This window comes from Cherax quadricarinatus, chromosome 88 (genome assembly GCF_038502225.1).
Source record: "Cherax quadricarinatus isolate ZL_2023a chromosome 88, ASM3850222v1, whole genome shotgun sequence".
NCBI classification, from domain to species: Eukaryota; Metazoa; Arthropoda; class Malacostraca; order Decapoda; family Parastacidae; genus Cherax; species Cherax quadricarinatus.
In genome coordinates this window covers 1,299,595-1,587,952 of record NC_091379.1, presented here as the reverse complement: position 1 = coordinate 1,587,952, position 288,358 = coordinate 1,299,595, and the positions used below count along the sequence as shown (strand labels likewise).

The 288,358-nt window shown below is 41.3% G+C and overlaps 5 protein-coding genes and 1 long non-coding RNA gene across 42 annotated transcripts in view; 2 read left to right on the top strand and 4 right to left on the bottom strand.

Annotated features, from left to right (window-relative positions):
* LOC128698584 (agrin-like) overlaps positions 1 to 14,576 on the bottom strand; it is a 44,048-nt gene extending 29,472 nt beyond the window's left edge. For all 3 annotated transcript variants that reach the window (XM_070103840.1, XM_053790906.2, XM_070103841.1), the window contains exon 1: positions 14,466 to 14,576. The gene's annotated coding sequence lies outside the window, so the exon portion shown is untranslated. The remainder of the gene's footprint in view (positions 1 to 14,465) is intronic.
* Positions 14,577 to 26,095: 11,519 nt separating this feature from the next.
* Positions 26,096 to 62,221, bottom strand: LOC128698654 (uncharacterized). Of its 8 annotated transcripts, none has more exons than XM_070103832.1 (11): positions 62,150 to 62,221; positions 58,111 to 58,246; positions 51,054 to 51,113; positions 49,978 to 50,163; positions 48,725 to 48,871; positions 41,706 to 41,891; positions 33,627 to 33,773; positions 32,174 to 32,404; positions 30,240 to 30,380; positions 28,765 to 28,917; positions 26,096 to 27,061 (listed from the first exon to the last, which is right to left on the bottom strand). In XM_070103832.1, exons 2-11 carry the CDS (start codon positions 58,184 to 58,186, stop codon positions 27,054 to 27,056), a joined length of 1,335 nt encoding a protein of 444 aa, XP_069959933.1. In that variant the 5' UTR covers positions 58,187 to 58,246; positions 62,150 to 62,221; the 3' UTR covers positions 26,096 to 27,053. The 8 variants fall into 8 exon arrangements, with proteins under 8 accessions (XP_069959933.1, XP_069959934.1, XP_069959938.1 ...); XM_070103833.1 differs by having other exon boundaries at positions 58,111 to 58,211; positions 62,150 to 62,188; XM_070103837.1 differs by lacking the exon at positions 28,765 to 28,917.
* A 4,926-nt stretch (positions 62,222 to 67,147) lies between these two features.
* On the top strand, positions 67,148 to 110,831 carry LOC128698580 (von Willebrand factor A domain-containing protein 5A). Of its 5 annotated transcripts, none has more exons than XM_070103828.1 (17): positions 67,148 to 67,237; positions 73,237 to 73,314; positions 74,641 to 74,756; positions 83,304 to 83,405; positions 84,652 to 84,763; positions 84,907 to 85,038; positions 95,275 to 95,435; positions 96,097 to 96,310; positions 97,400 to 97,526; positions 98,402 to 98,546; positions 98,730 to 98,924; positions 100,516 to 100,680; positions 101,652 to 101,805; positions 103,309 to 103,448; positions 104,753 to 104,938; positions 108,226 to 108,387; positions 110,347 to 110,831. In XM_070103828.1, the coding sequence occupies exons 2-17, from the start codon at positions 73,248 to 73,250 to the stop codon at positions 110,512 to 110,514; spliced, it is 2,346 nt and encodes a 781-aa protein (XP_069959929.1). In that variant the 5' UTR covers positions 67,148 to 67,237; positions 73,237 to 73,247; the 3' UTR covers positions 110,515 to 110,831. The 5 variants fall into 5 exon arrangements, with proteins under 5 accessions (XP_069959929.1, XP_069959928.1, XP_069959931.1 ...); XM_070103827.1 differs by having other exon boundaries at positions 67,157 to 67,246; XM_070103829.1 differs by lacking the exon at positions 67,148 to 67,237 and adding an exon at positions 70,020 to 70,995.
* Positions 110,832 to 114,808: 3,977 nt separating this feature from the next.
* On the bottom strand, positions 114,809 to 242,543 carry LOC128698576 (uncharacterized). 6 transcript variants are annotated; one of them, XM_070103820.1, is made up of 8 exons: positions 242,422 to 242,543; positions 139,041 to 139,444; positions 133,840 to 133,898; positions 124,515 to 124,619; positions 123,027 to 124,157; positions 122,509 to 122,706; positions 120,237 to 120,479; positions 114,809 to 115,687 (listed from the first exon to the last, which is right to left on the bottom strand). In XM_070103820.1, the coding sequence occupies exons 4-8, from the start codon at positions 124,599 to 124,601 to the stop codon at positions 115,013 to 115,015; spliced, it is 2,334 nt and encodes a 777-aa protein (XP_069959921.1). In that variant the 5' UTR covers positions 124,602 to 124,619; positions 133,840 to 133,898; positions 139,041 to 139,444; positions 242,422 to 242,543; the 3' UTR covers positions 114,809 to 115,012. The 6 variants fall into 6 exon arrangements, with proteins under 6 accessions (XP_069959921.1, XP_069959925.1, XP_069959924.1 ...); XM_070103824.1 differs by having other exon boundaries at positions 139,223 to 139,444; XM_070103823.1 differs by lacking the exon at positions 242,422 to 242,543 and adding an exon at positions 154,382 to 154,527 and having other exon boundaries at positions 139,041 to 139,440.
* A 3,962-nt stretch (positions 242,544 to 246,505) lies between these two features.
* Positions 246,506 to 272,284, top strand: LOC128698577 (quinone oxidoreductase). 19 transcript variants are annotated; one of them, XM_070103826.1, is made up of 9 exons: positions 246,506 to 246,616; positions 251,284 to 251,402; positions 259,007 to 259,159; positions 260,922 to 261,088; positions 264,580 to 264,668; positions 265,198 to 265,403; positions 266,062 to 266,157; positions 267,453 to 267,545; positions 268,898 to 272,284. In XM_070103826.1, the coding sequence occupies exons 2-9, from the start codon at positions 251,289 to 251,291 to the stop codon at positions 268,970 to 268,972; spliced, it is 993 nt and encodes a 330-aa protein (XP_069959927.1). In that variant the 5' UTR covers positions 246,506 to 246,616; positions 251,284 to 251,288; the 3' UTR covers positions 268,973 to 272,284. The 19 variants fall into 19 exon arrangements, with proteins under 19 accessions (XP_069959927.1, XP_053646858.1, XP_053646862.1 ...); XM_053790883.2 differs by lacking the exon at positions 259,007 to 259,159 and adding an exon at positions 254,685 to 254,837 and having other exon boundaries at positions 246,515 to 246,616; XM_053790887.2 differs by lacking the exon at positions 259,007 to 259,159 and adding an exon at positions 254,685 to 254,837 and having other exon boundaries at positions 246,587 to 246,610.
* Positions 251,860 to 262,708, bottom strand: LOC128698579 (uncharacterized). Its single transcript, XR_008408485.2, has 2 exons — positions 262,543 to 262,708; positions 251,860 to 252,838 (listed from the first exon to the last, which is right to left on the bottom strand). It is a non-coding gene; the product is annotated as an uncharacterized lncRNA (long non-coding RNA).
* Positions 272,285 to 288,358: the final 16,074 nt, after the last annotated feature.

Here is a 288,358-nt window from a genome sequence, read left to right as displayed (position 1 = left end):
CACAGTACACACAACCGAGGAAGAAGTGAAGAGGCTTCTGAGTGAGCTAGATACCTCAAAGGCAATGGGGCCAGATAACATCTCTCCATGGGTATCGAGAGAGGGAGCAGAGGCGCTATGTGTACCCCTAACAACAATATTCAATACATCTATCGAAACAGGGAGATTACCTGAGGCATGGAAGACAGCAAATGTGGTCCCAATCTTTAAAAAAGGAGACAGACATGAAGCACTAAACTACAGACCAGTGTCACTGACATGTATAGCATGCAAAATCATGGAAAATATTGTCAGGAGAAGAATGGTGGAACATCTAGAAAGGAATGATCTCATCACCAGCAGCCAACATGGTTTCAGAGACGGGAAATCCTGTGTCACAAACCTACTGGAGTTCTATGACATGGTGACAGCAGTAAGACAAGAGAGAGAGGGGTGGGTGGATTGCATTTTCTTGGACTGCAAGAAGGCGTTTGACACAGTGCCACACAAGAGATTAGTGCAAAAACTGGAGGACCAAGCAGGGATAACAGGGAAGGCACTGCAATGGATCAGGGAATACTTGTCAGGAAGACAGCAGCGAGTAATGGTACGTGGCGAGGTGTCAGAGTGGGCACCTGTGACCAGCAGGGTCCCACAGGGGCCAGTCCGAGGACCAGTGCTGTTTCTGGTATTTGTGAACGACATGACGGTAGGAATAAACTCCGAGGTGTCCCTGTTTGCAGATGACGTGAAGTTGATGAGAAGAATTCATTCGATCGAAGACCAGGCAGAACTACAAAGGGATCTGGACAGGCTGCAGACCTGGTCCAGCAACTGGCTCCTGGAGTTCAATCCCACAAGTGCAAAGTCATGAGGATTGGAGAAGGGCAAAGAAGACCGCAGACGGAGTACAGTCTAGGGGGCCAGAGACTACAAACATCACTCAAGGAAAAAGATCTTGGGGTGAGTATAACACCAGGCACATCTCCTGAAGCGCACATCAACCAAATAACTGCTGCAGCATATGGGCGCCTGGCAAACCTCAGAACAGCATTCCGACATCTTAATAAGGAATCGTTCAGGACCCTGTACACCGTGTACGTTAGGCCCATATTGGAGTATGCGGCACCAGTTTGGAACCCACACCTAGCCAAGCACGTAAAGAAACTAGAGAAAGTGCAAAGGTTTGCAACAAGACTAGTCCCAGAGCTAAGAGGTATGTCCTATGAGGAGAGGTTAAGGGAAATCAACCTGACGACACTGGAGGACAGGAGAGATAGGGGGGACATGATAACGACTTACAAAATACTGAGAGGAATTGACAAGGTGGACAAAGACAGGATGTTCCAGAGACTGAACACAGCAACACGGGGACACAGTTGGAAGTTGAAGACACAGATGAATCAAAGGGATGTTAGGAAGTATTTCTTCAGCCACAGAGTAGTCAGGAAGTGGAATAGTTTGGGAAGCGATGTAGTGGAGGCAGGATCCATACATAGCTTTAAGCAGAGGTATGATAAAGTTCATGGTTCAGGGAGAGTGACCTAGTAGCGACCAGTGAAGAGGCGGGGCCAGGAGCTTGGACTCCACCCCTGCAACCTCAACTAGGTGAGTACAACTAGGCGAGTACACACACACACACACACACACACACACACACACACACACACACACACACACACACAGAGAGAGGGGTGGGTTGATTGCATCTTCTTGGACTGCAAGAAGGCCTTTGACACAGTTCCTCACAAGAGATTAGTGCAGAAGCTAGAGCATCAGGCGCATATAACAGGAAGGGCACTGCAATGGATCAGAGAATACCTGACAGGGAGGCAACAACGAGTCATGGTACGTAATGATGTATCACAGTGGGCACCTGTGTCGAGCGGGGTCCCACAGGGGTCGGTCCTAGGACCAGTGCTATTTTTGGTATATGTGAACGACATGACGGAAGGGTTAGACTCAGAAGTGTCCCTCTTTGCAGATGATGTGAAGTTAATGAGGAGAATTAAATCTGATGAGGACCAGGCAGGACTTCAAAGAGACCTGGACAGACTGGACACCTGGTCCAGCAAATGGCTTCTCGAATTTAATCCTGCCAAATGCAAAGTCATGAAGATAGGGGAAGGGCACAGAAGACCACAGACAGAGTATAGGCTAGGTGGCCAAAGACTGCAAACCTCACTCAAGGAGAAAGATCTTGGGGTGAGTATAACACCGAGCATGTCTCCGGAAGCACACATCAATCAGATTACTGCTGCAGCATATGGGCGCCTGGCAAACCTGAGAACAGCATTCCGACACCTTAGTAAGGAATCATTCAAGACACTGTACACCGTGTATGTCAGGCCCATACTGGAGTATGCAGCACCTGTTTGGAACCCGCACTTGATAAAGCACGTCAAGAAACTAGAGAAAGTACAAAGGTTTGCAACAAGGTTAGTTCCAGAGCTAAGGGGAATGTCCTATGAAGAAAGATTAAGGGAAATCGGCCTGACGACACTGGAGGACAGGAGGGTCAGGGGAGACATGATAACGACATATAAAATACTGCGTGGAATAGACAAGGTGGACAAAGACAGGATGCTCCAGGGAGGGGACACAGAAACAAGAGGCCACAATTGGAAGTTGAAGACACAAATGAGTCAGAGAGATAGTAGGAAGTATTTCTTCAGTCATAGAGTTGTAAGGCAGTGGAATAGCCTAGAAAATGACGTAGTGGAGGCAGGAACCATACACAGTTTTAAGACGAGGTTTGATAAAGCTCATGGAGCGGGGAGAGAGACGGTCTAGTAGCAACCGGTGAAGAGGCGGGGCCAGGAGCTAGGACTCGACCCCTGCAACCACAAATAGGTGAGTACACACACACACACACACACACACACACACACAAGTCAAAGGGATGTTAGGAAGTATTTCTTCATAGAGTAGTCATGAAGTGAGGTAGTGGAGGCCGGAACCATACATAGCTTTAAGATGAGGTATGATAAAGCCCATGGAGCAGGGAGGGAGAGGACCTAGTAGCACTCAGTGAAGAGGCGGGGCCAGGAGCTGAGTCTCGACCCCTGCAACCACAATTAGGTGAGGTGAGTACATGTGAATCAAGTCACAGGACGCATATCTCCCTGTGTATATATACAGAGTTGACTGTAATACCTTTGTTAGAGGTTAAAATATTACTGACTGGTGAACAGATTGTGCAAAAAACCATGGTGTGGTCGGTAGGCTTTAAACCTGCTTAACCAATCAACCACACCATGGTGTGGTTGGTAGGCTTTAAACCTGCTTAACCAATCAACCACACCATGGTGTGGTCGGTAGGCTTTAAACCTGCTTAACCAATCAACCACACCATGGTGTGGTTGGTAGGCTTTAAACCTGGTTAACCAATCAACCACATCATGGTGTGGTTGGTAGGCTTTAAACCTGGTTAACCAATCAACCACACGTTGGTGTGGTTGGTAGGCTTTAAATCTGGTTAACCAATCAACCACATCATGGTGTGGTTGGTAGGCTTTAAACCTGGTTAACCAATCAACCACATCATGGTGTGGTTGGTAGGCTTTAAACCTGCTTAACCAATCAACCACATCATGGTGTGGTTGGTAGGCTTTAAACCTGGTTAACCAATCAACCACATCATGGTGTGGTTGGTAGGCTTTAAACCTGGTTAACCAATCAACCACATCATGGTGTGGTTGGTAGACTTTAAACCTGGTTAACCAATCAACCACATCATGATGTGGTTGGTCGGCTTTAAACCTGGTTAACCAATCAACCACATCATGGTGTGGTTGGTAGGCTTTAAACCTGGTTAACCAATCAACCACACGTTGGTGTGGTTGGTAGGCTTTAAACCTGGTTAACCAATCAACCACATCATGGTGTGGTTGGTAGACTTTAAACCTGGTTAACCAATCAACCACACCATGGTGTGGTTGGTAGGCTTTAAACCTGGTTAACCAATCAACCACATCATGGTGTGGTTGGTAGGCTTTAAACCTGGTTAACCAATCAACCACACGTTGGTGTGGTTGGTAGGCTTTAAACCTGGTTAACCAATCAACCACATCATGGTGTGGTTGGTAGACTTTAAACCTGGTTAACCAATCAACCACACCATGGTGTGGTTGGTAGGCTTTAAACCTGGTTAACCAATCAACCACATCATGGTGTGGTTGGTAGGCTTTAAACCGTTAACCAATCAACGACATCATGGTGTGGTTGGTAGGCTTTAAACCTGGTTAACCAATCAACCACACGATGGTGTGGATGGTAGGCTTTAAACCTGGTTAACCAATCAACCACATCATGGTGTGGTTGGTAGGCTTTAAACCTGGTTAACCAATCAACCACATCATGGTGTGGTTGGTAGGCTTTAAACCTGGTTAACCAATCAACCACACGTTGGTGTGGTTGGTAGGCTTTAAACCTGGTTAACCAATCAACCACATCATGGTGTGGTTGGTAGACTTTAAACCTGGTTAACCAATCAACCACACCATGGTGCGGTTGGTAGGCTTTAAACCTGGTTAACCAATCAACCACATCATGGTGTGGTTGGTAGGCTTTAAACCGTTAACCAATCAAGGACATCATGGTGTGGTTGGTAGGCTTTAAACCTGGTTAACCAATCAACCACACGATGGTGTGGTTGGTAGGCTTTAAACCTGGTTAACCAATCAACCACATCATGGTGTGGTTGGTAGGCTTTAAACCTGGTTAACCAATCAACCACATCATGGTGTGGTTGGTAGGCTTTAAACCTGGTTAACCAATCAACCACATCATGGTGTGGTTGGTAGGCTTTAAACCTGGTTAACCAATCAACCACACGTTGGTGTGGTTGGTAGGCTTTAAACCTGGTTAACCAATCAACCACATCATGGTGTGGTTGGTAGACTTTAAACCTGGTTAACCAATCAACCACACCATGGTGTGGTTGGTAGGCTTTAAACCTGGTTAACCAATCAACCACACGTTGGTGTGGTTGGTAGGCTTTAAACCTGGTTAACCAATCAACCACACCATGGTGTGGTTGGTAGGCTTTAAACCTGGTTAACCAATCAAGCACATCATGGTGTGGTTGGTAGGCTTTAAACCTGGTTAACCAATCAACCACACGTTGGTGTGGTTGGTAGGCTTTAAACCTGGTTAACCAATCAACCACACGTTGGTGTGGTTGGTAGGCTTTAAACCTGGTTAACCAATCAACCACATCATGGTGTGGTTGGTAGACTTTAAACCTGGTTAACCAATCAACCACACCATGGTGTGGTTGGTAGGCTTTAAACCTGGTTAACCAATCAACCACATCATGGTGTGGTTGGTAGGCTTTAAACCTGGTTAACCAATCAACCACATCATGGTGTGGTTGGTAGGCTTTAAACCTGGTTAACCAATCAACCACACGATGGTGTGGTTGGTAGGCTTTAAACCTGGTTAACCAATCAACCACATCATGGTGTGGTTGGTAGGCTTTAAACCTGGTTAACCAATCAACCACATCATGGTGTGGTTGGTAGGCTTTAAACCTGGTTAACTAATCAACCACATCATGGTGTGGTTGGTAGGCTTTAAACCTGGTTAGCCAATCAACCACATCATGGTGTGGTTGGTAGGCTTTAAACCTGGTTAACCAATCAACCACATCATGGTGTGGCTGGTAGGCTTTAAACCTGGTTAACCAATCAACCACATCATGGTGTGGTTGGTAGGCTTTAAACCTGGATAACCAATCAACCACATCATGGTGTGGCTGGTAGGCTTTAAACCTGGTTAACCAATCAACCACATCATGGTGTGGCTGGTAGGCTTTAAACCTGGTTAACCAATCAACCACATCATGGTGTGGCTGGTAGGCTTTAAACCTGGTTAACCAATCAACCACATCATGGTGTGGTTGGTAGGCTTTAAACCTGGTTAACCAATCAACCACATCATGGTGTGGCTGGTAGGCTTTAAACCTGTTTAACCAATCAACCACACGATGGTGTGGTTGGTAGGCTTTAAACCTGGTTAACCAATCAACCACATCATGGTGTGGCTGGTAGGCTTTAAACCTGGTTAACCAATCAACCACATCATGGTGTGGCTGGTAGGCTTTAAACCTGGTTAACCAATCAACCACACGATGGTGTGGTTGGTAGGCTTTAAACCTGGTTAACCAATCAACCACATCATGGTGTGGTTGGTAGGCTTTAAACCTGGTTAACCAATCAACCACATCATGGTGTGGTTGGTAGGCTTTAAACCTGGTTAACTAATCAACCACATCATGGTGTGGTTGGTAGGCTTTAAACCTGGTTAGCTAATCAACCATATCATGGTGTGGTTGGTAGGCTTTAAACCTGGTTAACCAATCAACCACATCATGGTGTGGCTGGTAGGCTTTAAACCTGGTTAACCAATCAACCACATCATGGTGTGGTTGGTAGGCTTTAAACCTGGTTAACCAATCAACCACATCATGGTGTGGCTGGTAGGCTTTAAACCTGGTTAACCAATCAACCACATCATGGTGTGGCTGGTAGGCTTTAAACCTGGTTAACCAATCAACCACATCATGGTGTGTCTGGTAGGCTTTAAACCTGGTTAACCAATCAACCACATCATGGTGTGGTTTGTAGGCTTTAAACCTGGTTAACCAATCAACCACATCATGGTGTGGCTGGTAGGCTTTAAACCTGTTTAACCAATCAACCACACGATGGTGTGGTTGGTAGGCTTTAAACCTGGTTAACCAATCAACCACATCATGGTGTGGCTGGTAGGCTTTAAACCTGGTTAACCAATCAACCACATCATGGTGTGGCTGGTAGGCTTTAAACCTGGTTAACCAATCAACCACACGATGGTGTGGTTGGTAGGCTTTAAACCTGGTTAACCAATCAACCACATCATGATGCGGTTGGTAGGCTTTAAACCTGGTTAACCAATCAACCACCTGCCTAACTAACTTCAGTAATGGGAACCTGTGTCCGAGAGAATAGTAGTCGATTCTATTCTCTCGGACACAAATTTCATTTCACTAAGTCAGTTAGGTAGGTGGTTGGTTGGTTAACGAGGTTTCAAGCCTATCGACCACACCACGGTGTTTTGCATACAATCATCACCAGTCAGTAATATTTTAATCTCTAATACAGGAATTAAACTCTGTATATATCTTTAAGTGTACAGGTTAGGTTAGGTAAGGTTCAAGAAAACAGGACAAGTGTCTCCTGACGAGGGTCTTAGTCATATGATGACCCACAGGTGAAGCTTTTGGTCATCTGACCGAGGCCTTCCCCTGGCTTACCGCCTTCTTTATCTTATAGTAAACTCATGTTAGCTCTTCACTAGCCAAGTTCATTGTCACTCTTAATAATGTAAGTACAATAACATTAGATTTGTAATTTGAGAAACGGGTCTTAAAACTGGATGCTGGATGATGATTGTTTCAATGTATCACGATTTTATTTTTTCTGATATTCGTTCACCTCGACTTTAAATACTTATAAATCCATTGTTCTCAGCTGGCTCAACTGGTAGTTCCTCTTTTTTTGTTTATACGGCTCATTTTGATGCGTAGCTCTGTCCTAGGTATAATAACACTCCCCAGGATGCCACCCACAACAGTTGGTTAACACCCAGGTGAACAGGGACAGCAGGTGTAAGGAATACCTGCCCACCCGCCCCAGGATCGAAACCGGGTTCCTCCTTTGTGAGTCTAAGTCGGTGTATGGCTTTTATGTATTAACCCTTCTTCCGTAATAATAATAATAATAATAATAATAATAATAATAATAATAATAATAATAATAATAATAATAATATCAGGTCGATTACTGCCAGTCACCACTACCGTTACGAATAACAGTAAAAGTTATTATTATACCACTGACTACTAAACTATGAACCACCTCCATACCAGCCACCACTGCTAAAACTACCACACCAACCACCACTACCACATACCTGCTAGTTTATTGCCTCATCCGGGAGCAAGTCTAGCCTGTTTCTCAAGGTCTCATAGCCACTGCCAGGTGTGGTATTTTGCGATGCACGGTGTTTTACTAGCCTACCTCTGTCTATATCACTTTCTCTCCCTAAGTACATACTTGTGTGTATATTATTTTATATATATAGGTGTGAGGGAGTAAATTTCCAAGTGAAAGTAGGTATTAGACACGGATATATGATGTTCCTATAGCTGTTTAATGTAAATGGGGTTGTAAGAGAAGTGAACGCCAGTGTTGGGGAGAGGTGTAGGATTAAGACAATGAACCTGATACAAAGCGGGAGTTATCACAGTTGTCCTTTGCTGATGACACAGTTTCTTTGGGACATTCTGAAAAGAAGTTGCTAAGGATGATGGTGGAGTTTGGGAGGGTATGCAAAAGAAATTAAAATTGAATATATAAAATGGCAAGGCAATGCGAGTAACAGAATGTGCAGGTAGTAATGAAAGATTGGATATTATAATGCAGGGATTAGGGAGGAAGTGTGTTTGGATATTTGGGTTTGGTCAAGCAGACAGATGGGTCTATGAAATTCTGGGTAAACATACAATAGACGAGAGAGAGAACACTGTAAGTGGTGTCTTGAGGCGATTGTAGAAATTAATCTAAGAAAGCAAAAAAGGGAACGTACCAGCATATAGTAGTGCTAACACTTTTGTATGGGTATGAGGCATGGGTTTTGAATGTTACACCGAAAGGAAATTAGGGAAGTTGTGTTACGTATGAGAGCAATGTGTGAAGCAAATAATATGCAGAGAGTTCGGAGTATAGCAAATTAGAAGACTCTGTGGGGTTACAAAGTTATAATGCAGAGAGATCAGGAGAAATTCTTTAGGTGGTTTTGGTATTTAGAGTGGATGGTGAAGGATGGGATGATGAAGAGGGTGTACAAATCTGGGGTGGACGAAAGGAGGCGTAGGAGTCATCCTAGGAAGGGTTAGAGGAATGGGGAGAAAGGAGATTTAGAGTCCTATGGGCTTGAGCATTCAAAAGGATTGTGTGAGCATTTTAGGAGTGGAGACGAGTGATTTTTAAGGCTTGATGTGGCGTTGGAGAGCGAGCAAGGTAACATTTATGAAGGGGTTCAATAAAACTGGTTAACCAGACTTGAGTCCTGGAGGTGGGCGCACAGTAGACTGCACTTTGAAGAAAGTGTTTGGAGTTTGCAATTTGAAGGGCCATATGAATTGTGATGTCAGTACATTTCTGACAAGACGGCTATTGAATGAACGATGGTGAATGTTCCCATTTTGAGGGATCACCGTGCCTCGGTGGGAGACATCGTATGAGATGCCTGTATATTGATGAAACTCTCTCCATCCGAAGGAATTGAATCGACTCTCATCTTCCTCGAGTTCTAGTATGATTATCTTCTATTCCCAGGCACTGTATGACTTGCTAAGTATAATCCTCGGTGTGATATTTGTTTATTCGTCAAGAAAAAACTGTCTCCTGACCTGGGTTTATAATCAGATGATGACCTGTAATAGGTTAAGCACCTCTGACGTACCTCAGTTAGTTATTATTATTAAAGATTCGCCGGTATTCTCCCAGCCCGGGCCTTTTCAAAGTGGTGGCCCGGCCTTGGCTCCCTCTTTAGGGAGTGTCTGAGACCTAAGTCTGCCATGGGAGGAGGCACAAATACCTCCTCATCTTTGGGACTAACTGTCCCCAGGCCTAGCTACAAGCTAGGCCTCTCTGGTCTGCCATCCCCGCCCCAAGGGGGCTAATGGGAATGACTGTCTTATGAGCTAAAGGCTCGGGCTCAGGCACCTACCCTACCCTAGAAGGGCTGGGCATGGTATCGATGCCTCAGATAGGTGTGGGAGTCCATAATAATAACGTCTTAAATATATTAAACAATTTAATTTATTTTACATTACGTTAATTTTACAAATATTTAGATAACGTTTACTGCTAATGTTGTTGCATAACACATAAAACAGCATATAAATTTGCATAACAAGATTTGAAAGTTTTCGGTGTCGCAGATCACCGTAGCCGCGCAGTGCGAATGTACTTTTTAAAAACCAATTAACATGCTAGTCTCACGCCTTGAGGTCAAGACTAGCAACACCTTCCACATAAATATGTATAGGTATTGGACATATTCTGATAAGTATATTGCTTGATGTGTGTGCAGTTAGAGGAACGGTTCATGTATACGTGAAGGGTATTGTATATCTCGGTATATATCTGCTTGTAGATTAATCTCAATACGCCCATATTTGGAATTAAAGTATTCTTGATTGGTAGTGAACAGATGACTTTCAGTCCGAATGACCCCGTGTCGACAGGCTTTAAGACAGATTAACCACGTGTTCGCAAAAGATGTTAAAACTATGTGGAGACTAAGAATGGAAATAAGGAGTGCAGGAAATGAAAGGAGTCTAGGCTGCAGGACAGGCAAAAAAACAGGTGGTAACTAGGATGACCTTCAGAAACCTAAATAAGGACTCACTCAAGGCACTTTACAATTCATATGTGTGACCGAAAGCACGCACCAGCAACTTAGACTACCACCCTGTCCTAAAACAAAGCAGTGGTGGAGAAAATTTCGAGGTAGGACTACTTTAGATTATTGCCGGAGCTACAAGGCAAGATTACACGAGTCATAACTAATTCCCCTACAGGAAGAATAGGAGACACGATCACCATATGGAAAATTCTTTGAGGCAGAGGTTGGCTGGTTGGCATTATTCATCAGGAAACAACACAGTGCCTTCCGACACGGGTCTTAATCAGATGATGACCCGTCCCGTGGCACAGTTAGCAACACACTCGCCTCACATACTCAGTGTCCGTGGTTTAAGCATTTTCTGGTGTGCCCCAGCTAGGATTTACCACATATTTAACATACAAAGGATCACTACTTAGTAGTGATACCCACACGAGCATAGTAAAGATTTTCTTGACCCAGTGATGGTAGTATTCGAAGGGGGAGAGGAAATTTAATGAAGACTGGAAATCTCTCGCAGCCGATAGGTACTAAACCAACAATCATTACAAAAATAAGAGCTTATCCCTTGTTCAAGAGCGCTCTTCACGTCCTCAGATCAAACCTGATGATCTCTCATCTTTAGTATGAGTCCTATGCATTTAGTGTTTTCCCAGGACAATAATAATAACAATAATAATAATGTTGCAGTGATAGCAAATGTTCCCACAAGACTACCACCAAGAGTGTCCTTGAGTTTCAGAATCCATCCCATAAAACAAGACATTTTTCAAGATAATCTCACGAGTGGTTCATCGTAGCATCAACAACACCCGTCCCTGGGAGACCATCCTTTGATGAGTACAAAAACTGTTGCAACCTTCACCTGGCCCCCTCATCACCTTGCTCTCTCATCACCTGGCCCCCTCATCACCTTGCTCTCTCATCACCTTGCCCCCTCATCTCCCTGCTTCATCATCTCCCTGCTCCCTCATCACCTTGCCCCCTCATCTCCCTGCTTCATCATCTCCCTGCTTCCTCATCTCCCTGCTCCCTCATCTCCCTGCTCCCTCATCCCCATTACATACACTGTGTATAATGAGGGAGGAACTTTAAGGTCATATAACAAAGCATGATTATTGATTATTTTTTGTATGCTAATTACAAGTAACGAATTTGCTATGAGCATTATTATTATTATTATTATTATTATTATTATTATTATTATTATTATTATTAAAAACTACATTTGTATTTATCATTCAGAGAGAATACACAGTTAGGATATAAGAACAGAAACTAATATTTTTTTTGGCCTTAAGTTGCTATAATAAAATTATTGATGATTATTTAATTAAAAAAATAATTTTTAAAGGGGTGGAGAGGTAAGCCAGTAGAAGGCTTCGGTCAGATGACCAAAAGTTCCAGCTGTGGGTCAGGAAACACTAGTCCTGTTTCCTAACAAGTCTTACTTAACTTTTTATTTAACTGAGAAAAAACGAATATTGAAGATTTTTTTTTTCAGTAAGTCAGCCTTTGTTTTGGAGAAAGTGCCTTGATGTCACTGAAGGGCTCTTGATTCAAGGAATTGGAGCTACTTTCCCGTTGGCTTCATTGAGACTACCTCCTGGCTCTTGTATGACCATACGAGTTTAGAGCCTCACCAGGTTAGGTTAGGTAAGGTTTGTCACTAAACAGGATAATTGTTTCCTGACGCGGGTCTTAGGTGATGACCCACAGCTGGAGCTTTTGGTCATCTGACCGAGGCCTTCCACTGGCTTACTCCTCCACCCCTTTAAAAATTATTGTCAGTTACAACCATTTATTCTGTTTTTAAGAATCCTAGAGCCTCCTCAATATTATATAATTATAAAATAATTATAATAATAAGGAAAATAATTCACCAATTGAGGGAGAAGTATAATTTAGGAAAATCCTGTCTGCCCCGTGTAGGACAGTCACCCCAAGAACAATTAACATGCTAATCTCGCCCCAGTTTCAGTTATGGCAACTGAACGTTGCCAGGAAGTTAATAATTAGTTATGATCACTCAGGTCCCATCATTTTTATAGCGACCTTATTGACCCCTTTGGTTACGTTAGGTAAGGTTCTTCAGGAAATAACTATTATTATTAAATATTCGCCGGTATTCTCCCGGCCCGGGCCTTTTCCAAGTAGTGGTGACCCGGCCTTGGCTCCCTCTCTAGGGAGTGTCTGAGACCTAAGTCTGCCATGGGAGGAGACACAAGTACCTCCTCATCCTTGGGATCAACTGTCCCCAGGCCTAGCCATAAGCTAGGCCTCTCTGGTGTGCCATCCCCGCCCCAAGGGGGCTATTTTTTTTTTTATTCGCCGGTATTCTCCCGGCCCGGGTCTTTTCCAAGTAGTGGTGACCCGGCCTTGGCTCCCTATCTGGGGAGTGTCTCGAGACCTAAGTCTCCCATGGGAGGAGGTGCAAGCACCCCCTCAACTTTGGGACCAACTGTCCCCAGGCCTAGCCACAGTCCCCGCCCTAACGGGACTCGCCCCAAGGGGCTATTATTATTATTAAAGATTCGCCGGTATTCTCCCGGCCCGGGCCTTTTCCAAGTGGTGGCCCGGCCTTGGCTCCCTCTTTAGGGAGTGTCTGAGACCTAAGTCTCCCATGGGAGGAGGCACAAGTACCCCCTCATCTTTGGGACCAACTGTCCCCAGGCCTAGCTTCTCGTAGGGTGAAGCTAGGCCTCTCTGGTCTGTCATCCCCGCCCCAAGGGGGCTAATGGGAATGACAGTCTTGTGAGCTGTGAGCTCGGGCTCAGGCACCTACCCTACCCTAGAAGAGCTGGGCATGGTGTCGATCCCAAGGGGCTTATTTATTATTTTTATTATTAAAGATTAGCCGGTATTCTCCCGGCCCGGGCCTTTTCCAAGTGGTGGCCCGGCCTTGGCTCCCTCTTTAGGGAGTGTCTGAGACCTAAGTCTCCCATGGGAGGAGGCACAAGTACCTCCTCATCTGTGGGACCAACTGTCCCCAGGCCTAGCCACAAGCTAGGCCTCTCTGGTCTGCCATCCCCGCCACAAGGGGGCAAATGGGAATGACAGTCTTATGAGCTAAAGGCTCGGGCTCAGGCACCTACCCTACCCTAGAAGGGTTAGGCATGGTGTCGATCCCAAGGGGCTATTTTTTTTTTCCAAGGGGCTATTTTTTTTTTTCCTACTTTGTTGAATGGATGAGGGAGAAAAAGTGTATAAGAGAACATTATGTAAATTAACAAAACGTAAAAAAAAAAGAAAAAAAAATATTTTAGCTTTAAATTTAATACCTTTATATTTGAAAATAAACAATAAACTATTATTGGTTATTACAGCCTTAATAATTTTAGGATTCGATTAACTTCAAGATGTAATGACTAACTTAGCCAAACCAAATTATTATTATTATTATATTCAAGGGGAAACTCCTGAGAAAGTAAAGCAGTCACATTTTTTCTCAAGGAAGGCTCAGGGTAGCTCTAATTCCATGGATCATGATCCCTTCACCAGCATCAAGTCCCCCTCCCCCCCTAGAAAAGTATCCTAACCTATAACTCTGCCACACACCTTGAATAATTAAGCTTATCAACGTTCATTATGTATTCTGTCTGTTTCGACCCGACATTACTAATCACCTCAGCATTAATTACATCTAGCAATCCCAAGGTTGTCTGCTCGCCAATGAATATTCTCGTGGGTCAATGAAAATTCACCTGGCTCACACCCGAAGGACGGGGACGAGTCACCTAATACCTACAGCCTCTGTTCACCTAGTGGGAAAATAGGTACCTAGGTGATAGCCTCCTAGGAGAGGACCAAAGGATCAATAATAAATGACTATTAACTTGATTGCCATGTTTGTATCTTGCAGACAGATCCTTCAAGGTGGTGCCATGATACAGGTAAAGGGTTCTTGATCCCAGGAATTGGAACTGCCCTTGTCTTCCTCGGATCAAACCCTTTTACTTCTAGACACTAATGATTTTTACGAATTTAACGCTCACATGTGAATATCCTCAGATAGCACACAGTCTCACCTCGGGAGCTGCAAACTGGCACTAGGTTACGATGATAGGTGCAGCACCAGACTACGTAGATAGGTGAGCAGCACACACCTTGTCACCTAGGTAGGTGGAGAGCTACTGAGGCTGTGGGGGTCGTCCTGGCCACAAGGTGAGAGGGTTGCCAGGTTCACCTGACCGATTCACCTGAGCTTCATAAAGTCACACAGCAGACAATGCACTCATCATCCAAGACTATCACTTGAACTGAAGTCAGTCATCAGACAATGCACTAGTCATCAAAGCCTATTACCTAAAATTGATCCCAAAGCGTTTTCCAAGGCCCTCACACCAAGACTTCTTTCATTCAACCAGTTAAATGACGAAATAACACTATAATCAACTATTTTTTCCCAATCTGAGTGATTAACCTAAACTTGTCACCCTTGAACTCAGTCACAGCCTTAGGTTGACTTGTATATTTTACCTGTCCGACGGGCAGGTGGGACCTGATCGTAACATACGCGATCAAACTGACCTTCCCTTTCCTTCCTTGAATCTTTCCGGTTTACCTTCCATTCTCTCCAGGCTCTGTATGATCCTAGGGGTTTAACGCTTTCCATAATAAAAATAATAATAATAATAATAATAATGATAATAATAATAATAATAATAATAATAATAATAATAATCTTAAATTACAAGGGAACTGGGTAAACTATTTTATTGTGTATGTTTATGTGTTCTCCTGGTTGTACTCTCCAAGTTGTTTGCAAGGGCTGAGGCTCATCTCCTGGCCTCTCCTATTAAATTGCAATCGCCAGTATTATTGGTTCTTGCCCTGTATCATAACTACCTTGGAAACTATGCACTGAGTTTCTGATGTGATGTCAATCCTTGCTATAGGTTCATACAGGTTTTCTGTTCCTTCTTTCAGTATCCATGGTGATATGTTGTGTCCTAGTCTTTTAGTAATTTTCTTATTTCCTCCTTTGGTATATGAATTCTATCTAGTTTGTGTTGATTATCCATTTCATCCTTGCTCTCTGGCGCTGTTCCTCTTACGTCAGCGAATCCTTCCTTTAAATCGCTGTTGTTTTCTATTATCACTCTTCCTTCTTCATGTTTATTACTCGATCTTTCATGGTCATCCTCCTTTCTATCAACTAATTTTATTTTTGAAAATGGTGGAGTATACTTTGAAAATGGTATCCGGAGTATCCCGTAACCTCAGCTTCCTGGAGGTTGCGTGTATCACATTGTGTCCTGACGATACTCGTATTGCCAGTGGAATACGTGAGTGTACACACACAAAAATTTCCTGTGTTAGGCAATGACCTGGTTTCTCAAGGGTCGTGACCTCATCTTTGACCCCATAGTGGGAGGAGAAAGTTGGCTCTTATCTCTTAAAAACTTCCCAAACTTTATTTATAGTATATTTTCAACTGGTATTATATCATTATTAACTTTAAACATATAGATGATGGGAGATAGCTCTCAGTGGGGATAGATGGTAGACAGTGTTCCTCTGTAGTGTAATATCCTCCGTCTTCTGTCATCTGTCTTTCCCTTGTACGCATGTGTACTATCATGTATTCCCATGTACTCCCACGTACCTTAGTGTAATACCATGTACTCCCACGTACCTTAGTGTAATACCATGTACTCCCACGTACCTTAGTGTAATACCATGTACTCCCACGTACCTTAGTGTCATACCATGTACTCCCACGTACCTTAGTGTAATACCATGTACTCCCACGTACCTTAGTGTAATACCATGTACTCCCACGTACCTTAGTGTAATACCATGTACTCCCACGTACCTTAGTGTAATACCATGTACTCCCACGTACCTTAGTGTAATACCATGTACTCCCACGTACCTTAGTGTAATACCATGTACTCCCACGTACCTTAGTGTAATACCATGTACTCCCACGTACCTTAGTGTAATACCATGTACTCCCACGTACCTTAGTGTAATACCATGTACTCCCACGTACCTTAGTGTAATACCATGTACTCCCACGTACCTTAGTGTAATACCATGTACTCCCACGTACCTTAGTGTAATACCATGTACTCCCACGTACCTTAGTGTAATACCATGTACTCCCACGTACCTTAGTGTAATACCATGTACTCCCACGTACCTTAGTGTAATACCATGTACTCCCACGTACCTTAGTGTAATACCATGTACTCCCACGTACCTTAGTGTAATACCATGTACTCCCACGTACCTTAGTGTAATACCATGTACTCCTTTGTGCTCGCCCATACTCTCGTGTACTGCCACGAATAGATCTACATTTTTTGGTTTTCTGAGGATTAATATTATTGTATTGTATGAATTTATGATTTTTCAATAAGTGTTCTGACAATGAAGATGGTCTCTTACGAAGTCGAAATATACAGATCACTTTTTTTTTTAAACGTTTCAATGTTCTGTCTCTCTGGTGTCTCACTTCATCATCCAGGATTCGTGACGATGAATAATGGTAAATTATTCAACATTTACGAAATTGGGCTAAACAAAATATAATAATTGGTAAATCGTGTATATTAAACCAGTTTGGTCCATTTGTATTACAGATAAGTGTGTGGGTGGTTTAACAAATAGATTGAGTGTCTTCGTTGGGTTAATGAGTTAGTTGTGTTTTCAATGAGCTGAGTGAGTTATATATAGTGTTTTCTTCAGGTGATGAGTTGACTGAGTGTTTGTTGTGTCGAGTATGTTGCCAACATGACTAAGAACATCACTGATTAAGTTGATTAGTTAATGCATTTTAAAGCCTATCGACTCCAAAGGGTCGTCAAAGCTGCCTTTAACCGGTCAAGAATACCTTAATCACTAAACTAGGGATTAGAATGACCTCTCAGTGTATGTACACTGAGAGATACACCTCTCAGTGTATATACACTGAAATATACACCTCTCAGTGTAATGCAGCATCACTGAGAGACAATTGGTTGAGATTCAAGGCTTCTTAAAGCTATTACGAGTGTGATACCCGTAGTTATACAGTTACTGGTAATGATCTCTCAGTGTGTGTTAAGACCTGTCTGTCTGCGGCAAGACCTGTCTGCCTGCGTCTGTCACTTGTCTATTTGTATTTATGTGTTCCTCTGCGGTCCTGAACTCGTTAACCCTAATGATGCGACCACGATAGATGTAAACAAGGCCGTCGTGACCACCAAAATCGCTGAAAACTGTCAGGAGTCCTGAAGCCGCGAACACAGTAAATACGAACACCTAGGTGGAGAACACCGTGAATACGAACACCTAGGTGGAGGACACTGTGAATACGAACACCTAGGTGGAGGACACCGTGAATACGAACACCTAGGTGGAGGACACCGTGAATACGAACACCTAGGTGGAGGACACCGTGAATACGAACACCTAGGTGGAGGACACCGTGAATACGAACACCTAGGTGGAGAACACCGTGAATACGAACACCCAGGTGGAGAACACCGTGAATACGAACACCTAGGTGGAGAACACCGTGGCATCATCAACAGTATCGCACTTTCCCTTCCTTGGTTGCTGGTTCGTGAGTGCAGGAAACACTTGTCAAGGTCGCAGTGGAGATATTTTTTTTTTTCATTTCATTCTAACTGCATCGTCACCCTTTTTTTTCTATCATCAGTCTCTTTTATCATGGCCGGAAGCACCACCAACGAGCCTGGACTCAAGCATAATATGTCTTGTCTTCAGCAAATTCAACATTTTCAGCATAGCAAGGCGTAACATTCCTAGCAACCAACAAGTTCTTTAGTGTATCAGTCATCATTTTCAGCATAGTAAGCATTGTCTCTCATCATACTCGTCAGGACAGAGCCCTGACACGGATCTTAAATCTTTCGACAAACCAAGGTGAGGTAAAGTTTGTCAGGAAACAGGACAAGTGTTTCCTGACACGGGTCGTAAGTCATATGATGGTTAGATAAGGTTGTCAGGAAACAGGACAAGTGTTTCCTGACGAGGGTCATAAGTCATATGATGGTTAGATAAGGTTGTCAGGAAACAGGACAAGTGTTTCCTGACGCGGGTCTTAAGTCATATGATGGTTAGATAAGGTTGTCAGGAAACAGGACAAGTGTTTCCTGACGCGGGTCGTAAGTCATATGATGGTTAGATAAGGTTGTCAGAAAACAGGACAAGTGTTTCCTGACGAGGGTCTTAAGTCATATGATGGTTAGATAAGGTTGTCAGAAAACAGGACAAGTGTTTCCTGACGAGGGTCATAAGTCATATGATGGTTAGATAAGGTTGTCAGGAAACAGGACAAGTGTTTCCTGACGAGGGTCATAAGTCATATGATGGTTAGATAAGGTTGTCAGGAAACAGGACAAGTGTTTCCTGACGCGGGTCGTAAGTCATATGATGGTTAGATAAGGTTGTCAGGAAACAGGACAAGTGTTTCCTGACGAGGGTCTTAAGTCATATGATGGTTAGATAAGGTTGTCAGGAAACAGGACAAGTGTTTCCTGATGCGGGGTCTTAGTTATGTGATGTCCCACAACTGGAGCTTTTGGTCATTGGACTGAGGCCTTCCGATGGCTTACCCCTTCATTATATTCTCTAAAGCTTACTTTTTTTTCGACATTAAGGGAGTTAACTTTCAGTGTAAGAAGGAGTGCGGGAGAGAGCAGTCACTGGGTTGGTGGTGGTGTTGGCGTTGATGGTAATGTTCTTGATGTTAGAGATAGTGATGGTGGTGTTAGTGGCAGTACTGGGAGTAAAGGTGGGTTTCCCGCAATACGGAGGCTAGAAAACAGGCAATGGGTTATCCCCCGGATACTTGCAAGGGAACTCCTAATTCCTCCTCTCTCTCTCTCTCTCTCTCTCTCTCTCTCTCTCTCTCTCTCTCTCTCTCTCTCTCTCTCTTTCTCACACGTCATCTTTCCCAGAGTTCACCACGGTGTGAGAAAAGATACACAAGGAAGATTGGAATAAGTCATGGCCTTACTGGTTACGAAACAGTTGAATTTTTAAGAAAATATCTCCCTCAGACTTTTTTTTTTAAATTCCACTATACACACCAGTGAAATTATCCCCAGAAAAATCTAAAAAAAAAAAAAATTAGCAATCTACGACCCTCCACCAAACAACAGGAGACTGAAAGTTCAGTACCATACTAACATAAATGATTTAATATAATTCATAGGAAAGTCAGTTTCAAAGATCAAGAATTATTTTAAAATTAATGATCCGGCTACAATCATAGTGAGTTACTTATACAGGCAAGAGTTACATTGTTTGTCAGGAAACAGGACAAGTGTTTCCTGAGGCGGATATTAGCCATATGATGACCCACAGCTGGAACTTTTGGTCATCTGACCGAGACCTTCTACTGGCTTACCCCTCCACCTCTTTTAAAAATCATGGTTATTATAACCGTTAGTTACTTATACGTTAGTTACTTATACGTTAGTTACTTATACGTTAGTTACTTATAGCATTTCAGTATAGCATATATGTGCTATGAATTAGTTAAAATAATTAATATTTTAGCAAGATATGGTTGAATTTAGACGAGATTAAGTGGTTTTCAGTTATTTACAATAGATAAATTATGGTATCTTTTCACAATTACTGATATATCACTGGATAAAAATTTACATAAAAATATAAGGAAGGCTGAGCACTGCAGCAGGTTTACTGGCCCATACTGGGCAGGTTCTTGTCAAACCCAGAAATGGTTATAACTATGACCATAATTTTTAAAGGGGTGGACCGGTAAGCCAGCGGAAGGCCTCTGCCAGATGACGAAAAGCTCCTACGGCGGGTCATCATATGGCTAAGACAAGCGTCAGGAAACACTTGCCTGTTTCCTGACAAACCTTACCTAACCTAACCTTTCAAACCCAAACCCACTAACAAAAATATTAAGAACATAAGAACATAAGAATGGAGGAACACTGCAGAAGGCCTACTGGCCCATGCGAGGCAGGTCCTTATCAAAACAACCTCTGCCTATGATGAGGACGGGTAGACGATGAAATCATGTGACTCCTGTGTTGTTGGGTTGGTGCTGCTTAAGTTCACATAAATGTGTACATACATGTGTAGTGTGACCCAAGTGTAAGAAGAAGTACCAAGACATAACTGAAATCTTGCCCAATCCATTTATTAGTGAATTATCTCCGAATTCGTTCGTTTTCATTCCAGCACATAATGATGCAGTGTGTGATGATAATTCTTCTGACCAAGTTTACATTTAGTCATGTCTACACTAGCTGGTAGTACAACCTCCCAGAGGTACCTGTAGCCAAGCAAAAGCCTGGCAGCGGTGACATCCAAGATCCTGTGACTACACTAGCTGGTAGTACAACCTCCCAGAGGTACCTGTAGCCTAGCAAAAGCCTGGCAGCGGTGACATCCAAGATCCTGTGACTACACTAGCTGGTAGTACAACCTCCCAGAGGTACCTGTAGCCTAGCAAAAGCCTGGCAGCGGTGACATCCAAGATCCTGAACAGGAAAAAGAGTGGACACGTGAGGAAACACTAGGACATATTTATTAGAATACGTTTCTGGTATCAGCATTTACACCAGGAAAAAGAGTGGAGACGAGTTCTGCCACCGACCCCTAAAACAAATGATCAGTTTCATCACGTGAAGGCACTGAGAAGTGCCAAGAAATTCATGCCAGCGCCAAAACAGGAATGACACAAACGTGATGTTTACCGACATCTACCTGGAGTACAATTTGTAAATTCTTCAGCTATCAAAACTTTGGGGCCCAGTCCCTGGACCTATTATGTACCTCTGTAATCTTTTGATTACCACCCACAGGATGCGTATGGGGTGCATAATAAACATTAAAAACTACCGACAGTTAATGGGCAGTAACACACTAAAAGCTGGACAAGTGAGGAAGACAGAGTGTTTGCAGTTAAAACTTTATTACAGCATTTCGTCCAGGAATGGAAGTTACCCCCATGGAGTTTCTTATATTGTCTGCACATCTCTGAGACACAAAGATGAGCGTCGGTTGAACCGCCAGTGCGAGGAAGGAAGAAATAGGAACGTGAGAAAGTGCACATAGTTCATCGTACACCATACACTGAGAGACAAGCTGGAAATATGAAGGAATAAAAAAGAGTATCGTAGTGGAGTACCTTGAGAAATCGAGCCGCCATGGGATCACGAAAATCATGCAATACAACCTAACAGACAGGCAAATGAATATTGTGAAGACAAGGTAGACTGCGTATTCCAAGGCTGACAGATATCCTTGGATGAACTCCCGCATTGTTTAGAAAGGATATAGGAAAGTACTGTTTTAGCAGCAGAGTTATATATGGATAGCGTCGGTGAAGCTTGGGTAACCTTAATTGCAGTTTGGACGGGTATGTGAGTGGGTGTGAGTTGAACCTAACATGGGTTAATAGGCCTACTGCAGTCCTTTGTTCTTATAATGATGTTACACATCAGTACAGTAATGGTATACACTACCGACAAGTACTTAAGACGTGCAACAATTAGGCACCTTTATTCCCAAACGTTTCGCTTGCTCAGTAGACTTCTTCAGTCGGATGAAGAGGTGGTGAAGGACTCAACAGCAGTGAAGACGTATAGATGATGGAATCAGTCCATCAACTCTGAAGTAGTTTGAAACAGTCAGTCCCAAACTACCTCTTCAAGGTTAATGGATTGATTACATCTACCTCTCCACTGCTTCTTGCTGTCTCTATTTGCATGGGAGGGAAGGGAAGGGGCTGGGGCAGATGGAAGAGGAACACTCGAGCCAGTAATAGCTGGCTCAAAGATTGAAAACCTGTCGACTAACACGACTGTCATCAAGGCTGCGGTGTCAACTGTATATCCCTGTAGTCGGGAGTAAAGTTCTCAATATATATACACTGAGAGACACACCTTACGGGGGTATCTAATGGTTATAATCATAATCATAATTTTTAGAGGGGTGGACCAGTAAGCCAGCGGAAGGCCTCGATCAAATGATCAAAAGCTTCAGCTCTGGGTCATCATATAAGACCAGCGTCAGGAAACACGTGTCCTGTGTCCTGACAAACCTTACCTAACCTAACACCTTTACTTAAGAAATGGACTACCTTTTTGGAAGTTGTTCTGAAGGTCACCGCTACAGCGGCCCAGTCCATGACCAGACCTCCCGGTGGATCAGAGTCTGATCACCCAGACTGTTACTGCTGGCACTAAAGAGAACAGCGCGGTAGAGGCAGCAACATTTAATAGGCTTACTGCTAAATTCAAAAACACAATCATTCATGAATTCAGCAGTCAATTCTAGGCTACAATCACTGATGGACTGAATCTTAAAACGATTTGAGAGAGCCCACAATGCAGTGAAGATACACTCCACAAGCACACACTCAGCAAGACAAATATACACACAAGCAAAAAAAAGGTCTGAAGTGACGGTGAGGTTACGGCCACTGGATATAAAAAGAAATTGACAAACAGATGGCTAAGTTACAGTGGGAGACGAGACATAAGAGAGAGAAGAAACCAATGTAATACCTCAAGGGTCACTTTTTTGGGCCCATTATCTTCTTGGTAGGGAGAAGTTATAAGTGGAGTGCCTCGTGGATCACTCTTTGAACCCCTAGTGTTCCTAATGCATGTAAATGATCTTCCTAGACCTAGAGGGAGACATTTCTATGATGTTTGTGGACGAGTCACGACTTGCAATTAGACTGAAGCCTGGAGAATGAGGGGAGGAATTAGGAGTCGAAAAAGAGTACCAAGAGGAAGAATACCAAGAGGCAGGTCAGAGGAAGAGTACCAAATAGAGATGATCGAGGAAGAGAACGTCTAAGAAGAAAACTCATGGGATTAGAAACAGAAAGACCACAGGATAAACATATCAAACATCATTCGTCTGGCACATGCTAACGTAATGTTGACGAAATACCCTAGGCTACTAATGTTATACTACTGCCCGTAAATAAGAGTCTAGTAACCACAAACTTCTGCTGAACACTCTAACACTACATTTTTAAACCTACCCCATACCTCTTCGACCCCATTGCCTATGCTCTCATTAGCCCATCTATCCTCCAATAGCTGTTTATATCTTACCCTAACTGCCTCCTCTTTTAGTTTATAAACCTTCACCTCTCTCTTCCCTGATGCTTCTGTTCTCCTTGTATCCCATCTACCTTTTACTCTCAGTGTAGCTACAACTAGAAAGTGATCTGATATATCTGTGGCCCCTCTATAAACATGTACATCCTGAAGTCTACTCAACAGTCTTTTATCTACCAATACATAATCCAACAAACTACTGTCATTTCGCCCTACATCATATCGTGTATACTTATTTATCCTCTTTTTCTTAAAATATGTATTATATATATATATATATATATATATATATATATATAGCATTATATATATATATACATATAACATCTCCCAAAATCTCTCTCTCTCCTCTGCATTCCTCTCTTCTCCAGGTGCATACACGCTTATTATGACCCACTTCTCGCATCCAACCTTTACTTTAACACACACACACACACACACACACACACACACACAAACCTCCAAGGGCACAAGGATCATGGTTCTCAGGTTATTAAATTCTTCATATTTTTGTATCCTGAGAAGAGAAGCCTGACGGACGCTGACATCACTGGGAAGACTCACTAGCCGGCCCACCTCTTAACACTTCACCTTCAACAAACTGTTAACAGTAGTAGAATAAGTGCTGTCAACGTCGACAGTCTTAAATATCCATCCATATATCCTAATATTCCAAGGTTGGGAGGAGAGCCTTCTGCTTCATTGCCTTCATTATACTAGTATAGAAGCAGTGGTACCTAGCTAATTACTGAGTTTGCTTTGCAAACCAAATAATAATTATTATTATAATTAAGAAACGCTAAACCCGTAAGGGTCACAGCGCTAGGGGTCATACAGCACCTGGGGAATGGGGTGTATTAAGGTTTGATCCGAGGAAGGTGAGGGAGAGTAGCGCCAATCTTAATGGGTAACCTAGATATACCTCGTCAAGTCTGCTACCTCTCTCTCTCTCTCACGTACCCTCATGTACTGTCATCATCCGCCCCTATACTAAGTTGCACTGGGTTGCATATGCAACCTTGAAGCAAAATCTACATTATATCATGTATGTATCTCCATACACTCACACGTACTTACACACAGTGCATATTGGAGTACTCAGCACCAGTGTGGAACCCACACCTGGTCAAACATGTCAAGAAAATAGAGAAAGTGCAAAGGTTTGCAGAAAGTCTAGTCCCGGAGCTAAGGGGTATGTCGTACGAGGAGAAGTTATAGGAACTCAACCTGACGACACCGGAGGACAAGAGAGATAGGGGAGACATGATAACGACATAAAAAGTTACCGAGAGGAATTGACAAGGAGTGGATCTAGTAGCAACCAGCGAAGAGGCGGGTCCAGGAGCTGAGACACGACCTCCGCAACAATAAACAGATGAGTATACACACACACACACACACAGGGGGGGGGGTTAATTTGGTTTAAAGCCTCTCGACTACACAAGGGTTATTATTTAGGCTTCATATAACGGGACTAAACACGGACACCCCTAACACTGATATCTATCGTAATAGACAGAAGGAATGGAGGGTTGATAATATCTATCATAATAGACAGGAGTGAGGGGTTGATAATATCTATCATAATAGACAGGAGTGAGGGGTTGATAATATCTATCATAATAGACAGGAGTGAGGGGTTGATAATATCTATCATAATAGACAGGAGTGAGGGTTGATAATATCTATCATAATAGACAGAAGTGAGGGTTGATAATATCTATCATAATAGACAGGAGTGAGGGTTGATAATATCTATCATAATAGACAGGAGTGAGGGTTGATAATATCTATCATAATAGACAGGAGTGAGGGTTGATAATATCTATCATAATAGACAGAAGTGAGGGGTTGATAATATCTATCATAATAGACAGGAGTGAGAGTTGATAATATCTATCATAATAGACAGGAGTGAGGGTTGATAATGTCTATCATAATAGACAGAAGGAATGGGTGGGGGGTCGGGGAAGTCAAGGTGAGATAAGAATTATTATTATAATCAAGGGGGAGCACTAAACCCGTAGGATTATGCAGCGGCTGTGGGGGAGATTTGGAAGGTATTCAGGCTTAATTCAGGGAACTGGAGCACAGATCCAATTCCCTAGATCAAGAGCCCCTCACTAGCATTAAGGAACCTTCTTTGAGGGGGGTGAGATAAACCTCGCAGGATATTATCCAGTAACTTATTGAGGCAATTATACGATTAATGTTTATGGACGGGAGCGCTAAGCCCGTAGGGATCATACAGGCCCTTGGGAATAAGAGGAAATGAGGTCTGATCTAAGGGAAGGGTAGCTCCACTTCCGTGGATCGAGAGACCTTCACCAGCATCAGTGCTCCTCCCTCGAGGATATTTATTCTGCTATATGTTATTCTGTATGTCACTGCATAATTATTATTGGAAAGCGTCAAACCTGTAGGGGTCATGGAAGGCAATCAGGTCTGATCCAAGAAAAGGGAAGATAACTCCATTTCCTTTGAATAAGAGCCGTTTACGAACCTCGATGACCCTCCCATTACAACCTCAGCGCTTTGCGGCAGCCATTGTTTGGTATGGGACAAAGAAAAAGGTCAATTGGTTATTTTTAAACATTTTTTTAACAACAAAACAAATGTGCTAGAAGCTTTAATTAAGTCTCATATGCAAGTAAAAATTTGATCTCCCCGCTTAGTGTTTCCATTCTTTCATTATTTTGCACTTCTGGATTCTAACCGAACCATACCACGGGTGGGGTTAGAACCCGCGATCAGTCATAAAACTCCAAACCGACGCGTTAGCCACTGGACCAGCTGGCCACAATATTGTAACCAACTGGCCCAGTGGTTAACGTGTCGGTCTGGAGTTTTATGACTCTCTGATCGCGGGTTCTAACCCCGCCAGTGGTATGGTTTGTTTACAATCGTGTCGTTACGATTTCGTGAATTCTGGATTCTACATTTAACTCTTAATTTTGAATTCCACATAAGATATGTACACCGAGAGGTGTATGACTCTCAAAGTACACACACTGAAATCACTAATCCTTATTTTAGGGACTGAAGCATTCTTGACTGGTTTTGGGATGAGGGTCATTATGGCCGCGTCCCTCCACTAAAACTATTGATCCCTAAAATGGGAATTAAGCTGTGAATATATACTTAGATGTCTAGCCCACGGTGTGTATATATACTGCCGTTTTCACATACATCGAGAGAAATACACCCTGAAAATGTGCATGATGTAAATGGTTGGTTAATGGGTTTTTTGAAACCTATCGCCTAAATAAGGGGCACTAATACTATGTCACCTTTTCACCACCAGACAAGAATCCTTTATTCCTACAATAAAAAAAAATCCTTCAGCATATATACGGTGATGGAAATACACCTCTCGGCATACATCATGAGTTGATGTAGTTGATTTTGGGGAATTTCCTGTGGTAGATATTGCCTAATGTGCTGGATTTTGAGACCAAGTCAGGATGCTGTGTAGAATGTTGGACGGATGCTGTACCGAGATGATATTTTTTTTTTCACTGGGAAGATTAATTCTGACTATCAGACTTCTGTGAGGAGGAAAAAATAGAGATTAGATATAGATACATGAGTGGATATTAACAATATTTCATGGAAAGAAAAAAAATTGAAGTTTAATTTTTAAATTTAAACCTAGTCGTTTTGAAATTAATTCCAAGTGTAAACATAAAAAAATATATATGGTAAGAATTATGGATTCGTAAACGAAAAATCTGTCAAAAATTATTTGCTCAAGGATACAGATGAATTTATTCAGCATTTTAATTATACTTTGTAGTCATTTCGATAATTTCAACACTGACATTCATGTATTTTAGCCATAATTTTGTCGTTACACCATGGAAAATTCCACACCTAGGTCTTCAAACAGGATTTATGGTTATTACGATCCAAAGATAAATTTAGTATGTTATGTAGAGGCAAACAGGTCAGATTAACAAGTTAAAGTTGATACTACTACCAAAGTTACCATTATCCATATATATATATATATGTCGTGCCGAATAGGCAGAACTTGCGATCTTGGCTTAAATAGCAACGCTCATCTTGCCATATAGGACAAGTGAAAATTTGTGTATGCAATAATTTCGCCAAAATCATTCTGAACCTAACGAAAAAAATATATTTCATTGTGTTTGTTTAGTATTAAATTATTGTAAGCAAATCTAAAATATATTTAGTTGGGTTAGGCTAAAATAAATTGTTCTTGTTATAATAAGGTTAGGTAAGTTTTCTAAGATTCTTTTGGTGCAAAATTAAAAATTTTTACATTAACATTAATGAAAAAAAAATGTCTTTAAACTTATAAGAGAAAATTTTAGAAAGGACTTAATTTTCAACGAGTTCTTGCTAATTGACCAGTTTTACATATTCGGCACGACATATATATATATATATATATATATATATATATATATATATATATATATATATATATATATATATATATATATATATATATATATATATATATATATATATATATATATATATATATATATATATATATCGAATTCCATTACAGTGTGGAAAGGTAAACAGTAGACACAATCACTAACTAAAAGCCAGTTAATGTTGACATAACTTTATTTATGTCCCTAATAATCAAGTCACAAGTTACTCTGCATTATGGTCAGGTCAGACATCAAACTTGTTACTCCTTACTAAGATTTTATTGACTTGATTGAACTAAGAACTCATCCGAAGTGTTTCTCACACTTAACGATGGCTTTAAGAGATGTAAATTCTTCAGTATTAAGTGGACTGTGCAATTTACACAGTTAAATTCTCAGCCAATAGAAAAGACGGCATTTCATGGTAACTGAAACCTAAATTTTATGGTTAAATTCTAGGTTAAGTAGGATTGCTTTTGTTTTTCATGGTTACCATACAAAAAAAAAACTTTTTTCCCTCAGAGACCAAAAATATAACTTTTCCAATTGCACATTTCACTCAGTGTTGGAGAATTTACATGATAAAAGCATACGGACCTGACTTAAATATTTACTAAATATTTAAATGGAGCCCCAAGAAGTCAATCTCTCCATTAACTTGTCAGTACTGGAGGATATTTACTGCCCCGGCCGTCATAACCTAGCGTCATCAAGCGAACGATAACTACTACAGCAAAGAATACTTACTATAGTGAATTACTCGGTAAAAAGAAAACCCACTAACAACTGGGCACTCGATGGATGATGCAGCAGTGACTGACACAGCGGAGAATACTTACTGCAGCGGCCGTCATAGTGCTTGATAAGACCAGTATAGTAGCAGGTGGCAGCTTGCAGTTTGCAGTGGTTCTGGTAGGTGGCCCCGTCGCTGCCACATACTGGAGCGTAGGTGTCGTCGCAGAGCTTATCACACACCCTGGATGTTGACGTATCTGCCGCAGGTGAAGACAACCCAACAGTTTGTGAATAAAGGGTTTATAGGACCGAATTGTTGATAAACGAGACACTTGTGCAGAAATTAGTTATCTTTACTCTGGAAACGTTTAGCCACACAGTGGCTTCTTCAGTCCAATGATAGATTATTATTATTAAAGATTAGCCGGTATTCTCCCGGCCCGGGCCTTTTCCAAGTGGTGGCCCGGCCTTGGCTCCCTCTTTAGGGAGTGTCTGAGACCTAAGTCTCCCATGGGAGGAGGCATAAGTACCTCCTCATCTTTGGGACCAACTGTCCCCAGGCCTAGCCACAAGCTAGGCCTCTCTGGTCTGCCATCCCCGCCACAAGGGGGCAAATGGGAATGACAGTCTTATGAGCTAAAGGCTCGGGCTCAGGCACCTACCCTACCCTAGAAGGGTTAGGCGTGGTATCGATCGTCCAATGATAGACTGAACACATCGACTCCAGGCTGAGGGACTGATTACCTCAAACTACTACTCATCTTCTACCTTTCTCTGCAGTGGACTGAAGAAACCACTGTGGCGCGAAACATTTCCAGAATATACTCATATGTTGTACAAGTGTCTTATTTATCAACCCAGCAGTTACCACGGGTGTCTCACAGCATTATCATCAATGTCATATCTGTCTTCACTACAATAACATATTTTCTTCGTTGTAGTTATTATCTCACTCCTAACTTTATTAATCAGTCTATGTCAGTCCAATTATGGCTGAAGACTTTCTATTTTTATTGTAAGGGAGTGTTTTGTTCGTTAGGAAACAGAATAAGTGTCTCCTGACAAGGAGATTAAACCACTTGTCTCCTGACAAGTGGTTAAGTATCAGCCGGCTTACCAGAGCTGGTTTTCACACCCCATTAATAACAAACTTCACTACCCAACAGTGTCTTAAGATACAGAAGAAATACAACCTAAATTTTAAAGGGGTGGAGGGGCAAGACAGCGGAAGGCCTCGGTAAAATAACCAAAATCTCCAGTTACGGGTCATCAAATGACTAAGACCTGCATCTGGCGATAACTGTCAAGTTTCCTGACGAATCTTACCTAACCTAAGATATAAAGAAAAGACTCACCTGACACACGAGGCCTCTGTGCACTTACCACTGAAGACTCGCCCAAGAGATAAGGTCTTAGTGCACCAGCAACTGGATTCCAACTAGATGACTTACCATTTGAGCCACTGGAGACCTATTTACATTACTAGCTAATGTTAGGGTTGAAGGACAGATTATTTTTAAATCAATACAGCGTAAATTTGCAAAGCTGGGTACTTTTATTAAGGGAACTGAAGACTTACTGCAGACGCCGCTGGCAAGTCTCCCTACAGAGCTGTCTTTACAACGTGCCACAGCCAAGAAGCAGTCGTTCTGGTATGTGACATTGTTAGTTCCACACACTGGTTCTCTGTCTTTGTAACACGCGATGCTGCAGTCTTTGGCTAGAAGACGTAAAGAAGGAAAATATTCTTACAATTGCCCGTGATTTTTATGATCGTCATGAAAAAGAGGAAAGTGTTTATTTCTTTATTATAAATATTTTTGGGGAAGCTAGGATCAGTAAGGACAAAATGTGGGGTAGAATGCTCAAAATTTTGAGAAGAGTTTAAGATGAGGCAAATGTAAGTCGGGTTATGATATTAGGTGACCTATCGATTTAATAAAGTTAAGTGGCCCATCTCTCTTGAGTTCATAGTTCATAATGAATTCATGTAGTCTGTGTTTAAAAGAGTGTGTGAAGCAATGCGTGAGTGCTCCCACTTTTGTTATGAAGTTTGTTTATGTTGATTGCTTGATGAGGGTGATGGGTGACATTAGTCTGGTCAAGATCTGGGTTAACGTCGCAGTCCTCGTTTACCTTTCTGTGAGAATTTGATCTTGGAAACCGTTGAGCTCTGCGAAACTAAACGTCAGTTAAATTTATATCAGTGATGGTCGTTTGTGTTAGAGTCGACTTTGTTATTATTATTATTATTATTATTATTATTATTAAATATTAGCCGGTATTCTCCCGGCCCGGGCCTTTTCCAAGTGGTGGCCCGGCCTTGGCTCCCTCTTTAGGGAGTGTCTGAGACCTAAGTCTCCCATGGGAGGAGGCACAAGTACCTCCTCATCTTCGGGACCAACTGTCCCCAGGCCTAGCCACAAGCTAGGCCTCTCTGGTCTGCCATCCCCGCCCCAAGGAGGCAAATGGGAATGACAGTCTTGTGAGCTAAAGGCTCGGGCTCAGGCACCTACCCTACCCTAGAAGGGTTAGGCATGGTGTCATCAGTCGACTTTGTATGTAGACCTTACCTGGAATCACTTTCGTTTACGTTATGAGCTGAACTGTTGACATTCATTCAATGGTTTGTTCTGGGGTGTCGTGACTGTCTGGTAAAGTTGAGATGTCGCATTTAATTAGTTTCAGTCCTCGGTGTTAAGATGGATTTATTCACAAAGCCTGGTTACAGATTAGATGAATAAAGTCATTGGTGTTGTTGACAATACTACATAAGTGTACCCTCCCCTTCTCCTCGGTAATTTTGGACAGATTGAATTCAGGACTAATCGAAGTCCTATTCGTTTTACATAAACTCACAAGAATAAACGAGCATCACGATAAGCTTACTTGCCGATACTAAGTCTTAGCAAAATACTAACCAGATGGACTGATTAATAACTTCAATGTTGATTACTTACCTTTGTGCATCTTCTGATTTTCGTTAGAGTGACACTAAGGGTTCTTTTGTTGGGAAGTGGAACTTGAATCCCCTAGACGGTAATACTGTTTATGGTAAAGGGAATCATCTTTGGAATACGTAACAGCTTCATTCCACATAGTTTAATCTCTATATTTCAGCAATCTTCTTTTAATGAACAGTGTTGTGTCCGACTGCATAAGCTCCTTCCGCTTTCTGTAGCAATGATATCTAAAACTCGTCAGAATGCCTTGTTTGAGCCTTCTTGCAGTGTCTTGGTACTTTTCACAGTAAGAGGAAATGGGGTGCTAGAGTGCTGTAGTAGGAACTCATTATTATCTAATAGAGTTTCACATTTTTCATACTGTTCAATGTGGCTTATTCTTATAAGTAAAATACATCACTACATGGACAAGCCTTAATAAACTATTATAATTATTGCTAATATAAGTGTTATTACTGTTGTTAATACTTTTAGTAATAGCATTAGTATTATATCAGGTCTTTCTTGGACCCTAACACCCCATGCACAAATCCCCAGCACCAACACTCACTACAGACTCCATCACTTCTCTTGACCAAGGTAGGGTTGTTGGTCCTGCACCTCGCCAGGTTCAACCTGCAATCTGAACCATAAACGACTCCATCTGAGCCACACACTGGCCGGAAACCTGGCGTACAGGTGTCGAGGCAGGAAACTGCGGAAACGATGATGGCTGGTTGACCCAAGGTGGGCAGGAAAGGTTTTGTGCCTGAGATGATGGTGGGCAAACTCGACGACACCGCTGCGTGGACACAAACATGAAATTTTTTGGGGCACTATTTGGGAGGAAGACACGTCTTTGTACCGTTACCATTTAGGAAAAAGTCATTTCCTTTTTGACACTAACACGGCTTGTGTGTTATCATTTAGGATATCGTATATGCTGTTTTAGGACTTTTGCACTAAGATGAATGTTTTAGGACAGTTTTCGAGGGAGGAAGTTCTTAAGTTTCCCCACTAAAAATTTATTATTTTTGAAGTTGTATTTTTTTTGTCATGAGGATGGGGGGTATGTTGTCATAAGAAACGTGATTTTTTTTTACTCAGTCCTTGGTCGTGTGTGAATAACTGCTGTATATGTGAAGAGAGGACTGTTAATAAATCTTGAGATACTGGTACCCCGAGTTTCGAACAGATCAAAACTCAAGCAATTATGTAAGTGTATTTTTGTAAGTGCTTTTGCAAGTGTATTTTTGGGGGTCTGAAACAGACTAATCTAATTTACATTATTCCTTATGAGAACAAATTCGTTCAGTAACGGCATTCGAACAGCATTCTGGAACGAATTATGGCCGAAATTCGAGGTACCACTTAAAAAATTATATACTTAACAGTTGGGCACATCTCTAATGGAATCCTGGAGATAAAAAATACAAGATGGAACCACAGGGAAGAGTTTGTGTATATAACTACAGATCTAAAGTTATAAAAAAAATTATCATCAAGTTTTTTCTTTGTCAGAAAGCGGAAAAATGTCTCCTAACTCGTTTTTACCAAATGATTATTCATTTAGGTTAAACAATGGCTGTAGAATTTTTAAAAAATCAATATTGACTGATGCTTCGCATCACCTTCCCCCCCTCAAAAAAATATATAAAATTATTTAAAAGTTATACAGATTTTTGATATGCAAATTTTTACTGCATCCAGACAAACCTAGGAACCTCATTTAACCTGTGTTATTTAAATAATTCAAAATAGCTTTTATTTTTTAAAATTTTGCTTAATTTTAATTGTATATATATCATCATAATATTTTTTTTAAAGTGTTGGAGGGGTAAGCCAGAAGAAGGCCTCGGTCAGATGACCAAAAGCTCCAGCTGTGAGTCATCATATAACTAAGGCCCGCGTCAAGAAACACTTTTCCTGTGTCCTAACAAACCTAACTTAATTTCAATTATTTTTTCCCCTTTTGCAGTGAGTATCTTGGGGTTGCTTCCGGAGAGATAAGGTTGTCTGCTCACCACAGATTCCTTCACTTCGCTGTCCAATAGTGGAGTTGACGCAGCTAGCAATGGAGAGTTCACACTTGTTGTTGTAAGTTACCCCGTTGGTCCCACACACAGGCTGGTAAGTCTCCCCGCAGTCTTTCTGGCAATTCTTGTCACCCTCTGATAAAGGAAAGTTACGAGGTTACCTTTCAGATAAGTTATATATATATTTTTCAACAGTTTCAACACGTCAGCCGTCTCCCACCGAGGCAGGTGACCCAAAAAAAAAACACTTTCACTATCATTCACACAATTACTGTCTTTGCAAAGGCGCCCAGATACAACAGTTCAGATGTCACTCCAAGCAGCCAATATCCCAAACCCCTCCTTTGAAGCGCAGGCACTGTACTTCCCACCTTCAGGACTCAAGTCCGGCTAACCAGTTTCCCTGAACCCCTTCACAAAATATTACCCTGCTCACACTCCAACAGCTCGTCAAATCCTAAAAACCATTCGTCTCCATTAACTCCTATCAAACACGTTCACTCATGCCTGATGTATGTCCAAGCCCCTTGCACATAAAAACCTCTTTTACCCTCTCCTTCCATCCACATATATATAATATATATATATATATAAATATATATATATATATATATATATATATATATATATATATATATATATATATATATATATATATATATATGTATATATATATATATATATGTATATATATATATATATATATATATATATATATATATATATATATATATATATATATATATATATATATATATATATATAACGTAATGAATGGAGGTACTGTAGCAGGAAAGGCCTTGTCCTCGTAAAATGCAGTTTTTTTAGTGAAACAATCGCCATAATTAGGATCCACGAAAAAAACATTCTTGTCCAGATAAAGTAAACAGAAACTGTGATCAGTTACAAATAGTAAAATATGATAAAATATAAGATACTAAAAAAAACTGAATCTGCTGTCCTAATAAGGGTTGAGCCGAAATTGATCCTGCTACACAGTAGACTGATCGAGGTTAACTAAATGAGAAATCTAATACAATGGGTAATGTCTATTTTTTATGTAAATAACCGAGCTACTGAAGTGTGGTCATTAAGCTCAGGTCTGTATTAAGGAGCTCAATTATTATTATTATAATCAAAAAGAAGCGCTAAGCCACAAGGACTATACAGCGCTGCAGGGCAGGAAGGAAGTGAGGGCATCAGGTGGCAAAAGGGAGATGGATGAGCAACAGGTTATGGATAACAGCGGGGCAGTGGATGGTGAAAGGGTAAAGGGCAGCAAGAGACTGAACCAGAAAGGGCTGAGGGGAGTGCGAAAAGTATCATCAGAGTTTGTGGAGTAAATCAGTCGTTGTCAAGAAGTCAATGAGAGAGTCAGGATTAAAGGAGGGTCCATCAGCAAGAAGGGAAGGTAAAGAGAGAGTAGTAGAACGAAGACGACGTTGGAGGTAAATTCTGCGTGCTCGTTGATAGAGAGGGCAGTCTAACAGAATGTGGCTAATCGATACTGGAACTTGACACTGCTCACAGAGAGGAACAGGGTGCCTCTCCATGAGATACCCATGAGTAAGACGAGTGTGGCCAATGCGAAGGCGGGAGAGAGTGGTCTCCCAACTTCGGCACTGATGACAAGAAGACGGCCAGTAACCTATGCTCGGTTTAATAGAATGAAGTTTGTTACCTAGCAGAGTTGACCAACGTTGTTGCCAACGGTTGCGAAGGTGGGTAGCTATTGCAGCAAAATAGTCCAGAAATGGAACACCTCGATAGGAAATTGGTAGGTCATATACTGCTGACCGCGCAGCAGTGTCTGCCTGTTCATTGCCCTGTACGTCGACATGACCAGGGACCCAACAAAAAACAATATCTTTATGTTTGGTAGAGATACGGCGTAGCCAAAGTTGGATACGGAGAACTAGGGGATGAGATGTATCAAATTTTCGTATAGCCTGTAGAGCACTAAGGGAGTCTGAGACTACTACAAATGATGACACAGGCATAGATGCGATACGAATAAGTGCTGCAAGAATGGCATACAGTTCAGCAGTAAAAATGCTAGCTGAAGATAGTAAATGCCCTCGTACGACGCTGTCCGGAAACACTGCTGCGAATCCGACGCCGTCTGAAGACTTAGAGCCATCTGTGTACACAGCGGTGGCATGAGAATGGGAGTGGAAGTGATCAAGAAAAAGAGAGCGGGAAGCCACCGTAGGCAGTTGAGCTTTCGAGCAAGGGAGTGAGAAAGAACAGACCCGAACAGCTGGAACTTCCCAGGGGGGTAGGGAAAAGTGAGATGCTACATGAACATATAAAGGTGGTAACTGAAGGGAAGACAAGAGTGAATGTAGGCGAAGAGAAAAGGGACGGAGCAAACAGGGGCGGCGAACGAATAAAGAATGTCTACTAATATCGGTGACCATTCTATAAATGGAAGGATTGTGTAGATCGTGAGAGCGTACATAGTAACGAAGGCAATGGGCATCACGGCGATCAGACAAGGATGGAACATTTGCTTCTGTATAGAGGCTCTCAACAGGGGAAGAGCGAAAAGCACCAAGGCACAAACGTAAGCCTTGGTGATGGATAGAGTTAAGGCTAGAGAGAGTAGCAGGAGAGGCCGCGGAATAAATCTGGTCACCATAATCGAGTTTCGATAAAACGAGGGCTGAATGTAGGCGAAGCAGAGTTCGACGATCAGCTCCCCAGGAAAGATGAGCAAGGGTTTTAAGAAGGTTTAGCCGGCTGTGACAAGTTGCCTTCAGAGAGGTAATGTGAGGTTTCCAGGTTAACCGACGGTCAAAGAGAAGGCCTAGAAACCTGACTGTATCACGTTCGGGGATACGGGAGCCATAGAGATACAAAGGATGATCGGAGATAACAGAGCGTCTAGTGAAAGTAATTTGGTGAGTTTTGGTACTTGAAAATTTAAACCCATGTGTGGTGGCCCAAGCGGAAACACGGTCGACCGCATGCTGGAGAGAAACTGCAATAAGGTGACAGTCAGCGCCTGCACAAGCAATAGCGCAGTCATCAACATAGAGTGATGACCAAATATTGGGTGGAAGAACAGAGGCCAAATCATTTATAGCAAGGAGAAAAAGTGTTGTGCTTAGAACACATCCCTGAGGGACACCTTCAGCTTGGACGAAGTCCGGGGAAAGAACATTATTGACTCGAACACGGAAATGTCTGTCAGTTAAAAAGTTCTTAAGGAAGGATGGTAGATTGCCTCGGAGGCCTAAGGAATGGGCCTGGGCCAAAATATTATACCTCCAAGTTGTGTCATATGCCTTCTCAAGGTCAAAAAATATGGCAATAACTGAGTGATTATTCGCAAAGGCATTACGAACATACGTATCCAAGCGTAGTAAGGGGTCTATGGTAGAACGACCCTTACGAAAGCCATATTGACTAGCGGAGAGACTGTTGTGAGTCTCTAAATACCACATGAAACGTCGATTTACGAGGCGTTCCATCACTTTGCAAACTGCACTTGTAAGAGCGATGGGGCGATAGTGGGAGGCATCATGTCCTGTAGTACCCGGTTTGCGGAAAGGGAGAACAATGGCAGATTTCCACAGCTGGGGAAGAACTCCTTGTGCCCAAATAAGATTGAAGAGGTGTAAGAGGACTACAAGGGCTGACCGATGTAAATGTTGTAACATACGAATATGAATGTCATCAGGCCCAGCTGCCGATGATCGGCAAGCTGAGAGCGTTGCCTCCAGTTCTTGAAGTGTAAAAGGCACATTATACTGTTCTTCTCCGAGAGAAGAAAAGTCCAAGGGTACTAACTCTCTGGCAGACTTTGAGGAAAGAAACGAGGGGCATAGATGGAGCCCTCGGGAAATACGGACCAGATGTGTGCCAAGTTCAATGGCAACGTCGAGAGGGTTTGCTATATCAACACCAGTGACCCGTAGAACAGGAGCCGGGTCAGGAGAGTATTTACCACTCAATTTCCTCACTTTTTTCCAGACTGCACTCATAGAAGAAGCAGAGGTGATGGTGGAAACATAGTCTCGCCAACAAGTGCGTTTAGCTTCACGGATGACACGGCGAGTGATCGCACGCTTCTGCTTAAAATCAACAAGTCTCTCAGCGGTTCTATTGTACCGGTACCTGCCCCATGCAGCACGTTTCAAACGTACTGCACGAGCACAAGCAGGAGACCACCAAGGCACGCACTTCTGAGAATGCCTGCCTGAGGTTTGGGGTATAGAATGAGAAGCTGCGGTATAAACTGATGTCGAGAAGATGTGTAGGAGCTCATCAATGGAGGATGAAGAAGGAACCTCACTAAAAGCAGTGAGGTGTGAGTAAAGATCCCAATTTGCCCGATCAAATTGCCAGCGAGGGCTACGGAAAGGTGGTGAATAGGAAGGAGAAGTAAGAATGATCGGAAAATGATCGCTGTCATGTAAGTCTGGTAGAACAGACCAGGTGAAGTCTAGTGCAGTGGAGGAAGAGCAGACTGATAGATCGATGCAAGAGAGAGTATGAGTACGAGGATCAAAATGGGTGGGAGTACCCGTATTTAAAACATGGAGGGGGTGAGAGGCAAGAAAAGCCTCCAACTGAATGCCACGTGAGTCACAATGAGACCCCCCCCAGAGGAAATGGTGGGCATTAAAATCACCAAGTAACAGAAGTGGTGGTGGTAAGGATGAAACAAGAAAGGCAAAGTCTGGGATAGAAAATGCTCGAGAAGGAGAGAGATATAAAGAACATATTGTAAACCACTTATTCAAGTGGATACGGGCTGCAGTGTAATGCAGCGAGGTATGGACAAATAGTTGACAGTACGGAATATCATTGCGTAGAAGAAGGGCACTTTCATTAAAGGTCCCATCTGAGAAAGGATCCGAAGAATACAATAAATTATAGCCTGAGATAGGTTGGAAAACAGCCGAGTGTAATTTTGGTTCTTGTAAGCAAGCACCAACAGGGGAAAACCTGGAAAGCAACATCTGAAGCTCACCCCGATTACCCCTGAGGCCGCGGATATTCCACTGTAAATAGGCCATGATTGGCGATGAAGAAAATATCAGGAATCTGTAGGTAAAGGCACCTACGGACTAGAGGGGTTAGAAAAGTCAACGTGTGGTGGCATTGGAAGATGTTCAAGTAGCGATGGAACGGAGCGTTGCGAAGAATGGGGTTGTGAAGATGGAGGAGAGGGAAGAGAAGGAACAGGAAGTGAATCAGTGTCCATTGAAGGTTTAGTCTCTGCAATATATTCTGAAATGGCTTCAAGTGTTTCTGAATTCAAAGATGTATGGGAGACCATATTGGAGATAGGAGGAGGAGGGTGAGTAAAGATTGGGACAGTAATGGACTGTACCAAAGTAGAGGGGGAGGGAAAAGTGTAAGGGACTGGAGATGAAGTGTGGGGGGGGACAGAAGAGGCAGAAACCTGGGAGGTGACAGAAGAGGGAGAAACTTGGGAGGGGACGGGGGTGGAAGGCATAGTACGAGGAGGAGGGTGAATCTCCACACTTGTAATAGAGCCAGAGAGAGGGGAAGAACTAGGTACAGAGACTGGAAAGGTAAAGTGTGGAGGCGGAAGAAGGGAAGGAAGGGGCAAAGAAGATTTGAGCAATGTGGATTTTTTGGACTTCTGAGTAAAGGGGCGATTGGTATTAGGTGTCGTACGAGGTCTTGTCGATACTGGGGCTTGTGAGGAAGGACGCGAAGATGTGAGAACAGACTGAGTTGTAGTCGGGACGTCAGAGCCAAGGACAGCAAAAGGATTAGATGCCGTAGTGGCTATGGGAGGGGTAACAACAGAGGAGGCTGCAGAAGATGGGACCCCAGAAGTGGGGGGACGTTTGGAAACACGAGAATAAGAAACACGGGGTAGTCTCCCTTGGAGGCGGAGATGAGTAACTGCCATAGCATAAGGGAGACCTTCTGCCTCTTTGAGGCAACGGATTTCACGTTCATTTAAGTAGACCTGGCAACGGCGGGAGTACGAAGGGTGAGCTTCATTACAATTAAGGCAAGATGGAGGTTGACTGCAAGATGTATTAGAATGGTCGTCGGCACCACAGACTGGGCATTCGGCCATAGATCTGCAATATTTCGCTGGGTGACCAAAACGCCAGCAATTTCTACATTGTTGCGGTGTAGGTATCACCTTTCGAACTTGTAACCGATGTCCCGCGACATATACAGAGGACGGGAGTTCTCGGCTGTCAAAAGTTAAACGAGCCACATTGCAAGGGTAACGTCTCCGCCCCCGGGCAGGAAGGACATAAGTGTCTACTTTGAGGATTGGGAGATCCTGGAGTTCCAGTTGTTCAAAAATGTCATTGCCACATGACTGGAAATTCTGTTGGACTATGGTATGGGGCAGAATGACAGTACCACTACAAGAATTGAGAGAAAGATGTTTTTCAATAGTGATAGGAGTAGTATCGATATTCGAAAGGAGAGAAAGATCATGAGCTTGGGTAGCATTCTGGACAGTGACGATGCGCGTACCGCTCTTGAGAGCGTGAAATGAAATATCTCTGCCAACATGACGCAGGAGCGCTTTGGCAATACTATGGTCAGAAAGGTAGGCAGAAGAAGAAGTTGGTCTTAAAGTAAAGAATTTAGTCCATTGTGTGGTCCGAAACTGAGCGTGGAGAGGGAGTGCTTGACGTGTCGGTCGTTTCCGAGTAGAATGGGAAGGTAACGACGGAGCATCATCAGGAGATTGACGTTGGCATTTAGGAGTAGGACCGGAGTTGGTCCGGCATGAAATGGGTGGGCGATTCGAAAATTGCCGTACCGTAGAGGGAGAAGCCGGAAGCATAGTCAAAGGAGAGCGGAGTTCAGACAAATCGAAGGAGTCAGTCGAAGCCTCGGTACCTGAAGCGGGTGAGGAAACAGCACCAGCAAGAGGTACAGGGGCATCAGGAGTGTCCGAAGAGTGGTCTAAACACAAGGCAGGGTCAGAATGGGGTGCGGTATCAAGAAGGGGCCCGGGGGTAGTGGTTTCATGGACTAGGGCTGCCATGGTTAGGTTACTCCTTTGCTTTTTGTTTTTAAGAAAAAAAAAGAAAGAAGAAAAGAAAAGAAAAATAAAAAAAAGAATAAAAAAAGGGGGGAGCGGGGAGGAATAGTTCCCAGGAGGAATGAAAGGGCCGGAAATCTCCCTCCGCGCCCAAGAGGACTCGACACCGCTAGTAGCGCAGATGCAGCATGGAACCCGTGCCATACCCTACCCTTCATGCCAGTAAACCAGCAATCCGGGATAGCAACCTCACATCTGCCGAGCTACCTCGGTGGACAAAAGAGAGGGCGGCCGGATATCCGCCACAAAGCATACCTCCTTCAGCCACCACCCCCGGAATCCGAAAGGTGGCTTCCAGAGATACACCCGTCGCCCAAAAGACACCCAAAGCTACTCCGGGATACCGGAGAGGGATCGGGACATCCCTAGGCAATCCAGATTCCACGGCAAACTACGCCACCGCCAAGAAACCTCAACGGAATGGGATGGACCCCGGTGTCCTTTCCCCTACCTAGGAACTAGCGCGCCTGTGGGAGAAATCACGAAGGCTAAAAAGAGGAAGGGCAAAAGGGAGGGGTGAGGAGGAGGAGGAGGAATGGAAAAAGGGGAGGATGGGGAGGATGGGATAGGGGAGGGGAGAATGGGGGGTAATTAGGTTCGGTCTGAGGAAGAAGCCCGACAGGGCTAATTCCTCAGACCAAGAGCCTCTTCACCACGCCAAGGAGCCCCCCTTGAAGAGGTAAGGAGCTCAAACCTAAGCACTTATCCCCTCTAGGATAAGCTACTGAGGCTTTGTTTAATGCATCCATAGTTAGATCCTTATAATATCACAAACAACCATCACCACCATTATTTTTGGGTAGTGAAGATGTTTAGATATCACATCTTATGATATAATGTATAATCTGTGAATCAGCTAAAATTTTCGACCAATGCTCAGAAAAGCACAAATGAGCTTGTCATAATGAGGCTAATACTCGCATCAGGAGAAATATTTACCCATTACACTGATAAACAGAGTGCTCCTACCTAGGATAACCCTTCATCTCTGCTACCTCACTTACCACAAGCACCGTCTGCAACTAGTACGAATCCTGTTCCTCCTGCTGTGCGGTCCTTGCAGCTTTCAGCCTCCAGGATACACTTGTTGTTATAGGTCCTGCCGTTACTGGCACAGACTGGCATGTATATCTTGGCACATTCTTCACGACACCGAGTTGATCCACTTGATGTTGATGGCACAGAGGCAGCTAATGAGTAAAGTTTTGTTTTATTTAGCAAATTTTGATAGTGACACCGCTATCCTGTTCTAAATGATGACTACATGTTGGGAACGCTCGCAATGTGCAGTCTTTCCGTTCTTTATGAGTCACGTTGTGTGAGTACCAGTAGTGTGTATTCTATATGAGTTGATAATGCAGGAACATGCTATAAAAAGGTTTGAGCTTGCTACTATCTGCAGCTCACAAGACTGCCATCCCCACGAGCCCCTTTGGGGCGGGGCAGATGGTAGACCAGAGGCCTAGCTTCTCCCTTCGAGCCCCGTGAGGACGGGGACTGTGGCTAGGCCTGGGGACACTTGGTCCCAAAGATTTTTTTTTTTTTTTTTTTTTTTTATATTTTATTTAAAACATTACAATACAAGGTGGAAAGTATATTAAAAGGTACACATAATGAGTTAAATCACAAATTCCCAATTCACCCTTACAAAAATGATTACAACAGACAAAAGTGTTCTGACACCCTAATACCACACACCATATACACCCAGTTATACCAGTTATATACCTGTGAAGGCTGAAACTTTTGACACAATTTCACCCCCCCCTCCCGCAAAATATAACCATCACCAACCTGACTGCATCTTAACTTAACATTAAAGGATACATAGGAATTACACTATCATGAGTGATGCAGTAACATCTTAGACACAAAATATTAATAACAATTAAATGGGATACTTGTCATTACTTAACACAATGACACCTCAACCTGGTGAAAGAAAACCCCAAAAGCTAAATTTTCTAAGAAGGTTGCAATATTGAATGTCAACTCTCAAAGGCAACTTATGTGCAGTCTTAGCATGTAAACCCTATTCATGCAACATAGTATATAAATAAGACTGTATATTATGAAAAACATCACAGAATACAAAGGTATAAAGTATAAACCCCAGCCATGTAGCGGCTACACACAAAAATTCCACATACTTCCCTAACACAGACAAAAAAAAACAAAATTTTTGTGACAACTGCACCTAAACACAACTCACATCATATGACTTATGACTGCTATGTACATAGATAACAACATAATAATATGACTTAAGACTGCTATGTACATAGATAACATAATAAATCTAATTTGAATGGATCACAGTTGATCAATCAGCCTTCACATATCAGGCGTTAGAGAATAATTCTCATAGTACAAGTCCAACTTGCATGTAGTCCCATCTCGCTACATACAATAATATGCGTATTATCTACACATAATACTAACACACTGGACAAGCAACTGTCCATCACTTCCAATCAATATGCTGCCCTACCCTCGCTATGCACAGTGATGTAGGCAACCCCCCCCCCTTGAATACCTTATCCATCATCACTACTACCTTGAAGGAACAGGAGTACTATATGAATAGTGTATAGTCCATGTCACACAAAAAAACTGGCCAGCTCCACAGGTGCCAGCACCCGTGGTTCACATATTCACTCACGCATCATTCATCCAACACTCACGCAAACATTTGTTGTCATCCATTACCAGGGAGGCGACCCTGTTTTCACCCATGACTTCCCTACCCCAGCAACACTTTCCAATCGTACCCTCCCCTCCCTCGTATATTACAAGTCTAATAAAACCTGTAACGTAAGTTGCCTATATCCCTCTGAAAAATCCTTCACCCACCTCCTCCCATAAATTTCCTTATTTCTGCATACCGTTTTATAGAACGTTACCGCTAACACCCTCCTCTTCACCTCAGTAACCTGTTTCCCCCGCAATCCCCACACTATATAGATATAATCTGCCATAATGTATCCCACAGCTCTGATTACACTTTCCTCCCAACCCCCCACGTCGAGACTTAATGCTCTCAATACAGAAATTCCTTTACCTCCTATCCTATTTATCACCCTATTTAGCCACCCCTTGACACTCCTCAGTCCATCACAAAAATATACTACATGAAAAGCCGACTCCTCCCCACCACATATCCCACACTCCCCCCCGTCAACGACTCGTCTATCCCGTAGAACCACACCCGACGGTAAAATGCCGTGCAGAAAACGATACATGACATCCCGAACACGAGGTTGCAACCTCATCCTACTCAACCTATTCCATATACTTCCCCATGCATACATGGGGAAAATTCCCTCTACAGGCGCTACAACCCTCCCGGCTAACAATCTACACAACCTACCTATTTTAACCTTTGCTGGCTCTCGATCCCACGCCAGAGCCCTCAACACAGTTTCACACTCATGCAACTCAACTCCTGTATACATCCGTTGCAATCTGTTATGGATCCTGGCCAAACCCCCCCCACCCACACTTTCCCTCATCACCTCCCTTTTAATGAAGACACATTTGACCCTCCGCTTTAAGTCCAGCAATCCCAGCCCCCCCTTACTTACAGGTAACATTACCACATCCCTTTTAATCTAATCACAGCTCGAACCCCACAAGAATTTAAAAACCTTCCTAAGTATGTTCGTTATTGCTGGCCCAGTTAATGGGAACACGGCTGCCACGTGCCATACTTTGCTATACAGTAAGATATTAATAGCAATGGCACGCTGCACAAGGGTCAAATGATAAGGTCGCAATGCACCCAAGCGTCCCTGAATCCTTTCTACCATCCTAATCGAGTTTTCCGTGCGTGCCACAGTTAGATCGTCTGCATAAATCAGACCGCAAATTTTTAACGAAGTCACCTGCCTCCCCACAACTGCACTACCCCAATCAACCCTATCGGCCCAAGCCCCTAACCCCATAACCATGGATTTATCTGAATTTACCCTCATACCAGTTGCCCCTGCGAACATTTTTACTACCCCGTCTAATGTGTCCATTGACATCCCCTCCCTGATCAGAACAGTTGTATCATCCACATACCCAATTAAAACTGGCCAAACCCTCGCAACCGCACACCCTGGTCCCTCTACGTGACACATACGCTGCTCCACCAATCTATAAAAGGGGTCCTGTATGCACGCAAACAATAATTGTGACATAGGACACCCCTGCCTAATTCCCCTACCCATTACAATCTTCTCACCCAATCGACCATTAATCTGTACCCTCGCTATTGCACCTCCATACAACGCCTCAACCCAACCCACTATTTCATCCCCAAACCCCTGACCCCTGAGGATGGCTTTTAATGCTTTCCTATCCACTCTATCGTATGCCCCTTGCCAATCGAGCGCCACCAAACCTCCCTCCCTCCCCCCCCTTTTGCCTCCACGAAATCCCTAAGTAACCCATGCCCCTCCACCATGGACCTCCCTGGCAAACCAAACTGAGTTTTTGATACTACCCGCCCCACCACACACTTGACCCGATTTCCCAAAATCTTCGCAAACAATTTATAATCTGCGCATAACAACGAGATCGCCCGGTAATCCCGAAGCGTATGCTGCCCCTTACCTTTCGGTACCAATACAACGACAGCCGTTGCCTGCTTCTCACCCAGCTCACCTCTCTCCTTCATGCAATTTAATAACCTAACCAAAAAATGCCTCATTAATTCCCAATGCTGCTGATAAAACTCTGCCGGGAGTCCATCAATTCCCGGTGCTTTGCCCTTTCGCATTCCACTTAAAGCCCTCCATATTTCTCCCTCAGTTATTTCCCCACCCAGTGCTTCCCTATCACTGTTACGCAACTGACATACCACACTCCCACACACCTGTGCTAAAACCCCATCCTCTACCCCTTCTCGTTGCCAGTACTTCTCATACCACTTGTCAGCAAACGCCCCCATTCCTTCCGTAGCTTGTATGACCTGCCCCTCCCTGTACCCTCCTATCGACTCATGAACCTCCAACCATGGAATAGTCATTGCCTGCTGTCTTTGTTTCTGCCTACGCAATACGCACGATGAAGGTCTATCGCCCCATAACACCTCTTCCACCCCCGCCTGTACCCGCACCGCTTGGAACCTCTCATCCTGTACCTCACGCAGTCTCCCTTTAATTGCCATAATATCATCCATGGGATAATTGCCCGCCACCACCCCCCTCGCATAGCAACCCCGTAATCTATCCTCCAAATAGTTAGCAAGCCCATATTTTAAAGAATTGATACGTTTCCCTTCCTTTACGTAATATTGCTTGATCCATTCTTTAGCCACACCATCCCACCACATCCTCTACCCCATTTATCTCTGCACTTAACCCCTCCCACAGCATTGCAAATCCCTCTATCCCCTCCTCATCACCTAACACACTTGTATTTAATTTCCAATAACCCCTAGATATACCTGCTAGTGACTCCCACGCCACCTCTGCTACTACCGCCCGATGATCCGAATAAGCTACTTCTATTGTACGGAAAAATGTCAACCCAACCCCTTGAGATATATACAGCCTATCCAACCTAGCAGCGTAACCCCGTCTTACAAAAGTGTGTTCTACCTCCCACGCCCCTCCTCCAACCGCATCCCGCAACTGAATATCTCTCAAAAGATCTCGCAAGGCCGCCGACACGTGCCCCGCCCCTTTTGGTTCCACGTCAGCCCTCCTAATAACGCAGTTCCAGTCCCCACCAACGACGGCCACTGTAGGTAACCCACGTAAGAAGAAAACTAGTTCTTCACATACAAAATCCCTTTTTACCCTCACATCATTTTCTGCTGGTGCATACACACTCACAAAAGAAACCCTCTGCCCCATCCACCACCCATCCACGCGCAATATTCTTCCCCCCCTTCCCCCCTCACTTCTTAGCAACACAAACGGGCTCGCCTCCCTGATCAATATCCCCACACCACCTTTCAGACGTGCAGATGGCAGAGTCATAACCTGAAACCCCTCCACCTCGAGCACTCTTCCCTCCTTGAAATTGTGTTCTTGCAGGAACACTACATCCACCCTATGTTTATACAGAAACATTCGAAACCATTCCTTCTTCACACTATTACACAATCCATTGACGTTCACAGTCATACACCTAAGGCCTCTTTATAGTTTCCAACCCTTCCTCCTCTCTTCATTCATCCCAGGGCCTCCTGCCCCAGAGCCAGCACAAGGCTTCACACCATCAACCCCCCCCCCCTTTTTTGCGATGCCTCTTATCATGACTACTTCGACAGTGCTCGTCCTTCCTCCCAGACCTCTGCGCCGGCGTCAGAACATCATCTGAGTCTGACGCCGCCGCTCTCTTCCTCGTGATGCCCTCTATATCCATGTTATCTTCTGAGGTTCCCTCACGATGAACCTCAACCTCCACCACGCCCCGTTCCACAGCACACGGCGACAACTCTCTCTTGCTAGTTGGCCCGTCAACCCTGCTATGTGTTTTGTCCTTACATTCCTCTACAGGCAATGCCGTGCCTCTCACCAGCTCAGGAACAACATCCTCTGCAGGCGGTGTCAATGTCCTTAACACTTCCTGAAGCTCTTCCTCTAGAGCCTGCACCTCCTCCTGCACTTGCACTTCTGTACTTTTCCTTTGTGTAGTAACAGATCCTTTTACATCACAGCTTACCTCACACATGCCAGTCTCCTCTTTGGAATCCTCCACCTCTTCACTCCACAAGCGCCCAGGCCCTTGCTTTCGCACTGGGCTCTCAACAGCTATCACGCTGGTAACTGGTGCTTCACCAGTTTGCGCTGGCGCCCTCCTCAGCTTCACGCACTCTGCCGCCATATGGTCGTACGCCCCACATATTCTGCACGTACGTCTCTGTCCGGCATACGATACCATAACTTGCGTCCTGAAGTCCTCCAACACGACGTAAGACGGTATGGGATGTCTCAGAGTCATCTTCAGGGAAAAGGTACCCTCCGGACGTCCCATGTAAGCACCTGCCGTCCACTTGCCCTTTTGTGCCAGATGTACGGTCCCATATGTCTCAAAAACACTCCTTACGTCAGCCTCATCTGCCTCAAATGGGACATTACGTATCTTAACCCACGTAAAGTGGCGAGATACGTCGATCAAACGCACCTTCACAGCTGGAGTAGCGTCAAGACTCACGTCTTGGAATCTCGTCACCAAAGACTCATACACGGACGTGGAATTCAATTTGACGAAGATTCTATAAGCCCCATTCAGGGCTACACCATACACCTCATCATCCTGGATTCCATAGGTCTCCCTGATGATTGTTGGGAGTAATACTTGCACTGAAGAGGGCGAAATCGCCCCACGAAGCAGCTCAATACCAATGGTATTTACGCGCCTCCTCACACTCAGCGCCATGTTGATACAAGGTAGCTCGCCTGAAACAGCAGAGGGGTGCAGCGCACAACCTCACTCGACCGTGGTCAGGCAGCGAATGACACTATGTATTATTATCCCAAAGATGAGGGGTTACTTGTACCTCCTCCCATGGGAGACTTAGGTCTCGAGATACTCCCCAGATAGGGAGCCAAGTCCGGGTCACCACTACTTGGAAAAGACCCGGGCCGGAAGAATACCGGCGAATAATAATAAAAAAAAGGAACATGGTGGTTACATCTGCAGTGTGTAGTTACTCTAGTATACGCTATCTTTCGCTATTATACTCCATCACGGAGGATGGGTCTCACACAGGAAGTAAAGAAGTCTCAGGCTCTGCTGGGAGACTTTAGGACAATAAGGATATTATGACATTACAATGTGGGTTTAGTAGCTATGTGACTGAAGATGATTAGAGGGACCAAGATCGAAACAAATACTATTTGCTGAAATAGCCTAGAATTTATTTTAATACTACCACCGTATGCCTATACAGAGTGCTTAATTGAGTTTAACACCTATCAACTACACGAAGGTTATTTGGGTTGTAAATAACATATTCACCACTAGAGAATATTTAAATCAATCTCATTTGGATCCTTCTAGTGAGATAAGGTTGTCTACTCACCACAGACTCCTTCATTTCGCTGGCCAATAGTAGGGTCGACGCAGCTAGCGATGGAGAGTTCACACTTGTTGTCGTAAGTTACCCCGTTGGTCCCACACACAGGCTGGTAAGTCTCCCCGCAGTCTTTCTGGCAATTCTTGTCGCCTTCTAATGTAGGAAAAATTGTGCAGTTACCCCTCAAAGAAATATTAATTATTGCACTGATGTCTACACGCTTCTGATAAGACAGTAACTGAATTAATAATGTTATAACTCGGTTATAACAATCAATTTCAAAGGTTTTTTTTTTAACATTATTCATTACTATTGCAAGAGTAACAGCATATAAGTCTTAACATTAATTCATGTGTACCTGGCAGCTGCTTTAAGGTTAGTTTCCTGTTATATGTAAATATAATCTGTTTCACCAAAGTTGTTTTCTGAATAATATGGAAACACTCAATAAGAAATGTTATTATTTTTAACAAACTAAACGTTAATTGTGAGGAAAAATGGATAATCTTTTTTTATTAACAACTGAAAAGGTAATTGGTTTACGTTATATACTGGACAAAATGCTACTAGGATCTAGATTTGTATAAGATTTCTTCTTTTGAAAGGTAAAGTAGTTTACCTGGAGAGAGTTCCGGGGGTCAACGCCCCCGTGGCCCGGTCTGTGACCAGGCCTCCTGGTGGATCAGAGCCTGATCAACAATTTTTACCTTGTAATAAAGTTGGTAGAATTACCGACAATATGTAAAGTAAAAGGACACAAGTGCAACTAATGTGACATTTATTGTGGCAACGTTTCGCTCTCCAGGAGCTTTATCAAGCCATTATGATAATGGCTTGATAAAGCTCCTGGAGAGCGAAACGTTGCCACAATAAATGTCACATTAGTTGCACTTGTGTCCTTTTACTTTACAAATTTTTACCTTAGATGACAAGGTTATGGAAAAATATGTGTTGATTCTGGGTTGTGTAGGAAAGCCTACATATCACATCCTGTTATGTAATATTTATTTTTAAACCACTGGAGCTGTAAATCAACGCAAGATTCTGCCAAATGACTAAAAACACAACTAAGCTGTAAGCTGGTCATTGTATGACACACAACTAAGCTGGTCATCGTATGACTTACACCCTTGACATACCTTTGATGAGTTCCGAGAGTTTTCTACTCCTGGAGGCCTCTAGAAGAAATCTACCCCTAACTACCGATAAACAAAGCACTCCTACTTATTTTAACCTTTCATCTCTGCTACCTCACTTACCACAAGCAACGTCTGCAACTTGTACGAATCCTGTTCCTCCTGCTCTGCGGTCCTTGCAGCTCTCAGCCTCCAGGATACACTTGTTGTGGTAGGTCCTGCCGTTACTGGCACAGACTGGCATGTATATCTTGACACAGTCTTCACGACACCGAGTTGATCCACTTGATGTTGATGGCAGAGGGATAACTGATAGCAAAAGTTTGGCTTATTTTAAAATAATTATCCCGACACTGCTCTCGTATTCGAGGTAAATTACATCCTGGGAATACTCGTAACGTTCAAGTATATTTAAGTACAGGTACACATAAGTATAATTATCATAAGAGTAATATGTGAAAATTACCTAGGATAACCACCCCAAAACAGTCGAAGTGCACCTAGTCTGTGTGAGTTACATTGTTCGAATAGTGTGCCTCTACACTATTCTCTGAGTTTATAGTGTAGGATTATTATTATTATTATTATTATGGGGGAGAGCTAAAACCATAGGGATTATACAGCACCTGTGGGGTGGAAGGCATTCAGGCTTAATTCAGGGAACTGGAGAATAGATCCAGTTCTCTAGATCAAGAGTCCCCCCCCCCCCAAAAAAAAAAAAGTTCCAACCTAGCCTAACTAAGCCCAGATTAAGACTTTAAAGTTAAGTTAGAGTATATTGATCTATACTTTTTATGGTTATTAAAAATATTTTTCCCCATAAGACCAAAGTTTATGTTTCAGTCACATGGCTCACTTAATATTAAAGAATTTACATAATGCACATCGGCAGTAGTTAAACTCAATATTAACCGAGCTTCGTAAAGTTTTAATATGATGAAGCTCCACACAGTGAAACTGGGGGACCGGGGTTAGGCCTGGGGACAGTTGGTCCCAGAAGATGAGGAGGTACTTGTACCTTCTCCCATGACAGACATAGGTCTCGAACACTCCCAAGACAGGGAGCCAAGGCCAGGTCACCATCTGGAAAAGGCCCGTACCGGGAGAATACCGGTGAATCAAGGAGGAGGAGGCAGTGAAATTATGTCCCAATAAACGCCTGGCTTTGTGTTCATACAACTGCATATGTGTTACTGTACCTGCAATTCTACCAGCTTGGATAACATCCCGGAGTGTATCCAGTCTTTGCGAAACAGATCCTGGGGGAATGGATACTGTAAGAGTAACTAGGTTATAGTGACCTTCAGCTAGTGTGTTAGACTTCAGAAGTTTACATTCAAGTCATTAAGCAACACTTCACCAAGAATTCTAGATACTAACTTCGTAAATACTTCAGTCCCTGAGGAAATGATTAGAGTAAGTTGTTAGTGTGTATACAGTGTGATATACACGCCTCAGTGAATATATACTGACACACCACTCCTCACACAGCTTTGCACCTCACAGTGTATATTCACTGGGAGATACATACCTCGGTGTATATACAATGACGAGACACCTCTCGATGTATATACACTGAGACACACCTCTCGCTGTATGTACAGTACAGAGAAATATACCTCTCAGAGTATATATACACCAATGTACATACCTGCCGAAATAAGCAGTAGTTGCCTCACATTCCTTAGGGCTTAGGCGGTGTATGACCCCTACGGCTTTAGTGTCTCATAAATAATAAAATTAGTAGTAGTAGTATCTTTATCGATTAAAATGTAGCCATGGAAGCTAGTGCATGCTATATATATATATATATATATATATATATATATATATATATATATATATATATATATATATATATATATATATATATATATATATATATATATAGGTAGTAGGTTGGTAGACAGCAACCGCCCAGGGAGGTACTACCGTCCTGCCAAGTGAGTGTAAAACGAAAGCCTGTAATTGTTTTACATGATGGTAGGATTGCTGGTGTCCTTTTTTCTGTCTCATGAACATGCAAGATTTCAGGTACGTCTTGCTACTTCTACTTACACTTAGGTCACACTACACATACATGTACAAGCACATATATACACACCCCTCTGGGTTTTCTTCTATTTTCTTTCTAGTTCTTATTCTTGTTTATTTCCTCTTATCTCCATGGGGAAGTGGAACAGAATTCTTCCTCCGTAAGCCATGCGTGTTGTAAGAGGCAACTAAAATGCCGGGAGCAAGGGGCTAGTAACCTCTTCTCCTGTATATATTACTAAATGTAAAAGGAGAAACTTTCGTTTTTCCTTTTGGGCCACCCCGCCTCGGTGGGATACGGCCGGTGTGTTGAAAGAAAGATATATATATATATAATATATATATATATATATATATAATATATATATATATATATATATATTTGTTATTATCATTATCACACTGGCCGATTCCCACCAAGGCAGGGTGGCCCGAAAAAGAAAAACTTTCACCATCATTCACTCCATCACTGTCTTGCCAGAAGGGTGCTTTACACTACAGTTTTTAAACTGCAACATTAACACCCCTCCTTCAGAGTGCAGGCACTGTACTTCCCATCTCCAGGACTCAAGTCCGGCCTGCCGGTTTCCCTGAATCCCTTCATAAATGTTACTTTGCTCACACTCCAACAGCACGTCAAGTATTAAAAACCATTTGTCTCCATTCACTCCTATCAAACACGCTCACGCATGCCTGCTGGAAGTCCAAGCCCCTCGCACACAAAACCTCCTTTACCCCCTCCCTCCAACCCTTCCTAGGCCGACCCCTACCCCGCCTTCCTTCCACTACAGACTGATACACTCTTGAAGTCATTCTGTTTCGCTCCATTCTCTCTACATGTCCGAACCACCTCAACAACCCTTCCTCAGCCCTCTGGACAACAGTTTTGGTAATCCCGCACCTCCTCCTAACTTCCAAACTACGAATTCTCTGCATTATATTCACACCACACATTGCCCTCAGACATGACATCTCCACTGCCTCCAGCCTTCTCCTCGCTGCAACATTCATCACCCATGCTTCACACCCATATAAGAGCGTTGGTAAAACTATACTCTCATACATTCCCCTCTTTGCCTCCAAGGACAAAGTTCTTTGTCTCCACAGACTCCTAAGTGCACCACTCACTCTTTTTCCCTCATCAATTCTATGATTCACCTCATCTTTCATAGACCCATCCGCTGACACGTCCACTCCCAAATATCTGAATACGTTCACCTCCTCCATACTCTCTCCCTCCAATCTGATATTCAATCTTTCATCACCTAATCTTTTTGTTATCCTCATAACCTTACTCTTTCCTGTATTCACCTTTAATTTTCTTCTTTTGCGGCCTGGTCACAGACCGGGCCGCGGGGGCGTTGACCCCCGAAACTCTCTCCAGGTAAACTCCAGGTAAACCCTACCAAATTCATCCACCAATCTCTGCAGCTTCTCTTCAGAATCTCCCAAGAGCACAGTGTCATCAGCAAAGAGCAGCTGTGACAACTCCCACTTTGTGTGTGATTCTTTATCTTTTAACTCCACGCCTCTTGCCAAGACCCTCGCATTTACTTCTCTTACAACCCCATCTATAAATATATTAAACAACCACGGTGACATCACACATCCTTGTCTAAGGCCTACTTTTACTGGGAAAAAATTTCCCTCTTTCCTACATACTCTAACTTGAGCCTCACTATCCTCGTAAAAACTCTTCACTGCTTTCAGTAACCTACCTCCTACACCATACACTTGCAACATCTGCCACATTGCCCCCCTATCCACTCTGTCATACGCCTTTTCCAAGGCGTATGACAGGCGTAATATATTAAACAACCACGGTGACATCACACATCCTTGTCTAAGGCCTACTTTTACTGGGAAAAAATTTCCCTCTTTCCTACATACTCTAACTTGAGCCTCACTATCCTCGTAAAAACTCTTCACTGCTTTCAGTAACCTACCTCCTACACCATACACTTGCAACATCTGCCACATTGCCCCCCTATCCACCCTGTCATACGCCTTTTCCAAATCCATAAATGCCACAAAGACCTCTTTAGCCTTATCTAAATACTGTTCACTTATATGTTTCACTGTAAACGCCTGGTCCACACACCCCCTACCTTTCCTAAAGCCTCCTTGTTCATCTGCTATCCTATTCTCCGTCTTACTCTTAATTCTTTCAATTATAACTCTACCATACACTTTACCAGGTACACTCAACAGACTTATCCCCCTATAATTTTTGCACTCTCTTTTATCCCCTTTGCCTTTATACAAAGGAACTATGCATGCTCTCTGCCAATCCCTAGGTACCTTACCCTCTTCCATACATTTATTAAATAATTGCACCAACCACTCCAAAACTATATCCCCACCTGCTTTTAACATTTCTATCTTTATCCCATCAATCCCGGCTGCCTTACCCCCTTTCATTTTACCTACTGCCTCACGAACTTCCCCCACACTCACAACTGGCTCTTCCTCACTCCTACAAGATGTTATTCCTCCTTGCCCTATACACGAAATCACAGCTTCCCTATCTTCATCAACATTTAACAATTCCTCAAAATATTCCCTCCATCTTCCCAATACCTCTAACTCTCCATTTAATAACTCTCCTCTCCTATTTTTAACTGACAAATCCATTTGTTCTCTAGGCTTCCTTAACTTGTTAATCTCACTCCAAAACTTTTTCTTATTTTCAACAAAATTTGTTGATAACATCTCACCCACTCTCTCATTTGCTCTCTTTTTACATTGCTTCACCACTCTCTTAACCTCTCTCTTTTTCTCCATATACTCTTCCCTCCTTGCATCACTTCTACTTTGTAAAAACTTCTCATATGCTAACTTTTTCTCCCTTACTACTCTCTTTACATCATCATTCCACCAATCGCTCCTCTTCCCTCCTGCACCCACTTTCCTGTAACCACAAACTTCTGCTGAACACTCTAACACTACATTTTTAAACCTACCCCATTCCTCTTCGACCCCATTGCCTATGCTCTCATTAGCCCATCTATCCTCCAATAGCTGTTTATATCTTACCCTAACTGCCTCCTCTTTTAGTTTATAAACCTTCACCTCTCTCTTCCCTGATGCTTCTATTCTCCTTGTATCCCATCTACCTTTTACTCTCAGTGTAGCTACAACTAGAAAGTGATCTGATATATCTGTGGCCCCTCTATAAACATGTACATCCTGAAGTCTACTCAACAGTCTTTTATCTACCAATACATAATCCAACAAACTACTGTCATTTCGCCCTACATCATATCGTGTATACTTATTTATCCTCTTTTTCTTAAAATATGTATTACCTATAACTAAACCCCTTTCTATACAAAGTTCAATCAAAGGGCTCCCATTATCATTTACACCTGGCACCCCAAACTTACCTACCACACCCTCTCTAAAAGTTTCTCCTACTTTAGCATTCAGGTCCCCTACCACAATTACTCTCTCACTTGGTTCAAAGGCTCCTATACATTCACTTAACATCTCCCAAAATCTCTCTCTCTCCTCTGCATTCCTCTCTTCTCCAGGTGTATACACGCTTATTATGACCCACTTCTCGCATCCAACCTTTACTTTAATCCACATAATTCTCGAATTTACACATTCATATTCTCTTTTCTCCTTCCATAACTGATCATTTAACATTACTGCTACCCCTTCCTTTGCTCTAACTCTCTCAGATACTCCAGATTTAATCCCATTTATTTCCCCCCACTGAAACTCTCCTACCCCCTTCAGCTTTGTTTCGCTTAGAGCCAGGACATCCAACTTCTTTTCATTCATAACATCAGCAATCATCTGTTTCTTGTCATCCGCACTACATCCACGCACATTTAAACAACCCAGTTTTATAAAGTTTTTCTTCTTCTCTTTTTTAGTAAATGTATACAGGAGAAGGGGTTACTAGCCCATTGCTCCCGGCATTTTAGTCGCCTCATACGACACGCATGGCTTACGGAGGAAAGATTCTTTTCCACTTCCCCATGGACAATAGAAGAAATAAAAAAAGAACAAGAGCTATTTAGAAAAAGGAGAAAAACCTAGATGTATGTATATATATATATGCATGTGCGTGTCTGTGAAGTGTGACCAAAGTGTAAGTAGGAGTAGCAAGATATCCCTGTTATCTAGCGTGTTTATGAGACAGAAAAAGAAAACCAGCAATCCTACCATCATGCAAAACAGTTACAGGTTTTTGTTTCACAGTCATCTGGCAGGACGGTAGTACTTCCCTGGGTGGTTGCTGTCTACCAACCTGCTACCTATATATATATATATATACATATATATATATATATATATATATATATATATATATATATATATATATATATATATATATATATATATATATATAATGTCGCGCCGAATAGGTAAAACTTGCTATTTTTCCTTAAATAGCAACGCTCTTCTTGCCGAATAGACAAGCAAAAATTTATGTACACAATAATTTCGCAAAAATCATTACGAACCTAACGAAAAAATATATTTCATTGTGTTTGCTTATTATTAAATTATTAAAAACATATGTAAAATATATTTAGCTAGATTAGGGTAAATTAAGTTATGCTTGTTATAATAAGGTTAGGTAAGTTTCCTAAGGTTCTTTTGGTACAAAATCATTAATTTTTATATTAACATCAACGAAAAAAAATCTTTAAATCTATAAGAAAAAGTTTTAGAAAGGACTTAATTTTAAATGAGTTCTTGCTAATTGACCAATTTTACTTATTAGGCACCACATATACATGTGGAAGCGTTATATTTCTTTGGAGTCACATAATGCATGGGAAATGGGGGTTAATTAGGTATGAGCTAAGAAAGGGGAGAGTGGCTCCAGTTCATTGGATGTAGAGTGTCTCATCTGTTTTAAAGAAATCTTCGTTGAAGGCAGATTATACACTGAAAGTCTGTTTCTGAAGTGTACTTGACAGTGTTATTCACTTACAACACAACTGTGATTACACGTTACATTACCCAGTGTAATCCAGATACAGTCTTTGATTACACTTATACAACTGGAAATATTATAATTAGTAGGTCATAGTTGCAGCCGAATAATTCCTCTTGTCGAGAGATCCTAACCTTAACATCTAATATATACTAGTAATGGTTGTAGTAGAAGGTACATAGACAAGTGCTGGGGAATACCAACTGTACCACAGGAAGTACACATTCAAAGGTGTACATTGAAAAACGTTAATATTCAATTTTCTCGTTGTGTGTGTGTTTATATTACGTATATATAATATCTTTGTTTACTACCAGTACATGTACAAGGTATACAGACCATAGCTGACATCAATGACATACTACTATATAGAAAGTTGCTTGTTATACTGAGGATTTCCCGCAAATTAGGTCAGTTTTGTCCCAGGATGCGACTCACACCAGTCCACTAACTCCCAGGTACCCATTTTACTGATGGGGAGCATAGATAACCGGTGTAAGGAAACACGCCCAAAGTTTCTACCCTCACCGGGAATCGAACCCGGGCCCTCAGCGTGTGAAGCGAGAGCTTTTGTGACCAGGCCACGGGGCTGGTGGCAAATTTTTCCTGTTCTCCCCAGGATGCTTGCCTTCATTATTCACAACCCGCTGAGCAACTGGTCCGGGAGTCATACATCAGCTCCCGTTTCCTCTTCGCAGATTTCCAGGCAAGAGGAAACCCGGTTGTTAACTCTGATGAGAGAGCGTGGACATCTAGCTCTTGTCGGGGTTTAGACGAGGGAATCCACCTGATTTAATCGGGAACAATTGTTCCAGCTTCCGCTACCGGAGCAAACTTGTTTCTTTCCAATTACTGCTCACATATGGGTAAGACACTGTACGAAAACTGCCAGGAACCAGAGCTTTGGTGGCTCTATAAACCCCAGGAACAATTATAGGGCTAGCTCTATAAAGTTTCCTTGACAGGGGTGCCGAAATGCTGGCGAAGGGCTATTGATCAGTGAAATCCGAGCTATTATGCCCTTCGCTTACATCAAACCCGATTAACTCCCATTCCCCAATCACCGTCTGACCCTTACGAGTGTAGCATTTCCATATGTATATATTAATAATGCAATGTTAAGAATTAGTGAAATTTATCAAAAATCCAAAATTTAAAAAAAAAATCGCATTTATAACAACAGTAATGACAAAATCATTCCCATATAATAAAATCTTAATAAATATTTATATAGTATTACGAGGTTTTTAACTTTGATCACATACCGGAGCTCAGTTGTGGCTTGGCTACTGCTAGAGTGACCATCACCAAACAGGTCAGAGGCGTCGCTAACTGCACCATTCTCAGTGTCTGTCGCTCTCAACTCCTGCAGGAGGAAGAGGTGCTCGTGTTGAGTATGATCTATGGGGAAGTAGAAAAAAATCCATGTATGTCGTAAGAGGCGACTAGAATGCTGGAAGCAAGTGGCTAGTAACCCCTTCTGCATAAATTATTAAATTTAAGAGAAAAACGTAAAATTTTCTTTTTATGTTACCCGGCCTCGGTGGGATACGGCCGGTTGGTTGAAATAATGATTATTATTATTATATATTGCTAATAATTAGTGAAATTTATATAACAAATTTATAAAGTTTACGGAAATCTAGTATGAATAATAACCTAGAGAACCTGGGATGGAACCCTGGACGAGGTGGGAGAGAACCTGGGATGGTACCTGGACGAGGTGGGAGAGAACCTGGGATGGTACCTGGACGAGGTGGGAGAGAACCTGGGATGGTACTTGGACGAGGTGGGAGAGAACCTGGGATGGTACCTGGACGAGGTGGGAGAGAACCTGGGATGGTACCTGGACGAGGTGGGAGAGAACCTGGGATGGTACCTGGACGAGGTGGGAGAGAACCTGGGATGGTACCTGGACGAGGTGGGAGAGAACCTGGGATGGAACCCTGGACGAGGTGGGAGAGAACCTGGGATGGTACCTGGACGAGGTAGGAGACAACTTGGGATGGTACCTGGACGAGGTGGGAGAGAACCTGGGATGGTACCTGGACGAGGTGGGAGAACCTGGGATGGTACCTGGACGAGGTGGGAGAGAACCTGGGATGGTACCTGGACGAGGTGGGAGAGAACCTGGGATGGTACCTGGACGAGGCGGGAGAGAACCTGGGATGGTACCTGGACGAGGTAGGAGAGAAGCTGGGATGGTACCTGGACGAGGTGGGAGAGAACCTGGGATGGTACCTGGACGAGGTGGGAGAGAACCTGGGATGGTACCTGGACGAGGTGGGAGAGAACCTGGGATGGTACCTGGACGAGGTGGGAGAGAACCTGGGATGGTACCTAGACGAGGTGGGAGAGAACCTGGGATGGTACCTGGACGAGGTGGGAGAGAACCTGGGATGGTACCTGGACGAGGTGGGAGAGAACCTGGGACGGTACCTGGACGAGGTGGGAGAGAACCTGGGATGGTACCTGGGCGAGGTGGGAGAGAACCTGGGATGGTACCTGAGACGATGGTGGGAGAGAACCTGGGATGGTACCTGGACGAGGTGGGAGAGAATCTGGGATGGTACCTGGACGAGGTGGGAGAGAACCTGGGATGGTACCTGGACGAGGTGGGAGAGAACCTGGGATGGTACCTGGACGAGGTGGGAGAGAACCTGGGATGGTACCTAGACGAGGTGGGAGAGAACCTGGGATGGTACCTGGACGAGGTGGGAGAGAACCTGGGATGGTACCTGGACGAGGTGGGAGAGAACCTGGGATGGTACCTGGACGAGGTGGGAGAGAACCTGGGATGGTACCTGGACGAGGTGGGAGAGAACCTGGGACGGAACACAGGAGGAGGTGGGACGTACGAACAAGTCTCCTCTAATCTACTGTCCCAGTTAGCTAGTAGTAAACTGATAACCTGGGAGCTAGATGACTGTTGTGGGTGGCATACCAGAGGTAGACCTGAAAATGGATGTCACTGGTTGGTATTGGTAAGGTTCGTCACGAAACAGAAAAAGGGACGTCACTGGATATATACCAAACTACATGGCTTTCTTAATTATCCTGGTTTATTAGCCTTCTGTATATATTATTCTTAATTTCTTCTTCTTCTTGCTCTTTTACTATTATTATTATTATTATAATTGTTATTATTATTATTATTACTACTACATTCGGAGGAAAATGTTAACCCCTTAAGTGGCCGAGTATAATTACATTTTATCAAAAAATGGGAGTGCAGCTCCAATTCCTTTGATCAAGAGCCCTTTGTGAGCATCAAGGCACCACCCTTGATGCCAACATTTATATATGCTTTTTTTGTAACATTTCATAGCAACCTAACTCAAATCTTGAAGAAATCAAGGTTACCTTGGTTCTTTTGAGTTGCTCTTGATACAAAAAATTTGAGCTATATTTATAATAATAATAATAATAATAATAATAATAATAATAATAATAATAATAATAATTCTAAAAGTACAAGATACAACTTATACAGACCATAGCTGACATCCATGACATAGTATACACAGCATTTCCCGCAACTTAGGTTAATCTTGTCCCCAGGATGCGACCCACACCAGTCAGCTAACACCAAGGTACCTACTTGCTCTAGGGTCTGGGTCTACCTGGAGGGCATTCCGAGGATCAACGCCCCCGCGGCCCGGTCCACGACCAGGCCTCCAGGTGGATCAGGGCCTGATCAACGAGGCTGTTACTGCTGGCCGCACGCAATCCAACGTACGAACCACAGCCCGGCTGATCCGGCACCGTCTTTAGGTATCTGTCCAGCTCCCTCTTGAAGACAACCAGGAACAGCAGATGTAAGGCAACACGCCCAGTGTTTCCACCCGTACCGTACTTGGCGATTAAAAGTCAGAGGTCCCAGGAGCTGAGGCTCAGTCCCACGAATGTAAGTGCATGAGGTGAGCTGAGGCTCAATCGCCACGAATATAACTGCATGACGTGAGCTGAGACTCAATCGCCACGAATATAAGTGCATGACGTGAGCTGAGACTCGATCGCCACGAATATAACTGCATGACGTGAGCTGAGACTCAATCGCCACGAATATAAGTGCATGACGTGAGCTGAGGCTCAGTCCCACGAATATAAGTGCATGACGTGAGCTGAGGCTCAGTCCCACGAATGTAAGTGCATGAGGTGAGCTGAGGCTCAATCGCCACGAATATAAGTGCATGACGTGAGCTGAGGCTCAGTCCCACGAATGTAAGTGCATAAGATGAGCTGAGGCTCAATCGCCACGAACATAACTGCATGACGTGAGCTGAGGCTCAATCGCCACGAATATAACTGCATGACGTGAGCTGAGACTCAATCGCCACGAATATAACTGCATGACGTGAGCTGAGACTCAATCGCCACGGATATAACTGCATGACGTGAGCTGAGACTCAATCGCCACGAATATAACTGCATGACGTGAGCTGAGACTCAATCGCCACGAATATAACTGCATGACGTGAGCTGAGACTCAATCGCCACGAATATAAGCGCATGACGCGAGAAAACAGCTGACGGTGGTAATTCCGGTTTGTGTGTTTGGGAAAAACCTAACATAGGAGAGTTACAAAGAATGACTGGTGTTACTGCTGGTTGCTTCAAGACGGTGGAATGACAGGGGTAACTCTTAGTATCACCAAGTCTAGAATGATGGTTAATTAATGAGTTTAATTTAAGTCTGTCCACAAACTAGGGTCTTTAAGGTTGCTTGTAACTATTCCGCCACCATACAAGAATACTTGAATCTCTAAGATAGAGATTAATGTAAACTCTCAGGATACATATATGCATTTTGATGGGGACTTTTTTTTTAAACTAGGGCCCCTTGCAGTCCACCTGTTCATTATTTTATAATACACAAGGTCCTCGTGGTTGAAGCTTTTGGGGGACCTTAATGAAATCCAAGAAACAAATTAATATAAAATAATAGGGAAGTATTGAGTTTCCTCCAAAGGGTAGCGATATTTCTCCTCTGCCTTTTCATGTTAGCCTCGTTCACCGTGAGAACTGAAAGACAAGATTACAATAATGACTGTTTTGTCACCATATTTGTGACTGATGCTCACTCTACCTGTTTGTCTAGTACACAGTCTATTTTGTAAATGAAAGCGAGATAAAATGTTACAAGTCTTGAAGGTCCAAATAGCACTACAATGTAGTATCTACTTTTCACGCCAGCTCCTGGGCTAAGGGACTGATTACCTCATCTTCAGTCTTTCTTCCTGTATCGTACTGATAAAGCCACAAGGTATATTAAAGTGCCTTCAGCAGTTCCACATCACTCACCTAACTCCTCTCAACACTCCCACTGAGAGCTAACTGAGACCAGACAGGTGAACCTAGCTTCAGAATATCTGCCTCCATCAAGATGCCAAATATTTAAAGCAGATTTTTTTACTTTATATTCACCTCTATATAAATGCTAGTACTCCAGAGTTTGTCTCGTCGATAAATCTATTTGATAGATAATGAGGTGTGGATGAAGACTTAGCTTAAACTTGATTTGCCCTCAGAGATTTAAAACTAAAATGACGTGGCAACACACTAGTGCGCAGTATACGTAGAAAATATTTTTATCAAAGGTATATTTCAGATAAATACAAGTTTGTCAGTGTTATGGAGACTGGATACAAGTTTGTCAGTGTTATGGAGACTGGATACAAGTTTGTCAGTGTTATGGAGACTGGATACAAGTTTGTCAGTGTTATGGAGACTGGATACAAGTTTGTCAGTGTTATGGAGACTGGATACAAGTTTATCAGTTATGGAGACTGGATACAAGTTTGTCAGTTTATGGAGACTGGATACAAGTTTGTCAGTGTTATGGAGACTGGATACAAGTTTGTCAGTGTTATGGAGACTGGATACAAGTTTGTCAGTGTTATGGAGACTGGATACAAGTTTGTCAGTGTTATGGAGACTGGATACAAGTTTGTCAGTTATGGAGACTGGATACAAGTTTGTCTGTTATGGAGACTGGATACAAGTTTATCATTGTTATGGAGACTGGATACAAGCTTGTCAGTGTTATGGAAACTGGATACAAGTTTATCAGTTATGGAGACTGGATACAAGTTTGTCAGTTTATGGAGACTGGATACAAGCTTGTCAGTGTTATGGAGACTGGATACAAGTTTGTCAGTATTATGGAGACTGGATACAAGTTTGTCAGTGTTATGGAGACTGGATACAAGTTTGTCAGTGTTATGGAAACTGGATACAAGTTTATCAGTTATGGAGACTGGATACAAGTTTGTCAGTTTATGGAGACTTGAGTATTTAACGCTAAACTTAGTATCGCAGTAATACAATGTGAGAGAAAGACAGATGCCGCAGTTAGTTTAATATCTTCATTATGCACACCATACACATCCTGTGGGTGGTAGTCAAAAACTTACAGAGGTACATAATGGGTCCAGGGACTGGGCCCAAAAGTTAAGACAGCTGAACAAGTTACAAAGGTAATGAACTCCAGGTAGATCTGGTCACAATGATGACCAAATTACAAAGGTAATGACGCATCAATGTAATATTGATGTCCTGTTCTTCCATATTACACTGACCTACCTACACTATATCCACAAGCACAATAATACACAGCTTTTCATGCCGTTCTGAAACTAAATTTGGTGTTCACAGAGGCAGTAAACTACGAACTATCTTCCGGACGCCCCCGAAGGTATCAATATCTTATGGATACATTACTAAATAATGATCTTTTTTATATATAGGGAGTACATGGGAAATACAGGCAGCAGTGGACTTGGAAAATCCACTTATGAGTATTTGCTTCTACCTAAATTTTGGACTATCGTGCAATATCTAGGTTTGTGAAGCCTAGCTGGAGTGTACTAGTGGATGCTTAATTAACGGGTCATCATATGACCCTGGGTAGGAGACACTGTTGTTTCCTGACAAACAAACAGCGGAAATAGTTCAATGTTTTCTATATGATAAACATGATCATTTGACAGTGGCAAGAGGCTTCCAGCACGGAAACCCCCATGATCAAGGTCAAGCAGGGGAGAACCACACCTCTTGCTACCATTACCATCCTTCACTCGTAACAACATCTATGCTCACTTCATTGTCTGTTTAATGTTTGGATCAATATTGTGAAACATGTATATCTCAAGTACTTGATATCAAAGGGTTAATGTAAGAAGAGTTAACAAGAACGAGAGGTTAACCTGGTCATGATAACTGACTAACTAGCACCTTAGACATATACACTGTAATTCTTAAGTCTACCTTAAAATATTTTTTATAAGAATTATAACGCTGATTAAACAATCTTATAACAATTATGATATATATATATATATATATATATATATATATATATATATATATATATATATATATATATATATATATATATATATATATATATATGTCGTGCCGAATATGAAAAACTGGTCAATTAGCAAGAACTTATTTAAAAATAAGTCCTTTCTAAAATTTTCTCTTATACGTTTAAAGATATATTTTTTTCATTAATTTTAATGTAATTTTTTTTAATTTTGCTCCAAAAGAATCTTAGAAAACTTACCTAACGTTATTATAACTAGAACAATTTATTTTAGCCTAACCCAACTAAATATATTTTAGATTTGTTTACAATAATTTAATACTAAACAAACACAGAGAAATATATTTTTTTCGTTAGGTTCAGAATGATTTTGGCGAAATTATTGCATACACAAATTATCGATTGTCCTATATGGCAAGATGAACGTTGCTATTTAAGCCAAGATCGCAAGTTCTGCCTATTCGGCACGACATATATATATATATATATATATATATATATACCTGGAGTTTACCTGGAGAGAGTTTCGGGGGTCAACGCCCCCGCGGCCCGGTCTGTGACCAGGCCTCCTGGTGGATCAGCGCCTGATCAACCAGGCTGTTGCTGCTGGCTGCACGCAAACCAACGTACGAGCCACAGCCCGGCTGATCAGGAACTGCCTTTAGGTGCTTGTCCAGTGCCAGCTTGAAGACTGCCAGGGGTCTGTTTGTAATCCCCCTTATGTGTGCTGGGAGGCAGTTGAACAGTCTCGGTCCCCTGACACTTATTGTATGGTCTCTTAACGTGCTAGTGACACCCCTGCTTTTCATTGGGGGGATGGTGCATCGTCTGCCAAGTCTTTTGCTTTCGTAGTGAGTGATTTTCGTGTGCAAGTTCGGTACTAGTCCCTCTAGGATTTTCCAGGTGTATATAATCATGTATCTCTCCCTCCTGCGTTCCAGGGAATACAGGTTTAGAAACCTCAAGCGCTCCCAGTAATTGAGGTGTTTTATCTCCGTTATGCGCGCCGTGAAAGTTCTCTGTACATTTTCTAGGTCGGCAATTTCACCTGCCTTGAAAGGTGCTGTTAGAGTGCAGCAATATTCCAGCCTAGATAGAACAAGTGACCTGAAGAGTGTCATCATGGGCTTGGCCTCCCTAGTTTTGAAGGTTCTCATTATCCATCCTGTCATTTTTCTAGCAGATGCGATTGATACAATGTTATGGTCCTTGAAGGTGAGATCCTCCGACATAATCACTCCCAGGTCTTTGACGTTGGTGTTTCGCTCTATTTTGTGGCCAGAATTTGTTTTGTACTCTGATGAAGATTTAATTTCCTCATGTTTACCATATCTGAGTAATTGAAATTTCTCATCGTTGAACTTCATATTGTTTTCTGCAGCCCACTGAAAGATTTGGTTGATGTCCGCCTGGAGCCTTGCAGTGTCTGCAATGGAAGACACTGTCATGCAGATTCGGGTGTCATCTGCAAAGGAAGACACGGTGCTGTGGCTGACATCCTTGTCTATGTCGGATATGAGGATGAGGAACAAGATGGGAGCTAGTACTGTGCCTTGTGGAACAGAGCTTTTCACCGTAGCTGCCTCGGACTTTACTCTGTTGACGACTACTCTCTGTGTTCTGTTAGTGAGGAAATTATAGATCCATCGACCAACTTTTCCTGTTATTCCTTTAGCGCGCATTTTGTGCGCTATTACGCCATGGTCACACTTGTCGAAGGCTTTTGCAAAGTCTGTATATATTACATCTGCATTCTTTTTGTCTTCTAGTGCATTTAGGACCTTGTCGTAGTGATCCAGTAGTTGAGACAGACAGGAGCGACCTGTTCTAAACCCATGTTGCCCTGGGTTGTGTAACTGATGGGTTTCTAGATGGGTGGTGATCTTGCTTCTTAGGACCCTTTCAAAGATTTTTATGATATGGGATGTTAGTGCTATTGGTCTGTAGTTCTTTGCTGTTGCTTTACTGCCCCCTTTGTGGAGTGGGGCTATGTCTGTTGTTTTTAGTAACTGAGGGACGACCCCCGTGTCCATGCTCCCTCTCCATAGGATGGAAAAGGCTCGTGATAGGGGCTTCTTGCAGTTCTTGATGAACACAGAGTTCCATGAGTCTGGCCCTGGGGCAGAGTGCATGGGCATGTCATTTATCGCCTGTTCGAAGTCATTTGGCGTCAGGATAACATCGGATAGGCTTGTGTTAATCAAATTTTGTGGCTCTCTCATAAAAAATTCATTTTGATCTTCGACTCTCAGTCTGGTTAGCGGCTTGCTAAAAACTGAGTCATATTGGGACTTGAGTAGCTCACTCATTTCCTTGCTGTCATCTGTGTAGGACCCATCTTGTTTAAGTAGGGGCCCAATACTGGACGTTGTTCTCGATTTTGATTTGGCATAGGAGAAGAAATACTTTGGGTTTCTTTCGATTTCATTTATGGCTTTTAGTTCTTCCCGCGATTCCTGACTCCTAAAGGATTCTTTTAGCTTAAGTTCGATGCTTGCTATTTCTCTGACCAGTATATATAAATATATATATATATATATATATATATATATATATATATATATATATATATATATATATATATATGCGGTGCCGAATAGGTAAAATTGGTCAATTAGCAAGAACTCGTTTAAAATTAAGTCCTTTCTAAAATGTTCTCTTATACGTTTAAAGATATTTTTTCATTTATGTTAATGTAAAAATTAATAATTTTGTACCAAAAGAACCTTAGAAAATTTACCTAACCTTATTATAACAAGCTCAATTTAATTTAGCCTAATCCAACTAAATATATTTTAGATATTTTTTTCTGATAGTCTGTCCTGAAAAAAAAGAAAATAAATAATATAAATACAGAAACCAATATATTTTTATTGATATTCGATGTTATTTTGAAGATTTTGATACTTTATTAAAATTTTCAGATTTTTTTTTGGGGGGGTTAAATTTTATTTTGCAGATGTTAGTAGAGGAAGGAGAGAGCGAGGAGCAGCACGTCACCTGCGTTATTTGTGCTTATTATTGCATTATTACCTGGAGGAGAAGTGATCCCTCACCTGGAGGTGCTGCTGGTGGGTTTGCAGGTGCTGGGGAGGGGAAGTAGGGGGCAAAGGGAGGGGTGTAAGGGGGTAGAAACTAGTAATTATTTGTGAGGGGGGGGGAGGCAACAGGGTTACGAGGTTCACTTGATATGTCGGTGATGGGGTTCTTGATCCGAGGAGTTGGATGTCTCTTTCCTTGGATCGAACCTTATCACCCCTTCCCCGGTGATGCATAACCCTTACGAGTTTAGCGCTGCCCCCATGAATATTCTTGTGGCCAACGTATTTGCATAGTCTGTTAAGGGCTTTTGATCCAGGGCATTTGAGATGCTTACCTCTTCCTTGGATCAAACTGATTACCTCCTGTTACCCAGGAGCCGTATGACTTACGGGTTTAGCGCTTACCTATAAATATAATGTCATTTACATTAAATATATCACTTATTTACATTACATATAATGTTTATTTACATTAAATATAGTTTATTTACATTAAATATAGTTTATTTACATTAAATATAGTTTATTTACATTAAATATAGTTTATTTACATTAAATATAGTTTATTTACATTAAATATAGTTTATTTACATTAAATATAGTTTATTTACATTAAATACAATGTCACTTACATTAATATAATGTCATTTACATTAAATATATCATTTATTTACAATAAATATAATGTCATTTATTTACATGTTATTTATATATGTCTGCGAGATTTTCAGTAACAAAATCGTAGTTTATGCACTAAAAAAAAATCTTGTCCAGGCAAGGTCATCATGTTGAGATGACTTGACAGTTTATGATCCCTGAAGATCCTGCCCAGCATCAACACCCATGAGGGTTTATGTTATATGTGTTGCTGTTATGATGACTTGTCAGCACCTATGCTGTACAGCTGTCTTAAGTGTCAGCACTAACGCTGAGGGGCTGACTGCCTCTTATACAGCTGTTTCCAGTGTCAGCACCAACACTGAGGGACTGACTGTATCTTATACAGCTGTTTCCAGTGTCAGCACCAATGCTGAGGGACTGACTGCCTCTTATACAACTGTTTCCAGTGTCAGCACTAACACTGAGGGACTGACTGCCTCTTATACAGCTGTTTCCAGTGTCAGCACCAATGCTGAGGGACTGACTGCCTCTTATACAACTGTTTCCAGTGTCAGCACCAATGCTGAGGGACTGACTGCCTCTTATACAGCTGTTTCCAGTGTCAGCACCAATGCTGAGGGACTGACTGCCTCTTATACAACTGTTTCCAGTGTCAGCACTAACACTGAGGGACTGACTGCCTCTTATACAGCTGTTTCCAGTGTCAGCACCAACACTGAGGGACTGACTGTCTCTTATACAGCTGTTTCCAGTGTCAGCACCAATGCTGAGGGATTGACTGCCTCTTATACAACTGTTTCCAGTGTCAGCACCAACACTGAGGGACTGACTGCCTCTTATACAGCTGTTTTCAGTGTCAGCACCAATGCTGAAGGACTGACTGCCTCTTATACAGCTGTTTCCAGTGTCAGCACCAACACTGAGGGACTGACTGCTTCTTATACAGCTGTTTTCAGTGTCAGCACCAACACTGAGGGACTGACTGCCTCTTATAGAGCTGTTTCCAGTGTCAGCACCAATGCTGAGGGACTGACTGCCTCTTATACAGCTGTTTCCAGTGTCAGCACCAATGCTGAGGGACTGACTGCCTCTTATACAGTTGTTTCCAGTGTTAGCACCAACACTGAGGGACTGACTGCCTCTTATAGAGCTGTTTCCAGTGTCAGCACCAATGCTGAGGGACTGACTGCCTCTTATACAGCTGTTTCCAGTGTCAGCACCAATGCTGAGGGACTGACTGCCTCTTATACAGTTGTTTCCAGTGTCAGCACCAATGCTGAGGGACTGACTGCCTCTTATACAGTTGTTTCCAGTGTTAGCACCAACACTGAGGGACTGACTGCCTCTTATAGAGCTGTTTCCAGTGTCAGCACCAATGCTGAGGGACTGACTGCCTCTTATACAGCTGTTTCCAGTGTCAACACCAATGCTGAGGGACTGACTGCCTCTTCTTCTATCTCTACTTATTAACCTTTATATTGAAATGATCAAGACTGGTTAGTGAAACGTCTTAACAAAGCCAGATGTTTCATTTGTTTGATTCATCACCTCTCAGGGGTATTAAAGCCTGTGAGGAGCTCTTGATCCAAGGAGCTGGACTTATCTTTCCCTTCCTTCAGAAGGATAAGTCTCCAATAAGAACACGTCTCCAATCTAGATCTAATGATCATACTGTCACCTAAATATAAATGAGTCTTTTTTGTTATTGCATTTATGGCTTATAAATTTTAATGAAATTAGTTAAGTATCATTTACTGTAAAAGAACCAGAGATAACTTGTTCTTATTCCATATTTCAACGTTTCAGAGCGGTTTTGGACATTTTCTGACTTCTATTTGACTTCTATTTCTGACTTTTTTGGGTTATCCCAGGTTCTCTACGCTTATGCTGCTATGTATGATAATCTATGTAACTGTATTTGTGTACCTGAATAAACTTGCTGACTTATTTGAAAAAGTTAAGAATAAAGAATACAGTGGACCCCCGCCTAACGATATTTCAATCCAGAAGTCTGTTTTGGTGCCTTTATAGACCGAATTTGTTCCCATAAGGAATATTGTGAATTAGATTAGTCCGTTTGAGACCCCCAAAAATACACCTACAAAAACACTTACAAAAATACACTTACATAATTGGTCAAGTTGGGAGCTCATCGTTAGGCGGGGGGTCCACTGTACAACGTTACCTGCGTTCAGTACAGCTATTGAAAAGATTCTTCAAAAGTGAATTGAGACTATATATATAGAGGTGTACTCGCCTATTTGTACTCGCCTATTTATAAATGAAGGAGTTGAGTCTCAGCTCTTGGCCCTGCCTCTCAACTTGCCGCTTTCCAGATTCATTCCTAGCCTCGTGGGCCAAGTCGTACCTATTCTTAAAACTGATATTTTAGACCATTTCCACATTAACTTATGTATGGAGCCTGCCTCTACCACTAGGATCATCTAGGTTTTTCCATTTCCCGACTACTCAGACTGAAGAAATACTTTCTGACATCGAAGTGGCATACCTGTATATCTCATTGTACATTTACCCAGAGTTTAATACAAGTAAGGTATCCATACCCCTAGCCTACATTATTTCATATTTTGGTTCAAGTTCTGCAGCCAGTCACAGAGAACTTAATTAAACAGAAATACCCCAGTTCCAAGCAGATTAAGTTTATTTAGGTACAGTTACACATAAGTACAATTATCATACTTAGTAATATGTGTGTAAATTACAAGGGTAACCCAAAAAGTAAGACAAAGTAAGTTTATTTAGAGACACACAATATTTGATTGTTTGCAGTTGCCTTACCAATGATAACCCAAGAAAAGTCAAAGTGAATTATTATTATCTTATTTCTGTTGTACAGGAACCTGTGAAGAAAAACCCTCCAGATAATGGACATTTTAATTAGGTTAAATCAGAGAGGAACCTAAGCTGCTACTTCACCCAGCACAGTTTAGGAAGCACCGGTTTAGTAGTGAAACTATAGATGAATGGAACAACTGACGAGTTGAAAGTTATTTTAGATTGGAATTGAATGAAATACATAACAATAGTCTCCTCAAGAAAGTTTCCTTGTTGCTGTTCAGGGGCTCTTGATCTATGGAATTGGATCTGTGCTCCAGTTCCCTGAATTAAGCCTGAATACCTTTCACATCTCCCCACAGGTGCTGTATAATCCTACGGGTTTAGCGCTTCCCCTTGATTATAATAATAATAACATAACAATAGTACTTTATTTCTTCGAGCATATAAATAATGTAGTTACATGGGTATATATACACGAGTAAGACAGGCACAATAAAGCTGCAATTTATGCAATGCATTTTGAGTCTTGTGTGTTATTTATTTAGGCAAGCTGCATATAAAGATACATGTATTACAATACATTTTGAGTAATTTTCATTCAAGACCGAATAAAAAAAATTGCATGTAATTCTAAATATAAAAAAAATGACATTTTATGATAACCTAGGTTTAGCTATCAAAACTTTGGGGGCCCAGTCCCTGGACCCATTATGTACCTCTGTAATCTGTAAATACCTTTGTAACTTGTCATGATTGTCACCAGATCTACCTGGAGTTCATTACCTTTGTAACTTGCTCAGCTATCAAAACTTAGGGGTCCAGTCCCTGGACCCATTGTGTACCTCTGTAATCTTTTGACTACCACCCACAGGATGGGCATGGGGTGCATAATAAAGATATTAAACTAACTAACTTAACCTAAGATATATCCATCATAACCAGATAAAAAAAAATTTGTTGGGTACCACTCAAGGAAGTTCCTTGATGGCAGTGAAGAGCTCTTGATCCAAGAAACTGAATCTGTCCTTCTTTTTCCCTGGATCAAACCTGATTGCCTCCTAGTCTCTCAAGTGCTACATGTCTTGTATGGGTTTAGTGCTCTCCCATAACACAAAAATAATAATGTGTGTTGAGTGCCTAATCAGGGAGGAGCTCAGGAAAATTAACTTGCAAGCACCTCAGAGCATTCTAGAGCAAGATCTTAATCTTCTGTAAATGTTCCATTCTGTGACCACGTATACAGTAGGACCCCCATAGCCACAGGGGATACGTTTGAAGACCTACCGCGGATACCCGAAACCTCAGATAGTAGCGAGCCCTATGTATGTCGTTTTTCGTTTACATACATACCTATGATAAAGTTTAATAAATTATGCACAATATGTCGAGAATTAGTACTTTTTCACTAATGAGAAGCACTTCATGGCTTTTCTTAGGCTTTTAAGAACTGCCAGCATCACTACTTTTGCACTTTGGGCCATTATTAAGCAAAATTAAGGGTTATTTTTGGCCCATGGTAAACAGCAGATAACTGACACCGCATAAACCGCACTGCATTTCAGTGCTGTATGACCCCGGTGGTTTAGTGTTTAGTTTTCATTGTAATAATAATGTGTTCATATATGCTAGGCCCTTGTGAGATTACTAGCAATATCATTATTCATTTGTGACAAACTGTTTTACATCATATCACAGTTAAGGTTTTGTTGTCTTTCCTCTATTGCTATCCTCGTTGTGGGAAGATTACTTGCATGCCTTTGTACTGGATGTGATAAGACTTGCTGGGCACATCTCATGGAGGTGTGTCCAGTACTGCTATGAGAACTGTCAAGTCATACTGATGGCCCAAAGGCCCCAAACAAAAATAATAAAGCGAACAAATAATGCTGATCCGCGAGGCCTGGTCATGGACCGGGCTGCCGGGGTCTTGACTCCCGAAACATCCTCCAGGTATACCTCCAGGTATCAAGCCCCCTAGTACCTTCCAACCAGATTCTCCAAGGAGCCCCTGCTGTATACTGTTTCTGGAACCATCCCTATTTGTTTGAATGTCCCATTTATCACTGTGCTGCATTTATCATCCTTTCAGATGCCTCTCTTCAATACCCTGACATACTAACAGCATTTTCTACCTTCCTCTGATAGGCCCACTCTATGATTTCTTGACAGATTCACTACATTACTTATGACCCCTCCCTTTTGCAAGTGTTCTTCCTTAACACTTGTGCTGTGTAGCACTGCATGACCCCTATGGGGTTAGTGCTTTCCATGACTAATAATAAATAAGAAGTATATATATTACGTACTTCTGCTGATAATATTTAATACAGTGGAACCTCAAATATCGAACTTTCTTCGGTCCAGAAGGCTGTTCGAGTGCCACTACCGAACGAATTTATTCCCATCAGGAATAATGTAAATTAGATTAGTCCATTTAAGACCCTCAAAAATACATTTATAAAAGCACTTACAAAAATACACTTACATAATTGGTTGAGTTGGGAGCAGTTCGATTTTTGAGGTTCCACTGTACTGTAATACAGAAGTAATTACTGTTATATATGATATTTTGTATCTATTTTGCTCTTGTTTAATTTCAGGTAAACCAATAATGACTTCACTTGATGAACCTCTGCTTGGAGGCCATTGGGGTTTGCTGAGCTACCATATGACCAATAGTAAGTTAAGTGTGACATATCTTTTTTGTACATTCTTATTTGTAAATCCTTGATTTAATGGACTAATACGAGGTTCTGTGAAGTTGAGTAGCTGGTAAGCGTGATTGTGGTGGATAGAGATGAAACTTTTGCCATGATCATAACCATAATGGATAATTTGGTATCCATTAAATTTACTCCATTGTTTCTTAATCATTTGATCCAGTGGATTTCATTCTGTATATCAGAAGTTCTTTAAATTGAGGGCTTACTGTATGTAGTACTGCGCACACACTGAAGGACCAAGGTTTGATCCTCAGCATGTTTTGAAATATTGGATACATTTCCTTACACCTGCTGCTCCTGTTCACTTAGCTTAAGTAGGTACCTGGCTGTTAGGTAACTGGTGTGGGTTGCTCCCTGGGGGAGAAGGTAAAGGACCCTAATAGAGGTAAGGCAAACAGTCCTTGACAACATTCTAACTTTATTGGGTTATCCTGAGTTACTAACATTCCCACTCCTCCAGGGAGTTTCCTTGATTCAGGTTAGGGGTTCTAAACTGCATAATCCTCTGGGTTTAGTGCTCCCCCTTGATTATAATAATAATGATAGGGGTTCTAAATCCAAGGAATTGGATTTGATGTCTCCTTCCTTAGATTGAGCTTGAGCGCTTTCCTTTCTCCCCAGGTACTGTATGACCCATACAGGTTTAGTTCTACCCCATGCATGTAATAATAACCCTTTTGGTTAATCCAAACAAAATTTACTTCACCTGTGACCTCTTCCCATTTTTTCTCCCAGTGTCTTTCCAGTATCTCAGCCTCTTAAGATTCTTCTGACTTTTTTTTCCCACTTGAGTGGGAACACTCGTGACCCTGACAAGTTTTGCATCTTTCCATGAATATGATATTGTAACACTACAGTGTAATAACAGTTTCTTTTTTCAACACACTGGCCATATCCCACTGAGGCAGGATGACCTAAAAAGAAAAACAAAAGTTGTAATAGTATCTTGACCCATATCTGATCTAAAGGGGGGCAGAGGCTTAGACGTACAATAAATTGCTGTCATATCATTATTTTTCAGTCTTCTTAAGGCCAAATAAAGATTTATATTAATCGCCTCCAATTGTATGTCTCCTGTATGGCCCTTAGGGGTTTAGTGTCTTCCCCATGACTATAATAATGCAGTAATAAAAATTGTACAAGAGGTTTTTGTACAAGGCCTGGTCTCAGACCGGGCCGCAGGGGCGTTGACCCCTGAAACCCTCTCCAGATAAACATATTTTAGTCTGTTGAAGAAAGTCAGACATTTTTTTTATACCTAATTTTAATAATTTTCAACAGGTAAAGTTGAGATAGTAGAGCTGGTGTCTGCCTTAGTACACGTGAACATCCATGGGTTTGTAGCACAAGTGAGTGCTAAATTAAGGTACCACAACCCTGGTGACAGCACTCTCATGGTAAGGACTGCATACTCCTTAAGTTAAATACTATAAACCAGTAACTTTGTAAGTGCACTATATTACTTAAATACTACATTTATCTTTAAAAGTTCACAAATATCCATACATGTACTTGTCAGAACCCAGCTCATGATTATTAGACTGAGGATCGAACCTCCACTTATTGCACTAAATAGCCCATATGGGTTTAGTGTTTACTTGAACTGATGAACTATTTAATGTCAGAGGGTGTAATGTATCTTGGCCAGATAACTTTATACCATAACATATATGAAGCCTCATCCCAACTGTCTTGATGCCAGTAAATGATTTTTTATCTAAGGAAATGGAGTTACCCTATCTTTCATTGAATCAAACCTTGTTACCTCCCGTTCCCCAGAGTCTGTATGACCCATCTGAGTTTAGCCTTCCCCAAGATAATGATAGTCTACAATGCCCAGATACTAGACAATGAGCTGGGTGATCTTATTTTTTAATGGCTGGCCCAGAGAGTTTTTAAAAAACCAGTTGGTCTGTCATTTTAATTGTATTGTTTTGTGGACATTTTTCAAAAATAGGTGAGGATTAGTTCAAATAGTTTATACATCTGCCTTGGGATTAAATTTCACATGTAGTGTACATATATGATGCTGAGGAAAGTACCAGTACTGAAGTATATTCTTTCACTGGTTTTAATAACTTTAAAAAAAAAATTTCAACACATCGGCTGTCTCCTGCCAAGGCAGGGTGACCCAAAAAAGAAGGAAACACTTTCACCATCATTCACGCATAATCACTGTCTTTGAAGAGGTGCTCAGATATGACAGTTTAGACACCACTCCAAACAGTCAGTATCCCAAACCCCTCCTTTAAAGTGTAGGCATTATACTTCAAACCTCAAGTCCGGCTAACCGGTTTCCCTGAATCCCTTCACAAAATATTACCCTGTTCACACTCCAACAGCTCGTCAGGTCCCAAAAGCCATTCATCTCCATTCACTTAAATTGTAAATTTAACTCGTACATTTTTTCCAACATTCATGGTTACTTTGAGCACTCACCCCTCCAGGAAGGAGACTTCATGGCAACAAGGGGCTCTTGATTCAAGGACTCTGACTTAATCTCCCTTTAGTTGGCTCTAGCCTGATTGCCTTCCATTTCCCCAGGTGCTGTATAAATAAAATAAATAAAAATAATTCTTATATATAGATGTTACAGTAGCTGGGTTTATGGTTCATTTGGTTACAATTTTGCTACATTATGGTAAAAATACAATTAGATACAATTGAAAGTTCAAAAGAAAGACACTATGCAAAGTATAGGCACTTGTAGTAGAAAATTATAAGAATATACAAACCTTCATGTTAATGTGTTTTCCTCATTTTTTTGGTTGGCCCAACCTTAGTGGGAGAAGGCCAGTGTGTCCAGGGCTGGATTACCGCATAGGCAAACTAGGCATTTGCCTAGGGCCCTGCGCGCATTTGGGGGCCCCGCGGTCCAAGGGGTTCAGGGGCTCATCCAAGACTGCGCACATGGTGCAAGTGCAAAGGGGTCCCTACCTAAAAAGTTCAAGTGTTTGGAGAGTAAAATTGATTTTTAAAAATTAATCAAAACAAAAATAAATAATGAAATAAATAAAATAAAAATAAATAAACCTAACCATAGATGGCAACACTCAACACGCCTTTGTTTACATCAGAACAGCTGTGTTTTCCCACTAATGGGTGAGTATGGGAGATTCCTCTCCAATTTTCTGTAGTAATTACACGTTATCTAGACTTGTACTGTGACAAATTAACTGAAGTGTTGTTGATAGACATTGATGTGTATGGATAAATGTTTGTTTTCACCTCTAAATGTTAAGGGAGGTACCTGATAGGGTTACTTGACCAGTAAAGACGCATGGACCAGTAAAGACGCATTTTTGATAAAAATACTATAAAGAAAAACCTAAAAATGCAAACTGACTTCCGTTTGTAGGTTTTAAAAGCACTTTGTCCTGTCTTTAAGTCTTTATCATTTCAATAACAGATCTCAATTGATTGATGTTCTACATTACTTCCGTCGCAAATGCTTAGTTTTCAAGTTGCGACCCCCGGAACTCTCTCCAGGTAAACTCCAGGTAAACACATAAGCCACATCAGAAAATCGTTGGTTGGGTGAAACTGAAAATTGTCCCTGCATTCTTTAATTCTCATGTCCTTATCTATGGTGGTAGGCCATTATTTTTTTTTTATTATCACACCGGCCGATTCCCACCAAGGCAGGGTGGCCCGAAAAAGAAAAACTTTCACCATCATTCACTCCATCACTGTCTTGCCAAAAGGGTGCTTTACACTACAGTTTTTAAACTGCAACATTAACACCCATCCTTCAGAGTGCAGGCACTGTACTTCCCATCTCCAGGACTCAAGTCCGGCCTGCCGGTTTCCCTGAATCCCTTCATAAATGTTACTTTGCTCACACTCCAACAGCACGTCAAGTATTAAAAACCATTTGTCTCCATTCACTCCTATCAAACACGCTCACGCATGCCTGCTGGAAGTCCAAGCCCCTCGCACACAAAACCTCCTTTACCCCCTCCCTCCAACCCTTCCTAGGCCGACCCCTACCCCGCCTTCCTTCCACTACAGACTGATACACTCTTGAAGTCATTCTGTTTCGCTCCATTCTCTCTACATGTCCGAACCACCTCAACAACCCTTCCTCAGCCCTCTGGACAACAGTTTTGGTAATCCCGCACCTCCTCCTAACTTCCAAACTACGAATTCTCTGCATTATATTCACACCACACATTGCCCTCAGACATGACATCTCCACTGCCTCCAGCCTTCTCCTCGCTGCAACATTCATCACCCACGCTTCACACCCATATAAGAGCGTTGGTAAAACTATACTCTCATACATTCCCCTCTTTGCCTCCAAGGACAAAGTTCTTTGTCTCCACAGACTCCTAAGTGCACCACTCACTCTTTTTCCCTCATCAATTCTATGATTCACCTCATCTTTCATAGACCCATCCGCTGACACGTCCACTCCCAAATATCTGAATACGTTCACCTCCTCCATACTCTCTCCCTCCAATCTGATATTCAATCTTTCATCACCTAATCTTTTTGTTATCCTCATAACCTTACTCTTTCCTGTATTCACCTTTAATTTTCTTCTTTTGCACACCCTACCAAATTCATCCACCAATCTCTGCAACTTCTCTTCAGAATCTCCCAAGAGCACAGTGTCATCAGCAAAGAGCAGCTGTGACAACTCCCACTTTGTGTGTGATTCTTTATCTTTTAACTCCACGCCTCTTGCCAAGACCCTCGCATTTACTTCTCTTACAACCCCATCTATAAATATATTAAACAACCACGGTGACATCACACATCCTTGTCTAAGGCCTACTTTTACTGGGAAAAAATTTCCCTCTTTCCTACATACTCTAACTTGAGCCTCACTATCCTCGTAAAAACTCTTCACTGCTTTCAGTAACCTACCTCCTACACCATACACTTGCACATCTGCCACATTGCCCCCCTATCCACCCTGTCATACGCCTTTTCCAAATCCATAAATGCCACAAAGACCTCTTTAGCCTTATCTAAATACTGTTCACTTATATGTTTCACTGTAAACACCTGGTCCACACACCCCCTACCTTTCCTAAAGCCTCCTTGTTCATCTGCTATCCTATTCTCCGTCTTACTCTTAATTCTTTCAATTTTAACTCTACCATACACTTTACCAGGTACACTCAACAGACTTATCCCCCTATAATTTTTGCACTCTCTTTTATCCCCTTTGCCTTTATACAAAGGAACTATGCATGCTCTCTGCCAATCCCTAGGTACCTTACCCTCTTCCATACATTTATTAAATAATTGCACCAACCACTCCAAAACTATATCCCCACCTGCTTTTAACATTTCTATCTTTATCCCATCAATCCCGGCTGCCTTACCCCCTTTCATTTTACCTACTGCCTCACGAACTTCCCCCACACTCACAACTGGCTCTTCCTCACTCCTACAAGATGTTATTCCTCCTTGCCCTATACACGAAATCACAGCTTCCCTATCTTCATCAACATTTAACAATTCCTCAAAATATTCCTTCCATCTTCCCAATACCTCTAACTCTCCATTTAATAACTCTCCTCTCCTATTTTTAACTGACAAATCCATTTGTTCTCTAGGCTTTCTTAACTTGTTAATCTCACTCCAAAACTTTTTCTTATTTTCAACAAAATTTGTTGATAACATCTCACCCACTCTCTCATTTGCTCTCTTTTTACATTGCTTCACCACTCTCTTAACTTCTCTCTTTTTCTCCATATACTCTTCCCTCCTTGCATCACTTCTACTTTGTAAAAACTTCTCATATGCTAACTTTTTCTCCCTTACTACTCTCTTTACATCATCATTCCACCAATCGCTCCTCTTCCCTCCTGCACCCACTTTCCTGTAACCACAAACTTCTGCTGAACACTCTAACACTACATTTTTAAACCTACCCCATACCTCTTCGACCCCATTGCCTATGCTCTCATTAGCCCATCTATCCTCCAATAGCTGTTTATATCTTACCCTAACTGCCTCCTCTTTTAGTTTATAAACCTTTACCTCTCTCTTCCCTGATGCTTCTATTCTCCTTGTATCCCATCTACCTTTTACTCTCAGTGTAGCTACAACTAGAAAGTGATCTGATATATCTGTGGCCCCTCTATAAACATGTACATCCTGAAGTCTACTCAACAGTCTTTTATCTACCAATACATAATCCAACAAACTACTGTCATTTCGCCCTACATCATATCGTGTATACTTATTTATCCTCTTTTTCTTAAAATATGTATTACCTATAACTAAACCCCTTTCTATACAAAGTTCAATCAAAGAGCTCCCATTATCATTTACACCTGGCACCCCAAACTTACCTACCACACCCTCTCTAAAAGTTTCTCCTACTTTAGCATTCAAGTCCCCTACCACAATTACTCTCTCACTTGGTTCAAAGGCTCCTATACATTCACTTAACATCTCCCATATATCATGCAAAACATAATGATTAGTTTAGTTATGAAAATGGTAATACAGTGGACCCCCGGTTAACGATATTTTTTCACTCCAGAAGTATGTTCAGGTGCCAGTACTGACCGAATTTGTTCCCATAAGGAATATTGTGAAGTAGATTAGTCCATTTCAGACCCCCAAACATACACGTACAAACGCACTTACATAAATACACTTACATAATTGGTCGCATTCGGAGGTGATCGTTATGCGGGGGTCCACTGTATAAATACCATTGTGCATTGTTCTTGGACTCAGTATGATTTCTGTTTAAGTAAATTGGAGATCAAGGAGGATGAATTAGTAAAATATTCGTAGCCCAAATCACTAACCTAATCTATGGTAAAAGTTCTGTATATGACTCCTTTCTGGTAACGTTTTGAATTTTTAGATGCGCAGCCAGAGGAAAGGGGGCTACAAGGGCCATATCCCCCCAATTGACAGAAAAAAAAAATTTAATAATTAAAAAATTAATAATTGATAATGAAAAATTTGTATTTGCATGATTACAGACAGTGATACATCCTCATTATGGCATCTCGTGAACGTGATGTTGGACATTCTTATGCGAGTGGGTCACAGAAAAGAAAGAAGAAAATTCAAGAAGAACAGAAAAAGAAAGATGTAGGAAGCTGCAGAAAGATCACAGACATGCTCACGAAAACAGTTTCTGATGTTACCAGTACAGTTGAATCTGCAGATACGTCAGATCATACAGGAAGCCCTCCCTCCATTATTTCTCAGCCAGCATCTACTTCTTTTGTGTCTCCTCTCAATGTCTCAACGGACATTTCATCCACAGGATTTGTCTTAAAAGATCCTGCCTCATGGCCAAATGTAATCCCAGATTCTCTACGTAATGCTTTCATTGCAGAAAACTTCAGTCAAACTCTGAACATTGACTTTAGGAAATCAGCAAGGATTTATGATGATGGAAGTCGTCGTTGTTTAAAGTCATCTATGTTTTATAGGAAGCTTGCAAATTCAGAAACTGTGAAAAGATCATGGATGGTATACTCTGAAAGCTCAGGAAAGGTGTACTGTTCAGCATGCAAGCTATTTTCTACCAAAGAAAATACCTTCACACAGGGGTTCAATGACTGGAAAAATTCCAAGCGTTTCGAGGAACATGAAAACAGCACCACTCATAGGAGCTGCATTTTAGCCAGTGTATTTCGTGCACAGAAAAAAGGCTTATTGGATTCTCATTTGGAAAATCAAACTGAAAAAGAGCGCACTTATTGGAGAAAAGTTCTAGAAAGAGTTGTTGCTGTTGTAAAATTCTTAGCTCTAAGAGGACTTGCTTTCCGTGGAGAAAATGAGGTTTTTGGTTCGGAAAACAATGGCAATTTCCTATGGATCATAGAACTGTTAGCACAATTCGATCCATTCTTAGCAAATCATGTGTCACGCCTTGGGAATGCAGGAAGAGGCACTGTATCTTACATGTTATCTACTATATGCAATGAATTTATTGAACTGATGACTAAGAAGGTCCTCAATAACATCATAGCAGCTGTGAAAACTGCAAAATACTTTGCAATAAGTGTAGATTCAACACCAGATATTTCACATACAGATCAATTGACATTCATTATTCGCTTTGTCGACTCCAGTGGTAAGCCTGTAGAGCGCTTTATAAAATTCATTCCTCTTTCAGGCCATGATGGAGAAACAATGATGAATGTAGTACTGGATACTCTGCTTGAACATGATCTCTCTATTATGGATTGCCGTGGCCAGAGCTACGACAATGCAAGTAACATGTCGGGTAAATATAATGGATTGCAAGCCCGTATCAAGCAAATCAACCCACTTGCTGAATATGTGCCCTGCTCAGCACATTCTCTTAATCTTGTTGGGTCATGTGCTGTGGAGTGTTGTGTCGCTGCAGTTTCATTTTTTGGACTTTTACAAGCACTCTTTAATTTTTTCTCTGCTTCAACGCATCGGTGGAGTATACTCAAGTCAACCATTCATGGAGATGTCATCAAATCATTATCAACAAAAAGGTGGTCAGCGCAGCATGATGCAACACATGCTTTGAAAGACAGCTTTGCTGAAATACGTTCTGCTTTGATCCAAATAGCAGAGGATGAAGACCAGACAGCAACTACAAGAAGCGAAGCAGCCAGCTTAGCATCAAAATTGGAAGATTTTGAATTGGCCTTACTCTGTGTGCTTTGGGACTGTATACTGGAACGGTTAAATGCCACGAACAAGACACTTCAGAAAATTGAAATTGAAATGGCTACTTGTGCTAACCTCTATGCAGGCTTAGTGGAATTTGTAAGCTCACTTTGCAATGATGAAGCTTTTGAAATGTTTGAAGAGAAAGCTAAACTGCTGGTGAAAGACTACAGTTACCGGGCTGATCATCAGCGGTCAAGGAAGAGGAAACGCAATTTTGAAGAGCCAGACAATGAAATTGTGTTGCTACCAAGGCAGAAATGTAAGACAGCTACATACTTCGTCATTCTGGATTCACTGATTACAGAATTGGTGAAAAGAAAAGAAATCTACCAGAATCTCAATGACAAGTTTGGATTTCTGTTCAAAATTACTACTATGCCAGATGCAGAATTGAGAGAAGCTGCATTAAAGTTGCAACAACACCTTTCAGCAGATGTTCAGGGCACATTTGTTGAAGAAATAGTTCATTTTTCTGGGTATATGAATCAGATTAAAGCTCCACCTGAAAAATGTGCGCCCTCAGCTGCTTTGAAACGTTTAAGAAATGCAGGTATCTCAGAAACCTTCCCTAATGTTGACATAGTGTATCGCCTTTACCTAACACTTCCAGCTACTAACTGTGAAGGAGAACGTTCATTTTCTGTTTTGAAAAGAGTGAAAAACCAGCTCCGTTCAACAGTGAGCCAAGACAAATTGTGCAACCTAGCCTTGTTGACCACTGAGTCTGATCTAACAAGAAATATTGATTTTCAGAATATAATTGATGATTTTGCCAATATGAAATCCAGAAAAAAGTTTATTTAAGAAGTGCCTGTGAATATAAACAATTCTTTACTTTCTTGAGTTTATATGATTTGATAGTCTTATGCATGATGCAATGATAACAATAATGGTCAGTGATTTATAAAGGGAATAATAGTGCTGTAGTGGTTATGCTGAATATAATAGGTACATGATGTCACTACTTTAATAGCCTAATCTAGTAATACTATGCTGTCTTGAGTTTATTCTCTTTAAAATGCATGATTTAACAAGATAGTTATAATGGCTGTTGGTAAATGGTTTTGGTTGTCTTGATGTACTTTCCCTATTAAATTTAATCTAAATAGCCAGAATGTATTTAATTAGACCTTAAACAGGCTCACACCGACCCCCCCCCACCCCCACCCCCAAGCTGGAAGGGGTCGCTTCGCTTACCCGTAACTCAAAGGGGCCCCGCCAATCTGAATAGCCTAGGGCCCAGAGACTTCTTAATCCGGCCCTGAGTGTGTCAGAAAAGCTTCACCAAGACTATGCTTTTACAGGTTGAGTATGTGCTTCCAGTGGATGAGAATGCTGCACTCTACAAATTTGAAGCCCATTTAGATGGACAGACAGTAACTACAATATGCATTGATAAGGAGAAAGTAGGTGTTCTGTTTAAATTTTGTACTGCAAAAACTAACTTCGTGATTTTTTTCCTCTAAATATATGAAATTAATAATGATTTATTGGAAGGCAGAGTATAATGTGTAATTTAATAATTGGATGCATAGACAGTATGTGTCATAAATATGAAAAGGAAAAAGTATATTGGTAATTGAAATTTTGTCTCAAACACCCTTCAAAGAGGGGTGCTTTATGCTAGTGAAGGGTTCTTCATCTGAGAAGTTGGAGCTACCTGTCCCTTCCTTAGACCAAACCTGATTAAATTTCATTTCCCAAGTGCTGTGCAATCCCTACAGGGATATGTTGTGTATCTTTATATGTATATACTTCTAAACTGTTGTATTCTGAGCACCTCTGCAAAAACAGTGATAATGTGTGAGTGTGGTGAAAGTGTTGAATGATGAAAGTATTTTCTTTTTGGGGATTTTCTTTCTTTTTTGGGTCACCCTGCCTCGGTGGGAGACAGCCGACTTGTTGAAAAAAAACAAAAAAAACAAGTACAATGCATCCACTGTAAAGGAGGGGTTTGAGATATTAGCAGTTTGGAGGGACATCTAACTGTCATATCTGAGCGCTTCTGCAAAGACAGTAATTATGCATGAGTGACGGTGAAAGTGTTGATGATGAAAGTTTTTTCTTTCTTTTTGGGTTTTTCTTTCATTTTGGGTCACCCTGCCTTGGTGGGAAACAGCCACGTGTTAAAAAAAAAAGCAAGTAAATATTTTTTTTAACACTGGCTGTCTCTCACTAAGCTAGGGTGACCCAACAAAGAAGAAAGAAAAGCTTTTCTTCTTTTTACATTTAATAATTTATACAGGAGAAGGGGTTACAAGTCCCTTGCTCCCGGCATTTTAGTCACCTCTTACGACACATGGCTTACAGAGGAAGGATTCTTCTCCACTTCCCCATGGAAATGAGTAAATATTGCAATTACTATATTTTGCGGCTTATTAGACGCATGTGTTTTCTCCATAAAATGTCTCCAAAAACCACCCTGCGTCCTATAAACTGAAGGTTAGTGACGGGAGCTCTAAGTTTGGGGTGTGAGTTGGGCTGTAGCTCTCCCAGTTACATCCAATGCTGAGCCATTGAAACTAAAGCAAGTCTTATAAGCTGCAAAATAGAGTTTATTGGTGAATGTGTGCTTGTGCACACGTTCTCACTTATAATGTGAATGTTTAACCCTTCATCTCTATATAGTTATTTAATTTGATTTATTGGCAGGCAAGTAAAGTGTTTCACAAGGCTGTGAGTTCTGGACAAGCAGCATTTTTAGTTAGACAGGATAATCTTACATCAGATATATTGCATTTGGCCCTTGGCAGCTTCCCTGGAGGTTAGTTAGTTTTTCAGTTTTAGACAACATCATTAGTGTTTGTTTTCAGTAGAAAAGTTTGACTATAGACATTTTTTCAGAAGTGACGATACGTTTATGCACAGTAAATGCTAAATAGTGATGAATATTTTCCGTGCTTTCAGGGTCATATGCTGAGCTGAACTTAAGCCTCATAATGAAGCTGAAAGTCGAGACAGATGGAGCTGTGAACTTTGTGCTGCCTGCGATACTTAATCCTCGATACTGTCCCTCACACATCCAAGAAACACACACAGGTAGTTCCATGAGGAACATGTGACCTTGTAATGAGGTCTGTGCTGCCAACACTACTACCCATCAAACATATAACAACAGTGCAAAGAGTGCATAATGAGACACAATTTGCAGTTACTGGCATCTTATTGAGAATGCCATAAACTGCATATTGTATGAAGAAATGGTATGGCGATACCGACAAGATGGGGAAAAAGACACGTGTGTACAGTTCAGGACATTTATTAAAGGAAACGTTTCGCCACGAGTGACTTCTTCAGTCCTAGTGCAGTAATAACTAAGAAAACGAGTATATATAGTGGCAGGAGTCAGGTGGAGTGTCGAGTGGGTGGAGGTAGTTTACCTGGAGAGAGTTCCAGGGGTCAACGCCCCTGCGGCCCGGTCTGTGACCAGGCCTCCTGGTGGATCAGAGCCTGATCAACCAGGCTGTTACTGCTGGCTGCACGCAAACCATCGTACGAGCCACAGCCCGGCTGATCAAGAACCGACTTTAGGTGCTTGTCCAGTGCCAGCTTGAAGACTGCCAGGGGTCTGTTGGTAATCCCCCTTACGTATGCTGGGAGGCAGTTGAACAGTCTCGGGCCCCTAACACTTATTGTATGGTCTCTTAACATGCTAGTGACACCCCTGCTTTTCATTGGGGGGATGTTGCATCGTCTGCCAAGTCTTTTGCTTTCGTAGTGAGTGATTTTCGTGTGCAAGTTCGGTACTAGTCCCTCTAGGATTTTCCAGGTGTATATTTTTTTTTTATTATCACACTGGCCGATTCCCACCAAGGCAGGGTGGCCCGAAAAAGAAAAACTTTCACCATCATTCACTCCATCACTGTCTTGCCAGAAGGGTGCTTTACACTACAGTTTTTAAACTGCAACATTAACACCCCTCCTTCAGAGTGCAGGCACTGTACTTCCCATCTCCAGGACTCAAGTCCGGCCTGCCGGTTTCCCTGAACCCCTTCATAAATGTTACTTTGCTCACACTCCAACAGCACGTCAAGTATTAAAAACCATTTGTCTCCATTCACTCCTATCAAACACGCTCACGCATGCCTGCTGGAAGTCCAAGCCCCTCGCACACAAAACCTCCTTTACCCCCTCCCTCCAACCTTTCCTAGGCCGACCCCTACCCCGCCTTCCTTCCACTACAGACTGATACACTCTTGAAGTTATTCTGTTTCGCTCCATTCTCTCCACATGTCCGAACCACCTCAACAACCCTTCCTCAGCCCTCTGAACAACAGTTTTGGTAATCCCGCACCTCCTCCTAACTTCCAAACTACGAATTCTCTGCATTATATTCACACCACACATTGCTCTCAGACATGACATCTCCACTGCCTCCAGCCTTCTCCTCGCTGCAGCATTCATCACCCATGCTTGACACCCATATAAGAGCGTTGGTAAAACTATACTCTCATACATTCCCCTCTTTGCCTCTAAGGACAAAGTTCTTTGTCTCCACAGACTCCTAAGTGCACCACTCACCCTTTTCCCCTCATCAATTCTATGATTCACCTCATCTTTCATAGACCCATCCGCTGACACGTCCACTCCCAAATATCTGAATACATTCACCTCCTCCATACTCTCTCCCTCCAATCTGATATCCAATCTTTCATCACCTAATCTTTTTGTTATCCTCATAACTTTACTCTTTCCTGTATTCACTTTCAATTTTCTTCTTTTGCACACCCTACCAAATTCATCCACCAATCTCTGCAACTTCTCTTCAGAATCTCCCAAGAGCACAGTGTCATCAGCAAAGAGCAACTGTGACAACTCCCACTTTATGTGTGATTCTTTATCTTTTAACTCCACGCCTCTTGCCAAGACCCTCGCATTTACTTCTCTTACAACCCCATCTATAAATATATTAAACAACCACGGTGACATCACACATCCTTGTCTAAGGCCTACTTTTACTGGGAAATAATTTCCCTCTTTCCTACATACTCTAACTTGAGCCTCACTATCCTCGTAAAAACTCTTCACTGCTTTCAGTAACCTACCTCCTACACCATACACCTGCAACATCTGCCACATTGCCCCCCTATCCACCCTGTCATACGCCTTTTCCAAATCCATAAATGCCACAAAGACCTCTTTAGTCTTATCTAAATACTGTTCACTTATATGTTTCACTGTAAACACCTGGTCCACACACCCCCTACCTTTCATAAAGCCTCCTTGTTCATCTGCTCTCCTATTCTCCGTCTTACTCTTAATTCTTTCAATAATAACTCTACCATACACTTTGCAAGGTATACTCAACAGACTTATCCCCCTATAATTTTTGCACTCTCTTTTATCCCCTTTGCCTTTATACAAAGGAACTATGCATGCTCTCTGCCAATCCCTAGGTACCTTACCCTCTTCCATACATTTATTAAATAATTGCACCAACCACTCCAAAACTATATCCCCACCTGCTTTTAACATTTCTATCTTTATCCCATCAATCCCGGCTGCCTTACCCCCTTTCATTTTACCTACTGCCTCACGAACTTCCCCCACACTCACAACTGGCTCTTCCTCACTCCTACAAGATGTTGTTCCTCCTTGCCCTATACATGAAATCACAGCTTCCCTATCTTCATCAACATTTAGCAATTCCTCAAAATATTCCCTCCATCTTCCCAATACCTCTAACTCTCCATTTAATAACTCTCCTCTCCTATTTTTAACTGACAAATCCATTTGTTCTCTAGGCTTTCTTAACTTTTTAATCTCACTCCAAAACTTTTTCTTATTTATCTTATTTCCAGGTGTATATAATCATGTATCTCTCCCGCCTGCATTCCAGGGAATACAGGTTCAGGAACCTCAAGCGCTCCCAGTAATTGAGGTGTTTTATCTCCGTTATGCGTGCCGTGAAGGTTCTCTACATTTTCTAGTTCAGCAATTTCACCTGCCTTGAAAGGTGCTGTTAGTGTGCAGCAATATTCCAGCCTAGATAGAACAAGTGACCTGAAGAGTGTCATCATGGGCTTGGCATCCCTAGTTTTGAAGGTTCTCATTATCCATCCTGTCATTTTTCTAGCAGATGCGATTGATACAATGTTATGGCCCTTGAAGGTGAGGTCCTCTGACATGATCACTCCCAGGTCTTTGACGTTGGTGTCACGCTCTATTTTGTGGCAGAATTTGTTTTGTACTCTGATGAAGATTTAATTTCCTCGTGTTTACCATATCTGAGTAATTGAAATTTCTCATCGTTGAACTTCATATTGTTTTCTGCAGCCCACTGAAAGATTTGGTTTTGTCCGCCTGGAGCCTTGCAGTGTCTGCAATGGAAGACACTGTCATGCAGATTCGGGTGTCATCTGCAAAGGAAGACACGGTGCTGTGGCTGACATCCTTGTCTATGTCAGATATGAGGATGAGGAACAAGATGGGAGCGAGTACTGTGCCTTGTGGAACAGAGCTTTTCACCGTGGCTGCCTCGGACTTTACTCTGTTGACTACTAATCTCTATGTTCTGTTAGTGAGAAAATTATAGATCCATCGACCGACTTTTCCTGTTATTCCTTTAGCACGCATTTTGTGCGCTATTACGCCATGGTCACACTTGTCGAAGGCTTTTGCAAAGTCTGTATATATTACATCTGCATTCTTTTTGTCTTCTAGTGCATCAAGGACCTTGTCGTAGTGATCCAATAGTTGAGACAGACAGGAGCGACCTGTTCTAAACTCATGTTGCCCTGGGTTGTGTAACTGATGTGTTTCTAGATGGGTGTTGATCTTGCTTCTTAGGACCCTTTCAAAGATTTTTATGATATGAGATGTTAGTGCTATTGGTCTGTAGTTCTTTGCTGTTGCTTTACTGCCCCCTTTGTGGAGTGGGGCTTGTCTGTTGTTTTTAGTAACTGTGGGACGACCCCTGTGTCCATGCTCCCTCTCCATAGGATGGTAAAGGCTCGTGATAGGGGCTTCTTGCAGTTCTTGATGAACACGGAGTTCCATGAGTCTGGTCCTGGGGCAGAGTGCATGGGCATGTCATTTATCGCCTGTTTGAAGTCATTTGGCGTCAGGATAACATCAGATAGGTTTGTGTTAACCAAATTCTGTGGCTCTCTCATAAAAAATTCATTTTGATCTAAGACTCTCAGTCTGGTTAGTGGCTTGCTAAAAACTGAGTCATATTGGGACTTGAGTAGCTCACTCATTTCCTTGCTGTCATCTGTGTAGGACCCATCTTGTTTAAGTAAGGGCCCAATACTGGACGTTGTTCTCGACTTTGATTTGGCATAGGAGAAGAAATACTTTGGGTTTCTTTCGATTTCATTTATGGCTTTTAGTTCTTCCTGCGATTCCTGACTCCTGTAAGATTCCTTTAGCTTAAGTTTGATGTTTGCTATTTCTCTGACCAGTGTCTCCCTACGCATTTAAGATAGATTGACCTCTTTTAGCCGCTCTGTTATTCTTTTCCGTCGCCTGTAAAGGGAGCGCCTGTCTCTTTCTATTTTACATCTACTCCTCCTTTTTCTAAGAGGAATAAGCCTTGTGCATACATCGAGTGCCACCAAGTTAATCTGTTCTAGGCATAAGTTGGGGTCTGTGTTGCTTAGTATATCTTCCCAGCTTATATCGGTTAGGACTTGGTTTACTTGGTCCCACTTTGTTTTTGTCATTGAAGTTGAATTTGGTGAATGCTCCCTCGTGACTAATTTCATTATGTCGGTCTGGGGCTCCGCGCATACATGTCTGAACCTCAATTATGTTGTGATCTGAGTATATTGTTTTTGATATGGTGACATTTCTTATCAGATCATCATTGTTAGTGAAGATGAGGTCTAGTGTATTCTCCAGTCTAGTAGGCTCTATTATTTGCTGGTTTAAATTGAATTTTGTTCAGAGATTTAAAAGCTCGTGTGAGTGTGAGTTTTCATCAGAGCTGCCTCCTGGTGTTATTTATGCAATAATATTATTTGCTATATTCCTCCATTTTAGGTGCCTTAAGTTGAAATCCTCCAGGAGCAAGATGTTGGGTGCAGGAGCTGGAAGATTTTCCAGACAGTGGTCAATTTTTAACAGCTGTTCCTGGAATTGCTGGGATGTTGCATCCGGAGGCTTGTAGACTACCACAATGACTAGGTTTTGGTTCTCGATCTTTACTGCTAAAACTTCCACTACATCATTTGAGGCATTAAGCAGTTCTGTGCAAACAAGTGACTCTGCAATGTACAGGCCAACCCCCCCCTTTTGCCTGTTCACTTTGTCACATCTGTATAGGTTGTAACCTGGGATCCATATTTCGTTATCCAAGTGATCCTTTATGTGGGTCTCAGTGAAAGCCGCAAACATTGCCTTTGCCTCTGCAAGCAGTCCACGGATGAAAGGTATTTTGTTGTTTGTTGCTGGCTTTAGACCCTGTATATTTGCAAAGAAGAATGTCATCGGACTGGTGGTATTGTTGGTACTGGGGGGGGGGGATTTTTTTTCCGGCATTAGTATCTGTATCTGTTGGTTTGGAGTGGAGGCCATCGACTGTGGTTCCACTCCAGGAATGACTGGATTTGGTGTACAATTTCTGCCATTTCCTGCCAGTTTTTTTTTCCTTCCTGGCACTAAAAAACCTCTCCCTCTTGAGTGGCTGTGGCTACCCAGGTTTTCCCATGGCCTGGATGTTTTGTATCTTTTTGTCCCCTTTAGATGGTGTGCCTGGCAATTTAAGTTATAGCACAGTCTTTCCTGTACTGAAGAAGTACACATTTCAGGGTGAAAAAGCTTACAGGAAGGGAGTTTGCATTTTCCTGTTGTCATATGGGCACGGCATTTTCTAGGGTGGTCATAGTTGCACGTCCCATCTGTTTTTCCAGATTTCCCATGTCTGCAGATACCAAGTGCATAGTATGTGCACAGGCTTGGTTTCCATTTGCCCTGGGTTTCTGTGACTGTATTCCCTGTTGGTGCATGTTTACCTGTCTTATTCCTATCCTCCCTAGCACCAACAATGGAGCTCCCACCAGTTGCTTTTGGTAATATATCCTCACTATTGCTAGTGGAGTCCTCTTGTTTGCTATTTCTTGTGGTATTTATAGTTTGCAATATTGGTTTTATCTTATCTTTGACTACACTTGTTTCCCCACTACGGCTCCTGTCCCCTATGAGGTCATTTATATGCATTCCATCCTGCGTATAATTCCCGACTACCTGGACAAAATCTCCAGCTTCACCATTACTGTCTCCCAGGACAGCACCTCTAGCTTCACCATTACTGTCTCCCAGGACAGTGCCTCCTGCTTCACTATTACTGTCTCCCAGGACAGCACCTCTAGCTTCACCATTACTGCCTCCCAGGACAGCACCTCCAGCTTCACCATTACTGTCTCCCAGGACAGCACTATCAGCCCCACATTTACTGACAACCAGGACATCCCCTCCAGCCTTAAAGTTTCTGACTACATGGCCAGCATCAAGGGCAGTACCATTCAGCCCAGACTTTTTATGTTCCCATCTGTTGTAGAAAGCTTCCAGGTTGTCTATGAAAGCAGTTTTGGTGTTATCCTCTTTTAATACCCTTGTGATTTTAGTCCACAGATTTATCTCATTTGGGCATACCCAAAAACACTTCCCTGTTTTAATACTGCTTGTAGCTAGTAGTAGTAGTAGTGGTAATAGTAGTAGTAGAAGTAGTAGTAGTGGAAACAATGTGGTGAGATGGGTTGGGTTAGAGAAGGACCTGTTGATATGCTCTAACATGATGTCTACAGGTCCTCCTCTAACCCTAACCCATCTCGCCACATAGTTCCACTACTACTACTACTACTACTACTACCACCACCACCACCACCACCACCACCACCACTACTACCTTTACCCACGCGACACTCCACCTGACTCCTGCCACTTAGTTTTCTCTATATTAGGACTGAAGAAGCTACTCACGGCAAAACATTTCCTTTAATAAATGTCCTGAACTGTACATAAGTGTCTATTTTTGCATATTGTATCTTTTACAGGCTGGCCCCATTTTACAGCACTTCACTTTACAGCATTCTGCTAATGCAGTAGTTTTAAGTTATGATCAGTCTTCATTTATTCAGACTTTCTACAATAAATATATTCACTTACAATAAACTAAGGATGAAAGTATTTTAAGGTAATGTGTGTACTGTATGTGCATTTTTTTAGGCCTAACTCTATTGATCACTTAATATATGATTAGTGTAAACATGTGATCAGGCTTTCATATGCATTTGACAGTGAGGAAAAGGTTATGGTTCACTTTTCGGCAATTTTTGCTTAACAGCAGTATCTCGGAATTTAACCTGCTATATAATAGTGGCACTCCTCTGTACACATGCTTGTATGACATCTTATTGAGAATGCCATAAACTGCACATTTTATCTTATACAGTGGACCCCCGGTTAACGATATTTTTTCACTCCAGAAGTATGTTCAGGTGCCAGTACTGACCGAATTTGTTCCCATAAGGAATACTGTGAAGTAGATTAGTCCATTTCAAACCCCCAAACATACGCGTACAAACGCACTTACATAAATACACTTACATAATTGGTCGCATTCGGAGGTGATCGTTATGCGGGGGTCCACTGTATACACTTGTTTTACATTGTACCCATTAGATCAGAATAATGCTAAAAAATAGCAGAAAAAGTACTTAAGTACTCTATTGTACACCTAATATACTAGTACTGTACACAATTTGCACTTTCTTTTTTTTAACACATCGGCTGTTTCCCACTGAGGCAGAGTGACCCAAAAATAAAGAAAAATACTTTCATCATCATTCAACACTTTCACCATCAATCATACATAATCATTGTCTTTGCAGAGGCACTCAGATACGACAGTTTAAAAGTCCCTCCAAGCTGCCATTATCCCAAAATTACACTTTTTTTTTTTCAACAAGTCGGCCGTCTCCCACCGAGGCAGGGTGACCCAAAAAGAAAGAAAATCCCCAAAAAGAAAATACTTTCATCATCATTCTGCACTTTCACCTCACTCATACATAATCACTGTTCTTGCAGAGGCACCCAGATACAACAGTTTAGAAGCATATATAAAGATATATAACACATATATCTTTATACATGTATATGCTTCTAAATGGGAAGTACAATGCCTGCACTTTAAAGGAGGGGTTTGGGATATTGGCAGTTTGGAGGGATATGTTGTGTATCTTTATATGTGTATGCTTCTAAACTGTTGTATTCTGAGCACCTCTGCTAAAACAGTGATAATGCGTGAGTGTGGTGAAAGTGTTGAATGATGATGAAAGTATTTTCTTTTTGGGGATTTTCTTTCTTTTTTGGGTCACCCTGCCTCGGTGGGAGACGGCCGACTTGTTGAAAAAAAAAAATATATAACATATCCCTCCAAATTGCCAATATCCCAAACCCCTCCTTTAAAGTGAAGGCATTGTACTTCCCATTTCCAGTATTCAAGTCCAGCTATACAAAACTAACCGGTTTCCCTGAATCCCTTCACTAAATATTACCCTGCTCACACTCCAACAGCTCTGAAGCCTGCCCATCAGCATTTTATCCACCAATACATAATCTAACAAACTACTTTCATTATGTGCTATATCATACCTTGTATACTTATCCTCTTTTTCATAAAATATATATTACCTATTACCAAACCTTTTTCTACACATAGCTCAATTAAAGGCTCCCCATTTTCATTTACCCCTGGCACCCCAAATTTACCTGCTACTCTCTCCACAACATTTTAACCCACTTTAGCATTGAGATCCTCAACTACAAGTATTCTCTCACTTGGTTCAAACTCCCCATGCACTCACTCAACATTTCCCAAAATCTCTCTCTCTCCTCTACACTTCTTTCTTCTCCAGGTGCATAAAGGCTTACTATAACCCACTTTACACATCCAACCCTTATTTTACTCCACATAATCCTTAAATTTATACATTTATATTTCCTCTTTTCCTGCCATAACTTATCCTTCAACATTATTGCTATTCCTTTTTTAGCTCTAACTCTATTTGAAACCCCTGACTTAATCCCATTTATTTCTCCCCACTGAAACTCTCCCACCCCCTTCAGCTTTGTTTCACTTAAAGCCAGGACATCCAGCTTCTTCTCATTCATAACATCCACAATCATCTCTGTCTTATCATTTGCACAACATCCACACACATTCAGACTTCCCACTTTGACAATTTTCTTTTTAGTAGGCTATACGGGAAAAGAGGGTTACTAGCCCATTGTTCCTGGCATTTTAGTTGACTTTTACAACATGCATGGCTTATGGAGGAAAGATTCTTATTTCACTTCCCCATGGATATGATAGGAAAAGCAATAAGAACAAGAACTATTAAGATAAAAATCAAAGAAAACTCAGATGAGTATGTATACATAAACATGTACATGTATGTGTAGTGTGACCAAAGTGTAAGTAGAAGTAGCAAGATATACCTGAAATCTTGCATATTTATGAGACAGAAAAAAGACACTAGCAATCCTACCATCTTGTAAAGCAAATACAAGCATCCTTTTTTACACTCGCTTGGTAGGACAGTAGTACCTTCCCGAATGGTTGCTGTCTACCAACCTACTACCTGTAAAAAACTCTATATCAAAGCCCTAATCTTTTACTTTCTTTCAACACTCTGGCCGTATCCCACCAAGGCAGGGTGGCACAAAAGGAAAAACGAAAGTTTCTCCTTTTACATTTAGTAATATATAAAGGAAAAGGGATTACTAGCCCCTTGCTTCAGGCATTTTAGTCACCTCTTACAACACGCATGGCTTACGGAGGAAGAATTCTGTTCCACTTCCCCATGGAGGTAAGAGGAAATAAACAAGAACAAGAACTAGAAAGAAAATAGAAGAAAACCAAGAGGGGTGTGTATAATGTATATGCTTGTACATGTATGTGTAGTGTGACCTAAGTGTAAGTAGAAGTAGCAAGACGTACCTGAAATCTTGCATGTGTATGAGACAGAAATAAAAGACACCAGCAATCCTACCATCGTGTAAAACAGTTACAGGTTTCCGTTTTACACTCACTTGTCAGGATGGTAGTACCTCCCTGGGTGGTTGCTGTCTACCAACCTACTACCTGTAAAAAACTCTATATCAAGGCCTTAATGTCAGTGTATAAATTAATTGTCATTAATGACTTATGCACTTGATAGACTTTTAACTTATCACTATTTTATTTTGTTTTATTTTATATCTTACGCCATTTGTACTCTTCATGTTCAGTATTAATTAATTCCATTAATACAACATTAAAAATTATAGATAGGCTCCCTGGATGCAATGATGGGAAGTATGTTGTTGTAACGAAGGCATACGTGATGAGCATTGAAAGTCACATATCTGGCGATTACGAAATTGCACGCATTATCTCGCATACTGATCGTCTAATGGTCACAATTAGTGAGGATACAAAGTCTGCAAAGGTGGGTTAGTTTCAGTTTTTGAATCACTCATTTAGCCTGTGTTTATGTGATATTTTTAATGGATGATACTGTGGTATTGAGGCCAGTGGTGGAGAATGTTTTGAGTGGTAAGGGCCTGAGTTACCAGCAGGTATGTTTGAGTGTGCTGTATTGGTGTGAGTGGAGACGAGGTATTTTGGATTTCATGTGCTGTTGGCGTGTGAACAAGGTAACACTTACGAAAGGAGGCAAGGCTTGACTCCTGTGAAATAGTGTCTGCACTTTGAAGCATAGGTTGCAAATCCAAGGATCGCTAGAAGTGGGAGGTCTGCTCACTTCTGACAAGACAGCTGTTGAATAAATGATAGTGAATGTATTTGTCTTCATGTGGAAAAATGGCTAATGTGGTATAAAACAAAAAAGGGTATTATATTTACAACCACCCAAGACACTGTATATAGAGACACTCGGTTAGTCATTGTCTTATTAATCTTAAGCTAGTCTCAAGTTTGCCTGAAAAGCTCTACATATTACAGGACTTGCTGCATGCACACCTAAATGTCATTCACCTTACAAATATTGTATCATGTTGAAATAAAGAATTTTATCTAATTTAATCTAATCTAGTGTTGATTTTGACTTATTAAAATGCCCTCCCAATAATTTGTTATTCATGAAACAGGTAACACAAGATGGAGACATCATATGTGATCATGATTGGAGTCTGGTAATCTACTACAGTAATCCTTACAAGACTCATGTACTGCAAGAGGTTGGTGACCACACTTCCAGTGGGTTTATGAATGACAACTTGATCATGATTAACATCTTCCCAGAAATCCCAGCCAATAGCTACTCCAACAAGAATGAAATAATTTTTTTCATCGATTGCTCAGGTAAGCCTTTAACAAATGCTATAAGTAAATGAGTACTTTTATATTTTGGTATCTGAGTCTTAGCTTTCACATGATTTTTTACCTTCCCTTTGTAGGTAGTCCCATGTAAAAAAAATTTCCATGTATTTGGTTAGATTAAAGTTCTGGAGGTGTAATGTGCAGTGTAGTGAAGGATGTTTCAGTTTGATGTATCATTTCAGTTGTGATTCCCAGGCATTAGTGGAAAGACATCCAGATGTGGAGTAAATTCTTTCTTTCTTTCAACACACCAGCCGTATCCCACCGAGGTGGCGTGGCCCAAAAGGAAAAACAAAAGTTTCTCCTTTTACATTTAGTAATATATACAGAAGGGGTTACTAGCCCCTTGCTCTAAGGTATCTAAGGCATATACCTGGAGGGTGTTCTGGGAGTCAGCGCTCCCAGGGCCCGGTCCATGACCAGGCCTCGTGGTGGTTCAGGGTCTGATCAACCAGGCTGTTATGGCTGGCCTTACGTAAAGTGACGTATGAACCTCAGCCTGGCTGGTTAGGTACTGCCTTTAGGTACCTGTCCAGCTCCCTCTTGAAGACAGCCAGGGGTGTATTGGTAATCCACCTTATGTATGCTGGGGAGGGGGCAGTTGAACAGTCTTGGGCCTCTGACACTTATCTAGGTGGTATTTACACCATCTTGTTAACAGTTACATACCATTCTTGGTCCAGCTAAATATTGTATGATATCAGTGTACTATATTTTGTTCTTTGGGTGAGCCAAAAGTGGGTCACCCTTGAGGGGCTCTTAATCCAAGAAACTGCACTTAGCCTCCCCTTATTTGGATTGAATGTGAATATCCCTTCCTTCCAATCCCTTTCTGATAGTTCTGTGTATATAGTGAATGATTCAATGTTGCATTAATGAGAATTAAGAAATTTTCTTATTTTGCTCATTTGTACATTCTGGCAATGGTGTTACAATAAATACGTATGTACATATATGGTATAAGAGAGCTGGCTACTTATATTCAGAGTTTATTTTGTTTTATAATTATTGCAGAATACTGCATTGTCATTCCCAGTAGAGTACAGCATTATATTTGATCTTTACTTTCAGAAAGCATGGTAGGCAAGAACATCAAATGTACAAGAGTAGCTCTTCTGTTGTTCCTCAAGAGTTTACCCATGGACTGCTTGTTTAACATCGTCACATTTGGCACTGATTTCTCATTCCTTTTCCCAGAGTAAGTTTGGGAGTTAATATAACGGGAATGTTTTATAATACCATCAGATAGTGCAACCAGTTAACCGGAGTTGAATCCTGGAGGTGGAAAGTACAGCGTTTGTGCTCCAAAGGAGGGGTGGAGATATGTTGCAGTTTTTGAACTGTAGTGAAGGCATGCTTCTAGCAAAGCAGTTAGGGAGATAATGATGATGAAAGCATTTCTTCTTTTTTGGGTCACCTTCCTTAATGGGAAACGGCTGATGTCTTAATAAAAAAAATAGGACAAAAGGGGAATGTTAGTTTTCCTCACATTTTCTTTATTTACAATGTTGTTGTTGTTACAGAGGAAGAATTCTTTTCTGGAGGCTTTAATTAATGGGGGTGGGGGGAGTTTTTGAACAGCTTCAGCCTCCCCTTTTCTGTCCCCTTTACCCTCCCCCTTTCCCTCCCTTGGCATTGCCCTTGCTTGCAGTATCAAATATATTTGGAAATTACTAGGTGACCTTGTATCACTAGAAATTCAATATGTTGTGGTCAAGGCTTTGTAAAATCATGAACTTAAGTGTTACAAGGATTAACAATTGCTCACCAAGTTTGCTAGCCCCAGACTGAGTGAATAGGAAATCTTGCAAAACTGGTCTTGGGTATTTTTTTTAACACACTGACCATATCCCACTGAGGTAGGTGACTCCTCAAAAAGAAGAAATGTAAAGTTTTCTTCTTTTTACATGTAGTAATTCATACATGAGAAGGGGTTACTAGCCCCTTGCTCCCAGCATTTTATTTGCCTCTTACAACATGTATGGTTTATGGAGGAAAGATTCTTCTCCACTTCCCCATGGAACAGTCTCAGGTATATCCTAGACAAATACTGTTCTTGTTCTGTATTTTTAGGGGGAGCCGTAAATATAATGAAGAAACATTGGCAGAAGCTTGTGTACACCTGGAGTCCCTTGAAGCTAACATGGGAGGCACTGAGATGTTTCTTCCCTTACAGGAGATATATTCACAACCTCCCAAGGCTGGATACTTTAGACAGGTTAATACTTATTTTGTGTATACACTGGATGCTATCTTGTCCACTGATTAACTAGATATCACTTTTGAACAGCTGATCTGAAAATTGGATAAAATGACAGGCAACTGATTACCAGCTAGTTTGATATTTCACGATGTTTTGAGTATTTTCGTACAGTGAAGTTTTATCTCCAATTTACTTCAGATTCTCTTGATCTCTGATGGAGATATATATAATGTGGATGAGGTGATTCAACTGGTGGGACGTAATGCCCACGAAACTCGAGTTTTTGCAGTGGGTGTTGGTGAAGGAGCATCCACCATCCTAATAAGCGGAGTAGCCAGGGCCGGTCGTGGCCGCTCAGAAATTGTGCTGCAACCGGAGCAAATTCAAGACAAGGTAAACGTGTCAGTAAATTTGTATCTTTCCTTGTCTTGCTTATGTGCAGCTTCCATCACTGTACAGGTGCTCCTCAACTTATGATGGGGGTTATGTTCCTACAAACCTGTCGTAAGTTGAAATTATCATGAGTCGGATATGAATATATTATATACAAGTAAATAAATAACTACTGTCAGTGAAAAAGTACATAAACAAATACAGCCTCTCCTCACTTGACGATGGGGTTCCGTTCCTAAGACCACATCGGTAAACGAATTTACTGCTAAGTGAGAAGCATATTATAATTGTAGTGAGTTTGTGTCAACCATCTTTGATATTATTTTAATGTCACCTTTGAACTATTTATAACATTTCTGGTATACATTTAAATGTTTATGAAGTATTGTACTGTATATTTTAATAAACAGAATAGAGGAAATCAGCTCTTAATATACATTATTTAGGTATGCATACTTATCAGAGAGCCCGTTGTAAGTCTGAGTCGTCGGTAAATGAGTACATCGCTAAGTGAGGAGAGGCTGTACATAAACAAATACAGTAGAACCCCATACCTGGGGTTTCAGCTTCCGCAGTTTCAGTTATCCAGGTTTACCGTGGCCCGAAAATAACTCTTAATTTTGCTTAATAATGATCCCAGAGCACAAAATTAGTGATGCTGGCAGTTCTTCAAAGACTAAGAGAAGCAGTGAAGTATTTCCCTTCAGTGAAAAATTTTTAATTCTCAACTTTTTGTGAATAATTTATCAATTAAACTTTATCATAGTTATGTATGTAAACAAAATGACATATAGGGTTCACTACTATCCACGGTTTCAGGTATCCACAGTAGGTCTTGCAGAGTATCTCTACAGACATGGGGGGGGACCACTGTAATTACTGTAACTAACTAAATACCAGTATTGAAAAATAAATGCTTACAAGTTACAGACTTGCTTCCTTCTTGCTGGGTAAAATCTTAAGTTTCATCTCCAAAGTAGTTGTTGCTTTGGCAACATCGTGAAGTCAAAATATCGTAAGTCGAGGAGCACTTTTTTTTTTTTCTCTCAACACTTTGGCCATCTCCCACCGAGGCAGAGTGACCCGAAAAAGAAGAAACATGTTTTTCTTCTTTTTACAGTTAGTAATTTATACAGGGTTATAATTTATACAGGGTTACTAGTCCCTTGCTCCCGGCATTTTAGTCACCTCATATGACACGCATGGTTTACAGAGGAAGGATTTTTCTCCACTTTTCCATGGAGGAGCACCTGTACAGTGGAACCTCAAATATCGAACTGCTCCCAACTCAACCATTTATGTAAGTGTATTTTTGTAAGTGCTTTTATAAGTGTATTTTTGAGGGTCTGAAATGAACTAATCTAATTTACATTATTCCTAATGGGAATGAATTCATTCGGTAACGGCACTTGAACAGCCATCTGGAACAAAGAAAGTTCGATATTTGAGGTTCCACTGTATTTATATTAATAGTTCACCTCTTTCTCCAGCCTATTTAACCATAAGTTATAACTTGGGTGTTATAGTTTTAGAGTTCACACCATGACTATAGTAATTGTGTGACCCTTCTGATACTATGATTTATTTCCAGGTTATAGGGTTTATTTTCTCAATGGTGCAGGAGACTGTTCAGAATGTACAACTTGTCTTCGAAGTGGAGCCAAACACCACCATCACACTCGTTCCTCAAGTTCCTCCTATTATCTTCGGTGGTCAGCATCTCGTTGTGTATGCAAAGGTGCCTTCTACAAGCACTGTAAGTTTGCTAATGTTTTTTACATAGCTGTGACAAGTTTCAGGGGTGTTTTGACCCTCACAGCCCAGCCTGAGCTTTGTTGACTGCTTGGTCAGCCAGGCTGTTGCTGCTAATAGCCTGTAGGCTTGCATAGCCATCACAACCTGGCTGATCAAGCAATTGCACAGACCAGTGCCATGATTACCATTCTTCCTTGTAGTAATGAGACTTGTTTTGATTAGCACTTAGAAATGGAAAACAACCATTGTTTTAGCATTATCTTCATTGTATGCAAGATTTCTTGCTATATCAAAAGTAAGATCAGTTCTGTAAAGTTAAAGGGTATAATTAAGGGCTTCAGGCCTTAAAACACATAATGAACCATCTATAAATTGAGATTGCAGTATGAGCATTTCATGTTTTCTTTGTACAGGTACTGTACAGTGGACCCCCGCTTAACGATCACCTCCGAATGCGACCAATTATGTAAGTGTATTTATGTAAATGCGTTTGTACGTGTATGTTTGGGGGTCTGAAATGGACTAATCTACTTCACAATATTCCTTATGGGAACAAATTCGCTCAGTACTGGCACCTGAACATACTTCTGGAATGAAAAAATATCGTTAACCGGGGGTCCACTGTACTTCTCAACTTACGATGGGGTTAAGTAAAAAATATCGTAAGTCAAATATGTACGTATATGATATGGTAAATAAATACATACAAAATTACTACTGTCACTGAATAGGTAAACAAAGAGATAATTACTGGAACTAACTAAATACATTATTAAAAAGTAAAAAAATGTACACAAGTTGTGGACTTGTTGCCTTCATGTTGGGTAGTTATCATAAGTTTTATCATAAGTTGCACCATCATAAAGTCAAAATATCAAAAGTCAACCCACCATAAGTCGAGGTCAACTAGATTATCCAAATTATTTTATCAAACTGTGATTTAATAGTTATGTACATATGTCTCCTATGAAGGTAAAGGCAGTAAGTGTCATGGGCAGTATTAGAGACACTGAGATAAATACTAGTATCAAGGGTAGCGACATCATTACTGTTGATGATGCGGAGAAAAGCCTTCATCTCTTGGCAGCACAAGCCCAAATCAATCAATGGCAGTTGTGTGAGGAAGGCAAGTAACTTTTGTTTTCTCAATATTTTTTTAAGCATTGTGCAGTAAATTGTCAATTTCTTGGGTTTTTCGGGGAACTAAGTTTTATCAATGCCAGATGATCACATTATTTTTTGTTTCTTTGATCTTGCCCATTTTTTTTTTCAATACTGCTATTTTAAAATACTGGATGAAACAAGACCAACACTTGGATATCTTTATTGTGGAAATGTTTTACCAACCAGTGGTTTCATAAGTCCATCAATCAAGATTGATAGACTTATGTGATCAGTCCATCAATCAAGATTGATGGACTGATCACATCGACTATAGACTGAGGGACTGATTATCTCAACTCCTGATCTTCAACCTTTCTTCTCTGTATTGGACTGAGGAAGACACTGGTTGGTGAAATGTTTCCACAATAACGATACCCAGGTGTTGCAAAAGTATCTAACTCATCATCCTGTCAGTTCTCTGAACCATTTATCTACAAACAACACCACTTCATAAAATTGATGGTTAAACAACTGATCACCAGATAATCAGTGATCTAGTGTATTGTATAGTAAAACTTACATACTGTATTACATTTCAACATTTTCAAGAAAGTATATAAACTCAAAATAGGCTGGAATGAATGACTGATAGTGAATAAACAAAAGAATGGACAGGGATTCTAACTGGGGCTCTGGCATGTAACAAGTTTAACTCTGTAACCATACAGAATTTACAATAGGATGATTTTACAACCATCACTGCTGTGTTATTGTTGTATCAGCAGCATTAACTATGCCCTACTGTCTCATCCCAGAGCCCCAGAAGCTTTCATGGTACATATATTATTCTCATACCCTTTTAAGCTTTGGTACACCCATGATACAGCAATGCTGGCTGTAATCATCATATTATAAGCTCTGTGGCTGAGTGGTTAAATTGTTGGCCCTCCTGTATGCAAGGACCACACTTCAAGCCTCTATCTATTTGTCTGTTTAAAACAATGTATATGCACTGAGAGTTTAATCCCTGTTTTTGGGATTAAAGCACAGGATGGCCCTGCATATACAGCACCTCTTTATGGTGTTCCATGTTTTTGTTTTGTTTTGCCAGTAATCTTCACCAGCAGGTGAAACATAATGAAAAATGTCTCAATATGTAGCCAACAAAAATGTGGAGCCCTCCTGTATTCTTGACTGATTGTAACCAGGTTACATGCAGTCTCAATGACCCTCTCAATTAACTAATCAGCATTTTCAAGTATGAAAACTTATTTCTGTGAAAGGTTTCATGAACCATTCTATGACCAGCAACGTGCCTCTTAGGCTATACATTATGTGACGTGGACTCAAGTCTTATGAAGAGATCTCTTCTACATACATAGCAATGGGGGGAACTTCATATTTACAAGGCTTTGAACTTGACCTGTAGTAGGAATGAATGGACTTTGTATCTGACTGAATTGAAGAGTGTATGAATAGATTCTACCAATTATTTATTTAAATTTATTATGCATTTACATTACAGATGTTGCTAATGATATAATTGAATTGAGTGTGGCTACTGGTGTCTTGTCCAAGCTGACGGCATTAGTTGGAGTAAACCAACGTGGAAAATTAGTGAAGCAAAGTTTATACAATGAACAAGATGTCAATTTTATGGCTATGGTAAGAACAATTTTGTTGTGATGGAGAACAAAAAGACACAATACCATGACTAAAAGTGTACTTTTTTTTGCTACCTCACATTTTTTGTAATAATGCATACTTAAAATTGTACCACATAATAACCTATGTCTAGTCTTAAGTAGTCCGTGAACATTAGGATTAGTCAGCCTGAAATGCACACCATGCTAGTCGCTTTCTTTTGTGTTTAATATGTTATTAAATGTAAACTACATTTTTGTAAACTGCACAAAGAAATAAAGTTTGTCTATGCACAAGTGTATATTGTGATTTGTAAATGGTCCAAGTTGGACCCAGATGTTGTCGTAAAGTTCTCTCTCCTGTGTGAGTTATTTGTGTTTTGTTGTGCTAAATAGATCTCTAAGTCTTAAAATGCATTAAGATGGGAAACTTGTCAGAGATAGTTGAAGACCTCATGGGAATGCTTCAAAAGTGCTTGTTATTGTTAGTCTAGCTGATGCCCATAGAAAGTGCTTGTTGTTATTGTTAGTCTAGCTGACATCCATAGAAAGTGCTTTTTATTGTTAGTCTAACTGATAACCATAGAAAGTGTTTGTTATTGTTAGTCTGGCTGACATCCACAGAAAGTGCTTGTTATTGTTAGTCTAACTGACAGCCATAGAAAGTGCTTATTGTTAGTCTAGCTGACATCCACAGAAAGTGCTTGTTATTGTTAGTCTAACTGACAGCCATAGAAAGTGCTTGTTGTTATTGTTAGTCTAGCTGACATCTACAGAAAGTGCTTGTTATTGTTAGTCTAGTTGACAACTATAGAAAGTGTTTGTTGTTATTGTTAGTCTAGCTGACAGCCATGGAAAGTGCTTGTTGTTGTTAGTGTAGTTGACACCCATGGAAAGTGCCTATTATATTGTCACCCTTGAATGTCAACTTTAGCATTCTTTTGTATCATTGTTGCAGCATTGATGGTTTAGTGTGCAAGTGCTTGTGAATGTCCTGAAAAAACATACTACAGTGTATCTGAGTTAAAAAATTTAATTAAAAATATATAAGTAATCAGTATCATGGAAAGGAAAGGAAAAAGGCCCATGAATACATGAGGGGAATTAAAACAAAATGAAAAAGCTCAGTGGAATGAAAATTTGAATTTCATTATAGATTTTCATTCAAAAAAAAATGCTTATAGTATATTGAAATAAGACTGTATGTAAGTTTCTTTCAGCAGGAGTCCTCTGTAAAACGGCATTATACACAATTTTTTATATTATTGGGGCTTTTACAATATGAATAATGTAATTAACGCACTTTTTTTTTTATATGTTAAACAGGTTTTATGTCGTGCTCCAAGTCATTTGCTCACTCAGGACTTGATTGCGTTTGGAGCTGATACTTGCTGCGGCTCACACATATGTTATGATTACGGAATTTTAGACTGGGAAGATGGAGCTCTAGGAAGCAGTTATGGAGCTTTTGGCTGTGGAAATGGCTGTGGAGGCAGCGGAACTTCTAACTGGGTAGGCGTTACTATAACAAGCTCCTGTGTAATATGTTCTAGTTATAGCATATATAAATTATTGTAGATATCTAAATAATTTTTTGTAGAATTTGGGCCTTAATTCTAACATTTTATTTTAGTTAACCATTTCACTGTCTCCCTCATAGATCTGTGTCATTGATGCGAGTGCCACTCAACTAGATCTGCATTTTAAGCACAGCTCCTGCAGTGTATGCTGTGAGCAGTAAATTTTAGCCTAGACATGAGAGAATGTGTCTGTGGTGAATGTGCACAGTGCATAATGGGAAAGCAAACAACTAACCTTGTGTTTGGTTTAAAATAGCAACGACGACTTGTTTTCTAGGATGGTTTTTTATTTTTGAGCCGTTTCTCAGTATCGATTGATACAGTGGAACATAATACTAGTGAAATAGAAATGATTTTGGTCAGTTTCATGACGAAGTAGCTTGTAATAGGGCTCAAAATACAAGTACCTCTTGAGTTACGATGGTTCAACTTACGATATTTCGACTTTACAATGGAGCAAGAGCAGTTACTTTGGAGATGAAACTTGAGATTGTTACCTAGCAAGAAGTCGGCAGGTCTATAACTTGTATTCATTTATTTAATTTTCAATACTCGTATTTAATTACAGTAAATATTTGTTTATTCAGTGATATTTATTTATTTATTTTATCGATTTTTGACTTACAATATTTTCGATTTACGATGGATTCATTGGAGCGTAACCCCATCATAAGTCAAGGAGCGCCTGTATTGGAAATATTAAATTTTTAGCAATTTTCCTGAATAAAGGTTAGGCCTCCCTACCCCCTTGGTCTGTTTTATGACTTTTTACTTGGTCTGCTTCAATTGTTTGGATGACTTAAATTGTGATCAATCATTCTTGGTTGTACAGTGGACCCCCGGTTTACGATCAGATCCCAATGCGACCAATTATGTAAGTGTATTTATGTAAGTGCATTTGTATGTGTATGTTTGGGGGTTTGAAATGGACTAATCTAATTCACAATATTCCTTATGGGAACAAATTCGGTCAGTACTGGCACCTGAACATACTTCTGGAATGAAATAATATCGTAAACCGGGGGTCCACTGTATTTTTTAGCCAAGAAATAGGGTAAGACTTCAACTTTTTTTGAGTGATGATAGATTTGAAATGGAGGGCAAATGTTTTATAGGAGATACCTGGGGGACATGAGTAATGATCAAAGGATAGTTTGCTTTGGCTGCTGGCATACCTATAGTGTTTATTTTGCACTCTGTTTTTAAATTGGAACTTGTTGAATTTTGTGTAAAATTGACTAAATTACCAACTTCTTTAAGGTAGTTCTGATAGTTGAATTGACAGTTTCATGCACACACTCAGTAGAATGGAAGACATACTATCGAAATAGCTAGGATTTTGGTTGAATTGAGTAATGGAAATCTTTAAATAGGAATCAAAGTGGGCAAAATCGCCGATAAGTAAGTTGCGCCCATACTACCAAATTTGCACCTGCATAATTCTTTAATTTTTCCGTCATATTTTATATTTTGGTGTCATTACCTTCAAAAAAAAGATTATCATTTGTTTTTAAGTCACAATACTGTCAATACTTTTAATTTTGGGGGTTGTTACAGTGAAAGGGTTAAATGAGTATTTGATTCATACAATATTATTTGTATTTTTTTTTGTATTCAGGTTTGATGAAGCACTATAGAAATAACTGACATGTATAAATATTTCAAGTTTGTTATTGAATAGACTGCCCTCTAACACTTTTTAATAGTAGTTACAGAGACACTATTATCATGGGAAAACCTAGATGTTTCACCCAGTAGGGTAAAACAGGGAAACTTTTTTTCTACTCATTATCCATCTCCCACTGAAGTACATATTTTGAACCAATAAAGAATAAACACATTCATCGTCATTCATTCAATCAGTCTTGCAGGAAGAATGCTGCTGTCACAGCTCACATGTTCTACCAAACTGCAACATCCTCAACTATCCTTTAGAGTACAAGTACTTCCCTTCCCACCTCCAGGACTAGCCCAGCTAACCAATTCACCTGATCCTTTCGTAAATATTACCTTGCTCGCACTCTTGACAGCATGTCACATCACAAAATGCACTTGCTTCCACTCCGATCAAACTGGCTCTCACACCTGCTGGATGCTCAAGCCCCTGAAATACAAATCCTCTTTTGTTTATTCTCTCCAACCATTTTTGGGATGACTTCTTCCCCTCTTTCCCTCCACCCCAGATTTATTCACTCTGTCAGTACCTGACCAGCTGGGCTGTGGTTCATATGTTGGTTTGCATGCAGCCAGCAGTAACAGCCTGATTGATCAGGCCTTGATCCACCACGAAGCCTGGTCATGGACCAAGCCGTGGGGGCATTGACGCCCAGAACACCCTCCGGGTATGCTATCCCTGTCCAACCTTTCCACATGCCTAAACCACCTCAACAACCTCTCCTCAGCCCTCTGAATTGTACCCTTGGTCACCTCACATTACCTTTTAATTTTTACACTCCAAATTCTCTACATGGTATTCTCACCACGTATTTTTCTCAAACTTGATATCTCCACATTATTTTTTTTTTTTTTTAACTGGCAGGGTAACCTAAAAAGAAAAACAAAAGTCTCCACATTATTATTATTTATTACTTTTATTGGAGTGTGAGCAGGGTAATATTTAGTGAAGGGATTCAGGGAAACCGGTTATTTTTATATAGCCGGACTTGAGTCCTGGAAATGGGAGGTACAATGCCTGCACTCTAAAGGAGTTTTGGGATATTAGCAGTTTGGAGGGATATGTTGTCTCTTTATACGTATATGCTTCTAAACTGTTGTGTTCTGAGCACCTCTGCAAAAACAGTGATTACGTGTGAGTGTGATGAAAGTGTTGAATGATGATGAAAGTATTTTCTTTTTGGGGATTTTCTTTCTTTTTGGGTCACCCTGCCTCGGTGGGAGACGGCCGACTTGTTGGAAAAAAAAAATTACAGTAAAATATTTGAAGAGTTGGATGCTTCACAAAATGGTAATCAAAAGGGTGTGCATTGATGATGTGAATACATATAGCTGTGTCCATGTCAAGGGCTCGATATAATAAGCTGAAGCTATGTTCGTCTTCCTTATATCAGATGTGATTACCTCCCATTCCCCGGTGCTATGTTGGCCCCCTATGAGTCTGGTGCTTCTCTATATAATAATAATTAGTTGAATCTGTTATTAAATTTCCCCTAAGTGTTTGATAGTTATTGCTAACATTTTGTTGCCTTTATAACATTCCAGAAGGAAGCTGAGGATGAGTGTGATGGTGAGGCTGAGGCTGTGGATGCGGATTTCCTGGCAATAGTAGTGTTGCAGTGTTTTGATGGCTCATGGACACTGGAGGATGCAGCCAAATTCTGCATGTTGCCTTTTTCTGAACTCAAAGATTGCAACCCCACCAAGGTAAACTATTGCAGTGTCCCAGACACTCAAAATAGAGCAAGCTCTCTTATAAAGCTCCTATATAGAGTGCAATTTTTTTAATGTGAGTGAAAAAATTCATCCACAGTTGACAAGCACAAACTATGAAGGACTTTCCCTACACTATTCTGTTTTGGATGTACGTATAAGTGGACCCCACTTCACAGCGCTTTGCTTTAGTGTTTTGCTTATGCAGCAGTTTTTAATTATACCCATTCTTCATTTATTCAGACTTCCTACAATAAGTATATTCACCAAGGGCAAAATTATTTTAAGGTATTTTAGGCCTGCCTCTATTACGTACTTAATGTATGATAGTGTAAACATGTTACCTGGCTTTTATATGCATTTGAAGGTGAAAAAAAAGCTGTGTTTCACTTTACAGTTATTTTTGCTTTATAGAAGTAAGCCTGGAACCTAACCTGCTGTATAAGTGGGGCCTTCTTGTACTTTAGGCCTGCTCAAAACCCTCTGGTTGAAGAACCTCCATCATTTTTGGTTCATACTGTCATTTGGTTTCTAGTGGCACCTTGTCTAATTCCACCCTCTCTTTGTCCTTTTTGTCAATATCTCTTGAGTATCTTTAATCCTGTGATTATTATTATTAACTTTAACACATCAGTCATCTCTCACCAAGGTAGGGTGACCCGAAAAAAAAAAAACAACACTCACTGAATCACTGTCTAGCCAGAGACACACCGATGTCACAGCTCAGACGCCCCTCCAAGCTGCATAATATTCACATTACCCTTAGACATGACATTTCCACAGTCTTCAGCATCCTCCTTGCTGCAACATTAAAAAACTCATGTTTCACACCCATATAAAACCATTCCTCTTTTTGCCTACATATCTAACATTTTTTGTCTCCTCAGATGCCTCAATACACCACCCACCTTTTTTCCCCCTTGTCAAATCTATGGCTTACCTCATCTTTCACAGACCTGGTTAAGATAAGATAAGATTTTGTTCGGATTTTTAACCCCGGAGGGTTAGCCACCCAGGATAACCCAAGAAAGTCAGTGCGTCATCGAGGACTGTCTAACTTATTTCCATTGGGGTCCTTAATCTTGTCCCCCAGGATGCGACCCACACCAGTCGACTAACACCCAGGTACCTATTTGCTGCTAGGTGAACAGGACAACAGGTGTAAGGAAACGTGTCGAAATGTATCCACCCGCCGGGAATCGAACCTGGGCCCTCCGTGTGTGAAGCGGGAGCTTTAGCCACCAGGCCACCGGGCCACCAAGCTCACTCTCGGATGTCTAAAAACCTTCACCTCCCTCCAATCTGATATCTAATCACATTACCTATATTTTTCAGATACTCTCATCACCTTGATCTTTCCTATATTCACCCTTAATTTCTTTATTTTACATACCCTTCCATGTTTCTTTATCTACCTTTGCAACTTCTCTTCAAAATCTCTCACTTTCTAAATATTGGTTTTAAAAGTTGGTAAACCTAAGTACAACGTTCAGTAATAATCCTGGACTTCAGTTACTAAAATGCACATACAGTCCTGGGAAGTATGAGGCTAATCTGAATAGGCATACTCAAATTGTATTCAGATTTTTATATTTCATTTTTTGAACTTTGTTAATATACCTTTGTTTTAATAGTAAATAGGTAATCATTATGTCTGATTAATAGAAAAAGGTACACAAACATATTTCTCCTTTTCCATTGATTTACACCATTTCCTAAAACAAATGGAGCAAATGAAGGTAATTTATACTTCATTGTTCCATTTACAGGAAATACCTTCATGCTAGTAAAGAGCTCTTGAACCAAGGAATTAGAACTACCACTTGGCTTCCTTGGATCAACCCTGATTACCTCCCTTCCTTCAGGCACTGTCTCCCTACAGCTTCAGAGCTCCCCAATAATCCAGTATTGAATTCAACCTACAATTGTGACTGCAGTATTTCTTTATTCCAGAATGAGACTACATGGGCCACAGCCATTGTCCTGATATTGCTGGAGAATAAATATAGTGAGATTCGCAAGCAGTGGACTCTCCTGGCCATCAAAGCTCGTAATTTCATATCTAATTCCAGGGAAGATGTGGATGCTCTAGTTAAGAAAGCCCAGTCTGTCTTGGTATAGTAGAAGTAAACTTTAAGAACTCGGCTGAGAGTTCTGTTTTTCTTTTAAATTTCGCGCAAATTTGCTTTGTGTCATAGTATATCAGATTTAAGATGTAAGAGTGAATGAAGGCTCAGAGTTCATTTACCCTCCAAGTTTCATATGTACAGTGAAAAATAACATCGCATTAACAATGTACCATTTTATTTGTTCAAACAAAATACTATAACTTTAAAACACACATACAGTAATTGGATGTCTGTGTACTAAGCTCATTCCCACTTCACATCATAGATAAAAAGCATTTTAGTTAATTTACAGGTACTGTATTTCATGGAGGAAATTTATCAAAGAAAGAACCTGTTGTTAGTAATGTTACTTTGTTCAGTGGAAGATATTTGAAAGTGAAAACCTGGTTTCTGAAGTAAGTGTTGCTATTGTGTTGTCATTTTTGGCAAATTCTTATTAGTTTATTTTTTTTAAGTGAGAAAAATTCAGTTAACCCACATTGTAAATAATGAAAGGAAATTCCAGTCTATCCTGGACTGTTATCAAGTTGAAATTTGATAACAATCTGGGATGGAATTTTTTTTTTTTTTCCTACCAGCTTACAAATTGAAATTTGTTCCAGCTAGAGTATTATTTATTCATAATGCATTTTTTTTTTAATTATGGAGACTAGCATTGAACACATTTGTACTTTATATACTAAAATGTTTAACACAGCACAGTAGTCAACTAGGAAGACTTGTAAAGTAAAAGGACACAAGTGCAACTAATGTGACATTTATTGTGGCAACGTTTCGCTCTCCAGGAGCTTTATCAAGCCATTACAAACAATACATGGACACAGAGGGTATATAAAGGCTCAGAGTGAGGTGAATACTAGTGAGGTACCATTTCGATGTTCACTAGTGGAAGTAGTAGTAGTAGTGGTAGTGACAAAAGTAATACAATATGGTAGAGCAATTAATTCGTACATGAGTAAAAGGAAATAAAAGCTATTACTTGGGTAACATAAAAATAGGTTGGACAAATATAAACTGGAATGAGGCAGCTTGTTTCAGTGTTCACTCTCTGTGCTTTGTGTAGTATAACAGGAGAGACTATGTGATGGCAGGGTTTACCGTTTTCAGGAGGATTCTTGCTAAGACTTCGGAGATGGTGAAGCTGCCGTTGTTTTGTTTAATTGTATTCGAAACAGCGATCAGTGCTGATTCGAGGCACTTGCGTCTGCGGAAATTAGTTTCTTTGATCACTAATTGGGCGTCTCTGAATTTCATGAGATGATTGGTGGAATTTCGGTGTTGTACACAGGCGTTGTTCAGGTTATCGTTCCTACATGCGTAAATGTGTTCATTGAGGCGGGTGTCGAGGTTTCTGGCTGTTTCACCTACGTAAATCTTGTCACAGCCTCCACAGGGTATAGTGTAAACTCCTGCATTGACTGGTTCGTGGTGCTTGGATTTTGTCCTGGTTATATCCTTTATTGAAGTGCTAGAAGCGATGGCGACTCTGGTGTTAGCTTGTGAAAGTGCTTTTGAGACGTTCAGTGCAACCTGACTGTTGGGAAGAATTATAACTTTGCTGGGAGTGGTGTTGATGCGTGGAGAATTTATGATCTGAAGAGCTCTTTTCTTGCAGTCTTTGATGAAAAAAGAAGGAAAATGTAACTCTGTGAATGTTTGGTGAATGTATGTACACTCCTCGTCAAGAAACTCAGGACTACAAATTCGGTATGCTCTTAGGAAAAACCCGATGATGATGCCTCTTTTGGTCTTGGTATCTTGACTGGAATAGAAGTGTGTGAGATCATTTTTATTGGTGGGTTTCCGATAAACTTGAAATCTTAGGTTGTTGTCTACTTTGTGAATGAGGACGTCGAGGAAAGGTAGCTTGTCATTGGACTCTTCTTCTAGTGTAAACTGGATCGCCGGTTCAACTGCGTTGAGCCTTGCCTGAAGATCCCGTACATCAAGACGTTTTGGAGTTATTACGAGGACATCGTCCACGTAACGTAACCAAGTGACGCTTGAAGGGATGATGTTGGCGAAGTGTTCGGACTCTAGGTGTTCCATGTATAAGTTGGCTAGGACGGCACTGATGGGGGACCCCATTCCCATGCCGTAGGTTTGTTTGTAGAGCTTGTTATTGAAAGAAAAACAGTTGAAATTAACACAGAGTTCAATTAAGTCAACAAAATCTCCGGGAGGTAGAGGAAGATTAAGGTCCTGATTGACTTTACGTCGTAGAACCTCGATGGCTTTTTTGGTAGGTACTTTTGTGAAGAGGGAAGTCACATCCAAACTGCTTAGTTTCTTGTCACGGATGGAGAGGTTACGGATGCGGTTGAGAAGGTCACCTGAGAAGCCATCGAGGTTCTACGACGTAAAGTCAATCAGGACCTTAATCTTCCTCTACCTCCCGGAGATTTTGTTGACTTAATTGAACTCTGTGTTAATTTCAACTGTTTTTCTTTCAATAACAAGCTCTACAAACAAACCTACAGCATGGGAATGGGGTCCCCCATCAGTGCCGTCCTAGCCAACTTATACATGGAACACCTAGAGTCCGAACACTTCGCCAACATCATCCCTTCAAGCGTCACTTGGTTACGTTACGTGGACGATGTCCTCTTAATAACTCCAAAACGTCTTGATGTACGGGATCTTCAGGCAAGGCTCAACGCAGTTGAACCGGCGATCCAGTTTACACAAGAAGAAGAGTCCAATGACAAGCTACCTTTCCTCGACGTCCTCATTCACAAAGTAGACAACAACCTAAGATTTCAAGTTTATCGGAAACCCACCAATAAAAATGATCTCACACACTTCTATTCCAGTCAAGATACCAAGACCAAAAGAGGCATCATCATCGGGTTTTTCCTAAGAGCATACCGAATTTGTAGTCCTGAGTTTCTTGACGAGGAGTGTACATACATTCACCAAACATTCACAGAGTTACATTTTCCTTCTTTTTTCATCAAAGACTGCAAGAAAAGAGCTCTTCAGATCATAAATTCTCCACGCATCAACACCACTCCCAGCAAAGTTATAATTCTTCCCAACAGTCAGGTTGCACTGAACGTCTCAAAAGCACTTTCACAAGCTAACACCAGAGTCGCCATCGCTTCTAGCACTTCAATAAAGGATATAACCAGGACATAATCCAAGCACCACGAACCAGTCAATGCAGGAGTTTACACTATACCCTGTGGAGGCTGTGACAAGATTTACGTAGGTGAAACAGCCAGAAACCTCGACACCCGCCTCAATGAACACATTTACGCATGTAGGAACGATAACCTGAACAACGCCTGTGTACAACACCGAAATTCCACCAATCATCTCATGAAATTCAGAGACGCCCAATTAGTGATCAAAGAAACTAATTTCCGCAGACGCAAGTGCCTCGAATCAGCACTGATCGCTGTTTCGAATACAATTAAACAAAACAATGGCAGCTTCACCATCTCCGAAGTCTTAGCAAGAATCCTCCTGAAAACAGTAAACCCTGCCATCACATAGTCTCTCCTGTTATACTACACAAAGCACAGAGAGTGAACACTGAAACAAGCTGCCTCATTCCAGTTTATATTTGTCCAACCTATTTTTATGTTACCCAAGTAATAGCTTTTATATCCTTTTACTCATGTACGAATTAATTGCTCTACCATATTGTATTACTTTTGTCACTACCACCACTACTACTACTACTTCCACTAGTGAACATCCAAATGGTACCTCACTAGTATTCACCTTACTCTGAGCCTTTATATACCCTCTGTGTCCATGTATTGTTTGTAATGGCTTGATAAAGCTCCTGGAGAGCGAAACATTGCCACAATAAGTGTCACATTAGTTGCACTTGTGTCCTTTTACTTTACATATTGTCGGTAATTCTACCAACTTTATTACAATCTGTAGTTAGACTTGCAACACCTTGGTATCTTCATAGCTTTTTCAGTTTAATACAGATGGTTATAACCCTGGAGACAATGGGAGAGGTAATTTTGTGATTAGTCCTCAGGCTAGGGGACTGATCAACTCAAAATTACCTCCCCATTGCCACTGTCCAGTGTTATAATCACTTGTATTTGACCAAAGCAGCCTGCCATGCAGATAAAGTATTTTGATTGATACATGTGCAACAGGTATCTTATACTTGTCAATATTGTGAATAGCAGTAGTAATTAATGGTGATAAAAAGTCTTGACATAGTTTGCCGAGTAACATTCTTGATACAGTATTTCAATATTTTTGTACCGATGTTCATTACCTTTTGGAAATTCATTGAAGGTTGAAATGACAGTCTATTTTTATCCCAGAATTTTTATGTACTACATGTATTTAAGCAAATGTGATAACAATAAAAGGCACTTTCAGTAACAAACAATAGGATAGTAAGTAACCTAAATGACAATACTATATTCAACACTAACAACTGTATTGTCATAATGGTTAAAATCACAGATAATGTTTCACTGAGATGTACATCACTTTTTAGGTATACTGTATACTCATATATATGGAAATGTAGACATGTTACATTCCTTTAAAACTTTCAGAGCTTTAGGTCCAAACCGATATACAAAGCTTCTCTCAGACACTGGTAGAAGCGCTCCCGTGGCATAGTGATAACGTAATCCTCTTGCAAAGTTTTCATAGCTCAGGGTCTCGCCAGCATGTCTGCCTGTGCGCCTACCCCACCGCTGTGCAATGATAGATGGTTGCACCAAACGGAACACACCCGAGGCTTCATTTTCCCAGCGAATGAGGAATGGGTTGGTCGTGGGATCCTTGAGGAGGCGCACCAGATACTCCCACGATTTTGGCCCACGAAGTCTTTTTTTACGATTAGTCAGGATCTTTCCAAAAAAGGGGTCCTTATCATCTTTCTCTGTCTCTCTAGATTTATTCTGCCCTGTTAGATTTAGAGGGACATCAGCCTGCGGTAATGCCGTTCCATTACCCTGTGAACCTGGAGAGCTTTCTGTAACTGGTAAACCCCCGTTAACAATGATAGGTCCCCATAGTTGTTGATTGTGGACTTGCAAGCTGAACTGATTAGGAGCGCCATGTGAGCGGTAAGTAGGGGGAGCCTTTACTAGAAGATGACTACTGTGGCTGCTGCTCTCGTGCCGTTCCTGCTCCATGACTTCATGTGAAGGTCTGCCTGGTTCACCAGCATTCATCTGCAAGCAAAATGGTAAGCTAAATTAACAATGGGTGGGGAAGATGAGATTGATTTATATTACAAAAGTTCCAAAAGAAACAAAAAAAAAAACTTGGGGAAAGAAAGTTGGGATAGATATTTAAATGACTAATATCAGAACATATCTTACAATGAAAATAAAGCTAATAAAGAATTTATTGAATACTTTTAATTAGTATTAAACTGGAGGAAAGCAGAGAGTATGTACAGCAGGGCCCCACTTTATGACGTTTTGCCTTGCAGCATTCCGCTAATATTGCAATTTCAAATTATCACCAAAACTCGCTATACAGCAACCTGTCTTTCTAATACGGCACGCCCCACCCAGTTTGTTTACATTCTCTGAGCACCTATCTATTATGTCTAAAACTTGAAATTTTGGAAAGCTTCCAAAGTTATTGCATATTTTATACGTACTCCGACAATAATACGTATGTGTACCTGTACCTAAGTATACTTACCATGCTGGCGTGCAGGTACACATTAAATCACAAAGTGTCCCTCTAGTCTTAATGCCATATTAATAGTATGTAATAATAATCACTTGGGCACATTAAATGTCTTATTTTACATTAATCCATCTATGATATTGTCTTTAAAATTATATAAGAAACACGTTACATAGCATATAAACATACTATGTTTGTATGGTGTGGTAGCTGGACGGAGGGAAAACTCCGTTTTCTCTGGTCCAGCACTAGAGAAAACGTGTATGAATCTGTGTTTCGCCTAGTCACTCCCCTTAATACCCTGCTTTTGTTTACAATTCTCGGCATGAAATATTCATTACTTCTCCCTTTGTTTATGATGGCATCTAAAGGTAGTTGCTAGTAATGATTAAACTCGGTGAACAAGGTCTTTCTTTCAACACACCGGCCGTATCCCACCGAGGCGGGGTGGCCCAAAAGGAAAAAACGAAAGTTTCTCCTTTTACATTTAGTAATATATACAGGAGAAGGGGTTACTAGCTCCTTGCTCCCGGCATTTTAGTCGCCTCTTACAACACGCATGGCTTACGGAGGAAGAATTCTGTTCCACTTCCCCATGGAGGTAAGAGGAAATAAAAAAGAACAAGAACTAGAAAGAAAATAGAAGAAAACCCAAAGGGGTGTGTATATATATATATGCTTGTACATGTATGTGTAGTGTGACCTAAGTGTAAGTAGAAGTAGCAAGACATACCTGAAATCTTGCATGTGTACGAGACAAAAAAAAAAGACACCAGCAATCTTACCATCGTGTAAAACAATTACAGGCTTCAGTTTTACACTCACTTGGCAGGACGGTAGTACCTCCCTGGGCGGTTGCTGTCTACCAACCTACTACCTAGGTATGTGATGGTAATAATATGGCTCTGGGCAGCATTAAATATATAGCTATGTAGGCAGGTGTAGCCCAGGTGGGCTACATCTACTGGCTACCTACACCTGACTTCATGCAAATAAATACTTGCCTCTCAGTCTACATTAAGACTACACATACATGTATTTTAAGGTAACTAATGAGTGTACTGGGTATGTATTTTACTACTTATTGTGTTTTTTAATACCTAATTCTATTACTAACTTAATATAAGTTAGTGTAAACTTGTCATCTGGCATTTATAAGTGGAAAAAAATGGCGTTCTGCTTTCCGGCAGTAGCCTGGAACCTAACCTGCCATATAAGTGGGGCCCTACCGTACCTTGAATGTTAATCACAAACTTAATAATAACTTGTACAATGTTAGAGAGCAGTAAAGTTACACAAGTGCTAGAAAAATACAAGGTGGTATAGTAAATTATGGATACAGTGCAAAAGGAGAAATGAACTAAAATTCATGTTGCTAGGCATATAAGAGGTGGCTTAGCACTTCTTTTTTATTATAATAATAGGCATACAAGATGAAATGCTGCCAAATTGCAGGATCCAAGATAAGGATGATGACTTCTTGTACAAGTGTAGGTTACTTCAGCTTGCTTTTAGGTTACTAACCCAAGATAATTATTCTTATAATCATAACTAAGCACTAAACCCAGAAGGGTCATACAGCACTGCAGGGTAGAGTTGACCCAGCAAAATAGTACTATATCTTGTTTCCAATGGAGTCGTTTCTAAGGATATAACCCACAATAGCCAATAAATTCCTATATACGTAGTGGAAACTGAAGGTGGAATGCTGACCAGTACAGAGAAAACATTGGTGTCCTTTATTGTATAAGGTTTCACCAGTGGATGAGCTTTAAGTAGATAATATAAGAGAAACAAGCTTAAATATTGTAGAGGTCAGGTGTATCGAGGTTTTAGGTTGGAGGTACTGCAGGTAGCCTACTAGCCCTTGTTGGATTTTCTACTATGGAACAATTCATGCTGTAGAGGTGATGGGAATGTATCATTTTGTTTCGTGTTCATGTGCTTTACAATTATAAAAATCTGTGCTCGATTATCATTCTCTTTGAACAATAGTCTGGCCCCATCCCACAATATAAGTGAGTAGTAGTTTAGATAAGCAAAATGTATATAACAGGTATCTTCACTTAAAACACTGTGTGCAGCCAAATAGACACCAAAATATTGAAGAAATCAGAAAAAGCAGTGAGGTACATACAAGTTAATCAGCCAGTAAGGGACTGATAACCTTGAAAGTGATTTTGAGGTTGAAAGGGTGACACTTTGTATTTACCTCTCCACTGCCAATCCTAATACAGAAACAGCTTAAAATGATTTTAGCTGAGAAAGGTTAGGTGCAACTCAGAAAGACAGGTCACTTACCAGAAACTAGTGGGTGAGGGGCTTGAAATTAATGAGAATAACATAGGTCAGTAGGCCTGCTGCAGTGAATCTCCATTATGTCACCTGATGACAGTTTTGTTGGGCAAAACCAATTAGCATCAGGTAACTGGTTCTGTGATGCACTGAAGTGGGCCTACTGACCCATGTTATGCAGATTCTTCTCATTTTCAAGCCCTGCCCATTTATTTCAGGCAAGTGACCTAAGAGTCATACCTGACCCCTCTCTAATATATATTTTTTTTTTTTTTTGCCATCTCTGTATTAAAACTGATAAAGCCACAAGTGGCAGAGTATCTTCAGTAAGTGAACATTGTTTTATTCCCACAGTCTATTGACATTGACATTAACATAACCGTACTTGTAAATGCTTGGCATCATCTCTGATAACCATAAACACCATCAAACAAAACAGTGGCATGTTCACTTAGCAGCTCCTATAATATGAATTATTCTAGAAGAGTGAATTATTCTAGAAGAGAGCCTAACATGGGCCAGTAGGCTACCTGCAGTATTTTCAACTTAAAACCTTCATGCACCTGACCTCTGCACTACTCAATCCACTTGTTTCTCATATCTTATGTATTATACTTAAAAAAAACCCACCTGTGGATGAAACATTATACCAAAGGAGGATTCCACTGTAACTAGTATCTAACCAACTCCTATATAATAATGAGTTAAGCTCTAAACCTGAAAGGATTATGCAACACCAATTACAGTGTTGCATAATGGTTTTTAGGACTTGATGTGCTGCTGGAGTGCAAGCAAGGTAACATTTATAAAGGGATTCAGGGAAACCGGCAGGCCGGACTTGATTCCTGGAGATAGGAAGTACAGTGCTGGCACTGAAGGAGGTGTTAATGATGCAGTTTTATAACTGTAGTGTAAACATGCCTCAGGCAAGACAGTGATGGAGTGAATGATTATGAAAGTTTCTTTTTCAGGGCACCCTGCCTTGGTGGGAAATGACCGATGTGTTAATAATAAAATTACTCTGTAGTTATTTACTGCTAGGCTAAATAAGCCACTGGTGTAAGGAAACACCCCTATGTTTTGCCCTCTAAGTGTAGGTGTGTGGATGATCCAAACCTCCATTTTTGTATGTTGAATCTGACTTTCTTGGTTAGACTGCTGTATAGCCCTTGTGGCTTAGCGCTTCTTTTTGATTATAATAATAATAATAATTGGTTAGACTGATAACCAAATGGAAAATTATATGACTGAAGAGGTTAGATTGAAGAAGGATCTGCTAGTGTTAAACATCACAATTCATCTGTAACAGTGAATGGACTACCAGCATCAAGGGATTGCAGGTAATGTGTGGTATGAACAGTCTAATAATGTATTTGACAAGGTATGTCTTGTGTATATGTTCACTTGCTTTACTCTGTTACACATTAGAAATGATGGAATGAAGTGCATTATGTTTGCCATCAAAAATAAAAGACATCTAAACACTTAAAGTTAAGGCTATGGTATTAGAAAGGGGATTTTGCAGTCTGGTGAAACAACATTCTACTGGTAACCACCCTCATAAGATTACCATCACTTGCCAAGCACATTTGCACACACACACACACACACACACACACCTCCCTCCTTTGTCGCACTTATTACCACCCAAAATACTAAATGTCATATGTTTATCTCAGCTAGATCTAAAGAATTGTGTATTTCTTCCGAATTCAAATTCTGTAAGAGCAGTCTTCAGAGTTAGTGTGAGTAAAACCAGATTATCACCCTTCAGGCTATACTTACTAGAGGGGATAACTGTGGCATCTTCATTAGTGGTGGAGGCTCTTTTCGCGGTCGTTCAGGCTCTCTTGGAGCAATCACTGGGTGTGGAATGGACTGGAGTTTGGGTTGAGGATTTTGTGGAGGTTTTGCTTTATGCTGCAAGGGTCTCAGTAATTCTCTACGAAGATGAGAGTTAACACTGTCAGATGAATTGCTGGGATCCTTAAGGGTTGCAGATTCTGCACTGGATGGGTCTTGGGAATCCTATGATAAAGAAAAACAAAGTAAATAAATAGCACTTCTAAGTAGAATCTCATTGTATATATAACTGTGTCCTTTATAAGTGACCTGCTTTATTGATATATTTTGACCAACTAGTTCATTAAAACTGCAATTATTTCCACAAGACAAATATTGATAATACAAAGATCAGTACAAAATTTTTGAACATTTACTTCATATCTGAAAACTTACTGTCATTTATAAAATAAATTCTTATCAGGATGTATTTACAAAATAAAATCAAACAGCAGCACAGTAATCCCTCTAATTTTGTTGTATGTTCAACAAGCTATATGGAACTCACTCCCAAATGCAAAGTTTCCCTTCAGCTGCCTGCTTCAAAAATATTGTCAAAAAGCATCTCCTAAATTTGGCTTAAACCCTACTTACACAATTTGCATTTAAGCCTGATGTATCATTAGCAATCTTGGTGATTTAAATCATTAGCAGTTGTACCGATGTTCACACTACCACCAATTTGTTTTAATGCGTGTTATTTTAGGATTAATACATAATTCATATAAAATTGTTACAGTATTTAAATGTCAAATATGGCATTCTAGTTAACTATGGTACTATATTTATCTCAGTGTCTAATTATAAATTCATTTAAAAGCTGTGCACAAATGCTCTGCATAACAAGAAGCCTTCTAGAAATAGTTTACATGTATACACAATTACTCCGTCAGTTGTATACTGTATGCCATTTCATAAGTTGTCTGTGAGAGTTCATGGCTTGGAAATTTGATATACAGTGGACCTCCGCATAACGATATTATTTCAATCCAGAAGTCTGTTTGGGTGCCGTTATAGACCGAATTTGTTCCCATAAGAAATATTGTGAATTAGATTAGTCCTTTTCAGACCCCTAAAAATACACCTACAATAGCACTTACAAAAATAAACTTACATAATTGGTCGAGTTGGGAGCTGATCGTTATCCGGGGGTCCACTGTACAGTGGACCCCCGCTTTACGATCACCTCCCAATGCGACCAATTATGCAAGTGTATTTATGTAAGTGCGTTTGTACGTGTATGTTTGGGGGTCTGAAATGGACTAATCTTCACAATATTCCTTATGGGAACAAATTCGGTCAGTACTGGCACCTGAACATACTTCTGGAATGAAATATTATCGTAAACTGGGGGTCCACTGTATTTGACCATTTCCTTAACCAAACCATTTTGTGCCATTGGTATCTTTTTTAGGATTATTGTTTTTGTCTCAACATCAGGGCTTCAATCCCTACAAGACTTCAAACTAGTACTCATTCATTTATCGCCACCTCCATTTACTTATCCTTCATTGCTCTATATTTCTATTTAACAGTCGTAAATTTTCTACATGAACGTAATTATAATGTATACACTGGGTATGTTATGTCTATAGACACAAAACTATCATGTTATTTTAAAGGAAGGGGGGATCCCCTACCATTCTAGTGTAGATTTTCCTACACATTCTGCAGTTCAGTATCTTCCAATCTCATGTAGGTGGTTATTCTTTTCCAACCATTTCCAATACTAATTCAGCACTTATGAGACTGTTGACAGCATCACTGAGTCTGCATTAGTGATCAACAAGTTCTTTTAAATATAATTACAAATGGACTTCTTTCATCTCATGACAGTGTGTATGGTAATATATACATATTCATCATTATTCACTGGTGTCTTTCCAGAAGTATACTGACATCACAATCATGTTACCCTCCAATTGCAAAATCCTCACCCCCACCAGAGTACAGGTACTACCCTTCCCACCTCCAAGACTAGTCTGGCTAACCGGTTTCCTTGAATCCCTTCATAAACATTACCTTGCCCACATTCCAAGAGCAAATCCATAAAAAAAAACATTTGTCTCCATTCACTCCTATCAAACACACAAGCCTGCTGAATACTCGAGCCTCTAAAACTCAAATCCTGTTTATTTATTCAAAATAAATTTTGAAAAATAATTTTTTTTTCTATGTCATGTTTAATGAAAAACTTAAGCTGCATAGGTCTTACCATTTCAGGCTGATGTTCAGCTGTGACCCTATTAGACTGTGACGACTCTGAGTGGTAGCCATTATCATCAGATGTCTTCAGTCGAAACTTGTCTTTATCACCGTGGTGCTCCTCAGCATCCTCAGAGATGCACAGGGAGTGTTCATATTCATCTGGTGAATCTATTGGCTCATCTTTAATATCATCATCGGAAGCAACCTGTGGAGAAAAGTATATGTAATGCAAAATATGAGCAAGGTGACTTAATTTGTGTTCTAGGATATGAAAAAATATGGTATGGTATAAATAAAAACCTATGCTATATCGTACACAGGTGGACACCGAAGATCTTAAAAAATTACCCTATACATTTTTTCTGTTGAACTGACATTGTATAGGGATATTTGGATATTTCATCTTATAGCAATATTTAAAAATTCTTGCTTGATGAAACTAACAAGAGAGAGGAAGAAAGACTAAAGGACAGTTTTTGCTATCTTTAGTCTTAGTGTTCTCCACAATTACTTTAGCACACTAACCAGATTTTGGAAGGTTCCATGGGGTCCAGAAACTTGGAAGGTAGGAGCCGGGGACAGTTTTTCTTCTGCACACCCCTCACTGGATGAAACACTGGACTTTCTGCGAGTGTGTTCATCTTCCTGTGCGTTTTGCCTTGAGCTCTCTTTGCTCCACAAATGTTGCGTAGTTTCCACCTCCATAGTTGTCATTTCATTAGATTCTGCCAACTGATGTTTTGACATTGCATTTGGACTTTCCATTCCATTACTTCTTGATATCTCACTTGGTCTTGTCATAACCACCTCATCGTTTCTTGTCTCGCATGGTCTTGGCATCTCATTTATGAGCACTGTTTCATTAGTCCTTGTCTTCTCATTTATTCTCATTACTTCATTCGGTCTTGTCATTTCGCTTGGTCTTTGCATTTCATCGGGTCTTGGCATTTCCTTAGGTCGAACCATATCAATTGCTCTTGCCATTTCATTAGGTCTTACCATCTGACTGCGTACTGACATATCATTTGGTCTTGCCATCTCATTGCATATTGATATATCATTTGGTCTTCCCATTTCACTGGGTCTCATTCTACGTATGCTTTCAGACCTCATGTTTGGAGAGTATTCTATGAGATGTCTTCTTTTAAATGGTAGCTCATCGTATTGAGGATGGGACCTTGGCAAATCAGGCTCAGGCTGCATCATATCTGAAAACCTTTTGTGACAGTACAGGGATGGATTCAGGTATTCTTGCCTGTATGAAGTGTGATGGATGTGTGAAACAGGTTCATCTGGGCTTTTAGTGAAAACACTCCCTTCTATTGGACTGCAAACCCTGTTGTGTGGCGATTCATTCACTTGCCTAGGGGAGTATCTGTCTGGAACAGGAATAGCTAGCCCTTTGACCTGTAAAGATTTTGCAACTTTGATAAATGCTGGCAGATCTGGCCGAGGCACTAGCACCTCCCCTCGGTACATGTATGTCAAGAGAGACTCCAACTGAACCCTTGCAACATCTTGCAACACCACCACAGGACTCTGACAGTTGGTGTTTGCAAATATTGCTGCAAAGAAGTTGCTGCATGCAGAGAGAACCACCTTGTGAACTGGATAAATATTCCCATCACAAGCAATAGTAGCATCACAGTACAGTTCCTGCAGTAAAAGAAAGCACAACTGTCAGAGCAGACAGGTAGAAGTAGGAGGGGCCCCCTGATATAGAGGACTTAATATAGCCAGTGTGCAGTTTGAAATGATAGCACAAAGGCTTTGAATGGACTGTATGTATATACCACTACTGGACAATGGGAAAATATAAATATCAAACGAGTTTTAAAAATATGCAAATGTGGTAAAGTACTTGTTTAAGTGAAATACAGTATATTAATAATGTTAAATATATATTTATGCAATAAAGTCCAATAATTAGCTTTGAATAGTTTTTATCCCTCTATTGACCTTATATTCCCAACTAAACAATTTATTGAAAGCTAAAAAAGTAATGAAAGTTACCTTGGTTCTGAAATGGTCAAGAAGCCTCACGAACGTAAAGGTGTGTTCATTCCACCTTAAGTTGTACTGATTTTTCTCCACCTCCATCGTCTCAACAGTTGGCTACTGAAAGAGTATAACGAATCCTTAGCAACATTACCGATAGCAAGGATGGTTTTACTTAGAAGGGGCTTTAAGGGATGTCAGTCTGGAGGTAGTGGACTAGAGTACTGTTATTTTTATGTAGGAGAGGCTGGGGACTTCAGCCCTCCTCTTTGTGATGCCCCTGACCAATAGCAAATATGTACCTATATACAAAATACATATAATTTACCATATCTTTTCTGCAGTATACAGGTAATGTAGTTTACATGTAATATAATATTGTCAGGCACAAAAGGAAACACTTGCATGCTGTGCATTTCAGGCAGACTAGTAATGCACAAAGATGAAGACAAACTTCCTCTTAAGAACATATTGATTACAAAATATAAGTCTGCTGAAGCAGAAATATGTAGTTTCAAGGTCACAACTCGATACATTTACTCTATACATGTTGTATAGAGTAAATGTATAGAGTTGAAAAATGGTTATAATAATAATAACCATAATTTTTTAAGGGGTGGACTTGTAAGCCAGCTAAAAGCCTCTGTCCGATGACCAAAAGTTCCAGTGACGGGTCATGATATGACTAAGATTAAGTAAGTTTATTCAGGTATACACAAATACAGTTACATAGAATTATCATACATAGCAACATATGTGTAGAGAACCTAGGATAACCCAAAAAAGTCAGAGTGACTTATTTCCATTGGGGTCCTTTAATTTCCATTGGGGTCCATGTCAGGAGACATTTGTCCTGTTTCCTAACAAATCTTGCCTAACCTAACCTATCGAGGGTCTCTTAATCCAAGGAACATAACCTGACCTTTCTCTGAATTAAACCTGACTGCTTCCCATTAACCCCCAGGCACTGTATTACCCCTTGGGGGGAATACTGTAATAATGCAGGTGCTCACAGTCAAAGTGGGAGTCTGCATCAAAGGTGGGTCTGACAGTGAGGCAGCCAGGTCAAGTAGGCAGTTATGGCAGTGACTACGTCAGAGGGAAGTTCTCCATGCCCGCTGATGGAAGGACAACCTATTACGAGATGGTGAAATGACTAACAATTCTATTGTGTACTGTAATTCTTAGTCTGTAAAACATTTAGTTATTTTTTTTACACAGCTGTATGACCCCCAAACAGATTCAGCATTTTTTTTTTTCAAATATGATAATTTACACAAGTATTGTGAGAGCACTAATACACAATGTAATCGTGCCCCGTAGCCTGTAGCTCAAACTCTTGCTTCACACAGCGAGGGGTCTATGTTCGATTCCCAGTGAGGGTAGAAACATTGGGCGTTTCTTTACACCGGTTGTCCATGTTCCCCATCAGTAAAATGGGAACCTGGTGGTTAGCCGACTGGTGTGGGTCGCATCCTGGGACAAAACTGCCCTAATTTAACCGAAATGCTCTGCATAACGAGCGGCTTTCTATATAGCAATACGTCATTGATGTCAGCTAGACCCGTATACCCTGTACATGCTAGTGTATGTAATTATCGACATCTGTATGGCTGCCGAAATTAAAAAGAAAAACCTTCAAGGAAGGTGCCGTGATGCAGGTGACGGGCTTTTGATTCAAGAAATTGCATTCCCGTCAATCAACTGCTTTCCTCCCGTTCTTTAAAGATGCTGTATGGACCTTACGAGTTTAGTTCTCTTCCCAATAAAATATTATAAAGAAGCTGGTGTTTGCCCATCAATGTGGTGGCACAGACGATCATGATCACATGAATGCAATAAGATACCCAAGGGTTGAATGTGTTTTCTTCACCTACGTATCGGCATTTTATACCATTAATATGATTTACCCTCCATTCATCACCTCGCAGTTGGGTCTACCCTAGGAGGTAGACAATGACAAAAGCCGACGAGCAGAGCCCAAGGCTTCATGAAGTATATCAGCCCAGCTTGGTCGAAATGTATGAAAAATCATTTTCTGCTACTTTCATTATTGCAGGGGGCATTCATGTGCTCAGAGCCTCGTAATGTTGGGCTTTGATGGATTAAGGATGAAAGAACGACACACGAGATTCAATGTTGAATCGGGTAATCACTACCAAGGTCAAGCAGGCCTTGCCTACTTTTCAATACCATGCATGATCCTCCTCAAACGTCACCTCTATTTGACGTTTACTGCGCAGGCGAAGAGTCTCACTAATATACCTAAATGTGACATGTCTCATTTACTTTTAAGTATTGTATACCATTATGACACCATGGCTACTACTGTACCCTAAGGTTCCCTAATGGCTACTTTCATTATTGCAGGGGTCATCCATATGCTCAGAGGCCTCGTAATGTTGGGCTTTGATGGATTAAGGATGAAGAAAGAACCGACTTTTATATATTCATTTATATGCACCTCGGGATCCACCTTCCCTATTATGCATTGTAAAGGATTTAACCCTAAACAGGCACAACGGAATAACCTTCCATCCCCCATCCCCCCCTACTTAAAAAAGTAACTGCTTTAAGACTGTTCCCTAGCCTCTCTACCTACCAGATGGCAGCACTTCAGGTAATAAATATTCTGGAGTCGCCCCTGGTCCTATTGCTTGGGTACGTGTACACAATATGCAGGTACAGGTGACCTGGTGGCTAAAGCTCCCGCTTCACACACGGAGGGCCCGGGTTCGATTCCCGGCGGGTGGAAACATTTCGACGTTTCCTTACACCTGTTGTCCTGTTCACCTAGCAGCAAATAGGTACCTGGGTGTTAGTCGACTGGTGTGGGTCGCATCCTGGGGGACAAGATTGAGGATCACAATGGAAATAAGTTACAGTCCTCGATGACACACTGACTTTCTTGGGTTATCCTGGGTGGCTAACCCTCGGGGGTTAAAAATCCGAACGAAATCTTATCTTACATTCAGGTCAGGACAGGGGTTTATCAAGTTATTTCATAAAGCTCTCTACCCTGAGCGAAATGTAGTACCAACTAAAGACTGCTGAACAGTCTTTATACTCTTGCCAGTGGGCACTACACCCATACAAACTATTCTATGGCACAGTCGAGCTTTGCCTTGAATTGAATAAGACACGTATACATACACTGATATATTTAGTCCCGAAACGTTCGCGTGCACTACATGTTATTGTTCTGGCGAAACATGCGTCTTATTCATCATGTTGGTACTGTATACCATTAATATATTTCTATCTTGCTTGGTCACTACTGAGCATCTGGAGGAACTACAGCTACGAGCATTAAGCCGGAACTTATTTGACCGTGGCACCAGCATCAAAAATGCAATTCTTGTTTACGAACCGCAATTTATAGTCACTCAGGTAAGACCTTTGAGAGGTGAGGAGAGAAAGTGGGGACAGTTGAGCAGTGAGGTGGAAGAGAAAGGGAGTCGGGATTAAACCCAGCAGCGTAGCAATGTCTTACTGATTTTAACGGTGGGTCTTCGTTCCGTACAGCACAAGTCGTGGGAGGCAATGGATCGGCGAGGCTAGGCAGGAGCTGAAAGCCACGCAGGCAAGATTCAATACCGGTTTGATTCGTGGCTATGGTGGAGGGGAAAGGATAGGTGGTAGAGGGGAGAAGGATTGGGTTGTAGAGGGGGATGGCGAGGTTAAAACTGTCCACCTGCAGGGAGAGAGGTTCAGTTTAGAAGGCGAAGTTTTAAAGAGAAGGTGCAAGGTTGTAGAGAGATGTAGTAGAGGATTGTGTGGTAGTTTGATAGTATCTTGGAGGTAGGTTGTCCACGACGCTCTTGCAGTAACAATCAAATATTACTAAGCAAAGAGGGGAATGTATGAGAGTATAGTTTTACCAACGCTCTTATATGGGTGTGAAGCGTGGGTGATGAATGTTGCAGCGAGGAGAAGGCTGGAGGCAGTGGAGATGTCATGTCTGAGGGCAATGTGTGGTGTGAATATAATGCAGAGAATTCGTAGTTTGGAAGTTAGGAGGAGGTGCGGGATTACCAAAACTGTTGTCCAGAGGGCTGAGGAAGGGTTGTTGAGGTGGTTCGGACATGTAGAGAGAATGGAGCGAAACAGAATGACTTCAAGAGTGTATCAGTCTGTAGTGGAAGGAAGGCGGGGTCGGGGTCGGCCTAGGAAGGGTTGGAGGGAGGGGGTAAAGGAGGTTTTGTGTGCGAGGGGCTTGGACTTCCAGCAGGCATGCGTGAGCGTGTTTGATAGGAGTGAATGGAGACAAATGGTTTTTAATACTTGACGTGCTGTTGGAGTGTGAGCAAAGTAACATTTATGAAGGGATTCAGGGAAACCGGCAGGCCGGACTTGAGTCCTGGAGATGGGAAGTACAGTGCCTGCACTCTGAAGGAGGGGTGTTAATGTTGCAGTTTAAAAACTGTAGTGTAAAGCACCCTTCTGGCAAGACAGTGATGGAGTGAATGATGGTGAAAGTTTTTCTTTTTCGGGCCACCCTGCCTTGGTGGGAATCGGCCGGTGTGATAATAAAAAATAAAAAAAAAAAAACGTTCGCAATGGCAGTGTAAGCAAACTCCACACTTGGATTCAAGAATAGATATGACAGCTCTGTCGTGTCAGTCGGTGGAAATAGAAGGGCCAACAACTAGAGCTTATACCCCTCAAATTCAAATACTGTAGTCATATATAGTACATAGAAAAAAAAATGGGCATACTCTCAAGTCCAGTGTGTGTCTACCTCAACTCTGATTAATCTATACAACGTATAAATATAATAATGCTACATAATACCGACAAGTAGATAAGCTATCTACATGCAAGTTAGGTATCTATTCCGAAACGTTTCGCCTACCAAGTAGGCTTCATCAATTGAATGCACAAGTGGCATTAACGATACCTTAATGTTACACTTTTGTCTTCCCTATCTATACTACATATATACAGGAACAAAAAAAGGAGCACCAATGCTGTAGACCTACTGGCCCATGATAGGAGGGTCCAACTCTCACTCACCCACTTCTGTACTTTGACTTATTTTTAAAGCTACTCAAATTTCTCGCTACAATGACGCCACTTAGTTTACATGTGTGTAAAAATCAACATCTACAAACCATAAAACAATCATACGGTAAGCCTGGACTTGAGGCCGAAAATTATCTTCCAAAAATTAGCAATTAGCACCGTAGACTTATTCGTTTGATCAATTATTCCTCACAGTAAAACGGTTTCACTGAAGATCAGGTAAAGAAAAGTCCTATGATAAAATTATCTATATTTAATATTTGTCTTTTAGTTTTCTTAACCATTAGGTCAAGTAGCGCATTTAGTGTGGTTTTTAAGTAATACTGAAACCTTTAAAAAATCTATAAACCTGTAGTTCAGAGTTTTAAGGTAAAAAGAAAAAAAATAACGAAAAATGGCAATTTATACAGATCAATTACTTCCATAGAACTTTACGTATGAAGCTTTCATTGTACGTTAAGTAAATTGGCATAAAATATATACTTAATTATTAACACACGCACACAGACCATTTTATTAAGTACACCATTCTAGTACTGGGTAGGTCTTCTCTTTGCCTCCAGAACAGCCTGAAATCTTCATGGAATGGATTCAACAAGTGCTGGAGACATTCTTTAAATAGATCCTGGTCCATGTTTTCACAACAGCATCATGTAGTCGCTGCAGATTTGTCGGCTGCACATTCATGCTGTAAATCTCCCGTTCACCATATCCCGAAGGCTTACACCAAATTCTGATGAACATCTGCATGTCGCAACAGGAATTGCGATTCATCAGACCAGGTGACTTTTCCCAATCTTCAGCTGTCTAGTTTCGGCGAGACTGCCCATTGTAGCCTCAGTTTCTTGTTCTTAGCTGACAGGCGTGGAACCCGGTGTGGTCTTCTACTGCTGTAGCTCATCCTCTTCAAGGTTCGACGTGTTGTGCATTCAGAGATGCTCTTCTGCATACCACTCGTAACGTGTGGTTGAGTTAGTGTTACTTTCTTGTCAGCTTGAACCAGTCTGGCCATTCTCCTCTGACCTCTCGTTATTTAAGAGTTTTCACCTACAAAACTGCCACTCACTGGACGTTTTGTGCTTTTCACACCATTCTCTGCAAATTCGAGACTTGTACGTGAAAATCCCAAGAGATACGCAATTTGCGACACTCAAACCACCCCATCTGGCACCAACAATCATTCCACAGCCCTAGTCACTTAGATCACATTACTTCTCCATTCTGATGTTTGGTCTAAACAACAGAACCTCTTGACCATGTATGTGGTGCTGCTACGTGATTGGCTTATTAGATATTTGCATTAACCAAGTCAACCTAATAGTCACCGAGTATAAGATATGTATATAATAAATAAATATATGTATACATAATTATACATACCTACTAAGACGGAGTCCATTCCAAAATATATATTAAAAATGAGAATTCCTTCTCTTTCATAATCTAATCTAGAAAGGAAACTGATGAAGAAATTCAGAAAAAATACAAAACATTAAAATATTATTACATTCATGGGTGAGGAGCGCTAAGCTCGTACGAGGCAATCCAGAGTCTGGGGACTGGGACGCAATAAAATTTGTCCCAAGGGCAGTGAAGTCCTGTTTGTTGAATCAAGAGCCCTTCATACATATGTACCATGAAGCGCATACATATATATATATATATATATATATATATATATATATATATATATATATATATATATATATATATATATATAATCTCATGAAGCGCATATTTATGCATGCTAAGTTTACTTTCATCTCTGCTTTAGGTATTGCAGTATTCTTGACCAGTGGTGAACAGGTGCCTTGCAGCTTCAATAACCCTTGTGAAGTAGATAGGCTTTAAACACCATTAACGAAGCAACCAGGATAATAAATCTGTTAATTTTGATCCATCGGAGGAGACGGCAGCCCACACGACTCAATATCTGAAGAGGCTGAAGTAAACAGGTTTTATACAAGGGAAGAACATATAGCTCCTGTTTCTTCTATCCAGGTACCACTCCCTTCTCCCTCACTGAAGTATTTCCAGTAGTTACAGTAGGTAAGATTCGCCAGGAAACAGGACAAGTATTTCCTGACGTGGGTCTTAGTCATATGATGACCCAACACTGGAGCTTTTGGTCATCTGATCAAGGCCTCCCACTGGCTTACCCCTCCACCCCCTATAAATATTAAGATTTATTATTATTAGTTACGGTAGATAATGAACTTACCCGTTAGATTACAGAGTCAGACTTGCATGAGACTGTCGCGGTGCATAACTTATGAAGGGACTGCACCTGTCCACTGCTGATCCTCCTAATGCACTACTGGGTACAGCTGACCACGGGGTATTATATACCCAGAGCTATGTATATCATGGTACATATACACAATTTAATCCCTATCTTAGGAATTACAGTATCTTTCATGCTAAAATCTCCATGGATTAACGAGACCCTAATTACCCTCGTGTAAAGAGGGTCACGGACCTTAATGTTTCACACAACTGTCAGAAATCACTGGTGTATATCTCCGTGGTGAGGTCGCGTGCACACACTGAGCGTCTAGTGTATATCCTAGCGAGGCGACGACTAGTGTAAGACTGCTGGGAAATAGAGGCCGGTGTGAGGGAGGGGGCTGTCATCATCTCCCTCCCTCACCCTCGCTATCATCCTGCCTGCTGGATTTTCCTCCTGACGTCATTATCCACGCCGTGACGTCACTGTAAATAAACAACTCTCCAGGGGTAACTGAACAAAACTAAGCATCCTTCGAAGGGTAACTCCTCAAAACTTATTTAACCAAGGCTGTCATTACGAAAGACTTGTTTGCTGAAGAGCTCAGAGGAGCAATGTTGAATTAGGAAAACATTGGAAGGGTTCTTGTGGAGTGTGTGGAGGGAATGAGGGGGACCCACCATCTCTGGAATCCGGACACGGAGAAGTGCGGGATCATCAGTGCAAGTCACGGCTGATCTTCTGCACACGAGATCTGGAGTTGACTATTTTTCTCGTAGTTCTTTTACTCCCTTTCACATTCTCTAGATGACCTATGAGAGTTTATTATTGCGTTGATGCTCTTCTAGTGTAACCACTACCTGTAGTAATATTCGCCCGTGTTCTATAAAAACTTGTGTAGACAAAAATTGGACTTGCTGAAACCTCCCCTCATTATATTCAAGGCGAAAGGGGGCAAAACCTATACTCGTACAGCGCCTGGAGAAATGAGAGGCTAAGGACCAGGCGTATTTATAGTTAGGTGAACGTGAGTTCAAAAAATGCAAGTCTCTACTAGCCCCATTATCGAACCCGGGTCCTTCAGTTCTGAGCCGAGTGCTCTACCACAACTAGCAGTCACCTAAACTTGTACGATATTGTACTTCAAGCATTACACAAAAGTATCTTCGTAATAATCACAACCCTGTATATTTGTGTTCTGGTTAGTGAGCCAAAGATTTATTTTTACACAATAAATTCAAGCTACACAGAGGAAAATGAAAACTGGATTATCGACAAACTGGATATGCGTAACTTTTTTGTTGCTTAAACTAATTTGAGTTACAGTTGTACAACCATTTTATGTAGGTTATCATATAGATCCTACATGATCAACAAGAAAACAGCTGATTCATATAAAGATAACTGACTCACGAAATCGTAATGACACGATTGCAAACAAACCATACCACGGGTGGGGATAGAACCCGCGATCAGAGCATCTCAAGATATATTTAGCTACTAGTGGTCATTTCCAGATTGGCAAAATCTGGATTCTACACTGCGTGCAGCCAGCAGCAACAGCCTGGTTGATCAGGCTCTGATCCACCAGGAGGCCTGGTCACAGACCGGGCCGCGGGGGCGTTGACCCCCGGAACTCTCTCCAGGTAAACTCCAGGTATTGTGGCTGCTTTGTACTATACTTTTATAATATTGAAGGAAGCATTATGCATACAGTGACAACGACTCCTTGAAGAGATAAGAATTAGAGAAGTTGTAGCTGCTAGTGTCCACTGTGGCCAAGCATTAACTACGCACTCACTGAGGACTGACGGGGACCACTAATCTAGCCTACTTATTCAGATCACTGAGTGTAGCACAGGTAAGCCAGCGGTTATGGCTGCCATCGACATCCCTCAACCTTCACTTGTCCTTAGCCTTGCAACGACCCAGCAATCATTTACTACTGGGTAATCCCAAGTTAATTTAAATATTCTAAACATGCTCCCCCCCCCCCAGTCACTGTAAAACCATTTGTATAATGTCCTGAAGAACGAGCAAGGGCATTTTTTGTGAAAAATACTAAATAAACAAAACTCCATGTCTTACCTGGGATTTATTCGTAGAAGAGGGCTCTTCTCTTTCCAGTCAGCTCTCAAACATATGACCTGTAATTTCCATTCATAAGGACAAGAATTAAATTCAAATTTCACAGTACAATACTGATGATATATACAACAACTGAATTACAAAGGGCCTAGAAATGGTTTATGCAAACTATATTCTACAACTGCTTAATAAAATTATCGATCACAAGAACCGTGGGCACATAATATTAATAAAGCACTCAACATATGATGGTGCTGTTAACCACATCTTAATGTCTTCCTTCGCTTAAAAAGATAGTGAATTCTACAGTAATACTGGGAGCTTTATCTAATATTGTACCATCAAGTTATTTTCAAATATTTAGAACCAGGGAACATTGTTTCACTCCTAGGAGGGTGAGCTGATGAATCATGGTCGTTAATCCGGATGCATCTATGATTAATTATAGGGAATTATCCAATGGGATCGCTCGTACATCATAATATATCTATTTCTACCAGTACATGTACAAGGTATACAGACCATAGCCGAAATCAATGACATACTATATAGAAAGCCGCTTGTTATGCTGGTCATTTCCCGCAAATTAGGTCAGTTTTGTCCCAAGATGCGACCCACACCAGTCCACTAACACCCAGGTACCCATTTTATATTGATGGGTGAACATGGACAGCAAGTGTCTTATGGAAACACGTCCCTAATGTTTTCCAGCCGTACCGGAGGAAATTCGAACTCCGGACCTCAGTGTGTGAGCTGAGTGCGATAGCGATCAAGCTATGGGACACCCTTAAGGTGCTTTGACGCCTGTGAAGGGCTCTTGATTTGAGAATTGGAGCTATCCCTCGATTCGATTCTTATGACCAAAGTCTTTGGAAAGATAGGTAAGGAAGGATGGGTAAGGATAGAAATATTGGAAAAGGGTAGGAGGGGGCAGTGAGGTAGGATATAAAAGGCAAGTGGCCCAACCACTTTGGTGCAATTTGAAAATTGTATGTGAAATAATAGAATATTCTTGAAGGGGTATAATACTAACCCATCAGAGTCACAGATATAACTGATAAGCTATCCCTCACTTTCCTTGGATTGCATGCGATTGCCTCTCATTTCCTAAGGTTAGGTTAGGTAAGGTTTGTCAGGAAACCAGGACAAGTGCTTCCTGACGCAGGTCTTAGTTATATGATTACCTACAGCCGGAGCTTTTGGTCATCAGACCGAGGTCTTCCACTGGCTTACCACTCCACCCCTTTAAAAATTATAGTTATAATTATAACCATTTTTCTCCATTCTCTAAGGTGCTGCAAAACCCCTGAAGGTTCAGTGTGCCTCTCCATTAAATAAAATCACCAGCCTATAACAAACTAAACTAATATATCCGGTCACGATAAGGTATGTAGGTACGACTATCGGACGCCACCTGCGCCACACACCACCCAGCATTAACGAGTGTTGCGAAGGAAAACTTCGTCCAGTGTATATGCTATTTACATTATAACTAATGTAAAAGATTTTGACCTTCGTTATTTTCCTACTCTCTTGTAGAAGTATGCATGTCAGCGCTTGCTTGTACCGTTATATTTACTAAGCAGTAAAAGTATTTTGGTTACGCTTTAAAAACATTCCATTTCTAACATTATATAACAAATTTATACCAACATTACCCACTTGTTACTGTCGTGACCAGTTCACTCGTATTACATAGTAATCACAACGCAAGTACAACTATTCAAAAACTAACCATACCCCCGGCCGGGATTGAACCCGCGGTCATAGAGTCTCAAAACTCCAGCCCGTCGCGTTAGCCACTAGCCACTAGTTTTGAGACTGACCGCGGGTTCAATCCCGGCCGGGGGTATGGTTTGTTTGCAATCGTGTCATTACGATTTCTTGAGTCATATTCAAAAACTATTTGTCACATTCCGCAATCCACGTCTAAAGAACGTTCCAGGTCATCGACCAGGAGCGTTAGCAGATTTAAAGGAAAGGGGAAATATCCCAACATTTATGCCGGAGGATACGCTGGGCCCTTAGGCAAGCTCCCGGTGAAGTATGGCACCCCTCTAAGGATAAGAGGCCCCCCACCACCTTCAGGAATAAACCACAGACCCCACCCTCATCAGTCAGCGCTACATACCCTGATTCACCTGGTGATACCTGGAGGGTGTTCGGGGGATCAATCCGCCCCCCCAGCCCGGTCCATGACCAGTGATCTCATTTCCTTTCCATTTTCTTTTGCATGCTATGCCCCAGGTCAGTCCTCATTTCGCCTTTCAATCCACTGCTAAAAACGTAACCAGTTTTCTCCTTTCTGGGTAATTTGGTTACGGTGTGGTTAATACTGTACTGAATCAATTTGTGGTCACCAGTGTTTATCTCTGTTAGGGATCCCAGTCGTCCCGGTTTAACGAGGACAGTCCCGGTTTTGTGGTGTCCCACGAAATTCGGTTCGTGACGCCAAATGACACTTTTCAAATGTAAATTAAGTGTCTAGTTTGTATAGTATTCTTATTCATATTTTGTTTGTATATGTCAATTTTTGTCATCCTAGTTATTTTATTCCTGTAATCACTAATTAATGTTTACTTGAGTAACGGACCTTCCAACAAAATTTTATAAAGTGTTCCGGTATTTGGTTTTAGTTTAGAAAGACCCGTAAGCAAACACTGACATATTAGAAAACCTTTCAGTCCTGGGACCTTGATCACTTCTAACATAGAGGTTAAAGACAGTATATATATAACCAGAGTGAGACATTGTAACCTGGTTTTAAATAAATGACATCTCCATAACTCGAGTTAACATTGTCTACCAAGTCATCCAGCGCTCTATGACAATCAACCGTTATTCGTGCCTCAGCGTCTTCCTGATAGCCTACCCCCTTTTTTTATAGGCCTACAGGTTTAACGTGGGTATAAACTACTGTGGGTATACCTAAATAGTTTATACTGAGGGTATAAACTACTGATGTTGAATATTCACTCTTTTCCCCGTAATCAGTATCTGCTGTAACTACCCTGCTTTCTCATAATACAATCATGGGGGAGAGCTAAACCCATAGGGATTATACAGCGCCTGTGGGGGGCTGGGGACAAGGTATTCAGACTCGGTTCAAAGGGCTGGAGAACAGATCCAATTCCCTAGATCAAGAGCCCCTCACCAGCGTCAAGGAACCTGCTCTCTTGATTAGCGATCCACTCAACTACCCATAGATTTACGACGGCGAAAGTATTAAGAGGGCTGCCCTAATTGTTGTCAGTAGCATTATTCATCAACAAATCTGAAGTAACACGATATCCAAATTGCTAACCAACAGGATATTACCCATTCTGGAGACCGGTGTATCATGATGCTGACAGGTCCTCCTCAAACCCAACTCATCTCACCGCAATTGTACTACTGCGGCTTATGACCCGACTCCTGATATTATATGTACTCGTTCTTATTTATCTCTGTATTATTACCGAAGAAGCCAATCGTGGCGAAACTTTCCCTCTTATTGAATGTCGTGAACGGTGTATTTACACATCTGTAGTATTCACAACCTAACCTCTTAACTTCCATAAAAGATAGGTAGATTTCTCGTACAGGGTTGCAGCAAATTTCTCTTAGGTTAGGCTGTCCCCTGTCCATAAAAATTAGCCATTATAACATACCACAACGGAGAAAATATAAATACAAGGTAAAGATCAAAAATTTTGTGTCGCGAACAGGAAACGGAGCCACGGAGGGCGGTATACTTATGTTAGGTTTTCACTGCTAAGATGCTTCATTAGTCCCACGTTTACCTGTGGTTACAACAGTGAAATGATGGCTGATTAAGAGGATGGGCTGATATTCTTGGCACTGTCTCTTGCATGTTAGCTAAGCGAGTCAGGAACCCTACTCGACACGTCAGCTTGAACAAAAACGGAACAATACACAAATAACCCGCACATAAGAGAGAGGAGCTTACCACGACGTTTCGGTCATACTTGAACCATTTACAAAGTCACACGTCAGCTTGGCGAAACATTCTACTGTAGTAAGTGGATTTCTGAAGACCCCGTATAGTATGCTGGCCAGTGATGGGTCTTATTAGTAATTAAACGTCAACTTCTGTAGTAAAACATATATTCTTATGAGAGTGGCAACAATGGTCTCGTTGGACTAAGGCGATATTCAGGGAAAGCACTAAACCCGCAGGATTCGTACAGCCCCTGGGAAATAGGAGATAAGCAAGAGATCTACAGAAGGGAAAGGTAGTTCCAATTCCTTGCATCCACAGTCTTTTACCAGCACGAAGGTATTTTTGAAGGGTATTCGACTCGAGGTTACAGGCGACCTTCCAAGGTCTAGCTAGCACTGAGTTACCCGTACGACTAACTTTTTTTGGAGAACACAATTATTGACGAGTAAAACATTTGGATATCTTTATTACAGTCTTGGGTATCTTTAGCGGTAATAAAGATACCCAAGTGTTTTCTGACTTGCCGTTATTTGTATACCACTCACAATATATAATTATAGTCATAAGCTCACGAAGACAGACAAAGCAACTACAAATGATAGCATCTTCCCCTCCTCCTCTCCCTCCCCCCCACACACACACAAAGTAACGGACTGTCGTGGGTAAATCATTAGGACCAGACAAGATCTCACCTTGGGCATTGCAAGTAGGAACATGAGCGCCCAGCAAGCCACTAACGAAGATCGATACCATAATTAAAGACCAGGAAGGTTGAAAACTTTGAATAAAGTACAGCTATTCAAGGTAATAGGCCAGAAACTTAACTACCGATATCCCAGGGGTATAGATTATGCCCGAAGTGTTGAAGATGTTAAGAAAACGACCGGAAAATATGCGCATCCTAAGATGGCATATATAATTTTTAATGCGAAGAACTAGTAAGTCAGCGGAAGGCCTCATTCAAAGGACTTTCTAAGAAAACTCGAGGAGTCAATGTAATGAAGGCTTACATCTGGAGAAAAATTTCCTTATTTATCCTGACAAACAAAACTCTCCCCGTCCCTTCTCACTTTCTCCTGATAACAAAAGTCACCTAAGGAGAATCATGCCTCGCTAACCTACTTGTAACAAGACAAGGAGTGTAAACTGCAAATTTCATCATTATACGAGTCTTCTACACTGTGCCACACAGGTAAATAACTGATAAGTTGTAAATCAGGGTTGATAATTAACAACGTTGGCTACAGTTAATCCATACCTTGACTGCTTCACATCCCTCGTCCTTCGTGTCCAACATTGTGTCAAGCCGAATCCAAACTGACCACTGCTGAGAATAGTGAAAGAGGTTGCAGAACAAACTTGCAATGGGACTTCCTAGAGCTCTACACAAGAGTGAAACATTCACCCGATAAAAGTTTCCCTTGTATAGTGTCTTTTCACCTTTGTCTTCATCATACGTGTAGTTTACTTCTGGGTTTCTTCTCCCGATGACTGAAGTTGTAGTGTTGATATTTTTTTTCTGGGAAATTCGTCACTGTGGCGACCAGGACACTCAATATGTGGACTTCTAGGTATATTTGAGAAAGTTTCGCCATTGTGGCTTCATCAGTCCTCTGCACACCCAGTCTAGCATATTCCAGTTTCCATCTGGATTAGCTCTACCTGCATTTAGAAACAAAAATGTTAGATACCTTTAAAAATCTGAAAGTTATGGCTTGGGAACCATTAACCAAAAACCATATTTTAAATTAAGAAATTAAATTTTAAAAACCATAAACATTAGTAAACTCAATAATAGCCAATGTAAAAATGTTAAAATATTACAAAATATAGTCTGATCATTCAGAGGGCGAGTGGGCAAAACATACTAAAAATATCTCTGAAAGGAAAAAAAATTATTTATCAGTCAGGGTTTTTTTAAACTTTCACTTTTTTTTTTGCGCTAGACGGTAACCAATCGTCAGTTAATCCTCCCCCTGACATATCATTTAATCATCCAGTCAACCTTTCTCACCTCCTCTTACAAAGGTTGCAGAAGCTTTCGTGGGGTCAGCATTTGGCTCCTACATTAAGCTCTATGTACACAGAACGAAGCTTTCTAGACCATTTTTTGGCACTACGATTTCTAGACCATTTTTTGGCACTATGAGCTCTAGACCATTTTATTTTTTTTTTTTTGATACTACGCTACCTCAATTCAACTCTTCTCTCGTAGCAAGTACGCACCTCATTACCACCTCCACCTGGTGCAATTAAATAAAAAAAATCCCTACAGGTGTGCCACTAGCTATGCAGGTGTTTTGGGTATGTTAATGTAGGCTTGGCAGGACGGGTCCTGGCTCGGGTCTTGTGGGTATGAAATTTATTTTCCGCACTGGCATCTTTCATCAACCTGTACCCTTGGTAATCTGTTAAATACACATCCTAGTTACTATTTTCACGGGGAAGTGCTAACACCACAAGGCGCCTGGGAAAAGGAAGGTAATCGATCCAAAGAGAGGACGATCAAGTTCAGTCTTGTGCTCGGTAAAGCGAAATTTTATTGCAAATAATATTACGCAAGAGATATAATACTGAAGAGATTGATAAGGCACGTGGCAAACACCTGGGTGCCTTTATGAAGATACGCAGGTGTTGCACATGTCTTATTCATCAAACAACATTATAACTATGCCAGTGCGTACGATGCAAGGACACCTTGCGCATTTGCCTGAAGTGTTCACAATGGAATATTATTATAATCATAAGTTCATTTAGGTACAGGTACACATAAGAACAATGATCATGCAGAGTAACGTGTAAATTACACAGGATAACCCCAAAAGAAGGTCAAAGTGACTTATTCCCACTGGAGGTCACTGTAATATCCTATTATTTAAAGCCTAGCTGTAAGATAATTACGTAAAGCCTAGCTGTAAGATAATTACGTAAAGCCTAGCTGTAAGATACAGCAAAAATGGAAAGTAATCGGATATAATCTTAAGCTCATTTTTTTCCACTGGATCAGGAGTCCTTGAGGAGGGACGGCGGATTTATATAGTTCCTCTTCACTAATGTCTCTTGGTGTTCTTAAATGTATATGCACTTCTCTGCCGCCCTAACCCGTGATGGTCAGTCCGAATTCCAAATGTTCCTCCACACCTCTGATTTTATCACACAGCTTGCTTTCATGGGCAGGAAGAGACCTGTTGACTGGCGAAGGCTGCTGGAACACACCGATCATGGCTAACCCTTTTATTCCTTGGGTAAAATGCTGATTACCTCCCAATTCCCTAGCTCTATATGACCATCGGGGCTTAGAGTTTCCTCATAAATACAAAATCAAGGTCACCAAAATAATTATAATCATAACTAAGCTTTAAACTCTCAAGGGTAGACAGCGCTGCAGGGTAGGGCGTGGTAAAGGTTTTATATGCTTGATCAGACACTAGCGAGGGTGGAGTATAACAAGTTGAGTTAGTAAGCGCGGTGCGCAGTGCTACGGAAAGTATAATCAAAGTATGTGTAACAAATCTGTGGCTGTCAAAGTGGGAGTGTGTCAAAGATGGGGCCGTCAGCGAAGAGGCAAAATAAAGGGGGACGTCACCAAAAATTTAGAAAAATCTCTAAGTGAAGGTTTATTAGGCATGTGCAACATTGAGTGTCAATAAAGATAGCCAGGTGTTGTTCGTGTGCATTAAGCCCACAACATACAAACATTACACAAATACTGCTTTCGTGAAAGGTGTTCTGAATGACGTCAGGAGAGGCACACTACTGCACGTAAGGCAAGTCTCGGGAGGCTTGTGTGGAATTTAAAGTATCTTACAGTAACAGGATCTCTGGAGCTTCAGTGGGTGACCTCACTGATACTTCTGTATACAGTATTTAAGATCTGTAAGGGGCAGGCGTCCCCTTCAGGGACACGTGATTGAAGTGTGAAGGTAAATTAAGCTTCATCCCTCTGGGATGTATTTTTAATATCAAACCTACTATCATCACCTCATGTCTTATTACGTTCCAGGAAAGGGGTGCTAAATCCATGGGGAAGGGGGGTATACATAGGCTTACCATAATATCTCAAACTGGGACTCAAGGAAAAAAAAAAACGAAATATAAAGTAGGTACACTTTTCCTTAATTTCAAAGACTAATAATGCTCCAATTTCTCATTTAAGGACTAAATCATGAAATAAAAAAAAAGCATGAAGTATGGAACCACTCTTCGCAAAACCTTCCTTAGGAATAATTATTTTTTCCTCTTAAAACTCGCTGCAACTTAAAGTTCATTTTGCACTACATTTGCCCCTTTAAAAAAAAACCATACCACGGGCGGGATTTGAACCCGCGGTCAGTCTCTCTCAAAACTCCAGACCGTCGCGTTAGCCACTGGACCAGCTAGCCGTCATGTTGACGGCAGTGAGGGGACTTGAGCTAGAGTTCGTCACAGCCACGCTAGCTGGAGATTCGTCTGTAAAAGCTTGCATTTGTGGTCACAGTAGTGCCTATGCTAACCTTCCTATGGTGTAGAAATATACCTAGTTGGACGAATCTTATTGTGGCTAGCTGGTCCAGTGGCTAACGCGACGGTCTGGAGTTTTGAAACACACTGACCGCGGGTTCAAATCCCGCCCGTGGTATGGTTTGTTTGCAATCGTGTCATTACGATTTCGTGAGTCATTTGCCCCTTTCACTGCAAATTCAGGCATTAACCTTCCTGGGACCATTTTGTCCGGTCATTTTGTCCGGGACAAAATGACCGGAACGCCGAGACAGGACTTTCAAACCGGGACAATGGCGGTCAAAAAGGGATGCATGTTAAGTCTGATTATACAGCATCTGGGAGAATGGAAGTCATCAGGCTCTGTTCAAGGAAGGGAAGGTAATGTCCTATTATTTCCTATCAAGAGCCCATCACCAGCATCAAGGAACCTTTATTGAGGGGTATACCCAGATATATATCTTGGCAAAGTGTACGGTGTAATAATGTTGGTAAAATTACAGACAGTATGTTAGGTAAAAGGAAAAGTACAACTAATGCGACATTTCGTGGCAACCTTTCGCTCGACAGAGCTGGAGAGCGAAACGTTGCCTCAGTAAAATGTCCCATTAGTTGCACCTGTGTTCTTTTACCGAAGTGTACATTCACTGTTCCCCACAGTGAACATCAGTGAACATCAGTGAACACCAGAATACATAGTGTGAAGCCTATCGTGTAAGCGAAACGTTTCAACAAGAAGCCTACTCTTGCACGTCTTACCCTTCTACAGTGTGAAGAAACTGATTAGCTAACAAGATTTCAAGCCTATCACTATACCAGGATTTTAAGGCTGCGTGTAACCTGTTTACCATCAATAACAATCTAATGGTTATAATTATAACCATCATTTTTTAAGTGGTGGAGGGGTAAGCCAGTGGAAGGCCTCTGTCAGATGACCAAAAGCCTGAACATGAGCTTATTACGACTAAATTGTAATAGGGCTTGGGTACACGGATCAAGAAATACACTGCATATATTGTGAAAAGGAATGGCCTGAGCTTGCTACTATCTGCAGCTCACAAGACTGCCATCCCCACGAGCCCCTTTGTGGGGCTGGGCAGATGGTAGACCAGAGGCCTAGCTTCTCCCTGCGAGCCCCGTGAGGGCGGGGACTGTGGCTAGGCCTGGGGACACTTGGTCCCAAAGATGAGGGGGTACTTGTACCTCCTCCCATGGGAGACTTAGGTCTCGAGACTCCCCCAGATAGGGAGCCAAGGCCGGGTCACCACTATTGGAAAAGACCAGGGCCGGGAGAATACCGGCGAATAAAAAAAAAAATATTCTGATGGTGTGTCAGAATGCGTCATATTTCTAATTTATAATGGTCACTGATGCACTGGTGATATTGTTTTTCAAAGAAAAAAATTCATTCCACTTACTGATGCATAACAAAAAAAAATTAAATGGATAAGGGTTTCAATGACGAAGTATTGTTAATACAGGAAGGGACAGACTCTCCCACACTGTAGCCATCAAAGTGAATGCCAATGTGGAACTTACTCTGTATGCAGTGTGTGTGTGTGTGTGTGTGTGTGTGTGTGTGTGTGTGTGTGTGTGTGTGTGTGTGTGTGTGTGTGTGTGTGTGTACACACGATGGAAGGGAGAAGATAAATGAACTGTTCAAGGCTTGCCTGTCAAACCATACCCCGGCCGGGATTGAACCCGCGGTCAGAGTCTCAAAACTCCAGCCCGCGGGTTCAATCCCGGCCGGGGTATGGTTTGTTTGCAATCGTGTCATTACGATTTCGTGAGTCTTGCCTGTCAAAATATGAAAATCCCCAACTCGCTACAGGAGGAACACTGCAGGAAAGCGTACTGGACCATACCTGGTAGGTCTTCCTCAAATTCAATCCTTTCCATCCATATATTTGACCAGCCTATTTTCAAAGCTACGAGTCGTCGAAACATTAAGATCCGTGTCAGGACACTCGTGTCGAAATCATATAAGCAAGCAAATTTTATTAACCAGTGCCTGGCTAGTCCCACTCAAATTCGAGTCCTTCTCCAAACCACAATGAGGCTATCTGCGAAGAACTGTCTAGATTAAAGACTATCGTGAATTATGTAGGTGTCTGAGGCTCTCATCCTTGGATCTTCTAGTTCAGCTTACCCCAAAAAAAAATTCTCACTCGAGGCGCTTTGATACTTAAAGGGCTCTTGATCCAAGGAACTGGGGATGACTACTTACCTTTGGATTAAACTTTATTTCCCCCTCCCTCCAGGCGCTGTATGACCCGTATGGATTTAGCCCTTCGCGGTGAAAATGCGTAGCTATAATTTTTAAATCGCACATGAATAATTTTAAATACAAGACAAAAGGAAAAAATCAGTGCAGGTCATTCCATAAAATTAACGACGTAATTATATAGTCAGGTTTGACCCGAGGAAGGGGTCACTAGTTTCCTTTAATCAAGAGACCTCCGCCATTTATTTAATCAAGAATCCTCTGCCATTTTCCTTGAATCAAGAATCCTCCGCCAGTTTCCTTTAATCAAGAATCCCCCTCCAGTTTCCTTGAATCAAGAATCCTCCGCCAGTTTCCTTGAATCAAGAATCCTCCGCCAGTTTCCTTGAATCAAGAATCCTCCGCCAGTTTCCTTGAATCAAGATCCCTCCACCAGTACTGACACTGGAGGTACAGGTAGGCTCGCCAGGACGGGTCTTGGTAAAGATAAGATTTCGTTCGGATTTTTAACCCCGGAGGGTTAGCCACCCAGGATAACCCAAGAAAGTCAGTGCGTCATCGAGGACTAACTTATTTCCATTGGGGTCCTTAATCTTGTCCCCCAGGATGCGCCCTACACCAGTCGACTAACACCCAGGTACCTATTTGCTGCTAGGTGAACAGGACAATAGGTGTAAGGAAACGTGTCGGAATCTCCACCCGCCGGGAATCGAACCCGGGCCCTCCGTGTGTGAAGCGGGAGCTTTAGCCACCAGGCCACCGGGTCTTCATGTGGTGACTCGGCAAAAACTGCAGGTCACTAGATACTTGACTGGTTTAATATAAAAAATAATAAATACGAGGCTATATGAATGTTACAGGTAGTATATAACCGCTAAAATTCAAGATTCATGGGGTTAAATTTAAATGTAATCAACTACAGGAGTGTCATTAAGGCTGCATATCTTTTCATAACCAAACAAGAACAGTCCCTAAAATAACGAGGAAAAACTACCAGCACAAAATACGCAGAGAAAAATTCCAACCCTCTGTGTATATATCTACTAACTCTCAGGTTAGGAGTTTAATAAAAGGAGAAGAGCCAGGGTTGGACTCAGCAGTGATGGTGTTGTACGTCAAGAACAGAGAATGACTGGTTGGGTGAGTGAGGATGGCATGGCTGGCTACAAATACATGTACGTACAAGGTATACAGGCCTAGCTGTCATCACTGATATACTACTATACTGAGATCCCCTTGTTATGCAGAGCATAATATTGGAGGTACGTTGCTCGATCCCCGGTACGGGTGGAAACAATAGGACGTGTTTCCTAAAGACTCCTGCTGTCCATGTTCACTTAGCAGTAAAATAGGTACCTGGGTGTTAGTGGACTGGTATGAGTCATCCTGGGAACAAAATTAACCTAATTTGCCCGAAATGCTCTGCATGACCAAGGACTTCATAGTATGTTACTGATGTCAGCTGTGGTCTGTATAAGTTGTATCATGTACTTGCAGAAATGTAAGTTATTATTATTGTTGTATAATACCAAGGTGGTGTTAGGTTAGGTAAGGTTTGTCAGGAAACAGGACAAGTGTTTCCTGATGCGGGTCTTAATCATATGACGACCCAGCTGGAGCTTTTGGTCATTTGCCCGAGGCCTTCCACTGGCTTACCCCTCCACCCCTTTAAAAATAGTTTGCTACGAAAAATCAAAACATTGTTCAAGGTCTAAACCTGTAAAGGGAAGGCAGTTCTTAAAGTTAAAATTGACAGATTATAATGAATTTTGGGAGTTTACCGAGGTCAAGTGTATTATTTCCAGCCTATACTAATGTAAACTATTTTTCTCAATTATTCATGCTAGTAGATAATTACGTATACAGCGTTTCAAAGATTTATTATGTATTATCGCCTAAGATATATGTAGGCAGATTTGTAATGTCAAGTGTGATACAATTAATGATTTATAATCTTGTCAGTCTGAATGTGATTACTGCCACGTGTATCTGTAGGAGAGGGAGAAGGAAACGCAGAGGAGATAGTGGGGAGAGAACTGGAGAGGGGAGGAAAGGGGGGGGACTCATAAATTAAGCAAGTTTTCCTACTTTTGTGACGTAATTGTAAGACGGGAAATGAAACAGAGGGTGATGAGAGAAGGGGAGAGGGGGAACTGCTGAACAGGGAAGAGGAGGGGGAAGTGGACGGGGGAACTGCTGAAGAGGGAAGAGGAGGGGAAGTGGACGGGGGAATCGTTGGGGAAGAAGAGTGTTGGGGACAGGTTGCAGTGATGGATAATGTAGACGGCGCATAACCCTCACTCTTTTCCTTCTCTCACCTCTACTCCCTCCCCCCCCATTTCCCCTCATCCTCCATCACCACCCTCCCCATCACCCCTGCAACTTGCAACATACGTAATAGCACAAAGCAGCAGGTACATAAACTAACACCGCTCAAGTTAATACTGCCAGGGTGTTGGACTTTCGTGTTGCAGGAAGCAGCAGTATTTGAAGAATATTCCCATTGTTATGGATTTTATTAACAGGTTTTTCATGTTAATAAAAGTGATGCAAGGGAATATACTACATAATTCACCACAAATACAATGAAATCTTTGAATACATCATACGAAAAATATGGCAGTGCATAGAGGTATTATTATCTGGTGCTTATCCAGCAAATGGAATAGAGATTAATAATGAAGGTAAATATAGAGATATGGATCTATATTTACAGGTGTTTACTGACGCGGGGTTTTAATCATATGATGACCCACCGCTGGAGCTTTTGGCTTTCTGACCGAGGCCTTCCACTGGCTTACCTCTCCACCCATTTAAAAATTTAATTAGGGTTACACATCTTAACAAGTCTGTCCAGCAGTTGTTGTAAGACCTCGAGCTTACTATGATCATTATAGATTTATATAATTCTTTCTTCTATATCCTTCTTGCATCGTCATTTATCTCAGGAAGACGATAATTAAATATTTATTTCTATAAGTGCCATAAAAAGTATTTTTTGCTGATATAATAAATACAATAGTTGAAGTTTGAGTAGAACAATGTTTGACGACAGGGTAAGGCCTCTGTCAGATGACCAAAAACTCCAGCTGTAGGTTATCATATGACTCGACCCGCGTCAGGAAACACTTGTCCTGTTTCCTGACAAACCTGACCTAACCTAGGTTGGACAAATATACATTACTGGTTGTGGACGAAAAAGGGTAACCACAACAGAGTTCGCAATAATAGACTGCCGGTGGATCAATTCGGATTTAGAAAGTGTACAAGACAGGGTTAATAAGATATGAAGATAAGAAAGGAGGAACACTGCAGCAGGCCTACTGGCCCATGCGAGGCAGGTCCAAGATGAGGAAAGACTAGCAAGCAGTGTCTCAGAAGTTAATATTGCAAGATGAGAAAAGCAGTTGAATATATCCATGAGAATGAGAGGTTGAGTGTACAAACAAAACTCTTAAATCTCTTCTTGTTTTTGTATTGTCTTATTTACAGTCTACAATTCTGCAGCCTAGCCAAGAGCCCCCCAATGCTACAATTCTGCAGCCTAGCCAAGAGCCCGCCCAATGCTACAATTCTGCAGCCTAGCCAAGAGCCCCCCAATGCTACAATTCTGCAGCCTAGCCAAGAGCCCCCCAATGCTACAATTCTGCAGCCTAGCCAAGAGCCCCCCAATGCTACAATTCTGCAGCCTAGCCAAGAGCCCGCCCAATGCTACAATTCTGCAGCCTAGCCAAGAGCCCCCCCAATGAAAATTATGTCACTGACTTATTTGGGTTATCCTAGTTAATTTAGACTATGTACGATAATTGTATTTTATATGTTCTTGTGTCTCTATAAACTTACTTAGCCTGTTCCCTCTTTCCTCCTCTGTCTATTCCACACTACTTCACTCTTCCTATCTCCTTGTTTCACTAAAGTTCCTATTATAATTTTCTTCCCTACTCCCATTCCCCACCCCCAGTCTTATTTTCTCCCTTTCCCTGCTTATTCCCTCCCTTCCTTCCAATTGCCACCACTCCAGTTCTCCCCTTCTCCTCTCCCCGCCCCGGTCACTTGCCCCAGTACTCCTCTACCCTTGTCGCTTGCTCCAGTATTCCCCTCCCCTGCCACTTGCCCCAGTATTCCCCTGCCACTTGCCCCAGTATTCCCCTCCCCCTGCCACTTGCCCCCAGTATTCCCCTGCCACTTGCCCCCAGTATTCCCCTGCCACTTGCCCCCAGTATTCCCCTCCCCCTGCCACTTGCCCCAGTATTCCCCTCCCCCTGCCACTTGCCCCAGTATTCCCCTCCCCCTGCCACTTGCCCCAGTATTCCCCTCCCCCTGCCACTTGCCCCAGTATTCCCCTCCCCCTGCCACTTGCCTCAGTATTCCCCTCCCCCTGCCACTTGCCCCAGTATTCCCCTCCCCCTGCCACTTGCCCCAGTATTCCCCTCCCCCTGCCACTTGCCCCAGTATTCCCCTCCCCCTGCCACTTGCCCCAGTATTCCTCTCCCCCTGTCACTTGCCCCAGTATTCCCCTCCCCCTGCCACTTGCCCCAGTATTCCCCTCCCCCTGCCACTTGCCCCAGTATTCCCCTCCCCCTGCCACTTGCCCCAGTATTCCCCTCCCCCTGCCACTTGCCCCAGTATTCCCCTCCCCCTGCCACTTGCCCCAGTATTTCCCCTGCCACTTGCCCCAGTATTCCCCCTGCCACTTGCCCCAGTATTCCCCTCCCCCTGCCACTTGCCCCAGTATTCCCCTCCCCTGCCACTTGCCCCCAGTATTCCCCCTGCCACTTGCCCCAGTATTCCCCTACCCATCTCAATATCATGTTAAACATAATATATTTTTTCCGCAATCAAGGTTTTCCTTCTATTGTAATGGAAATATTTCAGAAAATTTCGTCCAGTTTCGTATGACTGTTACTGACTCGACTGAATTAGTTTTATGGGAAGCGCTAAACTCTCATTAATCCTACGGGGCCTTGGGATTGGCAAGTAATACATGATACAACTTACACAGACCATAACTGACAGTGGCATATTATATAGGAAGCCCCTTATTATGTAGAGCACTTCGGCCAAGTTAATTTTGTCCCCATTATGCGACCCACACCAGTCCACTAACACCCAGGTACGTATTTTATTAATGGGTGAACAGGGGCAGCAGGTGTCTTTAAGGAAACACGTCCTAATGTTTCCACCCGTACCGAGGGATTGAACCATGGACCTCAGTGTAAGCCGAGTGCGCTACTAATCAAGCTACAGGACACCTATTATAAGAGGAAATGAAAGATAGCTCCAGTTACGTGGAACTAGAGCCGTACAAGAGACTCCCCTCTGAACAGAATGATAAATCCACTTCGCGTGTCTGGACACGTGATGCTTCTAAACGTGTCCAGTCATTGATGTCACATGCGTCTCTACAAGCGAATACGAATCCATTTATCAACAAGTTAGTTTTCCATACTCCTTAAAACAATCTAGTGATCCGGATCCCCTAAGAATATGTTAGCTAATTTGGATCCCCTAAGAACAATTAGTGAATCCGGATTCCACAAGAACGAGGTTATGAATCCGGATCCTGGTTTTTATTTTCATTATAATGCTTAGTAGCCCACCTAGGCCTCCTATTATGGAAAATAGGCTTAACGGCGTAAAGGGTGGCGCCATACGTGTATTGGGGTGAGAGGAACGTAAAAAAAAAATGTCTAGAGCTACTGGAAATATCTGAAATGAACTAGTTTCTTGGAATGTTCAGGTAGGGGAGATTGTAGGTTGGGAGGGGGAGGTGAAGAGGGGGATTTAGAAGGTGGGGAGGGAAGAAGGTAGGGGAAGATAACCTCCCTACAGTAGGTTAATTAGTCTTAAAGTCTTTCAACTATACGAGGGTTATTAATTCTCCCAGGAGATTACTTTGTATACTCAGGTGTGAATATACATTATTTATATATACCCAAGTTGGTATAGTTATATATGCACAGTTGTGTATATACGCTGAGAATTCATTAAACTATTCCTGACTAATGGTGACGTTGCAGTTTTTTTTTTTTTGTTCTTTTTTTAGCAAAATGTATAGACCAGTGTGCTGATACACTATTCTGTACAAGGTACACAGTGGAGGGGGGGGGGGGAAAATAGCCGTTTTTCCAACGGAAACAAGTCACTGACTTTTTTGGGTTAGCCTAGATACACAAATAACCCGCACATAAAAGAGAGAAGCTTACGACGACGTTTCGGTCCGACTTGGACCATTGACACTAACAGAGGTGGAGCAGGACGGCTATATATAGGCAGGAAGAGGTGGAGGTGGTAGTAGTAATAGTAGTAATAGTAATAGTAGTAGTAGTAATAGTAGTAGTAGTAATAGTAGTAGTAATAGTAGTAGTAGTAATAGTAGTAATAGTAATAGTAGTAATAGTAATAGTAGTAGTAGTATTATTATTATAATTAAGGGGGAAGTGCTAAACCCGGAGGATTATACAGCAGTAGTAGTAGTAGTAATAGTAGTAGTAATAGTAGTAGTAGTAGTAATAGTAGTAGTAATAGTAGTAATAGTAGTAGTACAAGAATTGTATATAATACCGACAAGATGAAATTAAGACATGCACAACACCCGGGCATCCCCGGATTATTTGTGTATCGTTCCAGTCACGGTATTGTGCCTTTTTGTTATTTAGCCTAGCTAATTTACACTATGTATGATCATTGTACTTGTGTACCTGTCCTTAAATAAAAAATGCTTCCCAATCATTGCCCATCACTCAGGATGGTTGTCTGAGTTAAAACGCTCAGTTAGAGCTGGGAGACTTCAGTACATAAACTGAGAAAGAAGGAACACTGCAGTAGGCCTACTGGCCCAGTAGGGCGATGAAGTCGTCTCCAAGCTTTCCACTAAAATTTATACATTTCATTGAAAGTTCATCAGTTACGCAAGTTTAGGTATAATTTTTTTAAATAGGAGTGGTAAGCCGGTGGAAGGCCTCTGTCAGATGTTCAAAAGCTCCAGCTGTGGGTCATCATATGACTAAGACCCGCGTCAGGAAACGCTTGTCCTGTTCCTTATGAATCTTCCTTTGATAAGACGTGCAACAGTTAGGTACCTTTATTCTGAAATAAAGATACCTAACTGTTACACGTGTCTTACTAATCAAGTTACCGATATTGTGTATATTACAGAATCTTACCTAACCTAGCCTAACCTAACCTACCACAACTTTAAAAGTTTTCTTCCAGCCGAGATGCACTTATAATTCAAAATTATTATTTTACTCACACTCACTCACACTCTCACACTCTCACACTCTCACACTCTCACACTCTCACACTCTCACACTCTCACACTCTCACACTCTCACACTCTCACACTCTCACACTCTCACACTCTCACACTCTCACACTCACACTCACACTCACTCTCACTCTCACTCTCACTCTCACTCTCACTCTCACACTCACACTCACACTCACACTCACACTCACACTCACACTCTCACACTCTCACACTCACACTCACACTCACTCTCACACTCACTCTCACACTCACTCTCACACTCACACTCTCACACTCACTCTCACACTCACTCTCACACTCACTCTCACACTCACTCTCACACTCTCACTCTCACACTCTCACACACTCACTCTCACACTCTCACACTCTCACTCTCTCACTCTCACACACTCACACACTCTCGCACTCACTCTCGCACTCACTCTCGCACTCACTCTCGCACTCACACTCTCACACTCACTCTCACACTCACTCTCACACTCACTCTCACACTCACACTCACTATCACACTCACACACTCTCACTGTCACACTAACACTCATACTCTCACACTCACTCTCTCACACTCACACTCACTCTCACACTCACACTCTCACTCACACTCTCACACTCACACTCACACTCTCACACTCACACTCTCACACTCACTCTCACACTCACACTCTCACACTCTCACACTCACACTCACACTCTCACACTCACACTCACTCTCACACTCACACTCTCACACTCACACTCTCACACTCACTCTCACACTCACTCTCACACTCACTCTCACACTCACACTCTCACACTCACTCTCACACTCACTCTCAAGGGGGCTTCCTTAACGATGTTAAGGAGCTCGGTCTAGGGAATTGGATCTGTGCTCCAGCTCCCTGAATGTCTTCCATCAATCCCTACAGGCTTAGCGCTCTCCCATATAATATCTCAGGATGCCCTCTCCCGGATACAGTAGTAGTGTTATATTTAATGAGGATAATCACACTACGACAACAAATATATAAATATGAGAGAATAAAAAAAAAAAAGGAAGGGGGGAGGAAAAAAAATTACACATTCTAAGAATACATACATACAGGAATACTTCCCATTCATTGTTGCAATATCTACTGAGGAAACTAAGGAATACCTACTATATTTATGAAGGGGTTCAGGGAAACCGGCAGGCCGGACTTGAGTCCTGGAGATGGGAAGTACAGTGCCTGCACTCTGAAGGAGGGGTGTTAATGTTGCAGTTTAAAAACTGTAGTGTAAAGCACCCTTCTGGCAAGACAGTGATGGAGTGAATGATGGTGAAAGTTTTTCTTTTTCGGGCCACCCTGCCTTGGTGGGAATCGGCCAGTGTGACAATAAAAAAATAATAATTTAGACTGACCCGAAATAAACTGGGCAGGGCTAATCTGTATTACTGAACATTAGCTCATCAGAGTTCAGTTCGCTAGGCTAGTCTGGAAAAATAAGAGGAGTAAAGGGACTAGAATGGTGGAGCAGGAGTGGAGGCGAAGATAATTATAATCATGGGGGAGCGATAAACCCGTAGGATTATACAGCGCGTGGGGGGGGGATGGAAGGTATTCAGGCTCAATTCAGAGAACCGGAGCACTGATCCAATTCCCTAAATCAAGAGCCCCGCACCAGCGTCAAGGAACCTCCCTTGAGGGGGTGGAGACGAGGAGCAGTCTAGACAGATCAAGATTGTATTCTGGGGATTGTTTCTATGTGCACTGTGTAGTACATGACATGAGGGAATATCAAAGTAATGGGAGGCCACTACCTAGTAATATACTTTTTTCAGATGTGTGTGTGGGGGGGACGTAGTTAGGGTAGACTAGTAGTTTACCACTGAACTAATCAAGAGCCTAGTTTCAGAAGACACTTATAGTTTCCTGACCAATTTAGAAGTCAGAATTGGTCATCTAGAAGTTTACTATACAGCCAACAAAAATGAAAAACATAATGGAAATATTTTACTAGTCTGATTAGTTCAATGGTCAAGTCAGAGCAACACGTCATTAGTTTCAAATCTCCTACGTGCGGGTCATTTGTGCATTCATTCTTTATTTAGTGCTTTGGGAATGGGAGGTAATCAGGTTTAATACCCTGCATGGGTATCAAAACACCCCTTTAAGTAGCAAAAGTAGTAGTAGAAGTGGGATAAGTGAATTACCCCACGTCCACTACGTCTGCCCCCTTCAAGTGACAGTTTGCTGTCCAGGGCCACGGTGCGAGGCGTTTAATAAAATATTTAATGCTGCTGCATTTTGATGGTGAGCAGGAGACATGCGGCCTTAATGACCCTCGTGTAGTCTATAGGCCTTAAACCCCTATTAATCAACCAACCAAGTCTTAATATAAAAAAGTTAAAAAGGCAAAATTTTAAGCCTTACATATCTTCGCTACCACACACACAAGTTTTCCCAGACGACATAAACACTGCACTGTACATAATTGTCAGTATATTCTACCACTGATACACTCTGCACCGTATATACTTGCCAGTATGTTATACCACTAATACACTCTGCACCGTATATACTTGCCAGTATGTTATACCACTGATACACTGCACCGTATATACTTGCCAGTATGTTATACCACTGATACACTGCACCGTATGCACTTGCCAGTATGTTATACCAGTGACGCTCTGCACTAAGTTTTAACTCCATGGTGCTGGAGACACCGGTACACTACACCATCTGGTACTGACTGTGGGAGTGAGTGTGTCAACTATGTTATCAGGTTGTTACTGCTACCAACAAAGTCTATCTTGTAGAAGCTTTGGAAATAAGTCACTGATTAACTAGATTATCCTAGATTATTTACATGTGTGTTACTAGACAAGACAGTTGCAGAAAAATGGAAATTTCTTTAGGGAATACGAAAAAATTATAGAGAATTATTAGGCTGCTTGTAACCTTTACAATAAAATTAAAAAATATATTCCAAGTTTTAAAATAAGGATTAAGGTCAACTCTCACTGTATATAAACAGATATATACGGTTTGTATATACATTACTCTGATAATTGAATAATAGTAAGTATATGAAGTATTTTTGGAATGGTTTGTTCCCATTCTCTCTCTCTCGCTCTTTATATATATATATATATATATATATATATATATATATATATATATATATATATATATGTCGTGCCGAATATGTAAAACTGGTCAATTAGCAAGAACTCTTTTAAAATTAAGTCCTTTCTAAAATTTTCTCTTATAGGTTTATAGATATATTTTTTTCGTTAATGTTGATGTAAAAATTTATAATTTTGCACCAAAAGGAACTTAGAAAACTTACCTAACCTTATTATAACAAGAACAATTTATTTTAACCTAACCCAACTAAATATATTTTAGATTTGTTTACAATAATTTAATACTAAATAAACACAGTGAAATATATTTTTTTCGTTAGGTTCAGAATGATTTTGGCGAAATTATTACATACACAAATTTTCACTTGTCCTATATGGCAAGATGAGCGTTGCTGTTTAAGCCAAGATCGCAAGTTCTGCCTATTCGGCACGACATATATATATATATATATATATATATATATATATATATATATATAGATATATATATATATATATATATATATATGGGAGATGTTAAGTGAATGTATAGGAGCCTTTGAACCAAGTGAGAGAGTAATTGTGGTAGGGGACCTGAATGCTAAAGTAGGAGAAACTTTTAGAGAGGGTGTGGTAGGTAAGTTTGGGGTGCCAGGTGTAAATGATAATGGGAGCCCTTTGATTGAACTTTGTATAGAAAGGGGTTTAGTTATAGGTAATACATATTTTAAGAAAAAGAGGATAAATAAGTATACAAGATATGATGTAGGGCGAAATGACAGTAGTTTGTTGGATTATGTATTGGTAGATAAAAGACTGTTGAGTAGACTTCAGGATGTACATGTTTATAGAGGGGCCACAGATATATCAGATCACTTTCTAGTTGTAGCTACACTGAGAGTAAAAGGTAGATGGGATACAAGGAGAATAGAAGCATCAGGGAAGAGAGAGGTGAAGGTTTATAAACTAAAAGAGGAGGCAGTTAGGGTAAGATATAAACAGCTATTGGAGGATAGATGGGCTAAAGAGCATAGGCAATGGGGTCGAAGAGGTATGGGTAGGTTTAAAAATGTAGTGTTAGAGTGTTCAGCAGAAGTTTGTGGTTACAGGAAAGTGGGTGCGGGAGGGAAGAGGAGCGATTGGTGGAATGATGATGTGAAGAGAGTAGTAAGGGAGAAAAAGTTAGCATATGAGAAGTTTTTACAAAGTAGAAGTGATGCAAGGAGGGAAGAGTATATGGAGAAAAAGAGAGAGGTTAAGAGAGTGGTGAAGCAATGTAAAAAGAGAGCAAATGAGAGAGTGGGTGAGATGTTATCAACAAATTTTGTTGAAAATAAGAAAAAGTTTTGGGGTGAGATAAACAAGTTAAGAAAGCCTAGAGAACAAATGGATTTGTCAGTTAAAAATAGGAGAGGAGAGTTATTAAATGGAGAGTTAGAGGTATTAGAAAGATGGAGGGAATATTTTGAGGAATTGTTAAATGTTGATGAAGATAGGGAAGCTGTGATTTCCTGTATAGGGCAAGGAGGAACAACATCTTGTAGGAGTGAGGAAGAGCCAGTTGTGAGTGTGGGGGAAGTTCGTGAGGCAGTAGGTAAAATGAAAGGGGGTAAGGCAGCCGGGATTGATGGGATAAAGATAGAAATGTTAAAAGCAGGTGGGGATATAGTTTTGGAGTGGTTGGTGCAATTATTTAATAAATGTATGGAAGAGAGTAAGGTACCTAGGGATTGGCAGAGAGCATGCATAGTTCCTTTGTATAAAGACAAAGGGGATAAAAGAGAGTGCAAAAATTATAGGGGGATAAGTCTGTTGAGTATACCTGGCAAAGTGTATGGTAGAGTTATTATTGAAAGAATTAAGAGTAAGACGGAGAATAGGATAGCAGATGAACAAGGATGCTTTAGGAAAGGTAGGGGGTGTGTGGACCAGGTGTTTACAGTGAAACATATAAGTGAACAGTATTTAGATAAGGCTAAAGAGGTCTTTGTGGCATTTATGGATTTGGAAAAGGCGTATGACAGGGTGGATAGGGGGGCAATGTGGCAGATGTTGCAGGTGTATGATGTAGGAGGTAGGTTACTGAAAGCAGTGAAGAGTTTTTACGAGGATAGTGAGGCTCAAGTTAGAGTATGTAGGAAAGAGGGAAATTATTTACCAGTAAAAGTAGGCCTTAGACAAGGATGTGTGATGTCACCGTGGTTGTTTAATATATTTATAGATGGGGTTGTAAGAGAAGTAAATGCGAGGGTCTTGGCAAGAGGCGTGGAGTTAAAAGATAAAGAATCACACATAAAGTGGGAGTTGTCACAGTTGCTCTTTGCTGATGACACTGTGCTCTTGGAAGATTCTGAAGAGAAGTTGCAGAGATTGGTGGATGAATTTGGTAGGGTGTGCAAAAGAAAATTGAAAGTGAATACAGGAAAGAGTAAGGTTATGAGGATAACAAAAAGATTAGGTGATGAAAGATTGGATATCAGATTGGAGGGAGAGAGTATGGAGGAGGTGAATGTATTCAGATATTTGGGAGTGGACGTGTCAGCGGATGGGTCTATGAAAGATGAGGTGAATCATAGAATTGATGAGGGGAAAAGGGTGAGTGGTGCACTTAGGAGTCTGTGGAGACAAAGAACTTTGTCCTTGGAGGCAAAGAGGGGAATGTATGAGAGTATAGTTTTACCAACGCTCTTATATGGGTGTGAAGCATGGGTGATGAATGTTGCAGCGAGGAGAAGGCTGGAGGCAGTGGAGATGTCATGTCTGAGAGCAATGTGTGGTGTGAATATAATGCAGAGAATTCGTAGTTTGGAAGTTAGGAGGAGGTGCGGGATTACCAAAACTGTTGTCCAGAGGGTTGAGGAAGGGTTGTTGAGGTGGTTCGGACATGTGGAGAGAATGGAGCGAAACAGAATAACTTCAAGAGTGTATCAGTCTGTAGTGGAAGGAAGGCGGGGTAGGGGTCGGCCTAGGAAAGGTTGGAGGGAGGGAGTAAAGGAGGTTTTGTGTGCGAGGGGCTTGGACTTCCAGCAGGCATGCGTGAGCGTGTTTGATAGGAGTGAATGGAGACAAATGGTTTTTAATACTTAACGTGCTGTTGGAGTGTGAGCAAAGTAACATTTATGAAGGGGTTCAGGGAAACCGGCAGGCCGGACTTGAGTCCTGGAGATGGGAAGTACAGTGCCTGCACTCTGAAGGAGGGGTGTTAATGTTGCAGTTTAAAAACTGTAGTGTAAAGCACCCTTCTGGCAAGACAGTGATGGAGTGAATGATGGTGAAAGTTTTTCTTTTTCGGGCCACCCTGCCTTGGTGGGAATCGGCCAGTGTGATAATAATAAATAATATGTATATATACATATATATATATATATATATATATATATATATATATATATATATATATATATATATATATATATATATATATATATATTTATAGAGGGGCAACTGATATATCGGATCATTATTTAGTTGTAGCTACAGTTAGAGTAAGAGGTAGATGGGAAAAGAGGAAGGTGGCAACAACAAGTAAGAGGGAGGTGAAAGTGTATAAACTAAGGGAGGAGGAAGTTCGGGCGAGATATAAGCGACTATTGGCAGAAAGGTGGGCTAGTGCAAAGATGAGTAGTGGGGGGGTTGAAGAGGGTTGGAATAGTTTTAAAAATGCAGTATTAGAATGTGGGGCAGAAGTTTGTGGTTATAGGAGGGTGGGGGCAGGAGGAAAGAGGAGTGATTGGTGGAATGATGAAGTAAAGGGCGTGATAAAAGAGAAAAAGTTAGCTTATGAGAGGTTTTTACAAAGCAGAAGTGTTATAAGAAGAGCAGAGTATATGGAGAGTAAAAGAAAGGTGAAGAGAGTGGTGAGAGAGTGCAAAAGGAGAGCAGATGAAAGAGTGGGAGAGGCACTGTCAAGAAATTTTAATGAAAATAAAAAAAAAATTTGGAGTGAGTTAAACAAGTTAAGAAAGCCTAGGGAAAGTATGGATTTGTCAGTTAAAAACAGAGTAGGGGAGTTAGTAGATGGCGAGAGGGAGGTATTAGGTAGATGGCGAGAATATTTTGAGGAACTCTTAAATGTTGAGGAAGAAAGGGAGGCGGTAATTTCATGCACTGGTCAGGGAGGTATACCATCTTTTAGGAGTGAAGAAGAGCAGAATGTAAGTGTGGTGGAGGTACGTGAGGCATTACGTAGAATGAAAGGGGGTAAAGCAGCTTGAACTGATGGGATCATGACAGTAATGTTAAAAGCAGGGGGGGATATAGTGTTGGAGTGGTTGGTACTTTTGTTTAATAAATGTATGAAAGAGGGGAAGGTACCTAGGGATTGGCTGAGAGCATGTATAGTTCCTTTATATAAAGGGAAAGGGGACAAAAGAGACTGTAAAAATTATAGAGGAATAAGTTTACTGAGTATACCAGGAAAAGTGTACGGTAGGGTTATAATTGAAAGAATTAGAGGTAAGACAGAATGTAGGATTGCGGATGAGCAGCGAGGCTTCAGAGTGGGTAGGGGATGTGTAGATCAAGTGTTTACATTGAAGCATATATGTGAACAGTATTTAGATAAAGGTACGGAAGTTTTTATTGCATTTATGGATTTAGAAAAGGCATATGATAGAGTGGATAGAGGAGCAATGTGGCAGATGTTGCAAGTATATGGAATAGGTGGTAAGTTACTAAATGCTGTAAAGAGTTTTTATGAGGATAGTGAGGCTCAGGTTAGGGTGTGTAGAAGAGAGGGAGACTACTTCCCGGTAAAAGTAGGTCTTAGACAGGGATGTGTAATGTCACCATGGTTGTTTAATATATTTATAGATGGGGTTGTAAAGGAAGTAAATGCTAGGGTGTTCGGGAGAGGAGTGGGATTAAATTTTGGGGAATCAAATTCAAAATGGGAATTGACACAGTTACTTTTTGCTGATGATACTGTGCTTATGGGAGATTCTAAAGAAAAATTGCAAAGGTTAGTGGATGAGTTTGAGAATGTGTGTAAAGGTAGAAAGTTGAAAGTGAACATAGAAAAGAGTAAGGTGATGAGGGTGTCAAATGATTTAGATAAAGAAAAATTGGATATCAAATTGGGGAGGAGGAGTATGGAAGAAGTGAATGTTTTCAGATACTTGGGAGTTGACATGTCGGCGGATGGATTTATGAAGGATGAGGTTAATCATAGAATTGATGAGGGAGAAAAGGTGAGTGGTGCATTGAGGTATATGTGGAGTCAAAAAACGTTATCTATGGAGGCAAAGAAGGGAATGTATGAAAGTATAGTAGTACCAACACTCTTATATGGGTGTGAAGCTTGGGTGGTAAATGCAGCAGCGAGGAGACGGTTGGAGGCAGTGGAGATGTCCTGTTTAAGGGCAATGTGTGATGTAAATATTATGCAGAAAATTCGGAGTGTAGAAATTAGGAAAAGGTGTGGAGTTAATAAAAGTATTAGTCAGAGGGCAGAAGAGGGGTTGTTGAGGTGGTTTGGTCATTTAGAGAGAATGGATCAAAGTAGAATGACATGGAAAGCATATAAATCTATAGGGAAGGAAGGCGGGGTAGGGGTCGTCCTCGAAAGGGTTGGAGAGAGGGGGTAAAGGAGGTTTTGTGGGCAAGGGGCTTGGACTTCCAGCAAGCGTTCGTGAGCGTGTTAGATAGGAGTGAATGGAGACGAATGGTACTTGGGACCTGACGATCTGTTGGAGTGTGAGCAGGGTAATATTTAGTGAAGGGATTCAGGGAAACCGGTTATTTTCATATAGTCGGACTTGAGTCCTGGAAATGGGAAGTACAATGCCTGCACTTTAAAGGAGGGGTTTGGGATATTGGCAGTTTGGAGGGATATGTTGTGTATCTTTATATGTGTATGCTTCTAAACTGTTGTATTCTGAGCACCTCTGCAAAAGCAGTGATAATGTGTGAGTGTGATGAAAGTGTTGAATGATGATGAAAGTATTTTCTTTTTGGGGATTTTCTTTCTTTTTTTTGGGTCACCCTGCCTCGGTGGGAGACGGCCGACTTGTTGAAAAAAAATATATATATATGTATATATATATATATATATATATATATATATATATATATATATATATATATATATATATATATATATATATATATAAAAAAAAAAAAAAAAAAAAAATATATATATATATATATATATATATATATATATATATATATATATATATATATATATATATATAAAGCTAAGATAATATAAATTAAAAGGTATTACTGGTTTCTCGTCTGGTGGAACATGTCTGGTTGTCTTCCCATGAACTACACAAGGTTGGCTGGTTTCCTAGGTTTAGCCTCTCGTCTACATAAGAGTCATTAAAGTAGTGGGCTCACTTATACAACGCCAATCAAGAATATTTTAATCCCTAAAGGTTATATATACGAAAGGTAGGCGTCTCTCGGTGTATATATACACTGAGTTTAGTTTGTTTAATATACATCGAGGGTAAACTATACCATATCTTAGGGATACACTACAAAAAAGGCACAATACCGTGGCTGAACAAGAAACAAGAAACTGATGACGAGGTTTTGGTCCTACCTGGACCAGTATTATCCTGTAATAATAGGGACGGAATAATATATCTCAGATATTTATCTAAGAGTTGCAATGTCAAGCTGTAGAATAAAGACAAATGCAAAACGTAGGTCATTAAATTTAGACATTTCAGCCGCTAATATTTTTATCCAATGCAAAGACCAGAAAACAATATACTTTTGGGGAAGTCAGTAAAGTGAGCTAGGTAGGTCAGATTCTTGATATCAGGTGGTAGAGCTTAGGTTAGGCTAGGTAAGGTTTGTCAGGAAACCGGACAAGTATTTCCTGATGCGGGTCTTAGTAATTTGATGACCCGCAGCTGGAGCTTTTGATCATCTGACCGAGGCCTTCCACTGGCTTACCGGTCCACCCCTTTTAAAAATTATAATTATTATAACCATGCTAAGCCTGCTCATATAGTGTGTGGTGAGTACAATCAACTAGGCGAGCAGCCCTGAGACGCGAAAACTTTCTTAGTTTTAAGTTTTTGCAGGTTATCCTTCACGACCATCAAGCACTCAAGTGTTGTAGACATGTCTTTAGTACATGAGTATTTGTGTTTCAAGCATTAGACTGCCTCACCAACGTACACCTTATTACATTCCCCACATGGGATAACATGTACACCTGCGCTGGTTTCGACAGTACCAGCTAGTCTCTTAAATCCTTGATGACTGATAAGGAGATGGCCACTCATTTTATAATTCACGAGCACTTTGGTAACATTTTTGGCTACTTCGTCAACAGGAAGGACGTGTCTAGTGAGTGACCAATGCCATGTGGCTGTTAATCCACTGCACCAGTCTCCAACAGTCAGAAATGAAATACAGGGAAGACTGGAGGTGTTTTGAACATTTGGGCAATATGATTATTGTACATTTCTTTTCAAAGTGCTACATCTTTGAGACCCCGATGACGATGCCTCTTTTAGTTTGTGTGTCGTGTTGCAAGTATAAATGCAGCAGTTCGTCTTTGCCTGTGAGATTCCTGTACACCTTGAAGGAGTTTCTCCTACCTGTGCCTAGTAGGATATCCCAATGGGAGTTTATTGCCCCTTCCTTTCCCATGAGTAAATTTGATGGCTAGCTCTATATTGTTGATCCCGACAAGCAGCATTCCATTATATTTAGGAACAAGGGGATTGTTCACCACATTTTACCTCTCTACTACCTGTCTCCAGTATTTCGTCACCTCTTTATCCGACTGAAGAAGCCTACTATGTAATGTTTATGTTAAATGTTAAACCCATGTGGGTCATTCAAAACATGGATTGGAGCCTACTGTGTAGCCGAAACGAATCGACAGTGAAAATACCCAAGTCTTTGTCTTCTACATGAGCATTACTTATTCCTGAAGTGACCGGTCTGAGAGGAATGTTAGTTTTATGGGGTTTTTGGTAACCCATAAAGTCTGGCAAGCCTGGGGTTACTGGGGAGGAGGTACATGATTTTTATACTTTCTTAGTTCTCCAGAATATATTGCGGGATTAACCAAGAAAGTTCTTTTTATACTTTACCATATCTCACGAATATAATGTCAAGGGCAAACTATACAATTTTTCAATGATACTACTTGAAGGATACAAAACACAGTACTTCGGGGATACAAGGAATATCCTACTGTTTTGATAATATTTTTTAAAGAATTGCTAGGATTATGAAGGCAGGCAGGAAGTAGGCTAACTAGGAGCCAGGCAGGTAAGCAGGTAGGCCATTTGAGTAAAAGCCAGGTCATTAGGAACGCAGACATGCACAGATCCTGCACCTCTTCAACATCAGCAGAGATAAATATAGTAGGAAACCAGGCTACCCGGAGGGGAATATCATCGACTCCTGCTTGTGGGAACTTCCCCGGCGTCGTGTTGAAACGACCAGCCACCAGGCAGAAATATTCTTTTGGTTTTTTTTTTGTACCATCTTCCAGGAGAACCAAGAACGCTTGGGCTTTCCTGTCTTGAGAGGCGGTTACACTGTTGTCATGACCTCTGTGTCCGCGAGCGCCACATATTCATGACCTTTTGTTGGAAAACAACTTGATAATGGTCTTGAACCAACCAAAATTGTGGGGTAGTTGTAAATTATTCCGGCCAAGGTATAAGAACGTAAGGAGAGAAGTCTTGCAGCAGTCCTACTAGTTCGTGCTAGGCAGGGCCAACTGGTTCATATAAGCTGGGCAATTTGGTTATAATCATAACCATAATTTTTAAACGGGTGGACCAGTAAGCCAGCAGAAGGGCTCGGTCAGATGAGTAAAAGCTCAACACTTGTTTTGTTTCCTGGCGAACCTTACCTAACCAAACCTGAGCAAGTCTTGCATTTAACCACACCCACTCATTTATCTGTTCAACTCATTTTTAAAGCTACCCAAAATTCTCTGGGACAGACATTATTGGTTAATGTAACTATGTACGTGTAGTTGCAGGAGTGGAGTAGTGTTAGTATATTATCATTATTATTTACTGATGCACTTGCAAAAGATGACTTCGCTATGATTCATCTCTGAGGTTGCTGGTATATTCGTCAGGACATAGGTCAAGTGCCTCCTGATATGGGTCTTAATCATGTGGGTGACCCGTTTAAGATTTGTATAACCACAGAGGCCAGAATAACCTAAGGGAGGGACTGAACACCTCTACCAAGGCTGAGGGACCGAACACCTCAAAATTTCCACTTCAACTGTCTTGAATATATTTATTAGTTATCTCAGTATTCAACTGAAGAAGCCTGTTGTTTACACCAAATGTTTCGGCAATAAAGATACACGGTGTACGTGTTTTATTCACCCATACCCTAAGAAAACCAAACACTGGTCCATATCCGTTGGTATCTTCAGGTCATTTCCTGGAATGTGAGCCACAACAGTCGACACACTCCGATGCATCCATTTGCTGCTAAACAGGAATAACAGTGTATTAGGAAACCTGCCCACAAGTCTCGCCCGGCCACAAATTACTTCATTCATTAGGAAACAGGACAAGTGCCTCCTGACACGGGTCGTAATAATTCAGACGACCCATTATTTTTTCCGTGTGTAGTAAATGCTCCGCCCGAAAACCAACCCGGTGTCTTCTGTGACCCCCGAACGTGTTGCCTCTGAGCTACGAGGTATGAAAGCAACAATAACAATAAAAATTAATGTCACTAAGTACAGATGAGTATGGAGAAGGAGACTTGTTGACACTGTATTCGCCGAGAAGCTTCAGAGCCGTAGCTTGGTTGGTTGCGCACTCACCTCACACACTGAGGTCCGTGGGTCGATCCCCGGTACGGGTGGAAACATTAGGACATTTCTTTCAGACACCTGCTATCCCTGTTCACCTAGTATTAAGTAGGTACCTGGGTGCTAGTCGACTGGTGTGGGTCGCATACTGGAGACAAAATTAACCTAAGCTGCGGGAAATGCTCTGCATAACCAGGGGATTTCTATATGTCAGTGATGTCAGCTATGGTCTGTTTAAGTTGTATCATGCACTTGAAGTAAAGCTCTAGTTCCCTGAATCGAGTCTGAATGCCTTCCAGTAACCTCCCCCCCTTTCCTCTTCAGGCACTGCATAACCCCTGTGGGTTTAGCGCTCCCCATAACAGCAGCAGCAGCAGCAGCAGCAGTAGTAGTAGTAACAGTAATATCAATCCCAAGGGCCGCAGCCTACCAGCAGGGCCAGAACCGGACCATCACATTTTTATATATATAAAAAAAAGATTGCAGAAAAACCCGCTTAGCGAATTTCAAGTCTATTGGGACGTCCATTTTTTTCATGTCACAGTTATATACATTGTGAGCTGATTATATATATATATATATATATATATATATATATATATATATATATATATATATATATATATAATATATATATATATATATATATATATATATATATATATATATATATATATATATATATATATATATATATATATATATATATATATATATTTATTTATATACATATATTACGGTAGGATATACACCGAATTTCCTTATTTAGCATAAATGTATATATCAGCAGTGTGCTGCTATCCTATTCTTATGGTTCAGGATGTACACTCGCAGGAGGACCCGAGTTATTGTTTACTATACACAAAATATGCGGTGTCCCGTGACCTGGTCCCTAAAGCTCTCGCTTCACACGTTCTGCGTTCGATTCCCAGTGAGGGTAGAAACATTGGGCGTGTGTCTTTACACCGGTTGTCTATGTTCATCCATCAGTAAAATGGGTACCTGGGTGTTGGTGGACTGGTGTGGGTCGCATCCTGGGACAAGGACCTAATCTGCGGGAAATGCTCAGCATAACAAGTGGCTTTCTATATAGTAGTATGTCATTGATGTCAGCTATGGTCTGTATACCTTGTACATGTACTGGTAGTAATAACTCGGGGCTTCCTGTCTGTGAAATACTTGTTGCTTTTCCTGTTGTACGTCACTACGTAAGGTGTATGCCTCTCAGTGTATATACACTGAGAGGTTACTTTAGTCTCCCTGTTAATGATGGTAAAGTATTGTTGACTGGTGGGGAACATGTGACATTTAGCCCTAATGACCCTCGTGTAGTGGGAAGGCTTTAAATCCTTTTAACTAATTAACTAGTCTTAATGACTCTTGTCTAGTAGATAGGTTTGAAACCTCATTAACCAACCAACCAACCTTAATGACCCTCCTGTCGACGATAGGCTTTAAACCTCATAAACCAACCAGCCAGCCTCAATGACCCTCCTGTCGACGATAGGCTTTAAACCTCATAAACCAACCAGCCAGCCTCAATGACCCTCCTGTCGACGATAGCCTTTAAACCTCATAAACCAACCAGCCAGCCTCAATGACCCTCCTGTCGACGATAGGCTTTAAACCTCATAAACCAACCAGCCAGCCTCAATGACCCTCCTGTAGACGATAGGCTTTAAACCTCATAAACCAACCAGCCAGCCTCAATGACCCTCGTGTAGACGATAGGCTTTAAAACCTCATTAACCAACCAATCATTATGTTGGGTAGAGAGGGAGCCGAAGAATGTGCCTGATCTTGATACTGGGAACCAGGCCTTAATAATAACAATAATAATAATAATAATAATAATAATAATAATAATAATAATAATAATCTTCAGCATGGCACAATATTTGTACTGAGATGGATGACAGATGCTCACGCTGAGAGCCAATGGTTATGCAGAATATTTCGGGATTATACAGCCTGGGAGGGGAAATGGGTAATAAAAGGCTTGACCCGAGGATAGAGAGGGATAGCTACGACGCCTTGGATCAAGAGCCCTTGACCTTGAAAAAAGTGAGGCTGAATGCCACGCTGTCAAGGTGACGGGGAGGACAGGACGGGAATTTTCCCTGTGATGGCGGGGATTGTGACGTCTTTCCTACTTGACCAGTTTGTGTGTACCGCGACATTACCCTCCCCCCCCCATAGCCACTACCACCCCTTCCCAGCTTCCCTCCCCTCACCACCCCCCGGTTAAATCCCCTCCCCATCCACCGGTTACATCCTCTCCCCACCCACATATTATTCGACCCCCCAACCCACTTTTGAGACTCCCCCCCTCACCCCTCCATCATGATCTCATTTACCAACTGCCTCCCCTACCCACATATCCACCTCCTTCTGTCCCTAACCTCCCCCCCCCCCCTTCGCATACTGCTAATATATATATATATATATATATATATATATATATATATATATATATATATATATATATCGTGTCGAATAGGTAAAATTGGTCAATTAGCAAAAACTCTTTTAATGTTAAGTCCTTTTTAAAATTTACTCTTATACATAAATGAAAAAATATATCTTTAAAATATATTTTTTTCATTTAATGTAAAAATTAATAATTTTGTACCAAAAGCATCTTAGAAAACTTACCTGACCTTATTACAAGAAGCACATTTTAATGTAGTCTAATCCAACTAAATATATTTTAGATAAGTTTACAATAATTAATAATAAACAAACACAAAGAAATATAATTTTTCCGTTAAGTTCAGATTGATTTTCGCGAAATTATTGCATACATAAATTTTCGTTTGCCTTATTCGGCAAGAAGAGCGTTGCTATTTAAGCCAAAATCGGAACGATATATATATATATATATATATATATATATATATATATATATATATATATATATATATATATATATATATATATATATATATATATATATATACATCATATGTGTAGAGAACCTGGGATAACCCAAAAAAGGCTTACGACTGGAAGGCTTCAGTCAGCATTGTTCTACCATGTCTGTGTCAGAGGTCACCAACTGTGACCCAACCGTCCCTTCCCACAGACCTGACACGGAAGTATTGTCAGATAAACCTTCCTATCGTAAGCCCCCACAGCTCGGTGGTAGTGTCGGACTGCAACCCGTCAGGACCCAGGTTCGAGTCTCCACTGATTCTTCTGTTCACTCATTGACAATTTACAGTGCGTAGGTCTGCCAACAGCCTGACTAACCAGGCCTTTAATTAAGCGACTTAGTTTATAGCGTATCCTCAGGAGCGATGATACTCGACACCATAAACCGGGAAAAGAAGAGTTTTAACAGCAGGAAAATAAACCAGGAGGGTCTGGGGTGTGTAACGTCAACAAGAGTTTTAATAGCAGGAAAATAAACCAAGAGGGTCTGGGGTGAGTGTAACGCCTGACTGAAATATACAAGGAAAACTCTGACGTGGACGGGATTAATATGTAGAACTGCATTGTGAGAGGCCACGTAGAGGTGGGGAAGGGGTAGCAAGGGGTAGGATGGAAGGGAAGGAGGGAGGGGAAGGAGAGTGATGGGGATGTAGCCTAGCAGACTGGTTGTTAATGGGGTTTTAAAGTCTATCAACTACACGAGGTTCATTAAGACAGGATGGTAACCTTTCCACCACCAGACAAGAATACTTAATAATAATAATAATAATAATAATAATAATAATAATAATAATAATAATAATAATAATAATAATAATAATAATTTCTTTATTTCTACAAGTACATGTACAAAGTATACAGACCATAGCTGACATCAATGACATACTACTATATAGAAAGCCGCTTGTTATGCTGAGCATTTCGGGCAAATTGGGTCATTTTGTCCCAGGATGCGACCCACACCAGTCCACTAACACCCAGGTACCCATTTTACTGATGGGTGAACATAGACAACCGGTGTAAAGAAACACGCCCAATGTTTCTACCCCTTCGCCGGAAATCGAACCCGGATCCTCACAGTGTGAAGCGAGAGTTTTTGATACCAGGGCAGCAACACACTGCTAGTCCCACACTGCAAGTATCACATACAGTAGGGCAGCAGCACACTGCAAGTATCACATACAGTTGGGCAGCAACACACTGCTAGTCCCACAATGCAAGTATCACATACAGTAGGGCAGCAGCACACTGCTAGTCCCACAATGCAAGTATCACATACAGTTGGGCAGCAGCACACTGCTAGTCCCACAATGCAAGTATCACATACAGTTGGGCAGCAACACACTGCTAGTCCCACAATGCAAGTATCACATACAGTTGGGCAGCAGCACACTGCTAGTCCCACAATGCAAGTATCACATACAGTTGGGCAGCAACACACTGCTAGTCCCACAATGCAAGTATCACATACAGTAGGGCAGCAGCACACTGCTAGTCCCACAATGCAAGTATCACATACAGTAGGGCAGCAGCACACTGCTAGTCCCACAATGCAAGTATCACATACAGTAGGGCAGCAACACACTGCTCATGTACCCAATTTTCTTCAAATGAGACAAGTCACTTCCCACTCCAGGAATTTCCTAAGACTCCCGTCTCAGCAGCAGGATGTGGTAGGTGGAGTGTGGGGACAGACATTATTTGTGAATTCAAGCGGATCAGGTTGACTCTAGGTGAATGTAGGTGAATAAGAGCTTCCTTATTGTTTGTGTGTGTGTGTACTCACCTAACTGTGGTTGCAGGGGTCGATTCATAGCTCCTGGCCCCGCCTGTGTGTGTGTAGGTGATCATGAGTGAGGATACGTTTTCTAGGTAAATTCAGAGCGGATAAGGGTGAAGTGGTTATTGTTAGTGATCTTCCTGTTCTTCGTCTTCGTCTTGGTTTAAGGTTGCCCATAATACTCTACATAACCAAAATTGGTTGGATGATTAATGGGGGTTAAAGCCTATCGACTACACGAGGGCCCTTAAGGCTTTTCTCCACTGGACAAGACTATTTCAATCTCTAAAACAGGGAGAAATACACCCCTGGGAAAATATATACCCTGCATCCCCAGGGGCCTTTTCGTAGCTTGGATGGTAGCGCACTCAGCTCCTACACTGAGGTCAGTGGTTCGATCGCCGGTACGGTTGGAAGCATTAGGACGTGTTTCCTCAAGACACCTGTTGTCCATGTTCTTATTGTTATTATTATTATTATTAAAGATTCGCCGGTATTCTCCCGGCCCGGGCCTTGTCCAAGTGGTGGCCCGGCCTTGGCTCCCTCTTTAGGGAGTGTCTGAGACCTAAGTCTCCCATGGGAGGAGGTACAAGTACCTCCTCATCTTTGGGACCAACTGTCCCCAGGCCTAGCCACAAGCTAGGCCTCTCTGGTCTGCCATCCCCGCCCCAAGGGGGCAAATGGGAATGACAGTCTTATGAGCTAAAGGCTCGGGCTCAGGCACCTACCCTACCCTAGAAGGGTTAGGCATGGTGTCGATCGTCCATGTTCACCTAGCAGTAAAATAGGTACCTGGGTGTTAGTGGACTGGTGTGAGTCGCAGACTGAAGACAAAACTGACCTAATTTGCGGGAAATACTCTGTTTTCTATACAGTAGTATGTCACAAATGTCACCTAGGACTGTACTTGTAAAAATAAAGATTATGATATTAAATATTTATTGTTACCCAGGTTTGTATGAATTGTGCACTGTATAGTGTTGTAATAAAGAGGGTGATGGCAGCCTCTTTACTACTAAATTACCATAATTTTCACAACTGGCGTTATTACTTCAGTGTCAGCGGTGTTATTACTTCAGTGTCAGCGGTGTTATTACTTCAGTGTCAGCGGTTTCTGGCCTTCACATCCTGACTAACGACACTCTTTTAAAAAAATTTCACATTTGGGATTTAGAATTTCTGTCCACAAATAACCCGCATTTTCTGTGGGGTAACTATAGAAGAGTTTCGAGCCATCTTGCGTTCGAGGGGAAACTATATATAACGTTTTCCCTCATCTTGAGTTCGAGGGGGGAACTATAGAAAACGTTTCGGTTCCTTTTGGATCGTTATCAAATCACATTATCAGTTACGTTATTGTGACTGTAATTCTTTAGTTTCTAAGCTTGGCTAAGTCTACTTCGACTACTTTCCGTAACTAGATGAGTTACTGGTGTTGTACTATTACGTAAATTCTTTAATGTTAAGTGAGTTGCGCAATGGAGAAAGCACTTGTTTTTTTTGGGTAACTAAAAAAAAAAAAGTAACTCGCCCTACATTGAGCTATAATTTCACTCTTACTGTAGGTTAGATTTGGTTATTTTGGGTTCGGTTGGGTTACCATTTTTTATATATTACCAAAATAACCCCCTCCCTCATAAGTCCAAAATTTAACTGTCTCTATTGCACGATCTACTTAACATAGGAGAATTATAGATGAATGGTTCAGAGAACCGACATGTTGATAAATTAGACACATGTGCAACTCTTGGGTATCTTTATTGAGGAAACGTTTCGCCACACAGTGGCTTCATCAGTCCATACAAAGGAGAATCTTGAAGAACAGGAGGAGAATGAGGTAATCAGTCCCTCAACCTTGAGTCGATGTGGTCAGTCCATCAATCTCCTCCTGTTCTTCAAGATTCTCCTTTGTATGGACTGATGAAGCCACTGTGTGGCGAAACGTTTCCTCAATAAAGATACCCAAGAGTTGCACATGTGTCTAATTTATCATAGGAGAATTATTATAATAATCTTTCACTAAGCTCAGTACAGGGCTAATCTCTATATATATGTCAACGGAATTTAAAATATAATTGGTTATGATCATAACCAAAACTTTTAAAGTGGGGGGAAGCCAGTGAAAGGCCTCGGTCAGATGACCAAAAGCTCCAGCTGTGGATCATATAACTAAGACCCTCGTCAGGAAACAGTTAACTGTTTCCTGGCAGACTTTACCTAACCTAAACTAAGCTCATCTGTATATTAGACATATGTTTATGGAGCATAACTCAGAATTGGTTGTGTAAGGCGTTACAGGAGGATATTCTTAGTAAGTCTGATAAACAGGCTGCCGTCATTATAGGAAAGTTTGTAAAGTCTGAGGCTTGATTTTTTTCTTTTTGCTTTCTTTTGTTTATTGTTGTTGGTGATGGCCTGGTGGCTAAAGCTCTCGCTTCACACGGTGAGGGTCCGGGTTCGATTTCCGGCGAGGGTAGAAACACTGGACGTGTTTCCTTACACCGGTTGTCTATGTTCATTATTATTATTATTAAAAATTCGCCGGTATTCTCCCGGCCCGGGTCTTTTCCAAGTGGTGGCCCGGCCTTGGCTCCCTCTCTAGGGAGTGTCTGAGACCTAAGTCTGCCATGGGAGGAGATACAAGTACCTCCTCATCATTGGGACCAACTGTCCCCAGGCCTAGCCACAAGCTAGGCCTCTCTGGTCTGCCATCCCCGCCCCAAGGGGGTTAATGGGAATGCCAGTCTTGTGAGCTGAAAGCTCCGGCTCAGGCACCTACCCTACCCTACCCTAGAAGGGTTGGGCATGGTGTCGATGTCTCTGTGTCCACCCATCAGTAATAATAGGTACCTGGGTGTTAGTGGACTGGTGTGGGTCGCATCCTGGGACAAGGACCTAATTTGCGGGAAATGCTCAGCATAACAAGCGGCTTTCTATATAGTAGTATGTCAGTGATGTCAGCTATGGTCTGTATACCTTGTACATGTACTGGTAGTAAATAAATATATTTTTAAGACACACGCGTATCAGTTGGGTGTCTCTTGTTGAAAAGTATCGCCTACACAGTAGGCTTCATCAGTTAGATACAAAGGCATCAGGTGTAGTAGTGAAATGATGATGTAATCAGTTGTTGCTGATGGTGACAATGTCGGGATGGTGTTCTCAGAAATTTATAGTCACCCATAATAATTATCTTCAGAGTTTCAATATGTGCTGAAAACTGTCATAATTTTGAAGAGCCATAAGAATGACGGTACACTGCAGGAGGCCTACTGCTGTGACGGACTGATTGCATCAACTACCTCGTCTACCACCAGTGCTGACGTTTCTGTAATCGACTGATGAAGCCTGCAGCGCAGGCGAAACGTTTCGTCAATAACAATCACCTACCTAACCACGGTACCAGTGGGGTTAGAACCCATGGCGAGTGAGACATCAACCTAACACCTCTTGTACTAAGGGACATTGTAAATATTACAAATATCACTCAACACATCTGAACACTAGTAAACACATTGTGCATTATAAAACCGGAATGTTCTTATTACTCTTTCGGGGAAAACAAAATTCTTGTTAAAGTAAAAGGACACAAGTGCAACTAATGTGACATTTATTGTGGCAACGTTTCGCTCTCCAGGAGCTTTATCAAGCCATTACAAACAATACATGGACACAGAGGGTATATAAAGGCTCAGAGTGAGGTGAATACTAGTGAGGTACCATTCCGATGTTCACTAGTGGTAGTAGTAGTAGTAGTAGTGGTAGTGACAAAAGCAATTAATTCGTACATGAGTAAAAGGATATAAAAGCTATTACTTGGGTAACATAAAAGTAGGTTGGACAAATATAAACTGGAATGAGGCAGGTTGTTTCAGTGTTCACTCTCTGTGCTTTGTGTAGTATAACAGGAGAGACTATGTGATGGCAGGGTTTACTGTTTTCAGGAGGATTCTTGCTAAGACTTCGGAGATGGTGAAGCTGCCGTTGTTTTGTTTAATTGTATTCGAAACAGCGATCAGTGCTGATTCAAGGCCAAGTAATAGCTTTTATATCCTTTTACTCATGTACGAATTAATTGCTTTTGTCACTACCACTACTACTACTACTACTACCACTAGTGAACATCGGAATGGTACCTCACTAGTATTCCCCTCACTCTGAGCCTTTATATACCCTCTGTGTCCATGTATTGTTTGTAATGGCTTGATAAAGCTCCTGGAGAGCGAAACGTTGCCACAATAAATGTCACATTAGATGCACTTGTGTCCTTTTACTTTACATATTGTCGGTAATTCTACCAACTTTATTACAAAATTCTTGTTCTCCAACTTATTTTGAATTCTTGGCACACTTATTTTTTTCTCTCTCATAAGAACATAAGAATGTAGGAACACTGCAGAAGGCCTACTGGCCCATGCGAGGCAGGTCCTTATCAAAACGACTACTACCTAAAGTTTCCCTAGAAATAACTCCCGTACCAATGACACCAATCAAACCCAGCCCCTCCCACTCATATATCTGTCCAGTCTCTTCTTAAAGCTACCCAAGGTCCTAGCCTCTATCACCCCACTGGGAAGACTGTTCCACGCATCTACAACTCTGTTAGAAAACCAGTACTTACCTATGTCCTTTCTAAATCTAAATTTATCCAACTTAAATTCATTATTTCTGGTTCTTACCTGGTTCGACATCCTCAGTACTTTATTAATGTCTCCCTTGTTTATGCCCGTCATCCACTTATACACTTCAATGATATCTCCCCTCATTCTACGCCTCTGTATGTTCTCTAATGAGTCTATATCCATCCTGTAGTAAGGGGACCAAAACTGAACAGCATAATCTAAATGAGGCCTCACTAGTGATGTATAGAGCTGTAAACGTGTGGAAAAAGACACTTATGTACAGTTCAGGACATTTATTAAAGGAAACGTTTCGCCACGAGTGGCTTCTTCAGTCCTAATACAGAGAAAATTAAGAAAACACACATATATATAGTGGTGGGAGTCAGGTGAGGTGAAGCGTGGGTAGAGGTGGTAATAGTAGTAGTAGTAGTAATGGAACTAAGGAGGTGAGGTTAGAGAGGGACCTGCTGGCATCAAGTAACACCAGTTCCCAGGATGGGTAATATCCTCTTGCTTAGTAATTTTGAAATACTGTAACTACCGGATTTTTGCTTTATAGTGTTACTGACAGAAATTAGTGCAGCTTCAATGCATTTTCTCCGTCTTAAGTCGTCTTCTTTAATAACTATTTTAGCTTCATTGAATTTCATGAGGTGTCCAACATCGTCTCTAGGACTGAAGAAGCCACTCGTGGCGAAACGTTTCCTTTAATAAATGTCCTGAACTGTACATAAGTGTCTTTTTCCACATCTTGTCGGTATCACCATACCATTTCCTCAGAGCTGTAAACATAAGAACATAAGAACATAAGAAAGGAGGAACACTGCAGCAGGCCTGTTGGCCCATACTAGGCAGGTCCTTTACAATTCATCCCACTAACAAACATTTGACCAACCCAATTTTCAATGCTACCCAAGAAATAAGCTCTGATGTGCAAGTCCCACTCAAATCCAACCCCTCCCACTCATGTACTTATCCAACCTATATTTGAAACTACCCAAAGTCTTAGCCTCAATAACCCAACTAGGTAGACTGTTCCACTCATCAACTACCCTATTTCCAAACCAATACTTTCCTATGTCCTTTCTAAATCTAAACTTATCTAATTTAAATCCATTACTGCGGGTTCTCTCTTGGAGAGATATCCTCAAGACCTTGTTAATATCCCCTTTATTAATACCTATCTTCCACTTATACACTTCGATCAGGTCTCCCCTCATTCTTCGTCTAACAAGTGAATGTAACTTAAGAGTCTTCAATCTTTCTTCATAAGGAAGATTTCTAATGCTATGTATTAATTTAGTCATCCTACGCTGAATGTTTTCTAACGAATTTATGTCCATTCTGTAATATGGAGACCAGAATTGAGCTGCATAATCTAGGTGAGGCCTTACTAATGATGTATAAAGCTGCAGTATGACCTCTGGACTTCTGTTGCTTACACTTCTTGATATAAATCCCAGTAATCTATTTGCCTTATTACGTACGCTTAGGCATTGCTGTCTTGGTTTAAGGTTGCTGCTTACCATAACCCCCAAGTCATAAGAACATAAGAAAAGAGGAACACTGCAGCAAGCCTGTTGGCCCATACTAGGCAGGTCCTTTACAATTCATCCCACTAACAAACATTTGACCAACCCAATTTTCAATGCCACCCAAGAAACATGCTCCGATGTGCAAGCCCCTCTCAAATCCAACCCCTCCCACTCATGTACTTATCCAACCTAAATTTGAAACTACCCAAAGTCCTAGCCTCAATAACCCAACTAGGTAGACTGTTCCACTCATCAACTACCCTATTTCCAAACCAATACTTTCCTATGTCCTTTCTAAATCTAAACTTATCTAATTTAAATCCATTACTGCGGGTTCTCTCTTGGAGAGATATCCTCAAGACGAGATGAGAGTAAGACACATGTGCAACATCTGGGTATCTTTATTGTAGACGTTTCGCCATCCAGTGGCTTTATCAATACAAATTCCAGGACATAACTTGAAGACAGTAGAACTATGTACAGAAGATGAGGTAATCAGTCCCTCAACCTAGGAGTAGGTGCGAACAGCACCATAGTCATGGAGATTCTGAAGCAGAAGAAAGAATCCTGGCGCTTATATAGTAACGTCAGGTGAAGCAGACGAGGGCAAATTCACTGGTGGGCGGGATTCCCCAGTGGAAGTAGGTCCTTCCCAAAGAGATGGGTTAGTTGTAGTAGTAGTAGTTGTCGTAGTTGTGAAGGTTATGTACATGTCCTCAGAATTAAGATTCCATGATGTTGCAGTGTAACATCCTCAAGACCTTGTTAATATCCCCTTTATTAATACCTATCTTCCACTTATACACTTCGATCAGGTCTCCCCTCATTCTTCGTCTAACAAGTGAATGTAACTTAAGAGTCTTCAATCTTTCTTCATAAGGAAGATTTCTAATGCTATGTATTAATTTAGTCATCCTACGCTGAATGTTTTCTAACGAATTTATGTCCATTCTGTAATATGGAGACCAGAATTGAGCTGCATAATCTAGGTGAGGCCTTACTAATGATGTATAAAGCTGCAGTATGACCTCTGGACTTCTGTTGCTTACACTTCTTGATATAAATCCCAGTAATCTATTTGCCTTATTACGTACGCTTAGGCATTGCTGTCTTGGTTTAAGGTTGCTGCTTACCATAACCCCCAAGTCCTTTTCGCAATCTGTATGGCTAAGTTCTACATTATTTAACTTATAAGTGCTAGGGTTATGGACACTCCCGAGCTTCAGAACCTTGCATTTATCTACATTGAACTGCATCTGCCACTTTTCTGACCAAGAGTAAAGTTTGTCTAAATCCTCCTGAAGTTCCCTAACATCTACGTTTGAATCAATTATCCTACCTATCTTCGTGTCATCAGCGAATTTGCTCATATCACTAGTAATTCCTTCATCAAGATCATTGATATATATTATAAACAACAACGGGCCCAAGACTGATCCCTGTGGAACGCCACTTGTAACTGATCCCCACTCGGATTTAACCCCATTTATGGACACTCTCTGCTTCCTGTCTGTGAGCCATGACTCGATCCACGAGAGCACCCTTCCCCCAATGCCATGAGCTGCTACTTTCTTCAACAGTCTTTGGTGCGGAACTCTATCAAATGCCTTACTAAAATCTAAGTAAATAATATCAAATTCTTTATCATGGTCAACAGCCTCAAAAGCTTTACTGAAGAAAGTTAATAAATTAGTTAGACAAGACCGGCCTCTTGTGAATCCATGCTGAGTATCATTAATCAGGCTATGCTTATCGAGATGGCTTCTTATAATCTCAGCTATAATTGACTCTAGTAATTTGCCTACAATTGAGGTCAGGCTTATTGGGCGGTAATTTGACGGTAACGACTTGTCCCCTGTTTTAAAAATAGGAATTACATTCGCCATCTTCCACATATCAGACAGGTTTCCCACCCTTCCTCCTAATTATCTCTATTGCTGACCTATACCTGCTAATCAGGTCCTCCCTCCTACGTCTGCCAACATCGTTGCCTCCAGCACTGAGACAGATAATAGGATTGCTCCCATTACCTCTCATGATGTCATCCAGACGGCTAACAATATCCTTCATCCCAGCCCCAGGAAAACACACTCTCTGCCTCCTACTCCTATCCTTCAAACAGAATGCCCTATCCATGTACCTAATCTGGCTATCCCCAACAACAACAATGTTTTTACCTTCCTTGGCGTCGTCCGTCGTGATGCTCCGAGTAGTCGACTCACATTCGCCAGGTAGCATTACACCACTTGTAGAATTCGTCAATGAATCAATTATCCTACCTATCTTCGTGTCATCGGCGAATTTGCTCATATCACTAGTAATTCCTTCATCAAGATCATTGATATATATTATAAACAACAACGGGCCCAAGACTGATCCCTGTGGAACGCCACTTGTTACTGATCCCCACTCGGATTTAACCCCATTTATGGACACTCTCTGCTTCCTGTCTGTGAGCCATGATTCGATCCACGAGAGCACTCTTCCCCCAATGCCATGAGCTGCTACTTTCTTCAACAGTCTTTGGTGCGGAACTCTATCAAATGCCTTACTAAAATCTAAGTAAATAATATCAAATTCTTTATCGTGGTCAACAGCCTCAAAAGCTTTACTGAAAAAAGTTAATAAATTAGTTAGACAAGACCGGCCTCTTGTGAATCCATGCTGAGTATCATTAATCAAGCTATGCTTATCGAGATGGCTTCTTATAATTTGAGCTATAATTGACTCTAGTAATTTGCCTACAATTGAGGTCAGGCTTATTGGGCGGTAATTTGACGGTAACGACTTGTCCCCTGTTTTAAAAATAGGAATTACATTAGCCATCTTCCACATATCAGACACTACACCTGTTTGAAGAGATAAATTAAAAATATTAGTTAATGGTTCACAGACTTCCATTTTGCATTCCTTTAGAACCCTTGAAAAAACCTCATCAGGACCCGGTGACTTATTTTGCTTCAGTCGGTCTATCTGCTTCACAACCATTTCACTAGTGACTATGATGTTACATAATTTATCTTCTTCTGGCCCACTATAAAAATTAATTACCGGAACACTACTAGTGTCTTCCTGTGTAAAAACCGAGAGAAAATAATTATTTAAAATCGAGCACATTTCATTCTCTTTGTCAGTAAGATGCCCATAGTTATTTTTAAGGGGACCTATCTTATCTCTGACTTTTGTTCTATATACCTGGAAAAAACTTTTTGGGTTAGTTTTAGAATCCCTAGCAACTTTAATTTCATAGTCCCTTTTAGCTTTTCTTATCCCCTTTTTAATGTCCCTCTTAGTGTCAATATACTGATTCATAAGATGACCCTCGCCTCTTTTGATACGCCTATAAATTCCTTTCTTATGCCCTAGTAGATATTTCAGCCTATTATTCATCCATTTTGGGTCATTTCTATTTGATCTAATTTCTTTATAAGGGATAAATGTTCTTTGAGCAGCATGTATTGTGTTCAGAAAACTGTCATATTGATAGCTCTCTTCGTTACCCCAGTCAACAGATGATAAGTGTTCTCTAAGCCCATCGTAATCTGCTAAGCGAAAATCTGGGACTGTTACTGAGTTATCCCTACTATCATACTTCCATTCAATTCTAAATGTAATTGATTTGTGGTCGCTAGCACCCAGTTCTTCTGAAACTTCTAAATTATTAACAAGGGATTCATTGTTTGCCAGAACTAAGTCAAGCAGGTTATTACCCCTTGTAGGTTCTGTCACAAACTGCTTCAGAAAACAATCCTGAACTACTTCTAAGAAGTCGTATGATTCTAAATTCCCAGTCAAGAAATTCCAATCAATATGACTAAAGTTAAAGTCTCCTAGAATTACTACATTATCGTGCCTTGTGGCCCTAACAATTTCCTCCCATAGTAGTCTTCCCTGGTCCCTATCTAAATTTGGGGGACGGTATATCACACCTAAAGTTAATTTTTCATGCCCCTCTGAAAATTCTATCCAAACAGACTCTGTATGTGTTACTTCAGACTTAATACCCGTTTTAATGCAACAGTTCAAGCGATCTCGGACATACAATGCCACCCCACCCCCCTTCCCGATACTTCTATCTACTTGGAACAATTTGAAACCCTGAATGTGACATTCTGCAGGCATGTCCCGACTTTTTGAATTAAACCACGTCTCAGTAATGGCAAATACATCTATGTTACCTGCACTAGCAACTAGTCTCAACTCGTCCATCTTATTCCTAGCACTGCGACTATTTGTGTAATATATACTTAAGGACCCTCCTTTCTCTTTATCATTCCTGCTCCTTTCTGTTATTCCACTAAACCTATTACTGTCCTTGTCAATTAGTGCCACTGGCCTTCCGATATCCACCTCATTTTGCCTATTACTAGTTCTCCTAGTACTCATATTACTACCCTGAGACTTCACAGTTTTCCCGCAGAAACCCATACCACTAACTATTCCTAGTTTAAAGACCTAACAGCTCCCTCCACTGCGTTGGCCAGTGCTCCCACCCCACACCTAGACAAGTGAACCCCATCCCTGGCATACATGTCATTTCTGCCATAGAAGAGGTCCCAGTTGTCAATGAATGTTACCGCATTTTCCTTACAGTATTTGTCCAGCCAGCAATTGACACCAATTGCTCTGGACAACCATTCATTTCCAACTCCTCTCCTTGGCAAAATGCCACATATGACAGGTTTCCCACCCTTCTTCCTAATTATCTCTATTGCTGACCTATACCTGCTAATCAGGTCCTCACTCCTACGTCTGCCAACATCGTTGCCTCCAGCACTGAGACAGATAATAGGATTGCTCCCATTACCTCTCATGATGTCATCCAGACGGCTAACAATATCCTTCATCCCAGCCCCAGGAAAACACACTCTCTGCCTCCTACTCCTATCCTTCAAACAGAATGCCCTATCCATGTACCTAATCTGACTATCCCCAACAACAACAATGTTTTTACCTTCCTTGGCGTCGTCCGTAGTGATGCTCCGAGTAGTCGACTCAAATTCGCCAGGTAGCATTACACCACTTGTAGAATTCGTCATGACGTTCTCGATGGTCTTCGTTGGGGTTTCTAGGGATGTCTCACTCACGTCTGCCAATGCTTCCTTGGTGCTCGTTGTGGCATTCCCAGTAGAACACTCACATTCGTCAGGTAGCACCGAGAATGAGTTGGAAGTTTCCACGGCAGTCTTCTGGTTTCTCGTTGTTTCTGCCTCTCCAACCGTTTTCTTAATCTTCAGCTTGGTTCCATGTTGCCCGACCACTGACCAAGCTCCCCTCTTAACCTGGGGACTCACAACAGGAGGATTACTACGAATCCTCTTGTTCTCCTCCGTTAATCGCCGTATCTCCAGTTTAGCAACTCTGAGTTCTTCTCTCAGCTGCTGGTAAAGCTGCTCAAGAGAGGGCATCCTGGTTCAGATTCACAGAGAGCACACAAACAGGTCTTCACAGAGCTAAGTACACGTCACCACTGCTAAGTACACGTCACCACTGCTAAGTACACGTCACCACTGGCTAAGTACACGTCACCACTGGCTAAGTACACGTCACCACTTCTGTTACTTATACTTCTTGAGATAAATCCAAGTAATCTGTTGGCCTTGTTGCGCACACTGAGGCACTGCTGTCTTGGCTTTAGATTTCTGCTTACCATGACTCCCAAGTCTTTTTCACATTCTGTATGACCAAGCTCTACTTCACCTAGATTATAGCTTCGAGGGTTATTTTCATTACCAAGGGCAAGTACCTTACACTTATCCACATTAAACTTCATCTGCCATTTCTCAGACCAAGACATTAATTTGTTCAAATCGTCCTGGAGTTCATTGATATCCTCCTCAGAGTGAATTATACGGCCTATCTTTGTATCATCAGCAAACTTACTCATGTCACTAGTAATCCCTTCATCAAGGTCATTAATGTAAATTATGAACAAGAGAGGGCCTAAAACTGATCCTTGTGGAACGCCACTAGTGACTAATCCCCATTCAGATTTCACTCCATTAATGGTAACTCTCTGCTTTCTATTGGTAAGCCATGCCTCAATCCATGCTAGAACTTTACCTCCTATACCATGAGCTGCCACTTTTCTTAAGAGTCTCTTGTGAGGTACTCTGTCGAAGGCTTTACTAAAATCCAAATAAACAATATCATATTCCTTATCACTGTCAACTGCCTCAAATGTTCTATTGAAGAACGTCAGTAAGTTTGTCAGGCAGGAACGACCTCTCGTGAATCCATGCTGAGATTCATTTATCAAGTTATGCTCTTTAAGGTGACTTCTGATAATGTCAGCTATAATTGATTCTAATAACTTGCCCACTATAGATGTCAGGCTTATTGGACGGTAATTTGAAGGAGTGGACTTATCCCCTGATTTGAATATAGGAACCACATTAGCCATCTTCCACATCTCTGGCACAACACTGGTAAGGATGGACGCATTGAATACACTCGTTAATGGCTGACTAAGCTCCATCTTGCATTCCTTAAGTACCCTTGAAAACAACTCATCGGGTCCCGGGGACTTATTTTGTTTCAGTTTGTCTATCTGTTTAATAACCATGTCCCTCGTGACAGTAATATTAGTTAACTTAAATTCATCAGGAACTAAATAATTGTTAATTACTGGAATCTCATTTACATCTTCCTGTGTAAAAACTGACAAAAAATAGTCATTAAATAAGGAACACATTTCCAGTTCATTATCCGTCAGCTGTCCATTCCCAGATTTCAGAGGTCCTACTTTTTCCTTCACCTTCGTCCTATACACTTGAAAGAACCCCTTTGGATTAGTCTTTGATTCATTAGCAACTCTAATTTCATAGTCACGTTTAGCCTTTCTAATCGCCTTTTTTACTTCTCTTTTAAGCTGAACATATTGGTCAGTAAGGTTAACCTCTCCTCTTCTGATGCGCCTATAAATTCCCCTTTTCTCCCCTAATAGATGCTTTAGCCTCCTGTTAACCCATTTGGGATCGTTATTATTAGACCTAATTTCTCTCTGGGGAATGTATATACTCTGGGCACTGTGTACATTATTAAGAAAACAATCATAAAAGCAGATCCCTTCATATTCATAAGTATGATTATCGTCAATAAAATCATTAGCTAGATAACCCCAATCAAGATTAGACAGATGTTCCCTAAGTCCATTATAATCGGCAGAACGAAAATCGGGGATTTTTACTGTATTATCATTATTCTTGCATTCCCAATTAATGCTAAAGGTGATGGATTTGTGATCACTTGCGCCAAGCTCTTCAGTGATCTCCAGATTATTCACGAGTGTTTCCTTATTTGACAAGACTAGGTCTAGCAAATTATTACCCCTGGTAGGTTCAGTTACACTCTGTTTCAGAAAACAGTCCTGAACTGTTTCCATGAAGTCACTGGACTCTAGATTACCTGTCAAAGAATTCCAGTCAATTTGGCTAAAGTTAAAGTCCCCTACTATGACTACGTTACTGTGTCCAGAAGCCCTAACAATTTCGTCCCAAAGAAGTCTCCCTCTATCGTGATCCAAGCCTGGAGGTCGGTATATTACACCTAGAATTAGTTTTTCTTGACCCTTCACGAACTCTACCCAAACAGACTCTGTTACTGCTCCATCTATTTTTATACCTGTTTTTATGCAACAATTAATATTTTCTCGAACATACAATGCAACTCCTCCCCCCTTCCCATTACATCTATCCACATTGAATAACTTAAATCCCAGATCTACCTGGAGTTCATTACCTTTGTAACTTGCTCATCTTTCAAAACTTAGGGGCTCAGTCCCTGGACCCATTATGTACCTCTGTAATCTTTTGACTACCACCCACAGGATGGGTATGGTGTGCATAATAAACATTAAACTAAAAAAACTAAGCTTTTGCCACATCTTTAAAACTTAACAAGGCTAACGAGAGGCTTCATTACGTTGTTTTAATACTAGCGTCCAGTTACATCACTGATAAACCCAAAGGAAGGATGTGATAAGATATTCTGATTTAAGTTTTGTGAGCATTTTCTTCCTGTCTCCTGCTCAAGGACGGTGTGTATATATACACTGATATACACACCTCACTGTGTATTTTTTTAGATCGTCATCATAAGAATAAGGTATATACCTCCGTATAGACTGAGAGATGCATACTTTTCACTGTATATACAATGATACACATCTCAGTGTATATATAATGATACACGTCTGTGTATTTACAATGATACACATCTCAGTGTATATATAATGATACACGTCTGTGTATATACAATGATACACATCTCAGTGTATATATAATGATACACGTCTGTGTATATACAATGATACACATCTCAGTGTATATACAATGATACACATCTCAGTGTATATACTTAAAGACGCACACTTCTTCAATGTATATACAGTGAGATATATCTCAAGTTGTATATTTTGAGAGGTGGGCAATTCTCAGTATACATGCATGGAGATACACACCTCCCTGCGTGCGTATATTTTCATTAAGCTACATACCTCTCACTGTATATATTGATAGATGCGTATAAATGTGTATAAATCTGACAACCTGCTGGAAGTACCGTAATGTCTGGAGAATTTTCATTGCTTTAGTGTATGTAAAATCACACCAATCCTCTACAAATGACTCAAAAAGCATAATACTATCTAATACTTGTTTTTATGGTCAAGTAGGTATGTTTGTCAGGAAACAGGACAAGTGTTTCCTGACGAGGGTCTTAGCAGATGACCCGCCGTTGGAGTTTTAGGTTATCTAACTGAGGCCTTCCACTGGCTTACCGGTCCACCCCTTAAAACATTATAGTCGTAGTTATGACCATTAAGGTGGTAACCCGGCCTTAGCTCCCAGTCGTGGCAGTGTTTGAGACCTATGTCTGCCATGGGAGGAGGTACAAGTACCTCCTCATCTGGGACCAACTGTCCCCAGGCCTAGCCCCATTCCCCACCCTCACGGGGCTCATAGGGAGAAGCTAGGCCTCTGGTCTGCCATCTTCCCCGCCTCAGGGGGAGCTCCTGGGAAAACCATTAAGCCAAACTAGTTGGTCTTTTGATACATAAAGTCAATTTAACACCTGACATCTTATAGAAATTCATTGTCAAATTACACACGATCGAACTCATCACTGTATTAACAAGAATACATTACTAAATATAAAAAAAAGATATACATTACAGTTCAAACAAATCAAAAACTGTACGTAAGCAATTTTTTTTTTATCCTTACGGAAAAATTAAAACACATGCCATGAAATAGAAAAAGATGGGATTTATCTATGTTTAAGGAGAACTACGCTATTTTGAAAGTAAATTAGAAAACCATACTACCCAGACTATCTGTATATTGTAATTCATCAGATGAGTGGCATTTATATGCTTATCATATAACCCCGATATCGTGATGCTGGATGCTTCATGGCTGGGTGCAGTGATAAGGCACAGAGGGAAGGAAGCACCCAGCTAGGGACATTGTGGCGTCCCTAAGGGTCAGCAATGGCACCAGTAGGATTGTCAATTTACAAGTGGGGAGAATGACTAGTCAGATAGCAGCTGCTACCAGTCACAATGACGAGACAGGCAACCTTTGGGTAAGCAAGCGATTTATTTTGAGGTAAAAGGACACTGGTGCCCCGCGGCCTGGTGGCTGAAGCTCTCAGCGAGGGTCTGGGTTCGATTCCTAGAGCGGGTAGAAACATTGGGCGTGTTTCTTTACACTGGTTGTCTATGTTTACCCATCAGTAAAATGAGTACCAAGGAGTTAGTGGACTGGTGTGGGTCGCATCCTGGGACACGGACCTAATTTGCCCGAAATGCTCAGCATAACAAGGGACTTTCTATATAACAATATGTCACTGATGTCAGCTATGGTCTATATACCTTGTACATGTACTGGTAGTAAATAAAGATATTATTAAGTGTAACTAATGTGACATTTTATTGTGGCAACGTTTCGCTCTCCAGGAGCTTTGTCAAGCCGTAACGGCTTGATCATCATGCATTTCAACAAGGGTGGATCACCTACAGGAGCTTCAAGTATATCCTTCCAGCAGAGCTGGAGTTACTATCACTTGGGAACTGCTATCTCAGGATAGCCTATCCCATACAGAGGAGAAATGGAATTTTGATGATATCTCCAACATCCAGGACCGAGGACAAGAAAAATTATACACAGGAGACAGAAAAAAATATGGAGAAAGGTGGGTGTCATATCCAACCACAAGCATATATACATACACATGCGTATATATGCATACATAAATATATATACATATGCATATATAAAGTTCATTCTTCACTTTTTTAATGTTTCTTTTTCTCATTTCATTTAAAAGACATTAAATTCAAGTTATATTTTCTTCAGGATATTAATGGAAGTTTAAAATTTAACAACACGAGGGTCATTAATATTTCTGGTAACCTGTTCTTTACCAGTTAAGACTTTAATTCTTAATGTAAGGATTAACGTGAACCCAGAATATATATACTGGGATATATATACATATACCTCACAGTGTATATATTCCGAGTCAAACTTTATTCAGTTACTATACACATATAAATACGTTAAACCCGTATGGGCCATATAACTACGTTATTTTGAGATACACATAAATTATTTATACTTTTGGAGCGGCAAATTTATAATTATTATATTTCTGATTAAGAGCTAAATCCGAAGGGGTCATTTATCGCCTTGGGAATTGAATATTATCAGGTTTGCTGAAAGGCTGGGGAGGTTATCTGCAGGTCCTCGAATCAAGAGCCTATTCATTAAAATATTCTCTCGCCCTCCAACCTTATAAGCAGTAAATGCAAACTTTGAAGTCTATAAATAAATTGTATAATGGTATCTATCTAGTAAAAGTATTAACCTTCAAGAATTTCGTAATAAATCAATCCACTGCAAAATTAAATTCTCTTCCTACCTGGGATGACCCTTGTGGGTTTGACGTTTAGTTATTATGATTACTACCTAATCTAATAAATTATTATAATCATAACGACGATTTTTAAAGATGTGGGGGTAAGCCAGTGGAAGGCCTCGGTCAGATGACCAAAAGCTCCAGCTGTGGGTCATCATATGAGTAAGACCCGCGTCAGGAAACTCTTGTCCTGTTTCCTGACAAGCAATATACCTACATACCATGATCACTACTTGTGATACACAGAGTATATTTCACTCGTAGGAGGCCCTGAGTTGGCCCTCCCGCAGTTGCAACCGTCTTGTGTGTATATTATGTCTATAACAACGATAACTCGAGGCCTTCTACAAGTTAAACAGTAGCAAAATACACCCAGGAGGGAGTCTAGCACTAGGCTTGTCATCTGATACGTCAGTAGGTAAGCCTACTCCTTGTTGGGATACCCAACATTTTTTTTCCTCTTTCGTCGTGAAAGCAGATTTAACTAGTCTTACTGGTTGCTGGCGTCCCAACTGTTGCTGGACGAAATGTGTATACTTGTGGATTCCATCTCACAATACACAAATAACCTGCACATAGGTATGTGACTTGTGAATAATACTCTGAATTTCTACAAGTATATGTACAAAGTATATAGGCCAGCTGACATCAAAGACATACTATATTGAAAGCCTCTTGTTATGCAGAGCATTGCGGGCAAATTGGGTTAATTTTGTCCCCAGGATGCGACCCACACCAGTCGACTAACACCCAGGTACCTGTTTTACTGATAGGTCAAAGTCGGACCGAAAGGGTAATTTGTGCATTATTCCAGTCATTGTCCCATCTCACATTGGTCTTCAGATACGTGATACAACTGTTGAATTGACAAAGGCATATGCCTTCACAGGGAAAGTAGATTTAGATTCTTGAGCAGTCAATGAGAACTAAACATAATTGACTTGAGAGTGAAGAACATTGGCACCAGTCAGTTATCTATCCTTTTATCGTGCAGGAACAGCCACATGTCTCATCCCTTGTAACTTGCTTAGCAACAATCAAGTATATTATGTTCAGTCATTGGACCATTATGTGCCTCTCGAATCTTAACTACAATCATATTTACCTAATGGTTATATTTATGACCATAATTTTGAAGTGGTAGAGTGGTATGTCAGGGGAAGGACTCGGTCGGATGACCAAGAACTCCAGATGAGGGTCATCACATGACTAAGACCCGCGTCAGGAAACACTTGTCATGTTTCCTGACAAACATTACCTAACCTTTCGACTACCAGTCACAGGATGGGTTTGGGGTGCATAATAAGATGTCAAACTAAGATCCTTTGTTTTCAAACTGTGTTTCGTGGAACCCTACGGTTTCGTGGAGCCTTAGAGTTCCGCGGGAATCCTAGGGTTTCCGCGGAATTCGATGGTATACCGTACTGTTCATGTCCAAAATAATTTCTCTCAAATTAACACACAAATTAGCTAACAAATATTGGCTGCAGAAGGTGGCAGACTTGGCTGACATATTTACACCTCCCCAGCATAAGTTTCACACTGAATAAGTTGGAAATAAACGTATTAAATACCCGTCGTGAACATGTTATAAACCGTCTTGGTACCGACATGTGGCTTATAAAGACACGTGAGCTCTTGGACCTGCTCCGCAGGGGCCAGTAGGCCTGCTGCAGTGTACCTTCTTTCTTATGTTCTTATGTTCTTAACAATAAGACATTTATTAGAAAACGTTTCGGTTCTGGGACCTTGATAGGTTAGATTAGGTTAGGTTAGGTTAGGTTAGGTTAGGTTAGGTACGGTTAGGTTAGGTTAGGTTAGGTTAGGTTAGGTTAGGTACGGTTAGGTTAGGTTAGGTAAGCTTAGGTAAGGTAAGGTTAGGTTAGGTTAGGTTAGGTTAGGTTAGGTTAGGTTAGGTTAGGTTAGGTCAGGTTAGGTTAGGTAAGGTTAGGTTAGGTTAGGTAAGCTTAGGTAAGGTTAGGTTAGGTTAGGTTAGGTTAGGTTAGGTTAGGTAAGGTTAGGTAAGGTTAGGTTAGGTTAGGTTAGGTTAGGTTAGGTTAGGTTAGGTAAGGTAAGGTTAGGTCAGGTTAGGTAAGGTTAGGTAAGGTTAGGTTAGGTAAGGTTAGGTCAGGTTAGGTAAGGTTAGGTAAGGTTAGGTTAGGTTAGGTTAGGTTAGGTTAGGTTAGGTTAGGTTAGGTTAGGTTAGGTAAGGTTAGGTCAGGTTAGGTAAGGTTAGGTTAGGTTAGGTTAGGTAAGGTTAGGTCAGGTTAGGTAAGGTTAGGTAAGGTTAGGTTAGGTTAGGTTAAGTTAGTTTAGGTTAGGTTAGGTCAGGTTAGGTAAGGTTAGGTAAGGTTACGTAAGGTTAGGTTAGGTTAGGTTATGTTAGGTAAGGTTAGGTCAGGTTAGGTAAGGTTAGGTTAGGTTAGGTTAGGTTAGGTTAGGTTAGGTTAGGTTAGGTTAGGTTAGGTAAGGTTAGGTTAGGTTAGGTAAGGTTAGGTTAGGTTAGGTTAGGTTAGGTAAGGTAAGGTTAGGTTAGGTTAGGTTAGGTTAGGTTAGGTTAGGCAAGGTTAGGTTAGGTTAGGGTAGGTTAGGTTAGGTAAGGTTAGGTTAGGTTAGGTTAGGTAAGGTTAGGTTAGGTTATGTTAGGTAAGGTTAGGTTAGGGTAGGGTAGGTTAGGTAAGGTTAGGTTAGGTTAGGTTAGGGTAGGTTAGGTTAGGTAAGGTTAGGTTAGGTTAGGTTAGGTAAGGTTCGGTTAGGTTATGTTAGGTAAGGTTAGGTTAGGTTAGGGTAGGGTAGGGTAGGTTAGGTAAAGTTAGGTTAGGTTAGGTTAAGTTAGGTTAGGTTTGTCAGGAAATTGAACAAGTGTTTCCTAACGTGGGTCTTAGTCATATGATGACCCACAGCTTTTGGTCAACTGACCGAGGCCTTCCACTGGCTTACCCATCCATCCCTTTAAGAAATATTGCTAAAATTACAACCATTTAAGATTGGGACCTTGATCACTACTAAAACGTGTTAATATGTCCTAGTGTGTGCCCACTTTTCTCTTTTGAACCATAGTGTTCTTACTACATGGTTACATGTTAGTTATACCAGTTATCACCTGGCCAATAACACCTGATCTAAATTATACAATGGACCTGCATGCACACGAAGGAGAACACCTGACCTGTTTAAGTCTCGGACTGACTTTGAGATGTAACGAAGATTAATGAAGAATAGCCTCGTTCATTCTCGCACAACACAGGAATTAAAGTTTTTCACGTAACTCAATAACATTAATAATAATAATAATAATAATAATAATAATAATAATAATAATAATAATAATAATAATAATAATAATAATAATTATAATAATTATAATAATTATAATAATAATTCAACGTTACTGGAGACATGACTGAGACAATCGCCTGCATAATAATCTTTTATCAAGTCTATCAGTACATATTCCTAAGATAACACTAATACGCAGTACTAGGAGACACAAAATTATTATATTGTTATAAAACAAACTAAAACACTAGCGCTAAACCGGTACGAGCCTTAGAACGCTGTACGTAGTGTGTGTGCTGCCTTGATCATGACTCACAGTAAGAGGAAAACAAATTTTCCCACTTTTAAGGTTTTTTTTTTTTTTGTTTTTGGTTTGCTGGGAGGGGAATTAGCTTTAGCGTGTGTACTAATGGAGGTGTGTTTTGAGGGGTTGAGACTCGGCTCCTGGCCCCGCTTCGTGGTTTAATAGGTTAGGCATCACTGATTTCTAGTGTCTTGGGCCTTGTATTACTTGTGACGCTGTGTTAAGTTTGTTACCACCACTGACTTACATTATCTGATTTTCAGCCTCCTTGTGTGTGTGTGTGTGTACTCACCTAGTTGAGGTTGCAGGGGTCGAGTCCAAGCTCCTGGCCCCGCCTCTTCACTGGTCGCTACTAGGTCACTCTCCCTGAACCATGAGCTTTATCGTACCTCTGCTTAAAGCTATGTATGGATCCTGACTCCACTACATCGCTTCCCAAACTATTCCACTTCCTGACTACTCTGTGGCTGAAGAAATACTTCCTAACATCCCTTTGATTCATCTGTGTCTTTCTTCAACTTCCCCAACTGTGTCCAGTCTCTGGAACATCCTGTCTTTGTCCACCTTGTCAATTCCTCTCAGTATTTTGTAAGTCGTTATCATGTCCCCCCTATCTCTCCTGTCCTCCAGTGTCGTCAGGTTGATTTCCCTTAACCTCTCCTCATAGGACATACCTCTTAGCTCTGGGACTAGTCTTGTTGCAAACCTTTGCACTTTCTCTAGTTTCTTTACATGCTTGGCTAGTTGTGGGTTCTAAACTGGTGCCGCATACTCCAATATGGGCTTAACGTACACGGTGTACAGGGTCCTGAACGATTCCTTATTAAGATGTCGGAATGCTGTTCTGAGGTTTGCCAGGCGCCCATATGCTGCAGCAGTTATTTGGTTGATGTGCGCTTCAGGAGATGTGCCTGGTGTTATACTCACCCCAAGATCTTTTTCCTTGAGTGATGTTTGTAGTCTCTGACCCCCTAGACTGTACTCCATCTGCGGTCTTCTTTGCCCTTCCCCAATCCTCATGACTTTGCACTTGGTGGGATTGAACTCCAGGAGCCAGTTGCTGGACCAGGTGTGTGTGTGTGTGTGTGTGTGTGTGTGTGTGTGTGTGTGTGTGTGTGTGTGTGTGTGTGTGTGTGTGTGTGTGTGTGTGTGTGTGTGTGTGTGTGTGTGTACTAACCTATGTATCCACCTACATGTGCTTGCAGGGGGTCGATTCACAGCTCGAAATCATTTCCGTGTCTCAAATATAACTTCCAGGCTATGAATACGCTTCAATTTCCACCTCGCACCTCTCCACTCTGACACTGTGGAAAGCCTTACCCTGACGTCTCTGTGAGTCATCTGAGAGTCCAGCTCTCAGATATATCTCCACTCGTCCTCCTTCCTCTCACATTTCCCAGTATTTTGTATGACTTGATAATATCTCTCTTTCCTCTTTTTCCCTTCATTCTGGCATCGTTAACTCCAGTTTTCGGAGTAGGACTTGATATTTTTTTTTGAACCAGCTCCGGTACAAATTAGAGACATTGGGTACAGGTGTCATTGGGTACGGGAGTAAATTCTTGGGTAGCTTTGGGTAGAGGTCGTTTTGATAAGGACCTGCCTTGTATGGGCCAGTAGGCCTTCTGCAGTATTCCTCCATTCTTATGTTATGTTAACACTTGTGGAAATATTTCGCCACACAGTGGTTTCCTCAGTCCTATATAAAGAATAGTGAATATCAGAAGGAGTTTGAGGTAATCAGTCCCTGAGAGAGGGACCAGAAACAGACAACAGAGAGTTAAACAGTGTAGGTCCCAGACCATAAACAAAAACAACGGTCAAGACTCCCCCCCCCCTTCCCACACATCCGATGGTTGACCTTTCCCATAAACTGGAAGATAAAAGTGGAATGTAACATCCCAAGTGAAGGAAGGAAGAGGAGGGAGATAAGATAAAGGAGAGATAGATAGGAACAGGAGGCTGTGGGGAGGGAGAGGAAGAGGATAAAGAAGAAATAGAAAAGTACTAATAGCCAAAGTGAAGACAAAAACACAATAGAAACAATAAAACGACAAGAAAAGCCAAAACGGCAAACCGATTTACCACCAAAACAAACAAACCAGCCAATCACAAGCCGCGGGGGCGGTGACGTCGCAGGGAAAAGCAGTCATTGGTCAGCGGTTCAGTAACGTCACAGGTAACCAGAGCTGTTATTGGCCCAGTCACTATATCTGTGACGTCACGGACAGCGAGCGCGGTCATTGGTGGGTTAGTTTGATGACGTCACTTCCATCCCACTAACAACGGGAATGGCCAACATTGCCGCAGTTTCCTTCAGTTTGGGGAAATTTTTTGGGGTGCATTTCTCGTATTTTGAGGGAAGTGAATTTTTCGTATGATTCTCGTGTGACTATTTCGAGAAATGTAATTTGTGGTGGAGAGAGAGAGAGAGAGAGAGAGAGAGAGAGAGAGAGAGAGAGAGAGAGAGAGAGAGAGAGAGAGAGAGAGAGAGAGAGAGAGAGAGAGAGAGAGAGAGAGAGAGAGAGAGAGAGAGAGAGAGAAGACTCCCTTCTGCTACAACACATATCATAATTGTTGGTGACCTCAACCAATACCTTATACAGAGGGACTTTGATGACCTTCTTGCAGTGTTTGACATGAGAGACTTTGATAAATTAGACACATGTGCAACTCTTGGGTATCTTTATTGAGGAAACGTTTCGCCACACAGTGGCTTCATCAGTCCATATGGACTGATGAAGCCACTGTGTGGCGAAACGTTTCCTCAATAAAGATACCCAAGAGTTGCACATGTGTCTAATTTATCAACATGTCGGTTCTCTGAACCATTCATCTACAAACATGAGAGACTTTGTTGATTTCCCTACTCACATCTCTGGCTCCTCCCTTGACCCAGTAGCGAGTGATCTGGCAGAAGGTATAGTCACTTGTCAACCCCTCGGCTACGTTGGATCGTCTGACCACAAGGCTGTTTTTACGACACTTAAGATCCCAACAGAACGAGGTGAGGAGTCCACACGCACAACCTGGCTATGGGAAAGAGGTAATTGGCCAGCCCTTTGCTCTGAGCTCGCCACCACCGATTGGAATGCTCTTCTCCAAGGGGATGTTGGCAACCAAGTGAAAGCCTTCACTGGACACATCCTTAATCTACAACAAGAACACATTCCTCACCGGCAATATGTGACGAAGCCTACAGATCAGCCATGGTTTGGCTTTCGTTGTAGAGAGGCTGCTACTGCTAAGTACAAAGCATGGCGAAGGTATAAGAGACATCCTACCACCTATAACAGGAACCTGCACAGGCAAGCCTGTAGGCATATGGGTGACGTTCAAAAGTGGGCCATTGCTAAATGGGAGGTGGATACTAAAAGAAAGCTAGCATCAGGTAGGGTAGGCTCCAAAACCTGGTGGTCCCTGGTCAAGGACAGACAAGGTTATCTGCCTGATGAACTTATTCCACCTCTAAATCGACAGGATGGGACCACCTCTACTAGTAGTCAAGAGAAGGCGGACCTCTTTGCTGAACACTTTGCTACCAAAATGCAAGTTCCTGATCCAGCAAGGGATCCTCCTTGGCTAGCTGCAAGAACTGTGTCAAAACTGTCAGTGGTGACAATAAGGCAGGAGGAGGTGCATTTCCTTCTTAAATCGCTTGACCAAGAAAAGGCTGTGGGCCCAGACAAGTTGAGCCCAAGATTGCTGAGATGTGCAGACCAGCTAGCAGCACCTCTAACTCGCATCTTTCAGCACTGCCTAGTACAGTGTAAATGGCCCTCTCTATGGAAAGAGGCAAATGTAGTCCCTGTTCACAAAAAGAAGAGCAGAGCAGAAATCAGCAACTACAGACCAGTGTCACTCCTGTCAATCACTGGTAAGATGCTTGAGACAATAATCTCAAGACAAATGACAGAGTTTTTTGACTACCACTCACTACTTTGTGATCGTCAATATGGCTTCAGGAAAGGTTACTCTGCTGCTGATCTGTTGTTAAACCTCTCCACTAAGTGGCACCAGTCACTGGATGAATCCAAAGTCAGCTGTGTGGTAGCACTGGACATTGCTGGCGCTTTCGACCGGGTGTGGCACCAGGGCCTCTAAGCAAAACTTCAAGCACTGGGAATTGCAGGCTCTACGCTGTCTCCTCAGTGATTGCCTTCATGGTAGATCTCTAAGTGTAGTTCTCAATGGAACGGAATCAGCAAGACATCCTATTGGGGCAAGTGTTCCACAAGGAAGCGTGCTGGGTCCATTGTTATGGAATGTCTACTTCAACGGCCTTCTTCATCTCATCCCAGAATCACATGCATATGCAGACGACTGTACACTGACATTCACTTATCCAAGAGAAGAAATGCCAGCTGCTCTAAGCTACATCACCAGCTGAGAGCTATATCAGCTTGGGGAAATAGATGGCAAGTAACATTTGCACCTGAGAAAACGCAAATGATGATCGTCTCTAGGCACCATGATGGTAATGCTGGTGCAGTAGTAAGGATGAATGGGAGGGTGTTGGCACCTGGAGAAGAAGTTAATATCCTTGGGGTGAAATTTGACTCCAAACTAACCATGAAGAACCATGTTGTAAATCTTGCAAACAAGGCAGCCAGGAAGCTTACAGCACTTCGCCGTATCTCACATCTGCTTGACAGTAGGGGTTGCAAGATTCTGTACGAGGCACAAGTACGCTCACACCTTGAGTATGCTCCACTTTCTTGGTTTGCCTGCCCCCCCCCCCTCTCATCTGCGACTGCTTGACAGAGTAGAGAACAGAGCAAGACGTCTCATCTCTCGCCTGGACCCATCCTGGATAGATCTGTCATTTCAGCAGAGCCTTCAACACATGAGGGATGTGGGTGGCCTTACTGTTATGTACAAGGCCAATATTGTCAAAGTACCACACTTGGATCCACTTCGAGGACAGCGTGAAACAAGCTTTTATGCCACAAGACGGGCAGAAAGCAGCAACTTCACTCTGGCTGTACCCTTCTCCAGAACATCACTCCATCTGAGATCATATATACCCAGGATGACTCGAGTATGGAACACATTCGTACAGCATAATGATGTCAACGAGATAAAGTCAGTTGATCAAATGAAAATGCTGGCCCACAGATGGCTCCAACTTCATCCTGTTCCCTACTTGTATGTCTCATAACAATAAAAATGCTTTCAAATGAGCTGATGTAGGTAACAGCTCTTTGCTTGCCAATAAAGTTAGGAATCCTTAACCTGTGAATAACTTGTCAATAAAGCTAGGGATCCTTAACCTTGTCAAACCCTGTGTAAACAGAGAGAGAGAGAGAGAGAGAGAGAGAGAGAGAGAGAGAGAGAGAGAGAGAGAGAGAGAGAGAGAGAGAGAGAGAGAGATAGCGGGAAGGTATCAATTTAGTGATGGGGAACATAGACAACCGGTGTAAAGAAACACCTCGAATGTTTCTACCCTCGCCGGGAATCGAACCCGGATAAGGAGCCCTTCACCGTCATCAAGGTACTCCCAAGGAAGTGATATTCTGAATCGTTTGAAAAAGAAAGAAAAAGAAAGCTACCTTAATAGAAACCTGCCCAGTTAGGGGTCGTTAGAAACTCCTTTCAGTTATACTGTGAGCAGGATATATACACTGAGTGGTGTATGTCTGTCAGTGTATATGTGTACGAATGGTACATAATACCGACAAGATGAGATTAAGACACATGTGCAACATCTGGGTATCTTTATTGTAGACGTTTCGCCATCCAGTGGCTTTATCAATACAAATTCTAGGACATAACTTGAAGACAGTAGAACTATGTACAGAAGATGAGGTAATCAGTCCCTCAACCTAGGAGTTGGTGCAAAGAGCACCATAGTCGTGGAGATTCTCCACGACTATGGTGCTCTTTGCACCAACTCCTAGGTTGAGGGACTGATTACCTCATCTTCTGTACATAGTTCTACTGTCTTCAAGTTATGTCCTAGAATTTGTATTGATAAAGCCACTGGATGGCGAAACGTCTACAATAAAGATACCCAGATGTTGCACATGTGTCTTAATATCATCGTCAGTGTATATACACAGATGTATGTCTGTCAGTGTATATACACTGATGTATGTCTGTCAGTGTATATACACTGATGTATGTCTGTCAGTGTATATACACCGAGTAATGTATGTCAGTGTATATACACCGAGTGATGTATGTCAGTGTATATACACCGAGTGATGTATGTCTGTCAGTATATATACATCGAGTGATGTATGTCTGTATATACACTGAGTGACTAGCTAATGACTCGAACCCGTGTCGTTTTGGCCCGCCTCATGGTGAGCGAAAACCACATGACGCTCTAACCCACAGGATCAAGGTAAAACACCTAGCGCTGCTAGGTGCGTGATCTTTGTAAGATTTGGTGGTCCTGTGGGTTAGAGCGCCATGTGGTTTTCGCTTACCATGAGGCGGGCCAAAACGACATGGGTTCGAGTCCTTGGCTAGTTGCAGTGTTGTTATTGATTAAATACCACTCGTTGGTGGTTACAAATATATATATATATATATATATATATATATATATATATATATATATATATATATATATATATATATATATATATATATATATATACAGAGAAAGACTGCAGTCAGCAGGGCTCGATACTACTACTGGGAGACAGGCAAGGTTCCCAAGGTATCTTATCCACTCGGCCACAAATGCCTCAAAAGCTGGGCAGCCCACGGAAGTGAATGCCAATGTTAAACAAAGAAGATAAAAACAAGAGAAAATATTTATAAAACGACGATACAAAAACAAAACGATAAGGAAAAAGAATGGCGCACAACGACGAAGAATTGTGACACAGAGAACCAGAATCTCATATATCTAAGCAAGTACATCATACTTATAACTTTAACAAGAGAGCACAGGAGGAAAATTTGTAGACGGAAGGGAGTAATTTCGAGACAGCCCGAAGCGAGCATGTCTACGTTGCATTAGAGAACAAGACACATGTGCAACAGTTGTGCAGTAGCAACAATAAATAAATTAGACACATGTGCAACTCTTGGGTATCTTTATTGTGGAAACGTTTCACCACACCGTGGCTTCATCAGTTCGATGCAAAGAAGAACGGTGAAGATCAGAAGGGGTTAGAGGTAATCAGTCCCTCAGTCTGGAGTCGATGTAATCAGTGCACCAATCTTGATTACATCGATTCCAAGCTGAGGGACTGATTACCTCAAACTCCTGATCTTCACCATTCTTCTTTGTATTGGACTGATGAAGCCACTGTCTGGAAAAACGTTTCAACAATAAATAGCACATGTGTTTAATTTATCAACTTGTTAATACTCTGAACCATTTATTTACATACCAAGAAGATACCAAAGTGTTGAACATGAGTCATGCTCGTCAACTTGTTGATATTTTATACTATTACCTCGGGTTACGAACTTAATTCGTTCCAGAAGGCTGTTCGAGTGCCGATACCGAACGAATTTGTTCCCGTAAGGAATAATGTAAATTAGTCTGTTTCAGACCCCCAAAAATACATAAAAAAACACTTAAAAAATATACTTACATATTATTATTATTATAATCAAGGGGAAGCGCTAAACCCATAGGATTATACAGCGCCTGGGGGATATATGAAAGGCATTCAGGCTTAATTCGGGGAACTGGAGCACAGATCCAATTCCCTAAATCAAGAGCCCCTCACCAACATCAAGGAACCTTCCCTGAGGGGATATACTTACATAACTGTTGGAGTTGGGAACTGTTCGTAACTCGAGGTACCACTTTGAGAACCTGGCCAGCATGTACTTATATCAGGGATATGTGCACAGAGATGTGTGTGTGTTTCTGAGTCTATATATGCTAAGAGTTGACTTTAAGTCCTGTTTTAGGAAGTAAGGTGTCTTTGGTGGTGAGCAGATGTGCAGCCTGAGTGACTCTCGTGTAGCTGAATGTGATTTCATACAAAGAGAAAAAATTGTTTTGTATTAGGATGGCATTGCAGCCAAGACTTGAGGCATTGCGTTTGGCTATATCATTATGCATGGTCGTGGCTACCAGGTGGTCTTAACGATCAGGTCTGGTATGGTCTCAACGACTAGGTCTGCTGTGACCTTGACGACCAGGTCTGGTATGGTCTCAACGACTAGGTCTGCTGTGACCTTGACGACCAGGTCTGGTATGGTCTCAACGACTAGGTCTGCTGTGACCTTGACGACCAGGTCTGGTATGGTCTCAACGACTAGGTCTGCTGTGACCTTGACGACCAGGTCTGGTATGGTCTCAACGACTAGGTCTGCTGTGACCTTGACGACCAGGTCTGGTATGGTTTCAACTAGATCTGCTGTGACCTTGACGACCAGTTCTGGTATGGTCTCAACGACTAGGTCTGCTGTGACCTTGACGACCAGGTCTGGTATGGTCTCAACGACTAGGTCTGCTGTGACCTTGACGACCAGGTCTGGTATGGTCTCAACGACTAGGTCTGCTGTGACCTTGACGACCAGTTCTGGCATGGTCTCAACGACTAGGTCTGCTGTGACCTTGACGACCAGGTCTGGTATGGTCTCAACGACTAGGTCTGCTGTGACCTTGACGACCAGTTCTGGTATGGTCTCAACGACTAGGTCTGCTGTGACCTTGACGACCAGTTCTGGTATGGTCTCAGCGACTAGGTCTTCTGTGACCTTGACGACCAGTTCTGGTATGGTCTCAGCGACTAGGTCTTCTGTGACCTTGACGACCAGGTCTGGTATGGTCTCAGCGACTAGGTCTTCTGTGACCTTGACGACCAGTTCTGGTATGGTCTCAACGACTAGGTCTTCTGTGACCTTGACGACCAGGTCTGGTATGGTCTCAACGACTAGGTCTGCTGTGACCTTGACGACCAGGTCTGGTATGGTCTCAACGACTAGGTCTGCTGTGACCTTGACGACCAGTTCTGGTATGGTCTCAGCGACTAGGTCTTCTGTGACCTTGACGACCAGTTCTGGTATGGTCTCAGCGACTAGGTCTTCTGTGACCTTGACGACCAGGTCTGGTATGGTCTCAACGACTAGGTCTGCTGTGACCTTGACGACCAGTTCTGGTATGGTCTCAGCGACTAGGTCTGCTGTGACCTTGACGACCAGGTCTGGTATGGTCTCAACGACTAGGTCTGCTGTGACCTTGACGACCAGTTCTGGCATGGTCTCAACGACTAGGTCTTCTGTGACCTTGACGACCAGGTCTGGTATGGTCTCAACGACTAGGTCTTCTGTGACCTTGACGACCAGGTCTGGTATGGTCTCAGCGACTAGGTCTGCTGTGACCTTGACGACCAGGTCTGGTATGGTCTCAGCGACTAGGTCTTCTGTGACCTTGACGACCAGTTCTGGTATGGTCTCAACGACTAGGTCTTCTGTGACCTTGACGACCAGGTCTGGTATGGTCTCAACGACTAGGTCTGCTGTGACCTTGACGACCAGGTCTGGTGACGACCATGGTTTCAGCGACTAGGTCTTCTGTGACCTTGACGACCAGTTCTGGTATGGTCTCAACGACTAGGTCTTCTGTGACCTTGACGACCAGACCTTTCTGGTATGGTCTCAACGACTAGGTCTGCTGTGACCTTGACGACCAGGTCTGGTATGGTCTCAACGACTAGGTCTGCTGTGACCTTGACGACCAGGTCTGGTATGGTCTCAACGACTAGGTCTGCTGTGACCTTGACGACCAGTTCTGGTATGGTCTCAACTAGATCTGCTGTGACCTTGACGACCAGTTTTGGTATGGTCTCAACGACTAGGTCTGCTGTGACCTTGACGACCAGGTCTGGTATGGTTTCAACTAGATCTGCTGTGACCTTGACGACCAGTTCTGGTATGGTCTCAACGACTAGGTCTGCTGTGACCTTGACGACCAGGTCTGGTATGGTTTTGATAACCAGGCTTTTGAAGAAGAAAAATCACAGCACCAAATATACCAAAAATCTCCATAAATCTTCCTATCAAATCCTTTCCCCATTTAAACATACACGAAAATCACTTTAAGAAATGTTATATATATATGTGTGTGTGTGTGTGTGTGTGTGTGTGTGTGTGTGTGTGTGTGTGTGTGTGTGTGTGTGTGTGTGTGTGTGTGTGTGTGTGTGTATACTGGCCTTTCAGAAAGCAAAGGAAAGCCAGACATGCTTACGTGATCATCCGGTGGAAATGGTTTTCCTGATAAGAGGAGCAGTTTGGCCTTTGTTCAAGCCTGGCCAGGCAGCCACTAAACTATAACAAAAATATTTGCATAATAGTTACCCGTGTTTCCTGGGGCTCACCTTCAGGTCCGCAGTAAGTCTAATTCTCTATTTTTTTTTTTGAGTTATTGAAAGGCTGGGTAGGATGACCAAAAGCTTTAAAATGGTGGGTTCTCACCTGACTAAGACCAGCGTCAGGAAACACTTGTCCTGTTTCCTGACAAACCTTACCTAACCTAAGCTGGCCTATTCTATCTTTTAAAAAAGGTTATATTCACCGAGAGGTATATCTTTCAGTGTGTGTGTGTGTATATATATATACATATACACCAAAGTATTCTAGACTGGTGGTTAGCAGGTTAGGTAAGGTTTGTCAGGAAACAGGACTAGTGTTTCCTGACGTGGGTCTTACCTGGAGGTTATTCCGGGGATCAACGCCCCCGCGGCCCGGTCCATGACCAGGCCTCCCGATGGATCAGGGCCTGATCAACTAGGCTGTTACTGCTGGCCGCACGCAGTCCGACGTACGAGCCACAGCCCGGCTGATCCGGCACTGACTTTAGGTATCTGTCCAGCTCTCTCTTGAAGGCAGCCAGGGGTTTATTGGCAATTCCCCTAATGCTTGATGGGAGGCTGTTGAACAGTCTTGGGCCCCGGACACTTATGGTGTTTTCTCTTAGTGTACCAATGGCGCCCCTACTTTTTATTGGCCCCACAGCTGGAGCTTTTGGTCATCTGACCTAAATCTAAATACTAAGATATTTTAGGGGTTAAAGTGAGCTCTTAGTGTATATCCGTTGAGGGATGTATACTTCTCGTTGTATATATCCTGTGAGATACAGTATATACAAAGTGATGCCAGCTGAACCCAGTATAGTGAGTTATCTTCGGCTAAATCATTATTATCATTACTTCCTTATAATAACTTCATATTTTATGCAAATATAAAAATTTAAAGTATCAATTTGCCAAAAAAAAAAAAATGTACCAAACCTGAGTAAGATTTTAGTCCACCAACCCACGGGGACAAAATGGTCAATTTGTCCGAAATGCTCTGCATAACGAGAGGTTTTTTATATAGTTGTATGTCATTGATATCAGCTATGGTCTATATTTCTATATAGTTGTATGTCATTGATATCAGCTATGTCTATATTTCTATATAGTTGTATGTCATTGATATCAGCTATGGTCTATATTTCTATATAGTTGTATGTCATTGATATCAGCTATGGTCTATATTTCTATATAGTTGTATGTCATTGATATCAAAACGGTCTATATAAGTCGATAGTAGATAAAGATTATTACATTGTTATTTTTTATAAAATAATAGGGGCATGGCCACCACATGGTCACAAAGCATTTGTGGTCAATTGGGGCCCAGCAACTCCCCTGGTGTATAAAATACCAGCGGATGAATCTTTTAAAAAGGGGCAGGGTTTCGCACTGGCCGAGTTTTAGACCCGCTGCCACGGGCTCAACCCCCCCCCACCATGGTAAGTCTGAATGGCTGAAGGCAAACCAGAACAAATCACAAAAAAAATACGGGAGGACTGTGTTATCGAAAAGTATTTTCAGATAATGAGATAAAAATCTGAGAGTGATAAGAATGACAGTAGCTGAGGACATTGATGTAGTGTTGGCTGACAGCCAAGAACTAACCTGCCTCAACACTCAATGCGTTGTGAACCAGTCGTTGATTATATATATAAACCATCTATTTATCCCCCCCCCCCATTCCCCATTCCTCCACACTTCTCCCTCACCTCCCCCAACAACCTCCATTACCACCACAGCGCGCTGCCTACCTCCATATTTCAGATTTTGCTACCTAAGTGGCTAGTTTATCGTGCACTTTATATCCATCCTATGGACGGTAGCCGATGATCATACTGATACACAAAAAGCCTAGGAACTAGGAACTAGGAACTAGGAACTAGGCCCCAGAGAGGTTAACAAGGGCACATTTGGATTTATATCTACAGCTCACTTTCCTGTTACAAGCAAATTTAGGCAATTTGCTTAATATATCTGTTATCTAACTATCCTAAGAGATGGAAATTCGTGAGTTCCAATGAAAAGCAGGGGTGTCACTATCACGTTATAACACACACACCATACATAGCTTTAAGACGAGGTATGATAAAGCTCATGGAGCAGGGAAAGAGAGGACCTAGTAGCGATCAGTGAATAGGCGGTGCCAGGAGCTGAGTATCGACCCCTGCGCCACAAATAGGTGAGTATACTTACAAGTAGGTGAGTATACTTACAAGTAGGTGAGTATACTTACAAGTAGGTGAGTATACTTACAAGTAGGTGAGTATACTTACAAGTAGGTGAGTAAACACAAGACAAAACTACGGCCGCGTCACTCTAAAAATAAGAAACCATTATGGTACTCAACTATGTCTGAGAAGGGAACTTGGGATCAGGGTACGTTTTTGGAGAGGAGAGAAAGGTAAGACTGTATAATGTGTGTGTGTGTGTGTGTGAGAGAGAGAGAGAGAGAGAGAGAGAGAGAGAGAGAGAGAGAGAGAGAGAGAGAGAGAGATAGATAGAGAGAGAGAGAGAGAGAGAGAGAGAGAGAGAGAGAGGTGATTAGCAGCTGCGTAATCTATCATTTTCGAGAGTGTTGGGGCCGGTCAAGAATATATCTTACTAGCGACCGTCTCTTACCAGCTATACATGCATATATATATATATATATATATATATATATATATATATATATATATATATATATATATATATATATATATATATATATATATATATATATATATATATATATATATATATATATATACATATATATTTGTGTGAGTATTTTCCATCTTAAAACGCAATTAAAATTCATTTATTTCTTCAGTAATGTTGAGAAATTTAAATATGTTGGAGCGCAATATTTATTTTCGAGATGGCAGTGTGTGTAGAGGCCAAGCCCATGATGACACTCTTCAGGTCACTTGTTCTATCTAGGCTGGAATATTGCTGCATACTAACACCACCTTTCAAGGCAGGTGAAATTGCTGACCTAGAAAATGTACAGAGAACTTTCACGGCGCGCATAACGGAGATAAAACACCTCAATTACTGGGAGCGCTTGAGGTTTCTAAACCTGTATTCCCTGGAACGCAGGAGGGAGAGATACATGATTATATACACCTGGAAAATCCTAGAGGGACTAGTACCGAACTTGGACACGAAAATCACTCACTACGAAAGCAAAAGACTTGGCAGACGATGCAACATCCCCCCAATGAAAAGCAGGGGTGTCACTAGCACGTTAAGAGACCATACAATAAGTGTCAGGGGCCCGAGACTGTTCAACTGCCTCCCAGCATACATAAGGGGGATTACCAACAGACCCCTGGCAGTCTTCAAGCTGGCACTGGACAAGCACCTAAAGTCGGTTCCTGACCAGCCGGGCTGTGGCTCGTACGTTGGTTTGCGTGCAGCCAGCAGTAACAGCCTGGTTGATCAGGCTCTGATCCACCAGGAGGCCTGGTTACAGACCGGGCCGCGGGGGCGTTGACCCCCGGAACTCTCTCCAGGTAAACTCCAGGTTGGAGGATGGGTTCCCTCGGTGCTATGACCGAAGCTCTAGTGAGCGGGTCATTATATGACCAAAACTCTAGTAAGCGAGTCATTATATGACCAAAACTCTAGTGAGCGGGTCATTATATGACCAAACCTCTAGTGAGCGAGTCATTATATGACCACACCTCTAGTGAGCGGGTCATTATATGACCAAAGCTCTAGTGAGCGGGTCATTATATGACCAAACCTCTAGTGAGCGAGTCATTATATGACCAATACCTTCAGTCCGCGGGGTTATGAGTGACCATGAACCATGACAGGGGTAACTCACCCATGTGTCCTGACATACACACACCACCACCAAACATCCCATGACAGGGGTAACTCACCCATGTGTCCTGACATACACACACGACCACCAAACATCCCATGACAGGGGTAACTCACCCATGTGTCCTGACATACACACACGACCACCAAACATCCCATGACAGGGGTAACTCACCCATGTGTCCTGACATACACACACGACCACCAAACATCCCATGACAGGGGTAACTCACCCATGTGTCCTGACATACACACACGACCACCAAACATCCCATGACAGGGGTAACTCACCCATGTGTCCTGACATACACACACGACCACCAAACATCCCATGACAGGGGTAACTCACCCATGTGTCCTGACATACACATGTCAGCATAGTTGCTGATCCCCTTATATGTGTTGTATAGCGTATTATAGTACCATCCATGTGCTTTATATAGAAGATCCCTATTGGGCCGAGTGACTGTACGACGTCACGGGATGCAGCGTGAGTGACGAGCTGCCTCTTCCTCACTCGACGGATAGACATAGAAGCAGGCAGAACAGGGAAGGCCTGGTCTCCCACCTCTCATCCACAGTCTGACAATATATTGTGTTATCATCCAACAAGGTGTTTACCTTCAACCCTCGTATCTCCTTAAGAACCCCTATGACAAATTGGTGACAGCGGTGTGGGCTTAAAATTGATAATTATGCCGATGTACGGAGATTTCTTTCGACCAGCACGACTGTCGCCAGTAGGCCGACCTACCCCAGCCAGCAAGCCAGCCAGCTACCTCAGTCAAGCGTCTACCAGCCACTACATTATTCCCTGGTCAGTCTTTGTATTAGTGTTTATCTGCTTATTTGCATCACTCCCGAGGGGTTGACCCGAGTTTGCAAAATAAGCCAGCAACCAGTCTGTGGTGAGGGAGTCAGTCAGCCTAGCCTTACATCATCCAGCCTTTGCCTGAGAGGCCAGCTTTCCACCCCTGCTGTGCTCATCGTTAGAAGTTATCAAGCTATTCTGTGTGAAGGGTTAAGATAAGCTAAGCCAGCCAGCAACTAACCCAGGTGACTAACTCAAGTGACTAACCCAGTACTCAAGCAAACCATGTGGGTACAGTCTTCTCATCGCTTTGTGCTTCAAGCTCCAAGCCATTCTGAGTGCTTTTTCATCCCCGTGGTGTTATGGTAATTTGTGTTTGTTTTTAAGCCAGCCGGCTTAGAATATTTTCGCGCCAGTGAGGGTGTCCCCAGTGAGGCTTACGCCGTTCATCCCATAGGCCCACTCACCAGGCCCGGTGGCCTGGTGGCTAAAAGCTCCCGCTTCACACACGGAGGGCCCGGGTTCGATTCCCAGCGGGTGGAAACATTTCGACACGTTTCCTTACACCTGTTGTCCTGTTCACCTAGCAGCAAATAGGTACCTGGGTGTTAGTCGGCTGGTGTGGGTCGCATCCTGGGGGACAAGATTAAGAACCCCAATGGAAATAAGTTAGACAGTCCTCGATGACGCACTGACTTTCTTGGGTTATCCTGGGTGGCTAACCCTCCGGGGTTAAAAATCCGAACGAAATCTTATCTTGTGTCTCACCACCCCCGGCCTCAGCCCTGCTTCAGCCCACTCACCCAACCACTACCACTGTGTTATTGTACTCTTATTATGGGTACTAGCACCATATTTTAAGAACCACATAGGGGGTCACGAGCTAGAGTGTGTCTTCGTCAGTGGCGCCACCGTTGAAAGCCTCCTGTGTGAAGTCTATCGTCGATGTAAGCGCAAGAGGACAGTAGCCAGCTGCAAGACGACATAAACATCCTCCACCACCTTCCACCTCATTCTTCACCAAGTCGTTACAGTGATAATATTTTTCATAGAGACATTTGCGAGTGTTGAGACATTTTTTTTGTATTTCCAGTGATTTCTTAGTGACATTCAGTAACTCTTGATTAGACTCAGTGTTTATTATATACTGTTTGCAATATTTTTTTTTATCTTCTTAATTCAGTGTTAATTTTCGTGCTATTATTTCATGTCTGTTGTGTTGTGCTTCTTTTTTTTATATACTTGAAGTAAGTACCTTAGTGTTTTTCCTTTGTTGTGTGTGCAACATATGAGCAGTATAGAACTTGTGTTACACTTCAGAATCACCTTGTGTTCTCAGTATTCCAGTGAAGTAATTCAGTAATTTATTACCTTATATTCTGCATCACAACTCAGTGTTGTCTGTTATATTTTCTTCTCAGTATTTGTGTATTCTTGTTTAGTTCTCTCTGTGTTGAACATTCTTGTGTTCATATTCTTTTCATTTAGCCAGTGTCTAATTTGTCTTATCTCCACAGATGATAGTGCCATTATTTTGTGCAAGCAAGAAAATTATTATCAAATTTTTCACACATCATGTTTCATAGCAAGAAAATTCTAGTATTGTGTTTATATTGATGTGTTGTGTTCTGCATCACTGTAAGTGTTCAACCTGCACCCATTATTATTTTTTATATTTCACTGAACAAATTCACTCTTAGTGCAGTTTTTAAGTTGTTCATTTAAAGTAAATTGTTCTTTGTTTGTTAAGTAAGTGTTGCTTAAGCTGCAGTTAACAGTTAAAGTGTTCACTCAGTTCATTCCTTGCTATATTTTCTTTCCTTGTAATCTGTATTTTCTTGTGTGTGTAATTTTTTTTTATTATTGCACATTGACTCATTTTGCAATAATTCTTGTGCAAGCATTGTGTTGTCATTAAAAAATTTTCTTGCAGAAATTTTATGTAGTATTGTGCAGTACTTTTGATTAGTAATTGTTATTTGCAATATTGCTACAGTTTATTTCAGTGCAGTTTCTTATGCTCTGTTCTGTGCATAATATTTTATTCTTTGTGTGCCATTTTATTTCCTTTGTAGTGATTTGTTTTCCCAGTTTGTTTTAATTTTGCACAAGATTTATTGAGTCCAATTTAACATTTTTGATTGATTCATCATTTTATTGTTGGATTTCCCTATTGCGTTGAGAGTAAAGACAATTCACTGTGCCCTTCATTCAATTTTAAAGTAAAGTTGAGCAAATTAGATTTGAGTAAAGTACATGTTCTCTTGATTTTCAAAGTGTTGTTTATTCAGTTGAGTATTTTCTTGTGTGAGTTTCCTTGCTTACAGTGACCTGTCAATTTTTATTTACTTATGCAGAATAGTTAAGCATTTTCTTCCTGTTTAAGCTTACTGTGTCATTCTATTTTTTTTTCTTGCCTAATGCCCTTGAGTAAGTTCCCTGAGAAGATGTCCCAGTCACTTTTGAATGTTCACTTAGTGTATCATGCCAGTCAAAGTCAATATGAATCAGTCCACAGTACCAATATTCCCTTACTGACTGAAAGACAATACCTAGCCCTTGAGCAATGTGTTTGTTCTCACAGCTTGTATCTGAGATTTGTTAAAATGCTGCAAAATGTGAAGTTCAGATTAAGTTCCTATAGATTCGTTCATTACTTATTAACGTAGACAAGCAGTCAGGCACTAGTAACTCTGTCACTCCCATCTGTGTTCCACTTACACCTTCAGACATGCAAGATAGTGTTGCCTCAAGTGTCCGACGACACTCAGACTGCCTTGAGTGCTCAGCCTATCCTTGCAATGTCTGCTAGTCCAAGTAGTAGTTTCTCCACAGGGGATGCCTTGTTGGAAAACGATTACTTGAAACTAGTAATGCCATCTCTTGTTGATGTCACATACCGTCTGCGGAAAGACGTCTCTGTTGCGGCTAGTGCTCTCACTAGTGTCTGTTGTTGTTCCTAATGTTCCAGATGGTGATCCCATCCTAGTTGACAGTAATCAGTGCAATGTAAGAAGTTATTTCTCGAGTAACTCTCACATGTTGTTAACATTTGTAAGTGAAGTTTATAGTTGATACCTCGTGTCACTGTGTGCGACTCAGATTGAATATCTGCATTGTTGACCATGTTCATTTCTTTTCCCCTGTGCTTGCAGTGAGATAGCAGATTCGTTCTCTCTTGCTCATATTGCGTGTTATAGCGTTATTTTTTTCAACCGGGGAGAGTCATCCACTCCACCGAGTTTGTTCATTCCTCCAGTAAAAAAGAACCGATCCCTTGTGTTCTGGTGTGATTCGATTCCTGCTCCAGGAAGATCTTATTCTGACTGTGAAGCCACCAGCACCCATCAGTGACTTTGTAATGAGCCAAGAATTACTGTATCGAACAGCCGAGTTAGGTACTCCAAGTAGAAGAGTATACCAGTTAGTAATTCCAGTCACCAGTGAATGTAGCTCTACAGCTAGTTCACGATGCACCAGGTGTTGCACACCCTGGTATGGATTGTTCTGTGAAACAAGCCAGAATGAAGTACTTTTGGCCACGTGTGGCAACTGACATTTCAGAGTATGTTAAGAAATGTAGTGTTTGTATGCAACATAAAGGAAATGTCAATGGTCCTAATCCAATCCAGGTGTACCCAACCACTAGCGAACCTGGGAAAGAGTTGCCCTTGATTTGTTAACCAATTTTAAATGTTCCCTCCAAGGCAACAAACATCTGTGTGTTATGGTAGACCATTTCACCAGATATTGTGAGTTAGTTCCTATTGCAGATAAGACTGCAGAGACAGTAGCTAAAGCTACTGTCTCTGCAGGAATACCACCCCTAAGTCCTTAGTAACAGATAATGGAGGTGAATTCTGTAATGAGAGTCTTGAAAATTTGTGTACCTTGTACAAGATCTCTAAATCCACCATTGTTCCTCATCATCCTGCCAGCAATGGGTTAGCTGAACGAACCAATAAGAAAGTACTTGATGTCTTGAGAGCCACTATCAACCCCAATAGTGAAACCTGGGATGAAGTTATACCAGATGTTCAATGTGCCATAAATTCTGCTTACAATGCTTCCATAGGTGATACCCCCACATTATGCATTGTATGGTGTAGACAAGCATTTACCCTATGAGTTGTTATATTCCACTCCGAAACCCAATTACAACCCTGATGATTTCGTAGCAACTCGTACAAGCATGGCTCAGAGTGTTTTTAGAAGAATCTGTGAAACACTTCATAAATCAACAGCAGAATTTACTAGAGTAACTAATAGCCATGCTAAACCATCAAAAGTTAAAGTAGGTTCGAGAGTAATGCTGACAAATTTCAACAAAACATCCGAAATGCCTAAGCTTGATCAAAAGTTTGTTGGCCCTTATCGAGTTGTAGAACACATCTCGGGCAATAAGTATAAGGTTAGAGAAGTTAGTACTGGTAAGTACAAAGAATCGCATTAGGTCATATGAAATTAGTATGCGATGTTGATGATATTGCTACCCAGACTAATGTGACAGATGCTGTAAATCCTCTTCACTCTGTACCCTCTACCTCAAATACTCAGTCAGATATTCAACCTGAATGCTGTTACTCCTTGCGTACTCGACAAGTAATGAGAAACCCACAAGTATCTTTTGTAGATACTCGTTCAGATCTCCCTCAGTCAAGGCATGTGTTAGCCATTGCAGAGGAATTCGATCCTCCCAGAGATAATAACCATTCTGCATATGTAAACCTTACCCTCGCAGAATTTGATTTAAATGTACATAGTCTGTATAACTAGATGTCCGAGATGAAGGAAATTGTCAACTGTGTGTTTTCTTATTGAAGATTGAGACACTTATGCAGCATATGCTGCATAAGTGTCTCAATCTTCAACTTGTCGGTTTTTCAAACCATTCGTCATGTTTTCTTATTACTGATCAGTTTTTCAGAATTTTTTTTTTTTCGTGTTCACGTTCCCTCTGTATTCTGAGAATTTGACAGTAATGATCTGAGTGCGCACCAGATGCCTTTGCTGTTAATTTCACCTTGTATATATATATTTATTTCCTCAGAATCCGTAGAGTGCATGAATACAGATCGATCGATCAATTCCATTCCATATTGTACAATGATTTGTTCTTATAAGTCGTAATGCATTACAATGAAACTCATTACGTTAAAAGTGATTACGTTAACACCCATTACGTAAAACTCATTTTGTTAACATCTAGTATGATACCATCCATTAGTTCTAAGTTATATATGAATTTGTTATTGTATAGAATCAGCCCAGAGCCACCTGCCTGTTCAGCCTATAGCATAGTAGTGTATGTCGAGACGACATACGTAACATGACCGAGCTGTCAGCATAGTTGCTGATCCCTTTATATGTGTTGTATAGCGTATTATAGTACCATCCATGTGCTTTATATAGAAGATCCCTATTAAGCCGAGTGACTGTATGACGTCACGGGATGCAGCGTGAGTGAGTGACGAGCTGCCTCTTCCTCACTCGACGGATAGACATAGAAGCAGGCAGAACAGGGCAGGCCTGGGCTCCCACCTCTCATCCACAGTCTGACAATATATTGTGTTACCATCCAACAAGGTGTTTACCTTCAACCCTCGTATCTCCTTAAGAACCCCTACGACACACACACGTCCACCAAACATCCCATGACAGGGGTAACTCACCCATGTGTCCTGACATACACACATGGCCACCAAACATCCCATGACAGGGGTAACTCACCCATGTGTCCTGACATACACACATGACTACCAAACATCCCATGACAGGGGTAACTCACCCATGTGTCCTGACATACACACACGACCACCAATGATCCCATGACAGGGGTAACTCACCCATGTGTCCTGACATACACACATGACCACCAAAAATCCCATGACAGGGGTAACTCACCCATGTGTCCTGACATACACACACGATCACCAAATATCCCATGACAGGAGTAACTCACCCATGTGTCCTGACATACACACACAACCACCAAACATCCCATGATGGGTAACTCACCCATGTGTCCTGACATACACACACGACCACCAAACATCCCATGACAAGGGTAACTTACCCATGTGTCCTGACATACACACACGACCACCAAACATCCCATGACAGGGGTACCTCACCCATGTGTCCTGACATACACACACCACCACCAAACATCCCATGACAGGGGTAACTCACCCATGTGTCCTGACATACACACACGACCACCAAACATCCCATGACAGGAGTAACTCACCCATGTGTCCTGACATACAGACACAACCACCAAACATCCCATGACAGGGGTAACTCACCCATGTGTCCTGACATACACACACGACCACCAAACATCCCATGACAGGAGTAACTCGCCCATGTGTCCTGACATACACACACGACCACCAAACATCCCATGACAGGGGTAACTCACCCATGTGTCCTGACATACACACACGACCACCAAACATCCCATGACAGGGGTAACTCACCCATGCGTCCTGACATACACACACCACCACCAAACATCCCATGACAGGAGTAACTCACCCATGTGTCCTGACATACACACACGACCACCAAACATCCCATGACAGGGGTAACTCACCCATTTGTCCTGACATACACACACGACCACCAAACATCCTATGACAGGAGTAACTCACCCATGTGTCCTGACATACACAACCACCAAACATCCCATGACAGGGGTAACTCACCCATGTGTCCTGGCATACACACACGACCACCAAACATCCCATGACAGGGGTAACTCACCCATGTGTCCTGACATACACACACGACCACCAAACATCCCACGACAGGGGTAACTTACCCATGTGTCCTGACACACACACACGACCACCAAACATCCCATGACAGGGGTAACTCACCCATGTGTCCTGACATACACACACGACCACCAAACATCCCATGACGGGTAACTCACCCATGTGTCCTGACATACACACACGACCACCAAACATCCCATGACAGGGGTAACTGACCCATGTGTCCTGACACACACACACGACCACCAAACATCCCATGACAGGAGTAACTCACCCATGTGTCCTGACATACACACACGTCCACCAAACATCCCATGACAGGGGTAACTCACCCATGTGTCCTGACATACACACACGTCCACCAAACATCCCATGACAGGAGTAACTCACCCATGTGTCCTGACATACACACACGTCCACCAAACATCCCATGACAGGGGTAACTCACCCATGTGTCCTGACATACACACACGACCACCAAACATCCCATGACAGGAGTAACTCACACATGTGTCCTGACATACACACACGACCACCAAACATCCCATGACAGGAGTAACTCACCCATGTGTCCTGACATACACACACGACCACCAAACATCCCATGACAGGAGTAACTCACCCGTGTGTCCTGACATACACACACGTCCACCAAACATCCCATGACAGGAGTAACTCACCCATGTGTCCTGACATACACACACGACCACCAAACATCCCATGACAGGAGTAACTCACCCGTGTGTCCTGACATACACACACGACCACCAAACATCCCATGACAGGAGTAACTCACCCGTGTGTCCTGACATACACACACGTCCACCAAACATCCCATGACAAGGGTAACTCACCCATGTGTCCTGACATACACACACGACCACCAAACATACCATGACAGGAGTAACTCACCCATGTGTCCTGACATACACACACGACCACCAAAAATCCCATGACAGGGGTAACTCACCCATGTGTCCTGACATACACACACGTCCACCAAACATCCCATGACAGGGGTAACTCACCTATGTGTCCTGACATACACACACGACCACCAAACATCCCATGACAGGAGTAACTCACCCATGTGTCCTGACATACACACACGACCACCAAACATACCATGACAGGAGTAACTCACCCATGTGTCCTGACATACACACACCACCACCAAACATACCATGACAGGGGTAACTCACCCATGTGTCCTGACATACACACACGACCACCAAACATCCCATGACAGGGGTAACTCACCCATGTGTCCTGACATATACACACCACCACCAAACATCCCATGACAGGGGTAACTCACCCATGTGTCCTGACATACACACACGACCACCAAACATACCATGACAGGAGTAACTTACCCATGTGTCCTGACATACACACACCACCACCAAACATACCATGACAGGGGTAACTCACCCATGTGTCCTGACATACACACACGACCACCAAACATCCCATGACAGGGGTAACTCACCCATGTGTCCTGACATACACACACGACCACCAAACATCCCATGACAGGGGTAACTCACCCATGTGTCCTGACATACACACACGACCACCAAACATCCCATGACAGGGGTAACTCACCCATGTGTCCTGACATACACACACCACCACCAAACATACCATGACAGGGGTAACTCACCCATGTGTCCTGACATACACACACCACCACCAAACATACCATGACAGGGGTAACTCACCCATGTGTCCTGACATACACGCACCACCACCAAACATCCCATGACAGGAGTAACTCACCCATGTGTCCTGACATACACACACCACCACCAAACATCCCATGACAGGGGTAACTCACCCATGTGTCCTGACATACACACACCACCACCAAACATCCCATGACAGGGGTAACTCACCCATGTGTCCTGACATACACACACCACCACCAAACATCCCATGACAGGGGTAACTCACCCATGTGTCCTGACATACACACACCACCACCAAACATCCCATGACAGGGGTAACTCACCCATGTGTCCTGACATACACACACCACCACCAAACATCCCATGACAGGGGTAACTCACTCATGTGTCCTGACATACACACACCACCACCAAACATCCCATGACAGGGGTAACTCACCCATGTGTCCTGACATACACACACCACCACCAAACATCCCATGACAGGGGTAACTCACCCATGTGTCCTGACATACACACACCACCACTAAACATCCCATGACAGGGGTAACTCACCCATGTGTCCTGACATACACACACCACCACCAAACATCCCATGACAGGAGTAACTCACCCATGTGTCCTGACATACACACACCACCACCAAACATCCCATGACAGGAGTAACTCACCCATGTGTCCTGACATACACACACGACCACCAAACATCCCATGACAGGAGTAACTCACCCATGTGTCCTGACATACACACACGACCACCAAACATCCCATGACAGGAGTAACTCACCCATGTGTCCTGACATACACACACCACCACCAAACATCCCATGACAGGAGTAACTCACCCATGTGTCCTGACATACACACACCACCACCAAACATCCCATGACAGGAGTAACTCACCCATGTGTCCTGACATACACACACGACCACCAAACATCCCATGACAGGAGTAACTCACCCATGTGTCCTGACATACACACACGACCACCAAACATCCCATGACAGGAGTAACTCACCCATGTGTCCTGACATACACACACCACCACCAAACATCCCATGACAGGAGTAACTCACCCATGTGTCCTGACATACACACACCACCACCAAACATCCCATGACAGGAGTAACTCACCCATGTGTCCTGACATACACACACCACCACCAAACATCCCATGACAGGAGTAACTCACCCATGTGTCCTGACATACACACACCACCACCAAACATCCCATGACAGGAGTAACTCACCCATGTGTCCTGACATACACACACCACCACCAAACATCCCATGACAGGAGTAACTCACCCATGTGTCCTGACATACACACACCACCACCAAACATCCCATGACAGGAGTAACTCACCCATGTGTCCTGACATACACACACCACCACCAAACATCCATCCAAGTACAGTTTTATTAACCAAGACGTATAAGGCAATACGATCATTTATTTCCACCCTGAGACGCTGTCAGGTTTCTCTAACACACTGGGAAAATATTCTCGTCACTAAATATTAAATAAAAATATACAAAGACTTCATGGATCAATGTTCAACGAAAGAATTCGCTAAAGCATTCATATTTGTGAACAATAGTTCACTAATGGAAGTGTACAGCGTACAACTGAACAAACATTATATTAAATATTTCCAAGAATTGCTACTACTACTACTGTTAATAATAATAATAATAATAATAATAATAATAATAATAATAATAATAATAATAATAATAATAATAATAATAATAATAATTTTTATTTTTACAAGTATATGATACAACTTAAACAGAGCATAGCTAACATCAGTGACATATTGTGTAGAAAGCTCCTTGTTATGTATAACCTTAATATGGAAAGTGGTGGTGGGGTAAGCCAGTGGAAGGCCTCGGTCAGATGACCAAAAACTCCAGCTGTGGGTCATCATATGAGTAAGACCCGCATCAGGAAACATTTGTCCTGTTTCCTGGCAAACCTTACCTAACCTGCAGAGCATTTCGACAGCTTAGGTTAATTTTGTCCCAGGATGCGACCCACACCAGTCGACTAACACCCAGGTACCTATTTTACTGCTAGGCGAACATGGACAGCAGGTGTCTTAAGGAAACACGCCCCCAATTTTGCCACCCATACCAGGGATCGAACCACGGACCTCAATGTGTGAACCGAATGCGCTACCAACCCAGCTACTGAGCACCTTAATGTGTTTTGTAACAGCAGTTACGAAGCATGACAAGAATTGATTTAATAAATATATTGTGGTCGTTACTCGGGCTGAGAAAAGTATATTACCGTTATCCCATAAAACCTGAGGGACTGATCACCCTAAAATTAACTAACCACTGCCACTGTCTTCAGTGTAATAACCGCCTGTGATTAAAACACACACACACGCACACACACCACAGTGATGTAGTGGAGGCAAGATTCATACATAGCTTTAAGAAGAGGTACGATAAAGCTCACGGAGCGGGAAAAGTGACCGGGTAGCGGCCAGTTGAAGAAGCGCGGCCAGATGTGAACCGACCCCCGCAACCACAACTAGGTGAGTACACACACACACACACACACACACACACACACACACACACACACACACACACACACACACACACACACACACACACACACGTTTTTACAAGGAAGCAAGGACAACGCCAGAGAGGAAAAAAACAGACGAGAGAGAGAGAGAGAGAGAGAGAGAGAGAGAGAGAGAGAGAGAGAGAGAGAGAGAGAGAGAGAGAGAGAGAGAGAGAGAGAGAGAGAGAGAGAGAGAGAGAGAGAGAGAGAGAGGGAGAGGGCAGACTAGCATAAAATAATCACCACCGCCATAACAAAACATACAGAAAACACCCAGCTAAGAAACTGCCACAAATCAAAAGCGATGGGACCTGACATGGTATCTCCTGGGGTCGTAAGAGAAGAGACAGACACACTAACCTAACATCCACAATGAGATATACAATGGGCAACTTCGAGAGAGCTGGCAAATAACATCAATCATTCCCTCATTAACGCAAAGAGATCCACAAGGCAGTACTGACCTACTAGCCACTTTCTGTTATGTGACTGTTATCTAAGGTAACAGAAAACAACAAGAGTGCTTCACCTAGAGTCACATGAACTTATAAATACTTACAATACTACACACACACACACACACACACACACACACACACACACACACACACACACACACACACACACACACACACACCCACACACACACACACACATATATATATATATATATATATATATATATATATATATATATATATATATACATATATTATTGTAACCACGAACGAGTAGTATTGATCAAACGGGGAGTAGAATGAAATTAGCTCAGAGGCACCCACACCTCCGTATGTCCTCGGATCAAGGGTAACACACCTAGCTTGGCTGGGTGCTTAGTTTTTTGTTGGATTTGATGGTCCTGTTGGTTAGAGCGTCATGTGATTTTCGTTCACTATGAGGCGGGCCAAAACATCATGGGTCCGAGTCCTTTGCTAGTCGCAGTGTTGTTACTTATATATATATATATATATATATATATATATATATATATATATATATATATATATATATATATATATATATATATATATATATATATATATATATATATATATTGGGAGGTATACATTTTATTGTGTATATACGCTGAGAGATATACTCCTCACTGTGTATATACACTGAGAGATATACTCCTCACTGTGTATATACACTGAGAGATATACTCCTCACTGTGTATATACACTGAGAGATATACTCCTCACTGTGTATATACACTGAGAGATACAAATCTCCCGATATTTATATACATACTCTTGTAGAATACTGATGAACATTTAGAGAGATGTATCTGAGGAGAGAGTAATTTGTTAAGTGTAAACAGTCGGGGGATAAGAAAGAATATGTAAATGAGCAGTTTCTTAACAGCATCGATGAGGAACAATAGTATGTCAGAGGTTAGTGACGAGGTGTGTGTTTATCTCTCTCTCTGTCTCTCTCTCTCTCTCTCTCTCTCTCTCTCTCTCTCTCTCTCTGTCTCTCTCTGTCTCTCTCTCTCTCTGTCTCTCTCTCTCTCTCCCTCTCTCACCCCCACCGGAAGTAACACCTGTAATCTGGCCAGCTTAGTGACTTCCGCTACACCGCCACTTCACGGTAAACTTCGCGTCGACCTTCGGGAAGAGTCTGCACCTTGACCATGGTTATGGCTTAACGAATGCATAAAGAAATCAATATTTCGCTTCTTCGTTGTCCATCATCAGATGCAGAAAGTAAATAATTTCCAAATATCATATTAGGTTATAATTATTATAATTATTATTATTATTATTATTATGGGGATGATACCCCTCCCAGTACCAGTGACAGGAAGTCTGGCAGACACCTGGCAGGTGCCTCACATAATACCTGTAATCTGCTCGCGTCGCCGGGGCCATTATCACAGAATAGTGTACTTTCCCAGTTGTGTCTGCTGGGGTTTGAGTTTCGGCTCCTCAGTACCTCTAGTATTATTATAGTTATTGTTATTGTAATTATTTTTATCATAGTTACTGCTGGTATTTTTATTACTAGTTCTATTTTATTACTATTTTATTACTATTTTTATTACTAGTTTAGTACTAGTAGTAGTATATTCAGAGGGTAGCAGTAAACTGGTGAAGAATATACAACGCTTGGGGAAGGGGAGATAGACAGAGAATGGTATCTCCAGTTCCTTGAATCAGGAGCCCTTCACCAGCATCATGGTGGTGGTGGTGGTGGCCCAGGAGACAGAGGAGATAGACATTGTTCCACCTGCACTAATTGCTTGCTTTGTTTGTCTGTGACGGGTTTCTTCTCCTGTGTCCAACAACGTGTGTGTGTTAATTTATGTATGTACTTACTGTTCTCAACAGTGTTATACTATACATATATATATGTATTATGTCTGTACAAGATATGCTCTCAATAATATATATATATATATATATATATATATATATATATATATATATATATATATATATATATATATATATATATATATATATATATATATATATATATATATATATATATATATATATATATATATATATATATATATATATATATATATATATATATATATATATATATATATGTGTGTGTGTGTGTGTGTGTGTAGGTAGTAGGTTGGTAGACAGCAGCCGCCCGGGGAGGTACTACCGTCCTGCCAGGTGAGTGTGAAACGAAAGCCTGTAATTGTTTTACATGATGATAGGATCGCTGGTGTCTTTTGTCTGTCTCATAAATATGCAAGATTACAGGTACGTCTTGCTACTTCTTTTTACACTTAGGTCACACTACACATACATGTACAAGCATATATATACACACCCCTCTGGATTTTCTTCTATTTTCTTTCTAGTTCTTGTTCCTGTTTATTTCCTCTTCTCTCCATGGGGAAGTGGAACAGAATTCTTCCTCCGTAAGCCATGCGTGTTGTAAGAGGCGACTAAAATGCTGGGTGCAAGGGGCTAGTAACCCCTTCTCCTGTATATATTACTAAGTGTAGAAGGAGAAACTTTAGTTTTTCCTTTTGGGCCACCCCGCCTCGGTGGGATACGGCTGGTGTGGTGAAAGAAAGAAAGATATATATATATATATGGGCTAGTAACCCCTTCTCCTGTAGACATTTACTAAAAAAGAGAAGAAGAAAAACTTTATAAAACTGGGATGCTTGAATGTGCGTGGATGTAGTGCGGATGACAAGAAACAGATTATTGCTGATGTTATGAATGAAAAGAAGTTGAATGTCCTGGCCCTAAGCGAAACAAAGCTGAAGGGGGTAGGGGAGTTTCAGTGGGGGGAAATAAATGGGATTAAATCTGGAGTATCTGAGAGAGTTAGAGCAAAGGAAGGGGTAGCAGTAATGTTGAAGGATCAGTTATGGAAGGAGAAAAGAGAATATGAATGTGTAAATTCAAGAATTATGTGGATTAAAGTAAAGGCTGGATGCGAAAAGTGGGTCATAATAAGCGTGTATGCACCTGGAGAAGAGAGGAATGTAGAGAGAGAGAGATTTTGGGAGATGTTAAGTGAATGTATAGGAGCCTTTGAACCAAGTGAGAGAGTAATTGTGGTAGGGGACCTGAATGCTAAAGTAGGAGAAACTTTTAGAGAGGGTGTGGTAGATAAGTTTGGGGTGCCAGGTGTAAATGATAATGGGAGCCCTTTGATTGAACTTTGTATAGAAAGGGGTTTAGTTATAGGTAATACATATTTTAAGAAAAAGAGGATAAATAAGTATACAAGATATGATGTAGGGCGAAATGACAGTAGTTTGTTGGATTATGTATTGGTAGATAAAAGACTGTTGAGTAGACTTCAGGATGTACATGTTTATAGAGGGGCCACAGATATATCAGATCACTTTCTAGTTGTAGCTACACTGAGAGTAAAAGGTAGATGGGATACAAGGAGAATAGAAGCATCAGGGAAGAGAGAGGTGAAGGTTTATAAACTAAAAGAGGAGGCAGTTAGGGTAAGATATAAACAGCTATTGGAGGATAGATGGGCTAATGAGAGCATAGGCAATGGGGTCGAAGAGGTATAGGGTAGGTTTAAAAATGTAGTGTTAGAGTGTTCAGCAGAAGTTTGTGGTTACAGGAAAGTGGGTGCGGGAGGGAAGAGGAGCGATTGGTGGAATGATGATGTAAAGAGAGTAGTAAGGGAGAAAAAGTTAGCATATGAGAAGTTTTTACAAAGTAGAAGTGATGCAAGGAGGGAAGAGTATATGGAGAAAAAGAGAGAGGTTAAGAGAGTGGTGAAGCAATGTAAAAAGAGAGCAAATGAGAGAGTGGGTGAGATGTTATCAACAAATTTTGTTGAAAATAAGAAAAAGTTTTGGAGTGAGATTAACAAGTTAAGAAAGCCTAGAGAACAAATGGATTTGTCAGTTAAAAATAGGAGAGGAGAGTTATTAAATGGAGAGTTAGAGGTATTGGGAAGATGGAGGGAATATTTTGAGGAATTGTTAAATGTTGATGAAGATAGGGAAGCTGTGATTTCGTGTATAGGACAAGGAGGAATAACATCTTGTAGGAGTGAGGAAGAGCCAGTTGTGAGTGTGGGGGAAGTTCGTGAGGCAGTAGGTAAAATGAAAGGGGGTAAGGCAGCCGGGATTGATGGGATAAAGATAGAAATGTTAAAAGCAGGTGGGGATATAGTTTTGGAGTGGTTGGTGCAATTATTTAATAAATGTATGGAAGAGGGTAAGGTACCTAGGGATTGGCAGAGAGCATGCATAGTTCCTTTGTATAAAGGCAAAGGGGATAAAAGAGAGTGCAAAAATTATAGGGGGATAAGTCTGTTGAGTATACCTGGCAAAGTGTATGGTAGAGTTATTATTGAAAGAATTAAGAGTAAGACGGAGAATAGGATAGCAGATGAACAAGGAGGCTTTAGGAAAGGTAGGGGGTGTGTGGACCAGGTGTTTACAGTGAAACATATAAGTGAACAGTATTTAGATAAGGCTAAAGAGGTCTTTGTGGCATTTATGGATTTGGAAAAGGCGTATGACAGGGTGGATAGGGGGGCAATGTGGCAGATGTTGCAAGTGTATGGTGTAGGAGGTAGGTTACTGAAAGCAGTGAAGAGTTTTTACGAGGATAGTGAGGCTCAAGTTAGAGTATGTAGGAAAGAGGGAAATTATTTCCCAGTAAAAGTAGGCCTTAGACAAGGATTTGTGATGTCACCGTGGTTGTTTAATATATTTATAGATGGGGTTGTAAGAGAAGTAAATGCGAGGGTCTTGGCAAGAGGCGTGGAGTTAAAAGATAAAGAATCACACACAAAGTGGGAGTTGTCACAGCTGCTCTTTGCTGATGACACTGTGCTCTTGGGAGATTCTGAAGAGAAGTTGCAGAGATTGGTGGATGAATTTGGTAGGGTGTGCAAAAGAAGAAAATTAAAGGTGAATACAGGAAAGAGTAAGGTTATGAGGATAACAAAAAGATTAGGTGGTGAAAGATTGAATATCAGATTGGAGGGAGAGAGTATGGAGGAGGTGAATGTATTCAGATATTTGGGAGTGGACGTGTCAGCGGATGGGTCTATGAAAGATGAGGTGAATCATAGAATTGATGAGGGGAAAAGAGTGAGTGGTGCACTTAGGAGTCTGTGGAGACAAAGAACTTTGTCCTTGGAGGCAAAGAGGGGAATGTATGAGAGTATAGTTTTACCAACGCTCTTATATGGGTGTGAAGCATGGGTGATGAATGTTGCAGCGAAGAGAAGGCTGGAGGCAGTGGAGATGTCATGTCTGAGAGCAATGTGTGGTGTGAATATAATGCAGAGAATTCGTAGTTTGGAAGTTAGGAGGAGGTGCGGGATTACCAAAACAGTTGTCCAGAGGGCTGAGGAAGGGTTGTTGAGGTGGTTCGGACATGTAGAGAGAATGGAGCGAAACAGAATGACTTCAAGAGTGTATCAGTCTGTAGTGGAAGGAAGGCGGGGTAGGGGTCGGCCTAGGAAAGGTTGGAGAGAGGGGGTAAAGGAGGTTTTGTGTGCGAGGGGCTTGGACTTCCAGCAGGCATGCGTGAGCGTGTTTGATAGGAGTGAATGGAGACAAATGGTTTTTAATACTTGACGTGCTGTTGGAGTGTGAGCAAAGTAACATTTATGAAGGGGTTCAGGGAAACCGGCAGGCCGGACTTGAGTCCCGGAGATGGGAAGTACAGTGTCTGCACTCTGAAGGAGGGGTGTTAATGTTGCAGTTTAAAAACTGTAGTGTAAAGCACCCTTCTGGCAAGACAGTGATGGAGTGAATGATGGTGAAAGTTTTTCTTTTTCGGGCCACTCTGCCTTGGTGGGAATCGGCCAGTGTGATAATAAAATAAAAATATATATATATATATATATATATATATATATATATATATATATATATATATATATATATATATATATATATATATGTATATATATATATATATATATATATATATATATATATATATATATATATATATATATATATATATATATATATATATATATATATAAAATTGCTGTGTTGGAGGCAGGGTTGGTGGACGTGTTACTGGAACTCTCTACCTCACTGGGGAAAGACGGGTCCTGCTGTGTTGGAGGCAGTGTTGGTGGACGTGTTACTGGAGCTCTCTCCCTCACTGGGGAAAGACGGGTCCTGCTGTGTTGGAGGCAGTGTTGGTGGACGTGTTACTGGAACTCTCTCCCTCACTGGGGAAAAATGGTTTCTGCAGTGATTTGGGGAGTCACGTCTGTAATTCGTGAGAGGTCTGTGGAGCAGTTTAGTGACGTGGTAAACTAAGAGATGGCGTCACAGGACATTACTATTGTGTTTGTAATACCTAAGAGAATCTTTTCAGGTTAGTGACGTGGTGGAATAACAGATGGCGTCACAAGACGCTATGATCTAGACGGGAGAGGCGAAGGCCCCACATATTATAAAACAAGGAACAGCAATGTCAGATACGGACGATGTTTCAACACCGTCTCAACCTGAAAGGAAGTCCTGGACAGAGATGACCGCAGGTTTCTGGAGGTGTAAGAGTCAAGACATCGTCAAGAAGCCCGAGTTACCTGGGACAACGCCTCGCATCGTCCCAGGTCAACATAGAAGATATGGGGTCACAGGCAAAAGTAGTTAAAGGGGGAAATTCACAATGTGTTAATCTTTAGGTTATTGACCGCAAACACTAATGGACTGTGTGTGTTGGGAAGCATGTTCCGCAGGTATAGTAGTGGTTGTATTTGTGCAGGAGCACAGCAGTAAACATGTGGAGGAATCAACAGATAGCAGGTTATCCTGTTTATGTGTTGTTACTGGTATGTCTAAACCAGGAGTCCCCAAACTCTTCACTTCATCGACCCCTTCACGAACCTTACGATCATCGACCCCTTCATGAATCTTACGATCATCGACCCCTTCATGAATCTTACGATCACCGACCCCTTCATGAACCTTACGATCACCGACCCCTTCATGAAGTTTCAGATTGTTCATCCATGACAATTTAATATTTAATACTTTAACAGTACTACTACTACTACTACTACTACTACTACTACTACTACTACTAATAATAATAATAATAATAATAATAATAATAATAATAATAATAATAATAATAATAGATAATAATATTAAATAATGAAGTCTACAAATAAGTAATATTTAAGTCCTGAAAAATATAAAACTTTTGTTTTTATTAATGGGAATGACGCATTTTAGGAGTGTCAACAAGGACACTGGTGTTTGGTCGGTGTTTGGAGTGTTTTAGTGGCGAGTCACTAGGCTCTGCCAGGTTCAGTCTGCTCCTCTGTTAGAATTACATCTACCTCAACCCTTAGGGGTCGATATTAATAATGGTCTTTATCTGTACATGTACAAGGTATACAGATCATAGCTGACATCATTGACATACTATATGGAAAGCCCCTTGTTAGGACATTTCGGGAAAAATTAGGTCCCCAGGATGCGACCCACACCAGTCGACTAACACCCAGGTACCTATTATATTGTTAGGTGAACAGGGAAAGCAGGTGTCTTAGGAAATACGCCCTAATGTTCCTACCCGCACTTGGGATCGAACTCCGGATCTCGGTGTGTGAACTGAATGCGCTAGTAATCAAGCTACGGTACACCACTACGTGCAACTCTGGTCTAAAGGGTACTTATGGTTCTCTTGGTAGGGGTATTACCCCTGTTTGTTTACCTTCATTGTGGAAACAGAGGCGGTGGTGCATCATCCGTGTGAATGGACGTTGGCAGAGAGGTTCTTTGTCTCTCACGAAGCAGCACAAGATGATGTGAGGGGGGGGGGGGAATTGTTCTGACAGAATTGGCCTATTTTCTTAGGGCTTCGTTAAGCTCCTGGAGAGTGAAACGTTAACACAATAAAAATGTCGCATTAGTTACTCCTGTGCCGCTTTACCTAACATATTGTTGGTAATTCTTTTAACATTAGAGTAGAACCGCTTTTCACCAACTCCAAGACTGAGGGACTGAATAACTCATCTTTTGTATATTTCTACTGTCTTCCCATTTATGTCCTTGAATTTGTACTGATAAAGCCAATGGATGGCTAAACGTCTGCAATGAGATCCCCAGATGTTGCACATGTCTCTAATTATTCAGTTAATATCTTAAAAGCTTTTCACAATGCTTCGTCTCAGGAACGGGTGAGCGAACTGCCATGGCCGGAAAATAGGTTGCTTGGATGGTAGAGGCTTGCTCGATCGTGTGCCAGAAAGTTGTTTTGATGACATTGTTCGCAACAACAGCAATAAACACGTACAATCATCAAAAAAAAAAAAAACTGGAAAGATAACTTCTTGATATGTTGCCACACAACAATGAAAGCATTATTTTCCTATATGTTCTGATTTCACAAGCGATTTTTACATCAGTGCCCCCCGCAGAAACAAGCGGAGGTATATACCCATATCCATCCTGTGGAAGGTAGTGGCTAGTTTATTGTGTACCCCATATCCATCCTGTGGAAGGTAGTGGCTAGTTTACTGTGTACCCCATATCCATCCTGTGGAAGGTAGTGGCTAGTTTATTGTGTACCCCATATCCATCCTGTGAAGGTAGTGGCTAGTTTATTGTGTACCCCATATCCATCCTGTGAAGGTAGTGGCTAGTTTATTGTGTACCCCATATCCATCCTGTGGAAGGTAGTGGCTAGTTTATTGTGTACCCCATATCCATCCTGTGGAAGGTAGTGGCTAGTTTATTGTGTACCCCATATCCATCCTGTGGAAGGTAGTGGCTAGTTTACTGTGTACCCCATATCCATCCTGTGGAAGGTAGTGGCTAGTTTACTGTGTACCCCATATCCATCCTGTGGAAGGTAGAGGCTAGTTTATTGTGTACCCCATATCCATCCTGTGGAAGGTAGTGGCTAGTTTATTGTGTACCCCATATCCATCCTGTGGAAGGTAGTGGCTAGTTTATTGTGTACCCCATATCCATCCTGTGAAGGTAGTGGCTAGTTTATTGTGTACCCCATATCCATCCTGTGGAAGGTAGTGGCTAGTTTACTGTGTACCCCATATCCATCCTGTGGAAGGTAGTGGCTAGTTTATTGTGTACCCCATATCCATCCTGTGGAAGGTAGTGGCTAGTTTATTGTGTACCCCATATCCATCCTGTGGAAGGTAGTGGCTAGTTTATTGTGTACCCCATATCCATCCTGTGGAAGGTAGTGGCTAGTTTATTGTGTACCCCATATCCATCCTGTGGAAGGTAGTGGCTAGTTTATTGTGTACCCCATATCCATCCTGTGGAAGGTAGTGGCTAGTTTATTGTGTACCCCATATCCATCCTGTGGAAGGTAGTGGCTAGTTTACTGTGTACCCCATATCCATCCTGTGGAAGGTAGTGGCTAGTTTATTGTGTACCCCATATCCATCCTGTGAAGGTAGTGGCTAGTTTATTGTGTACCCCATATCCATCCTGTGGAAGGTAGTGGCTAGTTTATTGTGTACCCCATATCCATCCTGTGGAAGGTAGTGGCTAGTTTATTGTGTACCCCATATCCATCCTGTGGAAGGTAGTGGCTAGTTTATTGTGTACCCCATATCCATCCTGTGGAAGGTAGTGGCTAGTTTACTGTGTACCCCATATCCATCCTGTGAAGGTAGTGGCTAGTTTATTGTGTACCCCATATCCATCCTGTGAAGGTAGTGGCTAGTTTACTGTGTACCCCATATCCATCCTGTGGAAGGTAGTGGCTAGTTTATTGTGTACCCCATATCCATCCTGTGAAGGTAGTGGCTAGTTTATTGTGTACCCCATATCCATCCTGTGGAAGGTAGTGGCTAGTTTATTGTGTACCCCATATCCATCCTGTGAAGGTAGTGGCTAGTTTATTGTGTACCCCATATCCATCCTGTGGAAGGTAGTGGCTAGTTTATTGTGTACCCCATATCCATCCTGTGAAGGTAGTGGCTAGTTTATTGTGTACCCCATATCCATCCTGTGAAGGTAGTGGCTAGTTTACTGTGTACCCCATATCCATCCTGTGGAAGGTAGTGGCTAGTTTATTGTGTACCCCATATCCATCCTGTGGAAGGTAGTGGCTAGTTTATTGTGTACCCCATATCCATCCTGTGGAAGGTAGTGGCTAGTTTATTGTGTACCCCATATCCATCCTGTGGAAGGTAGTGGCTAGTTTATTGTGTACCCCATATCCATCCTGTGGAAGGTAGTGGCTAGTTTATTGTGTATCTCATATCCATCCTGTGGAAGGTAGTGGCTAGTTTACTGTGTACCCCATATCCATCCTGTGGAAGGTAGTGGCTAGTTTACTGTGTACCCCATATCCATCCTGTGGAAGGTAGAGGCTAGTTTATTGTGTACCCCATATCCATCCTGTGAAGGTAGTGGCTAGTTTATTGTGTACCCCATATCCATCCTGTGGAAGGTAGTGGCTAGTTTATTGTGTACCCCATATCCATCCTGTGGAAGGTAGTGGCTAGTTTATTGTGTACCCCATATCCATCCTGTGGAAGGTAGTGGCTAGTTTATTGTGTACCCCATATCCATCCTGTGGAAGGTAGTGGCTAGTTTATTGTATCTCATATCCATCCTGTGGATGGTAGAGGCTAGTTTATTGTGTACCCCATATCCATCTTGTGGAAGGTAGTGGCTAGTTTATTGTGTACCTCATATCCATCCTGTGGAAGGTAGTGGCTAGTTTATTGTGTACCCCATATCCATCCTGTGGACGGTAGTGGCTAGTTTGTGTACCCCATGTCTGTATACAATATCGTCAAACATGTTTGGTTAGGTAATATGTGTCAGGAAACAGGCCAAGTGTTTCCTGATGCGGGTCTTAGTCATATGAAGACCCACGGCTGGAGCTTTTAGTCATCTGACCGACGCCTTCCACTGGCTTACTACTCTACCCTTTTAAAACTGTGGTTAATACTATGTTGTCAAGTGCTTCATTGTTCTTTAAATACTGTCTGAAACACTTCCATCATTCTCAGTAGTGTGTATATTTGTGTAGTATACATACGAGTATACGACTCTGAAATATGTATACATCATGTCTAATAACGTGATCCTTACATCGACACCATGCCTAACCCTTCTAGGGTAGGGTAGGTGCCTGAGCCCGAGCCTTTAGCTCATAAGACTGTCATTCCCATTAGCCCCCTTGGGGCGGGGATGGCAGACCAGAGAGGCCTAGCTTGTGGCTAGGCCTGGGGACAGTTGGTCCCAAAGATGAGGAGGTACTTGTGCCTCCTCCCATGGGAGACTTAGGTCTCAGACACTCCCTAAAGAGGGAGCCAAGGCCGGGCCACCACTTGGACAAGGCCCGGGCCGGGAGAATACCGGCTAATCTTTAACTAACTAACGTGATCCTTAGGTTATTATTTTATGTAAATTCTGCAATAATCAATAAGTTGTGCAATGGAAATAGTTATATCTGAGACCTATGGTAGAAATAAGTTTTTATGAATACCAACAAAAAAAAAAAACGTGGAATCCAACCTAACCTAACCTAGAATTTAACTTAATGCTGACCAATTTACCTAATAACCCATATAAGTTTAAATCCGAACAGACCTTGGTTTATTACTGGGTAGACGGATAAACCAGGGAAAAAGCTCCAGTGAGTAGGTCAAGTGACCAAAACCAGAATCAGCAATAAAACTAGCATCAGCAGCGATCATTTTTATATTTCTCCCCCAAGCAACAACGTATCTCCTTCACCCTATCTATTTTACCGTCACTAAGCTTTCTACGTCCGAGCAGCAGTACTTAGTGTCTAGCTGGGAGACACTTGTCTGATCCCTGGTGGACCCTAACTGCTACCCGGCGTGATATGCATCCTAATTTGTTCTTACCTGGTCACGGTCTCTAATGCAGGATATATATATATATAATATATATATATATATATATATATATATATATATATATATATATATATATATATCGTGCCGAATATGTAAAACTGGTCAATTAGCAAGAACTCATTTAAAATTAAGTCCTTTCTGAAATTTTCTCTTATACATTTAAAGATATATTTTTTCATTAATGTTAATGTAAAAAATTTTAATTTTGCTTCAAAAGAATCTTAGAAAACTTACCTAACCTTATTATAACAAGAACAATTTATTTTAGCCTAACCCAACTAAATATGTTTTAGATTTGTTTACAGTAATTTAATACTAAATAAACCCAGTGAAATATATTTTTTTAGTCAGGTTCAGAATGATTTTAGCGAAATTATTGCATACACAAATTTTCACTTGTCCTATTTGGCAAGATGAGTGTTGCTATTTAAGCCAAGATCGCAATTTCTGCCTATTCGGCACGACATATATATATATATATATATATATATATATATATATATATATATATATATATATATATATATATATATATATATATATATATATATATATATATATATATATATATATATATATATATATATATATATATATATATAATATAGGAAGGTACCACCTCTGGAACTGGAATGGGGACCCTCATCCTCGGAGAAAAGAATAAACTTACTTCAGGAAAAACTCGAGATTCTCCCCGGAGCGTTTGAATACCTTCTTCTACCAACCCTATATTATATATTCTATGTGAACTTTATTTAACGACAAAGTACAACAACAGTTAATTTAAATGTGTTGCAGGTTTCTTTTTGTCGTTCTTTACATTCGTATCTATTGATACATTTCAGAATAAAGTAGGTACAAGAATGAAAGGCCTTGTTGGGGCGCGGATGGCTGGAGAATCGGTCACCATAACTGCTGAAATGTTCCAGGTTTCAAGTGCAACTGTCTCTAAGGTCATGTCTGTATTTTAAAATGATGGTGAGAGAAGCTCCAACAAAAGTAATAGTGGAGGCAACAAGCTGTGACCTGGACCGTCCAGTATTACAGCGTATTGTATCAAAATGGCATAAATCTATAGCTGCAAAAGTAACTGCAGATCTAAATCAAGATTTTGCAAACCAGCTGGATATCATGGGGGGTGCAATTCTTAAATGCAAAGCGCAAAAAATACAGTAATAACCAGATGAACTGGACAATGGACCAATGGAAGCACGTTACGTAGTCCTCCTAATCTTCCTTTACACTTTTCCCAAGTTGGGCCGAGTTTACGTCCGGAGACAGCCTATAGAAGCTTATAATCGTGAAGCATGGATTTGGATACGTGATTATTTGGGCAGCAATATCGTGGAATTTTCTTAGCCTAGCACTGGTACTGCATGGTAAGGTTAACTCCCAAACATTTGTCGATTTTGGGTGACTTAAGTACATCCCACGATACCAACACTGTTTCCCAGTGGTGGCGCTGTCTTCCAAGACGATAATACACCACTTCACACCGCTAGAGTTGTTCAAAACTGGCATGAAGAACATAAAAGTGAAGAGGAACACTTGGATTGGCCCCCACAATCGCTGGATCTAAATATTATCGAGCATCTGTGAGATCTGGAACAGCAGGTCAGGAACTTATTTCCTCCACAGTCGTCGTCGGAAGACTTACAACAGGTTTTGCTTGATAAATGACTCAAAATTCCCCTGGATGTTATTCAAATGCCATATATGAATCAGTTCCTCGACGAAATGATGCTGTTTTAGATGCAGATGGAGAACCAACTCCACACTAAAAATAAAAATTGTAAATAATAAGATCTTCATATTTTTTCCAACTTTTGTATATTGAGTTGTTTACCTTGGGATCTGCAGATTATTTTCATGTTGTCGTAATGCTTTTTTTTTTTATAAATTTATTGTTCATTTGCCGTCCATTTTTAAATATTCTGAGGAGTATATCTATCTCGATATCCAACTTTCCCCCAGCAAAGAAAACCCGATGGGGAAACCATAGAGTATTTTGGTCCCCGGACCATTGTGAAATCCCACTTGTAGTTCAGACTCATAAGAGTAGAGCATGTACACTTGGGTAGGCCCGTGTCTAGGTGTATATACACTGAGAGGTTTACTGTAATGCCTATTTTTAGGTAATACAGTATTTTTGACTGGTGATGAACCGGTCACGAGCATCCTTAATGACCATCGTGTCGTCGATAAGCTTTAAACTCAATTAATTGAGCTGTTGGTGGTTCTTCTTAGATGGAGTGATGGTGATTTCAACACACTATCGGCTGTTATACAGTGATATATGTGTCTGAAGCCCAGCCTGCAGTCTATGTCTTACTGCCTCAGGGTAACATCTCTAACTGCCAGGTACGCCCTGACTCGACCCTGTCTAGCGCCTGCGCTGGGTATAAGGGAGTCCGGGCGTTGTGGCCGGCAGTGTTTGAACTAAGCTGACATAGCAAGTATTCGAAATATTGAAATATGCTGAGAAAGCAACCGAAATGTATTGTATAACTATGAGATTTCTGCATGCACTACTAAATGTCACCCATCCCTGAACACTGTATCATGCTGAAGTAAAAATACTGGAGGAAGTGCAAGATATATCTAGCGAAAAGCAGGGGTGCGGTGAGCACAATAAGGGAACACTGCGTCAACATTCGTGGTCCCAGATTATTCAAAATCTTACCAGAAGATATCAGAAACATTGTTGGAACAAGTGTAGAAATCTTCAAGAGGAAATTGGACAGGTATCTTCACCAGATGCCAGATCAACCAGGCTGTAATGGATATATGGGGCAGCGGGCCACCAACAGAACAGCCTGGTTGACCAGGCAAGCACCAGACTGTTGGAAGTCATCAAAGGTATCATAACCCAGCTACTTCAAAGTCACACTTGCAAAGCTTTGTGCCCAATAGAAATATCATCTTGGGTAATGACGGTGTGTAGACACAAGTAATTTAAGCCAGTTAGAACATAACAATTACCACATTATATTCAAGGACAGTAACATCAAGACATGAATTGATAAAAGATCTCCTGTAAACGTTGCCTTTACAAGCTCCTGTCCCCACGAGACGCGGGGACAGGGGCTACCAGAGGCAGCCCCCTAATACACAATTTTATTACAATTAAAACTAAACGCCAAACCCACTAGAGTCTCCTTGATACACGGACACAAGCTCCGTAGCTGGGTTGCTAATGCACTCAGCTCACACAATGAGGTCCTTGGTTTGATCCCCGGTACAGGTGGAAACATTAGGACGTATTTCCTTAAGACACCTGCTGTCCCTGTTCACCTAACAGTAAAACAGGCACCTGGGTGTTACCCAACTGGTGTGAGTCGCATCCTGAGGACAAAATTGACCTAACATGCTCAGCATAACAAGGGGCTTTCTATACAGTAGCATGTCATTGATGTCAGCTAGACCTGTGTACCTTGTACATGTACTAGTGGAAATAAAGATTATTATTATAAACCCAGGAGAAACAAGGTTGTAACTCTATCTCCAGATGCCTCGTTAGTAGTACACGCTAACTATATCCACTCATCTCCCGAGTCAACACCCCTGGGGCGCTGTATACATTATGAATGCGGACTGTTGCTGCTCGTTTCTACTGGCTCGTGATTCTGTTTCACTGCCACAAGTAGGTAACCAGCACCTTGGAGAGGTAGATTTGTGCGACGTTTCTACCCGCCCTGGACAATTACCTGGAGTTTTGCTGCAGAGTTCCGGGGGTCAACGCTCCCGCGGCCCGGTCTGTGACCAGGCCTCCTGGTGGATCGGAGCCTGATCAACCAGGCTGTTACTGCAGGCTGCACGCATTCCAATGTACGAGCCACAGCCCGGTTGGTCAGGTACCGACTTTAGGTGCTTGTCCAGTGCCACCTTGAAGACTGCCAGGGGTCTATTGGTAATCCCCCTTATGTGTGCTGGGAGGCAGTTGAACAGTTGAACAGTTGAACCGGGAGGGATCAAAACGTAGTTTCAAATTTACTCTTTGTGTGAACTGTTCCAGTCCCGGTATTGTGACGTTGTTAGTTGTGGATTGTTCCAACCACGGTATTGTGACGTTGTGGGTTAGTTGTGGATTGTTCCAACCACGGTATTGTGACGGTGTGGGTTAGTTGTGGATTGTTCCAACCTCGGTATTGTGACGTTGTGGGTTAGTTGTGGATTGTTCCAACCTCGGTATTGTGACGTTGTGGGTTAGTTGTGGATTGTTCCAACCACGGTATTGTGACGTTGTGGGTTAGTTGTGGATTGTTCCAACCTCGGTATTGTGACGTTGTGGGTTAGTTGTGGATTGTTCCAACCTCGGTATTATGACGTTGTGGGTTAGTTGTGGATTGTTCCAACCACGGTATTGTGACGGTGTGGGTTAGTTGTGGATTGTTCCAACCTCGGTATTGTGACGTTGTGGGTTAGTTGTGGATTGTTCCAACTTCGGTATTGTGATGTTGTGGGTTAGTTGTGGATTGTTCCAACCTCGGTATTGTGACGTTGTGGGTTAGTTGTGGATTGTTCCAACCTCGGTATTGTGGCGTTGTGGGTTAGTTGTGGATTGTTCCAACCTCGGTATTGTGATGTTGTGGGTTAGTTGTGGATTGTTCCAACCACGGTATTGTGACGGTGTGGGTTAGTTGTGGATTGTTCTAACCACGGTATTGTGACGTTGTGGGTTAGTTGTGGATTGTTCCAACCTCGGTATTGTGACGTTGTGGGTTAGTTGTGGATTGTTCCAACCTCGGTATTGTGACGTTGTGGGTTAGTTGTGGATTGTTCCAACCTCGGTATTGTGACGTTGTGGGTTAGTTATGGATTGTTCCAACCACGGTATTGTGACGTTGTGGGTTAGTTGTGGATTGTTCCAACCTCGGTATTGTGATGTTGTGGGTTAGTTGTGGATTGTTCCAACCTCGGTATTGTGACGGTGTGGGTTAGTTGTGGATTGTTCCAACCTCGGTATTGTGGCGTTGTGGGTTAGTTGTGGATTGTTCCAAACTCGGTATTGTGACGTTGTGGGTTAGTTGTGGATTGTTCCAACCTCGGTGTTGTGATGTTGTGGGTTAGTTGTGGATTGTTCCAACCACGGTATTGTGACGTTGTGGGTTAGTTGTGGATTGATCCAACCACGGTATTGTGACGTTGTGGGTTAGTTGTGGATTGTTCCAACCTCGGTATTGTGACGTTGTGGGTTAGTTGTGGATTGTTCCAACCTCGGTACTGTGACGTTGTGGGTTAGTTGTGGATTGTTCCAACCACGGTATTGTGACGTTGTGGATTAGTTGTGGATTGTTCCAACCACGGTATTGTGACGTGGGTTAGTTGTGGATTGTTCCAACCTCGGTATTGTGACGTTGTGGGTTAGTTATGGATTGTTCCAACCACGGTATTGTGACGGTGTGGGTTAGTTGTGGATTGTTCCAGCCTCGGTATTGTGACGTTGTGGGTTAGTTATGGATTGTTCCAACCACGGTATTGTGACTGTGGGTTAGTTGTGGATTGTTCCAGCCTCGGTATTGTGACGGTGTGGGTTAGTTGTGGATTGTTCCAACCTCGGTATTGTGACGGTGTGGGTTAGTTGTGGATTGTTCCAACCTCGGTATTGTGACGTTGTGGGTTAGTTGTGGATTGTTCCAACCTCGGTATTGTGACGTTGTGGGTTAGTTATGGATTGTTCCAACCACGGTATTGTGACGGTGTGGGTTAGTTGTGGATTGTTCCAGCCTCGGTATTGTGACGTTGTGGGTTAGTTATGGATTGTTCCAACCACGGTATTGTGACTGTGGGTTAGTTGTGGATTGTTCCAGCCTCGGTATTGTGACGTTGTGGGTTAGTTGTGGATTGTTCCAACCTCGGTATTGTGACGTTGTGGGTTAGTTGTGGATTGTTCCAACCACGGCATTGTGACGTTGTGGGTTAGTTGTGGATTGTTCCAGCCACGGTATTGTGACGTTGTGGGTTAGTTGTGGATTGTTCCAACCATGGTATTGTGACGTTGTGGGTTAGTTGTGGATTGTGCCAACCACGGTATTGTGACGGTGTGGGTTAGTTGTGGATTGTTCCAACCTCGGTATTGTGACGTTGTGGGTTAGTTGTGGATTGTTCCAACCTCGGTATTGTGACGTTGTGGGTTAGTTGTGGATTGTTCCAACCTCGGTATTGTGACGGTGTGGGTTAGTTGTGGATTGTTCTAACCTCGGTATTGTGACGTTGTGGGTTAGTTGTGGATTGTTCCAACCACGGTATTGTGACGGTGTGGGTTACTTGTGGATTGTTCCAACCACGGTATTGTGACGGTGTGGTTTAGTTGTGGATTGTTCCAACCTCGGTATTGTGACGTTGTGGGTTAGTTGTGGATTGTTCCAACCACGGTATTGTGACGTTGTGGGTTAGTTGTGGATTGTTCCAACCTCGGTATTGTGACGTTGTGGGTTAGTTGTGGATTGTTCCAACCTCGGTATTGTGACGTTGTGGGTTAGTTGTGGATTGTTCCAACCACGGTATTGTGACGGTGTGGGTTAGTTGTGGATTGTTCCAACCTCGGTATTGTGACGTTGTGGGTTAGTTGTGGATTGTTCCAACCACGGTATTGTGACGGTGTGGGTTAGTTGTGGATTGTTCCAACCTCGGTATTGTGACGTTGTGGGTTAGTTGTAGATTGTTCCAACCTCGGTATTGTGACGTTGTGGGTTAAGAACATAAGAACTAAGGAACACTGCAGCAGGCCTATTGGCCCATGCGAGGCAGGTCCAAGCCTCGTACCGGCTTATGCCAATGCACCCAACCTAGTCAGGTCAGGTCACATTGACTTAAGGGAAGAACACGGCAACCGACCTGGTAGCACAAGCTATCAGGTCCAACTCACACCCACCCACATCCACTCATGTATTTATCCAACCTATTTTTAAAGCAACACAACGTTCTGGCCTCTATAACTGTACTTGGGAGTTTGTTCCACTCATCCACAACTCTATTACCAAACCAGTACTTTCCTATATCCTTCCTGAATCTGAATTTTTCCAACTTAAAACCATTGCTGCGAGTCCTGTCTAGGCTAGATATTTTCAGCACACTATTTACATCCCCTTTATTTATTCCTGTCTTCCATTTATACACCTCAATCATATCCCCCCTAATTCTACGTCTTTCTAGAGAGTGCAGATTCAGGGCCCTTAGTCTATCCTCATAGGGAAGGTTTCGTTGTGGATTGTTCCAACCACGGTATTGTGACGTTGTGGGTTAGTTGTGAATTGTTCCAACCTCGGTATTGTGACGTTTATAGTTCATATGGCTGTTTGTTTAGCCTGGTTTACAATAAAAGAAAAAATCGTATTAGTTACCATTTAGTCCTAGGCACATGTCGATTAGACACTAGGCTTATTGTATATGCACGCACGCACGCATGCATGAGTGGTGCGTGCGCGTGTTTGTGCGTGTGTGACAAAATCGATACAGAAACAGTGACAAACAAACAAACAAACAAGTCTTACTTGTGGTCAAGAGTGGCTTAACCTCTGATCTCTGAGCAGCGGAAGTCCATAATCCCATTCTATACAGTGGTGTGACAACCCTAATTGTCTGTATAACAGCGCTCCAGGACATTTCACGTAAACTAATTGTTGTGATTGTTATGATGGCTGTAGTGATTGTTACGTGTGTTGTAGTGATTGCTACGTGTGTTGTAGTGATTGTTACGTGTGTTGTAGTGATTGTTACGTGTGTTGTAGTGATTGTTACGTGTGTTGTAGTGATTGTTACGTGTGTTGTAGTGATTGTTACATGTGTTGTAGTGATTGTTACGTGTGTTGTAGTGATTGTTACGTGTGTTGTAGTGATTGTTACGTGTGTTGTAGTGATTGTTACGTGTGTTGTAGTGATTGTTACGTGTGTTGTAGTGATTGTTACGTGTGTTGTAGTGATTGTTACGTGTGTTGTAGTGATTGTTACGTGTGTTGTAGTGATTGTTACGTGTGTTTAGTGATTGTTACATGTGTTGTAGTGATTGTTACGTGTGTTGTAGTGATTGTTACGTGTGTTTAGTGATTGTTACATGTGTTGTAGTGATTGTTACATGTGTTGTAGTGATTGTTACGTGTGTTGTAGTGATTGTTACGTGTGTTGTAGTGATTGTTACGTGTGTTGTAGTGATTGTTACGTGTGTTGTAGTGATTGTTACGTGTGTTGTAGTGATTGTTACGTGTGTTGTAGTGATTGTTACGTGTGTTGTAGTGATTGTTACGTGTGTTGTAGTGATTGTTACGTGTGTTTAGTGATTGTTACATGTGTTGTAGTGATTGTTACGTGTGTTGTAGTGATTGTTACGTGTGTTTAGTGATTGTTACATGTGTTGTAGTGATTGTTACATGTGTTGTAGTGATTGTTACGTGTGTTGTAGTGATTGTTACGTGTGTTGTAGTGATTGTTACGTGTGTTGTAGTGATTGTTACGTGTGTTGTAGTGATTGTTACGTGTGTTGTAGTGATTGTTACGTGTGTTGTAGTGATTGTTACATGTGTTGTAGTGATTGTTACATGTGTTGTAGTGATTGTTACGTGTGTTGTAGTGATTGTTACGTGTGTTGTAGTGATTGTTACGTGTGTTGTAGTGATTGTTACGTGTGTTGTAGTGATTGTTACATGTGTTGTAGTGATTATTACGTGTGTTGTAGTGATTGTTACGTGTGTTGTAGTGATTGTTACGTGTGTTGTAGTGATTGTTGCGTGTGTTGTAGTGATTGTTACGTGTGTTGTAGTGACTTGTGTGTGTTGTAGTGATTGTTACGTGTGTTGTAGTGATTACGTGTGTTTAGTGATTGTTACGTGTGTTGTAGTGATTGTTACGTGTGTTGTAGTGATTGTTACGTGTGTTGTAGTGATTCTTGCATATGTTGTAGTGATTGGTACGTGTGTTTAGTGATTGTTACGTGTGTTGTAGTGATTGTTGCGTGTGTTGTAGTGATTGTTACGTGTGTTGTAGTGATTCTTGCATATGTTGTAGTGATTGTTACGTGTGTTTAGTGATTGTTACGTGTGTTGTAGTGATTGTTGCGTGTGTTGTAGTGATTGTTACGTGTGTTGTAGTGATTCTTGCATATGTTGTAGTGATTGTTACGTGTGTTGTAGTGATTGTTACGTGTGTTGTAGTGATTGTTACGTGTGTTGTAGTGATTGCTACATGTGTTGTAGTGACTTGTGTGTGTTGTAGTGATTGTTACGTGTGTTGTAGTGATTGCTACATGTGTTGTAGTGACTTGTGTGTGTTGTAGTGATTGTTACGTGTGTTGTAGTGACTTGTGTGTGTTGTAGTGATTGTTACGTGTGTTGTAGTGATTGCTACATGTGTTGTAGTGACTTGTGTGTGTTGTAGTGATTGTTACATGTGTTGTAGTGACTTGTGTGTGTTGTAGTGATTGTTACGTGTGTTGTAGTGATTGTTGCATATGTTATAGTGATTGTTACGTGTTGTAACGATTGTTACGTGTGTTGTAGTGACTGTTGCGTGTGTTGTAGTGATTGTTTAGTGTGTTGTAGTGATTGTTTAGTGTGTTGTAGTGATTGTTTAGTGTGTTGTAGTGATTGTTTAGTGTGTTGTAGTGATTGTTTAGTGTGTTATAGTGATTGCTGATTGCTGTGAGGAAGGAGAGAGATGCTCAGCTTCCTGGTATCAAGAGCCTTCAAGGACCGCCTCTGGCAGTCAACAAATACACTCGCCTCCTGGAAAGTACCGGAATAATCAAGAAATTTCTCTTAATTTTTAGTTGTTGAGACAAGTTGTGTCCTTGAATGTTTTTGTCAAGATGATGTCACAGTGATGTGTACGTGTTTACCAGTACCTGAGGACGTGCACACCTCATTAAGTATACACATGTACACATGCATAAAGGTAGGTATTATATGTCGTATGTCCTAATTGTACTCACCTAATTGTGGCTGCAGGGGTCGAGACTCAGCTCCTGGCCCCGCCTCTTCACCGACCGCTACTAGGTCCTCTCTCCCTCTGCTCCATGAGCTTTATCATACCTCGTCTTTAAACTATGTATAGTTCCTGCCTCCACTACATCGCTGAAAGACCACGTGTTGATAAAGGCAAATGATCGTCACCTCTGTACAATGAGACGTTTTGTGTCCTTTTTCTTTTATTGACATTTATATTTCCCGCCGTCTGTTGCAAGTTCTCAGCCATTTGTTGCGAGTTTCCCCGCCATTTGTTGCAAGATTCCCTGCCATCTATTGCAAGTCTTCCGCCATCTGCTGGCTCTGTTCCACAAGGCACAGTACTCGCTCCCATCTTGTTCCTCATCCTTATATCCGACATAGACAAGGATGTCAGCCACAGCACCGTGTCTTCCTTTGCAGATGACACCCGAATCTGCATGACAGTGTCTTCCATTGCAGACACTGCAAAGCTCCAGGCAGACATCAACCAAATCTTTCAGTGGGCTGCAGAAAACAATATGAAGTTCAACGATGAGAAATTTCAATTACTCAGATATGGTAAACATGAGGAAATTAAATCTTCATCAGAGTACAAAACAAATTCTGGCCACAAAATAGAGCGAAACACCAACGTCAAAGACCTGGGAGTGATCATGTCGGAGGATCTCACCTTCAAGGACCATAACATTGTATCAATCGCATCTGCTAGAAAAATGACAGGATGGATAATGAGAACCTTCAAAACTAGGGAGGCCAAGCCCATGATGACACTCTTCAGGTCACTTGTTCTATCTAGGCTGGAATATTGCTGCACACTAACAGCACCTTTCAAGGCAGGTGAAATTGCCGACCTAGAAAATGTACAGAGAACTTTCACGGCGCGCATAACGGAGATAAAACACCTCAATTATTGGGAGCGCTTGAGGTTCCTAAACCTGTATTCCCTGGAACGCAGGAGGGAGAGATACATGATTATATACACCTGGAAAATCCTAGAGGGACTAGTACCGAACTTGCACACGAAAATCACCCACTACGAAAGCAAAAGGCTTGGCAGACGATGCACCATCCCCCCAATGAAAAGCAGGGGTGTCACTAGCACGTTAAGAGACCATACAATAAGTGTCAGGGGCCCGAGACTGTTCAACTGCCTCCCAGCACACATAAGGGGGATTACCAACAGACCCCTGGCAGTCTTCAAGCTGGCACTGGACAAGCACCTAAAGTCAGTTCCGGATCAGCCGGGCTGTGGCTCGTATGTTGGTTTGCGTGCAGCCAGCAGCAACAGCCTGGTTGATCAGGCTCTGATCCACCAGGAGGCCTGGTCTCAGACCGGGCCGCGGGGGCGTTGACCCCCGGAACTCTCTCCAGGTAAACTCCAGGTATGCAGATAAATTCCAGACATACATGGCATAACCCGGGGCTCGTACATGCAAAACATCATTGTAAAACACAATATCACCATATTTTTCAACCTGTGCAACTTCGCGTATATATATATATATATATATATATATATATATATATATATATATATATATATATATATATATATATATATATATATATATATATATATATAATTTTAGTTTTATAATCACGACCTCTTTGCGCGCGCTTTTGTTTGTTTACATATTTATCCGCGTCTTTGCTGCAGGTCTCTGGCGCCAAAATATTCCCCAGATCGAACGCTATAAGGAGGTATATCTCCCTTATCTGGCCACATATCCGCGCCCCGGGGCTCTTTTTTTTCACGCTATATTTCGATGCGGATACGAGTTGGTTACAGGTAATAATCCCATATCCATATATAGCCAGTGTTTTGTGTTAGTTTCCCGCCATTTGTTGAATTATTCCCGCCAACATATTATTTTTTCTTTGGCGCGAACATTTTTTTTTATTTTTTTTTGTGTTGTACCCATGCGGATGCCTTTGGACGCGCATGTCATGCTTCTCCGTGACCTTGGTAACCGGAGACTCACTCTCGTGCCAGAAATACACAAAACTGAACAAAGCTAATTGAAATCTCTTATGGAACGAATCTAGGTAAAGGGATCGGTTGAACGCGCCTGGGTGAAGCAATTTGCTGAACGCGGCCACTACTTCACATTAATAGTGAATTATAAATTAATCTTCAGAACTGAATGACCCACACGGGTTTGGCACATCAGGATACTGTATCGTGCACTGGTGATGGTGGTACACAGAACTTATTATTATTATTATTTCATTATATATTATTTTATAATTATTATATTATTATCATTATTATTATCAATATTATTATTACTATTATTATTATTATTATATTTTATTATAAGTATATTATTATTATTATTGTTATTATTATTATTATTTTCATTATTATTATTATTATTATTATTATTATTATTATTATTATTATTATTATTATTATTATTATTATTATTACCAGATACTGAAAAGAACTGACCATGAACAAGAACAGAGAACAAACACGAAAAACATTGAACAAACACAACGAGCACATAGACTGAACAAACACGAAGAACACGCTGACTGAACACGAAGAACACACGAACTGAACACGAAGAACACACGAACTGAACACGAAGAACACAGACTGAAAAACACCCGAATAAACAGCAAGAAAAAACATAACGAGAACAAAAGCTTGTTATTCATCGGCCAATAACAAACTGAGAGAACACACGCTGCTGCTGCGGAGAACAAACCTGTTCTCCTGAAGAACAAGTTCCTCCTCCATCAATAACAGGAGAGCCAAGCATCCTTGTCTCAGCCTCGAGTCAAGTAATAAACCAGTTTTTTTTTCCTCGTATGAGGAAAACTAAACCGGAACAGGTTTTTCAAGTTACGACAGAGGGGGGAGGGAGGGAGTCTCAGAGAGAGAGAGAGAGAGAGAGAGAGAGAGAGAGAGAGAGAGCAAACACTGGTTAGGATAGGCAACTGGTGAGAGTAGTAGTAGTAATAGTAATACCTAATCATAATTATTTATTATTTTATTAGTAGTAGTAGCAGTAGCATAGCAGTAGTAGTAGTAGTAGTAGTAGTAGTAGTAGTAGTAGTAGTAGTAGTAGTAATAGCAGCAGTAGTAGCTAATTGTATGGATTCACATTTCCAACCTCTTTTCTTTAATAGTTCCATGGTGCAATGGTGAGATTAACAATTTCCATTTATCAGTGAAACTATATTATGATAGTTCCAGTGCCTCTGTGCACTCCGCTCAGAAAACTCACAGCTGCTGGAGTGAACAATCAACATAGACGCATTTCTATATAAATCACCATCAGTCTACCTGTACCTGCATCCAGTTTTGACATAATCTATCTACAGGTTTGTTGTGTCGCCTAAGTGGCTAGTTTATTATACACCCACAGATCATCGTATAAGTAATAGCATAGAAAAACAATAATAAAAGCCACAATGGGCCACTGTCAGACCCCACTGAGCATTGTTATACCACTAGAAAGGAATGCTAATCATTGTGTATTTTAGAATTTACTTCCTCTAGTTGTTGTTGTTGTACCCAGTACAATACGGAATACAATCTAAAAAAAAATATCGCCACTAAAAATTTTTTTTATTATACCTAGCTGTCCCCATCCCAATATGTCATTCTTCAGGTCACCATATGTCATATTCAAACCTCACTCTCCGCTTACATATACTCTTTTTAACCCCTGCATGGAGAAGACCTGGACCAGGACTCGTCCTGGTAGACCAACATAAACCTGTCAGAAATAATGAAGGTCCCAGGACCGATTTTTTTTTTTTTGGATAAATATGTCCTAGTGTTGGCTTACGTGTTTTTGTAAAGTAGACAGTTTGTTTATGTAGTTGACGCAAAATGTTGATACAACCACAAGATTTCAGATACATTATCATTAACAAAGAGGACCCCGATAGAAATAAACAAAGGACACTAATGGGAATAAGTCACTGAGTGTTTTGGGTTATCCTAGGTTCTCTACACATAGGCTGTGTATGATAATATGTGTAACTATTTGTGTATACCTGAATAAACTTACTTTTGTTCTATTCCTGTAAGGTTTACATGAAGGTGGCTCTAAAAAGCTGGATATTTGGACACTAAGATGTACTGTCCCAGTGTATGACTCTGTCAACACACTTGTATTTTGGCATTTATATCTCCATACAAATCATACTGCCACATACTTATAGCCTAGCTTTAGTCTAGTAGTAACATCTTGTAATGTACTGACCGTGTTTGTGGGTATGGGTGAAGGACTGACGTCATGGAGGGGAAAAATAAAGCACTGACGGGAGTGATGGTGCCTCAGGCGACCTTCAACGCCATGACTGTCCGGGATGGTGGTGGGTTTTCTCACCCTCATCATTAGCCTCTCTCACCCTCGTCACTCTCCCTCACCCTCGTCACTCTCCCTCACCTTCATTAGCCTCTCTCACCCTCGTCACTCACCCTCACCCTCGTCAGTCTCCCTCGCCTTCATTAGCCTCTCTCGCCCTCGTCAGAGTCTCCCTCACCCTCGTCAGAGTCTCCCTCACCCTCGTCAGTCTCCCTCACCCTCGTCAGAGTCTCCCTCACCCTCGTCAATCTCCCTCACCCTCGTCAGAGTCTCCCTCACCCTCGTCAATCTCCCTCACCCTCGTCAGAGTCTCCCTCACCCTCGTCAATCTCCCTCACCCTCGTCAGAGTCTCCCTCGCCTTCATTAGCCTCTCTCACCCTCGTCAGTCTCTCTCACCCTCGTCAGAGTCTCCCTCACCTTCATTAGCCTCTCTCACCCTCGTCAGAGTCTCTCTCACCCTCGTCAGTCTCCCTCACCTTCATTAGCCTCTCTCGCCCTCGTCAGAGCCTTCTGCTCACATATTCTCTCGACCAACTAGATAATATCAGACAGTTCTTAATCAGTACAAATATGGAGGCCTCAGCATATAGCCTACGTAGAGTCCAAGTTTTTTTTTTTATTTTCCTTTCATTCCATTCTCTCTCTTCTCTTCCCTCCATCTCTAAATTCTCTCCTACCCATCACGTTTCCCTTCACTGCCTGTCAACATGAGAAATCCCACAAACACCCACATCCCTGTCCTTGTCACTTTATGTGACTCTTTTGGGTTATCCTAGGTAATTTACACTATGTATGATAATTGTATTTTGGTGTACTTGTGCCTGAATAAACTTAATTATCCCACCAACACCCGCATCTCTACCCCACCACCCACCACCCACCAATATACGTGGTCCTCAGCAGGATATGCTTCCCCACCTGTTGCAGCTTACTCAGTTTTTACCATCCTCTCTTGCCTCTCCAAGTCCTTATTTACTTCTCTTATTTCTCCTCGTCCTGTCGTTGCTCCCATGGCCGGAATTAATTAAGTCTCTGGCCAGCCGGGAAACTGCCCGGGCCCTGACAGCAATTTATAACCTTAATTTTTAAAGGGGTAGAGGGGTAAGCCAGTAGAAGGCCTCCGTCAGATGACCAAAACCTCCAATGGTGAGACATTGTCTAAGACCCACGTCAGGAAACACTTGTCCTATTTCCTAACAAATCTTACCTAACCTAAGCCCTAACAGGGTTGCAGATGAGAGAAACAAACTTAAAAGTTGTGTAACTGAACCGAGAACCCTGGGTACCTTTAAAACTAAGTTAGACAGGTATATGAGTAGCTGTTGGGTGAATGTGAGTTAGACCTGCCGAGTATGGGCTAGGTACCAACATGTAAACAGGAACAGGAAAGTTAACTGCGTATTTCGACCTTGTGATGTCCTCACCAGCAGATACAAGGGAGAGGAAATCATGGCTATATATAGGCATGGAGGAACATTATGTTACCTAAGTTGTCACTGGTGGATCAGGTCAACCTACACGAGGCTCATTATAAGAAAGAACACTGCATTAGGCCTACTGGCCAACACTAGGCAGGGCCTCATTACAAGAACCTAAGAAAGGAGGAACCTACAGCAGGCCTGATGAGATTAAGACACATGTGCAACATCTGGGTATCCTTATTGTAGACGTTTCGCCATCCAGTGGCTTTATCAATACAAATTCTAGGACATAACTTGAAGACAGTAGAACTATGTACAGAAGATGAGGTAATCAGTCCCTCAACCTAGGAGTAGGTGCGAAGAGCGCCATAGTCGTGGAGATTCAGGCCTATTGGCCCATACTAGGCATGTCTTTCTCAATCCCAAACACTTCCCAAGAAATAGGCATACCCTCCTCCCTCTTGTACGGGGATACCAAATAAGCCAACACTGCTTGGCTTTCTTGGTTACCCTAGGTCACTAACCCTCAGGGTTAATGAACAGTAGAAACGTTTAAGTGATTATATTACGTGATTATATTAGTAATCTTGGACGCAACACTCAAAGCCAAAATAAAGAAAACTTGTAAGTACAGTGTAGACTTTCAAGAAGAATGGAGGTGGGCGAGTTAAGCATCAATACCTTCCCCAGCCTCACTATATAACTGAGAGAATAAATAACACAGGTACTGCTGGAAAACATTAGGATGTGTTTCCTTTAGATATCTGCTGTCCAGTGTTCACCCATTAGCAAAATAGATACCTGGGTGTTAGTGGACTGGTGTGGGTCCATCCTGGGGACAAAACTGACCTAATTTGCGGGAAATGCTCAGCATAATAAGGGACTTTCTATTTAGTATATCATTGATGTCAGCTGGACCAATACCTTGTACCTGGAGTTTACCTGGACTGTACATGTACATGTACATGTACTTGTAGAATCATTAGACACCTGTGCAACATCTGCGTATCTTTACTAATAAAGATACCCATATGTTGCACATGTCTAATTCTTGTGTATTATATACCATTCATGTACAAAGATAATAGATAATGGAGGTATTTCAGTTCTGTGATCCTGTACAGGTATTATACAAGTCCAGTTCTATGTTAATATCCAAAATGGGGTATTTCCTCGTTCTTATAAACTCAGCCTCCTCTACCACAATGCAGAAATAGTGCAGGAAGATAATGAACTCTTATGCAGCAAAATATAAAATTGTGTATGTGAATGTATGTGTGTACTCACCCAAGTGTGGTTGCAAGGGTCGAGTCACAGCTCCTGGTGTATATTAATGTTTGTGGATAGGTATACATGTATTTATGCACACTTACGTATGTATACGTATACATGTGTATGTATTTTGTGTTGTATGCATATACGTATGAATATACGCACTCACCTAAGTGTGGTTGCAGGGGTCGAGTCATAGCTCCTGTCCCCGCCTCTTCACTGGTCGCTACTAGAATTTATACAATTTTATGCATGCATATGATTATATATATAAATATACTTACCTATATATGGTGTCAGGGGTCAATTCCTAGCTCCTGGCCCTACTCAATTTGCCAATTGCCAGATTCACTCCTAACCTCATGGGCTAGGAGTGACCACTCTTAGGCTGAAAATATACTTCCTGACATCTCTGTGGCACTTCTGTGCCTTCAGCTGTGTTCCTGTGTACCTGTTTCCCGCCTCTCAAACAGCCTGCCCCTGTACTCACCTAGTTGTGGTTGCAGGGGTCAAGTCACAGCTCCAATCCCTTCCACTTTAGTATTTTGTATGATATATCAACAGAGTAAAGTCCGAGGCAGCTACGGTGAAAAGCTCTGTTCCACAAGGCACAGTACTCGCTCCCATCTTGTTCCTCATCCTCATATCCGACATAGACAAGGATGTCAGCCACAGCACCGTGTCTTCCTTTGCAGATGACACCCGAATCTGCATGACAGTGTCTTCCATTGCAGACACTGCAAGGCTCCAGGCGGACATCAACCAAATCTTTCAGTGGGCTGCAGAAAACAATATGAAGTTCAACGATGAGAAATTTCAATTACTCAGATATGGTAAACATGAGGAAATTAAATCTTCATCAGAGTACAAAACAAATTCTGGCCACAAAATAGAGCGAAACACCAACGTCAAAGACCTGGGAGTGATCATGTCGGAGGATCTCACCTTCAAGGACCATAACATTGTATCAATCGCATCTGCTAGAAAAATGACAGGATGGATAATGAGAACCTTCAAAACTAGGGAGGCCAAGCCCATGATGACACTCTTCAGGTCACTTGTTCTATCTAGGCTGGAATATTGCTGCACTCTAACAGCACCTTTCAAGGCAGGTGAAATTGCCGACCTAGAAAATGTACAGAGAACCTTCACGGCGCGCATAACGGAGATAAAACATTATTATTATTATAATTATTATAATTATTATTATTATAATTATTATTATTATTATAATCAAGGGGAAGCTCTAAACCCGGAGGATTATACAGCGCCTGGGGGGGGGGATGTGGAAGGCATTCAGGCTTAATTCGGGGAACTGGAGCACAGATCCAATTCCCTAAATCAAGAGCCCCTCACCAACATCAAGGAACCTTCCTTGAGGGGTCGTTAGGTACAGGTACACATAAGTACAATTATCATACATATTGTAAATTACCCAGGATAAGTTAGTCTGAATTATCCTCCTCAGTCCTCACGTGACGAATATTTCTACTGATAGTGTCTGGCTTGATGGTACCTACTTACCCAGGGTCTTCTTTGTGCTGTAGATAAGATAAAACTTCGTTGGGGGTTTATTAAACCCTTGGGGGAGGGTTAGGTACCCAGGATAACCCAGGGAAGCCAGTGTGTCACCAGGGGACTGGCTTATTTCCTCCCACCCCCGGGTTTTTTATTCTTGTCCCCCAGGATGCGACCCACACCTGTCACCTAACACTCAGGTACCTGCTTACTGCTAGGTGAACAGGGACAACAGGTGTCTTAAGGTAACATACTAATGTTTATTTAGGTACATAAATAGCTACACAAATTATCATATACAGTAACGTGTAAATTACCTAAGATAACCCAAAATTTTCAGACAAAGTGACTTATTTCCATTAGGGATATTAAATAAATTTATTTAGGTACAGGTATACATAAGTACAATTATCATACATAGTAACATGTGTAAATTAACTAGGATAACCAAAAAAAAAGTCAAAGTGACTTTTTTGACTTACTAACCCGAAAATGCCTTTTTCTAGTCTTTTTTATGCCTACCAATGTTATATTACATGTAAGCTACATTATTTTTGCACCACATAAAGAAATAAAAATTAATATTTGCTTGGTGGATATCACAAATTGTTATATCATGATATAAAGGACCCCAATGGAAATAAGTCACTTTGCCTTTTTTTTTTTTTTTGGTTATCCTGGGTTCTCTACACAAGTTTATTCAGGTATACACAAATATAGTTACATAAATTATCATATATAGCATATATGTAGAGAACCCACGATAACCCATAAAAAGTCAGAAAAAGCGACATTTCCATTGCTATATATGACAATTTATATAATTATATTTGTACATACCTGAATAAACTTACTTACGGTCAGTTATTTCCCTAACAAATTGTTATCTTGGGAGATATAAGCGAAAAATTATAATTTTTTTCTTACCAGGAGAGACATATCAAAGTCCATTAACAGAGTAGTGTCCAGGCCAGTCACAGTGAGTGTTAAGATTATGGTAGCAGCTCAGTTAAGTTATATTACGTTATTTTAGGTTTGATTACCTTATATTTGGTTAATTTTAACATTAATTGTGCATATAATATTATTTTTTTTTAGCAGGAGTGGCATGTTAATTAGCATTTGTGCCCAGGCCAGTCACAGTGAGTGTTAAGATTGTGGTAGCTGCTCAGTTATGTTATTTTAGGATTGATTTCGTTATATTTGGTTAATTTTCACACTGTTTGCACATATAATATTGTTTTTTTTAGCAGGAGTGGCATGTTAAAAGTAAAATAACATTTGTGTGTCCAGGACAGTCACAGTGAGTATTAAGATTGTAGTGGCAGGTGAGTTAGGTTAAGTTATAATACATTATTTTAGGACTGGTTTCGTTATATTTGGTTAATTTTCACACTGTTTGCACATATAATATTTTATTTTTTAGCAGGAATGGCATATCGAAGTCAATTAACAAAATATTGTGTCTAAGAGACAGTCAGAGTGAGTGTTGAAATTGTACTCACAGAGTAAGGTTAAGTTACATTACATTATTTTAGGATTGATTTCATTATGTTTCTTTGAGTTTCTTACTGTTTACACACACAGTGCTATCTCTGTTTAATACCCACTCAGCATTGTAAACTGCAAACTATATTTTATTGCTCAAATCTACCAGATATAAAGGACCCCAATGGAAATAAGTCACAACATTCAGTCATGACCAAATCTTCTAATGGTGCTGATTGACTTAGGTAAGATAACAGAGGATTTTGTTTGGATTTTTATTAAGAGGGCTAGCCACCCTGGATAACCTAATAAGGTCAGTGTGTCATTGAGGACTGTCTTATTTCCATTGGGTCCTTTAATCTTGTTTCCCAGGCTGTGACCACAGCACTTGGCTAACGCTCAGGTACCTATTACTGCTAGGTGAACAGGGGCAGCAGGTGTAAGGAAACATGCCTATGTTTCCACCCATGCTGGAGATTGAACCACAGACACTCAGTGTGTGAAGCAAGTGAGCTGTCAACTAAGCCACAGGACCTTACTTGGCTTTACTTGTAGGAATTAAATTTAGTGGACAAAGGGCTCTTTATCCAAGGAATTAACACTGCTTTTCTTTTCCTTACATCATATCTGATTGCCTCACATTCCCCAAGCACTGTAATAATAATAATAATAATGATAATAATAATAATAATAATAATAACAATAATTTTTTTTTTTTTCAACAAGTCGGCCGTCTCCCACCGAGGCAGGGTGACCCAAAAAAGAAAGAAAATCCCCAAAAAGAAAATACTTTCATCATCATTCAACACTTTCACCACACTCGCTCATTATCACTGTTTTGCAGAGGTGCTCAGAATACACAGTTTAGAAGCATATACATATAAAGATACACAACATATCCCTCCAAACTGCCAATATCCCAAACCCCTCCTTTAAAGTGCAGGCATTGTACTTCCCATTTCCAGGACTCAAGTTCGACTATATGAAAATAACCGGTTTCCCTGAATCCCTTCACTAAATATTACCCTGCTCACACTCCAACAGATCGTCAGGTCCCAAGTATCATTCGTCTCCATTCACTCCTATCTAACACGCACAATGGAAATAAGACAGACAGTCCTCGATGACGCACTGACTTTCTTGGATTATCCAGGGTGATTAACCCTCTGGGGTTAAAAATCTAAGCAAAATCTTATGCTATAATAAAAGCTTCCTCTGCAACCTCTGGAAATAAGTTAGTGTTTGAGATTATTAGGTTTTCCTCGGTTAATTTACACACAACTTACTACAACAGACAACTAACTAAATGTGTAAGGAACCCAAATGGAAACTTATTCACTAACTTAACTTGTCTTCTTCATTACCTGGATAGGGTTTCGGGGGTCAACACCCCTGCAGCTCGGTCTGAGACCAGGCCTCATGGTACATCAGGGTCTGGTTAACCAGGCTGTTACTGCTGGCTGTTGCCCGTATTAATGTCCGCAGTATTAAACTTATATTACTCTTCTATTTTACTTGTGAAAATAAAGTTTCTTATTTCTTAAATAATGTAATCATATAGAAATAATGTAGTATACTATATATCTTATAATGCAGTCACATAATAATTGGAATTTCTGAATTTTTTCTGGTTAAGACCAAAAATAATAATTTTAACAGAGTTTGTAGACAAGCCAGCATAAAGCAGTAATGTTTGTGAAATCAAAGTGAATGTTTCTATGTTTTTCCTCAGTAGAATAATCTGGTAAACTTGCAGTGTTTTGGAATGCACAGTATACGTACCGTAATTTACAGCGAGCTTGATGCTCTGGTGTCGAGGACGCCCCTCCAATCAGAATTGGGGGCGTCCTCGAGTTAACAGGCCAGTCATATAAGATTAAAATTTCAGTTGTTTAGTCAGACATTTACAATATTTTATGGCATTAACCCTTAAACGGTCCAAACGTATATATACATTCACTCTCGTAGCGCCCCAAATTTTTTGAGGAAAAAAAAAATCTTTTCTTTTAAAAGGAAAAAAAAGCATATGGTACCCAGGCATCCCCAATTATTTTAATATGGAACACAGTGAGTTCACACACCCATTCTCTCACGTCTAGGTGACTCAGGCTTATTGTGGCAATGTTGAATGAATGACAAAGAAAACGTATACAGTGGACCCCCGGTTAACGAACTTTTTTCACTCCAGAAGTATGTTCAGGTGCCAGTACAGACCGAATTTGTTCCCATAAGAAATATTGTGAAGTAGATTAGTCCATTTCAGACCCCCAAACATACATGTACAAACGCACTTACATAAATACACTTACATAATTGGTCACATTCAGAGGTAATCGTTATGCGGGGGTCCACTGTATATACGTTTGGGGCGCTATGCGCGTCAACGTATATATATGTTTGGACCGTTTAAGGGTTAAATACGCCTTTTTTTTCCCCCCAAAAAAATAGTCTCGAAAATTTACCTGGCAACTTGGAGACCGAAGTACAGTACGTACCTTTTTTTCCAAAATTATAGCCAGTCAGAATTACGGGGGGGGGGGGGGGGCGTCCACGACACCAGAGCGTTTTGTTCACCATAAAATGTGGTATGTCTTTGGCATTATGGCAATGGGCACTGTCTTCCATGTAGTATATGAATGGCATCTAATGCTGACAAAATGAAGAATAAAACACATGTGCAACATCTGGGTTTCTTTATTTGTAGACATTTCATCATCCAGTGGCTTTATCAATACAATACAATACAAGGAAATAATGTGAAGAATGTAGAACTATATACAAAAAATGAGGTAATCAGTTGCTCAAGACTGTGGTACTCTTCATCGTAGTACAGTACAGTACAGTGCCTGTACTCTGGAGAAGGGGTGCGGATAGCACAGTTTGGAGGGGGCATCTGAGCTGTAATGTCAGCACACCCCTGACAAGAGAGTGATAGAGCGAGTAATGGCGAATGCGTTTTTTTCTTTCTTGGGTCGCCCTACCTCAGCGGGAGATGGCCGGTGTGTAGGAAAGTAGGAAAAACTCTCAAACCTCATCAGAGGTATTGTTTCTTTGCAGTTTAAATGAGCAGCGTGAGAGCCAACATGATGCGGGGAGTTATTGTACGTCAATTTGGAGGGGTGGAGCAAATGAAGATCGAGAACGACTTTCCAGTACCCTCCGTTGGTGATAAACAGGTAGTGTACAGGTGTTAATATTTAAAATACCAGTATGAGACAATATGACAAATTACAGTGTTTTCACTAAAGTCTTTTTTGCACAGATAACATGACTGTTTGGGTACAGTGAATCCTGTAATTCACTGGGAAGTTGGTTCTCAGACATGATGTAAATACAAGAGCTGCAGACATTAGGAAATTTCACATGCCATACTTTAGGTATTTTAAAAAAAAATTGGACCAATATTTATTAATATTGTTCTAATCTGCTTAACCCATAAACGGTCCAAACGTATATATACGTTTTTATCGCTAGTGCCCCAAACGTATATATACGTTTTATTTGTCATACATTCAACATTGCCACGATAAGCCTGAGTCGCCTAGACATGAGAGAATGGGTGTGCGCACTCACTGTGCGCCATATTAAAATAATTGAGGATGCCTGGGTACCATGTGCTCTTTGTTCTTATTAAAAAAATTATTTTTTTTTTCTCAAAAAAGTTGGGGCACTATGGGAGAGAACGTATATATACGTTTGGACCGTTTAATATTGACATTCATAAGGTATACTCAGCACATTTTCTAGAGAGTCCTATTTTTTCAATTTAGATTTTGTTTGCTGATCAACAATTTAAGGGTTGTGTGCCAAGCAACAATTTAGGGTCGTGTACCGAGCAACAGTTTAATGGTCATGTGCCAAGCAATAGTTTAAGGGTCATGTGCCAAGCAACAATTTAAGGATCATGTGCCAAGCAACAATTTAAGGGTCGTGTACCGAGCAACAGTTGAAGGGCTGTGTGCCGAGCACAAAGACAAGGAGCATTAAAAAATTAATTAATGAAGTTATCCATGAAATGGCCTTCAGTAGGAATGCATTATTAAATCATGTGGACTACAATGCATATGACTTCTGGGGTTCAACTGTATTTACTAATTTACAGTTATTACTATACAGTGGACCCCCGCTTAACAATCACCTCCCAATGCGACCAATTATGTAAGTGTATTTATGTAAGTGCGTTTGTACGCGTATGTTTGGGGGTCTGAAATGAACTAATCTACTTCACAATATTCCTTATGGGAACAAATTCGGTCAGTACTGGCACCTGAACATACTTCTGGAATGAAAAAATATCGTTAACCGGGGGTCCACTGTATTCAGAAATGGAAGAAGAGTTTGTTCAGGGGTTAATAATCTAAGAGAGTCTAGTAGTATGATCTATTTCAAGTAGGGTCCTTTGTAAGGCCTCACCCAGAATGCAACTCAAAAAGTTGACTGATTCTAGGTATCTAGCCCCTTACTATGAGTCCAACTGGCACGTAAGGCTCTATCCACCAGTTCTACCATAGTGTGCCCACGGATGTTGCCTGCCTGGTTGTTAAAGACAACATGACATCTCTCTGCAGCATCAAGGAAACACACTGGCTGTTTCCCACCAAGGCAGGGTGACCTGAAAAAGAAGAAACACTTTCATCATCATTCATTCCATCACTGTCTTGCCAGAGGAGTGTCTGTACTACAGTTAAAAACTGCAACATATTTCCACCCCTCCTTCAGAGTACAGGCACTGTACTTCCCACCTCCAGGACTCGAAGTCCGGCTAACTAGTTTCCCTGAATCCCTTCATAAATGTTACCTTGCTCACACTCCAACAGCACGTCAAGTCATTAAAGCTATTTGCCTCCACTCCTATCTAACATGCTCATGAACTCACACAATACTTGCATATACGTGTATTTATTGCCCAAGTGCTTTGCCTCTGACCAGATCTACCTGGAGTCCATTACCTTTGTACCTTGTTTAGCTATCAAAACTTTGGGGCCCAGCCCCTGGACCCATTATGTACCTCTGTAATCCTTTGACTACCGCCCACAGGATGGGTATGGGGTGCATAATAATCATATTAAACTCAAACTGTACATCAGCCCTTTTTCACTCCAACGCAGAGGAGACTTATACTGCGGATAATGGAAGAAGTGGAGAGGTAATTTAAGATGCTCAGTTCCTTAGCCTTGAAGAGTTCACAAACAGTGTTCTCTCTCTTAGCTGTGATTGAAAGAGTTCAATCTTTTGCCCTTGACCTGTCTCAGTTCTCTAATGATCAAAATAAAATTTTTTATTTTTTTGTATAGTATACAATGTGTAGTTTACATGTAATGAAATACAGTGGACCCCCGCTTTACGATCAGCTCCCAGTGCGACCAATTATGTAAAAGTGTATTTATGTAAGTGCGTTTGTACGTGTATGTTTGGGGGTCTGAAATTGACTAATCTAATTCACAATATACCTTATGGGAACAAATTCGTTCAGTACTGGCACCTGAACATGCAGTGGACCCCGGCATAACGATCACCTCCGAATGCGACCAATTATGTAAGTGTATTTATGTAAGTGCGTTTGTAAGTGTATGTTTGGGGATCTGAAATGGACTAATCTACTTCACAATATTCCTTATGGGAACAAATTCGGTCAGTACTGGCACCTGAACATACTTCTGGAGTGAAAAAATATCATTAACCGGGGGTCCACTGTACTTCTGGAATGAAATAATATCGTAAACCGGGGGTCCACTGTATTGTTAAACACATGATGTTGGGAGAATTACCCACAATATGTTAGGTAAAAGGCGGCTAATGTGATATTTTTATTGTGGCAACGTTTCACTCTCCAGGAGCTTTGTTAAGTTGTTACGGCTTGAAAGTGCCTGGAGAGCGAAATGTTGCCACAATAAAAATGTCATATTAGCTGCACTTGTGTCCTTTTACCTAACATATCTCAGTCCTCATCAATTTATCAGTACTATTGCATATTATTTTTTTTCCAACAAGCTGGGCGTGTCCCACCCAGGCAGGGTGACCTAATAAGAAAAACAAAAGTTTTTCCCTTTAAATTTAGTAATCATATTATTAATGTACACAAAAAATGTAAAGATATTTTCATGCACATGTTAAAGAAATCACGGAATGGCAAGCCATGCCATGGGTTTAAACCCCATCCATTCTGTGATTTGTTTGAGTTGTGTTACTCTCGACGCTGGTGAGAGGTTCTTGATGTAGAGAATTGGATCTGTGCTCCAGTTCCCTGAATTAAGCCTGAATGCCTTCCACATCACCCCCCCCCTTCCATAGGTGCTGTATAATCCTACAGGCTTAGCGCTTCCCCCTTGATTATAATAATTGAGTCGTGTTATTATGATTTCGTGAGACATGTGATAATGTTTTGAAGGTTGTGAATGAGTTGCAAGTCGCTTTGGCAATTCATAATGAAGATTTGAGAATGTTTACAATATTTTCAGGTCTTATTCAAAGTACATGCTTCAGGAATAAACCCAGTAGACACGTACATCCGACAAGCTGCATTCATGTTCCTGCCTGAGCTGCCATATATCCCAGGAATAGATGGAGCAGGTGTAGTGGAGGCAGTAGGCAAGGATGTTACTCTTTTCAAGGTAAAAATTCTGAATCATGAGATCTGAGAGGCATCACAAGAACAGATTTTAGCATGCCAGCGACAAGGAGTAACATTAATAAATTACTGGCAAGGTCAGCTCTCTTATAAAGTTTCTATATACAGTGATTTTTTTTGTAAATGCAGTTGAAAGCGTACTTCAGAATTAGAATAGCATATACAGTGGACCCCCGGTTAACGGTATTTTTTCACTCCAGAAGTATGTTCAGGTGCCAGTACTGACCGAATTTGTTCCCATAAGGAATATTGTGAAGTAGATTAGTCCATTTCAGACCCCCAAACATACACGTACAAACGCACTTACATAAATACACTTACATAATTGGTCGCATTCGGAGGTGATCGTTATGCGGGGGTCCACTGTACTATGAAGGCTTTTCCACATGCTACTCAGTTTTGGAAGTAATTTTTCAGTCTTATTTTAAAAAAAATTGCACTATGTAGAAAATTTACAAGAGAGCTGATTTTAAGTCCAATTCTGGAGCTTTTTTTTTTTTTTCGTTTGTTTGTTTTTCAGTATTTATGGTAATAATGTCAGACAAATATAACCTCTAACAGGTTTTAATGCAACACTTGAAGGGGAGCCTGAATTAGCTTTTAATAATCTATACTTAAAGAGTTAGTATATTTTTGCTTTATCCTGGTTATAATAATAATATAATAATAATAATTCGTATTTCTACAAGTACATGATACATCTTATACAGACTATATCTGACTGACATCAGTGACATACTATATAGAAAGCCCCTGGTTATGCAGAGCATTTCAGGCAAATTAGGTTAATTTTTTCCTCAGGATGCCACCCACACCAGTTGAGTAATACCCAAGTACCTATTTCTGCTAGGTGAACATGGACAGAGGTGTCTTATGGAAATATAATAATAATATCTTTATTTACTACAAGTACAGTGGAACCTCAGATATCGAACTTTCTTCGGTCCAGAAGTCTGTTCGAGTGCCTTTACCGAATGAATTTATTCCCATCAGGAATAATGTAAATTAGATTAGTCCATTTCAGACCCTCAAAAATACACTTATAAAAGCACTTACAAAAATACACTTACATAATTGGTTGTGTTGGGAGCAGTTCGATTTTTGAGGTTCCACTGTACATGTACAAGGTATACAGGCCTAGCTGACAACAATGACATACTACTATATAGAAAGTCCCTTGTTATGCTCCGCTTTTCGGGCAAATTAGGTCAGTGTCCCAGGATGCGACCTACACCAGTTGACTAAAACCCAGGTACCCATTTTACTGATGGGGAACATAGACAACAGGTGGAAAGAAACATGTCCAATGTTTCTACTCTGGCTGGGAATCGAACCCAGGCCCTCGCCGTGTGAAGCGAGAGCGTTAACCACCAGGCCACCAGAGCCAAATGTTTCCACCCATATCAGGGGGTGTTGCAGTAGGAGAGTAATGTGAGTGGGATGTCAGTGTATTGGCCGAAAGATGGCGATTGAATGAATGTTGTGGAATGAGTAAGTTTATTTTAGGTACAGGTACACATATATACAATTTTCATACATGGTTTCACATATGCAAAACAACCACTGTAAAAAAAATTGTAAACTTCCAAGCACTTTCATGACTTCTCACATCTGGTCACAGACCGGGCCGCGGGGGCGTTGACCCCCGGAACTCTCTCCAGGTAAACTCCAGGTCCTTGATAATGTGAGGAAATTACAAAAGCACTTGTAAGTTTACTATTTTTTCACAGTGGTTGTTTTGTATATTGTGATATCACCTGTTTACTGTGATCTTATTGCATAGTTTAACATACAGTGGCTGGGGGGCCCTTTTTGATTAACTTTGTATAAAAAGGGTTTTTTTCCATTAATACATATTTTAAGAAAAAAAAGGATAAAAAAATTTCCACGATATGATAAAAACCCCGAAAGACAGTAGTTTTTTGGTTTGTTTTGGTGATAAAAGCTTTGAGTAGATTTCCCAGGATGTCCCATTTTTATGGGGGGGAAACAGATATATCAGATCACTTTCTAATTTGTATTTTTTTGGAAAAAGGTAGATGGGATAAAGGAAAAAAACCCCGGGGAAGAAGGGTGAGGGGTTTATAAACAAAAGGGAGGCAGTTAGGGTAAGATATAAACAGCTATTGGAGGATAGAGGGGCTAAGAAAAACATGGGCAAGGGGGTTGAAGAGGTAGGGGGGGGGGTTTTAAAAAATGTAGTGTTAGGTTTTCCCAGCAGAATTTTTGGGGTTTTTACAGGAAAATTTTTTCCAGGGGGGGAAGGGAGGGGGGTTGGTGGAATGATGATTAAAGAGTAGAAAAGGAAAAAGGGTTGTATGAAAAAGGTTTTTACAAAGAAAGAAGTGATGAAAAGGGAGGAAAAAAGTATATGGAGAAAAAGAGAGGGGTTTAAAGGGAAATTGGTAAAACCAATGTAAAAAAAAGGGGAAAAATAAGAGTGGGGTGAGATTTTTACCCAGAAATTTTTTATTTAAAAAATAAAAAAAAGTTTGGGGGTGGGATTAAAAAATTAAGAAAGCCTGAGAACAAATGGATTTTCATTTAAAAATGGGAAGGAGGTTATTAAATGGAGTTAGGGGTTTGGGAGGATGGAAGGAATTTTTTTAAGGAATTTTTTTAAATGTTATGAAATGGGGAAGCTGGGTTTTTCCGTTTTGGGGGGGCGGGGAGGAATCATTTTGTAGGGTGAGGAAGGGGCCAGTTGTGGTGTGGGGAATTTAAAGTGAGGCAGTAGGTAAAATAAAAGGGGGAAAGGGCACCCGGATTGTTTGGGAAAAAGAAAAGAAATGTTAAAAGCAGGTGGGGATATATTTTTGGAGTGGTTGGTAAAATTGTTTTAAAAAATGTAGGGGAAGAAATTTTTTTCCTAGGGATTGGCAGAGGCCCCATTAGTTCCTTTGTATAAAAAAAAAGGGGAAAAAAGAAGTCAAAAATTATGAGGATAAGTCTTTTGGTGTACCTGGAAAAGTGTAGGGAAAAGAGTTAAAATTTGGGAAAGAAAAATTTAAAAGAGAAAGGGCCCGAATAGGATAGCAGATGAAAAAGGAGGCTTTAGGAAAAGGGAGAGGGTGTGTGGACCAGGTGTTTTTCAGTGAAACATATAAAATGAACAGTATTTAGATGGGGTAAAGGGGCTTTGTGGCATTTTGGTTTTGGAAAAAGGGTATGACCCCGGGTGGATAGGGGGGAATGTGGCGGGGTTGCAAGGGGTAGGGAGGTGGTTACTGAAAGCAGTGAAATTTTTTGAGGATAGTGGGGCTCAAGGGTTGGGGGTTATGTGGGGAAGGGGAAATTTTCCGGACTTGAGTCCTGGAGATGGGAAGTACAGTGCCTGCACTCTGAAGGAGGGGTGTTAATGTTGCAGTTTAAAAACTGTAGTGTAAAGCACCCTTCTGGCAAGACAGTGATGGAGTGAATGATGGTGAAAGTTTTTCTTTTTCGGGCCACCCTGCCTTGGTGGGAATCGGCCGGTGTGATAATAAAAAAAAAAAATAAATATGTAAGTGTAGTTATGTAAGTGCTTTTGTAAGTGTATTTCTGGGGGTCTGAAATGGATTAATCTAATTTACATTATTCTTAATGGGAACAAATTTGTTCGGTATTGGCACTCAAACAGCCTTCTGGAACGAATTAAGTTCGTATCCCGAGGTACCACTGTATGTGTAAATTACTTAGGAATGTGTTTTCCTCTGTGGGTCGTCCTGCTTTGGTGGGAGGTGGCCATTGAGTGGGAAAAACAATATTGTAATGTTATTTCCTCCATGGGCAAGTGAAAAAGAATTCTTCCTTTATAATCCATGCATGTCATAAGAGGTGACTCAAATGCCAAGAGCAAGGGGATAGTAACCCCTTCTCCTGTATAAATTACTAAATTTAAAAAGGAAAAACCTTTGTTTTTCTTTTTAGGTCTCCCTACCTCCGTGGGCTATACATAGTTGGTGTGTCGAAAAATAAAAATGTTATTTCGGATATTTTCTAGAGATGATGACATCTCATTGAGTTTTGTACCTTCAGATGTTGCATTAAATCTGGTTATATTTTACCGATAACTGTAAATATCACGAGCTCAAGTTAGGCCACAAAATCTGTTCTTGTAGATGGCTCTCATGTTCGAGGAAGGTCTTAACATATTTACCCCCATGTTAACAGGTGCTGATTAAAGTGCACACCAGCGGAGTAAACCCAGTTGATACGTACATTCGTGGTGGGCAGTATGCCAAGCTGCCCGAGTTACCTCATATTCCAGGTAGAGATGCAGCTGGCATGGTCCACAGTATTGGGTCTCGTGTCACTAAATTCAAGGTGTGTTTCTAGTTGCAACTTTTAACATGTTATTGGCAGGATTTTCAGGGTGACCACTTTTAAATCCTTTCCCAAACTTGTTAAAAGTACAGAAAGTCATCTCTGCACTTTATTGTAATGTAGTATAATTTATTAAAAATAGTAATAATAAATCTTTATTTCTACAAGTCCATGTACAATGTATACAGACCATAGTTGACATCAGCAATATACTACATAGAAAGCCCCTTGTTATGCAGAGCATTTCAGGCAAATGAGGTCAATTTTGCCCCCAGGATGCAACCCACACCAGTTGACTAACACCCAGGTGCCTATTTTACTGCTAGGTGAACAGGGACAGTAGGTATCTTAAGGAAACACATCCTAATGTTTCCACCCGTACCGGGGATCGAACCCTGAACCTCATTGTTTGAGCCGAGTGCTCTAGCAGTAGAGCTTCGGGGACACCGCATTGATACAGTACAAAACGATGTTATTGAATCTGAGTAAACAACTTGTTTGTGTAAACAGAAAGATGTTATGTGATGTAAATGGTTTAGAAAACTGACAAGTTGAAGAATGAGACACATGTGCAACATTTGGGAATCGTTATATTAAAAAATATTTCACCAGCCAGTGGCTTCTTCAGTCCAGTACAGAGAAGAGGACCCCAACAAAGGGTCAAAACGTACAGACCAATTAATTTTCCGAGTTTGTCACCACATGGGTTATTATTGAGCATTGACAAGTATTCATTACAATTTATTCATAGCAGATAATGCTTTCAGTTGCCCAAATTAATTTTTTGAGTTTTTGTACTGAAATGAACTCAAGTTTGTGAATTTAATGTCATCTAATGTATGACATAGTAGCCATAAAGTCAACTCATGTCAACTGATGTGAAAGATAGTATGTATAAACTTGCTAGACTATAACCCAACTAATTATTTCTTATAACCATGTACAATGATATGCCCTTGTAGTCTAAAGTTAGGCTTAAGCTTGCTCAAAATACTCTGTATAACCATGGGCTTTTGACATGCTCTCGAGTGTCACCCATTTCTGTATAAACATTGTATCATGTGGAAATAAACTTGTACAGGTGCTCCTTGACTTACAATGGGTTTACGTTCTGATGAACCCATCGTAAGTTGAAAATATCGTAAGTTGATTATGAATATGATATGCTAAATAAATAAGTAAATAAATACTGTCACTGAGTAAGTAAATAAACAATTACTGTAACTAATTAAATACAGCCTCTCCTCACTTAGCAGAGTACTCATTTACCGACGACTTGGACTTACGACGGGCTCTCTGACTAGTATGCATACGTAAATAATGCATATTAGAGCGGATTTCCTCTATTCTGTTTATTACAATATACAGTACATTACTATATAAACATTTAAAAATATACTAAAAATGTTATAAATAGTGCAATGGTGACAGTAAAACAATATCAGGGATGGTTGACATAAACCCACTACCATTACAGTATGCTCCTTGTTTAGCGACGAATTCGTTTACCAACGTGGTCTTAGGAACAGAACTCCATCGTTCAGTGAGGAGAGGCACTACCAGTATTGAAGAGTAAATAAATGAATACAAGCTTATCCCATCAATAAATGTACAATACTGTACAGTTCTGTATGTGCTTTGCTATTGCACCATCATAAAGTCGAAATATCGTAAGCCGAACCATCGTAAAGTGAGGAGCATCTGTATTTGTATGTGTTGGCGGCATACGAATTTGTAATCTATCATTTGTTGTTCCCCACAGCCTGGAGATCGAGTCTTCTCATCGTACAACTCACAGTTTGGAACCTTGGCTGAATTCACCTGTGCGGACGAGTCGCGAGTTTTTCCTCTAGATGAGAAGCTGACTTTTCTCCAGGGTGCTGGCCTAGGCATCCCGTACTTCACTGCCTACCGGGCTTTGTTCCAAAAGTAAGTACTGTACAGTAAATCCTGGATGAAATGCACTAATGGGGGGAGGGGATAGGTAATGGCATATGTGGTGGATAGAGAAAGTGTTTGTGCCATGATTGTAACAATAACAGACAATTCCATGAATGAAAAACTCTCTATTGTTTCTGATTGACTGACTCATCAAATTTTCTTCTATAATTTCAAAGCTCATAAGTAGAGATGGGACAGTGCTAAAATTTTTGTCGATTCTGATGCTCAGTTTTAGGCCGACATCATTCCCGTCACAGATACTTTTTCAGTATTTTTTATTTTTAAAAATTATAATAGCTATGTTCAGTATGGCATGCTTATTACTTACCAATAATAGGCTTTAAATGACCTAGGAAGGCTCAATATCAAATATTTTAATTTCTCCGAGATGCCAGCATCATTACTCGTTATTAATTACAGGCGTGCCTCTGGCAAGACAGTGATGGAGTGAATATTGATGAAAGTGTTTCTTCTTTTTTGGGTCACCCTGCCTTGGTGGGAAATGGTTGATGTGTTAATAAAAAAAATTACATGCAGCCCCTGTGAGGCCTACAAATTGAAAAACCAAATGAGGAAATAAAATTTCCGAATCTCTCTTCGTATATTGTGATCTGATGAAGACATAACAAGAAATCAGTTACAAAAATGAATGTCTGAATAATTTCCAGTTATATTATACAGCCTTTCCTCATTTAGCGACGTACTCGTTTACGGACGACTCGGACATACAACGGGCTCTCTGACCAGTATGCCTACCTAAGTAATGTATATTACAGCTGATTTTCTCTATTCTCTTTATTACAATATACAGTACACTACTGTATAAACATTTAAAAATACACCTACCATCCAACTTACGACCTGCTCGACTTACGACCACTCGACTTACGACCGTGTTTTTATGCTAAATTTCTGGGAAATAAACAACTATTTGTGTTGTACACAGTGTTTATCCTAAACCTTACAGTATAAAATACAGTACTAACAACATAAAAATTAAAGTAATACATGAAATACCAAAATAAAACAATAAAATAAAGTCATTACAAAAATGCTTTCTTGATATTCAGTAGTAAAGTTCGACTTACAACCATTTCGACTTACGACCGGTTTCTCGGAACCGAACTTGGTCGTAAGTCGGATGGTAGGTGTATACCAAAAATGTTATAAATGGTGCAAAGGTGACACTAAAACAATATCAAAGATGGTTGACACAAACCCACTACCATTATAGCATGCTCCTCACTTAGTGACAAATTTGTTTACCAACATGGTCTTAGAAACAGAACTCTGTCGTTAAGTGAAGAGAGGCTGTATTTTAAATGAAAAAAATGAAAACTTAATAAAAAAATTGAAAACAAAAAAAATTACATTAATAAATTTTGCTTGCAAATTAAAAATTATATTTTAGAAATTGAACAACAACCTCTTTCCATTATTACACTGAATTAACTGACACATTTTCATTATACAGTTTAAGGCTTTTTAGACTCTGGAGAAACACATGGGCCACGGGGGTGTTGATCCCTGGAATACCCTCCAGGTAGACCCTCCAGGCAGACCTGTAATAATAAACAAAGCGTATACAGTACATACATTACTCTAGTAGCTAAAATTAAATATTCTCAAATTGAAATTGAAGAACATGGATCCCAATGAAAATTACAAGGACCCCAATGGAAATTACAGGGACCCCATAGAAATAACAAGGATCTCAATGGAAATAAATCACTTTGTCTGACTTTTTTGGGGGTTATTCTGGGTAATTTACACATATGTTACTTTTTTTTTTTTTTTTTTTTTTTTCAACAAGTCGGCCGTCTCCCACCGAGGCAGGGTGACCCAAAAAAGAAAGAAAATCCCCAAAAAGAAAATACTTTCATCATCATTCAACACTTTCACCACACTCGCACATTATCACTGTTTTTGCAGAGGTGCTCAGAATACAACAGTCTAGAAGCATAAACATATAAAGATACACAACATATCCCTCCAAACTGCCAATATCCCAAACCCCTCCTTTAAAGTGCAGGCATTGTACTTCCCATTTCCAGGACTCAAGTCCGACTATATGAAAATAACCGGTTTCCCTGAATCCCTTCACTAAATATTACCCTGCTCACACTCCAACAGATCGTCAGGTCCCAAGTACCATTCGTCTCCATTCACTCCTATCTAACACGCTCACGCACGCTTGCTGGAAGTCCAAGCCCCTTACCCACAAAACCTCCTTTACCCCCTCTCTCCAACCCTTTCGAGGACGACCCCTACCCCGCCTTCCTTCCCCTATAGATTTATATGCTTTCCATGTCATTCTACTGTGATCCATTCTCTCTAAATGACCAAACCACCTCAACAACCCCTCTTCTGCCCTCTGACTAATACTTTTATTAACTCCACACCTTCTCCTAATTTCCACACTCCGAATTTTCTGCATAATATTTACACCACACATTGCCCTTAAACAGGACATCTCCGCTGCCTCCAACCGTCTCCTCGCTGCTGCATTTACCACCCAAGCTTCACACCCATATAAGAGTGTTGGTACTACTATACTTTCATACATTCCCTTCTTTGCCTCCATAGATAACGTTTTTCACATATGTTACTATGTATGATAATTGTACTTATGTGTACCTGTACCTAAATAAATTCACTTACTTGCTAAGATCAACATCTACCCATAATTGGATGTTAGTTTGTTGTTATGAGGAGAGAAGTTGTTTCCTCAAGTTCCGAACAATCTTTCATTCTGTTGAATAGTCAGTCAAATAATAATAATAATAATAATAATAATAATTTTATTTCAGCACGATACATGTTTGTACAATGGCAGTTGACCCTCGAGTTTCATCATCTCTCTTCTGTATGTAAAACTATAGTTATTCTCTATAAAATGTATTTTTTGTTAATATTTCCCATGAGAAATAATGTAAATTCAATTAATCCATTCCAGACACCCAAAAGTATCAACAAAAAAAAAACATTTTATAGAGAATAAATATAATTTTACATTCAGAAAAGGGATGATGAAATTCGAGGGTCCAAAAACATCTTTATTTACAGAGCATTTTGGGCAAACTTAAGACTAATGTAATTAAGACTACAGTGGCATTAATTATTATTTGCTTATATATAAGGACATTAAAGGTATACATACAACAAATTTGGGCAATACGAATAATACACACAAGCAAACAAGTACAGTGGACCCCCGGTTTACGATATTATTTCATTCCAGAAGTATGTTCAGGTGCCAGTACTGACCGAATTTGTTCCCATAAGGAATATTGTGAATTAGATTAGTCCATTTCAGACCCCCAAACATACACATACAAACGCACTTACATAAATACACTTACATAATTGGTCGCATTGGGAGCTGATCGTAAACCGGGGGTCCACTGTATTTCTAAAAAATTGTAAATTGATGAATCTCGGTGAAATTGATTACTGTTGTTTGCCCTTAAAATTAACAGAGCCCATGCCAAGAAGGGTGAGCGAGTGTTGGTCCATGGAGCGAGTGGCGCTGTTGGTCTGGCAGCCGTGCAGATAGGCAAGGCTCATGGTATGTTCCCCTGACTCATATGCAGTATTATGATTTGTGCACTCTTTTTATCAGTCAATTTTTGTAAAAAAAATCATGTGTGTATCACAGAACTCATGTTTAATTTTTCAAGTTTGAGAGTGTGTAATTTATATGATTTTGCTTTTTGTTGAATTTTTTGGAGATTAAGACTGAAACACTGCTTGTCACTATACATCACTGATAAAACCTAGACATTGTGTGTTCATCTCTTTTATCATCTTTACCCTGTTTTCCACATTCATGGGATGTGGCAGTGCTTAATCTGTAACAAAAATGAAATGAAAATTTTGCAAACATTTTTAGAAGTAACAGTGGATGGATGGGTCTGTTGAATGTTTAAAAAAAGGCACTTATTGTGAAAAGACAAATGCTCTGCATAACAAGGGGCTTTCTGTATAATATGCCATTGATGTCATCTATGCCTGTATACCTTACACATGTAAATGAAGAAATAATTATTATTATTATTATTATTATTATTATTATTGTTATTATTATCCTTTTTCAGGGATGTATGTAGCTGGAACGGCTGGCACCCAGGAAGGCTTGGATCTGGTAACACAGTTCGGTGCGGATGAGGTGTTTAACCACCGTGATAAGAACTACATCTCTCAGATTCAAAGTGGAGAAAAGTTTGATGTCATTCTTGAGATGCTGGCCAATGTCAACCTTGGCAAGGACCTCACACTGGTGAAGCCACAGGGACGGACTATTGTGAGTGACGTTCTTACATTCTTCAGCAGGAGGGAGGAGGGAGGCTATGTGATACTGGTGAAGGGCTCTAGATCCACTAATATTTTATTATTGTTGATTATTGATTGATTATTGTTGATTACTGTAGATTATTATTGAATATTTTATTGAATGTTTTATTTTTACTGTTGTATTCTGAGCACCTCTGCAAAAACAGTGATAATGTGTGAGTGAGGTGAAAGTGTTGAATGATGATGAAAGTATTTTCTTTTTTGGGATTTTCTTTCTTTTTTGGGTCACCCTGCCTCGGTGGGAGACGGCCGACTTGTTGAAAAAAAAAAAATTACTGTTAATGATTATTGAGCTATCTCCCCTTCATTGGATCAAGCCTGATTATTTTCCATGTTTATCTCACCACCTTGAATACAATAATAATAATAATTCTCTTTAATAATAATAATAATGATATAAATAATAATATTTATTTCAGCATGATACAATGTTTGTACAGAGATGGGTGACATTTAGATGTGCATACAGAAAGCCCATTGTCATGCAGAGTATTTTGGGAAAACTTAAGACTAAAATGGCAATAATTAATTAATTGCTTATATATATGGTCTCCAAGAATTCATACACAATAAATTTAGGAATTACCAGCATAGTTTACCCCCTTCAGGTAATTGGATCTCGTGGCACTGTTTCTGTCGACCCAAGGAACCTCATGATAACTGAGAGCTCTGTGATTGGCATGGCGCTCGCTACTGCTCCACCTGTACGTACTGACTTTGGTTTTTTAACTGTAACTTAACCTTTTAACACTTGTTCAACAACTGCAATGTTTATAGAAAGATTTACAGTCGAACTCCAGACTTGATATGTCTCGTAATCCAGGTGATTTGATTATGCTGTACAGCGTTTTTACTGAAGGTCATTCAATAATAATAATAGAGGTCATTCAATAATAATAATAATAAAAACAATATGCTGCAGTTTTTTTTTAACTCAAGTGTAGGCACACCTCTGATAATTCAGTAATGGAGTGAGTGATGATGAAAGTGTTTCTTCTTTTTTGAGTCACTCTGCCTCGGTGGGAAATGGTGAATGTATTAATAAAAAAAAATAATAAATTTATTTCTTTTCTGCAGTATACAGATGTAGTTTACATGTAATAAAATAGTGTTAGGCACAAAAGAAATCTACTACAATGCAGTGCATTCCAGGCAGACTAATACTAATGCTTACACACTACCTAGACCTAGACATGGATTATTAAGTAAGAGTTCTTAAATATACAAAAAAAGAGAGGTAGCTAAATTCATTGGTTATTCATGGGTTAACTCTGCATACTGTATCACTAATACAGTGGACCCCCGGTTAACAATATTTTTTCATTCCAGAAGTATGTTCAGGTGCCAGTACTGACTGAATTTGTTCCCATAAGGAATACTGTGAAGTAGATTAGTCCATTTCAGACCCCCAAACATACACATACAAACACACTTACATAAATACACTTACATAATTGGGAGGTGATCGTTATGCGGGGGTCCACTGTATATATTTTTTAACACGTCGGCCATCTCCCACTGAGGCAGGGTGACCCCAAAAAATAAAAAGAAACAGTTTCAAGTTTTTCTTTTTATTAATTTATTCAAGAAAAGAGGTTACTAGCCCCTTTCTGCTCCATTTTAGTCACCTCTTATGACATGCATGGCTTACAGAGGAAGGATTCTTCTCCACATCCCCATGAAGAGCTTACACTGATATTGTCACATCTCCCCCCAAGGCAGAGTAACCCAAAAGAGAAAACACATTCATTGTCATTCATCCAATCAGTGTCTTGCCAGATGCATCCTGACATCACAGTTGAGATGACCCTCTGAACTGCAGCATCCTTTAGGGGAAATGAGAATGTTGCAGTTCAGGACTCAGGTCCTGCTGACCAGTTTCCTTGAATCCCTTCATAAATATTACCTTTATTTATTTTGATTTGAAGGTGCTCTTGGTACTGTAGAATTATTGTTTACTTTGTCCTAAGTTGCTTACTTTATTCTCCACCCACCGTAGGACGAATGGGATGAGTTGACGGCCGGAGTGGTCAAAGGTGTGAAGGCTGGGTGGGTGAAGCCAGTTGTGGACAAGGTTTATACTTTAGAGGAGGTAAGCTAGTGTATAATCCCATGAGATGAAGATCACTTCTATTTCTGTTAGTCTTTTATCCTTTTGCTAGTTGACCTATTGATCTTTTTGCTAGTTGACCTGTTGATTTTTTTGTTAGTTGACCAATTGATCTTTTTTGCTAGTTGACTAGCTGAGCTTTTTTCCCAGTTGACTAGTTGAATCTTTTTGCTAGTTGGCCAGTTGATCTTTTTGCTAGTTGACTAGTTCATTTTTTTACTGTTTGACCACTGATCATGGCCCAGTCAGAGACAGGGCCCTTGATAATGGCCTGGTCTCTTGACTAAGCCACTGACTGCAAGTCATGAAGCATGAGGTACGGGCCTCATGCTTCATGACTCGCAGGGGTTTAGCACTTCATGAAATACAATCTGGTCTTCATCTTTGCTATGTTGTTTAAAGAAGCTTCAGACTGGCCATATAGAATTATTTATAATCATTTTAGAAAAACCAACATAGCCACCTTGCCACAACGCTGTTTCCTATGCATAAAATATAAACCATTTGCTCTGTGTTGCTCCAGGCTGATATAAACATAAACCACTAATAAACCAATGTCATCATCATGCCACAATGTTGGTTTTCCCGAGTCCTTGATTATAAACCACTATCACCGTGTTTATTTGACTGGCCCGTTGAGGGAGGTTCCTTGTTGCTCATGAGGGGCTCTTGATTCAAGGGATTGGATCTGCCCTTCCTTGAATCAAACTTGAATGTCTCCCATTCCCCTGAGTTCTGAATAATCCCAATAGGTTTATTGCTCCTCCCATACATGTAATTCTGTGTTACTTTTAGAGAACATGTGTTCCAATTAGGTCTGCACTACTCCTTGTACTGAAGGATCCAGGTTACATTTCCACCACTCCTTGTACTGAAGGATCCAGGTTACATTTCCACCACTCCTTGTACTGAAGGATCCAGGTTACATTTCCACCACTCCTTGTACTGAAGGATCCAGGTTACATTTCCACCACTCCTTGTACTGAAGGATCCAGGTTACATTTCCACCACTCCTTGTACTGAAGGATCCAGGTTACATTTCCACCATTCCTTGTACTGAAGGATCCAGGTTACATTTCCACCACTCCTTGTACTGAAGGATCCAGGTTACATTTCCACCACTCCTTGTACTGAAGGATCCAGGTTACATTTCCACCACTCCTTGTACTAAAGGATCCAGGTTACATTTCCACCACTCCTTGTACTGAAGGATCCAGGTTACATTTTCACCACTCCTTGTACTGAAGGATCCAAGTTATATTTCTGCCACTCCTTGTGCTGAAGCATAATAATAATATTGTCTTCTTATGGATCATTTATTTTCTCTTTAACAGGCTGGCAAAGCTCATTACGACATCATAAACTCCAAAGGTGCCAAAGGGAATCTTGTGGTGAAGCTGCAAGACTAACACACTAATACAGTGATGTGATGCAGCATTACTTGCTGTATCAGGATTTTATAGCAGTTTTTCATATCTTTCAAGTGGGCAGGTATTTTATAGAATCAGTCCTTCAGAATTTACTTTTGGCTGCATTATTTTCTTGTTGTAGTTTATGGTGCAGATTTATATTCATACTTTACCATGATGAATTAGACACTTGTGCCACACTTAGGTAGCTTTATTGTGGAACTGTGTCTAATTTATAAACTTGTCGGTTCTTTGAACCATTTATCTATGCATGGAAGAAATCACAATGAAGCGCTTGATTGCAGTTATGAAAAAAACACCAGTGAATTTATTATAATCAAAACAAAACGTTAAACCCATGAGGATCATACAGAGGATGTGTGTAAGCGCATGAAAGCGCTCAGGTTTTATATTCTATTGTCACTGGTATTTTTCTTATCTACATGTTTTACCATGTAGGGCATCATAATATGCTCTATCCTATTGTGTAAGCATTATGAGTTAATATATCCTTTAATCAATAAAATATTTTATATAATAGTACTGTGTGCATAATTCTTTTTTTTTTTTATTGATTATGGCTTCTCTGGCAATCAGTTTATCCATTCATATGAACATAAAGGAGTACTGCAGCAGGCCTACTGGTCCATGCTAGGAAAGTCTAAGTCACACCCACTCATGTATTTTTCTAACCTATTTTTAAAGCTATACAAGGTTTTTGCTTCAATGACTGCTCTGGAATTTGTTCCACTCATCCACAACTTGATTACCAAACCAGTGTTTTCATATTTTTTTTTTTTTTTCAACAAGTCGGTCGTCTCCCACCGAGGCAGGGTGACCCAAAAAAAGAAAGAAAATCCCCAAAAAGAAAATACTTTCATCATCATTCAACACTTTCACCACACTCACACATTATCACTGCTTTTGCAGAGGTGCTCAGAATACAACAGTTTAGAAGCATATACGTATAAAGATACACAACATATATCCTTTCTAAATCTAAATATATTGTATCTAGGCTGGGTGGGTGTGGCTCTCGCATTTTGGTGGGTCATTGAAATTGTGATAGTCTTTGCTTTCTCTGGGTCACTCTGCCTTTGTTGGGGGGGGCAGGGGGTTAAGTTACAAAAAGAGTAAAAAAAAAAATCTATGAATGTGTTATTTGCTTGAAACTGGAATTATGAACTGGGAATATTGAGACATTCCTCCACTGCTGAATGTTATAGATGTGAGGATATTTGCAGTTTGGAAGGGCGACTATACTGTAGTATTGGCTTTCCTCTGGCAAGACACTATTAGAGGTCACCCTACCTCGGTGGGAGTTGGCCAGTGTGTTAAAAAATATATATTATTTAAGAATACAATACTAGCATTTTGTCATTATTGTATTCCATCAATGCAGTAATACTTCATGTACGTCAATATATGCAGTTCTAAGTTGAACTGGGAAAACATACAGAGAGTTGAAAGGTGCAGAATTCACTAAAGTGGTGATGCAAAAAGTCATTATCAGTACCCACTGCACATCAAACAGTGGTGGTGGTGAGATCAAGAGTGTCTTAGAGAAGACAGACACAGTTATTAGCGCACTCAGCTCACACATGGAGGTCTGTAGTTCGATCCCCGGTATTAGTGGAAACATTGGGGTGTATTTCCTTAAGACACCTGCTGTCCCTGTTCACCGAGCAGTAAGTAGGTACCTGGGTGTTAGCTGATTGGTGTAGGATGCATCCTGGGGACAAAATTAACCTAATTTGCCCAAAATGCTCTGCACCGATGTCAGCTAGGTCTACTGTATATACATTGTATCATGTACTTATAGAAGTAGATTATTATTAGTAGTAGTAGTAGTATTATTAGTAGTATTATTTTCAAGAACACTGGACTTAAGACATTAAAGTACTACTTGGTATACCACATGTACACAAGAAAACCTGCTGCCCTCACTATAGAAAGTGTGTTATCACTATCACAGGACTACAATCATCCACTGAATAATAATAATAATTTTTATTTCTACAAGTACATACACAATGAAAACCTTGTTATTCAAAGCATTTCGGGCAAACTAGGCTGATTTTGTCCCAGGATGCGACCCACACCAGTTGACTAACTCCCACGCACCCATTTTACTGATAGGTGAACAGGGACAGCAGGTATCTGCTGGGTCCCCATCACGGATATTATCAGTACCCCCTCTTGTTGATCACCAATCATATCTGGGAGCCAGTAAAGGGCCATCATTTGAATAAGACCCATGTCAGGACCTCATTCCTGACAAATATATCATGGTCGTCAGCACGCACCATTCAACCTGTCCTCGTAAAATGCCTGAAAAATCTGCAGATTACAACACTTAGCATTTTTGCAAAGACACTTAACTGCCAAATGCATAGCATTATTTTTAATCTACTTATGTGATTAAATAGTTTTTATGTACATTTATGCTTTTTTTTTTTTCATTTGTGTTAAGTGCTAAACCCACATAGGTCATTCACTGCAAGATGTGGTGGAGGTTTGATCCTCCATATGTTTACATTTATGTAACCTACTTAACCTAACCTAACCTAATCCAACCTTCCTACCTACTTTAACCTTCCTGCCTGCCTTAACATAACCTAATCTAACCTTCCTACCTACTTTAACCTTCCTGCCTGCCTTAACATAACCTAATCTAACCTTCCTGCCTACTTTAACCTTCCTGCCTGCCTTAACATAACCTAATCTAACCTTCCTACCTACTTTAACCTTCCTGCCTGCCTTAACATAACCTAATCTAACCTTCCTACCTACTTTAACCTTCCTGCCTGCCTTAACATAACCTAATCTAACCTTCCTACCTACTTTAACCTTCCTGCCTGCCTTAACATAACCTAATCTAACCTTCCTACCTACTTTAACCTTCCTGCCTGCCTTAACATAACCTAATCTAACCTTCCTACCTACTTTAACCTTCCTGCCTGCCTTAACATAACCTAATCTAACCTTCCTGCCTACCCCTAACCTAACCTAATCTAATCTAACCTTCCTACCTACCTTAACCTAATTTAACCTTCGTACCTAACCTAACCTGAAAAAGTTGAGCAAGTACGAAATATTCATAAATTGGTAATGCATAAGAAAATAAAGCATATAGAATGAAGATGGGCAGCAGAATCTGGAAGAAATTTAGAAACAACACAGGAGTTTTTTTATAGAATAAATCTATGGAAGTCATTAAGAAAGTTCCTGAGCAATAAAAATTGTACATTACTAATGTTTGTTTCTTGTATATTTTATCAAATTATTATTGCAATAAAATACTGATTGTCAGTGTCCTTGTTTTTGTTTCCAAGATTTGTACATAGTACGTACAGTGGTACCTCGGGATACGAACTTAATTTGTTCCAGAAGGATGTTCGAGTGTCAATACCGAACGAATTTGTTCCCATAAGGAATAATGTAAATTATATGAATCAGTTTCAGACCCCCAAAAATACACTTACAAAAGCACTTACATAAATACACTTACATAATTTTTTGAGTTTTCAACTGTTCGTACCCCGAGGTACCACTGTACTTGGCTGACCCCAGAAACCTCGTATCTTCATATTATGCCCTGGGAGTCTTTGTTTTCTTAAAAATTATATCCTAGGAGCCACTGCTGCTGACACTACTGACACAACTACCATTGCTGTTGACATTACTGATGCTCTGGCACTGCTGTTGATCTTACTGCCACTCCTATTGACACTACCACTGCTGCTGCTGACACTGCCACCACTGCTGCTGACACTACCACCACTGCTGCTGACACTACCACCACTGCTGCTGACACTACTACCACTGCTGCTGACACTACCACCACTGCTGCTGACACTACCACCACTGCTGCTGACACTACCACCACTGCTGCTGACACTACCATCACAGCTGCTGACACTACTACCACTGCTGCTGACACTACCACCACTGCTGCTGACACTACCACCACTGCTGCTGACACTACCACCACAGCTGCTGACACTACTACCACTGCTGCTGACACTGCCACCACTGCTGCTGACACTACCACCACTGCTGCTGACACTACCACCACTGCTGCTGACACTACCACCACTGCTGCTGACACTACCACCACTGCTACTTACACTACTACCACTGCTACTTACACTACTACCACTGCTACTTACACTACTACCACTGCTACTTACACTACTACCACTGCTACTTACACTACTACCACTGCTACTTACACTACTACCACTGCTACTTACACTACTACCACTGCTACTTACACTACTACCACTGCTGCTGACACTACTACCACTGCTGCTGACACTACCACCACTGCTGCTGACACTACCACCACTGCTGCTGACACTACCACCACCGCTGCTGACACTACTACCACTGCTGCTGACACTGCCACCACTGCTGCTGACACTACCACCACTGCTGCTGACACTACCACCACTGCTGCTGACACTACCACCACTGCTGCTGACACTACCACCACTGCTGCTGACACTACCACCACCGCTGCTGACACTACCACCACTGCTGCTGACACTACCACCAGCTCCTGCTGACACTACCACCAGCTCCTGCTGACACTACCACCAGCTCCTGCTGACACTACCACCACTGCTGCTGACACTACCACCACTGCTGCTGACACTACCACCACTGCTGCTGACACTACCACCACTGCTGCTGACACTACCACCACTGCTGCTGCTCTTGTAATAGTTTGCTCTTACTATCCAAACCTTACATACACTTGTCAGTACATACACAGAGACACATACACTTGTCAGTACATACAATGAGACACATACACTTGTCAGTACATACACGAAGACACATACACTTGTCAGTACATACACGGAGACACATACACTTGTCAGTACATACACGGAGACACATACACTTGTCAGTACATACACGGAGACACATACACTTGTCAGTACATACACGGAGACACATACACTTGTCAGTACATACACTGAGACACATACACTTGTCAGTACATACACGGAGACACATACACTTGTCAGTACATACACGGAGACACATACACTTGTCAGTACATACAATGAGACACATACACTTGTCAGTACATACACAGAGACACATACACTTGTCAGTACATACAATGAGACACATACACTTGTCAGTACATACACAGAGACACATACACTTGTCAGTACATACACGGAGACACATACACTTGTCAGTACATACACGGAGACACATACACTTGTCAGTACATACAATGAGACACATACACTTGTCAGTTCATACACGGAGACACATACACTTGTCAGTACATACATGGAGACACATACACTTGTCAGTACATACACGGAGACACACACACTTGTCAGTACATACACGGAGACACATACACTTGTCAGTACATACAATGAGACACATACACTTGTCAGTACATACACGGAGACACATACACTTGTCAGTACATACACGGAGACACATACACTTGTCAGTACATACAATGAGACACATACACTTGTCAGTACATACACAGAGACACACTTGTCAGTACATACACTGAGACACATACACTTGTCAGTACATACACGGAGACACATACACTTGTCAGTACATACAATGAGACACATACACTTGTCAGTACATACACGGAGACACATACACTTGTCAGTACATACACAGAGACACATACACTTGTCAGTACATACACTGAGACACATACACTTGTCAGTACATACACGGAGACATACACTTGTCAGTACATACACTGAAACACATACACTTGTCAGTACATACAATAAGACACATACACTTGTCAGTACATACACGGAGACACATACACTTGTCAGTACATACACGGAGACACATACACTTGTCAGTACATACACGGAGACACATACACTTGTCAGTACATACACGGAGACACATACACTTGTCAGTACATACAATGAGACACATACACTTGTCAGTACATACACAGAGACACATACACTTGTCAGTACATACACGGAGACACATACACTTGTCAGTACATACAATGAGACACATACACTTGTCAGTGCATACACGGAGACACACTTGTCAGTACATACACAGATACACATAAACTTGTCAGTACATACACTGAGACACATACACTTGTCAGTACATACACGGAGACACATACACTTGTCAGTACATACACAGAGACACATACACTTGTCAGTACATACACGGAGATACATACACTTGTCAGTACATACACTGAAACACATACACTTGTCAGTACATACAATGAGACACATACACTTGTCAGTACATACAATGAGACACATACACTTGTCAGTACATACAATGAGACACATACACTTGTCAGTACATACACTGAAACACATACACTTGTCAGTACATACAATGAGACACATACACTTGTCAGTACATACACGGAGACACATACACTTGTCAGTACATACACGGAGACACATACACTTGTCAGTACATACACGGAGACACATACACTTGTCAGTACATACACGGAGACACATACACTTGTCAGTACATACACGGAGACACATACACTTGTCAGTACATACACTGAGACACATACACTTGTCAGTACATACACGGAGACACATACACTTGTCAGTACATACATGGAGACACATACACTTGTCAGTACATACAATGAGACACATACACTTGTCAGTACATACAATGAGACATACACTTGTCAGTACATACACTGAGACACATACACTTGTCAGTACATACACTGAGACACATACACTTGTCAGTACATACACTGAGACACATACACTTGTCAGTACATACACGGAGACACATACACTTGTCAGTACATACACGGAGACACATACACTTGTCAGTACATACACCGAAACACATACACTTGTCAGTACATACAATGAGACACATACACTTGTCAGTACATACACTGAGACACATACACTTGTCAGTACATACACTGAAACACATACACTTGTCAGTACATACACTGAGACACATACACTTGTCAGTACATACACGGAGACACATACACTTGTCAGTACATACACTGAAACACATACACTTGTCAGTACATACACTGAGACACATACACTTGTCAGTACATACACTGAGACACATACACTTGTCAGTACATACACTGAAACACATACACTTGTCAGTACATACACTGAGACACATACACTTGTCAGTACATACAATGAGACACATACACTTGTCAGTACATACAATGAGACACATACACTTGTCAGTACATACACTGAGACACATACACTTGTCAGTACATACACTGAGACACATACACTTGTCAGTACATACAATGAGACACATACACTTGTCAGTACATACACTGAAACACATACACTTGTCAGTACATACAATGAGACACATACACTTGTCAGTACATACACTGAAACACATACACTTGTCAGTACATACAATGAGACACATACACTTGTCAGTACATACACTGAGACACATACACTTGTCAGTACATACACTGAGACACATACACTTGTCAGTACATACACTGAGACACATACACTTGTCAGTACATACACTGAGACACATACACTTGTCAGTACATACACTGAGACACATACACTTGTCAGCACATACACTGAGACACATACACTTCTCAGCACATACACTGAGACACATACACTTCGCAGTACATAAACTGAGAAACACACATCTCAGTACATACAATGAGACATACACCTCTCAGTTTATTACTTTGAGAATGGTATGGATGATAACACTGATGACTCAGTGGATCAACAACACTGTTATCAGTGAACCAAGGTTCACCTTTATCAGTTTTTCATAAATTATGAAAATGATGGGCTGGGTTGGAGGCCATAAAAAGATATCACTGGTACCTATACATATCTCGCTATCATCTCCACTCGTATACCACTGCATATCCCATTTTTTTACGCAATTCTGTTTGCAGGCTTACAGCTATTATTCTTAATATATATACATTGAGAGGTGTATATCTCTCACTATATACACTGGGGTATGGCTTAGTGTGTATATATATATATATATATATATATATATATATATATATATATATATATATATATATATATATATATATATATATATATATATATATATATATATATATATATTTATTATTATTATCACACTGGCCGATTCCCACCAAGGCAGGGTGGCCCGAAAAAGAAAAACTTTCACCATCATTCACTCCATCACTGTCTTGCCAGAAGGGTGCTTTACACTACAGTTTTTAAACTGCAACATTAACACCCCTCCTTCAGAGTGCAGGCACTGTACTTCCCATCTCCAGGACTCAAGTCCGGCCTGCCGGTTTCCCTGAACCCCTTCATAAATGTTACTTTGCTCACACTCCAACAGCACGTCAAGTATTAAAAACCATTTGTCTCCATTTACTCCTATCAAACACGCTCACGCATGCCTGCTGGAAGTCCAAGCCCTTCGCACACAAAACCTCCTTTACCCCCTCCCTCCAACTTTTCCTAGGCCGACCCCTACCCCGCCTTCCTTCCACTACAGACTGATACACTCTTGAAGTTATTCTGTTTCGCTCCATTCTCTCCACATGTCCGAACCACCTCAACAACCCTTCCTCAGCCCTCTGGACAACAGTTTTGGTAATCCCGCACCTCCTCCTAACTTCCAAACTACGAATTCTCTGCATTATATTCACACCACACATTGCTCTCAGACATGACATCTCCACTGCCTCCAGCCTTCTCCTCGCTGCAACATTCATCACCCATGCTTCACACCCATGCTTCACACCCATATATATATATATATATATATATATATATATATATATATATATATATATATATAGTAGGTATAGTAGTATAGGTAGTAGGTTGGTAGACAGCAACCACCCAGGGAAGTACTACCGTCCTGCCAGATGACTGTGAAACAAAAACCTGTAATTGTTTTGCATGATGGTAGGATTGCTGGTTTCTTTTTCTGTCTCATAAACACGCTAAGATAACAGGGATATCTTGCTACTCCTACTAACACTTTGGTCACACTTCACAGACACGCACATGCATATATATATATACATACATCTAGGTTTTTCTCCTTTTTCTAAATAGCTCTTGTTCTTTTTTATTTCTTCTATTGTCCATGGGGAAGTGGAAAAGAATCTTTCCTCCGTAAGCCATGCGTGTCGTATGAGGCGACTAAAATGCCGGGAGCAATGGGCTAGTAACCCCTTCTCCTGTATACAATTACTAAAAAAGAGAAGAAGAAAAACTTTATAAAACTGGGTTGCTTAAATGTGCGTGGATGTAGTGCGGATGACAAGAAACAGATGATTGCTGATGTTATGAATGAAAAGAAGTTGGATGTCCTGGCCCTAAGCGAAACAAAGCTGAAGGGGGTAGGAGAGTTTCAGTGGGGGGAAATAAATGGGATTAAATCTGGAGTATCTGAGAGAGTTAGAGCAAAGGAAGGGGTAGCAGTAATGTTAAATGATCAGTTATGGAAGGAGAAAAGAGAATATGAATGTGTAAATTCAAGAATTATGTGGATTAAAGTAAAGGTTGGATGCGAGAAGTGGGTCATAATAAGCGTGTATGCACCTGGAGAAGAGAGGAATGCAGAGGAGAGAGAGAGATTTTGGGAGATGTTAAGTGAATGTATAGGAGCCTTTGAACCAAGTGAGAGAGTAATTGTGGTAGGGGACTTGAATGCTAAAGTAGGAGAAACTTTTAGAGAGGGTGTGGTAGGTAAGTTTGGGGTGCCAGGTGTAAATGATAATGGGAGCCCTTTGATTGAACTTTGTATAGAAAGGGGTTTAGTTATAGGTAATACATATTTTAAGAAAAAGAGGATAAATAAGTATACACGATATGATGTAGGGCGAAATGACAGTAGTTTGTTGGATTATGTATTGGTAGATAAAAGACTGTTGAGTAGACTTCAGGATGTACATGTTTATAGAGGGGCCACAGATATATCAGATCACTTTCTAGTTGTAGCTACACTGAGAGTAAAAGGTAGATGGGATACAAGGAGAATAGAAGCATCAGGGAAGAGAGAGGTGAAGGTTTATAAACTAAAAGAGGAGGCAGTTAGGGTAAGATATAAACAGCTATTGGAGGATAGATGGGCTAATGAGAGCATAGGCAATGGGGTCGAAGAGGTATGGGGTAGGTTTAAAAATGTAGTGTTAGAGTGTTCAGCAGAAGTTTGTGGTTACAGGAAAGTGGGTGCAGGAGGGAAGAGGAGCGATTGGTGGAATGATGATGTAAAGAGAGTAGTAAGGGAGAAAAAGTTAGCATATGAGAAGTTTTTACAAAGTAGAAGTGATGCAAGGAGGGAAGAGTATATGGAGAAAAAGAGAGAGGTTAAGAGAGTGGTGAAGCAATGTAAAAAGAGAGCAAATGAGAGAGTGGGTGAGATGTTATCAACAAATTTTGTTGAAAATAAGAAAAAGTTTTGGAGTGAGATTAACAAGTTAAGAAAGCCTAGAGAACAAATGGATTTGTCAGTTAAAAATAGGAGAGGAGAGTTATTAAATGGAGAGTTAGAGGTATTGGGAAGATGGAAGGAATATTTTGAGGAATTGTTAAATGTTGATGAAGATAGGGAAGCTGTGATTTCGTGTATAGGGCAAGGAGGAATAACATCTTGTAGGAGTGAGGAAGAGCCAGTTGTGAGTGTGGGGGAAGTTCGTGAGGCAGTAGGTAAAATGAAAGGGGGTAAGGCAGCCGGGATTGATGGGATAAAGATAGAAATGTTAAAAGCAGGTGGGGATATAGTTTTGGAGTGGTTGGTGCAATTGTTTAATAAATGTATGGAAGAGGGTAAGGTACCTAGGGATTGGCAGAGAGCATGCATAGTTCCTTTGTATAAAGGCAAAGGGGATAAAAGAGAGTGCAAAAATTATAGGGGGATAAGTTTGTTGAGTGTACCTGGTAAAGTGTATGGTAGAGTTATAATTGAAAGAATTAAGAGTAAGACGGAGAATAGGATAGCAGATGAACAAGGAGGCTTTAGGAAAGGTAGGGGGTGTGTGGACCAGGTGTTTACAGTGAAACATATAAGTGAACAGTATTTAGATAAGGCTAAAGAGGTCTTTGTGGCATTTATGGATTTGGAAAAGGCGTATGACAGGGTGGATAGGGGGGCAATGTGGCAGATGTTGCAAGTGTATGGTGTAGGAGGTAGGTTACTGAAAGCAGTGAAGAGTTTTTACGAGGATAGTGAGGCTCAAGTTAGAGTATGTAGGAAAGAGGGAAATTTTTTCCCAGTAAAAGTAGGCCTTAGACAAGGATGTGTGATGTCACCGTGGTTGTTTAATATATTTATAGATGGGGTTGTAAGAGAAGTAAATGCGAGGGTCTTGGCAAGAGGCGTGGAGTTAAAAGATAAAGAATCACACGCAAAGTGGGAGTTGTCACAGCTGCTCTTTGCTGATGACACTGTGCTCTTGGGAGATTCTGAAGAGAAGTTGCAGAGATTGGTGGATGAATTTGGTAGGGTGTGCAAAAGAAGAAAATTAAAGGTGAATACAGGAAAGAGTAAGGTTATGAGGATAACAAAAAGATTAGGTGATGAAAGATTGAATATCAGATTGGAGGGAGAGAGTATGGAGGAGGTGAACGTATTCAGATATTTGGGAGTGGACGTGTCAGCGGATGGGTCTATGAAAGATGAGGTGAATCATAGAATTGATGAGGGAAAAAGAGTGAGTGGTGCACTTAGGAGTCTGTGGAGACAAAGAACTTTGTCCTTGGAGGCAAAGAGGGGAATGTATGAGAGTATAGTTTTACCAACGCTCTTATATGGGTGTGAAGCGTGGGTGATGAATGTTGCAGCGAGGAGAAGGCTGGAGGCAGTGGAGATGTCATGTCTGAGGGCAATGTGTGGTGTGAATATAATGCAGAGAATTCGTAGTTTGGAAGTTAGGAGGAGGTGCGGGATTACCAAAACTGTTGTCCAGAGGGCTGAGGAAGGGTTGTTGAGGTGGTTCGGACATGTAGAGAGAATGGAGCGAAACAGAATGACTTCAAGAGTGTATCAGTCTGTAGTGGAAGGAAGGCGGGGTAGGGGTCGGCCTAGGAAGGGTTGGAGGGAGGGGGTAAAGGAGGTTTTGTGTGCGAGGGGCTTGGACTTCCAGCAGGCATGCTTGAGCGTGTTTGATAGGAGTGAATGGAGACAAATGGTTTTTAATACTTGACGTGCTGTTGGAGTGTGAGCAAAGTAACATTTATGAAGGGATTCAGGGAAACCGGCAGGCCGGACTTGAGTCCTGGAGATGGGAAGTACAGTGCCTGCACTCTGAAGGAGGGGTGTTAATGTTGCAGTTTAAAAACTGTAGTGTAAAGCACCCTTCTGGCAAGACAGTGATGGAGTGAATGATGGTGAAAGTTTTTCTTTTTCGGGCCACCCTGCCTTGGTGGGAATCGGCCGGTGTGATAATAAAATAAAATATATATATATATATATATATATATATATATATATATATATATATATATATATATATATATATATATATATATATATATATATATATATATATATATATATATATATATATATATATATATATATATATATATATATATATATATATATATATATATATATATATATATATATATATATACACTGAGTGTATTTTAATTCCTATTGCAGGCGTGGTTGATAGGCTTTAAACCCATCACACAGGATGGTTGTCCTGTCATACTCCATCACACAGGAAGGTTTTCACACAGTTTAGTTTAATATGTTTATTATGCACCCCATACCCATCCAGTGGGCGGTAGTCAAAAGATTACAGAGGTACATAATGGGTCCAGGGACTGGACTCCAAAGTTTTGATAGCTGAGCAAGTTACAGAGGTAATGAATTCACAATTTACAAAGGTAATGAACTCACAATTTACAAAGGTAATGAACTCCAGGTAGGTCTGGTCACACTCATGACAAGTTACAAAGGTATTTACAGATTACAGAGGTACGTAATGGGTCCAGGGACTGGGCCCCCAAAGTTAATGGTGCGAACTTGAGTTGGGAAACTTCAGTAAGATCATAAGTATATCTTCAAGCATTTCACTGTAGTTCAGACTTTACGGCAGCTTCAGTTACATTCCAACAGCAATAATTACTTTTCTTGTACAAGTACATGTATAAGTTATAATGACCATAGCTGACATCAGTGACATACTATATAGAAAGCCCCTTGTTATGCAGAGCATTTCGGGCAAATGAAGTTAATTTTGCCCCCAGGATGCGACCCACACCAGTCAAGTAACACCCAGGTGCCTATTTTACTGCTAGGTGAACATGGACAGCAGGTGTCTTAAGGAAACACGTACAAATGTTTCTAACCGTACCGGGTATCGAACCCCGGTCTTCAGTGTGTGAGCTGAGTGCGCTACCAGTCTAGCTACGGGATCCCTTACTTACCTACCTACAGACTTACCTGCTTACTTACTAACCTACTTACCTACTCACTTACCTACATACTTACCTACTTACCTACATACTTACCTACTTACCTACATACCTACTTACCTACATACCTACTTACCTACCCACTTACCTACTTACTTACCTACTTACTTATTTACCTACCTGTTTACGTACTTACCTACTTACTAACATGGCCTAACAGAGAGCTACAACTAGTCATTAGTTAGTTTAATATGTTTATTATGCACCCCATACCCATCCTGTGGGCGGTAGTCAAAAGATTACAGAGGTACATAATTGGTCCAGGGACTGGACTCCAAAGTTTTGATAGCTGAGCAAGTTACAGAGGTAATGAACTCACAATTTACAAAGGTAATGAACTCACAATTTACAAAGGTAATGAACTCACAATTTACAAAGGTAATGAACTCCAGGTAAGTCTGGTCACAATCATGACAAGTTACAAAGGTATTTACAGATTACAGAGGTACGTAATGGGTCCAGGGACTGGGCCCCCAAAGTTTTGTCATTAGTCAAGGAATTTGTGGTATAGGTCAGTAATTGGTATTAAACAGAAATATATCACTTATATAGGAAAGATAAGCCTTGATATCAGTGCTGCAATTATCTACACTGAGATATCGAGTACTTTAGCTATCCTAACTAGGGGGATGGATAAGGATAGTGGTCGGATTAGCTAAGTTGATTTAGGAGTGATGATTGAGTTAGATGTTTGGATATTTAAGATTTGAATAAGATATTACAAGAACCCCAATGGAAATGAGTTAGTTGGTCTAACTTTTTGGGGGGTTGAAAAGTATACCTGCCTGTGTCTAAAATTTAGACTCTAAGGTGGTTGGTAGAAGTGGAGTGCTTGGTTAGGAGGGGGCTGATGGGGCTAGGGAGGGAGGAATGGGGCTAGGGAGGGAGGAATGGGGCTAGGGAGGGAGGAATGGAGCTAGGGGGGGAGGAATGGGCCTCAGGAGGGATGAATGGGGCTTGGAGGGACGGGTTGGGGATGGGAGAGAGAGAGAGTTATAACGGAGAAGTCTGGTATGTGGATAAGCAAGGCCGGTCCTTCCCCTCTCTTGCTGCCATTATGTATATATATATATATATATATATATATATATATATATATATATATATATATATATATATATATATATATATATATATATATATATATATATATATATATATATATATATATATATATATATATATATATTTTTTTTTTTTTTCAACAAGTCGGCCGTCTCCCACCTCATATGTGTCTGTAAACTGAGGAAACGTTGGGCACCAGCGCCTGGACCCATTTAATGTATTTATGTAGGTGTCGAGTTAGTTAGTTTAGTTTAATATGTTTATTATGCACCCCATACCCATCCTGTGGGTGGTAGTCAAAAGATTACAGAGGTACATAATTGGTCCAGGGACTGGACTCCAAAGTTTTGATAGCTGAGCAAGTTACAGAGGTAATGAATTCACAATTTACAAAGGTAACGAACTCACAATTTACAAAGGTAATGAACTCACAATTTACAAAGGTAATGAACTCCAGGTAGGTCTAGTCACAATCATGACAAGTTACAAAGGTATTTACAGATTACAGAGGTACACAATGGGTCCAGGGACCGGGCTCCAAAGTTTTGATGGCTGAACTAGGTACAAGGTAATGAAATCACAAGTAACAAAGGTAATGAACTCACAAGTTACAAAGGTAATGAACTCACAAGTTACAAAGGTAATGAATACTGTAAGAATGGTTACTTACGTTTATACATGGCTGCAATCATGAACAAATTTTAGAGTAATGAGCAATTCACACTTCCACACCCGGTCACAACTGTAGTGAGTTATTGGTGCAAATATTGATTGCTGAGTCTCTCTGTCTCTCACACACACATACAAATTCATACACACACACATAATCACACACACACACACACACACACACACAGAGGAAAGTTTTGTTCCCAAGGGAAACACACACACAGGCACCCAGGAAAACAAGGAGATTAGTAGAAGAGCCAGAAACGAGTATGCGCAGATAAGGAGGGAGGCCCACACAGTATGAAAACGACATAGCATCGAAAGTCAAATCTGACCCGAAACTGCTGTATACACATACACAAACTCATACACACACACGCACACTCACACTCATACACACACACACATACACACACGATACTCATACACATGTTGTGCACACACACAATCTGGAGTTTTATGATAAAATAACAGAAGTAAGACAAGAGAGAGAGGGGTGGGTTGATTGCATCTTCTTGGACTGCAAGAAGGCTTTTGACACAGTTCCTCACAAGAGATTAGTGCAGAAGCTAGAGCATCAGGCGCATATAACAGGAAGGGCACTGCAATGGATCAGAGAATACCTGACAGGGAGGCAACAACGAGTCATGGTACGTAATGATGTATCACAGTGGGCACCTGTGACGAGCGGGGTCCCACAGGGGTCGGTCCTAGGACCAGTGCTATTTTTGGTATATGTGAACGACATGACGGAAGGGTTAGACTCAGAAGTGTCCCTGTTTGCAGATGATGTGAAGTTAATGAGGAGAATTAAATCTGATGAGGACCAGGCAGGACTTCAAAGAGACCTGGACAGACTGGACACCTGGTCCAGCAAATGGCTTCTCGAATTTAATCCTGCCAAATGCAAAGTCATGAAGATAGGGGAAGGGCACAGAAGACCACAGACAGAGTATAGGCTAGGTGGCCAAAGACTGCAAACCTCACTCAAGGAGAAAGATCTTGGGGTGAGTATAACACCGAGCATGTCTCCGGAAGCACACATCAATCAGATAACTGCTGCAGCATATGGGCGCCTGGCAAACCTGAGAACAGCATTCCGACACCTTAGTAAGGAATCATTCAAGACACTGTACACCGTGTATGTCAGGCCCATACTGGAGTATGCAGCACCTGTTTGGAACCCGCACTTGATAAAGCACGTCAAGAAACTAGAGAAAGTACAAAGGTTTGCAACAAGGTTAGTTCCAGAGCTAAGGGGAATGTCCTATGAAGAAAGATTAAGGGAAATCGGCCTGACGACACTGGAGGACAGGAGGGTCAGGGGAGACATGATAACGACATATAAAATACTGCGTGGAATAGACAAGGTGGACAAGGACAGGATGTTCCAGGGAGGGGACACAGAAACAAGAGGCCACAATTGGAAGTTGAAGACACAAATGAGTCAGAGAGATAGTAGGAAGTATTTCTTCAGTCATAGAGTTGTAAGGCAGTGGAATAGCCTAGAAAATGACGTAGTGGAGGCAGGAACCATACACAGTTTTAAGACGAGGTTTGATAAAGCTCACACACACACACACACACACACAGGTGAGTACACACACACACACACACACACACACACACACACACACACACACACACACACACACACACACACACACACTCACACACTCATACACATACACACAAACACACACACCGGGGCCAGGAGCTAAGAATCGACCCCTGCAACCACAAATAGGTGAGTACACACACACACACACACACACACACACACACACACTGGAGGACAGGAGGGTCAGGGGAGACATGATAACGACATATAAAATACTGCGTGGAATAGACAAGGTGGACAAAGACAGGATGTTCCAGGGAGGGGACACAGAAACAAGAGGCCACAATTGGAAGTTGAAGACACAAATGAGTCAGAGAGATATTAGGAATATTTCTTCAGTCATAGAGTTGTAAGGCAGTGGAATAGCCTAGAAAATGACGTAGTGGAGGCAGGAACCATACACAGTTTTAAGACGAGGTTTGATAAAGCTCATGGAGCGGGGAGAGAGAGGGCCTAGTAGCAACCGGTGAAGAGGCGGGGCCAGGAGCTAGGACTCGACCCCTGCAACCACAAATAGGTGAGTACAAATAGGTGAGTACACACACACACACACACACACTCACACACTCATACACATACACACAAACACACACACCAGGGCCAGGAGCTAAGACTCGACCCCTGCAACCACAAATAGGTGAGTACACACACACACACACACACACACACATGCACATATGTGGTAATGCTTTATTTACAGCTAGCAAAGTCAGGGTATTTCTCCAGAATGGTCTGTAATATACCACTGTGGATAAAATACTTAGCCATTTCTTGAACACTTCTGAGTGAGTTGTTTCTAAATTCATTAATTTTATCACACTCCAGTACATAATGACGCAGGGTGTGACAATAATCCATCTGGCAAAGTTTACATTTCGTTTGGTCTACATCTGGTGGTGGTGATTTAACCTGCCAAAGATACTTGTAACCCAGCCGGAGCCGGGCAGTAGTGACATCCAAGAGTCTGCTTATTTTGTTGGATGCACCATAGACATGTGGCTCCTCCTGCATGATAAAATGATGATAGATGGACTCACTGGTGTCAATCTCCCTGAGCCTTAAGTCCATAAAATTCAGCTGAAGTTCTTTTCGTATTATTGTTCTCAAACTACTACCTGACAAGCCAAGATTGTAATCTACTCCCTCTTTGAAAGCATACAGCTTAGCCAATTTATCAGTTCTATCATGCATCTGAAGACCAATGTGAGATGGAATCCACAGCATGTGCACTCTGACTCCACTGTCCACAATCCTACCATACCTGTGTCTGGCTTCTGACACAAGCATGCCACAATTTATGCTTAATGAGTTGAGAGCATTTATGGTGTCGAGGAGAGAGGTATTTCCCCTAAATTCTATTCTTCTTCTCTTCTGAGAGATAGTGTCTTATAGGACCGCCAGGCATGGTCTCAGACCGGGCCGCGGGGGTGTTGACCCTTGAGACTCTCTCCAGGTATACCTTCAGCTCTCCTACAGGGATACCCTTTGGACTACCCTGGGGTAGGGAGGGTTAGTCACCCAGGATAACCTGGGGTAGGGAGGGTTAGTCACTCAGGATAACCCGGGATAAGAAGGGTTAGTCACTGACAATAACACATGTTAGTCAGTGCGTCATCAAGGACTGTCTTATTTCCATTATGTTCCTTCAATCTTGTCCCCCAGGATGCCACCCACACCAGTAAGTAGGTACCCAGGTACCTACTTATTACTAGATATACCTGGAGGGAGTTTCGGGGGTCATCGCCCCAGCAGCCCGGTCTGTGACCAGGCTTCGCGGTGGATCAGCGCCTGATCAACCAGGCTGTTACTGTTGGCCGCACGCGACTTGACATACGAACCACAGCCCGGCTGGTCGGGTACTGACTTAGGTGTCTGTCCAGCGCCTTCTTGAAGGTAGCCAGTGGTCTATTAGTAATCCCCCCTTATGTATGCTGAGAGGCAGTGGAACAGTCTTGGGCCCCTGACACTTAGTGTGTTGTCTCTCAGTGTACTCGTGTCGCCCCTGCTTTTCACTGGAGGAATGTTGCATCATCTGCCCAATCTTTTGCTTTCGTAGGGAGTGATTTTCGTGTGCAGATTTGGAACTAGTCCCTCTAGGATTTTCAAAGTGTGTATTATCATGTATCTTCCTTGTCTACATTCCAGAGAGTACAAATCAAGGGACTTCAACCGTTCCCAGTAATTTAGGTGCTTTATCGTACTTAAACGTGCCGTGAAAGTTCTCTATATTCTCAAGGTCTGCAATTTCGCTTGCCTTGAAAAGGGCCGTTAGAGTACATTAACATTCCAGTCTAGAGAAAGCAAGCTATTTGAAGAGAATCATCATGGCCTTGTCTTCCTTTGCAGATGACACCCGAATCTGCATGACAGTGTCTTCCACTGCAGACACTGCAAGGCTCCAGGCGGACATCAACCAAATCTTTCAGTGGGCTGCAGAAAACAATATGAAGTTCAACGATGAGAAATTTCAATTACTCAGATATGGTAAACATGAGGAAATTAAATCTTCATCAGAGTACAAAACAAATTCTGGCCACAAAATAGAGC

Bases quoted from the DNA above. Each gene is read 5' to 3' on its own strand.
- LOC128698654 (XM_070103832.1), bottom strand. From the start codon at position 58,186: ATGGTGCAGTTAGCGACGCCTCTGACCTGTTTGGTGATGGTCACTCTA. The intron at 51,114-58,110 runs GTATGTGATCAA...CCATTCCCCCAG, and splicing joins CAAGCCACAACTGAGCTCCG to GATCTGTTTCGCAAAGACTG. The intron at 30,381-32,173 runs GTGAGTGTTGGT...TACGTCTTCTAG, and splicing joins GAGAAGTGATGGAGTCTGTA to CCAAAGACTGCAGCATCGCG.
- LOC128698580 (XM_070103828.1), top strand. From the start codon at position 73,248: ATGACTTCACTTGATGAACCTCTGCTTGGAGGCCATTGGGGTTTGCTG. The intron at 98,547-98,729 runs GTTAATACTTAT...AATTTACTTCAG, and splicing joins AGGCTGGATACTTTAGACAG to ATTCTCTTGATCTCTGATGG. The intron at 100,681-101,651 runs GTAAGTTTGCTA...TCTCCTATGAAG, and splicing joins AGGTGCCTTCTACAAGCACT to GTAAAGGCAGTAAGTGTCAT.
- LOC128698576 (XM_070103820.1), bottom strand. From the start codon at position 124,601: ATGGAGGTGGAGAAAAATCAGTACAACTTAAGGTGGAATGAACACACC. The intron at 122,707-123,026 runs GTTAGTGTGCTA...TTTTCTCCACAG, and splicing joins ATGGAACCTTCCAAAATCTG to GTTGCTTCCGATGATGATAT. The intron at 115,688-120,236 runs GTAAGTATAGCC...TTTTGCTTGCAG, and splicing joins TGCCACAGTTATCCCCTCTA to ATGAATGCTGGTGAACCAGG.
- LOC128698577 (XM_070103826.1), top strand. From the start codon at position 251,289: ATGAGCAGCGTGAGAGCCAACATGATGCGGGGAGTTATTGTACGTCAA. The intron at 259,160-260,921 runs GTGTGTTTCTAG...TGTTCCCCACAG, and splicing joins CTCGTGTCACTAAATTCAAG to CCTGGAGATCGAGTCTTCTC. The intron at 265,404-266,061 runs GTGAGTGACGTT...TACCCCCTTCAG, and splicing joins AGCCACAGGGACGGACTATT to GTAATTGGATCTCGTGGCAC.